Raw genomic sequence first — 288358 nt, forward strand, 5'->3', positions numbered from 1 at the left:
GATTCTGTTTGGGCGAAGAAAAATGATTTAATTTTTATTCTTGTTGGAATAATTTCACATCTTACGCTGGAAAGCATTTAATAAATATTTCTACCCAGAGAGAGGAGAGGGGGGGGAAGATTTCGCAAGAAAGAAGAGATGCTTGCTTTTTAACTAACAACAAATAAGGAAATTATCGTACACAGTGGCGCACTCAAAGGGGAAGGCAAGGGATCCCCCCCCCAAAGAAAAAGAAAAAAAACTAAAAAAATTTCCAAAAATCTTTTCCTAATTAAAATTATTTTTTTTTATTTATGTTGTGTCGTGTCTTCTATTTCTATACTACTTATGACCCTATAGTTCTCGGGAATCACGGCCGCCATGAACAAGGCGAACGAAGTAGTGCTCGAGCTGACCAAGTGCTAATTCGTTTGTCCGCGCCTGGCCAGAGAAGATCACGGGTATCATGTATTAGCGATCATTGCAGATGCTCGGTCATAGGTCATATGTGATGCGTAGTGTGTGTTCTCAAATCGTCAACTCAACTCCCCCCCCCCCTTCCCCCAAGATTGAATGAATCTCGAGTGCGCCACTGATCGTATACATAAAAAATGCTGCATAGTGACGTCGGTCAGTCATGATCACAATAATAAAACTTAAGCCATTTTTGGCTTATTTACCGTAGATATCACTGTTTTAAGTGTCTTCCTAGCGAAATTGGAAGAATAACAGTTAGCTAGACTTTTAATTATTTTCATGACAAGAAGAATCCTTGTGGTTTTTTCGACTGAAGGTGAGTTAGCTGATCTCATACGGAGGTGGCAGAATTTTTTTTTCCTCCTTGAAACGTTGATTTTTCATCCTTCACACAGGCAGATCGGCCAGACAATACATGCAAATGGCGTAATGCATAGATAGAGGATCAAGTAGTAAAGATGACGGTTTGATGGAGAGTGCGCTCCTTAGATTCCTCCTTGGAGGTGTCACGCAATGATAATAATTTTTCGACTAGAAATAATCCAACAAAAATCTCAAACATCAAAGTTTATCAGATTCCATTCAGCCAGTGTGGAATTATTAATATCGCTTCCATCATTTTACCAACTTTTTTCCCCCTCATGTGCTGATGGTAAGAAAAACTAAACAACACGAATAACTTGCATTCAAATCTCAAATTTTATTAAATTCCGCCTAGCGTGAAGGGAGTTACTGCAATATAGAATTTAGTCACGTTTTTCCCTTTGTTTTCCTGAAAAAAAATAGTACCACTGATTGAAAATTTTCTGTAAGGATTCCAAGTGCAAAAGCTGAGTAAATCGGTCTAGCCAGGTACTGCTGTAATCTTGGAAACGGCGCAGGATGACCTTTACTCTACTTGCGCCAATAAACCACCAACCAACCAGCCGCCTAGCTAGAGATTCGAATAAATCGTACGTCTAGCGATAGATAAAACAAATCCAAAGTAGTTATGAATTTCACGAAGTGATATTAATAAGAACTTAACGAAATAAGCTAAATCCACATCGATGTATATTTGGTATTGCAAACCAGAAGGTTTATCATGTTACTACAAAATGAGTATGAAAGAGCGTAACAAATATAAAATCTTATTAAGAGTATAAAAAAATAAAGTTACTAAAGACAGAATATATAATAAAAAATGCACACTTAAGTAAATATTTTAATACTCGAGTTAAAAAAAAAATAGTATGAGTCTCATTTACAAGAAGCTAATACACGCATGAGACCAAAACATTATAACCATCCAGAGGCCTCATCAATGCCTCGATGCCTCGTTGGCATCGACCGGTGGACCTCACTGACCTCCAAGATGATATTCCGTCTAGTTGGTCCGAAGGACACATTCCATGGTGTAGTGGAGTCAATGCCAAGACGGGTGCAAGATATTATCTCGGCCAAAGGAGGCCCAACAGGCTACTAGATAGGGGGTCGTAATGGTTTTGCTCATACGTGCATGTCATTGAAGAAAGTTACATTTCACCTTAATGGTTTCGACTGTCAATTCCACTGATGAAGCAGGATGGCCTTTCTGCGCCAAATCACGAAACAAAATCACGCCATTGTGAAATTGTTGATTGGCTATTATACAGGGAGGGGATCGTGCAGAAGCGGCACTATGATCCATCCTTCCTTTATTCTTCTTTCAATCTATTATGTAGGCACTTTCTTACCTCAAGTTCTTATTATGGTAATAAATTCAGATTTCCAGTTATTCTGTCCCCAGATCATCTTTCCGGATGCACTCACATTGATTTAGTCTAAAGTGGTAACACCCCCACTACAAATCTACTCCGCAACCTCTAATATTACAGAAAGAGAGAGAGAGAGAGAGAAGGGCATTTTCTCTTAATACATATAAAAATTTATGTTTTATAGATTGCAAAAAAATTATCAGTAAACTTGTTTAATCCTTTCTTAAATGGTTCATTTGAAATAAAAATAGTATTTAATATTTATGCAGTATTTTAATAACCAAAAAAATGCTTATTATGAATCAGAATCAACAATGATTATTCTGGCATACTTAGTTTAACGCCCCATTTGTTGTTTCCAAAATGAAATTTGTGCGTCAATTGACAACATATTAAGCTGTTTCGATATCAAAGCAATGAAGCTTTTATACACTGGTACTACACACACACACACACACACAAGACGAAAAGGCGTTGCATATTTAAATGAATAGGCTGCAAATGCAAACATGACTGATGTAATTATTTAATTGTAATGACTATCGAAATCTTTGCAGTTGCAATACTGCATTTGCGTTTTCTTCATTTAGAATCTAAAATGAAGAAAGCGCAGATTTATTCTAAATCATTTAAATGTTAGAATAAATTGCTTCCTTGATATGAATGTATGTCGTCTATAGAATAAACATTCCAAATTTATTTGCTAAGAATGCCTTTGTTATTTCATATTCTAATTTCAAAGAAATGATTGTTATATTAATCAGCCTCATTTATGAATTATTCTCTGATCTCGAGAGTACGAAAACAAATTGAAAAGCGAAGAAATTATTATCATCACCAAATACATTAACGTAATCTCCAATGCTAAATAATAATTTCCGGCATAATCTCGAAACCAAATATTTAATGAGAAATAAATCGAAATGGACATATTATAATCTTCACGTGTCTCTTAGCACGTGAAAATTCTTTTAATGTTCATTTGCATTAATGAGACAATTATTGATATTGGCTGACAATATTCGACGAATAAATTTTGCATTGTCACTATCGTCGATGGCTCGGAGTAAGAAGAGAACAAACAATTACTTTTAATACTATAAAATAATGCGATATTTAATTGAGTTTTATATTGAATTTTAAACTGAAATTATAAAAATGAATTAAAAGTATTTTTGTAGTTTATTTTTCAAAAAATTCAATCGAATTTCTAATAGAAACGAAAACCTAGCTAGATGTAATACACATCGAGATACAAAAAAGATTGAAGCATAAGAAGAGTGTATCTATTCTGTAAAAGAATCTTATGATTATTGCAATATCTTGCATTCCTGTGGTGCTTTTTGAAGTCGAAGGATGTTCACTTAACTAATGCGTGCGTTATTACTGTGTAATACGTAGCATTATTTTATTGACGCCAAACGAAAGGAATGGTTGCCATCTTTCTTGATGCACGTGTTTCCCAGGAAACGAGAGATGTTATACGTACATCTATAATAACCACACATTTCATCCCTAGTCTTAATTCTTACATGTATGGGCAATAAAGTATTTTTCCTTTTCTACTTAATGTTGTCTACAAACAATCCACTTATTGGATTGCTTTACTGTTTGGTTTTCGTTAAGCTCTGTCACTTACACGCTAAGAACATCTGTAAACAAAAAGGAATCGACACATGAAAGAAAGGGTTGTTACATTCAAAGAAAGTCCACGATAAATGTATGTGCAGACAGTTCCGCTTTGAAATAATGAAGATAAAAACGAATGGTTTGTAATTTAGAGATGGAAAAGATTAACGCGGCAAAATAAAAATTAAAAAAAAAAAGAAAGAAAAAGTACTCTGGTACTTGTAAGTTCCACTTTCTCATCTTGCTTATGATAATAACATTATAAATCCTTTTACCATTACGTCATTCTTCAATTATCTATCTGTGAATCAGCTACTTTTCCAACAATGGTTTTGTAACAATTGAAAATCTACACGCACTAATGTTTAAATCATTAATGACACAGGCATTGTTGTGAAGTGATTGTTCACATAATGTTACTGTATAGCATTTAAACATAGATATGCATTCCACCAGCTGTTAAAAACAATGGATTGCAGATGTTTATCTGAGACAATGCAGCAGGTTTTAATATCCGATTTCTGACTGCACGGATACCGTCAAGTTTCTAATCGGCGTCGAAATCTTGTGATAGTCTTATAGATTGAAGAAAAATATAAAAGCGAAACAGTTCCATCATTCTACAATGATGATTTATGTCTTCAATAATAAGAGCTTTTACCAAGCTATAAATTTATTATGCAATAAATTTGAATTGTTTGTTGCTAAGTTATCAATGGCATTGAAGAGAAAGTGCCGTAAGTAGGTATTTTTTAATTCCCTTGGCAAAATTCTAATTATGCACAGCCTTCGAATTTCTGGTTCCCTGGGAGAAATTCTAATTATCCTCCTCTTACTGAAGAATTCTTTTAGTTTTTAATTTTTATTTGGAAAACGTTTCTTCAAAAAACATTGCAGTAATCATCATTCGTGCAATCCCCCCCCCCCCCCGTTTTGCTGAGTTACAAGTGTCGGGAGTACAACCTAGATAATACAAGAAATTTTTGATGGGGGGGGGCGAACATTTTTTTAATCTTTGTAGGGATCTGAATACGGATTATCTTCCTTTAGTCGAAGAAATTATTCTAAAACATTAGGTGTGACATGAGATTTAATGAGAAATGGACAGTCTTAAAAAAAAAAAAAAACGCAAAAGCAGTTGTTAGCCTAACAACCGAAATATATTGTTAGAAAGCAAGTAGCACCACAACATTTTGTCAAATAGTTTTCATTGCCGAAATGAAGCTTATTAGCTCTTTATACTTAAATATCCCCTCAATTTAAGTAATAAAATGTCCTTTTTTTTATAGGTCTTTCCTAGAATTTATGGCACCACGTAGTAAAACATTTAAGCAAATACACTTTAATTATTTCAAGCAGTGGCCTCTCATGGCTTGAAATCGTGGGGGTGCTGCAACTTTCGAAATATACATACACACTGTAAGTATACGTGTTTGGATAAAATATCAAAATTATGGGGTTTTTTTTAGTTTTTTTTTAAATTAAACATTTAAAAAAAAATTAAACATGAAAAAATATTGTTTAGTATCTTAAGCCCTTCTAAGTCATACCCGTCTCGAGGATAAGGTGACTAGCCCTATGCCATTATACAAAATTATGCAGTTTGGCATAATTCAAAATTACTTAAAAATAAAATCCATTATCATAAACCCCAATAATGTTCTAAAATAAAAACTATAACAAATGTTATGTCTTTAATTGTAATGTCCAAATATTTAAAGAGACGGAGTAAACACGATAAGCACTACGAACACTTTACTACTGGCGCAAACTGCATATAAACAACAGTGGAACTGCGCGACGGACAGTGCCGCATTACGCTAATAGCTCGCATCTCACTATGACGTGCATATGCTTGCGCGCGTAGCAAATACTAGCAATATGACACTGTGGTAAACACAGTGCCGCTAGGATCCTTCGCCCTCCTAAGTGCTACAAGATGGATTTTTATTCTTTTTTATACAAAATAAGAGAATTGTATAGGATTGTCGATGATAAAATTCAACATTATAAGCAAATATAAATAAATTAATAAATATATTTATATATCGAGAAAAATTGGGGGTGCTGCAGTTCCGCAGTGCCTATGCACGAGCCCCCCCCCCCCTGATTTCAAGTAATAAATAAATAAATGATTTTTTTTTCACAAAGTTTTATACAGATAATTAATTTTTCTTTGATTTATACCTCACACTTACAATATTATTATTATTTATTAATATTTATTACATTTTTTGTTATATTTATTTATTTATTTATTTGCGACCAAGGCGACTTAATTATATTGGAGAGAGTGAAAAACCAAAGATAACCGCAGAGCTAATAGCATATGTTTAAATAACAATCGCATGCGAATTTTCCAGTCAGGACTTAGCTGAATATCCATGTTTTTCAATACACAATTCCTCACATCGATTATAATTGGAATCAAATTACTCCCATTAACCAGGATATTTTATATCTATCTCATTACCTATCTTCATAGCGAAATCCAATTTATTTAAGTTCATTAATTCCCTAAAGTAAAACAGCAATCTAAGTATCATTAAGTTGTTTAAGACAAATTTATTCCAGAACTACCTATAGGGGGCACTGTTGTCAGCTCTAAAAATCACACAATACTTAATATTCTCAAATTCTCTTCTACGTGTTAGGCCTACTGCGTGTAAACTCTGATGTCTCAGGTTTACACGCACGCAATATTTAATCACTTTTAATGACACATGAAGATAATAATTTATTAATCATTATTTCTGTGTGTATCGTTTTAAAAATAAATTACATAAATTAAAAAAAATCCAAACAAAAACATTTAAAAATTAGTCAAATTCAATTATACGCTATGAAAATATGCAGATATTTTTTAAATTCAGAATAACCAGAACTAATAAATGAAGAATAAAAACTCATTAACTAACCTTTAATAGGGAAAAAAAAATAGAAATTATGATTATCTGTTCAAAATTCTATCGTATGTGAACTCTTTCCATCTTAAGTTTGTTTGTTTTTTTTCCTTAAAATCTCGAATCCTCATCTATTCTTGCGTAGTCATCAATTATTACGCACTGCGTCTACATTCTTGTCCTTAAAATGCACAAACAAATAGCTTTAGATAACAATAATAAAAAAAATCTGTTTCTACAATGCAGTAGACTGGAAATGGTCATTGCCTTAACACATGTCGTCAACCCAAATAAATTAAAGATATAAACAGAAACTCAACACCCACTTTCTGGTTTCGGGTGTTTTTAGCGCGTTTTTCTTCTGTAAGCTATATCAAGTTGCCTCTTATAAGAGGAGACACTTTAATTTGCAACGTGTCTTTCTATATCACGCGAAATCTCCCCATACAACAAAATACCTCTTATAGTTTCCGACAGCTTTCTTCGGCTCCGTCGGGAAACTAGTTTATTCTCTATTGGAATGTCAAGTGAGAGGATGGCTGCAAAGCACTACACGTTAAGGCAAAGAGACGCAGGAATTAAAGAAGATACGGACACACAAAAAACGCATTTAAGTGTACCGATCAGATGCAGAAAGATTAAGGAATGGAGAGGGATTAGATGACAGATGAAGCGAAAATAATTGCTGATAAAACTTTCTAGCGTACAATCGATAAAGAAAAGAAGGTATAATTCACTTCCGATTAGCTTTACTAAACTACCTCTTATTAATTTCTTCCGACGTTGGTTCACGTTTACAACGCATGCGCAGGATGATTGTATTCTTAGTAAAAAAAAAATGCGAGTCGCTTTTCTGCATTACCATGTTTTCCATTCTTCAACTATTCTATTTGCTAATCGTAATTTTACTTGGTTTATTTATCGTAAGATAGGTGCGCCCTCTGTTGATCAACATGGTTTTATTCTTAATTAATCCTTACTTCAAGTTACTATTATTACAATCGGTTAAAATCTTTATTAATTGTAATGAAATATAAATTGAAACGACTGAAAATAACATATTGCGCAAACTCATAGATGGCGCTCACAGCAAATACTAAATTTGACTTAAAACTGAACGCTGTAAACAATGCTAAAAAAGCACGTTTACTGCAGGGATATTTGAATATACAAACGTACAAGGCGCTGATGGATCTTCACTAGTTGCCTACACAAAAAAGGAGTGTGTGTTTAAAAAATATTTTTACTGATTTATATTAAACCAGTTACATTGTGCCGTAGTATGTAAATAATAATCACCATAAGTATTTAATATAATAACAGTGAATTATCAACATATGAAGGTTAGTTTTTCATTTTCTGTGCCAAGGCTTACATTCCTGTACGCGAATTTTTCTAGCAATATACGATCGTTCTCCAGACATGAGTTATAAATCTTCTAATGTCTTTATTCCCCTGAGGGAGTCGTCAAGAGCGTTTAGTCGCAACGGTTTGAAGATCTTCATCCATAGCCTTCACTTATAGCTAGTTCAAGGCTATCAATGAATCCATAGACATCCAGCTAGGAGACCATAAGATAACATCATTATCTCGAGGCCATTAACACTATATATTTGAATGAATATTGTAGCATAGGGTTTTCTTGATTTGTAGGGTTAAAATTCAAATTTCTAAAATTATTTATTGTAGAAATTTGAATTTTAACCCTACAAATCAAGAAAACCGTATCTACTTGCCTGCGTTATTGATTGACTAACTGAGGGGAGGGGGGCTAAAAAGCATAGAAAAGTTTCTCTAGTTGGCAACTAGAATTCGAACTTATAACATGGTTTGTTCTTGAAGGTCTTGCACTATGGAAGCAAATGCTATTTCCAGAGCTACATATGCATCTAAAATTTAATAAGTAAAAAAAGTTATTAAAATTATATTAAAACCATATTTAACAATATTATAAATATTATAATTATATAAAACTTTTATATACACTGGAAACAGGAAAAACAGAACCATACCATCACTCCACCTCCAAATTTCATAGTTGGGGTTACGCACTCTGGTAAGAGATGTTAACTGGGCATCCGCAACGCCCACACCCGTCCATCTGCTTGACAGAGAGTGTAGCGTGATTCGTTGCTTCATAATACATCTTTCTACTCCACATCCCTTTGCACCACTGAAGACGGCGCTGCATGTTAGTTTGGGTAATGTGGAACTTGCATATTATAGTCCTACCATGGAAACTCATGTTGTAAGCCTCAGTTCTGAATGGTTTTTTTTTTATGGAGATTCGTGTTCTAGTCGATGCAAGGAACACCCACATTTAACGTGTCTCGAAGAATATCAGTTTTACATATTATCCTTCGTAGCACCCTACAGCCATTTGGGGAGTGCGGTAGATCGTCCACTGCGGGTAGTACTTGAAGTGAACTTCCAGCGCTTCCATCTCAGTATGGTATCACAGATTGTTGACCTGGGATTTCTCAAATTGTCAGCAATTCGCTGAGTAAATAGACCCGCCAGATGGCATCCTATTACAATGCCTCTTTCAAATCCCGTCAATTCCTTTCTCGCAGCCATTTCAATCGGACACAGTTCACTGACTTGGGAGCATCATATTCCTTCACGAACAATGCACCTTGCACCATGGGGGTACCGTTGACTTCTTTGAAGCAGTGTATATGTAATAAAGTATATAAATTAAATATTTTATCCTACCCATTAATGTAGTATATGTGTACAAGCTTTCATGACGCTACATCAGCATTTTAGTCTTTAAGTAGAGTAATTTTTTTTCTAGGCGTTTTATCAGTCAGCTACCAAGTAGGTCGATATTTGGCCGCAGGTAAATACGGAGGGGTTTTTCTCTCACAACTCCGATATTTCATCACACAACTAAAAAAAAAAAAAAATCGACTTCAGAACTCGAACTTTTTACCGCGGTGATACCATTTAGGTTTAGGAGCACACGAGAGCAGCAGTTTGCTCGGATCATCCTCGTCTAATTGCTCACAGGGATGAATTCTCATCAAGTACTGATGATGATTACGAAGAATGAAGATCGCCTGTCTACGGATTTCCAAAATTTAGAGCCCAAAAGGAGTTCCAATTAGATCAAAGGCCTTGTCAGATTTAGTTTGATTTGTTTATGATGACCGAATTAAAAACTACCGAATTTTATTTATTTTTTATTTTAAAATGTAGAATAAATATATGTAAACAAATGTAAGAGTGTGAAAATAGTTATCCTTCATTAAAAGACAATTATATACAAAACTTTTCAATTATGCTATTGTTATAATATCTGTAAAATTTTGTACCTGATATGTCAAGTATAATTGGCCGACTAATGACACAATTCTAAACACGCCGGGGTGTGTGGAGAGAGAGTTCTTGAAACAGCAATAAGTCATGGACTCACTTTTTTATTATATTTGATTATATTTTTACATTATATTTATATTTTTAATATAGTTCCTCCTTATCCCACGACATCTTCGTATTTCTTTAGAATTTTAGGCTAAATATGTCTATTCAGTCCACGCGGTTACAGAGTAGCTTTGCGCTTCGCAACCATGTGCCTGGGGAAGGAGTGTCCTAGGTTCGATTCCCGTCGTCGACGTGAGGAGCTGAAGGGTCTTCCTCAGCCATAGTCACGTTAGCCGGTCTTGGGCGTGGACAGCAGGGTTTTTTCCTTCCCAGTTTATCTGGGGTTTTTCCTCCCGCGATGCAAGCAAACGGGCCCAGTGAACACACGAGATACAGTCACAGGATATACCGGGAGGCATAGGGCTAGTCACCTTATCTTTGGGACGGGTACGACTTAGGAGAGTTCAAGTCAGCTCTGTAACAGGCCAGTAGGCCTAATACGTAGCCCAATGACAAAAAAAAAAAAAAAAAATTGATTAGATCTAAATCTCAGGCATAAATTTGTTCTCAAGTTTTCTTTAATAATTGGGTGATATTTACGTGTCCATTTTACACCATCACTATTCATTTTTTTCAAAGCGAGTCCTTGCTAATCGAATTTTAACCCGCACAGCCGTAACTCAAGGAACGCAAACATCCGCACTTATGCGCGTGCATGTTTCAGCGTTCAAACTCTACGTTGGATGAGCAACGCGAACCGCTACAATTAAAATGCATCTAATAAAGTATAGCGATACTAACTAATCAAATTAACTTCAGTCGTATAATAAAACTTTCCAGATTTAGTGCATAGTAAAATGCTGCTCATTGGATGTTTGTTCTTGGAGTCCTGTGTGACGTCATCGCCTTTGCGTGTTTAGGTCTGTCAGTAGGTGGGAGTTTTCTCATTTTTCTGCTAGGACAAGACAACAAACAGATTGTTAATATCGATCATCGCTTACAAATATTTGCCTATAAGATTACTGGTTCCATGGGATCGCTTGCGCTAATGAAACTGTTGACTAGGAAGGTTATATATCATAGCTTGCAATTAATGATAAAATAACACGCTATTAGGTTATTGTGTTGAACTGTAAACAGATTCTTTGCGATTCGTTATCTGAAACTCGATTTTTTTTGTTATCCTTCCACTAATGACATTGCACACAATTTAGAAATTGCCTACATTAAATACTACTGTGGTTATTTGATGCTGCGAAGAAAAATATATTCAGAATGCAAGTATTTAATGTCGACAATATAATTGAGTATACGCTAGCAGTAAATTTCAATAGCAAACTTCTTAGGTCGCAATTTTCAAAAAATCAGCGTAAACAAAGATTCCGTTACAGGAGAAAACACTATCAATTTAAATGCATTTCACTTTAAAGTGAAATTGGGATTAAAGCGTGTATATAGAGCTTATTTTGGTTTATTCTTGATGTATTATTATTAGGATTTTGTTTTTACAAACTGAAGTATTTATTCTTTGCTGCTATTTGTTATTTTATTTACACGATATCGTTCTGTTTTTATTTCTTTTTGTTTGTATTTTGATGCATGTGTTGATTTATTTTATTTCTATGATTTTTGATTTAATTTACCAATGCTTTTTTGATTTATTACTAAGATTTGCGATCTGATTTAAGAGTTATGTCTTTCTGGAATTTGCTCGAGTTTGATTTATTTTGCTGTGGGTTTTGATTTAATTCACTGATGCCTTCTAGACTTATTTGCTAATATTTGTCATTTGTTACGATATTTGATTTATTTTTGCTATGATTTTTACTTCATTTACAGATTATAAGATTTGTGAGTTGATTTATGTGATATCTTTATTCGATGGTTGACTCTCTTTTGATTTATTTGCTATTACGTTGATTTATTTTAGTTAATGCTGCCTTTCTTGATTTATTTGCTAGAGTTTGTGATTTTATTTAAGTGATATCTTTCTAGATTGGTTTCCTCGATTCTGATTCTCTTGTTACGATGTTTGATTTATTTGCTACTATTTTTTTTTTTTTTTATTTAATTTACTGATGCCTTTCTAGATTTGTTTACTAGGATTTGCGATTCGATTTACGTGATCTTTTTCTTGATTGGCGTGTTGTCGATTTTGATTTATTTATTATGATGTTTGATTTAATTTGGTAAGTTAGCCCCAATATTTGAATTATGCGATACTGTTTAATCATTAACAATATTTCATAATTATAATATTTAATAATTAATAAATTTAATTCCAAAACATTTTTATTAACGAAACAGAATAAGATTTTGATAGAATTTTCTAGATGGAATAAGAAAAGACAAATCATTATTTTTTAAATATATTTCTTGTATTTAATTATTAAATTTTTCTTCGCTATATGAACCTTAATCACATGACTAAGGACCATAAGGGAGTTCCCGTACTACAGACGATCCCTTTTGATGGATGTTGGTACTTCAACCACCCACTCGATCAACTTCCTAAAAGAAGAGGAGGGGACCATATGATTCGTAGACCAACACAGACTTGAGATAATGATCAAATTCGTCATTCTTGTTTCATATTCTACAAAACATTTCCCGTCGAGATTTTCCATTAGTTGCTCAGTGTGCGTTTGTAAGTATTGTAACAGTAAGCTCTGCCCTCTTTGCACATTTGCACTTGTACACAAAGTTCCATCACACAAATAGGGAGATAAATCAAACTGCCAAACAGCCAGCATGAGAAGGGGAAAAAAAAAAGCACAATAAGAAGATCACGCTAAGAAGAAAAAAAAAATGTCTCGCATAAGAAGACTTCAATAAACGACACAAAAGGAGAGAACTACTGGACTTCTGTCTCGCTCATTTTTTTTTTTTATTCCAACCTAAAAATGAGATAGTGTGAATGCACATGCAACTTCATCCCCCCCCCTCTTCCGTTTCCCTAAAAAAAAAAAAAAAAAAAAAAAAAAAAAAAAAAAAAAAAAAACATACTTATGGTTGTAAAGCATATAACTTTCAGGATCTACTTTAATGACACGTAGTCTCTCTCTCTCTCTCTCTCTCTCTCTCTCTCCTTAGAAAAGGTTTCAAAAAGGACTCTAGTAGTGTATTTACGCCGCTCGTGGACAACAGAGGCCTGGTGTTGTCCGCGCATTGTCGCGGTTGTGATTGATGACGGTGGACGGGACAGCCGGCCACAGTAATTACACGCAATTCCTGTCAGGACGTTATCTGTTGTTGTTTCTTCTAAAACCAAGCAGAGAAACTTTTCGATGGTTGAGAACGATAGAGGTTTATCTGGTACGTGTCACCCCATTAGCATGATGGATGACCGGACCCAGTAAGACGCACTTACTCCCACTGAAAGGTACATGTCACCTGCCCATTGAGTAGCAGCCTTGGTTCTGAGAGACACATTTCACCGGCTTATTAACTTTGTATGGGCCCCCAATTAATTGTTGCTGCCCCAAAATGGATCCGCACATTTATACTAGAAAGACTGATGATGCCATTCAGTCAAAAGATAAAGCCATTTATACGGATTTATTCCTATGGCCTTATTTGCTGCTGTTATAACACCATAAATCCCGTTTCGTTGCCTTCATTGTTGAGTTTAAGTATGATTAATTAGTGATAAAAATATTGTTGCTTTTAATCGTCTGGTAGAAACAGGGGTTGCATTGTGACGTAGGCTCACCAATTGTCAACAGTCGGTTACTATGGTAACGAACAGGTGGATCGATAATGCTTCTAATTTTTTTCTTTTATTATTATTTTTAAATAAGGAATATTCTAATCCCTTAGTGAAACAATATTACATCCAATTCTCCTTTGTCTACGACCGTATGAGTCTATCATCTATTTTGCCTTTGTGTAATTATCAGTTATTAAAAGAGATAAGGGTGAACATTTCTTGGCCCTAAAATCGATTACTTAAATTTGCAGTTTCCTTTTCAACTCCCCCCCCCCCCACCTAGAGGCACAAAGCATCCTATTTCTTTTTTCAGTTCATTACTTTATATTTGAACGTTTCAGCGACGGATCGACAGTCAATATCGATCTATTTGTGGCCTCCTAAGTTTTTCCACATCACCTGACCGGCGGACAAGACAACCAGTGAAGGCAAGTGTCGCGCAGGAAATGAAGCTTGTATGGAATCGCGAGTTACTCGACAGGACATATTACATTCTCCGAAGAGGACTTGAGAGAGGGAGGGAGAGTCAATGGGGGGAGGGAGTTGTGTTCTGTCATCTGCGAACTGCGGTGGTTCGGCGTTATGATTGACTGACTGGGTTTTGTCAGGGACGCTGAGTGAATAGCGGAAAACATCGGACGCTGATACAATCTCGCGTCTCTGGAGCAATTCAGGAGTAAAGGCTTAGGATGACACCACGAGGGACTTCATTGGCCACTGACGGTTGCGTCGGGGGGAAAAAAGTGCAAAAAAAAAAAGTTCAAGAAAGTTTTGTTGTTGTGTCGGAACGCGTATTTTGAAGCATCATCGGAGGATGGGGATGTCTGTGGAGTGTTTAAAATAAGGACGAAAGACGTAACCACTTTCTAACTTTTCCTGGTTATCGTCTGCGATATGCTAGTACGGAATCGATGAATGCGGCTTTCGAGTATGAAATAGCGCCGAAGAGAGAAGTGGCATCGAATCGCCTCCCCAAATTCCACAAAGAAATTTTACATGCTGTAAGTGAATAATTTGGTTGCCAATTTTTTATGCTACCTAATACAACACATTAGACACTTAAAAAAAAGAAATATTTGAAACCATAGAGTGACTACGTCTCGAAAATTCCCTCTATTATTTTATGTCATCCAGAAACCTAGAACTGACTGTGCAAAGTCCTAGATTTAATTTCATTTTTTTAAATATTTAAATGTGTTTTAATGTTTGCTATTCTGCGTATACCCATATTTCAGGAGGAGGAGGGAATATTTTTATATTCCCTCCTCCTGAAAATCTGCTATTGCTCCTTAATATATTATATTAGTAGCATACACAACAACTTAAAATAATTAAAAAAAAAAGGTTGATTAGTTTTCAGCTTTCATATTAGCCAGCAACATCCAGTAGTGATTATATTTTTTTAAGTAAACTCGCAATTAACTACAATAATAATGGTATACTTCATTTGTATACCACTTTTGTATATGTTTTTTTTTTCTGTGAAACAAGCGATAGAATAAATGATATTACAAAACAAAATTCCTTTTAATGCGTTTAGGATCTCAAATCTACCGCTGTACCCATCTCGCGGATTTATTTTTTTAAGGATAATCTCATCCATGAGAAGTTGTTCAGACCTATAATACATTGAGCAGAAGCACTAATTATTTTACGAAATCTAAGAATTTTAGTTTTATTTTTTCGCTTGAACAATTACTTTTCATCTTTTTATATAAAACTAATTGGCCAAGAGAAAAATATATGCAGCGATTCGGATCGTGAAATAACAAATATTTTTAGTTGAAAATTATATAAATTGTACATGAGGTGCAGGTAAGCTCCCACATGTCTGTCTTTTATATTTTGTTTTTAAAGGTTTATAATCTGCACAAACTTAAATCTTGTGTGTATTTAAACATTTTTTAAAATTGAGCACTTTGGGAGTGTTTCTGTGCGTTGGTTGAGTTGGATTCTTCGGTTGGAATTACAGCATAAGCAAATATGGGTAGGACATCATATAGGTTGTCTGTTACTTCAGAAAATAGTTTGCGAAACAGATCCTTCTTAAGTGGAGAGAAGCTTAAAAAGAAATGAGAGAAAGAGAGAGAGATTTGTTGTTTAAAATTTCGGCCGAAGTAACTTAGAAGTCCAACCACAGAAGCGAGAACCGTCGTTGGCAACCTGCCAAGAATAGTTAATTCACGTTGAAGGGAAGAAAGAATTAAGGCAATGTACGAATTGGTCACCAACATGAGAAATCACGTGCTTTATACGTAAAATTTCCCAAATGTTATACAAGCAAAATAGTTACCACTTTAAAAACTTCAATGATCATAAAAGAGAAGTTAATTTTCCGACGTGTAATAATAAACAACTCATCCCATAATACGGATTGATTACCCTATTATCGGAAAGGATTCTCCTTCTTTTTTACATGCGCAGAAGTGTTGAAGGGTCTCGCATCTGTGGGCGTACTCCCTTAGAGGGATGAAAATTCTGATTTTTCAGAATAATAAATTCTTCAGTTGAAAAGACCTTATAAAGGTAATTGTCATCTTACGTAATTTTGAATTAATTTCAAACTAATCATTTATCTTTATCTGGCTTTACTTAGAAATGAGTTGAGAAAGGTAAGAATAATATGATTGTCTTCATCACCTCTCTCAACACAAGTCTTCATCTTTCATTGGTTCAAAACGAATCAAATCATTAGTTCAAGTCCAAAGTTTTGATCGGTGAAGAATATTCAAAGGTTACATGAAAGTGAGCCAAACTGACAACTTTTGGATGAAAGTGTAGATCTTCAAGCGTTTTTTTTATATTATTTTTACATAAGATGTGACTAAAAGAACCCTTAATTCTACAACAACCTAATCCTGTAGTTCTTTTATTTCAAAACAATCGAAAAATGAAAGCGGATATAATAAATATACGACTTGTCTTTCACTATTCACCAGACTTGTAAGACAAGCATTTCCGGTTTTCCACGCATGCGCACACATCTGCAATTTATGTATATTAGCAAACGATGATCCATCGTCTTGGAAAACCGAAAACATTGATCTGCAGACGCTGACCCACATGTTACCACAATTTCTATGGAAATAACATCTCGTGATAATGTTCGTTCAAAGTGTACGTCTTCTCGAAGAGCAAGCAAGAAAGAAAGAAAAAAAAAATTAAAAGTCCGGACTGTCTGTGCCATCTGCTACTGAGAACATCAATTTGGTTGCGTAGATTGCACGTTATTAGAGGCCACAATCAATAAAGTGTGTAATGCATAAATCATTCTCACCAAGTAGAACGAAGACAGATGAAAGTAACATAAACGAAAAGAGGGGGGGGGGGATTTCGATGGCGTGTACAAAACCACTGCAAACCAACGGATTTGTTTCTTTTTTCTGGGTTTAGTTTCAAGATGCTCAATTCATAAATAAACATTTTGGTATTGCCACATCTGTCTCAATCGGACAGCTCTCTTTCTTTTCCCGTCTGCTATGCGCTGTTTAAAGGAAATGAGTTCAAAGCATTCGTAGGAGAGCGTTGCGTCATGTAGAAAGATAAATATGGTTTCATTTGTCTGATATGTAGATTCATACTCCTAAAGGATGTCGCAAACTTTATATGACTTTTATGCTAGGATAATATTTATGATTCTAACAAAGATATTCGCTACCAAAAATTTTTCCCTAATAGGGGAACAATAAAAATAACCACATAAGAAAATGTAATGTTTTAAAGTCATAAATCGAATCGGACACTAACAAGAAAAGTGATCAATGTCATCCCACTAATTGTGAATTCTTCACAATTAGTGGGACGACATTGATCACTTTTCCCAACAATGAATTAATAACCTGTTGAAGTAATCGGTACTGAACTATGGATGATCGTAGTAGCGTCAAAAAGTTTTTCAAGTTTTGAACCCTGTTTGGAACTCGGAATGAATCTTAGTTACATTTTTTCCCCTGATTAGTAACGCATCGTTCTGCTGATACTTACTAGCAACTCTCTTTTATGTATTAGTTGTGACCAGAAAAAATGTTCGATATTCACTGAAAATCTTTATTAGACATGTCACAATTAAATAAATAGTGTGATCTCAGAATTACACAGAGCTTTATTTTTCATATACTTTTTAACAAAAGACTGAATCATTTATTCTCATATATCTACCCTATAATATAAAATGATAAGCTTTTTGTAACGTTTTTGTGTGACGTTTTTTGTCAAGTTATTTGAAACGTTTGAAACTCAGGGGCTACCCCGAGTATCGAGGCTTCAAAATTCGAGTCATCAGAATTCAAGGAGAACCGACCTACCAGCCCAGAACTCGGGGGATTGGGCGCCGTAGGCGTCGGGGGGGGGAGGATTTCCCCTAGTATGTATATATATATATATATATATATATATATATATAACGATCTCTCTCTCTCTCTCTCTATATATATATATATAGAGAGAGAGAGAGAGAGAAAGAGAGAGATAGGGTTTTTCTATGCAAATTAAATTAAGATTTTCCTTAAATTCTTAACATTCTCGTGGCACATCACGTACACGGAAAAATATTCCTTTTACAATTGTTTATTTTACCACAGAAAAATACGGTCATTTCAAAAATTCTGCACACCGCGCATGCGTGGACATTAAGATGATGTAATAATTTTCCACCTTCACATCATTTTTAAGCCAGCTCAAATTCACGTGCTATTTTGAAAAGGGAAAAAAAAATCTGGTGTAGATTGGATATCTCGCACCTGAAGTAACTGATCATATGGAAAACTGTGATGGCAAGTACTTCCTCATATCCTCTCCGCCTAATACGCTCCTGACATGATCCCTCATGACTTCATTGTTCCCCGAAGTTGAAAAAGCCACTCCACGAAAAAAAGCTTCACGGCCATTGATAGAAATGAAAATGAACAAGAAATGTATGTTGAACAGGAATACAAGACTTATCCAAACGTTGGCAGCGGTGATAATGGAGAATATATAGAAGACCCAGTAAATGTGTTTCATTTGATAAATGGTTGGTTTAGCAATAGGAGTACAGTATGCACAACTTTTTAAATTGTCTTTATATATATTATATATATTATACTTTAACGAACTAAAAAAGACGTATAACTAAACTGTTTCAATTTTAGTGACCATGCAAAGGTCACAGAAATTGAAAATTACTGCAATTGTTTCAATTACTGAGCAACTATGATTAACGTGGTATGATAAACTGTTACGTTTATTTTTTCAACAATATAATGCTAGACAAGCGAAGCTGATTACAATGGCCAAAACGGATTTCATAACACGAGAGTGTAAATAGATGGACTATCTATTCTTTGTCGAGCGTATAAATTAAACACGAAACTATTTTTTCCCTACACATTTTAGGGTTAATCAGTGATATATATATATATATATATATATATATATATATATCATCATCTTCCCTTTCGTGTTAGGCTCAATGGTCTGTTACGAAAAAAAAAAAAAACCCCGTCACCACCATATGAGATCAGCTAATTCAGTTTCGGCTGAAAAGCCCTGATAAAGGTTTTTCGCGTCAGGATTAGAACCCAGCTTTTTTCTAACCCAAAGGCTTCATTTATATCGACTAAGCTAGGAGGCTTTCAGTATTTTTTAAATTGTTTATTTATTTTGCATAATTTGGGAACTCTGCTCTTCTAGAGCCCAAACACAGAATGTTTAGAAGTGTCTCATAATAATGATAATAATAATTTAAAGTCATTAGATCTTCAATAAGTGGGTTAATAAGTCTCACAATAAGTTAGATCTTCAATAAGTCTAAGAGAGAATAAACAAATTGTCTCTCACTTTTACAACAAAACGAAAATGGGATGCGAATCCCTAGCTTGTTGATCGCAGATCGGAAACATCAACAAAGAGGTTAGCAGTTTATGCTAATACTGAAAACCAAGTATGTAGAAAATTTTAAAGCGCTTCTATCAACAAGCAACAACCTTTCTAGACTAATAAGTTTTATTGTTGAAGATCAAAACAGTTCATATTGCCGTTTGGATTGTTTGGATTGTTGTTGTTGGAAATCTCTAACAACATCGTTCCTTATCTTCAATGAAATGACGCTTGTTGCCAATTTCACCCATGCGTGATGATAACTTCCAATTCATATACGCAAGAACACCTTAATATATTGTAGTGAGGTCTTGTGGGAAGATATGAAGAGCCATTACTCAAACGGTAGATAACTCTGGAATATCAGAATTCTATGAAGACGGCACACTTATCTGTAAAAAATATTCTTACATATGACGGAATTAGTTTGTATATTTGGATTCCAGCACTTCGAAATAATTAGAAACATCTAAATTAATTATTTTATGTGGCTCCCGACCACGATTTACGATTTTGTTTGTGTACCCATAGTACGTTCGTACTGTGTGGGGGCTAAATATTTTTACCGTATTCATTTTATCTATTCTCTTGTATTTCGGTTGAACAGCAGGCATACTTAACCACCCTTTCGACGCTCTGACAACCAAAAGAGAGATACCAGTCACACTCCAAGCAATTGTTATTTATTATTAGAAATATTGTTCGCTTCCTACACTGTTAACAGCTGATATGGCTGTAAAACAGTGAAATAGTCAAGATTCAAGATGGACTCTCCTTGTGCGAAATATTCGAATTAAAACGCCATTTTTTTTTTTTTTTATTGACACTTTTCATACGCCGCCATCAAGATCAATACGGTGTTGAAATATAAACCAATATTACGGCCTCACTACGAGTGGGTAATAAGGCAATGAAACAACAAACTCATCCACTCGGCGATGTATCGTTTTTCACAAAGCCTTTCCTATTATGAACTTATTTATTGTCCACGATGTACCACCAAAGAACAACAACGACAAAAAAAAAATTGTGTTTTCTGTAGAAACTAATACTTTGATTGCCTTCGCTACAGAGTTTTCTGTTCTTTTCTTGTCCAACTATTTCATCTGTCGTCTGTTCACGTTCCCAAGAGCGCTTCTGACTTTTGAGTGCTGTTACCAAAATTGACAAAAAAAAAAAAAAAAAAAACCTACTTTCTATTTAAGCGATCCGTTTTCCGAACCGCTTTAACGTTCTGCAGTGGAAACAACAGAGTCCAGACAGACTTAAACTTAAAATTCTCAATCTCAAATATTAGATTTAGTTTTTTCTTCACCCACATACAGTCCTCTCAATTGATTGCTTTCTGTTTGCAGTATTGGGTAGCAAAAGCACCACAACAGGTGGCGCCATGATCGCTGTTTAGTTTACTCCGATTGTTAATATGGATCGATTTAAAAAAAAAAAAAAAATTGAAGCTTCCGAATCACAGAATATTGCAGATGCTTCTAAAATATGCACAACTTCCCATCGATGTATGGACACACACAAAAAAAAAATAAATAAATAAAATAATAATAAAATATTCGATCCCCCCCCCGTCAATATTTGCAATTCCATTTCAAATTCACATCCTTCAATGGAAGAGGACGAGCCAAAAGCGGACAGTATAATCCAATTCCTTATGGCATAACCTCCCAAAGACTTGCACTGCAATATTTGATTAGGTTAATATACGTGGTCCCAACTTTCAGTCTAACTTTTTAAAGTACCTGCCTGCTGTTTTAATTATGTTGTCTATCCGTGTGTTCTCCACGATAAAACTCACCAACTCTACAGAGAACTTAATTCATTTATTATTCAACTTTAAATGCGCCTTCTACGTGCATGCATACATAAAGTATTTAGATTAATGCTGCTTCTACAATCGCCAAATTTCGTGGTGCATCTACGGAGAAAAACACGCCAATTTTCGAGCAACCAACTCTGATCACTTCGCTTCATCAAAAAACATTTTTTTTTTTACTCCTCACAAAAAAAAACTCAAGTTCCTGCCCTCATTTCACCAGTGTAATCAGTGAGGCGTAGTATTTTACAAAAGTTCTCTCCATTTTCTCCGGCTATTTATAAAAATGAAATATTTCTTCGGAAAATGATCGATGCACTTGGCCAGGATTTATGTGACTGCAAACACACAACCCACATCTGGGGCCGCATCGTTGGTTCCCACGGGCCACCACGAAACGGGTAAAGAAAAACGAAAGCGAAGAGCTTTATCAATGTATACATAAGGGGAGGAGAAAAGGAGACCGCTAGGGGGGGGGGAGAAGGTAGGAAAGAGCGGGGAATACTAATGCCACAGCTTCGCTTGGCGTACGTCAGTCTCCTGAACGAAATAGCCGAAATCACTAATTTAGATGATATTGGAATGTCAGCTGTGCCTTCACTATAAATCTACTGAATCATATCGCTAGGGAGGGCCAATATTATTGGGTTTCAGGCGCATAACAAATTAACTGATTAAAGGGGCTATCTTTTTTTTTTTTTTTGAACAAAATAATTAAGTAGCTGTAGAAGCCTGGGGTTAATGTGATCTTGCGATCTCCTTTGTCTTAAATGCATTAAACTATTTATTCATTACAGATACCGTCGATTCTACATCATCTTGGCAAGTGATATATATGTTTCCTTACTAGAATTGGCAAGACTAAATGAGATACACCTTTATTGATTTTTTCCTTTTTTCAATTTGTTGTGTATATCTTTATAAATAATGCATTTCCTCGATATGCATTAAGAAACTGATACATTAAGGTTTAAATTACAGACAGAGGGGATCCCAACATGATTACTGTAACACTGAACACCTTTTAATAACCACTTCATTGTTTATCATGTCATGTCTACTCAGTCCACAAACATGCATAACATAAAACTAATTCTATTTAGTAGTATAAAAATTCATACTAAAAATTTAATTATAAAATGTTTGGCCTAATGGCCAATCAACTTAGTCGATATAAACCTAATTAATGTTATGAAAGTGCAGTTAAACCTACATGGTGTGTGTGTGCGTGTGTTTACAGAAGTTTTTCTTCATTTGAAAAACTGTTACAAATATTCCAAGTGTCCTAGACAGGATTGAACTTTGGCCTTTAAGGACAACGGTCATACTGATTGCTTTTGCTTCATACTTTAAGTACTATTTATATCTGCTGGAAATTAATCGCGAGCAAATGTAGTAAATGCTATTCTTATGCAATATTTTGTTTTGACTTGCCACTTACCCTAGTTTAAATTTAAACGCATGCGCGGACGTCTTTTGGCATAGATTACAATGAAACATTCCTTCTTGGTTTCGCTTCAATTATCGCATAAGGTTCTATCAATCCCATCTTCTTCGATGTACAATTCATTATACGATGTACGACATCTCATAATAACTTGCGAGAAACTGTAATTACTTTAATATCAGAAGAATGTAAATCCACATTCACTCAATGAAAGGTCCAAGTCGATCCAACATGTTTTAAAAAATTTTAAATTTTGAAGTAAACCTTTTTATAGTTCGCCCACCATTTCTAGATCTCTTCTTGGCTTGGTGCCAAGAATAGTCGATTCATGCTGAAGGGGAGAAAGAAATGAAGGATGTACGAATTGGTCGCCAACATGCGAAATCACGTGCTTTCTTGTCTGTCGCTGTACTAGTACTAGCTTGATTTTTGTTGTTCTCTTTTTGCATTATTTTTTTTATTATTAATTTGTATGATGGATCCAGTACAGTCCACAAGTTCTATTGTTGCACGTTTCAGTAGCTCTTGCAAAAGAATATTGAATAATGTGCTGACATTCTGCGAAAAAGAATCGTCAGAAGGCCGTCTTCTTGTTCCCCTTTCTCAAGTCATAAAACGTGCAAGTGCAATTGCGGGCGTATCGGGGTCGACTGTTAAAAGAATTCGTAGGGAATCAAAAGGTGAAGGTAAGCCAAAATTTAAATCTCCTAAAAAAAAGCGCCAGAGAAAGAAAACCATCGAAACCGTAGCTTTGAATGATTTTGATGTAGACGTTGTAAGAAGAGCTATTCACGAATTTTACGTGGTCGAGAAAAGAGTGCCAACTGTTTCGAAATTGATTCCTGTGCTTAAAGAAAAAATTAATTTTCCTTGGAAAAGAGAAACTTTAAGGAAAATACTTCATGAAATCAGATTTTGTTTTAAAAAGTCCCAGAATAAAAGGAAACTTATCATGGAGCGAAGTGACATTGTTTTATGTAGAACGCAGTATTTGCACGTATTAACACTCTACGTACATTTTGACAACTGTTATACAAGCAAAATAGTTACACTTTAAAAACAGCAATGTTCGTAAAACAAAAGCTAAATTTTCCGACCTGTAATAATAAACAAACTCAGTTTGTTTATTATTACATCCCAGAAGACAGACTGATTACCCTATTATTGGAATGGATTCTCCTTTTTCTGACATGCGCAGAAGTGTCGAGGGACCTCAAATCGGTGGGCGAACTATATTATTATTACTTTTAAGACTCGTTTCGAAAAATGCGTACAAACCCGTTGGATCTGTTTTGTCTATCCATCATTTCACATATTAATTCTGGATTAGGGTTTAAGGGATGACAATATTATGTATTGTGCTAATTCCGCTCTGTCTGGGTGATATTTAATGAAACTTGAGATGTAGAATGCACGAGACCAGCAAAGACGGTAAAAAATCCTCTATTTAATACATGTTCTCATAAAGTAAAATTCTTTTGTAAAAGTTCGAAACTTTTCAAATTTCATTTGGCTATAAAAAGATGATGGATCTTTAATATCCTCGCTGCATATTACTTGCTTTTCCAAACTAAAAATATATTTTAATTAAAAAAAGGGGAAAAAAGGCAATTTGGGATTTAGCCGACCAAATTGCATTCTTATTGGTTAAACCAAAATAAAAAAAATGATGGTACAACATGACAGAATTTCATGCCGGCTGGGGCGTCGCCCGGTTAAACAAGGCCCCCGTTGTTTTCGCCAGGGAACCAGGGCGAACAGCGAAAAGTCAGCTACTGGAACAAATCTGAAAACAAACCCTAACTCAACATCACCAGAGTTAGAGATCGGTACTATCAACATAAGAAGTCTGAATGGCAAAGAAATGGAGTTAGCTGAGGAATTAGATAAGTACCAGATCAACAAAACAGGGGTGACTGAAACAAAAAAGACAAAAACTGGTGAGATCTCACCGAGAAATAAATACAAAATGTTATATTCAGGCAATGACAATCAAGGAAAAGAAGGAGGTAGCCATAGTATTCAACACTAAATACGAGGCTAATCTTCTTGAATGGCAGGCAGTCTCAAGTAGAGTGATGGGCAAATATGAGAATGGGGAACTGGACAATGAGACTTATTTGTGCCTATGGCCCCACAGAAGGTTTTACTAAAGGTAGAAGTGGAGGAATTTTTTGAGGCTTTAGAAAAAGGAAAAGTTGATCCTTGTTGGGGATCTAAATAACAGAGTAGGAAATGATTGTGAGAAATATAAAAATATTTTGGGAAAATTTGAAGAAAAGAGCAAAGCTAATAATAATGGCAAATATCTGTTGGATTTCTGCTCAGGACATGGACTGGTTATTACTAACACCATGTTCCAACATAAAAATGTGCACAAATTCACATGGAGAGAAGAGGCTAGGAATAAGAAAAGTCTCATTGACTATGTTATTGTTGATAGTGATGTTTTCTCCCAGGACACCAGAGTGTACAGAGGATTTGAAATTGGAAGCGATCACTATTTAGTCTTGAGCAGGATAAAATTGAATTTCATATTGAAAAGAATAACATGTAAGAAAGTTTTAAAGCGAATAAACGTTGAGCAGCTCTCAGATGTGAACTGTAGACTAAAATACACAAAGATTATTGAAGAAAAAATTAAAGAGATTGAGAACAGGAATCACACCTTGGAGATTCAGTGGCAAACTCTGAAGAAAACATTGATTGATTCTGCCAGAGAGGCATGTGGTGAGGTTGTCTGTAAGGATAAAAAAATCAGAACTCCCTGGTGGACACAGGAAGTTAAAGAGGCAGTGAAGGAAAAGAAGAAAGCATATCAAAAGTTCCTGTCAAATAAGTCAGCTTGTGCTCTTAGAGAATATAGAGACAAATGCAAGAATGCTAAACATTGTGTAAAATTAGCTAAACAAAAGTCATGGGAGGACTTTGGCAAGAATATAGAAAATAAATATCAAGAAGGTGGCAAAATATTCTGGAGGTTGTTGAAGAAGCTTAAGAATGGAGGAAAGAGTGCTGTAAAAGGAATTAGAGATGATAAAGGTGACATGAAAACAGGAGAAAAAGATATCCTTGAAGTATGGAGTAATTACTTTGAAAACCTGCTAAATGAAACAAGCAGTGATGACAGCACAGTGGTAAAAAAACTGACCAGGCATGCAGTCAGGAATACATATCCATACTTGAAGTAGAAAAAGCCATCAAAGGCTTGAAATGTGGAAAGTCAGCAGGAGTAGATGATATTGGACCAGAAATGCTGACGTATGGTGGTATAAGAGTCTTACAGTGGCTGCACTGCATAGTTCAGAAAGCCTGGACAGAGGGACGAATTCCCGATGATTGGAGTAGAGCTCTCATAGTACCCATGTATAAAAAGGGAAATAAAACTGCATGTGAGAATTACAGAGGTATTTCCCTATTGAGTGTTCCTGGCAAGATCTATGCAAGTATACTTGAGAAACGGTTGAGAAGAATTGTGGAAGAAAAGATTGGTGAAGAACAAGCTGGATTCAGGCCAAATAGAGGCTGTCAGGATCAGATCTTCACTTTACGACAAATACTCGAGAAAGATGGGAATATAACAAAGATCTGTATTTAAGTTTTGTCGATTTGGAAAAGGCATATGACAAGGTGCCAAGAGAGAAGCTATTCAATACGCTGCAGTTATATGGTGTCAATGGGGCATTATATGAAGCAATACTTAGTCTTTATTTGAGTTGTAAGTCAGCAGTTAGAATTGAAGGAAGTACAGGAAGATGGTTTAATGTTAAATCTGGAGTGAGACAAGGATGTACATTATCCCCTCTGTTATTCATTATCTATATGGATCACATTATGAAAGAAAGTGGTATTAAACATGATATCAAAATTGGAGATGTTAATGTCAGCTCTTTGCTTTATGCAGACGATGTTATACTTCTAAATAAATCTGCTACAAGTCTGCAAGATTCTCTGACTAAATTGAATAGCTGTTGTAATAGATATGGTATGAAGGTCAGCAATAAAAAGACAAAGACAATGAAATTAGGCAGAACCATTAAAAATGTCAACTGTGTTGTGAATGGAGAACCTGTGGAACAAGTAAAATATTTCAGCTATTTAGGCACGATTTTTAGTGAAGATGGTAAATTAAATATGGAAATAGACAACAGAATCAGCAAAGCTGGTATGGTGGGAAGTCAATTGAATAAATTCATATGGAATAAGAAAGAAATTAGTCGGAACACTAAATTAGCTGTATACAAGACTGTGTTCAAACCAGTTTTAACTTATGGATCTGAGAGCTGGGTCAGAAGTAAAACACTTGACCAAAGACTAGAGACCGCAGATATGAGTCCTGAGAAAGATTAAAGGCGTGAACAGATGGCATCAGTGGCAATATCATATTAAAAACGAGGATATTAGGAAAGAACTTGACACTGTCAGCATCCAGGAATGCATTAGCAGAGCTAATCTCAGGTGGTATGGTCACTTAAACAGAATGGGCGAGGAAAGATTAGCAAAACAAGTGTTCTCTGCCAGGTTGGCAGCGAAATGACCCAGAGGAAGACCAAGACATAGGTGGATTGATACAGTACAAAGTGCTTTAGACGATAGAAATATAAGATCTGATAATGTTGGAATCTTGACAAGTAACAGACTGATTTGAAGGAAAATTGTAGATAGGAAATTAATAATGATGTAATTTTTTTCATGTAGTACTATCATATCCTGTGCACCCCTTGAGGGTACATGGCAGGAATTTGATGATGATGATGAAAAAAAGGAAAGAAAATTTTAAGTACCACTATTGTAACAGCTTAGTATTCTGGTAGTGGCTGTTGCACTTTATCTACAATTGTTGAATACTTTCAACTACCTAAGCTGGAAAACTTGTTTTCAAAATTAATTATTTACATTTTTCTGTTAATAAATGCGCTTTTTTCATTATAATATTAATTTATTTATATATAAATAAAATGCATGAAAGTCAAGATGATTTACGCTTACTGAAATGGTTAAAAAATCTCAATGTAGATAATAAAAAAAGGTAAATCGTTCCGAACACAAAAAGATGGCTGACACCATTTAGATTACTATATAAAGACATTCACAAGCATCCATACTCGCTTTGGGATTGGAACCTTCAACTTATACACTTCCTTTCAATATAAAGTCCATTCATACCGAGAGAGCGCATGCGCGCACACACTACGTTCATTTCAACGAATAAATGGAATTGAAATCTTAGTTTTCTTTCTTTCTTCTTTTTTCTCCGCAAAAATTCTTATAAATGGAGACTATTTCAGTGTGTTAAAAGATTATTAAAAACTGGCGTAAAATGTTTCAAATTAACTTGTTTTTATTTTTATACTTTTTTTTTCTCGATGAATCCAAGAACCACATTTTGTACATGCAAATATTGATTCATTCAGAATTAAAGAAATCTTTGGAAACACGGAGTTTGATGGTAAGATGCAATGATTATAATATTACTAAAAGTCAACAGTAAACAGGTTGATGTTTGCGTACTTTTCTGATGAGACTATCGAATATGTCGCATTAAAAAAAATTAATTCCAGACAAAGTTCAAGATTTCCTTTAAGTAAAATATTTATGTTTTACTTTGAATTTTATAGGGAAGAAGTTTTAACATAATAAATGAAAACATCGTTATTTCAATTCAATTGAATCGAAATTTGTCGATCATTTTAATTAATCTGTTTACCATTCAGTTATTGTAATCATTTTTTCTGTCAATTCTTATCGAATTACAGTTAAGACAGAGCAAAGGATAAAACCATTCCCATCACCTACTAACATATGAACGGATAAGATATCATATTAGTAGACTACAGCAAAACTATCCTTTTACTTCTATACCTTTATTTCGTTTATAATCCCAAGTGATTTGCTGCTCGATGCGAGTTGAATTTCAACTTAACCTCCTTTAAATGTTTCTTTTTTTCTCATTTTTAAAACAACAACAACGAGAAAGCGAGAGAAACAGACGCAAGTTTTTGAAAACAAACTAGAAAATAGTAACCTCGAGGACGCTACATTGTAATTGTTGAAGTTTCAAGCAGAAGATGAAGTCAACAATTACAGCCAATTGTTGACTTCATCTGCTAGTTGTCAAGTGAGATCTAATAGATTTTCTTGTTATGTTGACCTTTCAACCGCACAGATTTGAACAATCATCCCGTAAACGTTTTCACTCTCTAGGGGGAGTGAGGGGTTTCCTTTTCCTACTTACATGGGTAAAAATATATCCTTAGGAAACCGTAAAGGTGATCCCCACCTGAGGACCAAAATAGGTATCATCTCCCAAAGAATTTGTAGGGGATGATTGGAACTTTTTCATGCTGGATACGACAGTACTGTAATTTTAAAATTTCCTTCTGATGTCTTAATTTTCTGTCAAAGAGAATTATAAATTACAAGTGCTCAGGGATATACTCAGGTCAAAGACTTCAAACTGAGTGCTCTGAGTGATAGCGATCCTGAGCTGTCACGGCTAGTAATTCTAAATTAGAAATCCACCATGATTATCGACTGCTTTTGGGTTCCAGGCTAATTTACCTCGGAGAAATCTCATGTATTAATTTTTGAATAATCCTCACTGGCAAGTCTTTTCATTTGAAATTCCAGAGACATTCGTTTCATTTTTAAATCGAATTGGGAGAAGGTTTTTCTTTTCTCTCTCTCTCTCTCTTTCTCCTCCATTTCTTATTAAAAGTTTGTTCCGGATTTGGGGACTTAATCAACCTTGACTGTCGGTCGTCGTGCCGAAGGACTTGCTTGTCTTTATTAAACCAACATAAAAATTAAATCGATTTCCTCCGGCAAGACCTGTCGGAAATAACATCGACTATTAATTGGATTTCCAAAGGAAACTGGGAAATTTAAGTTAGTTTAATTAGACACACGCACAAGGAATAAAAAAATAAAAAAAAAAAAAAGGTTCAGCGGAACCGAAGCGTACCAAGAAAGTCTTTTAGATTCTTAGATCCAACAAAGATTTGCAAACCCATCAAACCAGCAATGGTTTTATACAGAACGGAAAAATAAGCAGACATGAGATTAATAATATGACGAGAGATGGCGCTGCTAAACATATTACCGTTATTGATAGGAAAAGGATGGTCCAGAAATAAATCGTGGATCAGTTTTAAACATTAGACGAGTGTTGCGAAAATGAGCACGTGATTAGTGACAGTGCTTTTTTTTTTTTTTTTTTTCATGAAGAAATTTTAAGAAAATCAGACATCATTGATTCATTTAAAAAATGTGCCTCACAATTAACAATGCTTTAACCCGAACGGAGAAAATTAAAACAATTTTTCCCTTGATTCTCTACTACAAAGAACGTTTTAATTTTTTTTTTTGTTTTGTTTCTTGATGCTTCACTAAGAATTCGCTCTCTCATTCAACGAAAATAGGCAATAATTATGAAAATATATACAACTCTTTATCGCAAACAGGATACCCGTTTGTTTTCTTAAAGATAAAGAACTCGGTTAAATCAAAAGTTTTGGTGTTTTTTTTTTTTTTTTTTTGGTGGTAGTGTGCGGTACTCTTCTCCATGATGATAGCATCAACTATGACGTCTCTGAGAGTTCTATGGCCTTAATTGGGTTGTGTGTTCAAAGGCTGGTTTGTTTATTTCAAAAGTTGAAATGATCAGGTTTGTCAACCCCTGCTATAACTGGCTATAAACATTTGTTACTATTAACACATTTTATTCTTTTGCAGTGTTTCTTTCTGTTGAAGCATAAAGAAGGCCTTATAACTTAGTCGGTAATGATGATGCCTTTTGTTTCCGAGGATTTGAATCCTGTCTAGAACACGAAAGACTTTTATCAGATACTTAAATGAAAGTGAGTTGGTCTGGCTCATGTGTGGAGCGTACTTTCTAAAAACAAAGACCAAAAACTTGGTCTTTTTCAACTGCAGAACAGAAGAACACAATTTATCGCAGAACACTCACAATTAGCATAACGGCTTTGTGAACTTTAGTTGTTGCTTCGGCAGTAATAATTTCCACCCAGCGAACATTGAATGACATTTAAATTTCTTCAATGTTCAGCAGAAAGATAAGGATGAGCTTGGCGAATCTCATTTCGAGTTCTCTCCGATCCATATCATATTCAAATACCTTTCAAAATATTTTACAGCTCATCTGTCTAATTTAACATCGGATATTCAGTTTCTTGTCAATCTTAAAACAAATGTAACAAATAGCAGGTTCCATTCATCTTGCAACCCCATGGAACTTCTTAATTCGTCACTTTTATTATCTTCCAGTTGAAAGAAGGTTTCATAACTGTTAAGTTACGGTTCTAGTGCTTTAACATGCAGACTCGCCAAATTTTGATAATTCGAATATAATATTCATTAGTTTTTACTTTATTTTATTTTTGTGCATTGCAACATGTGTGTCAGATTTCCTTCATTCAGATAGCGATGAAATAATAAGTCACTTCTGTCGAATCAATTTCAGTGAGATAAATGAAATAGATCCATCTAAATTGCGATTTTAATCGAGGCATTTTAGTGGCACAATTAAAAAAAATGGCAAAACGATATAAATTATATTTGGTAATAATATATGACATTGCCATTTCATAGAATGCACCTTCATCGGATTATTGCCATAGTTGTTAATGAGAATAATTGAAGTCCGTTGACAGCAAACTATTATTATGAGTCTCATGATGTATTTCCACCAATACACTTAACTGTTATTATACCAAGAGAGATTCGCAGTCGGAAATTTCGTTAAGCACAACTGTGGTCATTAAGATCCCCCTATATACTCTATGATGTGCAAGAAGCAGTTAGACAGAGCACGTGTTGCCCGAGGAGGTGGCATCATTACTTTCCGGTTGAGGGATCAGCAACTGTTACAGCACCTTCACGTACTATTCCAACCGCACGGTCCGTAAACAACGTCGTACATGACTGCCTCCCACACGTTGACTTTCGTGGTCGCTCCTTCAATTTCGTACTACCTAAGCCGATTTCCATGATCCTCATCACCCTGGCGGAGTCGTGAGTGTCCACACGCCCACTAATCCGAAATGTCGGTCGTCGGTGAATAACCACCTTTGGTCAAAGTTTACGGAACCACCTCAACAACATTGATCCTGCATCTCACTCCCTATGGAACCCTTGAAGTCATTTCTTGACGTCAATCACTAGAGGGAGTCATCAGGAACGTGAAACAACCTGGGGGGAGGGTATCTTCAGGGACAGATCGTATAGTGATTTCGTTTCATGTGTAGTGCTTTTTCTGCTTCTTTACTCATTGAGACGCTTCGTTGACGGCATATTAGTAGTAAAACTAATAAACTCATAAGCTATATCATTCAATAGAGAAAACAACTTAAACAAAACTATTTTAAATTCCTTAAATCTTCACCTTATTTTGAGTAATCAAAATGAATTTATTTTGTAAATTATTTGATGCCATTTCTCTCCCCCCCCTTTTTTTTTTGATTCTAATAACTGCTCAACGTTTAGTCGATCTGCATATTCACAGAACCTGCTACTCCCAGTTCGTCTTTCATTCTATCCATCTCAGTGTGTAACGAGTTCTTCCAAGAGATATTTTCAAAAAGACTGTTTAAGAACAACAGATTATTCTGCTCCTGATCCTCGTCCACTACAACATTTGCTATTCGCCTTGCTGCCTAACGTCTGTGAGAATAATATAATCAACAATTCAATAAAAGCAATGTATGTTGTGAATGACAACAGACATCGCTTTCAATAACTGTCTGTTTATTGTTGCCACCAAGAAGCAGTGAGCTATGGATACGATAGCATATTGCAGTAACCAATGAGACACAAACCGATAGATGTGTTTTCAAATTTTTATTGGGGGAGGGGGGGGGAGAAGAATTTACATTTTGTTCGCGTTTGTGGTCTTGAACAATCATTATCTCTAACTAGAAAATATATCTCTTGGCATGGAGGGGGGGGGTACGTTGTATCTTCTGAATGATGTGACGGAATAGTGTCTTCGTTGATTTAAAACGTCAGGCTAGTTTGGAAGTAGGTTAAGGCTATATTTTTATCTTCATTAGCTAATGAATTAAGAATCAGTTTTTAATGCTCTAACTCCAGCCCAATGTAATGAGATCCGTTACGTTCGAAGCACGCATGTGGATTTTGCAATTCGCAAATAGCTCGCTGCTGCTGTGTCTATTACCAGTCACAAGTTGGTCCGCGTACATCATTTTCAATCAATAGCCCATGCAATTATTTTTTTTGTTTTTGTTTTTTGTTTACTAACCTTGATTCAAAAGGTTCTCTAAACCAAATATCTTAGAGTCAAGTTATTATTAACGGTGTTTCGCAATAGCTTTTTTTATCTGAATCCCATTCTAAAAGTTGATAAACCCATAGTACGTTAGTACTGTGGATTTAGTCCCCCCCCCCTCACAGACAAACATGGACTTTTTAAGCTACTTCAGACCCTTCGATAAGCGGGTCAATATTCTCATACCGGATGATGCGATGAAATTCATCTCCCACCTAAAGACAACCACAAGCATCCATGCCTATGGGGAGAGATTCGGACCTTTTTGTTTGAGAGCAAATATGTTAACCTCTCATTCAACCAGGCTGGCACTAGATTAAGTACAGCTTTCGTACTTCTGTATGCATTCCTCGCGGTAGCTTGATAGAGTTTAGGGAACTTATTTGGGATCTTGACCAAAATTTGGCCAGTTGTTATAACTGGATCGTTTTTTCGTAGCGTATATTGACCCACACAATCATGTCTTGCCGTGTTCGAAATACCTGGGTTCAAATCCCGTCTAGGAAGCGATGAAACTTTGTAAGAGGCTTTAAAGGTGAGTTAACCGGTCTCATGTGGAGGTAGTAAGATTTTATTTTCAGGAAAATGTAATTTTTTATTCCTCGAAACAACCAAACAAGCCAGTACAACACACACACACAAAACCAATACTGGCCTCAGAGCCTTAGCTGCTTCCACCGAAATTCCAAACAACTATGTAACTGCTTTCTGTGATTGTTTGCTAGGTAATGATCTGGATATTAACTATCTTGTTTTTTATTTTTCATTATAATCGTTTACTCTTTCCTGTCAACGAAAGATTGAAAAGTGAAAACCTTCATTGTACATGCTTACACGGTCGAAGTGTGAGACTTCCCCTCCTCCCTGATGACTTTAGCGACCCTAAAGTCGCTTGTAAAGCGTCAGTTCTTATCAAGAGGTTCTGGGTTATCTAATCAGTCTGCCTACACTACGGAGGTAAACCGGCTTATTCATGACCTTTCGGGTGGGACTGCCTGTCATAAAAAAAAAAAAAATGACGAGTCTTTAATCATCCGAAGAAGTTTGAGTTTGCGACCCTTTTTGAAAGTCACTCCCTTCTAGGGATTGAAACCTACGTTTTAAAATTTCCTGAAGCGGAATTATTACGATTATTAATCACTGTGTGTGTGTGTGTGTGTGTGTGTGTGTGTGTGTGTGTGTGTGTGTGTGTGTGTAATGTCACGTATTCATAAACAAGTCAATTTGCAGAGCTTGTTATACTGCATAACCCGAATATTCTGAACGACTTCTCATTATTTCCACAGATGCTGTAAGCTTCAAAAAATGTCATCCTCCATTTTATAGTTGGGATTTCTTCTACAACATTTCCTGATTCTGTTTAGAAGGTGAACATCACTCTTCTTTTAACCGATTCAGTATTCTCTCACCTATTCAGTTTCTATTGCAATTTTCCCACAAATACTTGACATTGTTCATTTAAATTGGCTTTCCTAATTTCTCACTCTTAATTAGCTGTAATTTCTCGTATTCTGTTCAAAAAATTCAAAACTATGTTTTCACGGCAAAATTTTAACTCATCAAATTACTTTGTCTTCCTTTTAATTCATCACCTCCATTCATATTCTTCGGAATACTCTATTTGTGTCTGTATTTCTTAAAAAAAAAACAAAATTGACAGTTGTTTAAAACAATATCTGCTTCTTTCTTTTCAACCTTTAACCCATCGTATACTGTCCACATATTTCGCTAATGTAACTGACACAGAAAACATGACCGATGACACAACTATGGTGTCTATTCAGTATCATATAACCTATGCCAATTTAAATATTTTACACAATCTAATGCTCACCAATGACCACTGAATGACGTTTTTGAGAAGAAATACGAAAAAAAAAAAAACTGCGTTCAATAGAATAAAGTCCACATAATATGAAGTCAAAGCTTGCTATTTGTTTCCTATTCCACCGGCCTACGATATGTAATATCAACAGTTGATTTTTTTTTTTCACTCAGACTACATCTGAACAAACTAATCTTGCAAGAGTATAAAATAGCAGAACTGATCCGTTGAGATTTAAAAGAAAATTGAACATAAGAATAAAATGTTTGTATCACTACAGATCGTGTATTAACTCCGCCGCCAAAAATGAAATCACGTATCCAATAAAAAAGATCAAAGTGTCACAAAGAAAGTCATTTAGAAAATGCTATCCATAGCTTTTAAGATTCGTGACAAAAAATGCAATTCCAACATAATTTTAAAATATGGAAATCATCAGGAGAGAACACACACACACACACAGACTAGAATTTCTGAAAGGGGAAATAAAAACGTTATTAAGAATCAAGTTCATGATGTTGAACTAAGATATTGTAAAACATTAATATATTTCAGAATATTCTGAGTTTTTATTGTAGTGAGAGAAGGAAAGATTTTTTTTCCATCTCCCAATCCTTGGTGAAGTAGCAACTGCAAGTGCGTATTTCATCACTTTGTAGAAATTTAAATTGTTAACTCCGCTACGGAGGTATCACCTTCGGAACGCAGCTTATTCGAGTGTATCGCAAACGCTGATACTTTCTTAGTATGGCAAGCGTATTAATGATGAACTGTATGTCCGAGAAAAATTCAAAGACAAAAGGTGAATACTGGATAAGTGCAGCATTGGAAGTGAGGCAAGTTTAAACGAATGCATAACTGACTTCCAGAGAAGTATCAAGTACAACACTCAATGATACGATTCAAGTAAAACTGGAGAAAAAAATGCTCCAAAAAACTGATGAAAAATGGATAGGAGAGTGCTGTTAAGGGTAGTGCATTCTTCCAACCGTTGTATATCAGTTGATTCGATCAACCAGGATGTCCACAGCTGTTGAGTTTTGCACTACCATCATTGCATACTGAACTCTCAACAGACCTGGTTTCCATTGAAGGGCTACTGTGTGCAAGTCCCAAACAATGCACGACTTGCGTGAAACCAACGACTGTGATGGTATTCGAATAATGATAAATAACATGTCCTTTCGAATGCACATTTGGGTATAGTAGTCTGATGTTGTCGTAGATAAAGATTAACATCGACACATATTTTGAATTTTTTGGGGGGAGGGGGGGGGAGAAAACTATGGACGAGGCACAGCTAAAGCTACACCGTCAGTATATTATGTCTGTGGATCGTGTGTTTATTCTTCGGCTGGTTTGGCTGTTTCGTGAAGTAAATAACACCCCTACTTATTCTGATAATTTCAATGAATGGGTGCAAATGCAGTAATTAAAATAGGGGCAATCCAGCTCCGCAATGAGGTGTTTTGCAAAAGACACACACACACACACACACACACACACAGAGAGAGAAGTGTGTGTTTACCTGTTCTGAGGACGAAATACTCGAGTTTCCGAGTGAATAAAATCTCCCTACCTGCGTAGGAGACCGGCTAACTCACCTTTAGTCGAAAGAGACCGACCGGATAAAGGTTCCTCACTTCCTGGAAGGGAATCGAACCCAGGTTTTTCCCACCAAAGGGCTTCGTCTACATCGACCGAGCTACGGAGGCTCTGACTTTACATTACAGAGTATTATCTTGTCATAATATTAACAGACAATTTAAATATTTGTCTGTTGCTATGCGGTTATTAAAAATCTCAGGAAACAATTACAACGATGTCCTTGCTCACAGTGAGAAGCAGGCCCGCTTCGATTCAGAATTCAATGTGCCACCAGCAATGCACTGTGGTTGGTAGAATTTTTCGGGCATTTTCTAAAACTGAAATTCGGCTATCAGAAACGGATATTGCGTACGATAAATCACTCCACAGGACCCGTTTCCATTGATGAACTTTCAAAAAAAATTACACATAACTTCATCTACCCTGTGAATGATAGTTCAGCATGTCGAATTATTATTCACAAGATAATAATAGATCTCCGATGTTTTCACCAATGTGCAACTTTATGCAATTATACTGAGTTGTTTTCACCTAATAGCAACTCAACTGATGACAGGTAAGTTAGAATCGCGATTAGAAATCCCGGGAGATATATTTGAAAACAAGCTGAGCCACGAAGAATCCACTTGGGTCTCCCCCACAAGAAAGAAAATGCAGTTGACGGATAGCACTGATGAAAAATTTTCACCCCCTAGTGAGTGTAAAGCAGTTTCAAGATGATTCAGTATTTCCGCTGGGTTAGAAGGTCAACATAACAGCACAGTCCAAGAGGCTTCCTTGCTGTGATCTACGGACCCCACTTGACAGTTGTGAAATGAAGTTATCAGCCAAGGTCTGTAAGCTTTATCGGTTTACAAATGAAGACTTGATTCTTACTGTGTTGTGTTTACACGCAATAAACAAAAAGGAAAGCAAAAAAGAGAAAGAAAAAAAAAAGAAAACTGGATACAATTTTACGCTACTTATATGTAGCGAGTGAAACGAATATAAATTTGAATCTGTTTTTGTCAAGACAAAGAAATTGGCACAGAAACTATCAACTTTTACGCTTGCTCATTGCCCGGATTTAAATATGAATTGCTACAAGTGTAAAATATAACTTATGCAGATTTGAAAGTAACACTTTTTAAGTGATCTTGTTTAACAATAATAAAATTATAATTAAAAATTATGGTAATTTGACATTTATTTTTATACTCACGTGTGCATTGGTCGGTTTACAAGAATAAAAAATTTTACAGGAATTCATTGTTGGTTAACAATAATGAGTAGTACGATGCATAGCTTTTAACAATGGAGTGGATGATACACGAGATAAATAAAGCAAAAAACAACTGCTGTTTAAAAAAGGAATACAGAAATTGTAAAATAGAAAACATATAAAAAGAAAAATAAAGGAATTGTAGTTGATTGACTCTTGAAAATAATTAATAAGCGGAATAAAATTTACACTAGAAAGTTGAATATTCTTGGACAGGTAATTTCATATTTTCATGTACGAATAAAAATTCATGTCGAACATGATCGCCGACTTTTAATACGAATAACTGATCATTGCAGACTTGCGTAACCGACAACCCTCAACCCCAGAATAAATATTTCATCACTCAGACAACATCTGTTAAATCATTTTTTTGTCCCTCAATCATATTCTCCTCTTCTTTAAAAAAAAAAAAAGAAAAAAAACGAAAAAAAAATACCACTTAGAGTCTATGATCTTCAGTAGATGGCGTTGGCGTCTATATCATTTTCCTCTTGTCCGTTAACCGAATAAGCATCAACTTGCGCGCAAGGGAACGCCGACTCACGCGGCTTTGAGTCTTGTTTAAGGTCGCACGCCGTCAGAGAGGTGGGGAAAACAGTTGGTAGCCGTGACAAGAGAGAGTACGGAGGCTCAGTTTGATGTCCGACCAGCTGGCTACTTAGGAACAGAGCATCGTCTGGCAAGAAAGAAGGGGGGGATGCTCTTAGAAGCTGTCGTATTCACAAGAAACTATCTTCCAACCAACCCCATCATCAAGCCGCCCGGATGTTGGGAGTATAATAGTTGGGTACGGAGGACTCTACAGGTCGTAAAAGCACGAGTCGGAGAGGTGCTTGCGTTTGTGCGGACGCTACAGGCTTCTTGTCAAACTTGGTTTCGATGATACGTTAGGATTGGATATTTGGTGATTTTGTTTTAGTAGTTGTCGAGTGTTAGTAAACTGGGGGTTTTTCTGGGGGTAAATAAAAAAAAAAATTCCAGGAAACAAAGTGAATTTAATCTTGGTCTTCATCAGCTGTCCACCACAGAAGAAATTAGCTTGAGTTTTGGTGAACCATATTGTCGACATCGTTTTCAAGCACTTCCAGGTATGTAAGGCATGCAAGTGTTGCTAAGTGACTAATCCATGTAATTATTTAGGCATTCTACGTCATCTTTCTACTTTGCTGGACTTTCAGCGAAAACGAGGTCTTGTTTATGTTTCAATTCATTTTTTTTAAAATTTCTTTTGGTAATTCTTCTCTTTTGTTTGGAAAAACCTAATAATCACGATATTTACATAACTTGAAACGTTCAGTAGGCATATCATTACGCATATTCTGTAGAAGATTCGATTAAACTTCTTTTTTTTTTTTTTTTTTTTTCAAGTGAACCACGATATTCATTTCGATTCCGAGTTAGTTCGTTTTATTTGAATTTTTAAATAACTGGCAAATATGAAAATAATTTCATTTTTCTAACAGATTTGATTTTAATTTCTATATGCTTTTTCTAAAAAGAGCAAAAGGATCTCATTCTGACGAGACGCACGAAGGTACGAAATATCAATGAAATAAGTGGTCCATTTTCAAATATATACAGTATATATTAACGTGTGTATGGTAGCTTTCAAACACAGTTTTTTTTTTTTTTATCTTTAAGCTTTCAAAATACATTTTTGAGAAATTAAATAAACCCCCCAAAAGTGACATCAAATAATAGTGAGGGGCTCGATTATAATTGTTCAGGTTTTGAAAAGCTTCCGACAGGTGCTTTGCATGCTAAGTTGAAAGCTAAACAAGATCCAGAAATAGCTGAACAGTTTTTCATCTCACAAAACAGACAAACCAGCCGGAGAACACACACACACACACACACACACAATTAATTGACACAATAAACGGACCTCACAGTCTTTCTTCTTTTGTTGTCTACCAACAATAATACCTTCGTAGCACATTCCTTCATAGAGATAACTGATTCTGTTTATATTAATCTTAATTTTATTTCTTATTTATGTAACTGTAATAAGCACAAACATGCACATCCAATGTAACGAATCCATTTTTGTGAGTCTATAAACACAATTATCACCCTGTATCCTACATATGCAAATGATTAGCACAGTTTACTGATTCCATATGGTCTTACTCCTGAGATAGCCACGCTTTTGATTCAGTTCAGATGTCTGTATTTTATGCTTTCCGGTAGTAGTTTTTTTTTTAGGGAAAAGTAAATAATAATTAGCTTCGTTAAAAAAAAAAAACTCTTCAAACAAAATAAAGACAAATTATGCTAGTTATACTATGTAGATATATATAGGCTTCGGAATTATCAGATGAGACTCCTCTCTTGTAAAAGTAAATTGGCATTCTATCCATCTATGGAGTCTCTGTATTCCTTTAAATTTTTTTAAATGCAATAGACTTCCTGGAAAATATTTGAGTAAGCAGAATGTTCTTCAGTTGTTGCCACATCCATTAATACGAACGTTGTACTGTTTCGGATATTTCAGTAGTGCTTGGAAGTATTAAAAAGTAGAATTCCTTACATAATCTACTGCACGTTAATGTACGCCAATAGGTGTATTAAGATAAATGAACTTGTAAATGAAGATTTAGCTTTTATTCTCCTGAATCATCAGCAGGGTGATTGTGAAACACGATTTGAACAACACTATATTGGACTTTAAAAAAATATCGCTAAAGTCCTCAAGAGTTAATATAAAAATTCACATAATAGTAGCATCACTGCTACCTGATTAATGTCTGAAAATATCACTCGATGTCATAAGTTTAAAAATATAATCTTCAAACTTTACTGATGGCTTTTGTCGGCAAATATATTTTTTAAATCTTTTAAAGAGTAACATTTTCTAGAGATTAAGCATTATTTACGAACCACTCGATTTTAATTACCACGTATATTTAATTAAACAGCCACTCCTCACATTGCGTAACTGATTTTTTCTTCTCGGCACAAAATGACAGAGTCGACTTATGAATAGCTCGTTTTCATCGCGTATTATTTATTGTTGGATTTCTCAGAGATTTTATATATATATATATATATATATATATATATATATTTTTTTTTTTTTCATCACGTATTATTGGAATTCTCAGAGATTAATAAAAGAAATAAAATATTACCGTTCTTCATGATCCGAAGAAAAGTCGAATGCATTTCTAATTAAATGCAAGCGAAATGAAATATAAAATAAAAAATAAATAAAATATTACTTTACCGATCTTCATGATCGAAAAAAATTCAAATACATGAAATTAAATACAAGAAAATAGTTCTTAAAAGAACTGGGAGATGGACTTAGTCCTTGACTCTTTATCCCGTCATCTAAATGAAGAAAATCTGTGTGAATGGGGTGTTATTAAGCTAAAAGCTTAATCGGCTATATCCAGCCATGGCTGGATATAGCCGAGCCTCAGTTAAAACTTTATTGGCTACAGCATTGCCATTTGTTACCCTGGAAGTCCTAAAAAGGACTTTTCCTCTGCTCTTCTCTCCACTCAGTGATACTATAGTTAAAGTTAAAATGCAAGAAAAATGAAATATCAAATTTTAAGTAGTATATTTTACAAAATAAAAAATAGGTGTATTTGCTTTTTCACTTTTTCCAAAAAATTTATTTTAAAATTAAACGTAAATTTTAACAATATATATATATATTTATAAATACAATAAGTTTCTTATGGAATATTTTGACAATTTGGTGAATTAATATAAGCATATTAGCGAGTAGGAGTATAGGTTTATCTGAGGAACTCTGTCTACAAAGCATTTTTTCCCATAAAGAACCCTAGATACGAAAGTATTCTTTACTTGCTTAAAAATCCAAAACTATTTCCAAAAATTCCTCTTAAATATACAAAATCGAAAGTTAAAGGGAAAAAAAAAATCCTACTGCAGAAGACGTCTTCTTTAGATCATCCAAACCCGTGTGCATTTTTAATACATTTTCCCGATTCGTTCCGTAAGATAGACATTGATACATGTTATTTTAATCAGGTGCAACTTTTCGATTCTTTTTCTCATACCTCTTCAAACGGCTTTCGCCACCATGAGCATCGAATGCATTTCCCTCCATCACTGATAAGCTGCGCTGATATCCTGTTGAAGCAAGTGCCATAGAATTCTCATCCTGGAGAGATCGTTTAGAATCGAAGCCCATAAACTGTATGCATGAAAGTCAGGAGCGCGGTTATTACAAAGAATAAATCAACAGCAAAAAAGGAAACGGGATCGCAGCTCAATAGGGTGCCCTAGATTGCGATAATAGATCTGTCGTCGCACTGCCACCATATTATGTTAAAATACGATATCTGCACAATATTGCTGGATTATCGAAAAAAAAACTCTTCCAGGAAAAAAATAAATTCATCTGTTATGAAAGTTTTTTTCTATATTTCTACGAATAACTGGTCATGAAGAAAGCTCTGATAAAAGAGGGCGCCACCATTCTGTTTTCACGCCTCTAATATTATTGTCGCTATAGTGAACAATAGGATGGATTTCCATTGTTAAAAATGTATTGTTGGAGTTACTTTTATCACGCCTTGAACGACTGACGTTATATTAAACAGAAGGTTTCATTGTTGAAGTGTTTTTACTTATGCATTAATTTCCATTGTTACAATGAGAGATTTCATTTTTCTTTATTTGCAGCACGAGATTAATTTCACGAGTTGCCATGAAGTTATTTAATTCTCAGCTGTTAAATAATTTTTCATTGTTACAATGCCATTATTTATTACGTATGTTTGCTCGAATATTCTCGAGAGATTTCGCGTTGAATAATACGGGTATAGGAGTTGTAAGAAAAATAATTCGTCTTTGAAAAGCTTATTACGTAATGGGATAAAAAAACTTATTTGAACAAAATTTATTTCGCATTAGAGATGCAGCATATGAAACAGTTCTTTGGTTAGGTACTTAACAAAAATTAAATAGCGTAAAGATAGCGAAGAAATGTGTGTGTTGTAATTTTGTCTTTGCTTTTAGAGATTTTCCTTGAATTCGTTCAATACAATTTACTCTTTCGAAGAGAGAGAGGAAAAGAATGAAAATGCTCGCGTTATTCAATGCCTTCTGTTTAAGCTTTTCTAAAGTGTTATCATAGATATTTAGAGTCAACAATATTAGCTAGCAATCCTCTTCATTACCAAGGCAGACAGACTACTTCTAATGTATTCACACGTAATTAGAATTAATCCAATAATAATGATGCAAATCGCACTTTTTTTTTGCCTCTTACATAAATGTTTACGTGAATAATAAAAAATAAAATAGAATGGTTATGGAAAAATTAGTATTATTTTTATATCTAACAAATGCAAACTCAGAATTATAAACTTAATTGAAATAAATATTGGAATGGTACTACATTTCAGATAAAGCATGCACTCAAACTTTATACATTTCAAACTGCATACACTTCAACAGTATGGTAATCAGTCAAATATTTTGAGGCATTCTTCCTTCACCTTGACCAACAGTCTACGTACTATTATTGCTGCAAGACAAGCACTTCTCGTGGGGGGGGGGGGGTTGCGTTTGTATGATTATGAACAATTCTTGTATTATTCACTTCTGCGTTGTTTAACCTACGAATCAATGGGATTATATCTTTGTTAATGGGACAAATTAAAGTAATTATGGAATATAATTAATTCCTGTCTGCTAACCTCTGTACCAACAGATAATTCTATGGTAATGCCTGAATATTCGTAATTGTTAATGAGATGCGATAATATATTCGCTTTCCTTATTTCTTATACAAATTCTTTTTTTTTTTACCTCATTGTAAACCGCTTCAGGTTATCACCACACCACAGTCTACCCGACCATAAGGTACGATTTTTAAAAAAAATCAAAAATAATTGATGAATCAAGATTAAATAATGCGTGTGTTGCATTACATTTATAGCAACTACCTTGAGCGGGATTGGCAAGTAGCTTGTGCATCTCAAAGTCATGCCTCTCTCTCTCTCTCTCTCTCTCTCTCTCATTATATCAGTATTTTTATAGTATATAAAAACTATGATAAACGAATTACCGTTCTTCGTATAAATTCTTTGTATTTGGAGAAGTCATTCTTTTCATTGCACATAATGATGTAGTTTCGATTCGTAGAGGTTTCCATGGCAACGATAGGTTCTACCGGCGTATACCAGGTGGCCTATCAATAAACATTACGAAATAGACTATATCGATATACTTAATTTCACGGTTTTTATTCCTTTACATCATTATTTTAGGATATGAGAAACATTTATAAGTGCTTGTCAATTGACAACGAATAGCAAAACTAATTTTAGGCAATACATTTTCCATTTATTTTATTTATTAACTTATGTAATTGCAAAATACAAGGAGAAAGTAACTGAATAAACTAAAATATTTCCCCTCGGTTTCTTCTGTGTCTCGCTAAAGATCTTGACGTTCCATCTTCTCTTCAGAAAGAGATTATTATCACAAGTGCCAAACTGAACTGAAAGTTTACTATTTAAGCTTCGTTACTGTAAAGACCGATGTGGATAGAGAAATACCCTTTCGCTGATCCTTTAGTCTTCATCACACTTCACGAGAACTGCATAATGGCCTCTGAGACAAACACATCATAACAACCCATTACAGTTGAAGTATTACTGCCCTTTATACTGAAATGAGTGGGCTTTTTGCTAACACCGCTGATCTCCGTAAAGAAGCAACTCAGAAAGCAATCAAAGAAAAATGATCGATGATTTTTTTTTCTTTTTTGTAGGTCTTTAGAATCACGTAAAAACTCTCTTGAGTATTCATAGGATTTTATAGAGATCGAGTCGGCATTTCTTTGAACTAATTAATTAGGAAAGTCGGTACGAATATGCAAAAGGTTAATGGGTCAACGCAGTATGATTTACTCAGAAAATTAAGAAGGAAATAAACTACACATCACTATTGATAAAATCGAAAAATAAAAATTTTCCACATTGCGCTGAAATCACGTGATACGTTGAATTTTTTCGTCCTCCATACTCGTTGCATAAATGATACCTCATGCAGGATGAAACTGATTCTCTATTGTTGCGTGTTAATCACGAGGGAGGCGCTTTAATCGCCTTTGTACGTTGAAGCTATAATGGGCGCTTTTTAATATATAGAAATACAATTAACTGTCTCTTTATTTTGGAGTGTCATCTCAATTTATTTTGACAAGATCATGTATTGTACACACACCAAGATCAGACTAGATTCTTAAATGTGTTACGAAACGATCTAATGAAAGCATTGAAAAAAGTTACCATTCAAATTAATTTAAGGAATATTCTTTAGAATGAAAGATCAGGTTATAAATCTGCTTTCAGGTCCAAAAGATGCGAGTTTTTTATGTTCATGAATTGAGTAAGGAAACCCTAAAAGATCATTTCATAACACTGTCAGTCCCTAAACGAACTCTATAAACTGACAGCGCTCAGAACAGATGTGGAGCACGTGCGTTATTTGCAAAAATAGCGTACTCGAAGTCAAAAAAAAAATTAAAAATTTAAGTCTCGAATTCAGAACAATAGTCAACACGTTATATCAACAAGCAAATATCACCAAAAATAAATATGCAACATCTAAAACAAAGCATTTAATTTTTTTTTATTTTTTAATTTTCTTTTGTGAGGAAGCGATGAATGCTAGTAAAGAATAACAAACTATTAAATGTAATGGCAAAATAGTGAGCAGTTCAGTGCAGGAAGCTGGAGTGTTTCAAAGATAACTTAACACGAGAGACAGTTGTGGGTGCTCAAGAGAAAACCGCAAGTGAAATTAGCGGTGAAGAATCATAAGTGTCGCCCTAAGCCACGGCATGACTCACCAATAACCAACCGTGATGGCAGTACTAAAATCTATCCTAATTTGAATGAAAGAAAGAAACAGTTCCCTCTTTCCGATGCAATCCACTGTTTCTGAAAGCACTGCAGTGATATTTCTTCCATTGTAGATGCACACCTTTATACTTTTCTTTGTGCAGGCAAAGTTGCAGCATCTGCTCTAACATTCCATGCTAGTAAATCACATTTTAAATACAGAAAAAAATGCAACATCAAAAACTGTTTGTAGTTTAAAATAAAAGTTGCAGAATTTTAAATTGCAGATTATGAAACAAGACCGGAAGTACAACTGTCAGAGTACCTGGCATTGTACCAAGATCGAAATTACATTCCTCAAAAAAGCATTTTGAATTCCAATTCACTTACTAATTTGAATTTAAAATTAGATAATCAAATGATGGATTTACAAGAAGATCTATCATTGGTGTATTGTTGCGAGTTGGTTTGCTTGGTGATGAGCTCAAAGAATTTAGAATTCTAAATTCTTTTCTATATAAATTCTGGATTCTATATAAATTTCTATACTTTAATATATAGTAGATTCTATAGAATGGAATAATGAACACACACACACAGACACAGAGAGAGTAATACAGCACAAAAATATACACTTATTTACGTTTAATAAAATATTTCTAATTTAAAAACTATTTGTTCATCATACATCAGGACTGCCCTGATCAGCATTTTGCATAGCAGCAGTTTAAGTTTCGTTCTTAGCCGGCTATGACGATTCCGTAACGGGTATAGCTGTTCTATTTTCATCTTTGTTTTTGATATGGGTCGTGAACCATAACCTATGAAATGGAAGTGGAAAAAATGACCACTTTGACGTGGTATTCTCGTTTTATGAATAGCTCTCCAGTTCTCTTGTCTGCATTAACGTCAATTTTTCATTGTTGGAACACCATGGTTTTCTGTGTTTTGTCTTTTTTTTTTTTTTTCGGTTCATAATATAGGTCGCAGGGAGCAGACTATTATTGTATATGCATATATGACCATTATAGTGGCAACTATGCCTGGGATGTCGATGTCAGCCACACAGATTGCAAAGACTCCTGTTTCTCTATAGCCCTGTTGAGCGCTCATCAATGTTATGGAGCCAGCGTTCTGTGATATTGGGAACTAGGTCTTTCTTTTCATCGCTAAAGACATCAGAAAGTGTTGCCACACTGTAGTACGTAGTTTCAAGACCTATAATCACAGTGTTCTTGGCGGCATCAAAGTCACTGAGGGGTTCTACCGTTTCGATCTGTAGTTCTGTTGTTCCAGGCTATGTGGTTAGCGTTCAGTTCTCCTGCTACCACCATTGCTTCGTTTGTGTTTAGAATTTGAACCAAATCTGCTCCCAGCAGCTGTTTATTTAGAGAATTATATACTGAGTATATATATTCAGGGGACCTGCATTTGCGGTTTAGACCTCCATTACCTGATTTCTATGTTGGTAATGGCAGGATTAAAAATTTTTTTAGCATTCCAGAACACAATCTGTGGACAGTTTGGCCTTCTCCTTGTGCAGAAAGAATTGATTGTGCATATCTCATACACATGTTTGTGAAGTTCTCGCTGGGATTCACTTGACTGAACTCGATTAGCATTTCGCCCAAAGTAAATCCAGCTTTGCTGGATTTGGTTGGGCGTTGGGAATTCGTTTTTTTTTCTGCCGGTTTTAAAGGCTCGGATGGTTTGGGTGCCGTTGGACGGAGGGGACGTGTAGTTGTCGGTGGGGTTCTTTGGTTTTGGGTGGCCAATATTGCTTGTATCCTCTGTAGTTGGCGGATTTAACTATCTCTCTCTCTCTCTCTTTTTTCTATTATTTTGCAGGAAATCGTTGCATGATTTTCTCCTCAGAAATCGACCTTTTTGACAACGGTGGCATTGTCCAGTCGCTTTCATTCATAATGATTCTGGTTTTATAAGTTAGGTCGCAGACGGTTTTTTAGCCGTAGATTTCTCCTCCTGTTTTACTCCTTTCCACTAAGACAAGAGGCGTTGGCCGTTTATCTGCTTGGAGCGTACAGCTAACTTTAACAAAGTTTAGTCCTCGGTTTTCGAAATCTCTTGTGACGTTCTCGGCGGTAACGGATTCCGTTATACCTCTTGGTACCTTTGAAGTTTTTTTTTTTTTTTTTTTTTTTTTTTTTTAACGAACGTGTGGTACTAGATGTTTTTACCGTCTCAAGTTTTCAGAATGCGCGGTAGGCTGCAACCGTCACTAGCTGCATTCGGATCCACATCGTCGTATTCCTGGCTTTTGTAAAATTTATTTTACGGTTTTCGAAGGCTGTAAAAATTACTATACGAAGCTGGGATCCAAAAGATCGAAAGCAGTTGAAAATCCAAATTTTGTGCACTCTTTGGATCAGATCTACCGAACATCATACTTTTTTTTTTTTTGGTTAGATGGGCGATTCAAGAATGCTTTTCATATTCCCCGTTATCTGAAGAGGACAATGTAAGGATAGGGTGTTACTCATAGCTGAGCCTCAGAACTTCATTGGCTACAGCATTGCCATCCATTACCCTCCCTGGATACCCATCAGCGCCCCCCCCATCACTGAGCAGAACCGCTCATATTCCAGGGAAAAACATCCACCGACAAGGCCCCTCAAGGGCCACACCGTAGAACACCCTCCCCAGAGACTCAAAATGTTCTCTCAGGGCAACCCTCCCGAAATCTAATCCCCCCCTCACCGAGAGCAAAATTCCGGAAGAAACCTAAGAGAGAGAAACTCGAAACTCTGCATCCCATTTTAGTCGCCTCTTACAACATGCATGGGCTACAATGGCCATCTTTAAGTAAAGCCCTCTCTAAAAATTAAGACGATCACCCGGACCACTCCCTACGAGTAGCCGAAAGATCGTCCAACTCAGCGTTGGTTCCACTCAGTGACGGGCTCCCCGACAAGACCCCACACGTGCCACGCCGGATAACACCCTCCCCGAAGACTCAAAATGCTCTCTCTTAGGACAACCCCCCCCCCCCGAAATCTAAGCCCCCCCTTCGCCTGGAGCAAACTTCCTGGAGAAACCTAAGAGAGCGAAACTCTGTGTCCCATTTTAGTTGCCTCTTACGACATGCATGGGCCACAGTGGTGCTATTCTTATCCCGGCTATCACATGGGAGATGGACCGAGTCCTTCATCTGATTTTAGCTTGTGTATGAGGGGATTATTGTGGGTAATTTACCCGCTCATTATGAGCATTGTAAGCTGTATTAACTTTCTCTGGCGATGGCAGATTTCGGTTTTTTATATTTGAAATGATCTGAGGGTTTGTAGTTCGCTGCCTATGGGATTAGTTGATTTGGGTGATTATCTGTGATTGTGAAGAATTTTTCTGCAATGCCTGTCATGTAGGTCTTGATATCTGGAAGGTTGGCTTCTTGGTGTAACTGCAGGTTTCTGATGAACCAAGGGGCATTAAATGCCATTCTTAGGCATTTGTTCTGGATCGTTTGCATTCTGTCGATGTTCTGTTTAGACGTGTGTCCCCAAGTTGGTGAGGCGTAAGTTACCTAAGGTCTTATCACTGATTTGTAGAGGAGAATTTTGTTGTTTATGTTTAGGAAGCGGTTCCTATTCAAAAGTGGATATAGCTGTGCAATAGTCTGACTTGGTTTGGTGGAGACACTATTTATGTGTGTCTTGAAATTTAAGCGCTTATCCAGATGAACTCCTAGATACTTGGTAGAGCTCTACCAAGGGATGACTTTTCCAAACATTTGTATGCTTGTGTTCGGTTCTGCTTTACGTCTAGTGAAAAGCACTGCAGAGCATTTTCCTGGGTTAATTGCGATAAGCCATTTTTTGTACCAATTCTCTAATTCGTGGACTGTTTGACGCTAGATGTGGACAGAGGGATCTGGCTATGATAATTGTGTCATCGGCATAGAGAGCGGTGATGGATGGAGGACAACTTGGGAAGATCTGCCATGTATATGGAGAAGAGTAGGGGGAACAGCAGAGACCCTCGGGGGACTTCAGCCGTGACTCTCCTCTCCTCTCTGTGGATCTGATTCCATTGAGTTTTATTTTAAATTTTCTATTATTCAGATATGATTTGATAATTAGAACTAGTGGTAATGGGATTCCAACTTGGTGTAGTTTAAAAATTAGACCATAATGCCATATTCTATCAAATGCTTGTGTTATGTCCAGGAAGACTGCGCCAGAATGTTGCTGCCATTCGAATCCTTGTGTGACGTATTCAAGGACTCTGTAAATTTGAAGCGTTGTGGAGTGATATTTCCTAAAGCCGAATTGCTCGTCTTGTATGACGTGGTTGTTATCTGTTGCCTCTTGAATCCGCGTGAGTATAGCGCGTTCGGCTATCTTGCCTACACATGATAGAAGGCTGATCGGTCTATAATTCTGAGGAAATTGTGTATTTTTTTCCAGCTTTTGAAATTAGGAAGACATCCGTAAGCTTCCATCGCTCTGGAAAATGATTTAGCCGAAGGATGGCATTAATGATGGCTACCAGATGTATAACCCCTTCACGGGGGGAGTAGTTTGAGCGTTTTGTTCGTTATTACATCCCGACCCGGAGCCTTTTTGTTTAGTTTCCTTATGATCTCTTACATTTCTGTTGGTGACACTGGTTTGTTGTTGGATTGGAATGAAGCGTTTTGAGTAATTTTACGCACTTGTGTGTGGATTTTTCTTATGAAGTTTATATCTATATTGGTATAATTGGAGGCTGCATTGTCTTTCTAAGCTGTCTGCAAATGCTTCTGCTTTTTCTTCATCACTGTAGGCGACTCTATACTCACCTTGAATTGGAGGAAGTGTGTAACTCTTCGAAAGAAGTGATCTGATCATTCTCCACAATGACTGATCCTCTGTATTTAGATGATGTATTTTGTTATTCCAAGTTGGTTTCGGTGGTCCTTTAGAGCTTACCGAACCTGGTTTGTTGCTCTGTTAACTGCCTGCATATCTACGGATCCATTGTTCTGTGGTATTGTCTTCTTATTCTCACGGATAAGACGTTTTACATCCTCTGGGAGTTTATTTGGTGGTGCACACTTGGTTATATTTGTTACCTGTGATGTTGCTGTTAGTAATTGTTTTTCAAAGGTTTTCACTGCTTTTTCTATATTTTCGATGGTTGTTATATGTGGTACTGGGCCGAGGTTTTTCTGAAAGGTTGAGGGAAGTTGTTTCCAATTTATAAAGTGGTGCTGTTTTCCGTTAAATCTTGTATGGTTCCTGGTTGCAAATGTTGTAATGGACTCTGTTACCCCTTTGAGCAGAACTTTAAGGTTCTTTTCACTATTGAGTGCAAATGTGTGATAGGGAAGGTTGCTATTATCCAGAAATTTTGTTAGTTGTCTGTAATTGGCGGAAGCTTTTGGCTGGATGCGAATTCCTTCTTCTGTATTAGTGGCTTTCGTAAATGATATTTCTAGAGTTTGAAGTGAAATAACAACTGATGCCCAATGATTTTTATCCCTTAGGATGACTGGGGGGGGGGTATTCTTTCTTTAGAGTTTGTATTAATATCAGTTTCCATTTCTACTGTTTTGGGTGATTCTCTAGTAACGGAAATTTTCGTTTTTTTAGTTTTATCGGATTCTTCCTCTGTATCATCTGTATCCAATATATGGTGGGCATTGTTTTGGGATATTTGAGCATTCTCAGGATCTGGTGACTGTCCCGAGCTTCACTGTCCGATGTGTACTGCCGTCACGGTTTCCAGACTGTCGTCTCTGACAATTGTGGGGGGAAACGAGTTATAGAGTTTTACTTTTCCCGGCCACTTACTGCTAAGCACCTCACCTAAGCGGATAAATTCCCGATAAACGTCCTCAAAGTTTGTCTCGTCTATCAGTTTTCTATGTCTATCAATTATCAAAACTTAAAGTTTGAAAAGCTGGTCCCAGAACCTAAATGTGAAATCCCGAAGATCAAATCGATGATCTTCAAGCAAAAAGAGATCCCGTAGTCACAAAACGAAGAAAGTTTACCTTGAAATATTTTGATTTCCTCTTTTACCACATCTTTCAATCGAAAAGCACAATTGATATATATAGCGAAATCTACATTATAACCTAAATTTACATTTACAAAATGTTCCGTTACCAGAACACATCATAATAATTGAACTTGAACTTAATTGGTTGATGGACTGAGTCCTTGACTCTTTATCCCTTCATCTGGATTTTAGATTGTGGGCGATGAGATTATTGTGGGTAATTTACCCGCTCATTGTGAGCATTGAGGCTGTATCAGCTTTCTCTTGCGATGGAGGATTTCGGTTTTTTATGTTTGAAACGATCTGAGGGCTTGTAGTCCGCTGCCTGTCGAACTAACTGATTTGGGTGATTATCCGTGATTGTGAAGAATTTCTCTGCAATGCTTGTCATGTAGGTCTTGATATCTGGAAGATTGGCTTCTTGATGTAACTGGATGTTTCTAATGAACCATGGGGCATTAAATGCCATTCTTAGGCATTTATTCTGTATTATCTGAAGTCTGTTGATGTTGCTTTTAGTCGTGTGACCCCAGGTTGGAGAGGCATAAGTTAGTTGCGGTCTGATTACCGATTTGAAAAGTAAGATTTTGTTGCTTATGCTTAGGAAGCTGTTCCTGTTCAAAAGTGGATATAGCTGTGCTATAGTCTGACTTGCCTTAGTGGCAACACTATCCATATGTGACTTGAAGTTTAGACGTCTATCAAGATGAATTCCCAGATATTTGGTAGAATTGCGCCAAGGGATGATTTTACCAAACATTTGTATGCTTGTATTCGGTTCTGCTTTACGTCTGGTGAAAAGTACTGCAGAGCTTTTGTTTGGATTAATTGCGATACGCCACTTGGTGTACCAATCCTCCAATTCATTGACTGCTCTCTGCAGCTTCATTGTGGCCAGGTGTGGACGGAGGGATCTGGCTATAATGATTGTATCGTCGGCATACAGAGCGGTGATAGCTGGAGACAGTTTGGGGAGATCTGCCATGTATATGGAGAAGAGCAGGGGAGATAGTAGAGAGCCTTGAGGTACTCCGGCCGTGATTCTCCTCTCTGTGGATCTGATACCGTTGAGTTTTATTTTAAATTTTCTGTTGTGTAGATATGATTTGATAAGTAGCACTAGTGGCAATGGAATACCAACTTCGTGTAGTTTAAAAATTAGTCCATGATGCCATACTCTATCAAATGCCTGAGTGATGTCTAGAAAAACTGCGCCAGTGTGTTGGTGCCATTCATACCCTTGGGTTATATGTTCGATAACTCTATAAATTTGTAGCGTTGTGGAGTGATATTTTCTAAAGCCGAATTGTTCATCTTGAATTATATGGTTGATATCTGTTGCCTCTTGAAGCCGTGTGAGAATAGCACGTTCGGCTATCTTACCTATGCATGAAAGAAGGCTGATTGGTCTGTAATTTTCAGGAAACTGTGTATTTTTCCCAGGTTTGGGAATTAGGAAAACGTCGGCAATTTTCCATCGTTGTGGGAAATAATTTAGCCGGAAGATGGCATTAATGATGGCTACCAGATGCATAACCCCTTTGCGAGGAAGTAACTTGAGTACCTTATTTGTTATTCCATCTGGACCTGGAGCCTTTTTGTTATTTAGTTTTCTTAAAATCTCATATACTTCTGTTGGTGACACGGATTTGTTATTGGATTGGATTGAGGCATTTTGAGTTATTTTACGCACTTGGGTATGAATTTTACTTATGAAATTTATATATGTATTGATATAATTGGGGCTGCATTGTTTTTCTAAACTGTCAGCAAAGGCTTCAGCTTTTTCCTCGTCGTTGTAGACAACATTAGATTCACCTTGGATTGGAGGAGATGTAAAACGCTTTGAACGGAGTGATTTCATCATTTTCCATATTGATTGATCCTCTGTGTTTAATTGGAGAATTTTGTTATTCCAGAGTTGGTTACGGTGGTCCTTTAGGGCATATCGAACCTGGTTTGTTGCTCTATTGACTGCTTGTTTATCCGCTGGGTCCATTGTTCTCTGATATTGTCTTCTTAATCTGTTTTTCTCTTGGATAAGACGTTTTATATCCTGTGGAAGTTTATTTGGTGTACATTTAGTTATATTTGTTACCTGCGTTATAGCTGTCAGCAGTTGTTTTTCAAGAGTTTTCACTGCTTTTTCTACATCTTCAGCAGATGTAATATGCGGTATTGGACCAATGTTTTCCTGGAAGGCTGAGGGAAGTTGTTTCCAATTTATAAATGTGGTGGTGTTTTCTGTTATATCTTGTATGGTGCCTAGTTGTAATATGATGGGGTTATGATCAGAACTTAAGTCGTTGATTGCTTGTATCTGATAGCTGTGCGCTATGTTTTTTAATATAGCTATATATCTAGTACATCAGGACGACCGGTAGCTCCATAATGTGTGGGTTCAGTGGGTCCTATTACTGTTATATTTCTTGAAGTGGTGTAAGAGTCGAGTATTCTTCCATTAACATTTGAGTTTCTGCTGTTCCAGACTGAGTGTTTGGCATTAAGATCTCCGGCTATAATCACGGCTCTGCCTGTATTTAGTATCACCTCTAAGTCAGATTCAAGGAGTTTTTTATTTGGGGGGTTGTAGGCTGCATATATCGTAATGCTGCTTGTGTTTTCCATATGTATTTCTATTCCTGTAGTTTCCATGTGTTCTGTTTGGGGTTCTGCTATTGAATTATGTTTTATGTTACTTTTCACAAAGATGGCAGTGCCTCCACCTCTAGCAAAGCATCTGTCTGTACGGTAAGTGCTATAACTATTGATTCTGATTTTGTCACTTGGACGAAGATGCGTTTCATTTATGAGGATGATGTCTGCTTGAGTTTCTGCTGCAAACTCCTGCAGCTCCTGTAATTTGATAGATAATCCATTTGCATTCCATGAAACAATTTGTAATGATTTCGGTTTTCTTTTAGATTTATCCATTAAGAATTTCCATAAAGAGTGATTGTGTATGCCTTAAGATGATATCTTTGGCTTTTTGAGTTGGGTTGGTTTGTTGGAGTTCAGCAAGCATTTCACCTAAGTGGCTTGTTATGTTCAGTAGGATAGGTTTGTTGGTTTGCTGTGACTGCTTTGGTTTTGGGTCTTTTTGGAAGGTTGATCTTGTAACTTCAGCATACGATCTTCCATACGTTGTGGAGACTGTGGTTTGATGGGAAGACGCTTGTTCTTGAAGAGGTTTACTGGTTTTGAGTTGTAATTTTTGGTTTTGAGGAAATGCTATACAGCCCCTATAGTTTGCAGGGTGTGGTCCTCCGCAGTTTGCACACTTTGCTGGAAGTGTACGAGGTTTATGGCATTCATTTGATGCATGTTTGCCACCACATTTAACGCAACGAAATTCAGCCTTGCAGCATCGTTGGGCATGCCCAATCTTCTGGCATCTATGGCATTGGGTTGTAGTTGATTTATGCTTCAATGCCTCGACTTTTATGACTAGATCACAGATGGTTTGGAGATTGTATATGTGTTTTTGGTCTTTGCTTATTTCCACTAGAATTAGGGGATAGGGTGTTTTATCAGCTCTCCGCATTCGGCTGACTTTAATTGGGCTAAATCCCTTAAGTTGGAGGTCTGCAGTGAGGTCTTCTATTTGTAATGTTTCAGTTACTCCCCTTAACACTACTTTTAAATTTTTTTCACTGTTGAGTGCAAAAGTGTGATATGGCAAATTGTTGTTGTCTAGAAGTTTGGTCATTTTTCTGTAATCTGATGATGTTTTAGGTTGTATGCGAATTCCTTCTTCTGTGTTTGTGGCTTTAATGAAGGTGATATCTGAAGATTTCAGTGTGGATGCAACGGACGTCCAGTGCTCCTTGGCCCTTAGGACGACTGGGGGTACCCTTTCTTTAATTACATTATCTGGTTCTATCTCCACTGTTTTGGGTGTATCTGCAGTAGAGGAGATTTTCCTTTTCTTTTTGACTGTTTGAAATTCTGTGTTGGTTTCCAAAAACTGCGGAGTATTATCCTGAGATGCAGCATTCTCTGTATTTGTGGAGTGACTTAATTCTGGTTCAGTCAACATACTTCCTTCATTAGAATCATCCATCCTATCTTCTGTGACTGCTGTAGGAGGGAATGTATCTAACAGCTTTACTTTCCCTGGCCAGTTGTCGCTCAAAAGTTTTCCTAATCTTAGGAATTCTCTGTATACCTCTTCAAATATGCCTTCATTGAGAGGTTTTGTCATGATTGATAGACGGCAACAACTCTATTAGAATAAAGTTTGAGAAGTGGGACCTAGAGCCCAATATAAATCCCAATATAAGCCCAATATATCCCGTAGATCAAATCGATCTACCAGCAAAGGTAGTAAATGTTTCTCAGAATGAAGAACACTTACCTCTATATATAAATATCCCGTAGATCAAAACGATCTACCAGCATCAGTAGCAAATATTTTACAAAATAGATTTTTCTTCAGAAAATCATAACTATTTAAATCACTGATCACATATATAATATAATAAACACTTGGCAACCGCCATTTTCTTGCGCCATAAAAGAGCAACAAATAGTTCTTTCACAGTATTATAACATGTCTGCTGTGCTTTCAGCCCATCATAATAATAATCATATAAGAAAAATTTATATTTATCTTAAGTAAACTTTTTGTAGGTACATAATTTATCAATAAACTATAGAGCAAAATATCTTAATTTGAGATTTGAAAAATAATACTTTGGAGTAATATTATAGATCCATGTATATTTTATAGCCAAATACAGAAAACTGTTCAATTTTTTAAACCGATTAGATTGTTCTTGCACTTAATAGACATCTTATGGGAATATAATCTTTCACGAACGTAAGTATTTATCATTTATTTTTATAACAACAACAAACAAACAGAAATTTAGTGCATATTTCGTTTTCTACATCGAAATTACAAATACAGATTATAACTACAAGTTATAATCTGTATTTGGTAGACTAAATAAATAAAATCATTGCATCATATTTAAAATTTTCAAAATCGTAAACAAAGACATCATATGCATAATCTAAAAGCACAAGCACTTGAAAGCTATACATATGACCGCAAAAATCTTACTGGTAGACACATGCATTGTTGGGAACAAGTAGTGCGTGGAATACTCGAGACTTCTGAAACATACAAACTGAGGCGGGGGGAGGGGAAGAATGTTAAGTACAACTACAGCGAAAGAGTTTTCGAAAACTTGGCTAGATTAAGTGGATTGTGTAGATGGCACTAATGAAGCCGGGATAACCAATTATTGTTTGTTTTAAACTTTTCATTGTGGGTTTCGTTGTCGTACAAAAATCTATTAAAGCAATATTAAAATATTTATTTTAAACAACACGAAAGTAAATGTAAAATATTTAAGACTGTGAAACAATTTTTGCGTTGAATTATATCAACGCAAAGAAAAGAATCGCGTCAGTATAAAGAATGAGTAGAAAGATATTATTAAGAATTCGATAAAAAAAATAAATAAAAAAAACTCAGCCGGCAATATTTCTTATTACTCAGTAATAAAACTCCGACTCTGCCTTCTCTCTGGTGCGTTGTTCTTGCACTTAATAGACTAGGATTTCAAGTTGAAAACCGTGAATGAAATTCTGATCCATATCTTGCGAGTGCCCTTTTCGGTGAGTGATACCGAAGTTTTCTGAGTTTGGTGCAAGATGGGAAACAGGGGAGGGAGAACGCTAAGTTTAGATGGCGAAGACGTTGGTGGCAATCAATATTTCCCGACATTGGGATTAGGTTTGTGTGTATCGTCTGTCAAAAGTTAGAAAAGTTTGTCACTCAAAAAGATGTATGACTTCGAATTAAAACCTTAAGAGAAACTCGGAAACAAAATAAAGAAATCCTACGTGTAAATGCCCCTTTAAAAGGTAACGTTAAACAGATCGTGTGTTGGAAATGCATGGCGAAGAATATTAAACACGAACGGTCTCAGGTAGTTTGCTTTATCTTTTTTTTTTTTTTTTTTTTTTTTTGCGTTTACTTTTTTTCTGTTTATTGGTAAAACGAAAAAGTTATCTTTGTTGTTCCCAGGATGTAACCTGATCACGGTTCAGACGCTATTAAATAGGGGGGGGGGGAATTCTTTCATGCACACAGTAATATCCATAGAAGTATACAGTCTTCGTACTTAAAGATAACGATAGAATCTGAAAAAAAAAAAAAAAAAAAAAAAAAAAACGGAGAGGATTTACAAAACTTGTAAATAATGTCGGTAACTAACTCTTAGTGGCTACATGATTTTTAATGTATACACCGTCCTACCAAAAGTTATGATACATATGCAGAATAGTAATACATCGTTGTTTTCGTCTTTGGTCAATATAACTTCAAGATTTTGTACTAAGTTGTGGTAGGAAGTTGGTCGTATTATGTTCCCATTTTCCTTATAAAGCATCAATAAGTCTACCAATGAATAAGAAAATCATCTTGGTTCTGCCTAAATTCAACGTCCATTCCAAGATGTTCTATGATTGTAAATCGGGCTCTCTGCTGGCCAGTCAGTATTTTAGGTGCACGTGATCGTATCACGGGCTCACAGTGTCACCGGTGGATTTCCTCCCCACTCCATAACGTTACTAGTCGTGACGTGAGGAATGCATAAACACGTTTTTCACTAAACGAACTATTTGACTCTCATTTTGCTTCAAAAACTCTGTTAACGTTTTCCTTGTATTCGTCATTTAGCACCAAAAGCGTCCGTAAAAACTATTGATGTCCTTTATGTTTAAATACGTTTATAAACATTTCATTTCGGAGTTTACTGTAGCTGCTTGTTAGGTGTTCAAAGGATTTATGAAAAATTTCTTTCTTTGCCTTGGAAATTACCAGCAAGTTCCGGCCATAGCATATATAAGCACAAATTTTGCACGCAGCCGAGGGGTATTTCTGTGAATTTAGTAGGATAGTGCATACAAGATTCAAAGAATTCGATAAAATAGATGTCGAAAGATTATTTAGACCATCAATTCTGATTGCTTACAGTATTATACAGTTTCTTTATGTGACCCCCCCCCTCCACGAATGGTTGTAAACCTATAACACATTCATATTGTAGGTGGGTAAAGGATTTTTTTTATTGTTTTTTAAAAATTAGTTTATAAATTTTTATATAATCTGGAAACCCTGATTTAGAAACTAAATATGGAATTTTTTCAAACCACTTAAGGCTTCCAATAAACAGACAGTAGAATCACATCAGGCGATAAAATTCATCTCTCACCTAACGACAATCGTAAACATCCATTCCCACAGCAAAATTCGAACCCGCAGTCTTTTGCTTAGTGAGCAGGTATGTTAACCACTCAATCAATTAGGCCGGTAAATTTTCCTATCTTATTGTTAATCTCCTCCCCTTTTATTTTTGTTGTTGTTTGTTAGTTTTTGCACGTGCGGTTTTGGTTAATTTGCATATTTTTCAGAATAAAAACTCGAATTACCGGAAGGAAAATCTGTGCGCCCTCGGTGAAGTTCTTCCTGTATTAGAAAGGCTTTGAACATAAAAGATCTTGGTTCGAATCCCGTAAACGATACGAAAAACCAAAAGGACTTGAAGTAATTTTCGAAAAGTAAATGCATAGATACCTTTTTTGTAAGCCATTTCAATTACAGTTGGAACTGAAATTTTTTTTTTTTTTTTTTAACCTTAAAATATGTCGATTCGGTGTTGAAATAACCTCAAAGCAATGGCTATTAGCGAAGTATTGTGTCTTTTAGCTGGGTTGATCTCCGGCGAGTTTTTTTTTTTTTTTCTTTTAGAATAAAGAACTAATCAGAGGGAATTCTGATAAGTTTCCCCGAATTCACTTTCAGTAGAAAAACCCCTTAAAAGTGTCTCGATCCTTGATGGGATTTGAACCAACAACCTAAGAGAACCTCATTTGAATACGCTGCAAAAACATATCGGTCTAAGCACATACGGCATTCCAAAATAGACAAACCAGCCTACAACACTTGCAACGAATAGGCAATATACTAACTCCCTGCGTTTTAGTGACCTGATCATAATTCCAATGAGATTAAACGCAGATGATAGAAACACAACAATGTCTCATTCTTTGATGATTTTCCATTGTTTAAACCCTTCTTTCCCAAACTGTTACGTAAAAATTGTAATTAATAATTTAAAAATTCCTAAAATAAATAAATATTGAATATTTGTAGCGTATATCACTTTTGTATAATGTTATTTGTTAACATTTCCCCCGATTATTAAACCTAAAATTTACTCAGTAGAAGGTTCCCCTCCCCCTCCCTCTTTAATGTTATAGCTTACATGGCTTCAGCAACCTTAAATCCGGCCTAGATCTCTTTTCAAATAAGGGTGTGATGTCGGACGCATGGGGCTAAATCTTAACACGAATAGCCACTAACAATTTAACATTACGTCGACAAACTTAACATTGTTAATCTATGACTTAACATTAGACTGTTAACAATTAACGTCAGTAATTCTCCGATAAACTATTCGGTCATTTGAATATTTGGTCGATCCACGTGATCAAAAAAAAAAAAAAAAGAAGAAAAAAAAGCTCCCTCTTCAAACCGGCTTAATTTTAAACGGCTTATCTTAGCTGTCTGCTTCCATCGATTAATAGGCGCACTCGCTTTACTTGTCCCGTAATTTCGAGATGACCTTGCGACTAAAACTAATTTCCTCGTTCTCCCTGACCTGCAGCACCACCTATTGATTCGATTGAAAGGCTAATGTGTGTTGCAGTTCGGTGTTCCTTTATAAGTAAACAACTTTTAACTTACGGACAGCTGGAGTCTTTAAAATGACATTAAAGAAATATTAAGTCTTCACAAAATTAATGTACACCCCCAAGTAAATCCTTTGCGTCTTCCATTTATAGACAAAATGGGACTGCTGAATGACAGCGCTGATTAATGAAAGACGCATAATGAGTTCCGATACGAAAGTGCTCTCTCTCTCTCTCTGTAGCTCTTCCCGCGCGAGCTGGATGTTAGCTCCATGGCTTATCGGAGGAGAATTAAGCGAGCTAATGTGATCCTCAGAAAAGAGTTGTTGTTTATTAGAATCCTTTCCTTGACTTTTTTTTTTCTTTCGTTGTCTTTTTTTGCCTTAGCTTGCGATAGTGATTTCTTTCTATCTTTGCCTCAAGAGTAATTGAAAAAGTGCGTTGTTGAGTGATGATTCTGTCTTTATTTGCATTATTGAACCTAGTTTGCGATTTCCAATCTCGATTTCTTCTTTCTTTGGGCAAATGTCACATTTATTTGAACCAAATAAAAGTCGTTTTCCATATTATTAAAACAAAATATATTCTACTGTATACAAAAGTAAACATAATCATGAAAAAACGTTCTCTTATTTTTATGGAAAATTAGAACCTTCCGGCGTATATAGAGGGCGCTAATAGTTGAAATTGTGCTAAGAGCTGATTGTCTCTTTAGTATACTCTAACAATATTATATGGAAAATTTAAAAATAGTGCTAGATATTTAAAATCACGAAGTAATGTTGAAATGTTATAAGAAAAATATGCACTGCATTAGTACAAACAGTGAAATAAAACAAATTGGTATTCTGCATTGAAAAGAATACACTCGTGAACCAAAACATTATGACCACCTACCTAATAGCGTGTTGGGCTTCCTTCAGTGGACATAAACGCTTGCACCCGTCTTGACACGGGCTCCATTAGCTCACATTCGGTATCGTGAGGTGTTTTACACCAACTAAATCAAATAACTTCCGGGAGGTCAGAGACCGAGTAAAGCCAGGCATCGACCGGCTGTACTATCTACAGGATCCTTCAAATACTCGATGGGGTTAAAATCAGGCGAATTAAAAGGCCAGGAGATCACACGAAATACTTGAATATGCTCTTCGAGCTATATTGCACAATGCGAGCCTTGCGACAAGAAATGTTGTCTTGATGGAATATCCTGATTCATCGGGAGACATTGTTACCGTATAAGGTAATATCAGGTCCGAAATAATCTCGGGTGAGAATTAACGGTAGGTGAGTTCAGTAGGGATGAGAGGACTCAATGGTGTTAATGAGCACATTCCCATAGCAAGACACCGCCACCAACGGCCTGTTTCCAGCTAACGTGCATTCTGGTTGGCTGGAAACAGACTGGGCGGTCATAAACTTTTGGCTCAGGAGTGTATATCCTACTTCGCTTTAGATTCTTAAAATAATTTTTTTAGAGGTGCAGGCATAGTTCAGAAAAATGAGTTTCATCGGCCATACTAAGACATTGCATCGAGATTATTGCGTGATGCTACAAATTAAGCGTTACTAGAATATTCAGTTGGGGAAAGTTAGCTGTTGATGAAGTTTGACACGTGTACCTTAAAAAAAGTAAAAAAAAAAAAAAAAGTTAATTTTACATCTTTGTAGTCTATAACAAAGTGCATTCAAAATGATCAAATCTGATGGACTGATTTCAAGAAATTTGGATTTATTCTTTGCTGACAGGAGAACACTTCAATACTAGTTTAAGCTAGAGAGACAGATTGTAATATTTTTAAATGTCAATCCCATTCACAAAAGTTTCTCATCTTAGAGCATATTTGGAATGCTATGTGCTAAGGTTAGATAAACAGAGATTAAAAACTGCTTGTTTAACCCTTTTGTTTTCAAGTTTCCAATAAGCAGGGTGAAGATATCACGATAAAATCACCTACCATTTAAAGACATTCACAAACATCCATGTTCACATTAAAATTCAACGCCACAGACTATTAGTTAAAAAGTAAGTTATTTACTTGGCCCTCAGACCTGATGTGCACCAGCACTCGATACACCTAAAATATTCGAAATGGCACGATATTATATATTACCTAGAATGCTATTATTGATGACGACATCTTTTATTCTCTGTTGCCATAGAAAAATCCGTATCCATGGCAACCAAGACTCGGATACATAAACGTGTAAACTGTATCCATGACAACTGCGGATTAATTCCCGTAGTGTGAATGACCATTACCTTTTAATATATTATTATCCTGTTGTATAACAATATTCAAAAAGGTAATATAGTGTAGATGATTTGTTAATAAAAATTAAATATTATAGTCAATTTAAGAAATAGTTAATATAAGAAATTAGTTGCTAACAATAAGGAAAGATTTTATGTGAAGAGTAGCTTAAACTTATCCTAGACGTAACATAGAGAAATCCGTACGAATGTCGCTTTGCTATTTTTTCTCCTAATATCCTGTACAACCCCATGAGGATACACATCAGGAATTTGATGATGTTTCTTCTTGCAAACAAAAAGAATCATCATCGAAAAAAAAAAAGGGTTAATAGGCACAAACCGTATTTCTTCATCGTTCTCAGATCCTTTCCATACCCCCCCCCCCCACACACTCTCCTTCTTGAGACCTTCTAGTAGGTCGGTAACCTCATTTGTATGTCATAGCACTTAGAAATTGTCGCGCGTTTCTTAGCCACTGCATATTATTCACTTCCCTCCGTCCCCTAAAATATTAATGGGCGGTATTGAATAGACAAGACAGGTTGCTAGAGAATGCTTATTATATCTTCAGAGGTTGTCTCGGTGTAATAAATGCAAGGAATGGAATCCGATGGGAGTGCAGCCCTCGGTACATGAGACTTGAAGACAGAGAAGGAATGTTACTTACAAACAAAAGGAACCCCCTTAAGCTAAGAAACTAAACAAAGAAAAGAATCTGACACATAACATGCAACTGTAGACAACAAATTACACGATCAATTAGAGTTTGTGGTTTGCGAGAAAATTATAACACAGCCATTCACGATAAATTCAATGTTAAGTCATGGGAAAAAGGAGCTAACGCACTAAAACTATGTGATGTTGGCATTTTGTAAAACGGTTTCATAACAAAGTAAAGGGTTGGGCATTAGCTAACCCTGAGCTCTCTTAAAGATAGCTGTAAATCAGGACTTGCCGTTTGCCACACACTGGCTGAATGGAAAGCGGTTAACAGTTCAAACGTCTATTAATATATTGCAATGTCATGGGGGGGATGGTCCTTGGAAAATTCTAGGAAAAGAAAAAAAAAAGCGCTTCGCTTTTGGTTCTTGGGGAAATAAATGTTGAAGGCTGCTTGCTGTAGTTATGAAACAGCTATTTTGAGATTTTACGGATGAATAAGGACAGGGTCGGCTAAAGAATTTCGTTCTTCAGGAACTACGGCGAGTACAGTTTACTTTGCTATCCTATAAAAGGACATGCATATTGAAATCGGATTGGCCCATGAAAAGATAACACAAAACGAGTTAAACTTTAAAAAAAGTTGTTAAACAGATGATACACTTTTTTTTGGATTTAGAAAATATTTATAGAAAGAAATGTAATGATAATTTATTTCTGCCAAATAAATTCATTAAATAAATAAATACTTTGTAGTAATTTTAAAAAGGTTCCTCCGTATAGCAATAATCTTGAATTTATGTCTTTTTGTATTTTACTATTTCTCCATTTGAGAAAACCTTCCAAAAAGAGTGTTTCTCAAAATGTGCCCAAACTGTGAAAAATGACATTTCTAAGCAATTATGAGCTTATTCAACTGAGGAGAAAAACTATTAATATTAGCAAGAGAAAATTAAAATAATAAAGGACTTCTGCCCATTGAGTAACTAACTCATTTCATAAAAAAGGGATAATTTACCATACTACCATCTATCGAGTTATTATGCAACTAAATCAACAATTGAAATTAATTATATAGAGAATTTTTATTTACACTAACGTTTTTATATTGCTTTGCTCTTGACTTATACGTGTAAGCTTTCATTGAGAAAATTACTATATTAATAAAAAAAATAAGTAATAATTATAGATTAATATAGCAATTTAATTTTTGGAATGATATTTAATATTTATTTATGTTAATTTAATAAAACTAAAAAAAATATTTTTCTAATTTCAATACACCATTTTCTTTTATATATATGATAAAATAAAGTAGCATGCCAGTAACGTTGTTGTTGATGGTATCTGATATCTGATATTTCAGGTGTGGACTTTCAATCCCTTGGAGGATAATGGATAGCAATGCTGTAGCCAGTGAAGTTCTAACTGAGGCTCGGCTATTGCTGTTACCCTCCTGCGATGATCAGAGCTTTAATTAATAGCTCAATAACACCTTATCCCTACACTGTCCTCTACAGATAACGGGGAATATGAAAAGCATTCTTGCTTCGCCCCTTTAAGCCAGTCCTTATAAGGATAATAATTGTTGTTGATGGGCTTTGAGGTCGCTAGTGAGTCTTCACTGATACGGTTGTGAACTTTCTTCTCTGTAGAACGTGGTAATTAAATATGATGGTTTTGAAGTGTAGCTGCTAGATTAACTAGTAGAGACGCGTTTATTTAAAGTCATTAAATTGCGGACTATACTGAATCTAAGAACATCAGCAAAGGTAAGTGGACGGTAATTGCAACGAGGGCGATTCGTTAGGCCTAACAGCCGATAGAATCGCCATTGTTAGCATATCTATTCCAGATACATTTACTTGCGTTTATACGCAAACTGTCAATAATGAATGTGTCAGATTTGGACGCCCTCACAGATTCGCTGGACGAAGAGCCAGCGCTCATACTTGTAAATAAACTTCAAAGGAAATTTAAGCTCAAATGGCCATCAAACTTGATAGATCCTGATCCAATTATAGACTCTCTAGATAAAGGATTGGCTTTCAGCTTCATAAAGAAACTCCTTAAGAAGTTCGAGCGTGAATGGCCCGGCTTCCTGAATCTTTACTCTTCACCTGAGACTGACGATAATCCAAATGAAGACACTCCTCAAATGGAGGAAAATTTAAATCCAGTCACCTCTGAATCTACTCATTCAGATCAAGGAGAGAAGCACGTGCGTAAAAAACGCAAAACTCTCGCCTCGGAGTCAGCAAACGAAAATGGCATGGATGAAGATGCCCCCAACATAGATTCCTCTGCCTCCACCAATGAAAAGGTGCCTCCAGTCATTCTTAGGGAAAAACAGAGATGGACAGCCCTAAGAACCACCATGGCCAACCTGCAAATAAATTACTCCACTGCCAAGAACATAGAGGAGGGCATCAAAATTCAGCCCACTACAGTGTCTGACTATAGAAATCTAACCAAGGAGTTGGACACAAGAGGTATACAATACCATACATTCACACTTACCTCGGAGAAAAATCTTAAAGTGGTACTCCGAGGAGTATCTGAAGACATTGAAACAGCTGAAATAGCTGCTGACCTCAACATGCAAGATCTGCCTCCCATCAAAGTCAGTAGAATGTACAGATCTAACAAGACCCCTATGCCTCTAGTATTGGTAGAAATACACAACATCTATAAAGATATTTACAATTTGAAGACAATCTGTGGGCTCAAGATCTCACCAGAGCCACTTAGGAAGAGGGCCTCTTCTGGGCAATGCCATAGATGCCAAAAATTTGGTCATGCCCAGAAGTTGTGCAAAGCCCAATACAGATGTCTGAAATGTGGTGACACCCACCCCACATATACCTGCTCCAAGCCAAAAACCACCCCGGCTAAGTGTGCTAATTGTGGTGGCCCCCACCCTGCAAATTACAGAGGATGTATATGCCACCCAAAAAACAGACAAACTGAGTTAATCAGTCAGTCTAGCTCACTGACAGAAACGAAAGCCCCAGAAGCCCAAGTTCATCAGGCTCCTATTAGCTTGAACAAGATGACAGGTGTTCACCCACCATCAACTGAGCCCCCTAAGAAAATAAATCTTCAACACCAAACAAGAACATATGCTGATGTGGCCCGCCCCAAAAAAGCAATCTATGACCAGAATATGACAAATCCACATTCAAATATAACAGCCATCATCACCTCTTCTCTTGTAAATATGTTACAGGATTTCAGTAACGCAAATCCATCACTGAGCACTACAAAAAGTTTCTTGCAGCAAACACAGCTCATTTTATCTGCACTCTCCAATGCATAGGAAAAAATTTACCCCAGATTCTCTAATGATTATCTCATGGAATGCCAACGGCCTTAAAAATAAAATACTAGAAGTACAGGAATTCAATGACAGATATAATCCGGATATATTATTAATTAATGAAACTCACCTGAGACCTGCTGACAATCCTAAATTCAAAGGATATCAGCTCTACAGGAATGATAGACTGGATTACAGAGGTGGTGGCACCGCCATCCTCATCAAAAATCACATCAATCATCATTCTGTAGCCATTCCTACAACCACCAATCTCGAACTTACAGGTATCAATGTCATCACAAACTCTATCGGAAACATAAAAATATATTCTGCTTATAACCCACCATCAAAAACATTGCTGACCACAGATCTGGATGCTATCCTCGGCATTAAACTGCCGGTTATTATTGCAGGAGATTTTAACGCAAAACATCACGCCTGGAGCAGTAGGTCTATAAATAGGAATGGCCGCATCCTCTATAACTACACAAGCTCAAATTGCGCAACTGTGGCTGGTCCCTCAGTGCCAACTCACCACAGTCCTACTGGCTCATCCGACGTCTTGGATATAGCTGTCCTTCAGAATGTTAACCTACAGTACTCCCTGGAATCATTGAATGAGTTATCATCAGACCACAATCCTATTCTGCTCCAACTGGGTTATCAGAGGGATCTTCCCCATTCGCCTCATACCTTCATTCCCTGGGAAAAACTATCCAAAATGCTTCCAAACTACATTGATCCCATCCCTCATATTAATTCCAAGGAAGAAATTGATTCTGCAGTCAATAAACTTACTGATCAAATCAACACAGCCATAGCATCTATCACCTCAAATTCAGTTGCCTTCAAGCCTAAACGACTACCAGATGACATAATGAACTTAATCAGGGAGAAAAATAAAGCAAGAAAAAGATACCACAACACCAGAGCACCCCAAGACAAGAAATATCTCAACAAAATGAACAGTGCAGTGAGAGATGCACTTAAAGTCCATAGAAACAAACTATGGGAAGATAAATTAGCCTCCATATCACCTGGTGATCAATCCGTTTGGAAGTTCCTGAGAAACATCAAAAACAAAAACAAATCTCTTCCTCCTCTCAAATCTGACCTGAACATTGTTTACACAGATGCAGAAAAAGCCGAAACTATAGCTAAAAATTTAGAAAAACAGTGTAGCCCTTCATACAATAATCTAAATTTCAATCATATTTACAAAGTCCACCGCCACGTCAGACACGTGTTAAAACGGCCTGATACCTGTACTAGCCAACTCACACCTATTTCCCCAGCTGAAATTTATGACATTATAAAGAATTTAAAGAATAAAAAAGCTCCAGGGCCTGACGGCATCTCCAACAAAGTTATTAAACTGCTACCCCGAAAAGCCATCGTATATCTCACAACAATAATAAATGCTATGTTCAGGTTTAAGTACTTCCCCTCTGCATGGAAGTTGGCAGACGTAGTTCCTATATACAAACCAGGCAAGGATCCTCAGCAGCCTCAAAGTTATCGTCCCATAAGTCTGATATCTAATCTGGGCAAAATAGCAGAAAAAGCTATCCTTTCCAGAATTCAACTTTCAGTAAAAAAATTAAACATCCTTCCTTCAGAACAGTTTGGTTTTCGCCAATTTCACAGTACCACCCAACAAATTCACAGACTAATAGAATTCATTATCACAAGTTATAATTGGCATCAATACACCGGGGCAGTTTTTCTTGATTTAGAGAAGGCGTTTGACAAGTTATGGCACTTTGGACTACTATACAAGTTGATTTTAGCTGGCATTCCATCAGATCTAGTTCAAATTATAAAGTCATTTCTTAGTGACAGACAAATGCAAGTCAAACTAAATGATATATTATCTACCCAACGACGCATCTTGGCAGGAGTTCCTCAAGGGTCCCTTCTGGCACCGATACTTTTCGCGATTTACATGGCGGACATTCCGCACAATCCAATGTCATCCATCATTGCGCTATACGCAGACGACACAGCTATACTAGCCAGATCTGTTAAACCTCACCTTGTCACCAAGAAACTGCAAGAAAATCTGCAGAGATTAGAGCACTGGTTCTCGGAATGGAGACTGCAAGTAAACCCTCAGAAGAGTATTGCCATGCTCTTCACTAAAAACTCAATACTCCCCAAAGATGATATCTTCCTATTTAATACCAAGATTCCCTGGAAAGCAGAAGCCAAATATCTGGGTGTACTGCTGGACAGAAAACTAACTTTCAGTTCACATATAAAAGCCTCATGTTCAAAAGCATCAAGAGTCATTGCACAGCTTTACCCTCTTATCAATAGGAATAGCAAGCTGGATACCAAAATAAAACTGCTCCTTTATCAACTGTTGATTCGACCCATTATCACTTACGCATCCCCAGCCTGGAGTCACACCTCAAGTACAAATATCCTCAAACTACAGAAAGTGCAAAACAAATGTCTCCGCATGATATTAAACGCACCATGGTACGTCAGAAATGTCCAACTTCACCGGGATACAAATATCCCCTACATCTATTCTTTCCTGCAGTCTTCAGCAGTGAAGTTCTTCTCAGTGTCCTCTTCACATCCAAATGAATTAGTGCAACAAGCAGCAAATTATGATGAAACAGACTTCTCAAAATATAGGAGACCGAAGGCCATCCTACTTCCAAATGAAGATCTCTGAATCGCACCCACTCAGGCAGAGCTCTTAGCTCATAAACTTTTCCTCACACAGTAATCCTTATCAGATAGCAGGGAATAAAAAAGCATTTTGCTTCGCCCTTATAGTCAGCAACGTCTTGCGTCTTGCGTTGTTGTTGATGAAATGTAGATGCGGTGATTAATACTCTTGGAGTGTAATGAATGGCAATGCTGTAGCCAATGAAGTTCTAACTGAGGCTCGGCTATTGCTGTTACCTTCCTGCCATGATCAGAGCTTTCATAGCTCAATAACACCTTATCCCTACACTGTCCTCTACAGATAACGGGGAAGACGAAAGGCATTCTTGCTTCGCCCCTTTAAGCCAGTCCTTATAAGGTTGTTGTTGTTGTTGATTTCGTAATACAATGCCACATTTTTGCTTTTGAAAGGGAATTTATAGACATTAATTATTTTGAATTTTAGAATTTTCAATTTTAAACTTCGGACGAAGATTGCTTCACTCAAGGTAAAGCTAACACCTAGAAATGTTCCTTTAATTATGGACGAGATTCAAACTTTTAATCTTTTCATTTGCATAAGACCATCCCATACCGACCAACACATTAATACGTAACGGGAATATTTATCTCTGATTGTGCATCGAAATTAGAAAACGAAATATTTTATGACATACACTGCATCTTTCCGTCCCTGTATCGATGCTGAATGGCTTGCAGCCAGCGAAAGCTTGTTTTTCAACTATCTGATCGACTCTGAGCTTCTTCTCTGTGACACAGTTCATGACGCTTTTCATGAATAGCTGAATAAACCAGGTGTACCAACACACTGATATTTCCCCCTTTTCCTATAAATGTATTCAGAATCTACTCTTCCCTGACATAGTACAATATTTCATTTTGCTTTCTTCCAGACGATTCTAATAAATATTTGATTGCCTTTCCCTGCAAGCATTCTTTAAAGTTTCCATCCAGTCATTTTTTTCCCTTCTACCACTATTCAAAATTCTATTTTTATCTGTCAACAAAATAATTCTTTTCTATACCTTTCTAGGAGGTTTTTTTTTTCCTTCAGAAACTTGCACTTTAATCTGGAATTTTTTAAAAGAAAATTTGGGTTGCTGTTCTCCTTGGAATACGTTATAACTTATAAACATGCGCGCATATAAAGTAAAGAGAAGACAAAATTAAAGAGAAGAATTGTTGTCAATTTTCGATGGAGAATAATACTTTCTTTTTATTGCCCTTGGCATTCGAAGCATAGTTCGAGTATGTTTTAAAGAATTCCGGTCGTTTTCGTTGGTTGGAGTAATAACGACTGTATTGCCTTGGATGAGTGGAGAAATTCATACAACAAACATCTCTTTAAAATTCAGTGAAAAAAAATAAGCGTCGCGAACTCATTTATAAAAAAAAAAAAGCCTTGAAAATGTATTCTATATCCTTGATTGGATTCAAACTTAAATCTTTATAGTCGGAGAGAAGCACCGGTGCTCAGAGATTAAATCATGGATTATCTATTCAAAAATATTTACAGTGAAAACTCTTCATAAATGTCTTCTAGTTTTTTCATTACACATAAATCAATTCGAAGCAGTTATTTCCTTAAGTTCAGTAATAAACAAATGCGAAAATGATCCGGGAATTAAAGTGCATTACACATAATTTATAATGTGTTGTCACAATTGTTACAAACCTGAATAAATCCTATTATGGTTGCCATGAGAACGGTTTCTTTGGTAACATAGTCACTGGCAGTCATCTATTGTTGGGTTACTATAGCGACAGTAATACAGTTTCGTATAATTTCGCATAATAAATAATGAAATGAATTTTCATAACTGACATTGATAAATCAGAAGCTATTTTTAGGCCTGATTAAGTGTCTCAGCCTCTCGTCTAAGTAAAGGAGCCTTTCCGTGCTCTTCTTTATTATTATTTTACTTTCAAATTGCTTTTAAATGAGTTTGCTATCCTTTCGTACCCTTCGTTGAATGTATTGTGAACAGGTATAAATAATAAGCAAGCTGATATGTGGCTGTCTCTTGACGCGCGCTTTCTCTGTTGCCTTTTATCTAATTCAAACCGGATGCTGTTAGTACGATGACATAAACAATCTCATTTGACAAAAAAAGACACTTTGTTTTTAACTTATTATTCTTTTAAATTAACTACGATCACTAGCTTCACATTAGCGTCCAGATGGAATAAACTTTTAATAGTTAATTATTCAATTTTTATTTAAATATTTCATTTAAAAAAATAAGTAAACATTAATAAAATAAATTTACCATATATTTGTAGTCAGCCGATGTAATTATTCCCTTTTCCATAGCCATAAAAATGACTGTGAAGATATTTCAATGAGCTTACGTGTAGACCCACTCAACGTCATGCGGGCATTTGTGGCATATTAATGTTATCAACATGCACTGTTGATATTGGCAAACAGTAATACATCATACACAACACAGTGAACATTAACCAACTTATCAATACTAAAAATATTAAGTCCAAATCATTACTTTATATAAGCGAACCCTATTTAAGTAGTCGAGATCAATACCCCTCTAATGGTCCTACAATTTATTATTTATTTAGTAGTAGAACTAACGTCTCAAAAGCCAAGCCTTAATCTCCTTAAGAAATTCCTACAATGATGACTTAGCAAGCTTACTTGAACAGTAAATAACCCAACAGCAAACACTCTTATCCTCCACTCTCCCTCACTCGCTTGATTCCGAGTGTAGAAACACACACACACACACACACACACACACACATAAAAATCAAAATATGTTCTCTTTTTCGATCTACAGGTCTTGAGGTTGTTATGTACTCTTCAATACACCACCATACAATTATTAAAAATATATAAAGTCTATTCAAAATTCCTTTGAGAAATATTTCGAAGCAGCGCCCTCTAATAAAAAGCACGAAAAAAAAACATGTATTTTTTTTTTCACTTTTAACTAAACTTCCTTAGGTTTCTAAGAAGGGGGAGGTCGACACGAAAGCAACATTATATTAGATGTCAAAAAGACGTTTTCTTTTTTAGTGCTAAGATATTTTTGACAGCAATTAAATATTTGACATCCGATAGCGAACTTCATCTCGCCCTGAAGTAATATTAGATGGCAAAGAAGAAAGACACCATTATTTTATCGTTAAGCATTTGCTGATCAAGTTTCTACTAGAAAATAAAACAAAATTGTGGAAAGAATACGCGGTGAGGTAATTCATCATAAAAGGAGGGGTACGACGGTAAAACTCTACTACACCGTGTTGTCCACAGATTATTTTGGAGGGGGGGGAGGAAATAAAAGTATTTGCGCCTGTCCCTAAGTAGTTCCATCCTCCAGCTTGTAATCTCGTGCCCTTTCGTTCCCACACCGATGTATCGACTCAACTGCTACAATGGATTCCTGAACTACAGGATTTATGAGTTGATGTTATAAACTCAAATACATCTTCGATTAGTTGTCGACCCCTTTAATTTTTCCCGTTTGCACCTTGTGGTGGGTGTTTGAGAAACGGAAGACAACTTCTAACCATAGATTCTTACTTTTTTTCTTCCAATATGTTAAGGAGAATCGACTGATACGTTTTTAGATGCTTGAGTGCCTTCTAAACCTCGAATGATAGGTTAGGTGACGTAGCCAGATGTTGGCAGAATGGGCAATGCTTCAAGATGACGCAAAACTTAAGTGTCTAAGTTCATGAGAGAGGGGGCGAAAACTGTAAGGGCTTCCCAATGTTTCCCTCTGGACTTCGCATTTAAAATTACTCTGCTTGGAATGATATTAGAGTCAAATTACATAGCAATTGGAATATAATTTGTACGGATTAAGCTCACCTTTATTAGCAATCATAAAATTAATCTACATATCGTACAGCAGTGAAGACGAGTCAGCAATTCGCTAAAATTCAACACAGACTAAGGAATTAAGTTCGCCAACTCATCTATAATAACACAGAGGACGTATTCAATGTCTACGTTAGTTTTTGCGAATGAAATGTTTTTTACCTTCTCATTTTTAAAAGAAAACAAATACATTTCGATGCAAATGAGACTGAAATGGAAAAAAAATGCGACTATTTCATTGGCTCAATTTTATTTGCGTGTGTTGTGACATAGTTGAGAGAAGGAATCTTTTTCCATTACAACATCAAATGTTGCTCCAAGAAATCCCCGGGTATCTAGGATAGCGGAAATTATAAGTTGTGTAAAAAATGCATGGTTCCCATGATGCATCAGTACAAAAGAGGACAAAAATGTTTCACGGCTTCATTTATCAAAAGTAAATGTAAGTCAAAGTATATGAGAAACATAAGATAAAGATAAAAATCTGAATTTTTTCATAAAATTAAAAAAAGTAATATAAATCACTGTTTATCTTTCTAAGGAAAGATAATATTTAATAAATTTACTTACCAAATGATGAATGATTTATGACTTTCAAATCAGAAAAACATCGTGAATTATCAGCATCCCGTTCCAGTTTAGTTTCTTTCCCTACGATTACGGGGGAGAGGAACAGCACTGAGAGTTACAAAATGTATAATCTAGCATTTTTAAAATTTCAATAATAAATAATAGAAACATGTCATTAATTTATTTATTTTAAAACATTTTTGACAAAAAGAAACTTTTTATACTCTTTTGTTGGAAAGAGAAAAAAAACATTTATACAACAAATAGGTTATTTTCCTTATAAATATGTATCTGGAATATTTAAAATTTTTAATCCCCTCCTTCACAATTACAATGCCCCGTTTTTTTTTTTTATTTTTATTTTGAAATCCTGTAATCGAATGTCCGACCAAGTACCATTTCACAATGAAAGAAAAGTGGTCCCTGATTATATACATAAGTTGGTCATTTCTTGTTTATTACTTCTGTTTTTTTTTTCTTTTTTTTCCAGTTTGATAAAATTTTCATTCATAGCAACCATTCGCTTTATTCTAAAGTATCTTAGAGAGATAAGAGATCAGGAGAAACTAGTGGTTACTTCGTTAGCAACATTGACAATTCAGCGCCATCCTGACAGCATAGAACGAAAAAATAAATAATAATAATCGCACACATTTAATAGATAAGAATACCAATTTGTTTTCATATTATTCAACATTTTTTAACCATTCGTACATACCTTAGAATTACGGTATATCTTTTTTCTTTCTTTTTTTTTTTTTTTTTCGATAGACTGGCTTTAATACTTCTGAATATGTATGCATTACTTTATTCATCTCAAGTGATTTAATAAACTGCCTGCATCCTATCGATTGGTTGTGACGAGTTGCCCCCACTGCAGAACAACGCACAAAGGGGAAATTTGTAATTCGGCTCTCTGCCGGAAAATAAGGCACAGTTGATACAGGCCACACACACACACACGCGCCAGATTAGATTTTGTCTCGATGCAGCTTCTCAGAAATGACATGTACCAATAAATGCGCGTGATCCTTTAATTCTCGTGTGCTACGATTCGCGTTAGCACGTGCCACGCGCTTATTTTTATTTTTATTTTATTTTATTTTTTTTTGCCTCGCTTATTGCGTTGCTCCATGAAAAATGGGTGAATTTGATATTGTTGCAATCCGGAGTGTGTTCTTAGGCCTTTAATATTTTTTCACAGGTGCTCCGAGGTAGCCATGAATAAAATATAAGCTGCGGTGAATCTTTATTTAGGTTATCTTCGAGCTCAAAAATAAACCTTTGGGCTTAGACTTGCTTTAGAGTAGGTCCATCATATTTACTTTTAGCCTTCTTTTTTTTCTTTCCAAATCATGCAGAAATTCATAATGAAAAAAAAAAAAAAAGAAATGAGAAAGATCTAAGTTTTCGACTCTAGAAATGTATTTATGAGATATTTAACTATAGTCACTACGATCGTGATATTGAGTGACGAAAATAAATAAATAGAATTAAATGTGATTGAAAGAACATTGGAACAACGGTAGATATCTTCAGTCTGCTGCAGCACTCGATGAAGTTGACAGATGAATTTGTAAATGTAGGCTGTATTTCCCCATTAATAACACACACACACACACACACACACACACACACACACACACACACACACACACACACACACACACACACACACACACACACACACACACAAACATTCATTAGTAGGAGGATAACTGCGAAGAGAATTTGGATTTAAGTTAGATATAGTTACAAGTCCTGGTTTTCTCTTTCAGTCGTTTCCGACCGCAGGTGGCTACGGAGGCTCTAGTTACAAGTGCAAGACTAAAAATCAAAACGAACTATTGCATTTGAAGGGTCAGCCCACATTTTGTTAAATGTTTTAATTTTACAATATGCTTGCCTGCTAGCCAGCTGCTTCTGCCATTTTCCAGGACCACTAGTAATTGGTTCGTACATGATCGAAGTGAACCTCCGTAGCTTAGTAGGTACACACGAAGCCCTTGGAAAGACCTGGTTCGAATCCCGTGTAGGACACGAAGAACCGTTATAAGAGTTTTTGGGAACACTCGCAGTATACAGACGTGTGAGATTATGGGAAAAAAAATTAAAATTCTAATTTGGGTCTGGTTTCGAAAGCATGCATGGTAATGTGTAAATCTGCGCGGTAAGCATAAAACAAAACAGAACACAATCGAAAATTATTTCTGATCATTAACCAAAGAATTGCTTTTGGAGATATATAAAAAAAAAAAGAATAGATTATAACTAAGGTAATCTCATCAGTACTCTCGTTCCCCATAGGAACCCTTTTTATTTATGCTAGATTATTTTGTGAGGACCGAATACCCAAGTCAACATTTCTATGTAATAGCAATCACTCTTGGGCATCTGTGTCTAAGCATACGCGTCAAGAAGACGCATGACAGGCGACACAAATCACTTTCACCTTCTAATAAAAATCTTCCAGGCAGTGTATTGTTAACAGTGTGACAATGGAATGAAATCGTCCACTTCTATACAATGTAAATGTCTACCAACATACATTTACAGGTTTGTAGCCACCTCAGATACGTATGCAAACTATTGTATTGTGACGTATGAAATGATTTTTAACCATTGTTATTTCACCATTAGCGAACACGATTATTCAATTGTTGAGCATGAAGTTGCATGGGCACGAGACACGCAGCTGGTAAATCGTTTCTAGTTGGATGTGAAGAAATCAGTAAGTAAACGTCACGAACGTGCATGCGTGTTGATTGTTAGTGGTGGCAAACATGAACGAGGTGTACCCAGTGGTAGATTTGCCTATTTTAATATTGAAATGGGTCAAGAAAACATGAAACGAAACAAGCAGAAATGTGTGTCAGTTTGTGTTTTCTGCACGCTATAACATACGATTCTGAAGGACTACGGATTCAGATTTTCTGTGCCAGTTTTTGGCATACCAGCATTGGCCGGGAAAATTTTAAAGAAATTCAAAGATTCTATTTGAAAAGGAAAAACTCTCTCTCCAATCCATTTGACTATGAAGTCGTAAAAAAAAAAATCTCAAACACCTTTCCAGAAGATTTGTAATGGAAAGTTGATCGAAAAACCAATACATTTTATCACTTTCTCCAGAAAACCAGTAAATACATAAAATGTTATATATACTGTACATCGTGTTTACCTTTCTTTCTATTTTCTCTTCAACTTTTGATACCGCTATGGAAACTTTATTTTTATTTATTTTTATTCTATACGGTATATTGCATGTTTTTATAGAGTTATGTGCTCTTACCTCGAGATTCGGTATGCCTTTCATGGAAAAGTAAAATTCTTAAAGAAATATATGTTCCACAATTTTTCAGGCTTTTAGCGGATACCCTCCATTGAGAACTAAACCAGTATAAAGTTTTCTGAGTGGCCAAGATGTGGAGAAATTGACATATACACGCTGGCACATGGTCGAAAGGAATAAACTTGTCTGGTGATTAAAAAATGATTTTAAAATTAAAGTTACGATGTCGTAATGCGCTTCTCATGCTCAAGAGAGGCGCACAAATTACAAACTAATCGCAAATAAAAGTAAATTCTTTTTTGTTTTAAATTTTGCATATTTTCTTGAATTTATGGAGATTGGGATTTAAAAATGCCTGCTTAGAGGAGGCGTATATCCTAACAACAGTCTTGGCTAACTGTTTGGGTTTTTTACCTCTAAAATTTCCTTTTTTAGATTATTACACGAAAATACGCACACAGGGGTTGCTTTAAATGGTAAATTTTCTCCCTTGATAAGGCATTAGCACTAAGCCTATTTGCATCTTACAAAAGTTTCTTACAATTCTGAAACAGTTCCATTCGCAGTTCTGGTAATTGCGGTTTTGGACTTATTTGAATTATTCTCTGAGAAAAGCATCGTTAATACTTTCCCATTCTAGGGAGGAACTTTTCCATGAATTTAAACACTAATAAAGATATAACTTGGAAACCACAAAAAAAGTTTTTTGGTTATTATAAAAGGTGAACTGGGCTAAGTGGATTGATTAGCAAAGCTCAGAGTTCGTGGTGACTCTCCCCTCCGCATGTGTCCATTCTAATTATACCTCCTCCCACTGTCTGTCCTATCATTATATTTGTTATCGGGATTTCTAATCTTGTACGAAACTGTAGCCCGGAATTCTTTTGCAGTCTTTCAATTAACATCAGTCTTGGGTGCTTGTCTTCTCTTAGCACGTTGCTAAGAAAACCTGGTTTCTATTTTCTTGCTTCCCTTATCTCTTGATCTTCTCGGTATCATTTATCTCCTTGCTGCGTTCTCTCTTTGTGCCTATTTATCATCCCTTTACATAACTATGGATCCCATTTCCTGTTTCTTTTTTTTTTTCATGCTTTTTTTTCCCAACTTATTTTTTTCCCCTTTATCTCTCTTTCTCTCTCCCGGTTTAAGAGAAGTCGTGACATTCCGCGTTCGCATTTTCAGGTGAACAGCGCCGCCTACGTTTGCTCAAACATCTATTTGGTTTCTTTACTTAGGGGTGAGTGAGGAGGAAGAGGAGTATTTCTCAAGAAGTTCCTGGCCTCACGTCATCAATCTGCATGTATCATCTTATTTATGGAATTGCAGGCTACCTCAATTACCTTCAAGTGTTCTTTAAAAAAAAGAAAAAGGAGCGAAAAAAAGAAAAATATATATATGGAAGGAATGTGACGGCTTTTAGGTGATTGAGTTTCAACCTTTCATCAGTAGCTTCCTTGAGAGGTTGTTCGTTTGCGTATCCCTCCCACTTTTCACTTTATCTCCTACGAATCCATTGCTACTTTAAGCGGTCATTGGATTCTAAGAAGTGCTCCAATGTCCAGCATTCAATGATGCACTCCATTTATCAAGATTTATGCAAATGAGCTGTAATAGCGTTGCATTTTTAATTAAGGCCCGGAAAGGATTTACTGTGGGCTACCTAATAGTCGGATTGCATTAACAGATTAAGGTCGGAATCTAGAAAAATTAGCGCAATCCTCATGCACCGATTTAACAAAGTGATGGCAGGCGCATGGCACTTGCTAAATTAAACCCCCTCGCTAGGAATTTCATCAGATAAAGTAAAGCCTTTGATACCAGCTAGCGTGCCCGTTTTAACCCCCCCCCCAATCCCCCTCTTGCGCAGACGCTCCAAAGAACAAAGGAATTTGTCTAGGTTTGGCATTAATATTAATAATAAAGGAATCTGTGGCCATGAAGTGGGAATGCAAATGGTGATTTCTTTCTCTCTTGAACGTGAAATGAGTTCTTGACGTCAGCAGACGCAATATTCCACCGGCTGCTGGCTTCCTCTTTGCCTATGAAAATGAGCTGCGATTTCCACTGATTTTTATTGTTGTGCTAAATCTCCGTATTAGAAACGAATCTTAATAATAATGGAAAAAAAATTAATAATTTTTTCTCCTCTTTCCATTGTTCGTTCTTGCGCTGCATTTATAAAACGCATATTTAGCTAATAAGTTTCACAGTGAAAAGCCCTTGTTGAATTTATTTCCCCTTCTGTTCTCAAAAACGCCTGCTGCTATTTCTTAATTTCTTCACGTGGGGATTCCAATGTTTTGTAGAAAACATTTGAAATTTGTATATCTGGGTAACAAATGTTTTTAAACAATTATTTATATTACTCTAAAGTAAAAAAAAGACTATTTGTTGGATCGCAACAATAACGCTGATCTTCTTTAGGCAACAATAATACAACAATACTTATCTGTTGATGCAAAAACAAAATTTGATAATTGCGTGATAGATGAACGTACATTGTTGAGTTCTGTAACAATAGGTGCAATGACAATCTGTTATTGTGTATCTACAGTTCCAGTAATTTATCTATTGTTGTATTTAATTGATTATTGGTTAACTTAGCTTCGTATGTGCTGTTGAAATATTGCCTTCGACCACGGCATACTTTTGAAACACTGTATACATTAGGTGTTTTACAGAGCGTAACCAACCAAACAAACATACTAAGAACGTCCAGAATTGAATTTCGGTAATTATATATATATACACACTATCTACCAATAGTTGTCCGGACATCCCTGTTAATTGAAGTTATGTAACATTCCAGGTTTGTTAATAACATAAAACCCGGTCTACAGATAGTAGGAAGCAGTGTTTTCGTAGCAGTTGAATATAGGATTGTATGGCAACACGACTTGAACTCAGTGACTTCGAGAGAGGTGTCATCGTCGGCTGTCCAAATGTGACATTGCCAATATGACAGCGATGTGATTAACAAATGGAGATGTTCTGGCATCGCTAGTGCAGGAAAACAACAGGGCCGCCGAAAATGATCGACAGGGACAGGAGGATGTTAAGAATGGTGGCAGATACTATCCGTGATGAGTTCCAGAGCACCCGTAACACCATGGTGAGCACTGATACTGTACAAAAAGAACAACATTTATTGGGATTCCACAGAAGATCAGCGGCACACCAGCCGAACATCACAACAACAAACAAGACGGCTTGTCTGGTCTGGTGCAAAGAGCGTGTGAACTGGACAATTGACCAAAGCAAAACGGCACTCTGGAGCGATGAATCAAGGTTCATCCGTTTCCTGTCTGATGGCAGGGTGTGGAGACAGCCTAGTGAAAGCTTGTTACCACAGTAAAGTTTGGTGGTGGGAGAGTAATGGTGCGAGATGCATTCAGCTGGTTTGTAGCGGGACCACTGGTCGTTGTCTGTGGTTCCATGAAGACAGCTCAGTACCTTGATATTCTGGATAATCAGGTTCTGCCTACATTGCGGAGTTTTTATAGAACGGACTCGTGTTATTATCAAGACGACAATGCCTCATGCCACCAAACTGCACCTGTTATGGAATGGTATGAAGAGATGGGTGTTAAACGACTACCCTGGCCTGTGCAGAGTCGTGACCACAACCTATCGAACGTGTGACGAATTGGAGCTGCGATTGAGGTTCAGAGCAGCACATTCTCGATCTGTTACTGAACTCAGTGCTGCTTTGATGGAGGAATGGAAACAAATTCCATCCGATGTCTGCCGCACATTGGTAGAAAGACTCCCTCAAAGGCTGTGATCAAAACCAAAGAGACATACCTGATATGAGGGTTCGCCTTCTGGTATCAATTGTAAATTGCTAAAGTGTCTGGACAATTGTTGGTAGGTAGTGTATACATAGATATGGATTTTTAGAATTGTTTCATTGATTTTAAGATGTTATTTTAGAAGTAGTTTTGCTTAATCTCAAAACATTATCATATCCGATGAGATATTCCACCTTTATTCTCTGGATAGTGATGACAGCAATTATGGGATGTCAATATTTTGACCTCCCTCATCATCATCTACACAGGATGCAAGTAACTATTGTTTAGGTGAATAAAATGGGTGATTGTTTCATCAGGACTGATTTTATAATTAACATAACAGTTAGCATGATTTTTAAATGTAATTTTCATTAAATGTCATATCATCCCAGAATATCTATAATTAAGCAACCTCCGAGCCTTCAAGTATATATGACAGAATCAAAATCAATGCTTTTCAGTTTCATAAGCATTCATAGCTTCCCCTTTCTTCAGCTCTCGTATATCTTCCTTTACACCTTAGTGTGACTCCCAGTTCAAGCACCTGTCCATCCTATAACTTCCTAACGTAGCCATCATGTAAATCAGTGTCCATTCACAACTCAGCACTGACGTAAATAGAAAGAACGAGTTTGATCTGAAACGAGATGGAGTATTGAGAATTACTTCATCTCATCTCACACAGTCATTTGTATATAGATTGTGTAGTATTTCCCAATTTAATTGATTTAAATAATACATCAGTTTAAAGGCACTAAAAATCGTTTTATTTTCTTTAGTGTAAACTCAGCAAAATAAATACTACATACATTAATATACTATATTACATAAGTACACATTAAATATACTAAACGCAACCCTTAACAGGTTGGACACCTTCCATACGATAGAACAAGTATTTGGATAAGCAGAGTTCTACTGCGAAGTCCAAATATGGTTTGTTCTCGGTAGAATAAGTAAACATTTTTGGCCTCTTACATCGCAAGCTTGCGGTGGGTTCCTTGAGAACTTTAGACTCTCCCTCCCTCTCCAACACCTGTTTCTCCACCCTAATACTTCCACTGGGATCGACAGAACTCTTAGCAGTATGCTAGTAATCCCGCTGTTCAACTTCAGTTTGTTTCTTCAGTACGTGGGACGGCAAGTTCAAGAAATGACTAACCATCCACCACCTCTAGAACAAGTTTAAGGAAGCTTAAATACACATGAATAGCCAATTTCTATTAAGTCGAACTTTTGGAACCCCTACTATCAATGCCGAAATATTTCGTTGCTCCGATATAAACAGATCCACAATACATTTGTTTTTATCATCCCCGAATATCTATTGATATATGGATAAATTTAATTGAAAAATAAAAACTTTTCTCTTGTTCAAAGCAAATAACCCATATTTTCTTTCTTTAATTCGTTTAAAATGTTATGCGCATGCGCATGACAAACGAGTGTTATTTAATTCCCTTCCCCTTAATATGTTTTAACTACGAAATCGTGTAAACCTAAAGAACATTACAGTGGGTAGATTAAATAATTTGGAATCCTTGCTCCATAGACCAAAGAATGAACTATTCCATGCCGCTTCATGACCTCTAGTGAACAGAATGGCGTCGCACACCAGAGCGATGAGATTTATCTACCTAATAATGCGTCAGTTAAATCAAACAAAAAAAAATTACATGCAGACATTGTATTAAATTGTGTGTTTGAATTATTTGGTTTATTTAGAGTGAGAAAATCTCAAGGTGATTATAAGGTGGATGGGGGCACCTAAATTAGAAGCCTCGGACATCTTAAGTAACTAAGTAATTGAGCAGTTTGACTCAGGCGAAAATTTTATTTATGTTAACTAGCTATCAATTTCATTTTTTTTTAAATTAATTTCTTTCTGTTTTAATAGTCATGTAGTAAATCTATTATCTCTAGTGAGTCGAGATGCATAAGCCAACCTACTACTAGAGATAGGAACTAGTTACTAGCTGACATTTTTCAAGTCGATCTCTTACGTTTATATACTACAGTATATAAACGATCTGTGAATGCATGATTTATAAATCTTTTAAATAGTATTTTCCGACACAAAAAGTTCTTTAAAGGCTAGTAAGTAAAGACATAAAAAGCGATCATTTTTGATCCAACAGATATCTTCAAAATTCCGAGTCCAAATTCACTTAATGATAGATCCACAACACTTAAAAACTGAACAAGACTAAGCTAGTAAATTCAGTTTTCTCACAGAAGATTTCAAAGTGCGTTGGATTTTTCTTTCGATTTGCAGAAAGTGAATGCACAGAGAGAGAGAAAGAAAGAGAGATTCAAACTTCGTTTTAATAAAATTCATCTAAATGGCTGTTCACGTTCCTGTCTGTGCTGCCTTTTGTGTTGCGCACCTCCCAATTTACTCTGTGATCATTTGCACGAGCTACGCGGACGCTAATGAAAGCGGCATATCATTACCAAGAAGGGGGGGGGGTGGAGAAACGAAGCATACGCAGTGGCTTTCATTCTAAAGTTGAAAAGCCCGAATGGAGTTTTGATTCATCGTTTTCGTTCTGTCTTAATATTGCGATGGACTTTCTTTTGCGGATGCTGTAAGGACATCGGTGGAGTTGAAAGAAATCAATACATTCCCTCATTCAGCACGTGTCTGCCCTTATTGTGAACGGGATGTGTACGAAACGAATAGGGGGGGAGGGGGAAGAGAAGGGTGAACGCATCTGGTCCTGTTGTTACCGACACAGCTGCACTAGATTATGCGACACAGAAATGTCTCGTAGTCTCTTGCGGCGAGCTCGTGTTTTCGCCGGTTGCTGTGTGATAGCTGTGAATGATTTATCTCCCCCCCCTCTTTTAGAGAGAGTCGAAATCTCACCTAATGACCTGCCTCCCATTGTATGACTCTAGCGAGAGGGTGAAAAGTTTCCAAAGTATTTTAATTGACAACGAGTTGGGGGGGAGCCGAAGCACTTTATTGTGTTGCCCGGATGATATTCAGGTTTGTGTGTTGTGTGCCTTCTGAGGCAAGTTTTAGTTGGGTTATCAGTGTGAGCATTAATGGTGGTATTAACCACTTGCAGCACGAGCTATTCACAGTGACAAAGGCTGTTATTCTCGTCAACATAACTAGCTCCGCAACTAACTTATTACGCCCTTTTGACCTTCCGAGTAAATCTACACCCCTCAGTGCTTGTGCATCTCCCTTTTCAAGGAGTGTTGCGCTGAAAACTGTCCGAACTATTCCCCCCGCCCCCCCGAACCTTTCTATACTGCATGCAAGCTTCACTGCATTCAACACTGTGTATATCCCTGTTATTGTTCCAGCGATTCTTCGATAAGGGGGTTTACGGTCTATTTTTCGCTACTGCAAAATTCATTTCATTAACTTTGAGTTTGCATTTTCTTGTCTTCCTAATATGCTGTCCAGAAAGCAATTTCATTGTGCTTTACGTCCTGTTTAAAATTTCTCTATGATAAATAAAATAAATTGGCATTAAAATTTTTTTCTAATATTTCCATCTATAATTTGTAATAATTGTTATAAAAACATCTCGTTTATATAAATTAAAACCTGTAATTCCATTATTCTAATATATATCTTTATGGGTCATAGGATGTTTACGGAAAACAGGCAAACCAGCTGCAGAACACATCCACTTAACAATTACATTCGCCTTATAGTCTACATTGCTTCTGCCGTAATCCTAATAATGCTAACAATACTTAGACCTGGTTGCCATTTTATTTTATATTAATTTTCTAATTTAATTTTCATTTCAAATAAAGGCGTAATTCCATCTCCCATTTTATTGATTTTTTACTAATATATCGCTGAATCTCAGGCAAGTGTTTTTTTTTTAATTTTTTTTATAGTCTTCCAGATTTACTATTAAAGCAGTCTGGATGTCTCCTTCTCTGTTCGTTTAAAAATGATTTACCCCCCTCCCGCCCTTTACCAATGAATAATATCTTAGAATTCAAAATATAATTCCAACTATCAGCCAGTAAATTCGTAAGTCCTATCCATACGAATGTGTTTTATCTTTAATTTTAGTAATGATAAGAATGATGAATTTGCTCCCTATATTGAAGTCTTAAAACCTTATTTTTCATTCATTAGTTAGATACTGAGCGGCATGCAAGTTAAGCTGATATTCGATTGTAATATACCATCTACCCAAGTTATAATAAAATACTTGCCTCATATTTTTTTATTTCATGCGGTAGGATAAAAAAATATGGAAAAAGTAGGAATTATAATCTCCGTAGTTCTGACATAGAACAAAATTGAAATACAATTAATGTCTTTCCCCGGTTTTACAACATTTGCGAATAGGAAGTCTAGGAAAAATTAATTCGTCAATGATATTTATGGAAGAATTAAAGTATCGATCGCTTAATGTAATGAGATAATATCAGCCCAAAAAATCATGATTACTTTCCCGAATTCGGTTTCTATAAGTTCTACTCCACCACCACCATGGTTTTAAAGGTAATATTATCATTGCAATTACTCCACAATAAATGTTTTTATTTTAAGTAGAGTGTGAATCATTAATTTCAGCTTTTTCCATTCAATGACAATATTTTTAGTTTCTTAATATAATATTTTCTGATAAAAAAAATAAGGTGTGAATGTAAATTTAAAGAATATTCTAAAAAACAAAGTAATTTAGAATTTAGATTTTTAAAAGTAATAAAAAATTTAACATTATCTTTTTTTATTAACAATAATTCATTCTTTCTATCGGAAGAATATCGAATGTAAACCAATAAACCTTTCAGCAGTATTTGGAATGCGTTGCTATCAAAGGAACAGGAAAGCAAAATATTACTTCACGTGTCGTATCTAACAGTCTTTTCACGAATATTTTGTGTTCATTTTATGTGAATGTCAATACAAACGTGAACTTCACAGAGAATGAACAACAAAATTGATTTGTATTTTATGAATTGAGCGGAACTAAATTTTTTCTTACACGTTGTAAGAAGCTAGTCACGAGTTTTCCATCCATTCTTTTATTTTCGCCTACTGAAACGCGTTTGCAACTTTTTCGTTTGGTTTAAATGTGATCTGAATTCCTTTTAAAAACTACGCAGCTTTTAAATTAGCAAACAAAAAATACTTCGAATAAGCAAAGAGAACAAAAACTGGTGTAGAGTGTTTAACAAGTTCAACATCCGGGTAGCTAAGAGTTGTCAGATAAGTGGCTCTGAATACAAATGAGGGAAAAGAACACAAATAAAACGAAAGTGGGGCGAAAAAATGCGACCTATGAATAGTTACTAAGAACGGAAGTTTCCCTTCAAACGCCGCATGTGTGTGTGCGTGCACACACACACACACATCCCGCCCGGATGAATTATTGTAGGTGTGAAAATGATTAGTAGGTATGCTCATGTACTGTTTTTATTTGCGTTCTTAGAAGAGGGAAGTGCGCATTGAAACCCTTGCTGGGTGAGGTTTGTGTTGAAAAAAAAAAAAAAAAAAGTCGTAAGGCTTGTATATACCAAATTCAATCGGTGACCTTTACGGAGAATTATACCACCCTTTTGCAGATTTTCTGCGGTTCAGTTTATTGTCATTGTAGCTGACTGCCATCCTACTTAATTTTTATTACGTAGTTCATGGACTAAATTTGGTTCTTTGAAGATCTCTAAAGATGACGAGTTGGCACGCGTGCCAAAAAAGTGACTCGCGAGGCAGTATTTGTTGGCATTCCACTGAAATAGGCAAAGAGCGTAAATTGCGTATCCAGAATAAACATGTTTTGAAAGAGGCAAGAATGTGTTAGATTTAAGTTTGTAAACAAAAAATAGCAACAACAACAACAACAAAGGATTCTTGCCTAACACGCGCAAATCCTTCATACCACCACCATTCATTATTACGGTAAATTAGCGTAGAGCCATTTTTAAATTTGAACTGTTTTTAAAAAAATCTTCAACCTGTCTTTAACACCAGAACTGGTTTGTTTCTTTTTTATTATGAAAAAAAAAAAGGAATTCAATCCTCAAGTAGTGGAATAATATAGTTACATTTTGCAACACGTAACTGTTTTGATTCATTTTCATTCATTCATTTGATTCATTTTGTTTACATTCATTTTCCATATTTTCTTGGAGTTTTATACAAGTTTCATAAAACTCCAAATATTGTGGCAAACGTTATGCCTTTATGAAATATCGATCGGATTTTGTGTACATCAGACATGATTTTGTTCTGCTTAATTTTGTCATTACAAATGGACTAATTGAAACCAAAATTTAACAGATGGATATTGTCTTGCAATGTCCCTAAATGACAAATTCCATTCCATCCATACGGAGTGTCGTTATTGCTACATATTATATATGATTCAGACATGTTTCCTCCAACCGTGTGTCAAGGCAAATACCCTGATTGAAAAAAAAGTTTGGAAGATTGTTTCCTGCAAAAGATGTCCAATCAACACCAGTATCGTCTATTGTAATAACTGCTTAAAAAAGCTCTACAAAGAGAGAGAAAAAAAAATTCCGAATACTTCCTGTAATGATGTAATTTTTGCTCATCTGCAATAGGGACATTATCCGCAATGTATTTTATTTATTTATTTATTTGTCACATTGCCGTCTCTTTGATGCCATGTGGCCACTCCCATAACTCTTGGGGGTAGTAAGTATTTACTAGAAGAGGGTGGTAAAGTTGCAACTCCCTTCTCACACCAAATGCGAAAAATCTTTTCGCATTTGGTGTGAGAAGTCGCTACCAGACATGCCCATGGTGGAATTTGAACCTATTGACTGGAGCACGGGGACGATATCTCCTCCGTCGACAAGGCCGTCAACTGATTTATAAGATTATATTTTAATCTTAAAGTAAAATGCATGCAACAGAAATCAGAACCAATAGCATTTGAAAACAAAATAAACTAACGTTATTCTTCATGACTAATCTCTTGATGGATTTTGATGATAAAATGACAATTTTTCTCGTCTTACTATAAAGAATATGGCTGCTACTTTTATGAAAATAGAAGTAGTCATTGTATCATATATCTTGAACGAGTTTTACAAATAATTAATATAATAGCTTCCTAATGTTCATCGTATTTAACGGTCTAAGCAGGTCTATCGTGTTATTTAAAGGCCAGCAAGGATATTGACCAACGAGTACTGCGTGTGTATTCTCCCATTAATATTTTTCAGCGTGCGTGACCCACACAGAAACCAAAATACGTCTTCCTTTCTCTACGCAGTAACTTCTGCTGTATACGTAAGACAAGCAGCGAGGGTAAGTGCGCTTCCTAATGCACACCTAGATAGCTTTGTGAATGAGATTTTTCCAGCAATTTCTAGACAAACAACGGCAAAATTACAGGGTCGGTGTTTTCAATCTCTACTTTCTTCCCCTCTCTTTCCCCCAACATTCTATTTTGATGGCAACACCGTTATCAGCAGTACTCCAGAGCGCGTGGCCTCACTCATATTTTATGGAGCCGGCTGTGGGCTATTGAAACAGCACACTGCAGCTGCCTATATTATTACACTGTCGTTTTTGTGTTCTGTATCCCTCCCTCTCTCTATCTCTATCTCTCTCTTGTCTTTCTCTCCATGGAAATTCCTTTTTTTGCGAGATGGTCGGCCCCGCTCGCTCGCTCGCGCTGTCATCCCGTGCGGTGCGAGATGAATGACTTCATCCTGCACGGCGGGGCCCTGCAGATGAGAGGTAATGGGATCGACAAGCGCTATCCTGTGTAGCTGCCTGTTTACGGAGGTGTCGACCTCTTGACGGAATGCATAAATGGGCCGTACAAGATGGATCAAGTGAGGTCCGAACCTGGAGAACCACACACAGGTTTCCGAGTGGTGTCACCGTAATCGATCACACCAATGGGAGGCTCATTTATCATCGGATGGTCAGACGAATGTTGAGTGTGTGTGTGCGCGCACGCCTGCGAGAAAAATCGATTGCCCCCACGCTGATACTTTGCTATGACCGGAGTAGTAGTAGGAGAAACCATTAAGTTCATTTTCAATAATTTTTCTCTCACGCGTACCGACATTTCACTTTGCTCAGCTCGAAACGACCGCTGAATAATGAAGGCAAAGTGCTGAACAGGCGTCTGACGTTACAATGTGTAATACGACCCCATACATCAGTTGGATTTGTTGTTTGCAGTTTGTGTTTCCAAAACGCTGCCTGTTCACTTTCGATTTGTAACAATAAACGCGTTTGGATGAATACAAGATGGCTTCTCTGGTGGAAATTAACTCGTACAGCTGGCCTTCATTAATCTTGATGTCATGATCATTGCTACGAAGGCGAAACGGATTCTTCTTGTTTCTCCAGATATTGGCAAAGAAGTTTTGTAACTTAAACGATAATAAAACTATACTTAATTAAACTAGAAGAAACTGAACGGGTTTTCAAAACATTTGTAAGTAGTTTGTTTTTTAACTAATTATAGTCCCGGAGAAGTATTCAGGATTTTTTAAAACGTTTTCATTTTTTTGTTACTTGCGGATCTTTGTGATTAACTTCCATAATGTTAAGCGTAGCTCAGTGGGTTTTGACGATGCCCTTAGGCTAGAAAGACCTGGATTTGAATCTTGTTTAGGGTGCGGAAAACCTTCATCAGGGCTTTTCAACTGAAATGAGTTAGCCAGTCTCGTACGGAGGTGGCATGGCTTTTCCTGGGGAGAAAAAAAAGGTTTTTTTCATCCTGTAAAATAGGCAGCTTGGCCATTATAATGCACATAATTAACAGACAATAGGTCTTATAGCCTGAGTTACTGCAGCGATAAATACAAAATAACCATAACGCTAGATTGTCGAAAGAAACATTACTACAGTTCGAGTTTAGTCATTGACCACAGGAACTTTTCCTCAGGATTTCTTCCAACAGTTCCAGAGTTGCTCAATCTTTGAGAGATAAGTAGGTTTTCACTTTCCCAAAAACTAATTTAAAAACTTCTACAACTTAAAAAAAATAACAGCAAAATTCATACTCATTCAGATAAAATAACACCAGTTAGGGTTTAGGAACACGAGATGGCGGCACTTTTTTTTCTTAATCTCTTAACCGTAACTATGTATCCATCCATTCACTGACAACCCGACTACCGACACAAATTAGAGTGAAGAGATTTTCTGTCTACTCTCATTGGGGAAGCCAAAAAAAAGTGTTCGAGGATTGATTTGTTTCATTTTTTCATAGATTTCTTTATAAGCGAGTCTTATTTTCAGGTATTTCCACAGAAAAAAAGTGGAACGCCGAAATATATATTCTGCACTATCACAATTGCGCAAACTATTATTATTATATACAAATATTAAAATGTTGGTTCTCTCTGGTGCACAAATTTGCAGCGATAGGTGTTATCCCAGCATCACCAAATTTTATATGTCACTCCCATTCAATAATTGATCAATGATAGGAAAATCGTGCTCTATATTTAAATCACAAAATGTGACCGCCCCCAGGGATAACAAACACCATTGCTAAACCTGTCCATTTTACACAATTTTGATATATCGTGAGCAACTAAAATCTCTTTCTTTTCTTTATTTTTAATTAATAATACTAGAGCCTCCGTAGTTCAGTCGTTATAGATGAAACCCTTTGGTCGGAAAAACCTGGGTTCGATTTCCATTCATGACGTGAGGAATATCTGGTCTCTTTTGACTAAAGGTGAGTTAGCCGGTCTCATACGATGGTAGAGGGTTTTTTTCACCCGGAAACTCGGGTTTTTCGTCCCCGTGAACACACACACAGATCTACAGTCATAAATACTTAACCCCTCATGAGAATGCTCAACTGACCCCAGTAGGAACGGGGAAGAAACTCCGTACGAATAAATAAATAAAATAATTAATAACTGTTTTTTTTAATCAATAAAGATAAAACAATACCATATAGAAATATATTTTGTCGTGTTTTAAAAATCTTATTCGAAGAAATATCCCACTTCACATCCTGGAAAAAAAACAGTTTCGATTTTTCATATTCACTTACACAGAAGGGGGTGGGGTATGAGATGAGTATCCCATGGTTAGACTCCGTAGTTTAGTGGTTTTTGCAGTTCCCTTCATTGGAAAGATCTGGATTCGAATCGGACCGAAACGCGAAGAATCTTTATTAGCGCTTTTCAAGTGACGATGAGATGAAAGTCTCTCTCTCTCTCCAGCAAACTCGAATTTTTCATCCCACAAAACAGACAAACCGTCCGAAAGAGCACACCCAGTATCAGATATAATGAATGAGGATTAACCTTATTATTCTGTTGGATCTGGTTTCGAAAGCCTGCATGGTACAGAGAGGGTTTCTACTCGTAAAAAACAAAACAGAACCCGTGGTTTCTTAAGGACCGGGTAGGGGTAGTGTGTTTAATTTTGCGTCTGCACATTCATATTCCAGTTGTAAATGGATTTTTCTCCCTAAGAATGACAAAAAGATATCCGAAAACATGACTGTTATTGTCCGACCACAGAAACGAGAGCTCTCGTTGGCAGACTGTCAGGAAGAGTCAGCTCATGTTGAAGGCGAGAAAGAAATAAGGCGATGTACGATTTGGTCACCAAAATGAGAAATCACGTGCTTTATACGTAAAACTTTCGAACTGTTATACAAGCAAAATAGTTACCACTTTAAAAACTACAATGATCATAAAAGAGAAGTTAATTTTCCGACGTCTAATAATAAACAACTCATCCCACAAGACGGGTTGATTACCCTATTATCGGAATGGATTCTCCTTCTTTTGACAAGCGCAGAAGTGTCGAAGGGTCTCGTATCTGTGGGTGTACTATATCCCTCTTTATATTCTAGTTCAATATTATCGAATTATTTGTAGCTAAGACTGGACCCAAACAAATGTTTGTCAAGGCTTTTGTCTGCTTTGACTCTCGACATCCCTACTTGTATAACCTCATAACGTATGTTAGTTATTGTGTAAAAGTGACTTCGAACAATAACCAGTTTTTCCACCAACAAGAGCATCACCTAAACAAAAATTTGTTCTCTGCAGTAAAAGGTTTCGCAATTGGTAGAAAGGACAATTAAGAGTATTAATTCCATCGGAAGTTTTTCTACAGAAGAATTGAGACTCACTGCTAGATAGTATTTCCAATTTAATTATCTCGTGGTATTATCTGACCACTTTGTTTGAGTAGCAAAAGGATATCCAAGACAGCCGCACTTTTTTCTTTTTTTTTTTGTTGCAAATGCGGTTATTGTAACTTCTGCAAGCTTTTAAATAAATAAATAATGCATTTACGCACCTTCTGAGTGCTGCTGTGGTCAAATTCGATATTCCGAATTCATCTAAAGAGAAGAAAGTTTAACCCCCCCCTCAATACTTTTTTTTTTTTTTTTTACGAATCTCTTTACTATCTGCGTAACAGTTTATCTTCTATCTGAGCTGCTTTCACTTACTTTTCGAATTTTCTGTCTGGCAGGCTTTTTTTCTGAAATGTGTGTGAACTGTTGTCGGATGCAGAAAGACGCGTGCATTTGCAAACTCACAGTAGGATAAAGTTATTCCGTGCCTAACAAGCAATCCCCAAACTACAAAAGCGAGCAGACGACAGCTGTGAAACAACTTACCAAATGCACCAGATAGTCTCACCCCCACTACCTGACTTGTCAGTTAGCGCTGACAACCTCTCAAGTTAAAAGTAAAAAGAAGACGACGAAAGAAAGAAAAAAAAAAAAAAAAGGGAGAGAAATCGAAAGGGAAAAAAAAAAATCTCCATCCCGCTCTGCCTCCAAAGAAACACCTCTTTTCAATTATTGCTTATTCCGCCGGGCCGTAGGCGAATGGGCGGGACGAAAATAGACACACGCACACACACACAGAGTCTCGCCAGCCTGTGTCGGAGACGACTTGGTGAAAAGTGACACATGGCCGACGCTGTGTGCGACTGTTGGCACGGCATTTAGCGAGGAATCGGAATGATTTAACATGGCGGAATTCTTCCTCCGTATTTTTCACAAACGGCATCGCGTAATTTAGGACGACATGGTGGAAAGCGGAATGCGTGAATGTTGAACTCTCTCTCTCTCTCATAAGGGCACTTATCCAACTGCGTCGTAACTTTCGTATAGATGTTACTTTTACCTACGTTTGTTAAGTAGCTGTTTCAAGAAATGTTCACTTTACGACTGTTTTATTGATCCGCGCGGTTTACGATTTTGATCTGTTACCATCGCTTTTTCAGGAATTTGCTGCAGTCGAAGTTATTTTTAATTTACTGCGCCGAATATAAAACTGTTCACAGGTGGAGAGAAAACTTCGTACGAAGTGAGATCCAACGTTTGCAACGGGACTTCTTTATGACTCTAGCACTTAAGGTTTCAATTACGGAACTATGCAACTTATTTGCGCGTTTTCTTTTGAAGATGTTGGTTAAGCGCCCTCTAGTGATTGTGGAATTTTTTTTTTTTTCTGCTGTTAGGAACTCTTTTTAAGGAATACAGACTTTTAAACGATGCAATTTGTAAACATATATGCGAAAGAGCACCACAAGCCTTGGTAGGAAAGGCCTTGGTTTGGAAATCCAGTCTTGGATGCAAAGAATCTTTATAAGGAGTGTGTTCATCTAGAGCGAGTTAGCTGGTCTCATAGGAAAGTGAAAGGATTTCTCCTTTTGCGAAACTCCGGTTTTTCATCCCACAAAGCAAGCAAAAGGAGTACACACACGCACATAATGCATACGTAACTTAAAGGCATAATTCTTTGGCCTCATAACTAGTTGTTTCGGCCGTGACTCAAACCATTGCCACAAGCATACCTCAAACAAGCTAATTTGAAATAGGAATACACCTAACAACCTGAATCCAGAGAGAGAGAGAGACTTGAAATGTGTAAATAGTTCATATATTGGAAGACGTTTTTAGCCCTAATTCAGTTTAGATTACAATTAAAAATAAATAAAAATACCAAATTTCATCAGAATGTGTCTAGCGATTTTATTGCACGAACACATTGAACAAACGAAGCTAGTAGGTATTTATGTATTCTACAAAAGAAAAAAAAATCATTTTAGCTGATAACACTTGTCTTTCATTTGAATGCTTTTGTTAGGTGATCTTTCATTACTCAGGGACGACTTGGAAATCGAAGAACGACAGGTGTCCTTTGGCTGGGAAAAAAAAAAAAAAAAACATGGATTCGAATCTCGTACACGACGTAAAAACCTCTTTTCACACATTTACTACTAAGGATGAGTAAGCCAATTTCAGACGAAAGTGTTTGTATTCTTCGACCAGTTTCAGAACAAACACACCAATTTTGCAGACATAAATCCACTGACGCATAGTGGTTTTAGCCGTCTCATTTTTAATCATTTTAAATTTAAAATTGTTTTGTTGTATCCTGTATTCCAAACGACCCCATTTAGAGAATAATGGCAAACTAATTACGCCGAATATTTTATTGCATTCGTTTATGTATTTACATCATTTTCTTTGAATTTACGTGCATCTATAAATATAGTACACCGTGTACATCTTGAACGAGGTTAAAATCAAAATACAACAAAATCAAACATAATTAAAAAAATATATATTCCATTATCGGCGAACAGACAACACCGTTCCGTATTCTCTTTTCGTCCATCGTTCCCCCCCCCCTCCATCTTTCCCCACACGAAGTTCTGGCATTACACGTATAATCTGTATTTACCGAAAGAATTTCTAGGTATTAAGACCTGGGATTGCTTTGTTGTTGATATTAAGGGTCTCTTCCATGGCAAACATTAATCGCCTGTGCCTTTTTCAGTTAAGTAGTTTTCCCATAAAAACATGTATTGAACTTCGCAAACAACCATTTCTAGTGTAATATTTTTGAAGACTTTTAATCAGACTGTTTGGTGTAATACTATAACAACCACAATATATTTTTTTTTAAGTTACGACACACCATGCTATCATCAATCACTTGCATTGACGAAACATTACACGTTGCTATGATACCAACAATGGAAGCAGTAATTTTTTTTTATATAATAAAAACACTGCTCTGCCAATAGATGACGCGAATAGCAAGATGGCGTCTGACTTGTGATGTGCCGATTATCGCTCTATACCAAATTAGTTTCTATGAAAGTCGCTGAAGAATAACGTTGTATTCATTATATTATCAATGTTTTTCAAAGCTGAGGTTAAAAGAAAACGAAGCGAGGATGAGTTGCACGTTATTTAATTTGCCTCCCAACTAAATATTAATCCAATTCTGTCTACAATGGAATTATCGCAAGGAAACCAACGTGCATATAAACGACCTTTATGCTAACACCAATTGAAACTCACATCTCCAGATCCTTTAGAAGCTGATAGTTAAGGTTAGTCATTCTGGGAAGAACTAACAGCATTACTGAAGCATACAAATTCAAACAGTTTAAGCAAGAGCACAAATGCAATTTAACTACTGTCTCGTATTTAAATGAGGTTCGCCTTGTTCCGAAGTATGCTAACTTCGGAGCAAGGCAATGCAAGCGAGGATGAAAGACTATTATGTTGGCTTAAAGTCGCCTTTGAAGGAGCAGCATGAGAAACTTTAAATTCTTTAATTGCGAAAAGTAGTCATTGAAAGGCTGCTTAATCTTAAGACCAAGATTATAAGGATTATGTTTAGTCAGTCATTAAAGTTAAGCTTTTTTTTTAAGGATTGAGATGCCTTAACCCGTATAGGATAACTACTTTTCGTTAATCTTAATTCTATAGTTAATCCTGATATTTTAGGATTTAGGATTAAAGCTAGGATTAGTTTTGTAACTTTTTAAATAACTTTAAAATTTTTAGTTTAAAAAATTTATTTAAAAGACAAATCTTTATGATTCTCAGTATGCGTAAGTGTTAACTATAAATTGCACGCGACTCTAGAATGCCCGAAAAAAAAAAAATCTCCGATTTGTTGATCTCGTCTCTGTAGGTTTTATTCTTGAGACACAATACAATTCATTTAGTTGCACTGAATGAAATGCAGAACAGCTATGTCATTATTCACTCCCAAATGTGAGCATAAAAATAGCACGTCATTTCGGCTCAGAATGTTGTGTATGTACTTAAGGGCAATGCTTGGAACTAAATCAAACAAACTGTAAGCAAAGCATTTTTCGGTGTACGGTCTTGAACTAAAACGGTCATCAGTGAAACCAATCACGACAGAAGTGGAATGGACTATAATTATTTATTTCCCGCAACTTTTTTTTATCTTATTTAATAATTCAAAATAATATTACCCTTAAAGAGATAGAAGTAGGAAACAAAATGTGGATAAGCAATGATTCCGTCTGCTAATGAACCATTAACTTACAAAATCATTCCAATTCTTAATGAGAATTGGGCCAAGGACTTTTGCATGGCAAATGCTGTTATTCGCATTCAATATTAAAGTATTTATTTTATTTGATTATTATTATTATCTGCGCTTGACTTGTGCTGGCAATTATTTTTAATTACGATAAATATTCTACAAGTAATAAAGAAATGCAAAAATAAATAAATAATAATGATTGTCAAATCTGGTACAAGGACGTTGAACAATGGCTGTGTCCAGTGCTACAGTATGCACCAATGGCAGTGCGGAAAATGTTTCTGCGTGCAGATTTCTTTTCTATGTAACGGAGCGGTATGTTCTATGTTACACCACGGCACTCGATATCGTGTTGAGGGTTCGTTTAAATCGCCATTTCTTAAAGAGCGTTGAGCATGCTTTTTTTGGGGGGGGGGAGTATGGGGCGGGCATTAAGCAACAAATTCTTGGAAGAACAGTATTGCTTCTTTAATTAAAGTAGCTTTCACTTTAAAATACCAATTTATAACACAATATAATCATTTATTCATTTTTTTGCAGAATATATACGCCTCATGAAAATTGCATTTAATATTAAAATAAACAATTTATTATTATCCTAATATTTAACTAGCGCGCTACCTTTGCTTATCTGTCACTCACCTGAATACATTGCACTCATTCATCAAAGAGAATAACCCATCCATCCCTTTCTCGTTCGTCCATGACGGGTTGAGTTCCCTTAGGGGTTTTAGGTCATTAATGCAGCCGACTTGCCATTCATTCTTCTGTATCTCCTAAAGGGGAGTATTTAGCCTGTAGATCTCTGTGTTAACGGGGCCCGATTTGTCTGGTTTGATGGACAAAAAACCGAGTTTCTGGTGAAAAAAACAAACAAACCTCCATCTTCTTGAGACCGACCAATGATCACATTAGCTTTTGCTATGAAAGTTGTGATTTTATTTAGAAATCTTACTTCTAATATAATAAAACAGGATTTGTTGCGATGACCAAAGCAGTGGACTAATAAAGGCTTAGAAACCTTTCCAAGATGATTTGTCGTTATTCTCGTCGCTGGATACGAGGCATTGACCTGCCCATAGGTATCTCAACATCAATACCAGTAATAAATAATAACAATATTTTCGCGGAATAGCGACCCAACATATGTTGGAAGATAATTTTATGGCGTCACGCACAAAATATGAACGACTACTTCGAAACGTCTTGGGCAAAAGAAGGAAAGTCGGAATGTGCACTTTTGACCTTTCGTATCGAATTATGACCTTGACTATTCGTAAGCAGCATTTCTACTTGAGGGGAAGAGCTGTCAAGCAGGAATGGAACGTCATTCCCCACCCCCCTCTCTTCTCCCGTACACACAACACTAGAAATCGGATTTCTATATTTTTCAACGTAGTTTTCGGATATTGTGTGGCTGCCTGTGACAATTCCAGTTCTTCGGTTCCGCTGTTGGCGAATGACGTTTTCTTTCTCGCTTGACACAGGTAACAAAATGCGGGGCTCTCTAGAGTGATCGATGATCGGTGCCCTGTCTGCACTTCTCTGAATGATGAATGTTGCAACGGGGTCAGTGCATTGGGGTCACAGAAGTGAGAGAGTTCGCCGATATCGGACTCATCTTTATGCCGAACTAATGCATTCGTACCGTAAGACCAGCGGACGATATAAGATGTTTCCTGAAGTGTCCACAGTTAAGGTCAGTCCGGTATTGTTAAAAGGTCAAGTGCCGTGATATCTCTTGATAAGCATGGATACTTTTAAAAGCCCATTTAGGCCTAATGTAAAATTCAGAAACATATAAGCCACAAGAATAAATATCTGTAAAATTTTATGCGAAGAATAGATAGAGGGTAGTAGAATGACGAACTCACTTTTAGTGTCACAATGTGGGCGGAGGGGATGGGAAGCGAAAAAATAGTCGTGAATATGCTCTCTTTTAATGTTCCAAGGATTTTTCGTTAATGTCCTAAAAGAAGTGCTGGTGAGGCTCTTCCCTGCGAAAAAAACCACTGTAATCAAATAATCTATCGTTATTGTGCCCCCTTTTGACACGTGACAATGTACAAAATATCTTGGCAATCACCGTAAAGTGTTTGAAAGTTGTCTTCATATAAAACTAAAGTTACAGGTTAAAAGTCCGTGCGAAGCCTGAAACAAAATAACAAGAATTCTTTAAGAACAAGATGGAGGGTGGGATAAGTTGGTGTGTGTGTGTGAGGGGGTAAGATGAATCGTCAACTTTCACAGTGACGGTGAAGATCTGAGAGTCGCACATTACAACGTTCTAGCAAACCGTAGCCACTCATCTCTAAGCTTGCAAGAGGTAACGGAAGGGAAAAATAAAAAATAAAAAGAAAGTGAACGCATTAAATCGCTAGATGCCTCAAAGACCCCCAGCGTTCGTACATCCCAACAACGTTACCCGAAAGAAAAGAGAAAGAAAGAAAGAACGTCGGGACAACGTCGAAGGAAATCGATGAGAAACAGCCAGACCATCCATTTATTTTTCAGATCTGGAACGAAGTTCCTTGTGTCACTTTAGAAGTCTTGTGGGATACAATTTGTCACTTTTCTACAACTGAAACTGTTTTTCCTTTTAATTTTCACCATTTGTCATTTTCTAAATCCTTTGATGTGTCCTTCACTTTTGTATTTAAAATTGATTTCAATTTTCGGTGGGTGTTCGTGCAAGGACAATAATTAAAACAGAAAATGCAAGCAAACAGATCTGAAACAACAGCGCGCGATAATGAAAACCATGTTTACAAGAATGAAATGAGGCAACAATGGGAACAGAATTGACAACAATAGAGGTCGTGCAAACGAATGGAACTACACAAGAATAAATCTAATCACGTGTTCATTTACCGATAGCATGCAAAGCTGTACATTTGTATCAAATTAATTAGTCTTCCATGCTAATTCAAGACAAGAATAATAATTCCCCACATCGAATTAAAATTAAACTAAGCGTAAATAGCCTCAAACTTAGTTTAATTAGAGCAAAGAAGTATTAAAATATGACGAAAGCGCTTACATCGTTTACTGGTTACTCAAACATCCGCCATCATTCATTACAGTGGCGCCATCTGTGAGAAGACAATTTTTCTAATTTCTCATACTCCATAATTATAAGATCTCACAAACCAGCTATCATCCTTGATGTATGACTAGTGAGACAGCTTCACATAATAAAGTATCGGGATCAAGCAGTTGTATCAACATCCCAAAACCAAATCTAAACACTTTCAAGAGAAAGTTGATTTGCAGTCCCTGGCATCGCAGCTATTAAACATAATTCCACAACTGCAGGCTTGCGATCTGTGTGTGTACTTAATGATCCGATGTGATGCTTCAGCTCCTTACAGGGGTGGTCTATAAACAAACAGCTTATGTCTAGGACCGAACAGTAATGGCCTCAGGTGCTCCCTTGCATGGCTCTGTCTCTACTGGGAGGGCTGCCACACTACATGGTTATTCGAAAATTGCCTTAAACCTGATAGGCAAGCTAATGGAACGTTTAATGGATCTGCTGGTTCATTACAGACAGGAAGGATGGAGTAATTAAACTTGAAGACATTCGTAAGAAAGCCTGTATGAATATGTATCTGAGATTCTTCATGTCTTGACTGATTAACGTAACACAAATAGAATGGAGATCGAAAGCTGTGTCAGCCAAGTCTTCAAGTAATGTTTTTCTATTTGGTTATATTTACTAGACGCGTCGTAAGTGCAACAGAACATGCAGAGACTTGAGATTTCTATTGATTCAAAAAATCCCACGTAAATTCAAAAAATCTCATCCATTTAAATCGAGTCTGGAAGTAGTGAATTTTGGTAATCATAGAAATCGCAAGTAATTTCTCTATTTCCTTCATGATCCACTAGAGAGCGTACTGATGTAAAAAGGGTGACATCGATTAAGCCAGTAACATCTGTTGGAGTCGTGTATCTCAGCGAAAGTCCAGACATTCTGGGTAAATTCAGCTATTCTCTCTCTGCCATTGGCAGTAACTGACTATCCTTGAGACAGCACATTTGAATATGTTATCATCGTCCCATACGGCCTTGTTCTCACTTTATTGCTCAGAAATATGCGGTTTAAACATTTAATAGCTGGCGGTGTAACGTTCGTACAACACGGTTAGCTCCCACTGAAAGTGTGGCTTTATTGATTGCGTCTCAGAATGAAGAGAACGCTTAACTTGGAACGAATATGCGAATGAATTAACAGCGACTTTTATTCCGACTCACACATTCTGAAAATTTATGATTCAAGTATCTTCTCCGTCGTGCACACGCGCTAGCACACATTCCCGTTAACTGCTTTCTTTCTGCTGATTTTTCTGTTGTACATCTGATACTAGCGTACAACCCATTATAAAATGATGGAGAAAGTGGGCTGTAAAAATGTAATTAAATATTTGGTAAATGTTAACAACTTGTAACGGACATGCAAATCGGTTTATGTAGATCCATTAATCTCTCCTACCACAATGTATTCTTCGACTCATACACAAAAAAGTACCAATTTTCAATTCATTAGCCGGAAAAGAAAAAAAAAGTGAAGATTTTCACCAAGGAATGCCTTTATGGCTGAAAAATACTACTTGTAATCCGTTAAAATACGCACATTATAAATGTAATTAATGTTAATAAATACATGGTAAAGTTCTTCATAAATGAAGACACTAACTAACAAACGAGATGAATTTCACCGATCCATGTAGCCGCAACCTATCCTTTCATGACCGGCACGAGCAAATAGTTTTCTACACTGCAAGCAGTTCTTCACATCAGAAGAGTTTCTCCGAAAATAAAATTTTATCCCAGCTTTGATTAAAATAAATTTTATTCGAGGTACTATTTTTTTAGTTTTTTTTTGAAATACGTTTACGATGGTATGAATATGATAATTTGGCTAATAATTAAAGACTGAAGTTATTTTAGTTTGAGCAGAGAAAAAAACCAAAAATAAATAAATAAATAACCAGCACAGGTGAATCAACTATTTTTCTTTTATTTTTTCTTTTCTTTTTCTTTTTTTTTTATAAGAAAAAAATAATTAAGTTTAACTTTCTATGAATAGTAAGCCATTATTATCGCAGATGTGCATTTGCTTTTCACTTAGATGTAAATTAAATTATATATATATATATATATAATATGAAAGAAACAACCAACAAGTAGATTATCATCTGTAACTTATCATAATTACATCGCGAACATCAATCACTTACCAAACGGCTTCAGTGTCTTTTCACACATCGAGTCTAATATAACTTACACGAGTAAATTATATTGTATGAGCTAAGTAGAACTCGCCATAACATTAAGGAAAGGTTCTGTGTAAATATTTAAAAAAAAAAAAAACTGCCGTTTAGGTTTCAAGAAATTGAAAAATATTTTAGATTACCGTAGGTAGGCTGAGATATCGTATCGAGAAATTTTAAATGGGGGATTACCACGCATATTGGTTCCCAATAATAAATTCAGTTAATCTCACAATGATTAATGGTGGAGCATGTTTGGATGCGGACAACCTAAGAGAGTGCAACCAATCAGAGGATAATTACTGAAGCCAACCGATTCTTCTTTAAGAGAAATTTATTAAAGGATTTAAACTTTCTTGAAAGGAACAAACTCATTATAAGGTGATTAGTTCTTTTCTATTTACGCCAGAGCAACTAAAGCTAATGAGGAAGGATCGTCTGTACGAAGCGACCAACTCATCTTTAGTTGAGAAGCACATACGAATGATTCTCTCGTATACTGGAAGGAATCGAATCCAAGACTATCCATTCAAAGAGATTTGTCATTCACTAAAATAAAGAGCCAAAAGGCTTCTCTTCTGCGATGCAAAATTTGTCATCATCCATGGTCCAGTGATAGTCCTCATGGATTATTAAACCGATTTTTTAGCAGGAATGGATTTGTTGTTACTTTGTTGTAAATCAGATTGCTGTGACGTATTGCGCATGTGCAGAAATTAGGTTATTATGAAACAGAGTTTAAAACTTTTAAAAATAAACTCCTCTTCCTAATAAACAGTGTATTACGTCATAACTACGTTATAAGTCATAAGTAACTACGTCATTAATTTTTTTTAAATCTAAAAAAATTTTACTTTTTTAAAAATGACGTGAGGAACCTTTATCTGGTCGCTTTCGACTAGAGGTGAGTTAACTGTCTCATACGGAGGTAGGCTTTTTATCACCAGGAAACTCGGGGTTTTCGTCCCTCAGAACAGGCAGACGCACGGATTTATAAACACGAATACTTCCCACAGGTTTGATTCGTCAGCTATAAGCCAGTCCCAAGAGTTGGACACGACTGAAGAGTTAAATGAATCAATGAAAATATTTTAAAAATAAAATATTCTATTAAAAAAAAATTCGAAAATCTTTTTGACATGCATTATATTATTTTCCAGATAGAGTCCCAAAACCTTTGGTGTTTAACATTTCTTTTATTTGCGCATGCGTTATGCTACTCCTCCACTTTTCCCTTATTTGACAGTTAAGGTCATTCATCCCACTCAAATATGTTTCGTACTGACTGTTCCTTCAACCCCTCTATAAAAACCTTCCGCTTCAATATTACTCTGATGCGGAATTTCGAATGAGTGAAATGATAACAGTTCGACGCCATCTTAATTAAGCATAAGCTCCAATTAAGCAATCAACTTTGATTGCTTAATTGGAATCCAGTGTCATCTTACGTTAGTTCTGTTGTGCTTGTTCGGAATAACTGCTCCAGACTTAAACCGGGTGTGCAATATGTGCTTTTCGCTAGATGAGCGAATTTAACTAATGCAATGAAGACGATGTGAAAATTGAAACGGTTTCGCGGAAGGGAGATTAAGTGCTAGTTCTGTCTGCTTATCAAGAAACAGGTTAAAGAAGGTTCGTTCCTCTTTGAATAAAGAGGACTGCGTATAACTGGGGAATGATAAATACTTTATAACGCATACAACAAGAATATTCACATGCTCTAAGAACATAAAATACGGTAGGAACGATTACTTTTGGAATGGGATTAAGGAAGACGATAAACTTAAAAATATTGTGGAATGCTAGGGTTAAATTTTCTGTCTCACGTGTCGCTTGTTTTTATTATTACTTCAGTTCTTAATGGATTAATCAATCGCCCATCAGTATTCACTCCTATTTGTTGCGATTTATGGAATGGAAAAAAAAAAAAAACTCAGATTCATTAGCCAAAACATTATGACCACCATCGCCCATCGATGGTTTTATCAGGCACTTAAGTATCCACCCTTCCAAGTATCCTTGGGCTTCCCAACTGTAATATGAGGATAAGGCGGTTACGCCTATGCCCCTATACCTGTTTTACTGGCCAGTTTGTCTGTTTTGAGGGACGAAAAACCCCCTCTACCACGTATGAGACCGGCTAACTCACATTTCGTCGAAAGGGACCAGATAAAGGTTCCTCACGGACGGGAATCGAACCCAGGTCTTTCTGACCAAAGGGCTTCGTTTATACTGAATGAGCTATGGAGGCTCTTACCTAATAGAGTACCGGTTCTCATTTGGCCGAGATAACTGATTACACCCGTCTTGGTACAGACTCCACTAGACCATGGCCTGGGATACTCTGGACTAACTAGACGGAATAATGTCCTGGAAGGCAGCGCAGAACGATGCATTGGTGTTGAACTGGTGGATGCTGCGTTCCACGATTTCATAAATGTCCGGTGGGATTCAAGTTAGGAAAATTAGGCTGCCTGAGGAGAACACAGAATGAATGGATATGGTCTTCGAACCATGCTTGCACTATGCGAATCTTGTGACACAGGGATGTTGTCTTGAGGAAGAATCCAGATCCATCGGATTACATTATTACTATGTAGAGCAATACACGGTCCGAAAGATTCCCCAAGTAAGAAATAGTGGTCAACATGTTTTCAATGGCGATGATAGGACCCAATGATGCGAGAACAATTACCGTATCAGGATACTACCGCCATCGCCTCTTTCCTATTTTGGGTTTAGTTTGACCCAAAACAGAATGGGTAGTCATAATGTTTTGACTCATGAAAATACATGCTAGGCGACATAAAATCCACGAATTGAAAAGCTGAAGCGAGTAAGAGATTACTTGCAAGCCTGAAAGAAATGGATCAATGAAAGTAGTTATTTTCAAAAGTTATGAAAACAGGTGAAAAAGTTAGGAAATTTAAAATAAGTTAGTAAATATCATTTATTGCATTCTATTGTATATGAGTTGTGGCTGTTGAATATTAACGAGGAGGCAACTAAGGAGAATAAAAACCCAAGTCTATGGGTGGGGAAGAATACTTTTCCGGCGACTTAGGAAGTCAGATTCACCACTGAATGAGATAATTTAACTCACTTGCACTTGGAAAGCTCTTATAAAAGTTCCTCGTATCCTTTGGATTTGAATTCTGATATTTCTAATTCAAGAGAGGTCGCGTTTTTACTATACTACGAAGGTGCACAGTAGACGAATGACATAAGTTAATTCCATCCTTCTGGTAAACTATAGTTTATCCAGAAGAAACACTACATTTTACAACCGCATTTTAATGAATTTTAATTTTGCCATTTCAACCTATTCTTAAATCCACAAAAATTTGATTTAGGAATGGATTGAGCATGGGCAAGTTGCAGGGCAGCTATCAGCGGAATAGGAAAGAATACAAGAGTTAATAAATCTCTATCATGAACTTTTTTAAAAGTAGATGTTAAATATTTCTCGTCTTTTTAATGATGTACTCATTTCAATGAAAATTTTGCCATTACTTTTTTAAACAATGGAGTAAACAGTCAGCATCAAGCTAGTTAGTAATTTATCAACTAATAAATGATTAACAGTATGTATTAGCGACTGTTAATGAACACGAAAACTTTGGAGTGACTTTTACTCCACATAAAGAACGCTTCCTTGTCTTGATCGCTAAAAGTTGCAATTAATGATGGAGTAGTAAAAGACTCCAGGATCGCTCACGCTTTTTTTTTTTTTTTGGTATATATCAATGACCTTTTCCAGACTGTAAATATAATCCACAGTTTGGATTATGACAGCTTCACTGGTCATAATCTTGGTCATTTGACCAATCTTTCTTCAGACATAATTTCAACAATTTGAATTCAAGTTGACAGAATGTCAACTTGAATTGCCTATTCTGTAACAATTCTTCAGGGCTTCTAATAAATTTATTAACTTTAATGCTATCAAAACAAAGTTTTCTCTTTTCACTTAGGCGAACAGCAAAAGAAAATATCTCCATGATTACCGTTTATCGGAATTATTGTTCCGATATCGTTTCGTTTTGTATCGTTCATTGTATATAATGAATTGCTGGTTTTATTGTTGACCACAATGATGAAGTCCACTTGTTTGCATGTTCTTTTGCAAGGATGGGATCACTTGCAATACTTTCAACATGTGGAAATGCATTTACGCCGCACCCTATCCACACGTTACCATGGTTAAGTTGCATGATTTAGAATTTCGGCGATTTTCATACTCTTTGCATTGTCTCTCTGGATACCTACCGAGTCGTTAGATCCGAAAGTTCAATGATATCAGCCCGCGGATGTCCCCCCCCCCTTCTAAATAAGTAAACTGGATGATTGTTATTCAGCTGTGTGTACTGCTATCTGGAAATAAGACAACAAAAGAAATTCCTTAATGAATGATAAAAAAAATTGAAATTTGATAATGCGGAGTTTTTTCGCAAAGCAACCGCTTGATATGAATGGGTTTAATCCATCTATTTCCATCCGGAAAAAGACAATGTCTCAAGACATGTCAACGTATGTCATCAACATGTTCTTTGGAATTTAAATCCGCTGATTGATGTGGCTATTATGAAATTAAAATTTCCTCCTCATCCCAACTCATCTGGGGAGGGGGGGGGGGTATTTTCATGCATAAACCGGAACTCTGTTGTGCCTGCGGAAGACCAGTCTACTGATCCTGTGGGAAGCGCCGTTCTGGTTTACTCAAGCATAACGAGGTCATATTTTAGAGTTACGAAAAAAAAGTTCCTTCTCACACCATTGAGGATCAGCTTCATAATGTGCACGCCTTTCTTGAATATAGTAGAAGAAACAACGAACAAGGTCACAGTGGCTCCAACCAGTGCGAGTGAGCAACGAAACTAGAAGAAATGCTAAAACATACTGTCAACATTTTTTATCATCCCTCCCCCAATATTTTTCCATATTTCCCCTAACATATCCAGAGATTTCTGTTCTCAGTTTAAGCAAATTTTTATTTGCAACAGTTTATTTATATGCAAGTAATATTTTATCATAAAGTATACAACAGAATTCTCCATAAAAAGCAACAACAAGTTAAAAAAAAAATGGTCAGCATAGTTTCTGGAGTTTGAAAACGTAAATACGGTAAGCAAAAATCACAACCATCTTTCAAATATCACGCATATATTCTTCAAAAATAATGTAGACTTTTATATATTAATAAGTATGTAAAATATTCATGACAGAAGACCATTCTAGAAATAAAGAGAAGTAAAATAATAGATGGCGTGACTGTGTGTAAGTAGTTCAAACATCGCTAGGATATGTCATTTCGAGTATTGTTTGCTGTGTAAGCAGGTCTTCTCGTCTTGTGTTTATTTTTATTTTTTTTTAGTTATATTTTACGTCATTATGGGCTGTGTAAACAGTCCAAATGCATCTCGTTCTGTTTGTATAGGAATAGTTTTAGTGATAAAGAGACAGTACGAAAACATATAATTCAACATATAAAACGAATTTAATTCGACAAGTTTTGATTTGTATACTCAACTGGAGTGCTTTTTTATCAAAGTAATCCATTCTTCATTTATAATAAATACAAAATTCAGCAGATATGCAAGAAAATTGAGGTTTACCCAAGATTAGTGTCTATAATGAACTTTATTTGCTTCCGATGGCTTCATAAGAAAATCACACTTAGCCAATAGGTGTTCTTACCGTCCAAAGGAAACCGCATTTGACTTTTGATAAACAACTGTTCAGCTTTTAGTTCCATGATTTATAGAAACTGCAGCAAAATTTAAAACCACTAAACAGAATTACAAAAACACGCATCGTGGTATTACGAACTACTTCTTGGTTCAAGTATTGAAGACACTATTTGAAGCTAATAGGTATTTGCGGATGATGGGAGTCGGAGGGGAGAGGGGGGGATAAAATACTCTTCTATAGTTGCACGAGCTAACCTATCTTTATTGGATACATCAGACCGAAAGGCAAACCCAATGTGCCACAGCTTCTACTTTTCTTTGACTTAAGGGACCGAACTATCTTCACTATAACCCAGTACACTGGGAAAAACCCTATAGAATGCAATCACTACTGGTTCACAGAGCAAAAACTACTTAACGTTGTCATAGCAACGCAGCCTTGGGACGCTGATTGGTTTTAGCAACGGTGTCTGTTTGCGAATAAACAGGCCTCCGTATTAGCACAGTGATAAAAAAAGAAACAGAATAAAATAAAAATAAAAAAAAGAAAGAGAGAGAGAAGCACATGAAATATTGGACGCTAGTTTCTTAAGAATCTTTTCAGCTATTTTTAGCTACGTGAAGATATTAAACACATTTGTTGCAAAGTTCAGCTACGTAACAGGCACTCATACATTCTTTGAGGGTACGCAGATGGTAAGATTTTTTTAAAATTTTCTTTACGTTTTCTCAAGTCAGATTTAGTCTTAGTTTCTGTACCCGATGTTTATTTACTAGCTTTGCATCTAACTGAAAATACTCTACGAACATGTGTGTGTGTGTGTTATGTTAGGGTCATGGTCCTTCTCCTTTAGGGTTAAAGCCCTTTCCTGACTGACGTTCACAATTGATGCATGCTTTATCTTTGCAGTTTCTTTTTTTTCTTTGTGTGTGGTATGATTTATTAATGCTGGTCTAAGCTAGCTTTGCACCGAATTTATTCCGGTGCAGAGCCTAGATTAAACAGAACAGATGCTAATACTGGAATGAAAGCGGCTAGCAGCGAAGTGTTTTTGATGGCGTCACTCTACAGACATCTGGCATTCTTAGGAGTTTTCATTCGCTATGCAGCCAGCCCAGATTCGCTGACAAACCTGCTATGCTAATCTGTATAATAACAGTTGTAGAACATTTCAGAGAATTTGAATGATAACAAAGAACACCTGGATCAATCATTACTTGCCACTAAAAGAATGTCGTATAAAGGATGTCGTTTCTAAGTGATATGCAGAATAAAAATTTTCAAAATGTTACGCGATTTAATTTTATATGAATATTTCAGGCAATATGTGAAACGATATTTGACTGACCGAGTCAGATTAATGTTTAAATAATTTAAACGGAAAGCCATTATTCAACATGACTCCAGCTTCTCTCATATTAACGCAGAACCTGGAATTAAGCCAGACAGCGTAGAGAATGTGCTGGTAATTCTCATTTTTCTTTTGCCTATGGCTGAAAATAAATTGGTTTAACCTGGGGTTAATGGGAGAGGACAACGTTTTCAGTTCAAAGTGATTATCAAGTCGATTATCAAAGAGATGTGAACGTGATTCAGGTAGTGAGTGAGCCAGGTCAACGTGTATGTGTGTGTAAACGATGTAAAAAAATAACATGACTCCAAAGTGACTGTGGTAGCATTCTAAGAAGAGGGACATCAACTTTTTTAAACTCGTCTCAACACCCCCCCCCCTTTACAAAAATATTTTATCATTTTCACTTTTTTAAATTACAGAAACGTAGCTATGTACTTTTTGTCAATTCTCAAAAGTTCAGGCATCCCACAGTTTAAGAAACTCTAAGTAATACGTGCATGACACGTAATTCTATTGTGAATTGCTAGAACACGCGATCTTCAATTTATAGCATATTAATTGTCTCATAGTACTACGATGAATTGTTTATATATCATCATCATGCATATCAAGGATTTAGGCCTGTTCCGGCCTTAGAAGTCATAGTTGAGTCGTTTAAGAGGACGTCCTGGTTTTCTTTTTCCTAATGGCTTGTACTTTAAGGCTTGTTTTGGTAATCTTTCTGTTTTCATTCTTTCAACGTGTTCCATCCATTTATATTTATATTTTTTAATTTTTTCTATTACTGGTTCTTGGTTTAATTCTTTCATAATTTCTTCATTTCTTTTGTGATCAAATAGGGTATACTTTGCAGTTTTTCTCATAAACTTCATTTCTGCTGTTGTTAATCTTTGTTTGTCTTTTTGTTTTATTGTCCAGATTTCGCTTCCATACATTAAGACCGGTAAGGCTAATGTATTGTATACTTTTAGTCTGGTTTGATTTAAATATAAAGTTAATTATACCTGTTATTTTTAAATATTTTGCGATTTTTTACGTTTATATCTTTTTCATTTTCATATGTGATCGTACATCCTAGGTAGTTAAATGAATTCACCTGTTCTAAGATCTTGTTATCTATTACTATTTTAGTTCTTGCTGGATCTTGTCCTTTAAAGGCCATAGTTTTTGATTTTTCTGTTGATATTATCATACCATAATCTTTGGATATCTCATTTAGATCTAAAATAGCTTTCTGTAGTTTATCTTCAGAATTTGTAATTATTATTTGGTCGTCGGCAAAGAGGAGAGTGTTTAAGTTAGTTTAAGTTTAAGTTAGGAGAAAGTTTAATTCCTTGATGTAAATTTTTATTCCATTTTATTATTATTTCATTTAAAGAGTTGATGAGAGGGGACATCCCTGTCGGACCCCTTGGTTTATCTCTCTCGTATATGATAGCTCGTGATTTAATATTATTTGTATTTGATTATTTTCATATATACTTGTGATAGCTTTTAGGATATTATTTGGTCTTTCTTTTAATATGTTAAATAATATGTTTCTTTTAACTTTGTCAAATGCTTTTTCAAAGTCAATAAATGCAATATGTGTTTCTAAATTGTATTCTCTTCTTTTCTCTATTATTAATTTTAGGCAAAAGGCCGGGTCTATACATGATCGTCCTTTTCTAAATCCATTCTGTATTTCTAATATAAAGTTTTCGGAATATTTTATTAGTTTGTTATTTAGGATTCTGCTATATATTTTGTAAGAGGAATTTAGTATACTGATACCTCTATAGTTTTTAGGGCTATCTCTATTACCTTTTTTTAAAGATAGGAATCACAATTGCTTTTTTCCATTCTATTGGGGGGATACCAGTTGAATAAATTTTATTTAAAAATAATAAGAGTCTTTCTTTGAATCTAGTTCCTGCATATTTATATAGTTCTGAACCTAGTTTATCTTCTCCAGGTGATTTTCCGTTTCTTGTTTCTTTCAGGCTGATTTCTAATTCTTATTTAGTTATTTCCTTTTCATTTTCATTAATTGTTTGCCATTTGTCTTTTTTAAAATATTTGTCTGTCCACAATTCTGTGTAGTAATTTAGACATTCTTCTAATTTCAATTCAGTGTTTAATTTTATGTTTTCTTTGGTATCTGCATTTAAGTGTTTCAAAATTTTATATACATTGGGTCTTATTTTATATAAATCATGTTCTAAATTAGAAACAAATTTGTTCCATGATTCTTTTTCTGACTTCTCTTTTAGCTATGGCTCTTATTCTTTTATATTGTATTTCATCTTCTAATATTTTACTGCTTAACCATTTGTGATAGGCTTCTTTTTTCTTTTTGATTATTTCTTTCATTGTATCATCCCAGATCTTCAGTTTTTTCCTTTTATTGAATTTTTTGGTCTTTCCTAAGCTTTCATTTGCTGCTGCATTTAGTATCGTTTTTATATTAAGCCATTCTATTTCTATTTCTTCATTTTGTTTTATTTTGTCTAGATATTGGTTAATTCTTTGTTCATATAGCCATTGTACATTTGTGCCATTCAATAGTCTAGTTTTATAAACAATTTTTCTTTCTGTTCTTGTTACTTGTAGCCATTTAGGTGGTCATTTTAATTTTATTTTAACAAGGAAGTGGTCACTGTTTATTTCATATCCTCTGTGAACTCTAACATCTAGTGAAAATTTTGATGTCTTTTCATTTAGTATAAAGTAATCTAATATTGATTTCCATCCTCTTGCTGCCCAAGTATATTTATGTATGTCTTTATGTTTATAGAAGGAATTCATTATTTTTAGGTTATTATAAACTACAAAGTCAATCAATTTTTTACCATTCCTGTTTAGAGTATGTTCTCCATGCATTCCTATATTAATTTTCGTGTTTCCATTTCTTGCATTTAAGTCTCCTGCTAAAATTACGTAATCATTTTTATTTATTTTATTATATATGTTTTGTAGCTGATTATAAAAATCAATATTATCTTGTTCTCTTCCCTCTTCTGGAGCATATAAACCAATTATTGTTAAATAGCCGCTATCTATTTTTATTCTAGCTTCTATTATTCTTTCATTCCATAATTTATAATGTTTTAACTGTTTTGAAAGGGAGTTATGAATCCAAATCATGACTCCTGCTTGTGCTCTTTGGTCTCTGTCAACTCCACTGTATATCACATTAAAAGTTTCAGTTCTCATAGTTCCTTTTAATTTCTTTTTTGTTTCAGTTATTACTGCTATTTTGAAATTTCTTTCATTTAATAATTGGTCCAATTCTATTTCTTTATATGCTATTCCTCTTACATTCCAGTTTGCTATGTGTATTATATTTTGTCGTTTCCATTTTTGTTTTACCTTTTCCATTCCAGGGTCGTTTCCTATAAATTCAATCCGATTATCTTTTTCTGTCAGCTGACTAGTAGAGTTATGTTCTCCATGTCAGGGGACTAGCCTGACGATGGAATAGTTCAGTGGTAGGGCTGCTACCTTAAGGCTTCTGAACTAGCCTTCTTCCGAATTTAAACCCATAGGAGGAACAGGGTATATTGAAGGGGAAAGAGTAGATTATAGAAGAATTACAGTAAGGTTTATAGAGAGGGCATAGTTGTAAGGCCAGAAATGAAAAAACCCCATGGACCTTGAGTACTCTAATAGCATAGGGGTCATAAAATAAGAAGAGTTGGCTAATAAGGCCTTATAGGAAAGATTAAAGTAAGTGGGTCTTCCTCAAAGTAGTAGAAGGAGAGGAGATAGATCCAGCTAGGGGTCCATGGGAGTGCCGCTTCCCTTACAATCAAGATGATTGCCCCTTATGGCCCTGTTGGTCCACGAGTCCTTATTCAGTATATTCGGACCATCCCACCATATACACACGCACGCACACACACATGGTGGGCTCCCCTATCCGCCACCCAGGGGACGCGCTCTCTAGGGGTTACAGGGTCCCCCGAGAGTGTTTATTGCTTATATATATATATATATATATATATATCCGTCAATAAGCAAGGTGATGGTTGCACTCGAGCAATGAAATTCACCTCTGACCTAAAACAATCGCAAACTACGGAGGGATTTGACATCGGACTTATTGGTTGTAGAGGGACCCGCAAATGATTTATTACATAATATCGAATACAAATACGAATTTCTTTGATTAAAAACAATATTCAAATTATATATTTCATTTAATATAATCTAAATATGATCCATTGTAGATTTTTCATTATTAGTGCATTCATTATTTTTCTATTCATGAAAACGGTGCTGTGCCCTTTCATAAAATCTTTTATCAAAAGCAGATCTGCAACAAGAGATAAAACACTTATAATCGACTTAATTTATAGATATATACACGTACCCATAAATTAGGTGAACTCTAATTGCATTTTTACCAAACTTTTCTGTATGTACAATAACAGGCGTTGCGTTCATGGATGAGCATATATATGCAATACTAGGTTAAAGTATTGCATCGATAAGTACCTTTCGAAGAAGAGTACACGCAAGCAGGTCATTACCGATAATTTAAGAAGCGTACATACATAAACTTGGCTAGATATAATAGCTAATCGATCAGGCTTCACATACATTAGTGTAAGTGAATATTGGAGGATGGCGAACCTTTTTTAAAGAGGGATCCCATTACGCAGTTTGAGTAAACTGAAAAAACAACTGATGAGAAGGAAAAATTATTGCTTTATAATCTTAATTTGCCGAATCTTCGTGCATCCTCATTACTATCACTGTAGAAGATCAGTTAAATTCACTCTAAAAGATTCTAAAAGATAAGTAAATTCAATGTAAAATTTACTTATCTAAAAGATAAGTAAATTCACTCTAAACGATTCTAAAAGATAAATAAATTCATTCTAAAAGGAAAGTTAAATTCACTCTAAAAGATCGCTAGAAAGATCAATTAAATTCAGGGAAGCAAACGAACAGATCCCACTGCGTCTTCCTTTTAAATATTAAATCCAACGGCCAGTTATCACAGCCGGGTAACTTGGCTTAGTTTCTTATAAACCTAATTTTGATTATGATAGGGGGATTATCTCTAACTCTGTGGTGTGCCATGCCCGTTAATGAATGTATTCTCTGTCCATTTAGTCTGTTCTGCAAGAGGGAAAAAAACACATTTCCGAAAGGAAAAATTCTGCACTTTTTTGAGACCCATGTTCATTTGAAAACCTCTCTTATAGTTTTGGCCATTAAAGAACTGTTGAAGCAGTATTTCATGTCTCGGCTGCTTAGTGATTTTACAAATTAGAAAAATATTGCAAGATTATCTAAAAATTTGCATTGTAAACGTTCAATTACAATAGCGCAACATAATGAAGGTGTTTCTTTGTGTCTACCTATACATTTTTTCCCGTTTTTATCTACGACACCTTTTTTAAAGCATAAACATTTGAAATTTTACTCTTCCTTGTCGAACAGCTAAAAATCAGTTATAATTCCTCGTGAACTGAAAAAAGAAAGTTATAGTATTTTGCCTGTTACAAAGCAATTGGTTTTACCTTGATCATCAGACTGTTAATGACGTACTGTTTAGGGGAATTCAATAGCACTTTTTGCAGTCCCTGTAATTCTTCCTGCCTCCCTACAAGCGTACTAATGACTGAGGAGCTAAACATAGAGTTCAGCAGTCATTTCTCATTATCCTATCCGTCACTAGCTCTCCTGGCGTTGGAAACTTTCTGAATACTATTTCCCCCCCCCCCCTTCTCCTCCCTTCCTGTGTCGAACTTAGAAACCTTCCCACCACCATAACAGTCAACCGGAAGTGCTTTTAGAAGTTCGTAGTGTTATTCCAATGAGAAGGCTCGATTACATTATTTACTGGGGTAGTGAAAGGTCCAGACCACCCCGTAGGTAGAACAGTGAGGGTGTGTTCTTAAGGTAGCGATGATTTAAACGTGTTGCCACCGCCGCGGCACGGAAATTTATGGAAATGTCCGACAGTTGAGCGACACATGGCTGCTGTCGTCAGTCTATGAACGACAAGAAAAGCAAGTTACCTCTCCATAAATGTAAGAACGCATTGAACGAGTGATTTCTCAAGTGGGGAGTGTCGTTACGGATGAAGTGAATGGGCTACGATTGAGTAATGTACGTTCAAAAAAGGCTAAAAGCTTCGTTAAACTGTTCACATCATAATATTTCTAAAAACGTTGAATTTTACCTTTTTTTTTGCATTTGGTGCGCACATTCGTGTTGGTTACTTTTGTAGTCAAGTTACAACTGAATAGCTCACTATTTAAATAAAGATAACAAAAAACTTTTAATCTTAACTGTTGCTGTTTTTAGGCGTAGTAGAAAAACTATTATTATTGGTATCTTCATGTTGTCAGAAGATTTATCGCTGGAGACCTTCACTAACCAGTATTCATACAAGACCTGTCATATTTTGTTTGGGACTCATTCACTGTCAAGGCACTCACAACCCCCTCTTACACTGCATTGCAATCATTCACCCTTTTCCTCGCATACAAATCTATTCAGCACACTCTCACTCAACACATTCTTACACAACTTCCAGAGGTGATCCCTTCTTATCCCCTACTCCTCATTATTAATTTTTTTTGTATTAATCTTATAAAACCCCGTTATAATAACGTATACGTTTCTATTACATCCTTTCTCCTCTGCCCATTAACTAAACTCTGAAGCCTAATCTCCACTCTATCCACACGCGAAGCAGTCCATCTCTCAATCAGAGGTTTAAGATAGGATGTCTAAAAACGATATTCTCATGGTAAACTACCATGAAAAGAATTTCGGTCGGTATGTTAGATGAAAGGCGATGATAACATAGCGGACAACTATAGCTTCCCCCCCCCCCCCCCGAGTTTTTAACCTATGTAACTAATATTACACGTATGAATAACATTGTGTATTCTACTGTCGAATTTTAATTTTCTGAGTTTGGTTCAAAATTCAGTTACACCAACTCTAAAGATCAACTAACTAACAAGACTACTCAAAGAATATGAAATAAAACTACATATAATCATTATTTTATTTCTATTTAATTAATTTTTTGTTAAATTATTATTTTACCGGAAAGCTCTTTAAAATAATTAGTATCTATAATTTTAATTATAAATTTAATTAAAACTTTTATGATTGAAAATATTGTAATAATTAAAAAAAGTATTAATTTTTAAAAATAATCATTTTAATTGAAAAATTAAAAATATTAGTTTTAATTAAGAATTTACTTTTTAACCTACATAATTAAAAAAAGAGAAATAAATTACATTTTAATGAAAGATTAACTTCATTTGTAAATTCAACAAAATTTCGAAATATTTAAAGAAAGAAAAATGCGAAAATAAAAGCAACTTAGGTAGTGGAATCGCCAGATGAAGATCTTTCAATCTTATATTTCAATCTAAAATGTCCATAACCTACGCTATAACGAGAGTATGTAGATGTAGCAGAGGAAAGGCAGATGCTTAGACAATATCGCAAAACTGTAACGAGCAAGTCCCAATTATTCTTGCATAACAATTAAACCATCATCATTGAGATATTTCCTACGCATCTGCCTTGAAAAGTAACGAAATCCTATTAGCACAACGTATCTGGAATTGGGTCGATTACCTGCTTTTTTGCAATCTAGAAAAATGTGTGGTTACAGTCCGATAATTTTCCCTACATGACTCCGTTTTTAGGTATTGTGTGCGCGCGCTTCTTTAAGATGCTTCTACTGCTTAATTCTAATCTCTCTCTAGAGCACTGTTTTCAAAACTTGAAAGTTGTGGCTGTAAACAATTGCTGAGCAGTCAAAAATAAGATATTTTTTAAATATATATTTTATGCAAATTGCTGCGAGCTAATCTTTGTCATTAGATGATTTTTTTTTTTTTTTTTTTTTAAAAGATTGATTTTTCATCTTTCTGGAAAACATGTTTACAACTGCTACTGCGTTCCTTAGTGTTTTCTTCTTTTTTTTTTTTCTTTTGCTTTATTTTCTTTTTTCTCTCGCTAGTTTTGCTAATTAGTTTTCGAGGCTCTAGTTTCTTAGCAACGCCGAGCATTGCCGTAAATAAACAATGTCTGCTTCAGCGAGGACTAATGTTAATTTCATTGTCCATTCGACTGCTCCCATCGGAGATTTTTTTTTTTCCTTTCGCTCACTAAAGACATTTCTTCTTACATCCTTATAAGGCTTTTTCATTTAAACTGTGCGTTTTACTCTTTTACTTTTTTTTTTTTGTATGTGTGTCATAGTTCTCTAAATAAACAGCAGAAGGATTTCATTTTTTTATATTCGGATTGTCTATTCCATCTGGTGCGTGTTCTTGTGTGTTTTTGTCTCGGAAGATAAATCTCTGCGTAAGCATATAATGATCTGTTGATGTCTTTGTTCATCGTACCTTTTACCATTAGCACTTTCTTTCCTTCCAGTACACACTGAATCAGTTAACGATCGCTGGTTCTGCTTCATATTCTTCTTTCTTTTTCTTACCGGAAACATCTGTATGGTTCCTCTAAACTATATCCAGGTGGTTAATGGAAATTCTTCGATATTGGGTAACCTTCGCTGTGGTTCTAGATTGAATTTCGAGACTATCCCATTAAGATTTCAGATCATTATGTGTTCAGATACGTAAGAGTTCGAAATTGCGAGTTTACAGTCATTAGACATCAACAATTCTCTTGAAGTTTGCTTTTATAACAATATTTAACGAAGTTCGAACCGGAGACTTCAAAAAAAGTTTGGACATTTTTATGCTCAGCACTGAGTTAGTTAGTCTTAGGCATTAATTTCCTACCGAGAGTTTATGATTTCTTTTAACGAAATGCCCATGTATAAGTGCAAGTTGATAATGATCTTGTTGCATGCGTAGTCCAAATATATTATTTGGACTACGCATGCAACAAGATGATTAATAGGAAAGAAATCAATATTCGCCCAGTTCTTTAAACCGGTTAAATGACGCGTGAGCCCCTTTTACGGGGAGGTATGGGGCTCACGCGTGATTTAACCGGTTTAAAGAAACCCCCCCCACCCATTTTTATCCGGGCTTGGGACCGGTGTAGCTGACAATTGAGCCCTATGGCTGGAGGGGCTGTCTTAAATATTCCTGACTGTATTCGTGTGTGTGTGTTCATTGGGCCCGTTTGCCTGTTTGCGGGATGAAAAGCGGCTAATTTGGTTATGGCTGAGGAAGATCCTTAAGCTCCTCACGTCGTCGACGGGAATCGAACCTAGGACACTCCTTCCCCAGGCATATGGTTGCGAAGCGCATAGCCACTAGGTTAACAGCGCAGAAGCTATTTTAATTGTTTATATACGATTACATTGTTCAGAGTTGAATTTTAGATTGCCGATATTTTTTTTTTGTATTTTTCACAAGAACTGTCAATGATGTCTGTGATAAAGTTCGGTAGCTCAAACAGCTGTAAGAAGTGAATAATTTTTTTAACTGAAGAGTGTCATGAGTGTATGAATATTTTAATCACGTTCAAATTATTAAATTTGGTTTATTGTTTTGCTATCTTATGTGCTGGAGCATGAACCTTTTATTTTATCTAATTATGTATTGACAAATGATCCGATTAAAACAAAGACTGAAACCATTTGACCAGTTTTTAGCCTAAGTACTAAATTTTATTCCAGGCCGTTCAATCATGGTAGAGATCATTGAAATTTATAATTTTGGGAAGGTTTTGCCTCACTGGAGATTGAATAAAAACTGGATTGGCTCGATATAGGATTCGAAGTTTTGAAAACTTTATTCGAACTAGAAAGTATAGACTGAGATATTATTATATCCGGAAGTACGAACCAAATGAAACTGATATAGGATTCATCGCGAAATTTTACGTTCAACTCTTATGATAAGTAATGATTTCACTATACAAGAATGCTGTTGCAACACTCAATTTTTTATTGATGTTCTTATGATCGTTTCTTTGTTTTTTTTTTTTTCATAACTTCAATATAGGAAAGTATCAACAAATACTCCTTCAATTTAATAGCGTTAAATATATGAAAGCAACAATAACAACAACTATAAAAGTATCGGCGACTACTAGCGTAAGCTATAGCACGTAGTACAAACTAGGGCAACTCGTAGCAAAGGTGGGTAAAGCTCTGATCGCTATTCTTAGTATTTCTCATAATATAAAACACATCTCCTAGGAGATATATGATGTTGTACATTATGGTGGGAGGTCACTACCCAGACCGGTTTCGATCTTTATTGAGATATCATCAGTGAGTAGCTTTGCTGCGAGTTGCCCTAGTTTGTACTACGTGCTTTAGCTTACGCTAGTAGTCGCCGATACGTTTATAGTTACTATATTCAGCATGAAACTCTTTGATTCCGATCTTTGAGTTTCTTATTCGGTTTTAAAACAAATTTTAAAACCGAATAAGAAACTCAAAGATCGGAATCAAAGAAATTTCCAGTCAACTCTTATTGACTGGAAATTTATGAACTCTTTCCAAGTAAAAATGAGTGTGTGTGTGTGTGTGTGTGTGTGTGTGTGTGTGTGTGTGTGTGTGAGAGAGAGAGAGAGAGAGAGAGAGAGAGAGAGAGAGAGAGAGAGAGAGAGAGAGAGAGAGAGAGAGCGAGAGAGAGAGAGAGCATACTTCATTGTTGTAACGCGTCTGGCTTCACAATCATTGTTACCAATAATTATAATAATAATATTTTAAATTAAGGGGATATAAAATCCACATTGTTTCAAAACCGAATAAGAAACTCAAAGATCGGAATCAGAGAGTTTCATGCCGAATATAGTAAACTATAAAGTATCGGCGAACACTAGCGTGAGCTAATGCAAGTAGGCCTAGTACGTAGTACAATACCGGAAAACTCGTTGCAAAGGTGGGGAAAGTTCAGATCGCTATTCTTAGGTATTTTCCATAATGTAAAAACACATTTCCTAGGAAATGTATGCTGTTATTACATTATGGAGGGAGGTCATAATAATAATAATTTTATAATAATTTTGAGTAATGGATTTTTAGATTGACGTATTGAAAGTTGATACTTTCAGACTAAAAAAAAAGGAAATCCTGAAATGCATCAGTATATTTTATGAATAGAAAATGATGCTAGCAACATCCGAATAATAAAAAATGAAAAAGAAAAAAAAAACACGCTACAAATTATTGCCAGTAGCGGTACCAGGTTAGCGTACGCAACAGGAAATTATAATTAGATTTATTAACCACCGTTAATTAATAGCTATTCTTTAATTTTTCACATATACCTTTCGTTTAAAATTTTCTGATTTCAACTATATCAAAAAATACAGATAAATTTCTTTTATTTTTTCTTTTATTTTTTTTAAAATTTAACTAAAATTCTCTTTTTTTTTTTTTTTTTTCTCTCTGATTCTTTGTGGGATATCGCCCACATCAAGTCTCCTCTGACTTCACCAATGATTGATGCTAGACTCGAATGATTTCAGACACATGCCTACTATTATAAACATAATTTTAAAAAGATATCAGCCCCCGAACAGTGTGATTAGGATTTAACAGAAACACTTCGATGTAAAAGCCTCGCTTGATATAGCATAGCTGACTATCATGAAAATTTAAAATATTTCAACTGAGTTTTTTTTTTTTCTTTCGAAATATTACGTATTTCTGTAGAAGCATTATTTATAAGTCTTACCGTGTAGCTAACCTTTTCTTAGTGAAGATCAATACTGCAGGATTTTGCCGATTTCCAGTAACAGATTGGTAACTTTAAAATAGTGATATTGATTTTTAGCATTCACCGCGATCTCTTTAGAGGTTACGGCAGAATAATGTAGACGTCGGTGGCGTCTTTAATATCAGAGACCTTGAAAAACGTCTTATGATCTATTCTGATTAAACTTTTTTTTTTTTCTTAACCCTTGCAGCATACACCAAATCTTAGCCACGATAGCAGAACATACTGAAATAGCACCGAAAATGCAGACAATTTTTGCTCTACTGAACCATCCAACACGCACACAGAAACCTTTAATTATTATTTAGCAAAAAAAATTACTACCAATGGGGGTAAAAGAAGGGGTAGAGGGGAGGGATAGATGGTCTTAGTAGGGAAAAATCACGTCAACGCGCGTGCTTAATTGAAAATTATGTACGTGAGAGCGTGACACCGTTCATTACGGCTTGGGCGTAATTTAAACATTACCCAAAGTTTTAATGACCCCGAAACTTCTGGACGGAAGGAGGCAGAAATGGAGCTGACAACTCGGCCGGGATAGACTGCGTCTAATCCATCGGAGATGCTCAACTTTGATTGCTTTTCATTACGTTCAGCTACCTCTTGCACGAACTTATTTGATCTTACATCAAAATTTAATCACGGTTTTCTTTATGTGTCAATTTAAAATCCTTTCGTTTTTATTTGATCTGTCAAATATATACTAAATGAACAAAAGTAAAGGTTCATCGTAATCAGATATTTTTAAGTTATTATTTTTTATAACGAAATCTATCGTTGTTGTGAACGTACTGTACTAAATTTATTCTGAGGACATTTGTACACTCTTGTACCCAATATTCATTCAATTTCTCCTCTTTCTATGGCTCTACGAGGAAGAGATCATATAAGTGAAAAAAAAAAAAAAAACGAAAAAACTGGCGTTTGTCGTTTACTTGAGATCACTATAAATCACCGCCATCTATTATCACTTTTGGAAACTACAAAACTGTGAATATATCGAGAGTTTATATATTTGTAGGAGTCCCACGTATAGATGAAACCTATTGGTTGAAAAGACCTGGGTTCGAATCCCGTCTGTAATTCGAGGCCTTTTTAATCAAACATGATGGTAAGGAACTAGACAATGAAATAAATCTTCCACTATAAAATGCCTTCCCCTCCGACTACATCTAGCTGAACATATACTACCAAATTAAAAATATTACATACATTTAATGACCAAAACTGTGATGACGGCGTTAAAATCTAAACTTATATGCTGATAAAAAAAAGGTCTTGCAATGATGTCGGTAGGAAGACAAAGATTTCAACTCACTGGACTTTCACCAAAATGTTTCAATCTAGATTTAGCTGATTTAGTGACCTGACACAACAAGAACCTTTGGTTTTAGGGTCTGTGACAGTTTTCGTATTACACTGCTAGGCACGGCAAAATCTCTCTGTAAAGGTGTGCAAAGGAGACACGAACAGAGGTTATGAATGATCTGACCTAGAAGGTTACAAATAGTGTTGTCACCCAGTTTAATCAGCGTGAAATAGAACTTCATCTATAGCCGCCATAATAAAAAATGTACGGATAAAGACATTGCAATGGAGTTCTGTTTAAAAAAATAACTTTTGTTCAACCTTTTTGACTTTATTTAATGAAATCAATAATTATTTTAATAATGCTTTATTAAAAAAATAAACAATTGCAATTTTACACGCTCCTACTTCGTTTTTGTTCGAAATAAAATATTACGCAAATGACGCAAACAATAGAAAATCATAATTTTCTATCGTTTGCGTTACGTATAACGCAATTGTCAGGATGGTGAAGCAAAAATGCTTTTCATATTCCTCTTTGTCTGTAAAGGAAGTTATTTGGGAAAGGGAGTTTTGTGGGCTTTAAACTCCCCCTCTGGAGGCAGTTGTTATTAGTTATGATCAGCTGGGGGGTAGAATAGCCTTCGGTCTTTTGTAGTACTCTGTTTCATTGTAATTGACAGCTTGTACGATCAGCAGGTTTGAATGTGAACTTGACTTGATGAAGAATTTTTCTGTGAGATCAAGAAGAAGGGAGGAGATGTATGGAATGCCGGTTTCTCGATGAATCTGTGAATTTCTGACAAACCATCGGGCATCTAGAATCATTTTAGGCACTTATTTTGGATTCTTTGTAGTTTTGAAATGTTTGATCGTGAAGTATGACTCCATGCTGGTGAGGCGTAGGTAATAACTGGACGTATAACCATCCGGTAAAGTAGTAATTTATTTTGTAAGTTTGGTTTACTCTTGCGGTTGACCATTGGGTAGAGTTGAGCTCTTACTTTAGGTGTCTTGGAGCCAATGAGATTCATATGCTTGTTAAAAAGAGTTTCTTATCCAGTAGATAAGAAAGATATTTGGTCTCTGATTGCCATGGGATCTTTTGACTTGAATCCTCCAGTTGGTGAACCATTTTTCCATAGCGTTGATACTTCCTTGGAGTCTACTGATTGCCAGGCGAGGGCTGAGAGACCTTTCTAGAATAGCGGTGTCGTCGGCATAAAGGGCCGTAATGGTTGGTTCTTGAATTTAGAGGGATGTCTTATACGTAAATTGTGAACTGTAGTGGGGCCAGAAGGTAACCCTTGAGGTACACCAGCTAGAATTTTTGCGCCTTGATGAAACAATTCTGTTAAGCTTTTGTTGCGTATCTTTCGCTAAGGTATGAGTTAATAAGTTTTACTAGCTTAATTGGGATGTTGTTTTCAATAAGTTTGAAGATAAGGCCTTGATGCCAGACCTTATCAAAGGCCTTGGCAACGTCCAAGAACACAGCAGCAGTGTGGAGGTGCTAGTTGAAACCATGGATGATGTGTTCTATTAATCAGTGAATTTTTTGCACTGTGCTGTGAGCTTTGCGAAAACCAAATTGCTCATTTGGAATTATTTTATGTTTGTCCATTGCTAGTTGTAGCATTGTTAGGATGACTTTTTCTGTTACTTTGCCGAGGCAGAAAAGAAGACTGATAAGCCTGTAGCTTTGGAAGAGTTGTGGGTTATTATCAGACTTTTTCAGAGGAATGATGTCAGCAGTTTTCCAAGCTGTGGGAAAGTACTGGAATTTCAATATGGAATTGTGTATATTAACTAGATGAATTATGGCCTTCCTTGGGAGTAATTTTATTATTCTATTGGTGATGCCGTCGGGACAGGAGCCTTTTTTTATTCTTCAATTGGAATATAATGTTGATTATTTCTGTTGGAGTAGTGGGGGTGATGAGCTCTGAATCATCCTTAGGCTGTCTTAAGGCTTTTCTGACTTGACGATGAACATTATAAATGAGATTAATATTTAAGTTTTCGTAAGATGGGCTGGATTGATTTTCCAAATTGTCAATTAGAGCTTCTACTTTTTCTTCATCTGAATGTGTAATTCCATGTTTAGTCTTCATAGGGGGAAGGAGTTGTCTTTTGGTGCGAGGGGTGTTTTGAAATTTCCATTTGGAGTTTTCTTCTGGGTTGATTTCCGTAAATTTAGATTCCCATTCGGAATTCCTGTGTTTTTGGAGAGCTTCTCGAACCTGTCTGTTAAAGTTGTTTAAGGTTGTTTTGTCCTGCGGTGCTCTCGTGTTGTGGTATGGCTTTCTGGCTTTGATTTTAATCCTAATCAGGTCCATTATCTCTTCCGGAATCCGACTGGACGAGTGGACAGAGTGATGGTTTGTGTAACTAATGCTATTGCTGTGTTAATTTGTCTTATTAGGTTGCTTACAGCTGAGTCTATGTCTTCTTTTTTGCGAATGACAGGAGGTGGGCCGATATGATCTAGGAAAACCTTAGAGAGCTTATCCCATGCTATAAAAGAGTATTGAGGAGAGCCGATCCTGGGTATCTAGCTTGAGCTGGATGGGATTATGATCTGAAGTAAACTCTTCTAATGTCTCCAGCTGATATTGATATCTGATGTTCCTGAGGATAACTATGTCTAGTACATCCGAACTTCCTGATGGCTGTAGTGGGTGGGCTCGTTAGGTGTCCAGCTACTATTGATGAGTTGAGTGACGTGTAGTTAAATAAAGTACGGCCTTTGGAGTTGATTGACGAACTGAACCAAGCTGTATGTTTGGAGTTGAGGTCTCCTGATATGATTATGGAATCCGTGGAGCCGAGGATGGAGTCTAAATCCGATGTCAATAGTGAAATGCTGGAAGGATTGTACGCTGCATAGATTTTAAGGCTACCTACTACCTGCGTAATGAATGTTGGTAGTGTTCATCTCCACACCTGTCACTTCAAGGTTTAAAGTTTGAGGGTTGGTTAAAACATTGTGGCTTAAATAATTTTTAATAAAAATGGCTGTGCCACCGCCACTAGAGTTAAGTCTGTCGGTCCTATATAGTATATATCCTCTTAATCTTGGGTTGTTAGATGGTTTGAGGTGGGATTCGCTGATCAAGATTATGTCCGAATTGTATCTGTTTGCGAATTTGTGCAGCTCAAGAATTTTATTTGTCAGGCCGTTAGCATTCCATGCTATAATCATGAGGGAGTTTGGTTTGAATTTTTTATACATTGTAGAGAAATGTCAATAAGGATTGGGTTTCTAGATAAAATTTCTTTCTGGATGATAGTGATGTGCTTGCTTTGCTGAATTCCTGCAGCATGGTGGCAAGTGAAGCAGTTAGAACTGATGTGAACTTGGAGCTTGTTTGCTCTTGAGATGAAGGAATCTGAGTTCGTGCCGCCTCTGCGTATGTTTTGGACACGGATGAAGGTCGCGTGCCTTCCTGTGATGCTGAATGTGAGGTATTTCGATCAGGAGGGCGACCTGCTTGGTTGTTTATGGTGTCATTGCATGGGGGAGCAGGGTTCACTCTTGCTGACCCACGATTGTTTGGGTAGAAAAGGCAGGCACCCTTTGTAATTAGCGGGATATGGTTCTCTACAGTTAGCACAACAGGCAGGTGTAGATCTTGGCTTGGTGTTGGTCTAGTGTCCCTCTCCAAATTTCAGACATCTGTAGGCAGCTCTGCACAGCTTTTGGGCGTGCCCGAATTTTTGACATCTGTGGCATTGCCCTGCCGATGCCTTCTTCCTTAGAGGCTCGGTTCAAATTTTGAGCATGCCGTTATCTGTCACTTCATGTATCCTTTTCTGTGTATTGCTGATTTCGACCAACACCAGCGGCATTGGCATTTTGTCAGATCTCAGCATCCTGCTGACATTGATTGGGGGTCCGTCCTTGACTGATGAGGTTAGCAGTGATCTCATCAGTTGTGATGCCCTCAGAAACCCCTCTAAGCACCACTTTAAGATTTTACTCGCTTGCTAGTGCGAAGGATGGAAGGGCAATTTGTAGTTGTCCAGCATTGTCGTCATCTTACGATAATCTGAAACAGTAGCAGGATGAATCTTTATACCCTCATCAGTATTTCTTGCCCTGGAGAAGTTGATGTTTTGTTCTCCTAGGGACTGAGGTCCACTTCTCTTTATCTCGGAGGATAACTGGAGGGGGCCTTTTCTTTTCTATCTTGGGTAACTCGGGCATCATGTGTTGCTACATCCTCTTCCATGTCGTCTTCAGATGTTCTACGTCTTTTGTTTGATTGTTTGTTCCTCCTTCGAACAATTGTATGTGGGGAGTCTTTGGTGGCAGAACAGGTGTGAAATCCCCTTCAGTGTCCACATCAACTTCTTCCGTGTCATTAACCTGAGTGTAGAGATACAGACAGCCAGGATATTCTGTCTCAAATTTCTTTAAGGTAAACTCTTAAGAACGTCGAGTGTCAAATCTTTGTTTAAATTTTGAATGGCGTCCTTAATGTCTTTTACGTTTTTCATTATTGTTCACCGTATATTGTCAAAGAATATTCCGGTGTCTATAGATAAACCCTGTAGAATTTGGAGGGTCCACTGGCAAATCCCGTAGACACACACGAGTGTCTACCAGCAAAACAATATATGTTAAAGTTTATAATGCCCTAATAACAGTGGAAAGCAGTGGCAAGAACTCACGTGGCCACAGAGCGAAAACCTACTTCCCTAAAGTATCATTACACCTCGTGCACTTTTCATGCAGAGGGAAGACAGTAGGTTTCAATGTGAGATTCCCGAAAAACCTTATATAAAATTCAATCAGACACAGTCTAAAATAACACGTCCGATCTCGTCAAAAGTCCTCAATCAATCCTCCAATCTAATCAATCCGTCAATCATCGTTTGTGTTAACCACACTTTTAATTATTAGATATTAAATATGAATTATTTATGAAGGTATAAGAAAATTTTAATCATTATTAAATGGGAAAAAGTATTTTTTATTTTTTTAAATTTGCAATTAAATAATATGCAAATTAATTGTTCTAGCAATATATTTAATAAATTGGGATAGCGTTCTAGTCAGAGAGACGTTTCGAACCTTTAAACCAGCGGGTTTCGAACATTAGGTATCTGCGCTCTCTCCATCTAAAGAACGCGTTCTCTTTATTTTCGTTTAAATAAATTGTAACTTAAAATATCTGTTTATTTAAACAACAATCGTTAATAAATGTCACATAAACACTGAAAGTTATGCACAATAGGTACTAGGATTCAATTTATGTAACTGATGCAGTTATTTGAAGGATATTTTGCGTTGTGAAACTGACTCGTCATAAGCCGTAGGGAGTGCCACACTGTTTGGATAACGTTGCGCTAATCAGAGAACGGCAAAAGAAAAATAGACAAAGAGAAATTTGTCTGAAATGTAATAATTCTATATTCATTTATCTAGTGATTTTTTTCTTATGTTTTCTTATTGTTGAATAAATGTTAACTAGTTTTGTAGATTCGAATACGAGTTCGTGCGCAGCATTGTTAAATACGAGTATAATTATTTAAATTAAGGGGATATTAAATCCCACATTATTTCGAGTATCATTGTTAACACACTGCTGTTTTTAAAAATACGTATTTTTTAAAATAAAGTAAATTGAAACCAAACAATGAAACACACCATATCATAGTTGTCATGGAAACCAAAACAATCTTCGTGATATAATTAACAACGAGCTAATTTTTTTCACTATTAAAGGTTAATATCAAAGAAATATTCATTAATAATTGCAAGCGTAAGAATCATCCAAATGATTAAATAGACTTAATTGCAAAAATTTGGTTTTTACTGAAGTCAGAGATTTTATAAAATAATTATGAATTTTGTTGTTGCTTTATTGTAACGTATTGCACTATCAGTCTGATGGCATTTTTAAAATTATTATTCACCTTACAATTTAAATATTCTGACGCTGTTAAGAAATGTTTAGTGAGCAAAAATTCTCCGCATTTGACTGTGGGCATTTGGTTTCCTATGATGTTTTTTGATCGAACAAAGCCTTAATGTCAAGTTCTTAAAAAAAAAAAAAAAAAAAAAAAAAAAAACTTCTTGTATCTTCCAGAGTCTAATGAGAAGGGTGTATGGGTAGTAAGCGCTGTCCTCTGCAAAGTGTAAATTTAATTCCGATAAAGCAGCTGCTGCAATCACAATGAACCGGAAGTGACGTTCGGTAACACTTCAAAAGATGGGTCAACGAAATTTTCCCATTCTTCGGGTAAACTAAATGGAACTGCTCATGTTTTTTACAGCGATGAAAAGCACATATTCATGATTTTTTAAAAGCATGTTTATCTGCAAAATTCCATTTTGAATTAAAAGGAATAGATTTCTAGCTACCAAAAATGAGACTAGATAACTTACCCAGCTGAAAGTCTGTTATAGCGATTCCTTTCGGAGTGCGATGAGAAATGAACTCGGGTCTTTGATCTTTCCAACCAAAGGCGATGCGACACGGTAACATATAAAGAAAAGTCAGCAATAACTCCAATGCTTACTGCAGAATGAAAGATAAACTTCAGCTGCTGGTAATGTTTATCTTTCATTAGTTCTAAGCTTTATTTATCAGAAATTCAATGCTTGCGTCGTAAAAATGGTTCTTGTTTCTAGATGTTATGGATAATAAAATATGTTGAGATATAAATGGATTTGTATTATCTGTACGGATAATCAGTTTTCATAAGCATGCTTATATTTTGCTTAACATATATACGCATACATTTAATTTTCATTGTTGAAAAGAGATTTTGTCATAGTTTAAAGAAATATCATTGGATTGTTACAAACTGATATGCTTTCCATTGTTGACAAACCTAAAGTTTAATCATACTATTGTTAGTTTTAACAATGTGGTTAAACAATCGCAGCAATTATTAGTTAATATCTCATTTTGTTCAAGTTGTTTTCCTTCTCATTTTATCACATGAAAGGTTTAATTTTTTTTTTCAGTCCGTTAATGATGACCTCAAATTTTAACAATGTAATGGCGTAGAAAACTCATTATTACATAGAAAAGTGAACGTCTTTGTTTTCCTTACACAAAAACATTGTCTTGGGCTTTTGTGTTCACACATTTAATTGCAAACGAAGGAAATGTGCCAAATATAACGCTTTAACAGTAATAAGTGACCCATGCGGCTAGCTATAAATGACAGCCATCTGCCTTTATAGGTCCTCTGGTTCCAATATCACTAAAAGCTCCATATCATGCCGTGGCATTTTTGTTTCATTGCTCCCAAGAGACAGAGCTCCAGCGAATGGCTAACTCACACTTTGCGTGACATACAGGGGGGAAGGAGTATAGCTGTGGCTCTTATTGAATTACGAACACCACCCTACAGTTGATTTTGTTCCTCCCCCATCTCCCAGTCACTTGCGAGTTTTTTTTTTTTTTTTCACTTCTTTTGTCGTGTGTGCGACTTGTCCTATAGGAAGATGTTCCTTCATCTTCACTAAGACGCCGTTCTAATCAAGTAAAAAGTTTCTTGGCATACTTTAGCGATTTGCTGTTAAAGCTTGGAAACGTTTTTGTCTGAGTTGCAACACTCAACTTTTTTTTTATTATTTTTTTTAAAGAGTCATTACTTAGTGCAGTAATATGTCTCTCTTACTGATTACAGATGGCCAGTGTTAAACTGCTTGCGGTGGCTGGATGGTTTGCCTTTAGAGTACAACTAATAAGTACTCTAGTGCTGGTTGGTGCACTGAGTTGTCTAGACTAGTCAAGCTACAAAATCATGGATAAAGCAGACGGATACGAAGTTGTCTCAGTGTTGACTCCCCCCCCCCCCCTTTTTTACTCCTTAATTCACTTAATTACTTGCTTTTAAAGTACTTTCCCTAAACGTTACTGAGTTTATTTATCTTATTTACGAAGATTTAATTCACTTAATTACTTGAAGATTTTTTTATGATTTATTTAAACTTGGAATGATGTCACCTACACTAACTTCTCTTTTCTGATGATGAAATATATAAACTATAGAGTGATTAAAATGATATTTACGATATGAAACATTTATGATACATATATAAACTAATGCCGTTACAGAAATGAACTTAAACTATTAAGAATAAGAAAGTTTATTAGCGAGAGCTGACGTAACTCCAATCTTGTCCACCACGTACTGTACATGCTCGTAATTGTAGTGTCAGTATAACAGAACTCAGTTGCGACGATAAAGCACATTACGAATTCGGTTTTTAGAAGATTAAAGAATAAAAATCTTTAAGTACGCCGAAACACAGAATTGTACTCGTAGATGTCATAAGTGACTTTTTTTTTTATGTGACTCCTCACCACGAAAGGTTGTTTATTTATTAGCGTGAGGTTTTCCCCCTTACCTCAACCGTCCCTAAGGACTGGTTGAGCCCTCCTTATGAGGGATTAAGTATGCATTTTTATAACTACAGATCCGTGTGTTCACGAGCCGGTTTGTAAGTTTCGAGGGACGAAAAACCCTTCCACCTCCGCATGAGACCGGCTAACTCACCTTTAGTCGAAAGAGACCAGATAAAGGTTCCTCACTTCACTGACGGGAATCGAACCCAGGTCTTTCCGACCAAAGGGCTTCGTCTATACTGACTGAGCTATGGAAGCTCCAGCGAAAAGGTTGTAATCTTATAGTACATTAGGACGATGGGTGGGCTAAGGATTTTTTTTTTTGTATATTTTTATTTATTTTTACATAATCCGGAAATCCTGTTCTAGAGACCAAACATGGAACCTTTCCAAGCCACTTCAGGTCTCCATCAAGCATGGTGGTGGTGGTCTCACACCTTCGATAAAATTCATTCTCCACCTAAAGACAACGTACAAGTATCATGCTCACGACGGAATTTGAATCTGTAGCCTGTTGGTTGGAGAGCGGATCGTTAATCCATTGACCAACCAGACTGAAGATTTTACCAAAGGAATGCAATGAAGTGTTGCAACATGCAATAAGTGTAGGAATCAATCACAGTTACAGCAAGTGCAGAGTAAGCATCGGTGCTGTAAATAAAGATTGGAGAGGTTTTTTTTTAAATTAATTTTTTAAAATTTATTAATGGTGAAAGTTTTATTCCTATTAAGTGTCATTTTCAGTTTTTAATAAATTGTTTAATTTTAAAGAAAACCATCGAGAGTTTATTTTATTTTAACCTTTTCTCTCTTGGCATAACAAAGAAAAGAATAGAAGCCTTCATAATTTCAATTTTATTTGCGTTAACTTTCTGTAAAAAATATAATAATTTATGACTAAATAAACTAGCGCATTTTTCATTTAGAAAAATCAATTATATACCAAAGATTAGCACATTATTCGACAAATTTCAACGCTAATTCCCAACGGTGTAATATTTCAGTCACACCTCATAACCTCCAGTTCATCTGGAAGTCGCTATTGCTCCCAACATCGTCCTTTTTAATTAATTTTTTTTAAAAGATCAATGAGGTTGAGAATTCGTTCTCTGGAGCCTACAAAGAATTAAGTTCCATACAGAATAAGCATTAGTGATAATTCCTGGTGTTGAGATTAGAGAATATGAGTCTGTTTAAGTAATAAAAAAGTGAGATCAAGTCTTTCTTTATTTACGAGAAAAAAGATAACGGAGAAGAGAAAGAAGAAAAGAGAGGATAAAAACTACACGATATATCGCCTTTCGTAAATGACTATCGGATTAACCGTATAGAACTTTCCTCTTGACGGATGAAAACACAAAAGATGACAAGAACCTGGTCACGAAGGGTATGTGGTCGAACCAGTGTTTTCAGTAGCCAAGCCAAGGATTATGTCTTAGACAGTACGGGCCAAAATATCTTCAATTTGTTCGTCTATTGCTGGAAGCTGCTTACCCCGGTCTGGATCGGTAGCTGCCTTTGCTATTGTGGTCGTTCTCGTCACGATCTGCGGAGCTTAGTTGAGTCGATTTCATTAAGAATCGGGTCACGCGAGAGACCGTGCGCTTATTAACATTTCTATCTGTTGGAATAAATGGCGTGCTTCACGTGATAGAACGCAGAGAGAGAGAGAGAGAGAGAGAAGTGGTGTTAGAGAACATGAGAAAGTGGCCGTAGCTCGTGAAAGGGGGGGGTGAAACATATTTGTTCGTCATCATCACTGGAAGGCAGAGGTTAGTTAGAGCAAGCAGGTGTGACGAAGGTATTGATAGGATACTGTCGATATCCCAACCAACTTTTCCCATGATTATATTCGGAACAATCAAGTTTTGATTCGAACCTTTCCATTGCGAAATCAAAATAGCAATTAAACTGCGAAATATAATCTATTGTGACGTCATACTTTAGTATTAGCATCAGCATTGCGAATAGTAGCAGAAGAAATAGCAAGATCAGTTTTGAACGATTCGGCCAAGTAGTTTCCGAGTTATTCTGCTCATAGTGCGGTCATGATTTGTTTACTTAAAGCGGTGAAGAATAAACGCAAGACATGACCGTAGAAATGTAAGTCATTAGGGAGGTGAGAGGCGAGCATCCCTCTCAGGGGTCATTAAATATGAACAGCAGACATCTTCTAACTATAAATCGAAGATTAGGGCTAATCAGAAGTATTTGTATTTGGAATGTCTTCTGATGTGCATTACGTAATGGGCTATTACAGCTGCTAACTTCTCTTTCTCTGCTGATGCGGCGGATGGTTCCTGCTGATGCTGAGAGAGAGAGAGAGAGAGAGAGAGAACAGATATGTAGCAGCTATCTAATACTGCTAAGCACTTAATATTTTTTTCTTGCTTTCTCTCAGAAAGGCGAAGTTTAATGGAATTCTGTAACGTCTAGTACTTTGATGGCCGAGAACCTAATTAAGCAAGATAATTGCCGTTTGGTAGCAACATTTATTTTCGCTACAATAACAAACCATTCTCTTGCACCAACAGTCTCCATTAAAGTGTTTTCCCTTTTTCAATAATATTTGCGTAATGTGGTCTGTTCACTTTTCTTCCTCCACAGCGCAGCTAAGAGACAGAAAATAATAGAAAAAAATGGGATGCAGGTTTGTGAAAAAAAAAAAAAAACTCATTGCACCGCTAAGATTTTGTGAATAAACGCGAGTATTGGAATAGAATCTGAAACATCAAATGTTGGTATCAAGTCCTGTTGATACTTGAAACCTTTTACTTTCTTGCAGTTTGTGCCGAAGAATTAAAAAAAAAAAAAAGAAGAAGAAGCGTAGTGATTTCGTTTTCTTTTTGTTATGAAAATGTGGAAAATTTTTCCGTTTTTTTATTTCACATTATTGTCGTAATCTTACATGTTTTTTGTAGTTATTTTTGCATTTAGTATGAGCTGCTTCTTAATCCCTTCTTTTCTATTTCGTCTCAACTCTTCAATTTTTTCTTTCCCTGTTGCTTTTATTTCACGAAGGAAAGTTAAAAGAGAACGAAGCCTTACTGAAAAAAACATTAAATGCTTGAATGCGCCTCATTTAATGACTTTAAGGAAACTCTACGGAGGCCTTTTGTTCAGAACTGAGTTAGAAGGTCTCAGACATTGGACGTGTGATTCCCCTTTTACAAATAATGAAACACCAATTACTCACCAAAGACGTCTTTAAGAGATACTTAAAACGCTAAAGCTTCCTCTTAGATCGTTTTCAGATTCAAAATATTGGAATTATTCTTTGCCTTCACACTAAACATCAGAATAATATCAATCTTGTAGAAAAAAAAACATATTTTTAGTATTCTCACCTTTAAAAATTCCCGGATATCGTTCATTAGCCCTCCCCCTTCCATTAAGAATCCGGGAGTTTTTGTTGTTGTTCCTATCAGCTTTGATATTATGATTGCTTATTGTTATACTTATAACGTTAAATTAGTGAGATGATTCCAGTGAGATTAGCAATTCTGCGCATGCGCTGTTCTTCCAAATTATTTCATGGATTCCAAAAAACACAACAAATCTCAAACAATAAATCATAACGACTTGATAATTCCGGAAATTCATTGCTATACAAAAAATTCCCACAAAATTCAGAGATGAACCTTCATTTCATAATTTGGGATATTTGGTGAGAATTCCATCTGTTTCAGGTTTGAAAAATGCACTTAAAAGACTCACAAATAACTTGTGAGTCTATTGGAAACAAAAACTAATGAACACATAGTAGGATATTCAGAGTATAAATTTAACGCTTAATATAAGGCTATTTTTCTTTGAAATTAAGAATATCGCGTGCAATTCAAACGCGTACAAGATTCCGTTGCCCAGGTTTTTGTATACATCGATGCTTCACCAGATTGTCTTCCTTAATATAATAGAGACGGAGGGACGACAAAGATAATCAACAGAAATGTCTTCGGTAGTACCACAGAGGACATTCTCTACCGTTTCGTGCAGTTAGAATTGAACTTAGCACCGACCTTTAATGGTGGTGTCGGCTCCCACGGTATGCAGGGGTGTCTATGGGTCACACTTCGTTAATCACATGTCTGGCGTACAGCTTCCTTATGCACCAGCTGCTACATGCCTCCGGGAGCTGCGTTGATTGCTATGCGCACCAGAACATCCCCTAGGTCTCCCGATAGCCGCAATTATTTTCTACCGTCTTCGAAGAGTGGCTGGGCTGGTCTGCGGAGAAGAGAGATGTCCGCAGAAAGCCTCTAGGGCCACATAGGGGGCGTTGTACGTCAACAGCAAAACTGATGACCTCCCAAGGCGATTTGAAAACGACACCATTTAGATAGCGGAGGCCTTTAATTCCAGGGTCTTGAACTTTCGGCAGCAGAGAAAGTATATTGGGTAGTTACGTCTTGCTTAATCCACTTAGATGAGAGGTTTGGGCAGAACTTCTTGTTATACGCTAATGTATTTTTGCTGTCAGCGATTTTTACTGCGGCACGCTTACGGCATGAACCCCCCCCCGCCAAAAAAAAGGAAAAAAAACAAACAAGGTCAAGCATACATTAAAAGAGCTCTGAATGCAAAATCAGTCTGACACTACACATCAGTCAGGTTCGGTCCGTTTACGTCTGTGAACGAATCTCTTAAAACTTACATGTTCTTACCTTGGAAGAAAACTGTACAAAATCTAAAAATAGCAGCAGCTCATTGGTTTCAAATTTAATTCATCTCTTGATAGTTAATTTGTTTACTCGGATGTCACCGAAAGACTGAACAAAAGTAACATAAATCGTACAAAGGGTTATGAATTATTATTATATCCCAAAGGCTGTAATTACAGTTAATTGCAGCACTATACTTCTTCCCCTGTGGCAGATTGTGCGGTAGCCATAGTAACCTACAGCAACAATGGATGACACACGCAAAGCATAATGCCCATAATATTCACAATGTAGGGCTTCAAATTAGTCCGTCATTGCTATGGGGGTGTTTCATGAGATCATTACAATTCAGCAGAAACAGCTTCCATGCACATTCATTATTAAACTCAAAGGGTCGGAGACCTTTTATTGCTCATGGTCAACGCGCGCACTTTTTTTTTTTAAGAAGTCGAGATAAAACGAAATGTATGCACGCATTTTGATGAAGGTAATTGGAGCATTTCATAAAGAACCGAGGTTTCAGTTCAACTGCGCTCAGTGTTTTTACCGAATTAATACAGAGGCAACTAAGGCTGTAAACGTCTTCTATCAGTTCATTATTCTAAAACAACTAAAGGTATCAGGCGAGTTTTTTTTTTTTTTCTCGGAAATTTCGTGCGTTTTCTGGGTTGTGAGTCAACCCAAAAAACCCATCCATCTACATTTGAGACTTGCTAACTCACTTCCAGCTCTCATTCTTAATGTAACCGAAGCCAAGATCTTGTCAGAATTAAAGGTGAGAATAGAAGTTGTTATCGTGTATAATTCTTCTTCCGGTTTTCCCTTTCAGTCTTTCCGACCGTAGGTGACTTTGTAGGCATTGCCCACAAAGTGTTCCTAGTGAGATTTTTACAGGGTAGTTCACCATTGCTTTCCCCAAACCCCCAATTTTTATCCGGGCTCGGGACCGGCATATGGCTGAAACGTATTCATGACTGTAATCCATGTGTGTTCACGGGGCCAGTTTGCCTGTTCTGAGGGACGAAAAAACCCCTTACCTCCGTATGAGACCGGCTAGCTCACCTTTAGGTTGAAAGAGACCCGATAAAGGTTCCTAACGTCGCTGACGGGAATCGAACCCAGGTCTTTCCGACCAAAGGACTTCGTCTATACTGACTGATCTACGGAGGCTTTATCGTGTAATTAACTGAAGCAAATATGTTAATTAGTATTATCTTCCGTAAGCTTGGAGTAAAATAAAATTATAATTAAATTAATATTCAAAATTTATATTATATTGCACTAAAATCATTTTATAGTAGCTTTGATTAAGTAAACTAACTAAGCAAAAGCTCTAGGACAGTGTAATTATATGTATAAATTACGTGGGTTCTTATTCCCAGTTTGACTGGAAAAGCAATTTCTTGTTAATATGAAATTTCGAGTTCTAAACCGGTTTTCTCCAAGTAGCTATTTTTCTCCGTTCCCATCATTCTGCACCTACTTTACATTCAGAAAAACCTTTCCATTATTTTCCCTCTGTCGATTCTCAGCATTATGCTTTATCGGTGCCTTCTAACAGCCACTAAATGTTTCGAGACATCCTTATTCTCTCTGTCTCTCTGTGCCAATGTATATCTCCAGTATATTTCATCATTGTCTTCAATTTTCTAGCGTGCTATTCACCACCAGCAACAGACAACCAATCCCCGAAGAGTTATAACACGATGACTTCGCCGAGATACTTTTGCGCTGAGGTAAAACTCTCTCTCTCTCTCTCTCTCTCTCTCTCCCTCCCTAAATGTAAATTTTCTACAACAGAATTTCCTGGTGTGCGCGCAATATTACTTCCCCAAGCTATCGTCACGGCACAGTGGCAGGCGCGTGGCTCGCCATTTGTTCTAGTTAGCGAACACACACACAGCAAACCACTCCTTTTACATTGACGAATAATTTTGACTGTTGTTTCGGTGATGACGATAAGCAGTTCCAGCCGCGTGTATCTCGTGCCATTCTGTTCCCCCCCCCCTCTTCCCCAACACACACAGCACCGATGGGGAAACGCTAAGTAAAAGGCACATCAACTACCTCCATCATCATCACACTATCGAACGAGATATCCGCCTCTGTTTTCGGCTGACCCAAAGGGAAGCTTAGATAAGACATTAGAGTGGCGGAGAAAGATAAGTGGCCTTACTAATAAGAAAACCCTAATACACACCATTAAATAGGAACTTTTAAAGTAGATAATCCATACGTAGAAGGTTTCGAAGCGAGTAGGTTTAATGGACAGTCCATCAGTTCAGTTGTACATATTTGCGTGTGGGTGTGTGTGTGGCAAGAGACGATTACAACATAGAACTGATAACTTATCCATGGAATCAATAATTTATCACTTGCTTGTCAGTCATTATTACCTGCAATTCTACATATTGGTTTTATTATTTCGTTATCTTGCTGAGATACGAAAGCACTGCCTAGATTTTTATTACTGAATTTCTTTTTTTTCTTCGCAGTAAAGAAATTATTCTTGGGTTCATTTATCACTTGTTCTTCAAGCATAATCTCTTTGCTTAATTTTCCAAGCAATTTTTAATTTTTCAGTGGCCTTATAGATTTTGGACTTATGGATCCAACAAATGCTTCGGATTTCTTCAGTGAAATTAATTGATCTCTCTATATTAAAATTTCTGCCAATCATCCAACATTAAATAAATATACTCACGAGCCAAAACATAATGACCACCTGCCTAGTAGAATGTTGGGATTCCTTTGGCCGAGATAATCGCTTGCACGCGTCTTGACATTGATCCTACTAGCGTCTAGACAGATGCTGCGTTCCATATGATCTCACACCTGCTCAAAGGAATTCAACTCGGGAGAATTAGGCGGCCAAAGAAGCTCTTCGCGCCACTCTTTTCATCATGTCACAGTATCACCAATACTAGCCCAGTGTGACTCTTGTAACACGGGGCGTTGTCTTGATGGAAGAGTCCATATCCATCGGGCAGCATTGCCACCATGTAGGTCAATACCTGATCCGCAACAATCCCTAGTTAAGCATTAGAGATGAATGTGGGTTCAACGGGGATGCGAGGTCCGATAATGTCGATGAGAACAATCGCTCATACCAGGATACCTCCTGTCTAGCCAACTGTGCAGTCTAAGTTGGCCGGAAACATGCTGGATGGTCATGATGTTTTGGTTCATGAGCGTATTATATATAGCAAAATAAATGCATTTATGGTGTGAGGTTCCTCACCTCATAGACGGGACTCGAACCCATGTCTTTCCACCCAAAGGTGTCGTCTAAAACAACTGAGCTACGGAGGCTCTCTGTAAAATAAAGTACATTACCTTCATGACAAAAAAAAAAAAAAAAAAAAACCTAGATAGGATAGTTACAGACATTGACACCAGGTGGCGTTTATACGTAATTACATTCGTAGTTTTAGTAATAACATCTTGATGAGATACACTTTTCACACACGGAATTCCAATGCAATTTAGCAGCGATTCCAATTCCTCCCGAATCGAAAAGGTACTTGTTGCTTCTCAAAGCAGACGAAACCAATTTAAATTTTTCCTTTTTCCCAGCGCACGCGAAAAGCTATAAATTCCAAGATCGAAGAAGAGCTGAAACGTGGCCATATGTTTAAATGTTTACATCCAATTGCTTCCTTTCTGCAAGTTATTTGTTTGTTTTTGCGGCATTCCAAACCATAGTGTGCTTCGTATTCGCCTTGCGCTTGGTCTACCGTAGCATGTGGATGTACTGTATATTGTGTGTGTGTGCTCTGCAATAAATCATGGCCTTTGCGATAAGCAGATGCTACAAGGGCCGCCAAGATATGCAGACGGTGTAAAATTAGTTAGAAAGGGGGTGGGGGGGGGGGAGAAATGTGTAAAGTTGGCAATTTCCACCTCACGTGACACTCCATTTTTCATAAAGCACTTCGTGCCCGAAATCGATCCCATTTCTCTTTCCCCCATCGTACAAAAGCACGTAAAGTTTTCGTGTTTTGTTTTTTTTTTCTTCACACGAAAACCGAACCTTTCCTTCCTTCTTGCCGTTAACCTTCTGTTCGTTCGAACGGCGCGCACACGAGCACTCTTAACAACGAAGCGTCTGTTTCAAAAGAGAAGAAGTGAAGTGTATTGGGAAGAGGGAAACGAAAAAAAAAAAAAAAAGAATAGTAGCTACGTAATACTCTCGAAAGAATAATAAACTATCGGTATTTGATAGTGTCCGTGTTCGATCAAGGAGAAAGCTGCGGTGCCATCTATCGGCATTAAGTAGAACTGCAAAACTTTATATTGTCAATTGAATTTAAGAATATATATATAGGGATTTATGAACGGTGTAAGTTGTCCTTACACCGTTCAGATGAAGAGGATTAATATTCACACGAGGACCGACTAATGACTTGTAGCTCAAATAACGGTGGGTTTCTGCGTCAGTCAGATAGGCCTAGGAGGGGGGAGGGCAGTATGATAGAAACATGATAAGTTGGTTTGTGTGGGGTGGTTATAGGTTACGATACAGAAGAAAATTTTCAGAAATATTTATGTACATAAGTTTATGTTATGTGTCTAGTGGACTTCCGACGATGAGTCTTGGACTCCATGGAGGTTCCCGTGAAAATAATAATAAATTCAACGGAAAAAATTAAATCATATGAAATTTCTGATCAGCGCACGAGCCACACATCACATCACAAAACCCCAAATGCAACATATAGCTTTAGTTGCTCAGTTCTTTTGAGGGAGACCTTTGATTGAAAAGACCTAGGTTCAAACTACATTTGAACCTAGGTCATCTACGATGAGAAGAATCTTTATCAAAGGTAAGTCGGGCTCATATGTTAGGTGGAGAGTTTTTCTCCCGGAAAACTCTCAGGTTTTTCTTTCCCTCAAAACAGGCAAACGGACCCCAGGAACACACACACACATCTACAGACATGGAAGGTAACGGAAAACTACCTTGTGCTATTATAATTCTCAAGAAGGTGTACCGAGGTATTCTGGACCAGCTAGACAGAATAATGTTCCGGAAACCAGCGACCGAGTGAGGCATTGGCATCAATGGGCAGATGCTGCGTTCCATGTGATCTCACACGTGCTGAAAGGAATTCAACTCGGGAGAATTAAGCGGCCAAAGAAGGCTTTTGGTTGAAAGAAAACATACAAAAGCAACATATACACCATTTATCACAAAGAATTTTTATTTAAAAAAAAATTAAATTTGGGATCTTCTGCAGCTCCAATTATTTCTCCATAAACCCCTCTTATTTATTTACGAATAGGATTATTCGTAAAGAAATAATCCTATTCCTTTATTCTAAAGAGAATAGAATTATATATCACTGTTAATCAATATTAAATGTATCCTGACTTAAGGATCAACAATAACATTAAACCCTTATTAGTTATATGGTTAACAATAAGTGTAAAGTTATTGTAAACCAGATTTTCAAATCCATAAATCATTTAAGGGTTAATAATAAGTTAACCCCTGTAAATTTCGTCGGTGGGATTCACAGAAAGTTGTAAACTTTATATAAGAAAATTCCACCCACAAAAAAAAAAAAAAAAAAAAAAAAAAAAGTGAGTTAAGCGTTTCATTCGGATGGGAAAAGATTGTTCCGTCCGCAAAATGTGGTTCGTAGAACACACATAATTACCAGATAGGAATATGCTGTTAGCCTCAGTTGCCTCATCCCACTCATTTAAATTGCTCATTCGCCATGTGTTTAAAATATTTTATCTTGCCAAGATCTTTAATATGCACATAAATCTATTCGCATTTTATCCCATTTGCTCCAAACTGTGGCTGCTTTTCTTTTCACTAACACCAGATGTCACTCAAGCTATTTTCGAAATTCTACACCCCCCCCCTCTTCCCCATGAGTAACTGTTGTAATGAAATGCATGCTTGGCAGGCCTATTCTACGCAGTGACAAATGATTATCCATAGCAGTAGCTTTATCATTTGTTCAACAGATGCGTCTCTGTATTTCCATGCATTCATTCCTCAACGCTCATTTTATATAAAACGCTAAAACAAAAAAAAGGCAAAAGAAAGAAAGAATAACAAACAAACAAAAAAAAATACGCTGTTTGCTCGAAAACACTGTAATTTATCTCCTCTGTTTTGGACTTGCCTTTTAAGTAATGTTTGTATAGATTATTTTCGTTGTGTTGAAACAGATACGGATTTCATCTGGTTGCCATAACAACGGAGCATCATCAGTATGGTAAAGGAGACCAGCGTAATGCAATAAATCATACGATTCCTATTTTAACTTTTCTCGTTATAAGCCTATAACAGACTGAATATACGGTAGCAGAACTTTTCCGATAGATAGCAGATAAAAGAAAGCTGCATAAAAGTAGCTATCATCAAAGATAACCCGACAAAGATGAATAACAAAGAAAACGGGATTGGAAAAGCAAGTAGTCAGATGGAAAATATTTAATATTTCACTTGCGTGACCAGAATGAATCCACCGGTGTATTTTGGTAGCATTGAGTAGCCAAGGAATCTGTTTCTTTAATTCAGTGAAGCCATATTTAATCAATTTATACGAATAGCACTTAAGAAATTTACTTTTTCGTAAATGTATTCAAAGAGAAAATCTTTGCGAATGCTTTCAAACAAGTCTCAGAGAACGTTCCTAAGGAAACATAGTTTGTAGTAACGTCTTGTGTGGTTGAACTTTGTCGTGCATTTTAATGAATCCACGTCCTTACCAAATGCTTCAAAAGTTCTTGGTCATTCACTGGAGATCCATTATACACCGGAAGATTAGGGACATCGACAGGAAGTACTTCCGGTTTCTGTCTGTGAAGGTTATCCTAATGGATTTAAGAACAGGCCTCAATGGGGGTGAAGCAGAAGTAGTTTGAAACGCCAGTAATTTGAAATTTTGAAACTATCTTTCAGTAACGAAAGAAAAATAAAGATAGTTCGCCCGAGTCCATTTCGTTGGACTAGGGGCAATCGCTATTCTTTATAAATATGAATGATTATTTTTGTTAGCCTAAGTAACTCAAAGATATAATCCGGATTCTGCTAGTTCTTCGAATTTGCTAGTATTTCCCAAGCTTGTAGAGATGTTAATGATAATTCAACTCATAGAAATACTAGGCAGCGCAGATGATCAAATATTGCATTACTTTTCCATAATGACATTTCGGTCTCCGATGACAAAGAACATCTTGGAGTGGATAGGAAGTTCTTGGTCGATTCATTAACAGAAACGTCTGCTATGTTAATCCTTCTCTTTTACTTCTTTCATTGGCGTGGTATCTACACCTTGAACATCTGATCTTCTAAATAACTTACGCCTACACGTGCTGCATGCTCGTCAAGTGACATGAGTATTCCATTAGCTTTCATTACACATTTTCGTTTCTTTATCTCCATGAACATAAAAACTGCATCTGTTGGTCCACACACGCTGTGAGTGAGGCGAGCTTTAGCATGTCTTAGAAATCGTGCAGTCATGTCCCCACGAAGAGCCTGTTTCTTTTACGTGAGAAGAGATCTGAATGAACGCAAATGACATCCGTTCAGCTGCCTGGTAAAACTGGATGAGTTGTTCGTAGCACCTGCAAATACAGTAAACAATGGATTGCAATTGTTAGCTGGCAATAATGAATATAAAACCTTGATTATTGTTGCGTCAGATTAAAGTGGATTGGTTGTTCGTTTTTTGTAGCACCTGCAATACAATAAATAATGAATTACATTGTTAGCATGTAATTGCAATAATGAATATAAAGCCTTGATTATTGTTGCATCATTTCGATTGTTGTTATTTTTTTTTTTCAGAATTTTTATTGAGTAAAGAACTTCTTCAATTGAAGAAAGCCTTTAGAAGTAGTGAACAAGTTTTTAGATCAGGTGGAGTTTTGTTGTTTTAAATGAGAAAAAAAAAATAAGTTGGACTCGTTCTACATTTAGAGGCACGTGATCTTGTGTTATGACCGTCATGAGAAATCTCTGAAGGCGCAATTCGATTGAGGCGCCAAATCCCATGTCGATTCCGTGTTCGTTTCCCCTCGACCTAAGGCTAAATAGGAGTACGGATATCGCTACCAGCATCTCTACCAGGCTGTCTTCGCGAATCTTTGTTGTATTGATTGGTAATTTATGTGCGGTGGTGAAAAGAGCTTAGCTGCTATTTTTCCAAGCAATGGGATAGCAACGATAGAATTCCGTTAAGGAAGGTTGGTTTAATTGGTTTTGGTTCACAGCTGGGAAAATAAGAATTGAAAACAAAACCGATCTAAAACTTTTCTTATTAGAATACCACTATTAAATATGAATTTCCGATTATGGAAAAGTTTTTATTGAGGATCTTATGCAATTAAAGGAATATTGGAGTGTGTGTGTGTGTGTTTAAATCGCTCTACAGGACTTGGAAGTATTAATTATTTGGCAATTTCTTCATGAGAGCATCGATCCAACTCTTGGGAAATCACGGAAGATAAATTCGGGTATGACTCGTGTTTCGAGACGTTCACGGGCTTTAACACTCTCCCAGGAGAATGTAACGTGGATTAGATTACGGGGTTATCTTGGACTCCGCTGTTCAAACATGATTAAAGCAAGCAAGTCGACTCCATGATACGCTATTACATTATGAAAGAATACGTCATCATCCGGCATAGGATTCATAGGATCGACGTGCCAATTAAATATGAAAGAATGTTACATCGAATATTTATATTTCCTAGATTATGTGCAAGGATATTATATATAGCAGATCAGTCAAACACGTGACCTGTATATTAGTGATGAGTGCTACTGTCAGCTGTTAAAATTTTGTTCTCAGTATATTTTTACTTCGATGCATTTAATAATTATGTCACTTGATTAGTTAGCTCGCCTATGATGATACAACGCCGAGAGACCAATCCGGAGGTACCGCACCATCTTATGAAATCCACCCTGATAAACATTCTTCGCGTTCTAGACGCAATTCGAACCCAGGTCATAAATGCAGTCTTTAAAACACCCTATGGTCACTTTTGCCAATCTAATCCCTCTGGTTCTCCATTGATAATTCAAAGGCGTGAAATCTTTTTGACTTTCTCAGCGAATAAGCAAAGATGTTTAAAGAATTGTAATTAATTCTTGTTGACCCATGAATAAAAATAATGTAGTTTCGTGTATCACGCCCACCTTTGCGGATTCAACGATCCTATGCAAACAGTAACGTCTGCGACTTAACTCCAACATCGCTTGTAAACATTGCTCGAAGACAAATCTTTTGTTCGTCCTGAGTTTGAGCTTTTAAAAGCAAAATTTATATCCTCAGCCGTTATTAATGCTCAGGTAGCACCTGCTTTAATGTACAGCCATTCGGAACGACCCATTTCTCTCTTTAATTTCTAAAGATATTCAGCTTTAAGATAAAGGGTGTTGGTGCCTTGTAGCCTAAACAAGGTTCCTCGTGCGTGAGAAATTAACATTAACTTTAATAGGTCATCTAAATGCCGCTATACAGTCGTCCGTGATTCACGGGTGTTAACTCTCAGGCCTCCTCCCATACAACGGGAACAAAGTTCTAATTTACACACAATTGTTGGGTCAGTCTCTATCTTTAGCCTTTTGGTAGGACCTAAGAAGCGAACGGAGATGTTAGGTCAAAGTCTTTAGGTCACCCGACAATGAAAAAGTGCCGTAGGACGTTTCTCATGATTCAAGAGCAACTTTCTTTCATCCAAAGGGTGTTCATAATCTTATCCCAGAGCAGAGGATGGTATTTTTTATTTTCTTCCCTCTCTTCCCTTAGAAATTCGAAGTTACTAATGCGCATGTCTATGACAACCAGCTTCTCTCTTGAAATCTTTTCGATCGAGGTCTCCTGCAGGAAGGTTTGGAAGTAAGTTGTGGATGAAAGCAAAGTAAAATCACCATATTCTTCGGGCGGGGGGGGGGGGTATTCAGCCAGCCAATTATCTTCCGTTTGATTATAAGCGTTAATTTTATATTAGTTTAATAATAGGACTCCATTATGCACTTCATTAGATAAAAGCAAGACAAATTATTTAGCATTATTTCATTTTGTAAAATAATTTATGATTATTTATCTATTAGTTACGATTATCTGCGTATTAATTAAATTGCTAAAGTTGAGCAATTTAATTTCATTATTCACAGAAGGCGCTCATAGTTTTGATTTCTCTGTTGTGAAAATCTCCAATATACGTGAGTCAATCATATTTAGCTCAACTAAAAGACAAAATACATGCCTGCAATAGTTCCCTCTAAATTCCCAAATAAAATGCTCTAAAAAACTAACTGGAATATTCTATGTATAGATATCGATGCTCTGTACAGAACAGCTTTAACACGTGACTTACTATCCGCCAGAATTCAGGTTTACCCTTTGGCTTAACCAGTAGATGCATGCAACTCAATCCATCACTGAGCAAAACCAGGATTATTTGCACATTACAGCGGCTTTCAATAACCATGGCTTGCTACTTCAAGCCATGGTTATTGAAACTTTGTGATTGGAAACATGGTGATTGGAACTTCATCTGCAAATTCCAATAATATCCTCAGAGATCTTCTTTCTCTCTGGGTCTCTCTATAACAGTCTCTCCTTATCGGAAGATTCTTCCTTCCCAAATCATAACATACTGCTCATCAACGATAGGATATTCACAACTCGTTAATTTATTGATTTAAATTTCGGATGATTTTTAAAATTTTAGGTTCTAAAAGTCCATAGTACTACTCTTGAAGGGGCCAATAGTGTTTCAGTCACAATGATTTCACTTGAGACTAGGAAAGAGTGGCATAAATTTGTCCCTTCTTTCAGTTATGTCGTTTTTTTTTTTTTTTTTTTAGATTTTATTTATTTATTTTTTGAAATGTGTTAGTCTCAAAAGTGGAAAGGTTAGTTGCATAAGATTTAGGAATGTGATTGTGTTTTATTAGATCAATAATTTATATCTTTTTTTAAATTTATTTTTTGTCTGAAACCTAGATTTTTTTTTTGTTGTATTCTGGCTTCAATGACGTCACTTCACTTTTATATGATTTTTTTGTTTGTTTTTCACCACCGTTTTTCTATTGTGTTCGAGCGTAGGTTGTTTAGGAGAAGAATTCCCTTGGACAATTCCTCTCTACTCTGATAACCTTCGACTATCTCGTTTTGATGACGTCATTTTCTAACGTATTTGAAAAATTGTTATCACAGGCAGACGTTTGAAATCTATCTCTGAAATCTTCGCGAACCATTCTGCAGCTGTATAAGACTTTTGTGATTTCTTCGTGGTACGAATTAAAGTCATATGCTGAGTGGGTGTAAATACGTCCATATTTCAATGTTTTTTATTTATTTTTTTTCGATGGCTTTTTGAATAACGAAAGAAACATTGCCGCCCTCGTTATTCTGTATTTTAGATCATATTTGTAATGTTTGCGCTGCATGCATGAACACGGAAATGTGATTTTTTTTTCTCTCATGTGTACGACAGTTATCGAAGTAAAAAAAAAAAATATTTCACAGTTATGACCGTTGTTTAAAATTCTTCCAAAAGAAAAAGTCGCTTTTCAACTTCTTTTTTTCCGACTTTCGGAAGACCATCAGAAATGCAAACATGTTTTTTTTTTTTTTTTTTTTTTTTTTTTTACGGCACAACTAGAAAAGACCTCACTGTTTGAAGTGTAAAAATCCGAGGAGAAAAGCTACACTACTGCACTTTGGCAGCTCAGTTTTGTAAATATATTTATGTCATATGCCAAAGTACACATTCCGTACTCGAGTTTCAAACTATGCTATTAACTTAAAATCGTGAATTCAAATAAATAACAGAAGTAACCTCGAAATCGAGACTGGCAAACATGAAAAAGTATATATAAATTTAGCGTACTAAAAGTATAATTTTCTGTTGAAAGAATTTTTTTTTTGTTGGTAATCTAAGAAATGAAGGTATACGAAATTGTTGATTGAGTTTCGTCCTATGACACAAATAACTCCTGCGTCGTCTATATAATAAGAAAGTAAATATCTTCTGTGTATTATTTATAGCCAAAGAGACCCAGGGGTTCTTTCAGTCTTGTAATTCCTGTCAATCGAAAAAGTCCCCATCAGCATCTATGGTTACTTGTACTTACTCCTTAAAAGTCCCTGCAGACACGTTAGTCTTAACTCAGTGCCACATTCTTGGCGGTATTAAAGAAAACCTTAAACCTTCAACTACTGTCAGTAGTTGACGCTGTTGTAGGCGTGTCCCTCCCAAGAAAAGTTTGTTGGCATTTGGTCTCGTAGGCCAAGTTTTCCCCTCAACCTTCTGACGGTGATTGAGCGTTTGATCATCATCTGGCGCGCTGATGTTCTTGTGCACCGAACGCACGCACGCACACACACACACACAACGTTACGGTCGGGGAAACGCATCACTTTCCAACTGTCGTCGGCACCGAAGGGAGAGTTTTTTTTTTATGTGTATTTGCGCGTGCATTCTATACAGCATATAACTACATACAGAGAATGAACCAACTTAAAAAAGTTTCTGAGGAAATTCTGATTAATTTTCGTTTGTTGTAGTCAAATGATCACGTGAAAACAAAGTTCCTGATTTTAAAAAAAGGTGCCATCTTTAATGCGGCCTTCTAGAGAAGAAATTATCAGCTGAGGGTTCTTGCATTATCGCCCAAAATCTGGATTCAAAATGGTAACATCAGATAAGTCTCACGGTAGCACCCCCCCCTCTTCCCACCACGAATATGTGTGTGCGCGCAGTTCTTTCTTTCTTTTAGCAAGTTCGTGACACTGCAGGACAACACGTGGTAAAAAACACTCACGAGAATGTTAACACCACAGGGCTATCACGATGTTCGTGACGACAGTACACAGACCAGCAGCACAAAGCGGAACCTTCTGCTAGTGCTAATTAATCTGTTCACGGTCCCCCCCCCCCCTTTAATATTTGCAATTAACAGAGGCCAAATTATATTAATTATTCATATAGTGTGGAGGTGATTACACCGAAATCTAGGACATCATCCCTTTATTTGGCGAGCGGAAGCTACTCAATATTCATGAGTTGGTCAATAACTGAAGGTGATTCTCATCTAACGACACAAAGGAAGGAGACTTTTGCCACAGCGAGTGGGGATCAATACAAGATGATCGATGCGTTGATTACAAGTCATATCTTGGCGTGGGCATATCCAGAGGTCGTTATCAAAAACACCTGATGGTGGTTAATACGCATAAATTTGAGTCGCGTTTAACCCATATAATTACTTGATAATATTTTTAGTTAACCATTTTTGCACATAATCGCTTCTGTTTTTATTTTTTATTTTTTAAAGCAAGCCACAGCATTAGCAGCTTATGCGTTTTTAAGTGGAAACACTATTGCTCAGAAAAAAAAAAAAAAAAAAAGATCAGAATCGACTGCTTTATTGTTTAAGATCAAATGATCACTCCTGGAATACGAATCAATTATTTGACGTCAGAATATTTTAATTCTTATTTGTAACAATTAAATCATTGTTGTAAACGCATGATTTGAAACGACAGACTGTAGCTTTTCCTGATAATTATACAGATGCACCCTCTACCCAATCTGAACAAGAATAAAAGAGAAAAAAACTTTTCCACGTGAATCGAAAGCTGGGGGGGGGACGAAAGATTTGGGACATAAAATGTGTTTTGTCTGATCCTCTTCTCCTGGTTCCCCACTTCCCAAAAGTCTTTGTCCCAGCCATTATGACACAGTTTTTCTCTCTCAAACCAAATGGAGGGTTCCCATCGTCGATTGATCGCTACATTACCTGTAAAATACTGCAGGGATAACCGTATCTATTTGTATCGCCCGTGCCCTGTATCAATTCAATGCAGCTGATAGACCCACATTTCACCAGCTGCCCAAATTCCCCATAGTGGACCACAGCTGCATTGTTACCGCCTCAATTACTGTCCGCCTCCGTAACACGGCTGTTATCAATCATTCAGACCCATCACATTCGGTATAAGTGCACCCAAAGTTCCGTCAGTTGCTGTCGATCCGGTAGCGCGCGAGCGCGCATCGGACGAAACTCACTGTCACCGAACCATAGATATAGATGTGTGCATCGTGCGAGGCTGATTAGCATGACAGATGGGGATGTTGGAGGCAGTGTCACAGCGTCGACAAGCCAACTTCGACAGCCGACTGCGGTCACGAGTGCAGAGAAAAGGGGGGTGAGTGGGAAGGAAGCCCGCTATTATTACGTAGCGGTGGTCCGTCGGACTGCGGCCAGTTGGTAGCAACGAAGTTAGTGACCACTACATCCGACACACTGGTGGAACTAATTTATCAAATAATTAGCGGATAGGTAAAGCCCCGTCAAAACCCTCGTTCGTTAAATGGTACCTGTCTGTGCTACACGTGTAGCCTGGGAATGTCGTATCCGCTTAGTAATGCGGTTTATAATTGAAACTAGACGCTAGGTGGTGTTGATTGATGCACTGGAGAAACTTGGCATCGTAATGGGATTATCATCTGAAGGAACTGAGCGGCCGCTGTTGAAATATTTTCATTAAATCTCCGAGTTTGAAGTTCTGTTTTGTGAATGACATCTTGAAACAATGTTTCCAATTGTCGAGCAACAGTTGTGCTCAACAATGAATTGCAGTCACGCTTCAACGATGAAAACGAAAATAGCGGTGTGCGATTAGTGTACGCCAAGGCGTGTTAGTCAGTATAAGCTCAGTGCCGTTGATACGAAACCATAATCACGTACGCGTTCCCCAAACTCCGTTAAGGTTATTTTAATATCCCTTGGTGATACTTGGAAGATCTCCACCGTTCTAGGAAACGAAAAATCCTCAAATGTAACTAAGGGTGTTTGCTATCGAGCAGGTGAGTTTCTCCAGCACACGAAGTAGACACGACCGTCGAGACTACGGATGTGCAGTTACCGACATATCAATGTGGTTATCCGTGCATGAAGTGATGCTTTGGATCGGAACGATTCACCCAACAGTAAGCCGCCTATGACTGCGCGTTCTGCATAGTCCGGAAGATGCCTGCAAGGGAAATCCCCACGATTTCGTCTAAAGGTGTGCGAGCGAGAAAGGATCGATATTTGTGCTTTGCCGCTGCTGCTGCTAGCAACAGGTTTGCCAGAGCGTCAACTGAAGAAAGTCCTTAGAATTATAAGATTGCTGTTTTAACTCCGCGAACGCGTATGCGCGTTCAAAGCTACTAGGGATCGTTTATAGGCTCGTGATAGAGACGAAAATTATTACTAGAACAGGTGCTTTTGAATGCGAGTCAAGTGACAAAGAGGATAACCACGAACTGAGAATCACTACGAAATGGAATTATCTTTCTCAGTTCTCCATTGAATTAGCAAGTCTCTCTCCCAACTCAATGAGCATGCTCGGGACCTGAGCATTCACGTAATCCTCTTTATGTCTGGTGATAGTGTAACTGTCTTTGCTCTTCAGAATTACGTCACTCGAAATCTGAACCTGCTAACAGTGGGTTTTAGGTAAGGTGTTACAAGAGCTTTAAAATTAAGAATGGCACGCTTTTCATCATGTTTGCAATTCTTGACTAACAATCGCATCACGTGCCTTGCACTCTCTTATGTACAGTTGTTTAACTGATTGCGACAACTAAAAATTATACAAGTAGTGGAATTGTAAGCAACACTGATTTATTTCTATAGTTTGACATTGGTTGACATTCTGTGCACGTGTGCTTGCATATTTTCATACTGACGTAGTATTTATTGTCTTTTTTTTTTCAGACTCTCTCCCTCTTTCTTCAGGCATTGCAATGAAATCAGTAGCTCAGACACTATTAATGATGGCCTTCCTAGCCAGTGGAGAAACAAGACGAGGAGGTAAGTACCTTCACCTTCCAAAACTTGACTAAATGCATCTTAATCCAGTTGTAGAAATAATCGGATTAATTTTCCATACAAATCTACTACATCGTCTCAATAGTAATTCATTGCGACGCACTGAAGTTTTCAATAAAGTCGTTGGGGGGGAGGGGGGAAGTGAGCAGTAATATCTCCCATTTACTCCAAGAAAGCATCCTTCAGTGCCTGTGGCGTTGATCCCTTTGGTCTCCACATTGCCTCTCCGGTCGATAAAAGTGGAGTTTCGCGTAGTTCAGTCAAAAGGTAGCTTGCGGAGGAAACAATTCAGCACCATCTAAGGATGTCGACTGCGCTCTATAAGTCCCTGACAGCACCGTCTCGAACCCGTTGGACTGTGACATAGCAGGGCCTAAACCCGACAGCCAACATTAATATGTGGGACCGATTCACACAAGACCCAGGCGGAGGAGATTGCACGCTCCTTCATTTCCTGTTTGACACTTTCGTCCCCATCGCTATTGTTCTCCGATCGGAAGAGCAGTCTCTCTCTCGCGAAGGTTAAAGAGGAATCGATATTCGTTCGCCAGCCCACCCAACAGTCCGCTCCAATGTCGCCATCTGGTGCATTTGCTCTGAAGGTTGTTTTTATTTGGCATTTCTTTTTTTTTATATTTTCATTCTTCTTTTCTAGCCATTGTTTCGACTAAACTCATAAGCAGTTGCGTTGATGTGTTGGCAGTTATTTGTCCACCCATTCGCCATCTGCTGCTCAACTGACCGATGTGACGCTTACTTCCTTCGCTAAAGAGAAAGTTTTTTTTTTTTTTGGTCTTTCATAAAGGATCGCTGCGTATGTGCATGAGAGATCCAACTATTGGCCTTGAGTAGATGTGTAATAGAAAAGGGATGAACAAGACGGTAGTTTATATGGAATAGTTGATGATGGAGCTCTCAAGATGTCTTTTGTCTCGTCACTTCCATGTGACGTCATCTTTAACTTTTAGTTCCAAAAATAACTAAAAAGTTCATGAGCGGTCAAGATTGCTAGGGATGGTTAGCGATTGGTGGTAAATCGACGATGTAAGTAATAATACACACGAATTACAACCACAAATTAAACCCAACAAGAAAGATTTTTAAAAACATTGTCTGCATTTATTAATGAAAGAAAAAATACCACCATCGTTATTTTATTTATTTTCTTTTTTTTACTAAATAATTATCAACATCAATTGTGACGTACACTCCCCTATTGACCCTCCTTAAGTATTTCAATATATTTCGTGTTAGGTTCAGTGACTTGTCATGGCCAAGTGCCTTCTCATCTTGGAAGCCTGCATAATTATTTACGATACATCGATCAATCGTATCTGCATAATACGTGTGTTCTTCTTTCCGATGTCTGTGTTGCGGAAAAGCTGGACTTTCCGGAAGGAAAATCCTTCCACCGCCACATAAGACCGGCTAACTCGCTTCCAGTTGAAGAGCTCCGATAAAAAGTTCGTTTCCCACAGGATTCGAACCAAGGTATTTCCAACCCAAAGAGATCCATGATCCCGACAGAGCTACGGAGGTGTAAATATTCAATAAATGTTTTTTCTTAAGAAATGCAACGATTCATTCACTGCATTTCGTTTTGTGGTAGACAAAGAATTTTTTTCCCCTCTATTTTGCCTCTAAATCATAAAGAAATTGAACCAGTTATATATCAACTGCTTCATCTTTGTTTCTCGCTTGCAACCCCGTCCATAGGAATAATTTTTTCGTTTCTGTGCAGAACAGCTGTTTCCAATTGCTTCCTTTTCCCGTGAACTTAACATTCTCTTTCATTGTCAGACCAGCAAAAAGAGGCGCAAAATTTGGTCTGTTATTGTGAAACGTCCAACAGTACTTTGATCATTAGTTGGACAGACTGCGTAGTTAACAGTGACGTCAGAAGATAAATGAGACGACGGAACATCAGTAGTGATGTAATAGGAACAGACAGTTGAGTAGATTCGGGCGTACCCAGTCCACAGTAGAAGCTGTTGCGGGAATCGATCATTTATTTAATTCGCCTTTTTTTTTGCCTCTCGAGAAACATCCATAAAGTAGGTAGATCAATACAAGAACTTCCTCTAAAAGAAAACATTACACAAGCACTTCGTAAAGACTACAGTTGTCCTGCAAGTCAAGGGGGAAGGTGCTAGCGGAGAAACGCTTGGGGAGTTAGTCACGTGAGACCCATAATTGGGAGCGTTTTATAGGGTCTGGAGTAAGGCAACCATCTTGGTCTAGATTAGTCTGCAGAAAGAACGATTAGAAGACCCAAATGATGACAAACGATGGATTGATCCTCGACGAAGCAACTAAGTCTTGCCACCGATATTTCTCATTTATGCATCGCCAAGGAAGACTAATGAAGATTTTCATATTCCCAATATCTTTGAAATTAGCTTTACAGATGGGTTTCATTCAGCTAGTTTTAGAAATCCTTGATTTCTTTTGTGATTTATGGAATTTTAATCTCGGATTAGTGCCTTATCTTTATACAATTCATGTCAGCATTTATCCTTTTAACTAAAGAGTCAAACTTCAAAGAAAATCAATTAATTTTCTTCGGCACTGCACTGATCCTGTTTGTTTGCCGCATTCTTTTTAAGCGAGTTTCATAGAATCAGCCCGTCTCTCAGCCTGTACACATATAATTGTTTCGACTGAAGTAAAGCTGATAATATCTGTTTTAGGTATCATTTTGAAATCTTTAGGATTTAAAAAAAAATTTTTTTTTAACTAAAACACGTTTAGTTTTAACTACTTCAGATTCTGATCTCACAATCGGAGATATTAAACTTAATTTTTTTGCTTTATGCAGATGTACTAAACAAACACAGATTTCACCTAGATTCTTTAAACTGAATGCTAGCTGTAATAAATTTGGTACGAAGATTAACATGAAAACAAATACCACGAAAAAAAGCAGGAGCATCGAAAACATCAAAGTGTATCCTGAATGGAGAAAATATGGAATGAGCAAAACATTTCAGCTATTTAGGGGGGGGGGGGTATGCTCTCCAGTCGGCCAGCCTAATTTGTCGAGTGTATAGTTTTTTTTATTTTTATTTTTATTTTTTTATTCATTCATTTAAAGTTACGTTTTCATTATTCCATTTATTACACAATTATCACTTTCTCCGTTTATTGGGCCTTTATTTTTATTTATATCAAATTTATCCTTCAATTAGTTTATTATGCGTTTTTGTAGCACATTTGGTTTCGACAATGCCCTTCGGTAGGAAAGACTTGGGTTAGAATCTCGTCTTGGAGGCGAGAAACTTTTATCACGACTTTTCAACTGAAAGTGAGCTAGACGGTCTCATAAGGAGGCTGTAGGGTTTTTCTCCCGCAACCAGGCAACCCCGCCAGGAGAACACGCGCAGTTTACAGCAAAAACAATACTATTGGTTTCATAAGATGATGCCGTATCTGTCTTATGGACTTCACGAGCATTGTATCATCATATATATATAGTTAGCGTTGATCACTTATGCTTCTTCAGTCTACTGTGATATTTTTATGACTTTAGAGTTTCATGTTCACTTAACACTAAAGCCATATTCAGAAATGAACCAAATTTTTCACCCAAGTATTTTTATTTTAAAAATATTAACGCCATTTTTTCTTCAAAGGGTGCAAGCAGCACTCTTTAATTCTAATTTTTGGAAATCGATAAGCAGTTGGTGTCTTCACCTTTCGTCATCATTGCAGCTGACCGCATTTCTGTGGCATTCTAGACGAAAGGCGATTTTCCTAACACTAACTAATTTTTTTTGCATATAACCGTGCATGCTTTGCAGTCGAGTTCGTTGAGTAAGGTAGTTATAACCCAAGTTTCTTCTGGCTAGAACCAAAGTAAACGAACTCTGACTGATAAAAAGATCGGAAGGATTTCTACTTGGTGGTGACTAGAATCGAACCTATAAGCACTTCTTCTGCAGATCTAGCGTATTGGAGTTGCCACAAGACTGTAAAGGTTCCTTCATGTTTTTAGAGGAACAAATAAGAATACCTAGGGCGAAATACCTATGATGATAGACTGCTATTACTACTGTTACTCTCTCTCTCTCTCTCTCTCTCGTTTGGATTCAACAGTGGATGTACTATCTGGGTGAATGACCTTAACCAAGATAACAGATGGGAATTGTAATCGAACCATTTCTTTGCTATTTGAGAACAGAAAGAGTTAGTATGCGATTGTATGAAGAAAACAGTTAAAAAACTAAGTAAAGAAAATGGGAAAAAAAATCATTAAAGAGGTACCGCTGCAATATTTCAAACTTGACCTTACACCGAAACCCACGCCTGCATTCCTTCCATCGAAATCGAGAAAAGCAGGTGGAATTAAAGATCCCGATTTTCTCTTTGAACTAAGAAATGGATTTCTTCTCATTGACCTTTCGCACGCTAATGAGCGTCACATTAAATGCTAGGCATGTTTTCCCTAAGCCGTCATTGTTTTTCCCAGACCGTTAATTATGTAAATGGACCACACATCCATCACAATAAATCATATCAACCCCCCGTCGACTTCCTCGGGGACGAATATTAATTTCTTAGCTGGCCTCTCGGGACTGTAATGATCTAAAGTGCTTTTTAATTTATGGAGCAAGTGCGACAGATGATAGCAACAAAGTACGCTTCAGTAAAACTTGGTTTGTATTACTTCTCTAACAATCCGTTATGTGGCAAATTGTAAAACATTCTTCGGATAAGAATCGCAAAAAAAACTTTGAAACAACGAAATCTTTATTGTATTTTTCTTTCGCTTCTTTAATATGTTAGTCAAATATTACTATCGTTATAGAAAACTACACATACTTTTTTGTATGTTAACGCTAGAGGGCGTCTCAAAAATTGCATTAAAATAACAATCAAAAGTTGGTTTTTATGAACTACATTTTTCGCGCATGCGTCTTGGGATTTGTTAGCTAGTTTACCAGATATTAAAAGTACTCGATTTTTCAAGATAATTATTTCTACTGTATCAAGATTCTTTTTTATGATCCAGAGAACGAACGAGTTATTACAATTAAAGTCGCAGTTAATGAATAAATTCCATTCAGGAAGTGGGAATTAAAAAGCTACTTGAGGTGATCATTGCAAATCCTACTTTAACTAAATTACTTCGTAAATAGCAAACATCATCTTGATGAAAGTAATGCATCATCGCACTAACAATTCTTATAGAATTTCTTTCTCTCTCAAGAAATAAAAGCTTATATCGGATTTTTCAAGTCATTTTTCAACTCGATATAGTTTTATTAAATAACATGAAAGAAAAATTCGATAAAAAAAAGTTCATTTTGCAGTTTTATTTTTATCCCCAATCCCAGCTGGGAGTTAAAAATATTCCTCGCATATTCCTACGGATATTTACCGGAAATATTAAATCTCCGTTCGAAGACAGCAGATAAGAAGCAACCTCCGTAGCAGGTGCTTCGGTGATATTGGTCGCAAAGGATCACTAACAGAGCTTCATCGGAAGCCTGAGTAAATGTTTACACACTTCTACTTTTCATTGTTCACGACTTAGTGCATGCGTCGTTGGGTACGACAAACAGGTCACGGCAATGGAAGTCGGCGATGCCGTGATACGATCAGAAACTTCAGCCTGACTGCTTCTCTCTCTCTCTTTCCCCATAGAAATGTTTTTGAGGAATTACGTACAGAAATGTAAACGAACGAAAGAAAGAATGGGGGTGATAGATTACACTACTTGAATTCTTTTGTATTCGTCAGAAATGATTTTATACCTCTCCACCCCCCACCCAAATCTATTTTTTACTGAAACGGATTCTAATACGATAATTTTTGGTATTACAGAGAGGTGTGGTTGACGCACGCTGCTCTTTCACCATCAGATGACGTCAGTTTACTTTGGTATTTGTGGATTCAAGCTATTGGATAACTCTGTTTACCCTTGGATTAAACCGTAGTGCTTTCAGTTGCATACAATTTGCATATGGCCAGAAATTAATCTGGCTTGAGAGTCGGGGATTAATTACTTCATCTAATAAATCGCTGTGCATAGAGGGAAAAATAATATTGACTTTTTTTCATGGCTATTAGAAGCGTCCACGATTTTTTTGAAAAAAAAAAAAGAGTTATTTAAGCTTGGCTTTAAAACGTTGACTACAGCAGATGATACTACAAGGTTGGGCGCACAATTTAAACATGCACTGGTTAATGTTCCTTACGTATAGGACAAATAAAGATAGTCTTTTTATATTTATTTAGCATATACTGAATTATACTAACACCATGTAAATATCTATATCGGTAATGCAATGCATTCTCGACACAATAGTTTACACAAATAGCGCATTGCTTAATCCAACCAGTAACATTAACAACGTAAACTACGAAATATATTAAGAATATAAATATGCTAATTATTAGTACCACAATATAACATAGCAGTCGCTGAGTAATTTTAAATCATAAAATATTCATTGCATACTGTCTCGAGAAAAAATAAGCATCCAAAAATAAGCAACGAAAATACTTTTTTAATAATTTAATCGAATTCCTCTAGAGAATGGCTTCATTTGATTATTTCCAGATACTATCGCCTAAATGAATTCAAAGAAGCCATTTTAATAATTCGAGCCACGAGCTTGTTACATCAGCGAACGAGTGAAACGATATTGTTGTCCAAAATCCAGATGATTGTTAGCAATTATTCTCTTGTAACGTATTGCATTTAAGCCGTCAGTTACATGTTATAGCAGACCCATCTGTTGTTCTCTTCATTCATCATTCGTGAAAGACGACTCCTGCGTTCCCTTACTCTGAGAGAGTGATTGAGAGAAAATTTTCATAGTTAACTACAATTTAATTGAACCAAGATTGTAAGCAACGTACTTACCGAACCAATGCATATCCGCTGCCAATATCCATTGAATAAGGCAGGAATGTAATTTGCTTATTTCGTACGTTAATAATAGCACTTTGTCATCCATTTATTTTATTCGGAATATACTAATTGAGCTCCATGTATCGCTTAATCATTGTTGGACAATTCTTTACTATACCAATAATCTATGACAACAGTTTTGTTAATTAGTTCTACTCTACTCAATTCAGGCATATTATTCTTAGGTTTGAAATGCGGTCAAGACAACTAAGGCGATGAAGCCACCAATCTCGCTGTCCGAGACTGGCTAAGAGTTTGAGGGAATTAATTCAGCTGGCTTGCCACTCCGCTGTTGCATCCGGGTTTCCTATAGAAAAACTCTCCACCTCCGTACGAGACCAACTAACTCACCTTCAGTTGAAACCTCTTAAGTTCTTGACGTTTTAGTTGAGATTTGAACCCAGGTTTTTCCAACGGAGGGAAAATATATCACATTGTTCTTTGACGCTCCTCATACGTATTACATATTTTCCTGTACTTTTTTCCCTTAATCAATAGTCCCATGCCAGTGCCGAGTAGGATAAAGAAGTCAAAGTCTGCAATGTCTCTAAATGTACGTGTGTGTGGGTGCGTGTTTCTCGGCTGGTTTGCTAGTTTGTAGAGGGAATCTTTCTCAAGGTATCTTTCATCTTTTTTCAGTCTACAGATTCTTAAGGAGAGACTTCTCAGTTTCTTCATCAGATGGCGTAAATATGACATTTGTTGCTGCTCACTTCTGATTACTCTCTTTAATAATGAACTGGACCACCCCTAGCTTTTAGAACTATTTCTACGTGGTGTGGCACTCAATAGCGAGAAATAGATACAGCGACTCTTCCAACAGTTTGTCTTGCAAGTAAGAACTTGAAGTTGGGGGGAGTTTCCTGCTTTGCTGTCTTAGACAGCAGAAGCAGTTGCCACATGCATCTCCAGAATATTCGTATGTTCGATAAATTCCAAGCTATAATAGGAAGTGAACTGGAATTGCTTCATGTTATGCTCTTCGAACTTTTTTTTTTCTTATTTATTGGATCGAAAGCTGGAATTCTTTCCAGGATGACAAGTGACCTTGTTATATATATATATATATATATATATATATATATATATATGCAGTATACGTCCTCTTCCCACCAAAGACTCCAGGGCTCACAATTATTTCCGCATTAGATGGAAGCTTAGGGATAACAGACACTCGATTTTAATTATAGACTTCCAAACTGTGGGTGCTCTAAGATCGCTGTGTTTTACCAGAATTTCTTTCGATTTTCGCAGTGATCAGCAGTTCAAAATGACACCACTAGGTGGCGTTTCTCGTTACTACGAGAAGTAATGTTTCCAAATAAGCACACGAATTGCATGCTATTTCTTCAAGAAGTGCTCTCGTCGAAATGGACATATCAAAACCCCTTAAGAAATCTCCGCCCTACCGTAACACATTTATTTGTGGAAATAGTTCGTAAGATTTCGACGATCCCTTTCATTCATCTTCTTCTGTCGCCCAGAATTATTCTTACGGTTGCAGGTTTTTCCTTGTCGTTTCAGTGAGTGCGGTATCCCAGACATTATTTTTACCGACACACTCGATAAAGTCGCTTGATGATGCCTTTAGAGATATTCCGAATGCGAGAGTGCCACAGATGAGGCATCTTTCGAAGTTCGAATTCGTCAGCCTTGCCATTCCCGATCTATTGACGAACTTGTTTTCTCTGCAAGTACTCTAATGCTCAGAGCAACGGGTGATACGAAAATTATCCCATTATGTCACTCGGTTGGCGGGGTGTGATGTGTCGAACAAGCCGAGTTTCTATAATATTCACGATTCTCTGCTTTTAGATGAATTTTTAAGCACTTATTATTAGATTCCTTTAGATTCTATTTGTAATATTTACGAAATATTCCCCCCCCCCAAAAAAAAACTCGATTTTTGTTTCAACTAGATGATTAGTGCTTCAGAAGTGCAGTCGAAAAACTTGTACGACTTTCGCCCTTCGATTGGAATGACCTAGGTTTAAATCTCGTTCAAGAACACAAGAAACGTTTTCAGAGCTTTAGCTGAATATAAGTTAAGATGGTTTCATACCGGGACGACCGGGTTTTTCGTTCCGCAAACAGGCTCACCAGCCAAAGAACACACTAAACATTCTGGATCTGTCTAAATTATACTGAAAATACGTGCTTCGTAATTTCATAATTGAAATGCTTCGTAATTGCTAATATCACATTTACGTGCTTCGTAAATGTGATATTAGCAATGCGCCACTTGAAACGGGAAATTGCTGACATGTCAATTAAACTAGCCTACGGTAATCCGTATACAATCTTTTAGTTATTGCAAGCTGTCTGAGCATTTAAAATGTGCCAAATGATCTTTTTTCAGAGTACTACCAAGGGATATTAAATTTGCGTTTCATTACGGCCGACTTCAGTTCTTTAATAAAGAATAAAAGTTTAATAAACGTCAAAAAAAGATTATTTATGTAATTCGCCAAGAAGTGTTATTGCTGCTGTATTAATATATATTCGTACGTGTTAACAAGAGCTTTTTATTCAATTACGCATTTCCTCAATTCATGTAGACCTAACGATATTTCATTTTGCTTCAGTCAGTTGAATATTATAGAAAACGTGAAGTGGAAATCAATTGTGCTCAACAATTAGACCTAATAAAATGAGTTTTTTTAAAAAAATCACATTAACGCTATCGTTTGTACGTTTTGAATTCCCAGAGGCAAAATTATTCGCGACATCCATTGTTGCTACTGCTTGCCATGGTTCACGCGCTACTGTATGTTTCAGATGGCGCATGAATGTCATTCATAAGCGCATGCTCGTGTTTCTACAACAATATTGCACGAGAGATTAAAAAAAAAAAAAAGGAAAAATATTCAGTAGAATCGTGAAAATTATAAATATTATTTAGTATATGTAAGAAAAGTAAAATTTATTGTGCGAAAGGATTAAAAACAAATTAAAAAAGATATTGCGATCCTATCAGAGTTGACCCCATGCACATATGGTGGACAGGAGAAGATAAAAATCGTTAATTCTCGCAATCAATCACTTGCTGTTTGCTCTCTCCAGCTTAATGCATTCGGAATGAACGCTTACAAAAGGGAGAATGTCCGGAACATCACGTCTCCCAGTGCAAAACTAATTAAGCGAAATGGTTGGTGGTTTGGTTAGTCTGGGGTCACAGTAAAAAGGTACCGACAACACGAGTCGAGCGAAACAGCAGCCGACCAACTGTTCGATAATTATAATGGTGGTTCGGACAGTCTCACACCACCCTACCGTCGTAGCTCATGCATGACATACGCCTCGGGCAATGTTGCAGAACAGTCTTAGCCAGACATGGAGGGGAGAATTTTTTTTTTTTTCCCTTTGTGCGTTGATTCCTTTATCGTGATCAGATTATTCTTTGTCCAGCGAGCAGTTCTTGTAGGGAATACAAATTTCCATGTTCGCTGACCCCTAGGGTCTAGAGATAAGGAAAAAATTGAAATCCCTTGGTAGGCAGTAGCTCGATGTGCAGTTGGAAATTAGGTAGCGCCTGAATAAAAACCTGATAAAGTGTAATGAATGAATGTAAATGGATTTCCTACTGAGTCTTTTACCCGGAAGCTGGTTTTTGATGAGCAATTCTCCAGTTAATTAAGATAAGATGTGAAGGGTAAGCTGAACAATTATATTCTCCCCTAGAAGTAATCACGAGTGAGACAGTAATGTGGTGGTTTCCGATTGGATATTTTTGTCTGCCAGATGGCGATTAGTGAGTGTCTATAAAATATCAGATAAAAGTCATGGATTGCCCTCTAGTGGAGAAAAATGCAAATATAGACAAGTAGTATCATTCATTCAGCAAGTCATGTTGTACTGTATTTCTATTGTTCTGTTGCATAAAAACTGTGTGTGGGGGGGGGAGGTGTTCTCAACTCTTCGGTCTGAGTATTGCTCCTTCTGGCTGGCTAGAATTATGACTAAGGCTTGTTGAGGATAGTGTATTATGTCTGTTAATCGTGTGTGTTCTTCGGCAGGTTTGTGTGTTTTGAGGGATTAAATATTACACTTTTGTGAATATTTTGATGATGGAGCCTCCGCAGCTCAGTCGGTATAGACGAAGCCCTTTGGTCGGAAAGACCTGGGTTCGATTCCCGTCCGTGACGTGAGGAACCTTCATCTGGCCTCTTTCGACTAAAGGTGAGTTAGCCGGTCTCATACGGTGGTAGAGGGTTTTTCTCCCACTAACTCGGGTTTTTCATCCCTTAAAACAGGCAAACCGATCCCGTGAACACACACACGGCTACAGTCATAAAGTATATTAAGGCAAGAAAGGCAACGGGGAACCACCTTGCTCATCTCCCTAGTATGGTAGCATACAGCTACCCCCACCAGCCGTATGGCTAAGGGAATAGAATAATGACCATCTTTATGAAGAATGGATTTCATTGATTTAAGGCAAGAGGATTTTTCGTTTTCTTTACAAGTTCTTTCATAGAGCAGTTAGTACCACATTTCCCTCTCTCTCTTTTTTTTGGTTGGAAAGACCGGTGTTCAAGTATTATCTGTGTTGAAGAACCTTACATTTAAAAAGGACTATTCAAATGGTGAGGCAGTCGGTCTCATAAAAAGATAGCAAGGGTTTCCCTTCTTAAAAATACAATTTCGATCTCCACAAAAATCAATAAATTAACCTTTTAAAATTTTAGTAATCAACTCAGTTTGGGCTGTGGTGGTTTGTAAGCAATAATCGTTCTATTTATCAGAAACGCATTCTAGTGTTGACTGGCAATCTACACTGTTAGTAATTATTAATGCACTCATTCTTAAAGAGTGTGTCGGTGAGTTAAAAGACAAATAGATTTTGTGTAAAGTTTATTAAAATAGATTATGAATATTAATCCCTATGGATTCCTACGAGGTATTAAACATCACCGAAGATACAAATTTCAGCTACATTATTGCTAACAAGGTTAAGACGATACGTCTAATGTCTATAGCATGTTTCCCATTCAAGCGGATTTAAATTAATACTATTGCAAGAATTTGCAGCACGTTCCTCTCATACTAATACCGTTCTGCTTATTCTAGCAAACATTAGCAATACTGCGCAACTGCGAGTAACATTTTTAACAGCGAATGGCGCTAATTATAATTAACAACGAAATCGGAACCCTAATGAATTGCATCACGGGTTAAAACCAAAGATTTATGCATTTGCTTAACGTTTTAATGTCCAGATAAGCCTATAGAGCCCCATTTAATCACTATAATAACGTTTATTCATCCTTCTACCGATCTTGTACATTGTTCAGAGATTATAGCATTTGGTAGACGGAATCGGAGCACACGTAATTATTCTCAATGTGAAACTATAATTTGATGGAAATTAATTTAGAAGTTGTTAACTACGAAATGGGGTGACATAACTGGATTATGAATGAATATACTGGGTAGAATCGTGTTAATATAAAGACCATGAGTCCTGAAGATGGTACCTTTTGAATATATCAAATAACATTAAAGTCCCTATTTTTATTTCTCTTTTTCTCCAGCTATCCATTGCAAACGTTTCCAGTCACAGATGTACCCTCCGTGAGAGATAGCAGTAATTAATAAGGACCAAAGGGTCTCTTAAGCTATTAGTATGTTCACTCAAGATTCGTTGCAAGGCCGACACAGCGCACTTACACACAGTTACAAGTGTTTGGGGTATTTTCAAATACGAAGCCGAATTTCTATTAATTATCATTCTCGACTGAACCCAAGTGGTTTACTTGACTGTCTTTAGTCCCCGTTATGGCGCTCAATCATCGATAAATACTTGAAGATCTTGTACTCTTTGAATAGTCTCTCGTTTCTCTCGATGACAGTCTTCTGTTATTCTGTTGGGAGAATAGCGATGCGTTGCATTTGCCTAAAAGCGAGGACCGATGTATTGAATAGCAGTGCATGGCTCACAAGAGTATCTAATTGCCTTTCCGTATTGTTATTTAATTTGCGCATGTGCTTCAGTGTGTCACACCTTTCATAATAGCAATTCGGAATCCTGTTGATGTTGGAAACAATACGATCTAGTGATTCAATTTTCCACGCTGAACGTCAAGTAAAATGAGATTTGTATAACCCCTTTTGGTTCATTTGTGAGTATGAATTATGGAAACAAATGAATACTTCAATTGGATTTTAATTTCGAAGTTGAATTGTGCATTCGAAAAGAACGTAGATATCTAGTTTTTAACAAACATGCACTCAATTCTAATTGTTGCATTTATAACATTGTTTACATTCTCTAACAATGCTGTTTATAAACCATTGTTAAGAAATCTCATATAATTCTTGTAATTCTGTTCTCTTCAATTTTTATAATTTAATTATTGATGCACTTTAACAATGTCATCCACTAACCATTGTTCGCAAACACGTATAACTTAATTGTTGTTCCATTCTGTCTTTCTTTTTATAACTTAATTGTTGGCTCACTTTAACGATGGTAATACCTTAAATCATCGTTAAGAAATAGTACATGATTTAGCATTTCTTTCTTTCACTCTCGTCACTTTCTATAATTTAATATCAACAACAAAAACTATGAATGAAAATTTAAATTACATTACTTATAACCTACGTAATGGTTTTAATTATAATTATTGATTCAAGATTAATTTGCTAAATAAAAATTAACTGCAAGAAAAATCCTAGGAATATTTTGTAAACTGTACTATTGTTAATGTTATGCAGGCAACTCTCAGAGTAAATATTGTAATTATTAGTAATACGTTTCCATTAATAATAATGTGCTGTCCATAAATGTCAACATTTATTTTCCGTACGAATGAATGCCAAGTAGAAGAATATAAGGAAGCCGACAATGGCCACGTTTACTACAATGAAGTAATAACGCTAGTACACTCTTATCCTTTATAATTTTGCCTTACTACGATACATGGGATGTATAATGGTCATGCAGATTTATTAATTACGGTGCTACCGTCCACTATTTCAATGTACGTTGTTGCTCACTAGAGGCGCCACATACAATAAATTCAATATTTAATCGTCAGCACTAATCACATGATAGTGCAAAACTAAGGAGGGGGGGGATTAAAGAATGGTTGAAGGAATAGCTCGTAACGTCATTAACTAGAGAGTACGAAGAATTGTGAATTATTAAATAGCTAATTTATGAGCGGAATTACTTTTACAGGCAAATAGCGTATGTTAGTGGATGATGGATGACGGGAATTCCAGACGATTACAGAGTCGGCCTGTCTCTCTTAACGATGCCATTAGGGACGACAGACGCTGACTTTTGTGAATATTCTTAAGGCTAAAAAGAAAGGGAATGGAGAGAAATAAGTACGACGCTAACAAAGATACCTTTTTATTACCCTTTTGAGTAGTGTTTGAAGAAGCTATCAAGGCAGCGGCAACTGATGAAATAGAAGTAATTACTGCCACTTAGAAAAACAAAGGAAGACACGCAGGAGAGAATAAATAAGAGAAAAAAAAACGAAATCGGGATAAACTAGAAGCAATATAAAATGAAAGCAGGTAGAGAAACAAAACAGAAAGAAAGAAAAATTTAATAGAGAGAGAAAAAAGTTGATAGTTCTATACAGTAGAGATATAGGGTACGGAATACTGAATAAAAAAGTATCACATCGCATGAATAAAACTAGAAAAAACGAAGAAAGAAGGAAAACAAAGTAGAAAAATGTGTATAAAACAGAAATAGAAACTAATGAAAAACCAACTCCATTCTGACTGCAGTGCAGTGCAGGGGGGGGGGGGTTACATTGCAACAAAGCCTTGTTCTGTTAGAGAGCGTATTCAGAAGATACAAATGTTTCTTTAAGGAACTGGGATATAAAAATGCGTGATTTCTATGTGGCACTTGAAACCAAACAGCATGAATGAATTGAATAATTTCCTGACTCATTATTCAGAGGATAAATATCTCCAATTACGAAGCCCGAACTGTTTTTAGAAAGCTTATGTAATTATGTGTATTTTCATTTTTGCTCAGAACACATTAAAACCAGAGAGTAAATATGGAAATGAAGGACGAAACATTACGATCTTTTTCCGGTAATTAGACAAGTAAAAACTTCCTCCGTCACCATCTACAAAACTGGGAAACAGGAGAGAGAGAGAGAGAGAGAGAGAGATCCACTGTCATTAATCAACTCCTGCAGGTTTAAGTATTTTGCATGTTGGAGATTAAGAATAATTTCTTTAATTGGAACTAATTAGGAACGCTAAAACACACGTGCGTATATTAGATGCCAAGGAAATGTAGAAAATTTCGTGATACCGAACATTTTCACCATTAGTCGCAAACAGGTTTCGGAACAGGTAAGCTGAGTTAATGAGAAGCGAAGACTAAGGAAAGAAATAAAACTACCAGAAAGGTTAAGAGAAAAAGAAAATTAAAATGTTACTAAATATTCTTGCTTGAATTCGCACTACTATTAAGAAAGAAACAATAGCAGACTGTCTTGCGTCGACTTGGTTAGTCGATTGGATTACACTTCCCTCTGTTACAACACTTTACAGGTCTAATCTCACGGGAAATGGATGTTTGAGACCACCATCCCTTTTACTCGAAGCCTGAAGTGATTTTGAGAGGAAAAAAAAAAGTCCGTGCATTTCCAGGATTTCCAGATTGTCTTTCGTTGGTGCTGCTATCGTAAAAATGAGAACTCAGATTTTAAAAATACAGACAATTTATACAGTATGCAATCTCACACAAAACGTTTTAAATGCTTTTTTGCAAACATTTCAAAAGTTCTGATAGAGAATCTGAGTCAGATTCTTCTTCTTCCTTCATAGACTGCTTTAAATCCTAAAAAAAGTGTCAGATTCTTATAAAAGTTGAAATATCCATCAGGTTACTATACTTGTGTGGACTAATTACAATTTCTCATTAGCAGGAAGGAAAAACTGAACATTTTTGTGACAAAATATATTATTTTTATACATCTAAGCATCTTTCACGTACGTGTTACTGAAATAAGGCTTTTATTAGTTGTTTATATATATATTATAAGGATTTTATAAACACCCCATGGGCCTTAAAAGCCTGAGATAAAAGTTAATAAACTATATTTGGCGTTTATTTGTTAAAACAGGTATATAATTATTTGTATGGTAGGGAGGAATATACCTTACCATGCCAAAGAAAAGTCTGTATCCATGCGAAGTATGCGGTTAACATTCTTGTATTTATCGATATTTTATAAATGAAGGTTATTAGCTGATTTAGAAATTAGAATTAACGTCGATTTACAACTAACAAACTGTGTTTTGTAGATTGAAGTATGGTTTAGAGTGAAACATGTTTGGAAACTATTTTCTGAAGTGCATTTATCATAGTTTGAATTTCATCTGCAGCGAAGATCAATGCAGATTATGTTTATTTTTAAAATGTAAATCGTTTAAGCGGTAAAATTAATGATAGATATTGTTAATAAGACAATTAATCTCAGTACTTTTTTGAACTTAATATTTCTTAGGAAAACTACTTGTCTTAAGCTTTTCACCAACCACTGAAGTTCTCTAGCTGTTAACTTCACAACCGCGACCGTCTCGAGGATAAGGTGGTGGTTGGCCCGATGCCTCCAGGTGTGTCCTATGTCTGTCGATGCGTGTTCACGAGACAGGTTTGCCTGTTATGGCGGACAAAAAATCCGAGTTTCTGGGTGAAAAAAAAAAAAAAAAACCCTATCTCCGTATGAGATTGACTAACTCACCTTTAGTCGAAAGAGACCAGATAAAGGTTCCTCACATCATGGACAGGAATCGAACCCAGGTCTTTCCGACCAAAGAGTTTCGTTTATACCGACTGAGCTACGAAGGCTCATAAGAAAACTACTGTGGCCGTTTTTACTTTTTTTGATGTCTATTAAATAGTTTTCAAAACATAAAGGAGCATATAAAAGACCATTTTACTAACCAGCCGCCTTATGATATTTAAGTACTACGCTAATAGTAATAATAATACTTAATGATAACAATTATTATGATTTAATTTATATTAATTATGTACTACGTTAATTAGCCTCTTTAATAGCTTTGTCAACTACTTTAGTCGATATGGTTAGCTGTGATGGGATGGCAACCCGAACGAAAAAAAATAAAAAACTGGCTGCCATTCTATTTATTATTAAAGTGGGCTTCCATAGCTCAGTTGGCTTCGACGTAGAAATTTTCTTGGAAAGATATAGGTTCGAATCCCGTCTACACGAAGAACGTTTATCAGGGATTTTCAATCAAAAAAGGGAATTAGTTGGTCTCATACAGCGGTTTAGGATTTTTTTTCCCCCTCGGAAACTCGATTTTTCGTCCCTTAAAACATTAACAAGGTCGTTTCCTTGTTCTATTGGACAAGAAAACGACCTTGTTCATAATAATTCCATAGAAATGCTACGTAAACTCGTCGAAGAACTGAAGTTGGTTTAATTGAAAGAAGGAAAAAGACATTTTTTAAAAAGAGGTCTGTAAAAATTTCCAGGATTGGGAGGATGACTTCGAAAATTATACATTTGCATATGATTAGTTTCTAGTGTAATTACTAAGGTAGAATTCCAGAATGATAAGAGGGCGCTGCAAGTTCTTCTATGGGAAAGAGAATTAACATTCTTCTTCATTTATGTACTTCAGAACTTTTTTTTTTTATTAATGACGTTCCTTCTTGAAGTTGCTTTTCTTCATTTAGTAGAGAAATGTGGATTATTTTTTTATCGCTAATTGTTCCTGTTAAAGAGTTTTAATCCGGCATTTTGGACACTTGTAAAGCACACTAAGACTCCCAGCAACACCTGATTAATGACACAAAAAACTTGTTCACTTTCATGGGATGCAAAGTATTTTTATACTAATCCTGGGTTAATTATGTGAAAAATAAGAGTCGTGAGAAAGTTGTTCTTAATTTTCAGCCTGTCGCACATCTTATTATCTTTTAATACCTCACGGATTAGTAGCAGCAGGAAAAATTGCGCTAATTAACATGACACACTGTTGCTGCCTTCGTTTTACTCCATGCAGGAACTTCCGCTCTTCCAAGTTTTTTTTTCCTTCTTTCATTTTCACTAGACTGGCTTATACGCATAGAAAATTGTGACCTTTTATTTAAACCTGATTTGGAAGGGGGAGGGATCTTTACAAGTAATACACTTCCTTATCCTGTTGAGTGGTATCTCTTTTGGTTATTAGTCTACCCCTTTTATCCCTCCCCTGCTATCTTCCACGGAGGAGCGCGATTGTTAAGAACACAATTCATTTCGAAGCCCTCCAACATTTTTTTTTTTTTTTGAAAAATTTATTCCATCAAAATCTAGAATTCCATTTTTTTTTTTTTTGTTCATTAATTTACTGACGGGCTTTCCTAGCTGGAAAACGGAAGTAGCCACTCTTACAGACTTGCGTAATTAGATATTAAAACTCTCTTCCATAGAAGTAATCGATATTGTTCAGTGTTTACAAAATAATTTGTATTTTCGTATACGACATCTGTTTCATTGTTAATCAGATTTTTGTGGAGAGGTTGAGAAAAAATTATTTACTATGATATCAATGTTCTCCACCACCCATATCCCCATGAATTTTAGAAGAACTGAAATTAAACGAACATTTATGGCATATGTTACTACAGAGCTACTGACACCTGTCTGTTTCAGTTTTTGATAAAGCAACCAAATATAATGTTGCTATGGAACTATTACGTCACAATCAATCTTTGACATCAAACCATGATAGGAATATATCATTGTTGCATTTCAACAATAGGAACGTTTGTTATGCCTTCATTAATTATAAAGAGGATACACGAAATAAAGCCAGAAATTATCAACCAATCCTAGTAAGGTGAATTTAATGTTAGGGCAATACCTGATCAAGCGAATATTTACATTTGCATTTCGAGTTTACCAACTTGATGGATGATTCGAAGTCAGTAACTGCAACTTACCTCAAATCGATTGGTTTTTCTTGGTTTCTTTGACGACTTCTGCGTGTATGGGTGTGTGTGTGCTTGTTCCAGCTAATCATTAGCATGCACAGGACCGTCCCCCATATCTTACAAATACATCATGCGACACGGAGCGACTCTAGCGAGAGTTGCTAGCGTGCTTGTCATGTGCAGCAATGCCGTCCGCCTCCCTTTAAATACCATATCGTACTCTAATCTAAGAAGCGCCGAGGGTTAGTCGAGTCACCCATGCTGGCGATAGTTAGAAATGATAATAAACACCAGTAAGAGACTGCAAACTGCCGTCGTTCTTCGCATGCCACTTAATTCCGGAGTTTCCTTTCCCCATTGTTCAAGTTCCGAGTCCATAAAGAATATATTGAAAACCTGAGTGCCGACGGGTGCTTCGCATACATTTTCTTTGGCTTGGCTTTTCTATGTTAAGAACGTGCTGTTGACAGCAATACAGTCTAGCTACTCTATATTAACATACTCCGCGTTCTTTTCTCGTGCATATGGAGATTGCTGAAGTAATGGTGCAGAACTAGAGGAGTTTCTTCACCCCTCCTTATCCTTCCCCCGACCGACCCCCCCCTCCTTCGCAACACACTTCTTCCCAATTCCTCACTCTATTCAATGAGGTAGAACGTAGAGTTTGTAAATAGCACGCGCTACTGTGCTTACCTAGCAATATCAGAGCTACAGGACTGCTGGCTGGAAGATAAAGTGCTTTCCATGTAAAAAAAAAAAAAAGAGGTATAAATTATTGAGAAAACTTCCTTAAACACGTGGAAAGACCGGTGCGGGCAAAAATACAAAGCACTAGAAGTGGATTATGACAGCCGAGTACAGTCACCATATTTATGTTGAACTCGAAATTTAAAACACAGACAACTTGTCTTCCCATCCGGAGACAAACATAAACAAAAAAAAAAAAGTATTTGAATATATACGCTAATAATACAGTTTCTTAACATATTAAGAAGTCGGTATAAACTACGCTGTCCGTGCGGTTAGCCTACTGGTTGTGCGCTTCGCAACCATATGCCTGGGGAAGGAGTGTCCTGGGTTCGATTCCCGTCGGAGACGTGAGGAGTTCAAGGATAGCCATAGCCAATTAGCCGATCTTGGGCGCGGGCAGTAGGTTTTCCCCCCCAGTTTAGCTGGGGTTTTTCCATCTCGCAAGCAGGCAAACCGGCCCCGTGAACACACACAGACTATAGTCATGAATACCTCCAATAGGGATGCAGCAGAGGAGTGGCGTGCCGGCCGCATTATTTCGCCGTGACTCCTCATTACGAGGAGACCCAACCCGTCTGAAGCAGATGGAAGGGAGAGATAGATAGATGGATAAACCACGTTGAACTTGTGTATCAAACACTGTGCCAAGTGCCGTATAGAACGTATGCAATTGAGCCTAAATACTACTTCTGTGTCACACGTGAAATCAAAATAGATTTCACGTGTTCATCTTTAATTATAATAGTTTGCCGTGATTCTGTATACAGTTTAAAGTCATCCATCCCCTTACGTATACCCTGGTGGTGTTCTTAAATACCACTACAGCTTCTTTAAAATTAATGGAAGCACCGAAAGAGAAAGAAAACTGTAATGGTGCTTCGCAGTCCACATTTTTTTCTTTTTCTGGTGCTATGGGCTGTTGATAACCTAGATTTATTTATTCTTTGTTGACTGATTCTCTTCGATGTTTCTTTCTCGCTCCAATTATTTTTTTTCTCTTTGTACTCCAGCACAAGCGACATATTTTGTTGACTCTAAGATGTGCAAAACAAAGAAAACCTTCTTGAATGAGAATCGATTTTCATGATAACCTGGTAATGTTTCGTTTGAAGCATTTACAATATAAGGAATGGAGATTGATCCTTTATTCTGTGTGCTGATTGTCAAAACGAGTTTTTTTTTAATTGTTACGTCATGACAGGTTTTGTTTATATTCGCTTAACTATAAGAATAGTTAACCACGAGAATTAAGAAGGGTTATATTAACACTTCATCAGAAACAGAAAACATGCAGTCATTTTACTCAATATCGCTGGTAACCGTGACGGTTTGAAAACTATCACGTCATCGTATTTAGCACATATGCGCAATGAAATGCAGAACTTTTGAAACGACTCTTATATTTTGATAGGTTTTAGAGATTGTTCTTTTACTCCTCTGTTATATTTTCATTTTTGTTATTCTCGAGTATTTAAATTCCATTTCCCATGTAATATTCATCTTTTCACAAAAACAGAAAACACAAACAATGGTACTTGAATAAGAATCAATTTACACATTATTGGTTCTTTTTCAAGTACCATTGTTGTGTGTTTTCTTTGTTGATATTTTTATATTAAAATCATTGTATATCTGTTGCAGTTTAAATAATGTCTTTGAAGTCTTTTTCTGACTGTCGCTTATCTTTGTTTGAAATCAGTATGACATAATGCGCATCTTCAATCATGTTTAAATTCTCATTTGGTATTTTCATTCTATTTAATTTTTGTTATTACCTGAATTATATTATTTCATCCGTCGTTACGTTAAATAAACATGGACAAAGAACTTCCTCGTCTGATTACTTTCCCTAGGGATTGTCTGAGTATTTGCGTTGTGATATTATTATTACGCATTTATTTATTTATTTTTTTTTTTTGTATATCATTTCAGTAAAGTCATTTCAACAAGATTTGTTGATTCTAAAACTTTCAATATAATTAGCAAATTGATTCTATCATACGCTTTTTATATTTCGTAACCGTCTGGAGAATAATATATTTTTACATATGTTTCGCTTTTGTACGCTTACACTCAATGTTTCAAAGTGGATATTGATGCGATCTTGTTTTATTAATGAGCGTGCTATCGTCCGACTTTAAAATAACTTCATAGAATAGATCTTGAGAAAGTAAGCAGATAGAGGTGTTTACTTAAGCCTGTGCTGGCTTCAATGCTCCTGCTTTGCACGTTCAACTCAACTGGATTGTCTTGTTTCTTGACCACCTGTGATGTATTATCACCGGAGGTAAAAGTTAATGTGCGGCATAAGAAGTAGATAATGAATTAAGGAGAGCGGCCACAGCAAGCCCGCTAAAGTGCATCAAAGGTTGAAATCCTGACAGTGGAAGTATAAAGTTAGCTGCGGAACACCATGTTTACCTGGATAAATGAAAGAAGAGCCTAATGGAAGTGAAAAGAAAGAATGGCTTAAGAGGTACCTGTTACACGAAGCTGCTTGAGTCAGCTTGATACTAATGAGGTGGAGAAGGAAGCAGGATAAAAGACTGGAAGAGAGTAGAACAAGTCAGCGTAATACTACTTTATCTGTTAGGGAAGCTATTTTATAAAACTGTGTGTGTGTGTGTAGAAATTCAGTCAATAACGAATGTAACAAAAAGGTATCATAATACAAAGTAGTTTTCCAAACTTTTTGTGCTAACTGTACCCTTTTAACCCAGGAAACATAAACAAGTATCAAATTACTTTATTATTCTATTAATATTAATTATACGCAACTGTATTTTGTATCTAAACATTTATTTTTATTATTACGTGACACCTCCAAAGAGTCTAAGCACTCATAATACTCATTGCAGAAGGGCACTCAACTCTACTCTGCTACACACATCCCACCGTCTACTACTTAATTCTCCACCTACACCAACAGTATTTATTTTTGTCCATAAATTGCGTGTGTTCTAAGGGCTGATTGTCTGCGCAGTTAGCCTAGTGACTTTACGCTTCGCAACCATGTGCCTGGGCAAGGACTGTCCTAGGTTCGATTCCCGTCGATGACATGAGGAGCTTAAGGATCTTTCTCAGCCATAGCCAAGTTAGTCGGTCTTGGCGTGGACAGCAGGGTTTATATGGAGGTTTTTTATCCCGCAAGCAGACAAATCGTCCCTGTGAACACGCAGGCTACACTCATAGGATTATAGTACTTAATCCCTCATTAGGAGGGCTCAACCAGTCCTAAGGGGTAGTCCCAGGAATGGGAGGAACCCCCACACGAATAAAATAAAAAATGGCCGATTTGCTTGTACGCAGGATGAAAAATTCAGCCTACTTTTATAGTCCCAAAAGGAAGAAAGACAGATTTAGCGATTTTCCATCAAGATAAGAGAATTTATGGATTTATTTATTTTTTAAAAATAAATATCTATTGTACACGTTATATGTTTAATGAATATTACTTTATTAGGCAAACAAAATTCATTTTTAAAGAATATCCTTGATTCTTTCTATGTGTTATTCCTTGGAGAAATGAGATAAAGTATGAATTTCTTGTGATGTCATTAGTAGAGTGAGGACTAGCAAATGAAGTTAAATTACTACACTAAAAATCTCGGGAGGTCCAATTTTTCTTTCAAATCCGATAAAAAAAAATAAAGGCAGTTTATATATGGCTGAACGTTTTCCCTCTTCTGGTGCCCCGGCTATCACAACATGCTAATTAGAAGAAATTGGCTGAGATTTACTTTAAAAGTTTATTATAACTAACAGTATTAAAGTTTTTCAAGTAGCAGTGTGTGCTTATCTGGAGGATTCGATCTCCGTTCTGACAATGCAAGCGTGACACGCGACACACACACACACACACACCGAATTTCCCACGGTTACCAGACTTTCGCTAACATATGTACTGTGTTGTTGACAGTGGTTCCATTGTCACGCATCAGATCACTATCCCATGCTATTGTTCCCACAGTGAAACATTCGCGTGCAGTCTTCGACACCCGGCAATGATTTTCGTTGCTCTCTAAGGTTCGTATCAGTGCGCCTGTCTGTGGTAATGGCGTGGACAACTATTGCCAGTCAGTCTGGAAGGCCACTGTGTGCAAATGTCCCATTGTTACAAAAACAATGGTCGGACGTCCAACAGACACCGATAGGTCATACGGTTGCATGACAGATGCGGTTGATAGTACGCGTGTCACCCGGGGCTATGATAACGATGGAAAAGCTTACGTGATGGTCCTAACCTAAACACATCAGTTACTACGTGTTATAATCGAAGAGAGAGAGAAGGGGAACCAATGAGAAAATGGGAAAGAATGAAGAGAAATAATGTAAAACTGAATATTTTCACTCTGGGGATTTAAATTGTATTAATCGCTGAAAATTCATTTCTAGAGTCATCCCCATGTAATTGACTAATGTCACTGATTCAGTAAATTGATTTAATTGCATTACCAGCATATTGTACGTTAATAATCCAACAGAGGAATTCATATAGAGACGACAAAGACATTGATAAACTTGATAATAATATACGCATTATTTCATAGAAAGTGTTTGCTATCAATGAGCCTGTATTCTCAGAAGGGAATTTCTCTTTGTCCATCCTTGCCATCGTTTTAATATAACAGTGGCTGCAGGAGTTCTTTAAGAGAATGCTATCTGTAGATGATATTACTTTGTGACGGTGTTTGCCAAGAAGACAAACTAATGACATATTTACTTGGCAAATAGAATCACTCCTTTCTTTGAGAAGGTATCTACCAAGGATATGAATCACTGATTTGGAAGAAAACCCCTGCAAATGTTGAGCAAATGCATCAAACTTTGCTCGACTGTGCTGAATAATAAAATTCTGTGTCCGATCAGGTGAATACTTTTACATAATCAGAAAAGGAAAATAGCTTCAAGTGATTGACTTTAGCTAATGAACTTAGGTCACGATTTTTAATTTGCTACAACTGATTAGTATTTTGAGTGAGATTATCACAAAGAAAAGAAAGGCGATTAATTTCATACTCAACTGTTATTCACTATGTTAACCATTGCAAACAATGGTCCTCACGCGCATAGAATTCGAATGTTGATGACAACAATGCTAATTGGGACCTTCACATTCTTAGAACACTGATTTTAAACACAAAATTATGCAAACGTTTTCAAAGTACAAATCTGGTTAGCAGTCACATTATAAACGCGTTCGAATAAACAACCTCTTCAGCATGTTAATCACTTAACTTAAGAAATATTGATCTTTATTTTCGGACTGTATTACATGAGGACTGTATTCTCATGTAAACTGATTGGAAGTTAAAATATCTTATATGAATAAATCGCAAAGTAACTATGACAATTAAATTGTGATTACCGTAGATAAGGTAGCATTGGACAGGTTGCTATGGATATTATTGTTGTTGTTTTTTCTTAAATGTTAATAAAATATAATATAAATACAGTTAAAGATGATTAACATGTTATTATTGGATTATTGTCATTATTGTTGCATCAAGAAATGGAGTAATTATGAAGTACGACCCTATTTGATGCGATAACGGTTTGGAATGAGAGAGTGATGACGGTTTTGAAAACATCAGTATCACCATCTGTTCTGATGATAGTGCTGGTAAAAAAAAACAAACAAGTTAGTTGCTCTTCTGTTGCTGTGTCCATTTCTCCTCTCACAAGCATAAAACTGCTTCGAGTACATTTTACGCGATGTCACATGACTCAAATATACGACAAGAATTATACAGTTATTATTGTGAATGCCGTTACCATCCTTGAAGGACATGTCTTCTAAACAGAAGGCTATAATAATAATAATAACAACAACATTAATATCGTTAAAGGCCATTTACCGTTAATCACCTCGTATTTCAGAGTAAACAAATACCGGTTTCGCTCATGTTTTTCGAATAAACCCCGATGACAACAATTATTAGTCATCTCATGCTTTGCTAATAGAAACGTACAAAAGCAATTAACGTTGAGGATGTTTTTTTTTTGCTGTAATAACCGACATTACATTAAACTTTCCGAACTATTTAATGTAGACCAAAAAGTGACTGCTGCAATTACGTGTCATTTAAAAATAATTATACGAAGGTTTTTAAAATTAAAATTCTTTAAAATTTTGAACTTGGTGGAAAACTTCGACACACTTACCGAAACGTCATCTTGAACACGTACGTAAAGTGTCTTACTGCGATTTTTAGAGCACCCTCGACACACACACACACACACACACACACACACACACACACACACACACACACACACACACACACACACACACACTAATGTTATCGTCGTGTTTAGTTCCCAGTTCGTGTTATCAGACGATGCATCTTGAATGTTCCCTTACTATTGCCTGCTTTCTCTGTGATTACCCAAAGAATTTTGGGGTGCTCATTCAGCCCTGCACGTGCATTAAGATACTCCTTGATTGTGCGTGTGTGTGTGTGACGGAAGTCTATGGACCCATTAATTACAAGAGTTTGTGGACGCGCGCGTGTAACAGCGAGGGAGCTTTTCGCCGTTTTCCTGACCACCTGAGAACTCGACGGCAATTTCTAGACGTGCGTGGGTCGGCGGTTTCGTGGTCTTTTGGGATGTCTAATGGCGGATGTGTCCCGCTGATAGAACTGCGGGGGAAAACTACATTACTTCGGCAGCGGAGGATAATTACAACAATTTCTCCGGTCGTTCTATCGTCGTTTATTTGGAAAGTGCGCGGAGGTTACAACAAGAGTTGATTATTGTAATGAACGTCGGAAGTTCATCTCCTATCCGAAAGGCGATTTCTGAAAAATAACCTTCTTTCTCCCCTCCCTTCTCGTCCTACCCCCTAACGTTTTATTTGCTCTCTTTCGATAGTTAGCGAATTGGCGGAGACCTTTGTCAAGTGATCATATCTGTTGGACATTATCGCTCATCAACTATTCCCGAAGATGATATTGATTTGATAGGAAAACCGACGTAATAATAATAATAATTTAATGTGTAATCAACTCTCCTTAGCTGTTTGTTCATTTTAAGTACGTACGTAACTCTGAGCAGTTCACACCTACTCAGATATTTGAGTGACTTGAGCCTCACTTCATTGTTCCTACAAATGACAGCCTTGAAACGACAGGTGATAACGCGTTGATCAATCATAGTTCTGATCCATCATTTTATCATTATAAGAGAACAGTAATCTGTTGATATTCTTTTGGGGAAGGCTGGTTCACAGAACCCCGGTAGATGGAATAAAAGATGACTGCGAGTAGCAGTTTCGATGAGTCAGCAACTCAACCGTAAAATAATGTAGCACAGTTACTGTTGATGTTATTGTAGGTTTAACTGCGTAGCATGATGGATGCCAGTTCTGAACAACGCCCATGGAAATCTTTGTAGAAGTGACACAGTGCGGAAACCAATCTTTTATGAGACCGTGGCTGAAGAGAGTCTGTAAGAGATCATTAATCAACTGAACTGTCCTTTTCTGAACAGCATCGAGAATTTTGTAGGTTGGTCTTCGGTGCACTGACCCAAATGTGAGAACAATATTCCAATGTGGGATCGATTTGAAATTTGTAAATGAGCAGACGAAGTGTAACGTCTTGAACGGAAAAGGATGCCTTCTGGAAGTCGAGGATTCTTTAAAAGTGATACTAGGAGTGAGTCCAATCCGAGAAGAGTGATTTGATCTTGACTTTTTTAAGTTGAACATTTTCAAAGATAAGGGGAAAGAAGAAAAGATATTTTTTTCTTTTGCAAGAAAAAAGCCAAAATTATGTTTTGATAGCATCATCACTCAATCGAAGGATGGTACGGAAATGGCACTTCTCGCGGATGATCTTAAAGTTTGAGATGTAGCAATGCAGAGTTTTCGTATGGATAGGATGAATGCTGTGAATAGGGTTTGAGGTCGGTGAGAGAATTTGTTTATGTAGAAGAGAGAGAGGATGGATGAAACCAGAGCCCCGAGGTGAAGAACATCATCCATTATAATATGCCAGTGAACAACCAGTGAGAAAACTGGAAATCCATTTCAGAGATCAGAAGACCATAAGATGTTTATTTTCTGAAGCCTTCGATGCCAAACCTTTCCATGACACTTGTCCATTGGTAGGTGATGTGGACAAAGAGATCTGCTGCATATCTTTGTTTACATCACCTACCAATGTAGTGATGGTGGACACTCGTCTCTCTCTTTCTCTTTCGTGGTTGTATGTGTGGAGAAGTTTCTTCATTTAGACTTTTCAAAGGAAGCTGTAGTACTGCTAAAGATTTATACAGCTAATTAAAATAAATGTAACCCCCCCCCCCTCCATAGGAAAATCTCACGTGTTCCACAGGCTCTCACAAATTGGTCATTAATCTCATTTGGTGGGATTGGGGATGACTCAGATAATGACCCGAAGGACATTCTATTTTAGAATGTTCGTAGCCCTGCGTAGTGTGGAAGTTTAAACGTAGTTTATTATGCAATAAAACCTTAGCGAGTCTCTCGCCTTAGTTAAATTATGTAGTAATTACTCTTAGCTATGAAATAATTTGGAAACTTTTAGCGTTATTTCTGCTCTGTGATTTTTATTATTCATTATAAGTGTAATATTAGTATTTCCACTATTACTCACTCTCAATTCTAATTCTTTTAAATAAACTTGGGTATTAATTTATTGTATAGTGAATAAAGATTTAAGATATGACATTTCTACCCGATTATATTAATTATAATTGCTAATTATTATTGATCGGGAACTTTTCAGATTGAAAATTTCCCTTCCTAATGGGAAAATCCATGTAATTTAAGAAGAGAAATTGAAAATAATCCCTATATAGTGTCTGTAAGGGTGGAAAATAATCCCTATATAGTGTCTGAATCGCAAAAAAAAAAAAAAAAAAAAAAAAAAAAAAAAAAAAAAAATCGTGAATCAAAGAAATTAGGATTGGTAAAAAAAAAGGGGGTTTAAGTATGCAACGTATAATATTCTAATGCAGATTTTTATTTTATTTTATTTATTTATTATTATTATTAATTATTATTATTTATTTATTTTTTTTAGCTCGTGGCTTTTATTTTTTAGCAAATATCTCACTCGCGTGTTATGATGCCATATTTGAATCTGGTCTTCTAAGCCATTGTTTCCCATTATGGATGAACAAAAGAGTTGAAATGCGCATTCCATGCAACCACTATTACCACTTCTGAATTCGTGCTAAACAATACTCGACACGAGAAGCAGCAGCAGCACGCGAATTTTCTTATTTCTATCGTAACCGATTGGTTAGTTGGTTGATTGCCTGTACGTGAACAGCGCTTTATGTCACTCATTCAGCTAAACGGCCGAGCTATAAATCTGTTATAAGAGTTAGTGGCTGTCCAGTTACGTTCATGTGCATCTGGTGAATGCACGGAGAATGTGTTTATGGTGAAGTGTGTGAATTACCTGCATAGGACTTCAACAATAAGAAAAATAATAGTAGTTGGAGAGTAGGGTATAATTTGATGATCCGTTTGTCTCATTAACCTTTAAGAGAACGATGTAACATAAGTGTGTGTAATTGCATCCTAAAATATCGCTTGGTTCCGAAATACTCGATGCTAATTTGAGATTTCTCACGAGACTGAAAGCAATGCTTTATTTAAAAAAAGTACCACGCTTTAGATAACGTAATATTTAGGCAATTCCAAAATTTCTGCATATTCAGGTAATTGAAATCAAAACTATCATTCATGTTGCAATTGCATTGTTGCATAAAGCATTGTTGACGTTATTATTGCATAAAGGCATTGTCGGTTTATTATTTCCATGAATATATATTAGCAAATCTCAAACCTAGTTGGAATAATTTCTACTGTTTCTAATTGGTATTGAATTGACAACATTCCAGGTATTAGGTAAAGATTTTTTCCACCTTACTTTGTTGCATTTATTCCTTTTTATTCCGAAATGCGACCATGTAGCAGGTCGTGAAAGATCGCAGTTCTTTCTCGAAGCGTTAAAATTGGATTCGTTCTAACGATAAGAATTTTCTGTGGATTGAGTTGCACGGATTGTTTATATAGTTGCTCCGGAAGCTCTTCGAGTGAAAATATCTTCAAGGACTGCTTGCAGGTTTCATGTTTCTTTAAGAAAATAGAGCGCATTGGGATACGCTGTTAGAGGCTGACAAAGTATCTGAGCCATGTCTAATGCATATGCTAAGCACGAGATAACAACGTTTGTTATTTCCGAAGGATTTTTTTTTCGTCAGTATTACCGACCAAGAGGTTTTCGAAGAGGTTTTTGTGAATTCAAAATGCTTTCAGAATCCGATATGTTTTTCGAGTGTGTAGTTTATTTCAACAACTGGTTAACAAGTAAACTGAATTTCGATCAGGTTTTGCATGTTTATTCAAATACCGTCAGGGTATGAACGGTTTCAAATACTTTTCGCAGGCTATGGAAATAAGCAAATCCGAAGATAATGTCGCTACCCGTTACGGAAATGGCAAACAAGTAAATGACGATATTTATTGCAACGTGTGAGATTTTACACATCGCGAATTGTTCTCGTTGTTAGTTACGGGATAAAAATAAATAAACAAATAAAATAAAATTTTGTACTTTAATAAATAGAAAGCCTCTTCTTCGACAATATACATTTAACACACACCGGGAATTATAAGGAAGGCTGTTCCAGAGGACAAAGGCAGATGAACTAAACGAGGAAGAGGAGAAGGAAGTTCGATGTGTCTGCAGTTGTACTACAAAGGGATATTGAACAGCTGCCGCTCTTTTTAACAGGTCCAAAGTAAAAATAAAATAAAAACAAACCTGAAGACGAGACAAGGATGCGAGATAGAGGTTGAAGTGTGTCTGTTAGGAAAGGGTCATCTATGAGCCGTATTGCTCTCCTCTGGACAGCATCAAGAACTTTTACGGAATATTTAGTTGCACCACCCCAAATCTGTGAACAGTATTCTAATGATGGGAGAATTTGGGATTTGTATAAGGTTAGTAACTTGGTGGGTTTACTAAAAGTTTGAGTGGAAAAGAATGCCTAGCTTTTTTAAAAGCTGAGGAAGGTAGTGAGGTGATGTGTTTATGCCAAGAGAGGACCGAGGTAAATGCCAGTCCAAGGAAAGAGATGTAATCCTGTCTGGTAATTTGTGTATTACTGAGGTAAGGGAAGTTAGGCCTAGATTCCTTTCGCGAGAGAAAAGGTAGGATTGCGTTTTTTGTGGCACGAACCAAGACTTCAGAGGAGAAATGACGGCCGATGAACTCGACCATCTCGTGTTCACTAAATCCTAACAGTTTATATGTCTGAAACAATTCTATGGTCGATTTTTTGTTTCTGGATTAAAAAAACCCTGAGTTTCCGGGCAGGGAAACCTCACTCATTGTGTCAAAGGTTGAAATTCGGGAATCGACCAAAGAAAGAGTACAACAACTTCCTCTAGTTGGTGATCAATTGAACTTATAACGGTCTTCCCTCGGACAAATCGTTATAAGCCATCATTAAAAAACAAGCAAGACATTTAATTCATGTACTAGAACAAAGTACTGTAATTCGTATACAATGTGCAATTATAAATTAATTCACTAAACGGCCTTTTGACCAACGGCTATTGGTGTCACTAATTTCATAGTTGATCTAATTGATCAGGTCAACTGGAAAATGACCAGTGGCTATCTTTTGAGCAGTCACTGGTTATTACTTTTGTTTGTTATTGTTGATTTCCTATTTTTGGAATGAAGCAGCAGAAATAAACGACTCTAGTATTGTTAACTATTTAACTATTGTCTTTTTATTCTATTTCGGCCATCCTTTTGTTAACCTAATCTTTCAAAATAAAAGCAATTTAGTTTGTTTCTTGACTAAGACCGATGTGACGCAATGAATCGTGTTTCCATGACAACAGAGAGTCACTTTCTGTCTGCATGCTGATAGTTTGCGTTGTCAAGGGTTGGACTGGTTTCGTTTGGTTTGAATCACTTCCGAATAATGAAGCTATTTAACTGCAATTTGTTAACTACATTCTTCGTTTGGCTTTACGAGACGTAAAACCTAGTTTCCAATCATGCAAAACTCGCTGCATCCATAAGGACTAAACTGACCCAGCGAGTTTAGAATAGATGATTGTTCATAGCTGAGTGGTTATATGATCTCCATCGTTTCTAGAGGAACTCCCAAAATACGCATCACAAGTATGCGGACTTCGTTAAGAACAAAGTACCGTATTTTTCGGACCATAAGACGCACCTTTTTACATAGAAAAATCGACTTAAAATTGGGGTGCGTCTTATGATCCGAAGGTAACATTGAAATACGAATCTTGACACTGTACCAAAGTTCAATTACTGGCGCAATATGTTAATAAAATTAGTAAGTACGCCACTGAAGGTAGGTACCTAAGTTATCTCGCTGCATGTGGGTGAATCACCGATTTAGAGCGTCAACAGTCATTAATGTGTAAACATATGTGCTTTTGTACGGTTCATTTGAATTATTTTTTATAAGTCGTTAAAATTTTTATCTTAAAATTAGAAAAAATGAGCGTAAAACAAAAAATACTTTCATATAACGTGAGTTATAAATTAAATGTGATAAATTATGCCAAACAATATGGAAACAGAGCAGCAGAAAGACATTTTGGTCCACCACCAACAGAAAAAATGGTTCGAGTGGAGAAAACAAGAGGAACAATTAAAACTGCTATGTAAACACAAGAAAACATTCCGTTCGCGCCTAGAAAATGGCCAGAATTAGAAGTACAAATGAAAAATTGGGTAACAAATCATCGAAACATGGGAATATCTGTTTCTACGCAAATGATAATTTTTGAAGCGAAACGATGGGCTAATGGAATTTTAGATTTTACCGGATCACCGTCTTGGTGCTTTAGATTTATGAAAAGACACGGGTTATGCATGCGTACAAAAAGCACTCTAGCCCAAAAAATGCCGGCTCGCTATGAAGCTAAAATTATAGAATTCCATAGATTTGTCATAACAGCGAGAAGGAAATTTAACTTTGAGCTTAATCAAATTGCAAACATGGATGAAGTGCCTCTAACTTTTGATGTTCCTTCAAATCGGACAGTAGATTCAAAAGGCACCAAATCAATAATGATCAAAAAAACAGGTCACGAAAAAACTCACTACACTGTAGCTTGTTGCGCGGACGGAACAAAACTACCTCCCCCTCCCCATGTTAATCTTCAAGAGAAAAATGTTACCGAGAGATGAAATACCTCGTGGCATTATTATCCACGTTCAAGATAAAGGCTGGATGGACGAAACAGGAATGAAATTATGGATACAAAAGATATGGACAAAACGTCCAGGTGAGTTGATTAAAAAGCCTGCGATGTTAGTGTGGGATCAATTCAGAGTGCATAAAACAGAATCAACCGAGAAGCTTCTAAAAGAAATGAATACAGAATTAGCTGTCATTCGTGGAGGAATATAAGTATATCACAATCCTTGGATGGATCTATTAATAAACCATTCAAAAATAAGAGAGGAGCACATGGATGGCAAAGCCAAATCACGATGTTACAGTAACAGGACGTATGAAACGGCCAACAATTTCATGGGTGAAAAATTCATGGGAAACTGTGAAAGAAGAGACGATTATAAAGTCATTTAAGAAAAGGGGGATAAGTAATGCGATGGATGGTACCGAAGATGACGCAGTTTTTGAAGGGAGTGACAACAACAGTTCAGACGAAAGTAATACGAACGGTGACATTAACGAGACGAGTGATAGTACCGAGAGTGAAGATGAACTGAACATTGCTAATACAAATGATTGTAACAATAAATAAAAATTGAGTAAGAATTTGTAAATATCTTTATATAACAAAATATTTTTTTCTAAAAATCGTCTCATAAATTTGGGGTGCGTCTTATCGTCCGAAAAATACGGTATTTTGGTATACTATATGCGATCCCGTTCCAGGATTACAATAAAGTCAAAAGAAAAGAATTGTTATACTGTAATGGAAGCCATCCTTTATTTCTAAAATAAAATTGGTTATCTCTGTCTGTATGGCATAAATAACATAAAAATATGATTTCCCAAGGAGATTATAAAGGATACATTATTGCAGCACACATCGTGTGTGCTGCAATACTTTTGGAGAGGCAGTGTACCCAATTCGCGTATGTTGGACACTCTCTCCAGTTTATTCGGTTATTGTCTGGTATCTGGTTTCTGTAGTAACTTCATGAGTGCAGGAGAAAGTCTTGTTAGTGAAATATCTTATGTAAATCATTTCTTTTCCGTCATGATTTAAACCCCAATTTGAAGCCCCCTTGGACTATAACATTGCCCACCAACTGCTTCTGTTCCGCTGTTATTGTTACCTTACCTTTTACGTTCTTGAAGATAAGAAAAAAGGGGGAAAAAACCCAGAACCAAGAAGTTGTTAGAAAAACAAATCGATTGCTAAGTCTTTCAGACGTTAGAAGATAAAAACAAGTTGGAAAATGCACCTGCAACATACAAAACAACACACTGGCTGTTGTGGCGCATCATATTCAGAAAAACTTCATGCAATCTGTTCTCTGCGCGCGGAAGTCATCGAAATATTGACAGGCCTCAAGAGAGTTTTTGGAAATAAAGAAAGACTACGGAGTTTATACATAACGATAACTGTTCCATAGTAAAAAAAGGTTTCGTGTGCTATTCAGGAATTGTGATAAAAAAGATTAGCAGTTAAGCGAATAGATAACAGGATCTAGTGCATTAACATCACTAGCGACATCTGGCGAGGGAAAAGGTACAGCATTTTAAACCTGGAACTTAATTTAATTAACTAATTGTAATTTTAAGTATAAAATATATACAAGTCGATGCCAAATTATTATTATTATTATTAAAATTACAGCCTTTTAGTTTATCCAATTTTGTGGGCAACGAACAATCTTGGTTTTCTTATTCCCCATCCCCAAACGAAACCAAAATAAATGTTGTTTCTGCAGAAGATAGCATCGTAGACGAATCAGAATGTTGCACATCGTTGGGAAAAAATGGTTTGTTGACATTTGCTTGAAACCCATTACTGAGAACAGTCCGCAAAGAAAATGTCTTTGGTAGCTTGTAGTCTTGTGGTATTGTCATTCCCTAGTGGATTGCAGACACACATTAGACACTAGTACTCGCTGTTTTTAATCTAAGTAAACAGGTAGTCTCAATTATGTTGTAATGAACGAATGTTCACAAGACTTTCTTTTAATAGGGTCGGTAGAGACGAAGAAATAAATCTTTAAGACTTGGATGCCTACAGCAAATAGTTTTCTTTGAAGCTAGACCTCATCGATCATGTATCTAATTTTTGTCATTATTTCTTTCTAATGAAAACACACACACACACACACAATGCGTTGCGTTTATACTGTACGAGTGGTCAAAAGTGAGTTTATGTTTGGTGAAAAGACGATAAAAATCAAAAGAAGTTCATGAGGCTTAGTAATTGTTTTGTTTCAGCATTTTGTTTAATTTACTATGACTGAATAATGAAAAGAAAAATCGTAATTTCGTTAATGAACAATCCATCAAGAGATCAAAGATCTTCCAATGATTAGCTACGTTATGTAAACAGGAATTCTTTATTACGATACTTTTTTTTGTTGGTTTGCGAGTATATATCTGTCATTCGTCTATTCTTCAGGATAATAAACATGTGCCACAAACGTCACAATTTATTAATTAATTTCACTTATAGATTTAATGTTATTCTATTATAACACAAGAAATTCATCAACAATTAGTATTTCAGCCTTGCGTTTTAAGACAACGATTGCTTTCGGATTGTTGAAGGCAACAATTAGCATCACAAACTTACTTTTCAAGGTAATTGTTGCTTTCTAATTGTTGAAGGCCACAATTTATATCGTAAATTTGCTTTTCAAGGCAACTGTTGCTTTTTGATTGTTAAAGGCAACAATTAGTATTACAAACTTTGCTTTTCAAGATAATTGTTGTTGTTCACTGATTGTTGAAAGTAATAATCACTCTATCTGGTTTTCATGATGAAACAATTGTTGAGATGAAGTTCTGTATGTGGTATTTGCTTTATTTTCCCATCATTCAAATATCACAATCATAAAGTATTGAAAATGGTAATATCATATGAATGATTTTGCTAATTCAAATGGATTCTGACGAACAAAAAACTATCGCAATATAGCAAAATGCAAATATCATTAAAATAAATAAATGGGCTTGTATTTGCGACTCTCCTATGTAGCAACATCGTAAATAATAAACTAAAACAAGAGCATTCATTCAGAAGTATAATGGACAAGTTTCTTTTTCTTTATCTTCTTCTACGATCCACTACACCGGAATATCTCAGAGTTACTTTGTTCCAAGTTTTTTTTTTCTTCTTCTTTTTCTTTTATCTTCAGTCAAACACACACATACGTTCGTGTGAAACGTATGATTTCGGCGGAACCAAAATCGCCTGCGTGCCGTTGATGAAAATGCACTTTTAGCCGCTAACAATTCACTGTGTAAGTACGGTGGCTGTCATTTACTCAACACCTCTCTGCGTTTCGCTAGCACTCCGGGGACTTTAGTCGAGGAGTCTGTCTTGTGTCTCGTTTTACTTTCGTCCAAAACCACACCGTACGGCATTTTACGCAGACACCATGATTTTAGTGCGCCACAAGTGGGATTTGAAAGGAGGGGGGAGGGGAAGCCGTGAACAAAGAGAAAATGTAGCGTGTGATTTATGACAGCTAGAAGTAACTATTTATAGTTTTCTGTAAACTTTTCACTTAAGTTTATTGTTTTTTTTTTTCTTTTTTATCTTGGGGAACTCTGCTATTAGAGACATGTAGTTGATGAAAGTTTCTGCTGATGTACGAGCAAACTTATTTTGTGCCGTATATATTTAACCCTAGGCCCGCACTAGGGCAATATTTTGGGACAGGGGAGTACAATTTTCCCTGGGGAAAGGTTAAAAATTTGTGTGCTGTCCTTAGCCGAGCGATCTATGTTTTACACATAGTACATGAAATAAGTTAATTTGTGTGTTGTGGGTGGTGGTGGGGGAGGGGGGAACTGGATGAAGAATAGTCACCTTTCCCCAATTTCTGACTTCATTCGCTCACGTGCAGACCCACACTTTATTGTGTAGGCATTCGAAACCGAAATCCCTACGGGATAGGTTGATTACTCCTTATTCCAGGAGTGTTTTATATCTGTAGAAGTGTATGTGTGTTCACGGGGCAAGTGTGAGAGACCGGCTAACTCACCTTTAGGCGAAAGAGACCAGATAAAAGTTCCTCACGTCACTGACGGGAATCGAACCCGGGTCTTTCCGACCAAAGGACTTCGTCTATACCGACTGAGCTATGGAGGCTCTCTGACTTCATTAAACCCATAAAATTTCTTAACAACATACACAAAAAAAAAACCTTCTTACACAAATACCTCGTTCTTCTTACGAATCAAAATCGTTATCTAGTTTAATTTTTTAGGCTTAGCACTAATAAAATAAATTTATTTGCTTACCACATTCTTACTTGGTTTTCATCCTTCTTTCTTTCAGAGCTACCACGCTACCGTACTGCATATGCTTGTGAAGGAAGAGAATTACACATTTCCTGTGGTGAAGGGCGACTTATTCAACTGGTGCGAGCTAATTATGGCCGCTTCAGTATTAGCATATGTAACGAACACGGCAATCTGGACTGGAGCGTTGATTGTACATCTCATCAGTCGTTTCAGGTGATCCAAGACAGGTAAAATTTCTTTCTGAATCAAACTACATTTAAAAGAAAGAAATATCGAATATAACAAATCGTATATTTGTTAACTTACCACAAACTTCTTAAAAACAGCAAAGGATCTTTAAAATATAAGATTAAGTATTTTAAGGAATCTTGATAATACGAAGAAGACTGGGTCATTTATAATATATGACAATTGGAGAAGAATCTTCTCTGTTACAAGATGAAGTCTAGCTTTTACTGAAAAAGCAAAACTCTCCTCAGGAGTTCACGCAGAAAAATAAAATTTCTCAATAAAATCTGTCGTCAATTTAACGACTTCATTTCATGCATTGTTAAATACATTCGCGCTTTGCCTTTATTAATATGAATAAGTTAACCAGTTGTAAGCATTTATCTGTACTAGACTCATTATGATGTAACATATGATTATGACGTAACAATACACTCGCTTATGTACTTTTTACTTTTGTTTCTATGTTATGATATAGGATGTTCCCATGGAAAACATTATTCAAATGCGTACGAATTTTAAATGATTTTGATGTTTACTATTATACTGTATATTTCTTGTAGTATGTAAAATAAGGATTCAGTAATTAAAATACTGATATGCTCACAGTTCGGATGAATGCCCTGTTTCCACCTTTTTTTCGATGTTATTTATTTTTTAAATTTTATTTTAGCTGTGGAATGAAGACCAACTGTAGCCTGCAGGCATCTACTGCCGTCTTTGGAGATCCTTGCCAGGGTACCTTGAAATATTTAGAAGCTCACTACCACTGTGTTCCAGGTACTGTTCCCCTCATGCGTGGTTCACTTGTAGCAATAAAAACATTCGTTCTAAACCGTAACCAGATTTTTTTTTCTTCAAAAACATCATTAATAATTTAGACTTTGGATGTAATAAGTCCTAGGAATTGTAATTAATTATCATTTTACCTAGTGGATTATAATATTTTGATTAATTTTGATTTTATCATTGGCAAATGGAAGCCATTGAGTATTGTCCGAACATTTTTTTTTTTTATCTCCAAGAAGCACCTGAGCCATCGATTTAGAATTTGAACCATTCTTATAATTCTCTGTTGATGATTATAACAGCGCTAAGGAACCAGCAACACATTAGGATTGAAAAGCCTTTAAAATATGTTAAGCTACAACGACACCTACTATCATATATTGTTTGAGGTCTTTCATATGCAATGTATTTATAATATTATTGGAATTAATCATATGAGATAACTACCCTATTTGCATGCTTGAGACATAGTTGTTATTAATGTGTGTGTGTGTGTGAAGACGGTCCCAGATAGTTACTAATTTGTCCAATGTCCGTTGTACCATTGGTGGCAGAGTCGTCCGCGCCAGTATCAGCAGTCACTCCAGCCTCTCCCACGAGCACTGCAGCTTCATCCACAACCAGTCGGCCACCCATCATTATTCCTGTCACTCGGTACGCTCGACCCTACCCATCACCGTCAACAGACACGGGAAATGTCACCGTCACCCCATCGCCGTCCGCTCATTACCCCACCGACACTTCGAGTCACACGAGTGGAGTTGGAACAACGGAAGCTGCAATCAGCGTATCTAAAGAAGCGGAAGTAGGAAGCAGTGAACTGCTCATAATTACAGGTAAGATGATGCGCATGCGTTATTTCAACAATGTTGAGCCAGAGTTAGAAAAAATAAATCGCATTTTCACTTGCCGGATGCAAAATATGAAATGTTATTGATGAACCTACAAGTCCTGTGGGAACAAAGTTTAGACGCATGAAACACCTGATACTTATAAGGAAGGCATTATAAGATGCTCCCTATAAGAAATACTTAGTAAAGCTGGTTATTACTCAATGGCCATGGCCTTCTGGGTAGTGACTCTAAATTCAAAATATCAAACCTGATTTTAAATATTCAGGTTTGTTATCCTAAATTTGGAGTCACTGGCCAGAAGGAAGGCAGCCGGCAGACAATAGATTATTAATTTTTAACCGTATTTACTCGAATATAACTCTCACCCCTGATTTTACTTTACGAGAGAAGAAATTAAGAAAATAAAAAAGGTTTAAACATGTTCATGTCGGGGGGGGATAGTAACTCGCTCCCCGCGGTAAATAACACGCCCTCCCCAATAGCTACTATACTGCAGATGCAAGAAAAACAAGTAGTTTTATTGTATCACTGAACAAGGTACAGAGGCCTTTGCAGTCTGTGTAATATATTTCTCAACAAATAATCAATTAGAGACAGCTTGAATAAAAACGGCGCTAACTAATTTGAGTCTATACAGAAACTGTGCTGTATAGACTCAAACAAAACTATATGTTGCACCGGCAAACACAGTATCTAACTAAAAACTATTGTCCAATTTTTCAATTACACGAAATAAGTGTTTGATTTACAAATTTTACAAAATTTTTACAAATTTTACAAAATTTTTACAAATTTTACAAATTTCTAAACTTTTTTCCCCTCAGGTACTCCACCTTCGGTTACCACAACGTCATTCACTACCACGGAACGCATCATTCCTACTAAAGCTCACCGATACTGTCCTCCAGTAGTCGCTAAAACTTTACATTGGAATTGGACTGAAGCCGGTCAAACAGCAGTTCAAAAGTGTCCTGGAGGCGCTCGTGGTAAGAAACGAAAAAGTGTAGGAAATTAGTGATGACACTTTGTTTCTCATTTACTTTCTATAAATTACCCGAAGCTTCTAGCATTTGTCGCATTTTATTCAGAAAAAACTCAAATATATTTTGTCGTGTGGGTACTAAGATAAAAGTCTCTTAGAATAATATATTGAGCAACCCGATAAATAAAATTTGTTTGTTATTCAGTCCTCTTCCTTTCAGAGATTGGGTTTGAGAAGTAAAACGTGGCCTCAACTAAACATTCTGACACAAAAACGGAATGTAATAAAGGTGGACACTGATCACGCTGTGAACGAGATTAATGGGATTACATAAGTTTCAAAATGACAAAAATAGCTGCTGTCCACTGGAGGTGATGCGTATACATTAAAGCTTTATATGCAAATGAACACAACTAAATAACATGCTCGAAGACCTGTTGGCATTTTCACCAATTTTCCGTAGCCATGGTAACGACTTTATTGTTACTCGTAGAGGGTTGTCATTGTTGTGGCCTAATAACCATAATGGGCTGCTCTGAAGAGGTAGAGCATAAAAATGACGACGTCGATTACAAGCACATAAAACCAAGGCCCATTCCGAAATGCAATTAAGCAACTTGTCAGCTTTCTTATTATTTCATGGTGAAATATTACTGGTGAGAATGAAGACACAAAAGAACCAGATGGGGTACTCAATGAGTACACTCTTTAGCCGTAGCAGTATATTTATTGGGATTTTTTTTTTCTGTCATACATAGACCAACCATCCTTGGAACACAGAACGTAACAAGAGTTTAGAATGGCTTGTCGGAAAGAAAACCAGTGTAAACGCTGTAACAACAGTTATGAGGTAAGAGAAAGCGACACAAACACTGTAAGAGAGGTGTTGTCTCCGCCAGCCATTTGCTTAACAGGTTTCGATCCATAGTTAAATAGCAAATCCCAACTTACCTTAAAATATCAAGTACTAGCTTTGGCCAAAACACGAATAACCATTTGCAGACACGCATAGTAGAAAATGGCAATCATTAAGATATTCCACTATTATAAATCTTTAATAAGATCCGTCACATTGATTTTTTTCATTCTCTCCGGCAATAATGGTAACAAGACGTGGAGATAACAAAAATCTACATCACCGTTAGTAGAAATTGCTCTTGAAGCTCCCGGCAGTAGCTAATCTTATTTGAGTTCAAAGATTGAAAATAAAACTCCTTTGCTACGAAAGTGAAAGCCGTCGAAATTTAATATCCATCCAGTGAATCCCCATTGTGATCAAAGGAAAGGGGGATGGGAGGTTGTATAGTTTTAATAAATTACCTGTCTTTCATCTTCAACCTCAATTTTAGTAAAATTATTTTTGCGCAACAAATTGAGAATAAATTGCATCCCTCCCCCCTCGTAAACTCTAATAGTTTACTCTTCCAATATTGGAAAAATGTGAAATATTTTCGCTCATTTCAATGCATTTGCTTGCAAACCACATTCGGAACAGATGAACGATTATGCTAATGAAAGAAGTGGAGCTAATTAATTTCTTGATGAACCAAAGATAATGGCGAAAGAAATGAAAAATCAAACGCAAATCATTATCTAAGAAGGAAACAAAACTAGCTTAACGATTTGGGGCAAATAAAGTAGAGATAGCCAAGGCTGCTGCCGGAGCATAAATAGTTCAAATCTCGCTCCAGGGAAATCACTGCGTTGATAAAAAAAAAAAAATAAATAAAAAGGAACAAAACAGACGAGGAAGAAAAAAACTGTAATAATTCAACAGTGTGCTCTACAGTCAGTTTGACGCCTTTCTTTTCTTCCATATCTTTTTCATAATTGTTCCTTCCTTCCTTCCACATTTCTTTTCACGTGTCGTTCTTTCAATATTTCTTTTCGTATTTCTTCCTTTCTTTCTTCAACATTTTTTTCTTCCTTTTTTCTTTTTCTTTCTTCTTTCAATATTTCTTTCTTCCTTTTCTTTCTTCAATATTTTTTTCTTATTTCTTCATTTTCTTCCTAACTTTCATAACGAACGTCATCCTTATGCAAACGGTATTCCTTCCACATCGTCCTTTTCTTACGAATCTCTTGCTTAATAAGATTACACATCCATTTGACTCCTATCTATTTATTCTTCGAACTCTCGGGACACATTCTGATATCGCATCATTTAAATATTGTTTAAATGTTTCCCATACACTAGATTAGGCTAGAAGAAACTGATGAGGCCAGGGATTTTGGAGTGTTAGTAGATAGGAAGTTGAAGTTCAGGGGCCATGTGGCAAAGATTGCAAATACAACTCGAAAGATAATTGCAATGCTGAAACGAATGTTCACATGTAAAGATAAGGATGTTATTTTACCTCTTTACAAGGGCCTTGATAAGACCTCACTTGGACTATTGTGAGCAGGTCTGATCTCCGTTGTGATTCTAATATATTGTTAGAGAGAGTGCAAAGGAGAGCTTTCATAATGATATCAGGATTGGGGAATACTGATTATGAAGACAGATTGAGAATTTGTAAACTACAGACACTAGCAAACAGCAGAAAGAGGGGTGATATGATTGAGACTTACAAACTTCTGAAAGAGTCAAACAGGATTTCAATTGATGGGATTTTTCAATTTATGGAGGATGAGGAGAGGACGAGAAGGCATCCTTGGAAGCTAAGAATGAAGGCCGCTAAGAAGAGTGTGAGGGCTAGATTTTTCTCTCATAGGGTGATGCGTGACTGGAATGGATTGCCATTGGATGTTGTGAGTGCAAGCAGCGTGAATGAATTCAAGAATAAGTATGATAGCTGGTGTGTGTGTGTAGTATGTGGCCTCCCTCGATGAGTCTCTGACTCCCTGGAGGTCTCTCTTAATAATAATAATAATTTTCTTCCTTCAATATTTTTTCTTCGTTTTTTCTTTTTCTTTCTTCCTTCAATATTTATTTTCTTTTTTCTTCATTTTCTTTCTTCAATATTTATTTCTTCCTTTTTTTCTTTTTCTTACTTTCTTTTTTCTTTGTTCCTTTTTTCTTTTTCTTTCTTCCTTTTTCTTCTTTTTCTTTCTTCCTTCAATTTTTCTTCCCTCTTTCCTTCTATATTTTCCACATTTCTTTTGTTTTTCTTCCATCCATATTTTAAGTTGGAGAGGGGGACTTTCCATCATCACGTATAATTTGACCTTTTCTTACACACCAAAAGAATTTTTTCGAATTTTTTTTTTTTTTACCAAGTACGGAGTTAGCTAGTGCAGAATCATATTATATTCTATAGACAGAATAAGTCAAACACGATTCTAACGCTAAATCGTATTGTAAATTATATTAACTTGACCTACCTTATCCGAACATAATCGTCTCTGTCGCCATAATGGTTTATTTAAATCATCTCATTAAATTAACAGGCAAAGTTGTTTACGAAATTTTAAAAGTTTCGTCATAGGCGCTCGACGACTATTAAAACCTGACTTTGTAGAAAATAATGGAATTCTAATTCCGTCCATTTCAATTACGCAAGCGTTCATCTGCTGGAATTCTAGAAATTCAAGATAATAATCAGTGCGTTATTTTTGCTAAGGCATTTCTCGTCTAATGATTCCCGTATGAATTACGGGGATGTTCGGACCAGTAATTGCGTATTCTGACTCCATCAATGCGTAGCCTCGAGATATTCGCAGACACACGTACCAAATAAATTATCTTAACGGGCCAATAAAGGGATCCTGATATTACTGGGTTAAGGAAAATGGAAGGACGAAAATATACCGGGGGTAAGTTATGGTCACATGACAGCTATTTTCCACACACGTTCTTTATATATTTCTTGCTACTGATGTGAACTGCTACAGTAGTTAAAGTACAGTAATACGTTCGGAAAGACTATTTATAGATTCATAGTTGAATTAGAGGACTGTAAATTACTGAAGGGATTTGCATTGTTCCGCAAATTGAAATTCCTCTCCTATACCATAAAAGTGGATCAAAGTTTATGACGGTTTTTGTTGCTTTCCATTCTCGAGCTTGTTGGACTTGCTTTAACACAAATATTTGACATTCTTTCATTCCATCTGGTTGCTAAAATTGATTTTTATAGAACTTCTACCTTCAGATATTTCGATAATAGAAGAAAAAGTTTTACCAAGATCATTATTATCAAAACTGAATGATACATTAATCATATTGATCAAAACTGAATGACAGCAATACTAACATAAGTGTATCATTTATTATATTCTTTCCCTTTTGGCAGGAATATTCATATTATCAACATCACGCTTTTCAAGGAACAGGCCTAGAGTGGCCTGTTCCTGCTTTAGAAATCATCGTTGAATCTCTTAAACAGGATGTCCTGGTTTTTTTTTTTCCTAATGGTTTGTAATTCAAGGCTAGTTTTGGTAATCTTTCTGTTTCCATTCTTTCAACGTGTTTCATCTATTTACGTTTATATTTTTTCTATTACTGATTCCTGGTTTAATTCTGTTCATAATTTCTCCATTTCTTTTGTGATCGAATAGAGTATACTTTGCAGTTTTTCTCATAAATTATTAATCACCAAATCAAATGGAATCACTTTGCGCTGTTCTTTAGTGTACATAATCACCGAAATGGTCATTCTTCACGCGGATAATTCAGCAAGTTAACTGATTACTTAACGATGGTGCATGGTTATGCTCATTACTTTAAAATCTCAAAATTATTTCAATTAAACGTTGAGGTTCTTTCTAAATTAATTTTATATTTATTAAACAAGGAAGTAGACTTATCGGCTGTACGTAATCTTCATAGAATATGTGCTGAAGCTGTCTCAGTTTAATATCAATGGATGGTTTACATACTTCAACGTATTGAATTTCAGCTCACTGAGATATTTTTACTGAGAGGATTGCAAAGCTTGAATCAATTTTTGCTGGCACCGCGTGAAGTAAACACTACAAGAAGAAACCTTGGAATTCTTTTAACGATTACAAGTCGTTTCTCCCTATCGATACATGAAAATAATGAGCTTTGCTTGTCCCAGAATTAAAATAGCTGTCAAGATTTACGACTTCAACACTTACATGGTGAGAGTAAAGAAGAGAAAAACTACCCGAAGGTCATTCATATTTCAAACAAGTCTTATTCATCCGTTTTGTAAAGAGCATCCTAGAACTATTGGGAAAACCACCACTTTATTGACACCGATGGATTCCTGTTAATCTTAAGAACGGCGAACATCACAAAACCTTTAGCGTACGGCGGTTTTACGTGTTGTATTTCGATAGAGAAATTGACTTTTAAATTCGATATCGGCACACTCCATTTTAACGGTGTCTTTTCAGCATCCTTTTTTTGGGTGAAACACATTCGCTGTGATTTTTTAAAGTCTTTACCACAATGTAAAGGCTTTGAACTGTAATCGAAATTAAATGACTGCAATATTATGCAGTATTATCAAAACTAGAATACTAAACTTCACTTGTATGGAAGTTATGTGTATTTTCCTATAATTTTATATTCTTTAATATGATACAGACTTGGGCGAGACCAGTTCTTATTACAGTCAACTTTATTTAATTCGAAAATGTGTTTTTTTTTTTTCATTTTAATCTGAATATAAATTGTATTATAATATTTGGGATTTAGTATACAAATTATGAATGTGTTGTTTCCCACAGGTCGTGCGAAGTGGCGCTGCGATCGCATTAGCAATCATTGGACTCCGGATACACCAGACCTCAGCGAGTGCACATCTATATGGGTGGATAACATGAAGAAAAACGTAAGCTAGCTGCCTACTTAGAAATTAACTATAATTACAAATAACATTGATTTCTTTGAGGAATTAGTTTTTTTTTTTCCCCTTTGGTAAGAAATGAAAGAAAGGATGGCAATGATGAACTAATTTGTTGTATTTCATTATTGAACAAAATACCATAAAGAAAAAAAAAACAGTTTGAGCAGCAATGAGACTGGAGACAAAAAGCAATGAAACCCGAATCATGCGTGCATTGATCTACGGCAATAAAATATCTAATTTTGCTTTACAGCGGTCATCATGAGGGATGATAACGATTTTTGAAAATTGAATGAGACCGTCCCTGTCGTCCAATTTACGGCAAACGTATAGAATCGGAACGGAAGTAGAAACGTGATATTCAAAACGATTTGCGTGCTGACAGCCAATGTTGAAATGAGATCCGGAACAAATCGTGTACGTTGGAAATGAGATGTCGTTCGTGGTGGAAAAAAAAAAAAAAACCCAGAAAAGTTCCGACGCCACAGAGGCGGAAGGTGTTGGAATAAGGTGATCAAGAGACGAACACGCCAAAAGTTAGTGCCAGAAGTAGAATAAAAACCAACGGCATGGCCTTATTCTCTCTCTCTCTCTCTCTCACTCTAGAAGCTTCTACTGCATCATTTCTCATTAGACGAAGCTCGCGGATGCAGAAGCTGAATGACCGCAAGCCTTCCGTCTTTGATTTGTCTCCACCAAATAAACCCCCGACAAACAATGAGTAAGATGCGTGTTGCCTTCGAACTACTTCTTCGTATTGCATCCCGGAAAATTGTTCTGATTGCTGGAGAAGTGTTAGTTTTCTGAAGAGGAAAGAGAGAGAAAAAAAAAAAAAGAATAGGAGAGAAATGCGCTCTTCCTGTGTTGCCGTTATCGGAAAAAGCCACGTGCGTCTTAGCATCCTCCTCCTCCCTACCTCAAACATTATCGTCTCGAGAAATTCTGTTACTTGTTATCTGCCCTCCGTCTTAGTGTAACGTAACTTATTACAGCTCCATCTCGTGTTTCTTCACTGGTTGGTCGCCAGTTATTTTTAGTCGGATGCGGTAAAGGAATACCGCAGTAAATGTATTACGGATTCGGATTACCTGGATGCTGATATAAATGCCATTACGACTCGCCAAAGGACGAGAAATATAATCTGTTTTTTTTTCTTCTTCTTTCTATCGTCTTGTTTGTCTTCATTTCTTCGTTCTGAAATGAGAGAAGAAACAGATCAACATGAAATCTAATCTAAACCCATTTGAAATTTCAACCGAGTAAAACAAGAATGAAATTTCTTGCCATCTAAGAAAACTTAAAGAACTTGGCTTTAAGGTAGGTAGTGAGTGAATTCTCTTGGCCTGGAAATAAACTGCTTGCTGGTTGTCCATTCAATCATCTGTTGTATACGGACATTCCATTTTGATGAGATTTAGAAAGACGATTTTTGGATGGCACTCAAGCATGTTGCACAAGTAGCAATCGGATCTTCAAGACGTAGAAATGTACTTTGTTTAAATTCCTTTCTTAACTTATCCTCAGGAACTGTCCCTCCATCTGTTTTATAAGAAATCTGAGCAGGTTTTATTATATTGGAAAATTCATTACATTCAAGTGTGCACTTTCACAAGACTAACAGAGAGACATTTTCGAAGTTAAATCACGTATATTGCAAAAGGAATTAAAAAAAAGCAAACAAATTATATATTGTATTTAATATATAATTTGTACACTAGAAAATTAAAACTTCTCACTTCTATATACTTCTACAGATCCGATTATTAAAAAAACCGGATAAGCTAGTCGCAGTGTACAGTTGATTTTATTTTTAAAAAATTATTTTATTATTTTAAGTCCATTGAAGCAATGAAGTATGTTGATTAGATAATTAATAACTAATTATTTAAAAATTGCTAGCTTTATAATCTTGTCATATCCATCAACTAACATGGCTGAGTCCCACTTTTCCTTCGTGCAACGTTCACTCTTCTCCTATGCCTTTATATAATGAATCAACTTTTTTTTCTTTTTTTTTTGACTCCGACTTAAAAAATTAAAGCATGCGTATTAAAAGATTTTTAACATGACTCTTCTATTGCAGATCCTCGAAGGAGATTCTGTAGTTAACCTTGCAGGCGAACTAGCTACCATTACGCGCGATAAGCCATTATATGGAGGGGATATCTTACAGACCACAGACGTTCTTCACAGATTAATCTCCAAAATGGCCGAAAGAGTTCATGACATTGCTGAAGAAAAACAAAGACAACGTCTTCTGCAGGAGTTGACACAGGTAAACATGCTAGCACTTCGTTCAAGATTCAATAGTCAACCTATTTGTAACTGTTATTATAATAAATGAGTATCAATGTTGTGATTCATAAATGCATTGTTTAGTTTAAGTGATATGGCAGTTGTGTATCCATCGATATAACCTGCGTAATTAAATATAAAGATATCAAACGTTGCTAAAGTAATGCCATCCACTTAAATAACTACCAGTTCAGTGTTAATTTGGCTTACCGAAAACCAGTGTGTGCATGTATGTTAACAATCAATTGTTACCTCTTTTGTAAGTGGTGTTAAATTTGGTAGATGGCGTTAACGTGATAGCTAGCTGACCGCCAAAGTGAGTGATCATGTTCGAGACCAGAAACGTTTTGCGTTGTGTAAGATCACCTGTTTGATTTTCATAAAATCTTGTATAACACTACTGTAAACACTTGTATAGTTTTGGTTAAAACACAATTGCACGCTGCAAGTATTCGAGAAAACAATTAAAATCACTTAAAGATGGGTTTTAACCCTTTTTTTTTTGTCTGTAATTTCATCTCCTTCCTTTTGTAGAAAATAAAACTCTAAAGTCAAGATATGGCTTACTTAAAAATGAATTTTTTTTTTTTCAATACTTTCTAAACTATTTTACTTCGAAGTGCACCAATCCGATAAGCAGTTGTTGTTCTAGGAAGTGACGATTGGATCATGCGCAGTTAAACTTCAATACAAATTAGCTAAGAACGACATTTTGGTCTATATTGATTTCACTTCCTATAGAATTATTATTATTATTAGTTATTATGATTGGTTTGCAATCAAACTATTTTATAATCAACAACGGGTTTTTTAAAAAATCAGAAGTTTTTTTGTTAATTAATTTGAAGCCTTTTAGTCAGCTAGTGGAATTTTTCAAACTTTTTTCAAGTAATAAATACTTAAATGCAGTATTTTTTTTTAATTAAATAATCATAGTAAATTCGCGAATATGCTATTCGCGAAGTTATCTACAGAGATTCGTTATAATATTATTTCACTCGAAAAATCAGCAGCCACTTATAACTGCAATCACTCCTAAAGTCAATTGAATACTTCTATAGCATTTAAGCCATAGCTTGTAGTTTTTGGGTTTTCTACTAGCATTTCTTGAGCACATATCTGAAGGAACCAGTGATTAGTTCTACACTACAGAACATCTTTTTTTCTTACACACACATCTCTGGTCGCTGCGTAGTCCATCTTTTCATTGTTCACCTTTATCAAAGATGCTTTCGTTACTCGACGAAGTACACACAATCGACAGACCCTATTCAACCCTCGGAATAGAAAAGGAGTTGCGGTAGAGACAACGTAATTGATTCATCGCTGCCGTAAAACCAGAAGACTACAAAGAAACAAACTCATGGTTATCGATCGCACACAAAGCCAAACACGGGACGAGATATGGCACGTGTGTTTGCCGTAGACCATTAGTGCTGTTTGCCGAAAAGCAATATCACTTAATTTTTGGTGTGTGTGTGTGCGCGTGTGTAGTAGGAGGATCGCCAACCCTCTGCGGACACTAGGTAGACAGATTAGTAGCAACACCCCACTGGTGGCGTCACGGTAGTTTACTCGGGAGAGTGGTCTGTCACTGGATTCATTAGTCTGACATCGCCCCGCTCTTCTCTGTAGCGTATGATAACGAACAAACAATGAATATAATTAAGAGGCTGATATTGATTTTTGGAATGAACGAGGGGGGGGGGGTAGGATGGGTGTGGGGTTTTGTGCTTGAGCTACATTGCTAAAGATCATTAACAAAAAGGGTAAAGGGTGGGGTGGAATGATAAAATACATAAAAACCTGTTAGAAGAGTGATAAGGGAAGAGATGTATCCCGTATCTCTTTCTTGTGAATCTCTGACAGCAGGAGTGCAGTAGATCGATGAGTCTAGAAGGGGGGGAACCCATCCCCTCCCCCCGCATCCTAATAACAATATCTCACTGCCTAAGATTGTAAGTTTTGTCTCCGTTGATTTTGGGAACTTTTCGCAAAACTTCGTAAGCACTTTTATGATTTTTTTTCGTCCTTCTGTCGCTTTTTTCTCTTCGCATTTCGGTTTTTGCTCTCCTGAACGAATTGTAATGAAATTTGGAATTTTTATTAAAATTTATTATCTAGAAATATCGCTTAAATAATTTTATTTGCAGAATTAGGCAACATGATTTGAAATTAAATATAATCACTGGCAACAATAAATAAACTGAACTAATTGTGATTCTTAGTTCAAACAATGTGCTAATACACTAATGTTATTGCAGTCCTTATCTCAACCGATGATCAGAAAGTCAATATCACATTAGCATTTAGTAATAATAATATGTTTTAAATGACTGAAGATATAAGGTGTTTTTTCTTTTTTTTTTGCCTCCATATGCAATGCTTGTAAATTTTAAAGGCAAGACTTCGTTAACTGCATATATATAATCATCACAGTCTTCAAGCCTACTTATTACTGAGGAGCGAAACCATTCTTAGGCGTACTAGAAATTTACGACTTAAAGGTCATTAATAGCATTTTATGTTCGATAGATTGTGCTATAAACATTTCAGAATATACAAATGAAAAAAAGGTGAGTATTCTCGTGGTAATTTCCGTGATGTTGTGGGCAGAAGAAGTTCAATTCTAGTAACCGATTAGAAAAATTTATTCTAATTTTTTTTTTTTCAACTGTTCTTGTGAGTTGATCTTTTTTTTTTTTTTTTTTGCTCTAGAAAGAATTGGTTCTTATTCTACATTAGAAAAAGCGTGCTGTAAAATTTGCTCATTTTTTTTATTCTTAATAATACCCGTTTGAATTAGGAACACGAAATGGCTACAGCTGTCTATCGTACGCTCGTTTTCAGTACATATGCAATTCGTAGACTCAAGGATTATAACAAATGTTGTTATAACCCGTAATTAAATTAATTTCCAATTTAAGGATTATAACAAAATTATTAATCTGTCATCTCGAATTTGACTTAATTAGAATTTTTAATTTGACTATGATGATTACATCAATATTAGTGATAATCAGGAAGAAATTTGTCTCCTATGAATTTTCGAAAAGAGCTGAAAGAATTCTGCGAATTTCCTTAAGGTAATGAAAAGGGCGTCAGAAGATTGATTACTGTTTATTATAAATGAAATCAGAATGCTTAAACTGCTTTTCAACACCACCTCTAAACTTGTCGAGACATTTGTTTCATTGTCCTGTGAGTTATATATTTTTATTATTTTTTTTTTTTTAATTCCCACGTCAGAGAATGCTACTGGATGGCAAGGAAGCGATCAAAATCAGAACTTCATTTTTAATATCGATTGTGAGATGTTAATGGGCGACATCTTTCTTTTGCTGACCAACACACACACACACACAGATGCAAGTTGCTAATAGCTAGATCAGGGCTATAAGGAGTGCGATGAAGAACCTCTCATCCTAGTAAGTGATTGCGATGTGGTTGAACCTCAGATGGACGGACATAATTGCAAAGCACGAGTGCTTCAGACTGTCAAATATAAACAAATCTCAAATATTTGCGTGTCGCGATGTGTTTCAGCATTGAACAGGAAAAAAGATCAAAATGATTCCTCTGTTGATCCCAAAGTGTCACATATTAATTATCATTTAGTTTAGCTATCCGGGATTATAAAAGTCTCATCTTCTTTGTTTTTCTCTGCGTAGGCACAGACAGGAAATACAACCTGTTTGGAACGCCATAATAGCCAGGGGAGCATCGTCTACCTCTGATTGAAACTTCATAAAAAAAATATATTATGCAGTCATCTTTCACTTGCTCACAAAATTACGATGTGAGGGAAAAAAACAGCCTTCTTTCGGATTACCGATAAGATAATTAAGGACATGAGGCGTCAGTTACGTGCACTGCTTGAGTCCTAGGCAGAACGATTATTATTTTTTCACACATTTATGAGAATGAAACAGTCATCTCCCTTGATCTTTCATTGACCTCTTTCAGCCTTGCGCCCGCGAGCACACACACACACAGTAATTTTGTGCACTAAATCATACACCCGACACCATCCGTATCAAAACACCCTGATTTATTCACTTATATCTTTCTCGATTTCGTTCTATCTTACGAGATTATTGTACCTTATCGAGACTACATGATTGAAGCTGTAGGTTTTGGTATAATTTCTGCAGAATTAGATTTCAAATGCTTATGATGGACATCAGTAGTAATCAATGGATATTAATAGTTGCTGGAATTGTACGGTCATTCTACCGAAAGATGGGATCGTGTTTCTGCTTTCGATTGTGCTTGGTCGATACTTGTAGTAGATGCCTTTCGATAAATCGTTGATACGAATGATATGTTCGCTGCTAGGCAACAATTAGTAAACTAATTATCTCTATTGTTGCCCATTGCTAGATTTGCTAGTCTGCTTGTGTAACCTTTATAGTAATGTGTTGTGAAGTTTGTTCTTGGCCAGTCGTTCGTGTGTTACCATTCTATGAAATGGTTCTGGAGGTGTGATGACTGTTTATTGAGCTGCTGTAAGGACAACCGATTGTGATGATTTCGATGTAACTAAATCTACATTTATTTGATAAGTATTTTCATTTATTAACAAAGCGTGAAGCAATCTTTAGCTGTCTTAATGAGATGCTTTGTTCTCTTTCCAGTAAGAAATTGAATTCAAACTAGTTTAATTTCGTAAGGAAAAAATTTTTCAAGTTATTTTTTTTTCTTTAATTTTAAATGGGTTTTCTTTGGCAGTCATTAACATCATTAATATGAATATTTAATCTCACAAAGCACTTATGATTTAGTTGACTTGTGAATATTTAATTACGATTTTCTTTCCAACAGAAAGGATTTTGGTCTGCCATTTTATTTACATTTGTAATACGTACGTGTGTTAAGAGCTTTCATTTGTGTGTGTACAGACGGAGGTTTTGCGAATTACGGTAAAAAAATGGGATCAAACATATGCTTGAAGTAATGATTGTAATGTTGACTGAGTCAATAACCACAGCATACAGAATAATAATTGATTTAATATCGCTTTTTTTAAAGCAAGAGCAGTCTCTTATGCTAAGATAGCAAAGGTTGTGTTCCATAGTTATTATAAACTTAATTTTAAAAATAATTGAAAAAAAAAGTTTTTTTAATTTAGAAAAATATCTTTTTTTTTCATGAAATTTCGATATTTATTTAACTTGAGAAAAACTTGGAAAAAAATTCCAACCGCACGGACATTGCAGCTTCTATCATCCTTTCCAGAACAATTCCGATTATTTTAGAACTCAGAACTCTCAGTGTGTGTGTTCATTTTCATTAAGTTTGGGTTTCTAAAGATATCAAAAGGAGGATCCTTCGCAGTATACGAATTATCAAATGATTTATAATCTAATTATTCGTGCTAGACGTAATATGTAATATGTTAAGGGTATGCGCCATAATAATTGAAATTAAGACAGCGTGAAGAATTTTTACAACTATGTGGAAATTGGCTCTCTCTCGTGTGTGTGTGAGCGAGAGAGAAAGACGCACGCACACACTCGGCTGTTATCTATATTGATAATTCCCAATGTAGTTAGGAAAACATCAAATTAATCTCCATAATTTCGTCTCTCTCCATTATTGTAGTTTTGATAATTAACTTCAAAGTCTAGATAATAAAGAATGATTTATACATTGTTTAGACTTTCTTCTCAGAACTTCATCAATTTCATGCTATACCGATCTCTATTGGGTATTTATAGAAAAGGTCATAAAGCTGAAGAATGGGATAGCGTCATGGATATACTCTTGTTGAAAAAGAAACACACGTGTGTGCGCGTGTGTCTGAAATAGTGCGAGTTCTCCTGTCAATTGTTCTGAGTTGCGTCTTTAAAAATTGAACTGCAGTTGTAAACACTATTGTAACACTCATATTTATTATGCTAGGTTATTGTATTCTAGTAAATAAAACCAGTGTTCTTAAACAACAGGAATTCTAACCTTAAAATACACCCATGAGCCAAAAAATTATGACCATCCAAACTAATTGGCTAGAAACATGCCTGTGATGGCGGTATCCACGTATGGGTATTGTTTTCACGCACATCTCTGGATTCTCTCATTCCCATTTCCACTTAACCTTTAGTGCTAGTTCTTACTTAAGCATTGTTTCGGACTAGACATTGTCGTACTTGGTGACAATGCTAGCCGATGGAGCTGGACTGTTCCAGCAAGATAATATCACAAGGGCAGTAATGTGCAAGTAGGGTTTGAAGAGCATATCCAAACAATCAGTATGCTCCCATAGTCACCTGATGCTCTTGATATGAATCACATAGGAATTTGTGGGATCATGTGAAACGTAGCATCCACTGGTCAACGTCAGTGCCTCTCTTGGTCGTTGACCTCTGGAACGGTGTTCTGTTTGGTCCAGAATATCTCAGAATCCCTTCGTTGTCTAGTGAAGTCAGTGTCAAGATGGATGCCATCTGTTATCTCGCGAAAGGAGAAACTGGTCATAATGTTTTGATTCATGAGTATAGATAAAAATCATTTTCCTAAGAAACTAAAAAGAAAATATTTAAAAAGACACGTTCAAATACAGATTTAATTTTATTTATAACTTTAAAATAAACTACTTATACGAACATTGTCGTTACGTAATAATGAGTAATAGCAACATTTAGCTATTATTTCTGATTCAAATGAGAAAAATTATCCATATTTTATTTTATTTTATTATTATTTTTTTTTTTGTTTAGGCAGTATTGGAGGTCAGCAATAACCTTCTAGAAGACTTTCAACATCCTTCGTGGCAGGATCTTCCTCCTCCTCAACAAAAACGGGCAGCTTCTGGTTTGATGAGGAGCATCGAAAGGAGTGGGCGGTTGCTTGCCGAGTCTCATCACAAGCAATATACCTTGAGAGCATCCCAAAGCAACATCTGTAAGTTTTTCAATATTTCTATGGCAATTTATGCTTTGAAAGTACATCGTAAACCGTGTTACTATGACAACAGAGTAATATTCATTGTTGAAAATAATCGGTTTTGTTTTACTTATCAGTGATTGGATCACAATAAATCTGATATAATGTCAAAGGGAATGTGGTGATATTACCATCAACTTATAGACAGTAACGGATGTCTTGGAACATTACATGGGACGGGGAAGTATTTATCTGTGGCTAGAATCCACTGTACTCATTCTACTTACTCTTCGTTTCCTAAGCTGGCGAAACAAGGAAGCACATCTTTTTATTCCCAATCAAATTTCACTAGCGACATCAGCGACATCTACCTGGAGCTCATCGAACCCCCGTTCGTTTAGTGGGTTTGTAAATTGGTATGCTGATGAGGTAAATGTAAGCGCTAATATTATTCCGAAGGAGGCTCTACGTAGGTGATTAATGGTATGTTTCAGCTAAATACTGCAGTGTACAGAGTTTACGACTTTGCACTGCTAATGAGTCCGGAGACAAATTCACGTAAAGTCATCACGCACTGGAGGTCTACGTCAACGGGGGTAGTGTTAGTAGTGTAAGATTATGCTGCCTGAATTGTGTCGATGTCTTAAAATCCATTGTACTAAATACTAACAGAGGAGACTGCGGTCGCCTTCATCATTTGATGGGATGCTGCTAGAATAGAATATGCCGCATCCTCGTAAAATAGACGACAGAGCCGGGCCATAGTGTATTTTACACGTTTTGCTAGCGATTTAATAATTTCAGTCTGTAATGCTTGCTGAATATTCCTCCTCCTTCATGATTGTTCTTCCCTTTATCATTTAAATCATCAATAATAATCCTGTCTACCATTCATCTTTAATCATTTGCATATTCTGTTTATTTACAGCGTTTTATTTGCATTTCTGTTTATTTACAGTGTTGTCCGTTAAGGTGATGGAGTCTTGGAATGCAGGAAATCTGATGGTACCAGCAGAGCTTGATCGTTCTTGGTGGAGGACAGAAGACTGCCTTTTACTGTCTTCTAGAGATCTGCCTACTTCTAAACAAGGTAGTAACTGCTTCTTTTCTATTAATTTCTATTTAAATCGTTCTTTAGGATTTCTTAAAATAAAATTTTAAATATTCTACATTAAACTGGGGTTTTTATGTCTCCAATTGTTCGACTCGGGTTAATTCTTGAGTATTTTGCATTTTAACCACGATAACTTCACTATTGTCGATATAATATTTCATAGTAAGTATTGTAGTTGCTGTGCTTACTAAAAATGACTATTACTTAAAAAAATAGCAAAAAATAAAAGAAAATTATGTCCAAATGGTTGTTGACAAAGATGGAAAAATTCCCGTGGCAATCCTATCAAAGTTTTTTTTTTTTCCCTTACTTTTTCCTAAGGACTTAAAACTGGTATGTCATTTCTTCGAAAGTCCAACAGTTCTTGTACAGAATTCCAGTGAAATTTTATATTTTTCTTTAGTTCTATGTACGTTTATCCTCGTAGTTGCCGATAAACTGAATGCATATTCGCTGATAAGTACTTCAGACACGATATTCGTCAATTTCCTTGGTTGGTAGATTGTAGCGATAACACAACAGGGAATATGTTTGTTGCATGACCTTGTTTTCCTGCTATAAATAACCTTATAAGATGTTATCGTAATCTAAAGTGTCTGTAATTAGAGTGTTCAACCTTACCTAAATGGTTCTTTGAACAAGGACTTCCTAGACTCATTGAGAATCAATTGGTGGTCTTGAGTGCAATTTCTATAGCATAAGTCATCTTGCAGAAAACAAGCTGTCATTTGGGATACTCAAGTACCTATTACGTTGAATGCGTGAATTACTCTGCTTCTATAAGATGAATAATATTTTTCGTATATGCGTTCTCTTCATCTCAAGGATATATAACCGAAGATATTTTATAAACTTCCCGTACTGATAACTAGGACGTAATTAGAGGGTTGAAATTAATTACATGCCCCCAGGCTTTACTAACAATTTCCTGCTTCTGTTGATCTCCATATGCATTATAATAAAATATAATTATATGTTTTCTAGAAATATTAAAAATCATTTGAATTAACAGTGCTAATAATCTACTGTTATCAGTGAAAAAAATTAGTGCAAAAAAAAAAAAAAATGGAGACCAGACTTTAATAACAAACAAACACACTCAACAATGGACGTAACCATAGCGATTTCAGAATATTTCTAGTAATCAAATGCTTAATGCAGTGTCTTGCAACTAAACAATTGTTATGTCATTCAATCACATTACGATATTCAGGGAATTAAATATGAATTGTTGTGTAACGCAAGTAAAGATTAATGTAAAATAATAATTTACAACAATATAAAATGAATTACACTCATGTATGTTCTTTTTCAACATATATTAAAACATTTTATATTGCATATAATAATAATAAAGCAATGCAGTGTAAATCGTGTGAAAAGTGGTAAGTGTTTGACAAGAGATGAGAAGGCCGAGATATTGTCAACTGTAGCATCACTCGGTAGACGCAACGCAATGTGCTGTCAGAAACTTCACCAACGTCCTCTTTGATCCATTCAATAACTACGGGACTTGCACCAACATTAAAAAAAAAAAAAAAAAAAGTCAAACCATTTCCCAGACGTGTGTTCTGCGCATGCTTCAAAAATATTGAATTTAAAAAAAAAATGACAGATATCAATAAATGCTGTACAATAAAGTGTTACGTAACAATGATCACTTCCACGTGCGCTCTTTGTTACGTTTATCAAAAACCACGTGATCAGTGCTAGTGTTCATGTTGTAGTATTTATATATTATTGCTTTACTTTAGGTGTAACCAGAGTGATATTGGCCACTTATGACCATATGAGAGATTTACTAGGGTCGGAGATTCACGGACTGGATATGCCTAATAACAATGTCACTCGGATCGTGAACTCTAGGATAATTGCCACATCAGCAGTTGGACATCCTACGATCAACATGGAGGTTCCAATTACAGTTACTCTTCAGCACGTTCAGGTAAAGGTAGTTTGCACCATAGTTGGTGTACAATAGATGATTATTTTTTTCATACTGTATAAAGAGCGATGATTTAATGTTATTTACGCATTTTAATAAGTTATATATTTTATTTATTTCTTCCCTTTATTATTTCATTCCATTTCTTGAAGTAATTGAATTTTATTGTTTCTATACTGAAGGAGGAAAATCGAAGTTTTGTGGTATAAAGGAAACCATGCAAAAATATCTGCGGATGACAAACATTGTTGCACATTGATTTCTGGACTCATTCCCATCTGCAACAATCAGCGTCCTTCCTATTGGCCAATAGCGTACTGAATAATCTATAAAACCGTTTCGGTTCAGTAAAATTATTTAATGCCAAAATTTTGATGTTGACAAATAATTCAAAGTTGTTATAGATGGAAAAATGTATGCATTGAGACTTGTTCATCAATTAAGTTGCTCTGGTTTTCCCGATTTTTAAACTTCCCTTCTTATTGCCATAATAACCCAGCTTGACTTTATCAGAATTATGTTAAAATACTCATTTTGATTTTTTTTTTTTTTTGAAATACAGTAGGTATTTAATATTTTTAAAATGATTTTACTTTGTTCGTCTATCCGGAGCGTCATTACATGGTCATACAATGAATACACTGAATATTAAAAAAAAATTCATGAAACTTATCACCTAGTTTATCAAAATTCTATCAGATGAAGCTATTCTCCATCTTCATTTTCCTCAGAAATAATAATCACCATTCTTTACCTCTTCCCGCAGAATAAATGAAGTTTTGTTTCTTATTACTGCAGAGTTTGGTTTTAGCAAAGCGAATATAGTTTTTGAGCATCATCTCTCGTCTTAAGACGAAAAACAACATTTTTTGTACGATTTTTGTGCCCCTTATCTGATTGAACGAAATCAAAAATAGGTGTTGATGGTATTACGCATGCTCAGCATTAATAATGTCTTCTTAACACACCTGGGATTCGAACAATTCGGATAACGTCCTCAATTTCTGCTTTATTCAAATTTCTTTAGCCGTCGCTTATCAGTCAGACCAATTTGTCTGTCTGTCTGTCTCTCTTTCATCTTTCTGTATTTAATATTTCATCGGGTTGCGTTGCTACATCTGTAGTAAATTGTTGAATATCGCTGTCTTATCCACACTTGCGTTACCTTGTCCCCAGGTGGCACTTTGTAACCTTCTTATCATTGCTTGTCGGCGGCATTCTTACATTTCCCAAGGAACACGTATTTCTTGAGAAACCTTACGTAAATTGGGTCTTCTTTTCGAAAGCAGTTGTAGTGCTCAAGAGGGACAGTCCCCCTCCTCTCCCCATATCTAATAAAACATCAGAGAAAACGTCTGCATTTTCGGTTATAAAAATCCCTGTATTTCTACGGCAACCCTCCTTGATGGAAACTCGGCAATAATATAAGAAATGCTAATTTGCAACTTCTGACTGCAATGAGCAATGTTGCTGCTATCCTCACGAATTTTTTTTTTTTTTTGTTTTTATTTCGTTTCTCTTTTTATTGCTTCGATGAATATTTCATTACTTCATTTTAATCAATTCACTACGCCTCCGTAAAAGTCACGATAAAATGAAAAAGGCCAAGGCAAGAAATTTTTTTTTTCTCCTTTTTCCATTCAATGTATTTCTCCTTCTCTCGTTGCCAACCAAGGAGGATGAAAGGAAAATATTTTTATTACTTTCAGTCTTCCGTTTAGGTATTCGAGAAGGCAGGCAGGAAGACGAAAAATTCTAATTCTCGGAAGCTGTGCCATAAGCCTACACCGGCAAAGAACAATGCGTTGTATTATGCAGTGGCTCGCAATACATTATCCGATGCCAGATCTCAGTAAGCTCAAAGTTACTTGCCTCTTGTGATTATTTTATTATACGAGAAATAACGGAATTGCACTGAAAAATTAAATTTGGGCTTGAAAAATAAATGTTGTTTAAAATGTAACTTTCAATCAGAATTTTAATGGGCAATCACATGAAGATGACAGTTATAATCGGCGAATCCTCTAAGATGTTTATTGTCCAAGTAAATCAAAATGGTGAATTGAAATACTTAAACTGACCATTTTGGCGTTGACCTTATAACTGTTAGTGAACATTAATTTTATAAATTCCACACTGATCGCAAAGTTGATTTTTATGGGCATTCGTGATTGATTTAACATAGCCGTTTAGGTTCAGACTAACGGGGAGAAAAAAAAATCTTAAAACTGATTTATAATAGTTAAAATCCTTAGAAACCCTATCATAAACAATTTCGCTTCTTTAAACTGCAATGGAAACAAATTCAGATTTCATCTGAATTTGTTTCAAGCATCTCTACGAGTCTAGCTCACACTGATGAGACTTCAATAATGGATGCAACCGGAAGTGTATAATGCATAGTAGAATACATGTCGGAAAGGAAATATTTGGTGCAACATGACATATTGAGGCAATTTGGAACAAGTGATGTAGTCGTGAAGATACTTTACAATCAAATGTTTGCTTGCTTACACTTGGGTAAAGGATGAAAACATAACATCTTGTCAAATGCAATTTATTTTGCTTTACAGAATGAGAAAAAATATTGTGAGATTCCTAGTATTATTATTATTATTATTTACTTATGTTTATATCCATCTGTACGCATCACACCATTGGATCACGCACTCCAATAGAGATATCACATGCAATACGAGTTGAAATATTTTGTGATGAAGATTCTGGGATTATATAGCCTTTTCTTTATTTTTTTTTTTCAATATTTAAGAACTGTTCCCTTCTTGTTCCAGGTAGACAACGTCTCCAATCCTGTATGTGCCCTCTGGAATTTTAACATGAGGTAAGATTTCGATATTTTTTCAATATAAGCAGTTTGCATTTTTTCCCCTCCTAACAAAAACCTCTTCCAAGATTAGTTCGTGACATTTTACTATTATGGGATGATACCCAAGTACAATGGGTTTTTTTTTCTTCCTATAAAAATAGCTAGGAACAAATGGAACTGGTAGACACAAACTCTTTGGTGATTGAATTTAACCACCGTAATGTTGCCAAAAATAAAGTCTTTTTTAAGTCTAATATATTTATTGAAGATAACGGAAGTGTTCTTTCTTTTTATTTACTTCACCTAGCTTAACATTTTTTTTTTCATAGTTGAATCGATACCATTCCTGCATTATCAGGCACATGTAACTAGTGTTATTTTACATCACCATTTCAGAATATGGTCTTCAGAGGGATGCTGGGTAACCGACAGCAACATCACTCACACAGTGTGTCAGTGTGCCAATCTGACCACGGTGGCTCTTCTCATGGACCTGACGCCAACAGAGGTGAGTCAATAAAACGGTTCTATTAATTTTTGAATGAAATTAAAAAAAAAAAATTAATGCATTTCTGAATTTAATTTTTTCCCTACAACGTACAGAGGGTTTTGAAGTTAGAATAGGCATTGTTTATTCACGTAAAAAAACTAACAATGTAGTGACAATTAAGACGTTCTTTTCTGATTGGTCATTGTTAATTCAAAACAACTAATCCTTCATATAAATAGTGCGTACTACGCATGCGCTTAATCCATGATTTGTGACAAATAGAACTTTCTAAATTAGGCATAAATTGTGTTGCTTTTCAAATAGTTGACATTACCTGATCTACCATCCTACATAAATCGCATTTTCATATTTTAACTCGCTTCAGGAGCATGTTAGCATTTCTTCTCATCGCAGAATGCTATCCGTGTTCGTACAGGTTTCGCTTGTGAATTCATTTTAGATTATAAGAATTATTAATTACTCCTGAGAGTCAAGTATATGCATCCTTACCTTGTTATTCAGATAGGGAAATGTTTTACTTTCAAGAAAATTTTGATTAATTTTAAGAGCAAAATAATTTCCTTACGGCATCACTAATAACCTGTAGCAAGGGCTATTATTACAGACGTTGTTATCCGAAGAAACTCGAGAGAGATATATTAAGAAATTGAACAGAACTCTACTTAGAAAGTAATTAGCTTCTAGTGAATACTGCGCGTACATCGTACTGCTTCTAATATTAAATCTGTGAGAAATAATAGGTTAGTAGACTGACGGCTAATAAATGTATAAATGGAACTCCAACATGAGAAAGTCTTTGAGAAGTTATATGTTATTTTTCAGCTATTGTTTTTCATATAAACGCGTGTTAGCGGAAGCAGACGAGACTAATACGTACGTCACATTTAAATGGAATTATGCAAATGAAATCATTCAAGCGACAACTGATGTAAATTTGAATCATTAAAAGTTATTCAGTAGTTATTCGTTGAAAATGGATAGACGGAGAAAAGTGGGAGGGAAAATGAAATAAAGACTGAGAGTAAAATAAATAGAGAGAAAAAAGAATGGAAGACAGGAAAGGAAGAATAAAACACACAAAAAAAAGAGAGAGAGAAAAGAAAAGGATAGATAGATAGTGGGAGAGAGATGGGAAAAAGAGTGAACATAAGTTTGAGACAGTCTGATATAAAATCCGATTATCGGTCTCCATGACAACGGGGAAGGCATCCATTGAATCAAGGGGAGGGAGGGAAGCACAATACCAAGTGGGTCTGTTTGTTTGTTTGACGCGAGGTTTTGTGTGTAGTGAATTGTCTGAAAAGTGAAGTAAATTAAAACCCACTCACGTTTTTCGTTGCTAGGCAACCCCTCACGAAGAAATGAACTTGCGGGTGATCGTGTACGTTGGCTGCGCAGTTTCGACGGTGTGTTTCCTGGTAACACTTCTGATCCTGCAGTTTGTCAGGTAAGTGGCGTCGGCCTGTGTCAAGTTGTAACTTTTAGGAGCCTTGTCAGCACCAATTGTGTGCTGTCAGCGCTCGTGCTACGTTGCCCTTACTTCGTTAGAAGGCCGATTTCTGTTTTAAATGGGATTTGCTTCCAGCGAACGAAAACGCAGAAAAATACGAAATCAGAGAAGCGGAGCTGCGGGGCGAAGTTTAAATGTGATCATAGAATTCGGGTGTGTGGCTGTCATTTCGCTGCTGTCGAACTCTAAAAAACTATTGAAGATTTCCAGCAACGGTTGGTCTTCACTCTCCTCTTCCCCCTCCCCTCTTCCCCGCTCCATCCCTCCGGAAGCAAACGCATATTTGAATAGTGTATCAGATAACCCTGGGGTAATCTAATAACCTCCGCATGGATCCCCACAGAAAAGTTGGTATGTGCCGCTCTGTACATAAAACCTACAGCATACTGAGCTCTTTATCTTCTCAGCTACGATCTTAAATCAGTGCTGACTGCGCGATAATGTCGCATCTCTCCACAGAATAAGTTGGCATCTATGATCGCTGTCTATGGTCGGTAAAGTCTGGAGGGTTTTATTAATCTTTTTACAGACACAGAACCCAAGCTGACGAAGAAACATCCGCTTGGAAATTGCAGTGTAGAATCCCTGCTGACACTGCAGAGAACCATTTATTTTATTTATTATTATTTTTTTTGCACGGTAGCTGACAGGAATCGGCTCACCTCTGCAATTTATAAGTAAAAGAAAAAACATTTGTATAATACGGTAAATGAGACTTTCATTGCTAGTAGGTGATTTTCATTGTCCGGTGTGATGACACCAATGCCACCTAGCTTACTTATGGCTTCGAGTAATAAAAAATATTTGGTCTTCAAAGGAGGTTCCGGCTAAACTCCAACTCATCCACCCCTACTTTGAACTAAGAAACGAGGCCTTACTTAAACCTGCTATCAACAACAAACAGTGAATTTGTTATTGATATCAGGTATTGAAAATTGCAATACATTTTATATGAAATAGCATTTGTTTAGCTTCGTATTTGATTTTCATTCCCATTTTAGATGCATTCGGAGTGAGAGGACAGTGATTCACAAACATCTTTGTCTGTGCCTGCTTCTTTCGGAGGTTACTGTAGCCGGTGGACTTGACCAAACTACATTATTCCGAGCTTGTTGCATTGTAGCGGGGATACTCCACTATTTACTACTCGCTGCATTCGCCTGGGCCTTCGTGGACAGTTTCCAGTTGTATGTGATGTTAGTGGAGATCTTTGACTCGGAGAAGTGGCGATTGCGATGGTATTGTCTCGTAGCATACGTAGTGCCATTACTAGTAGTGGGAATTTCGGCTCTAATAGATCCCGACAGCTATGGAACCGATCACTATTGCTGGCTAAGGGTGGACAACTATTATATTTTTAGTTTTGGAGGCCCTGCTATTGCTTGTGCAATGGTAAGTGCGGTTTTGCTTACTTACTGTATTAGTTTTAATGTAAAGACAAAATGCATTATGTTTTGCGATGTTATTATCATAATGTTGCAATAATTTAGTTGATTGTGTTTATTTTAGAATCAAAGTTAATTGTTGACTGCACACGTGTCGCGAGACCTGATTCACAAACACCTAACAATCAAAACTGCATTCTAGAAAAATGAGCTCTATATATATATATATATATATATATATATATATATATATATATATATATATATATATATATATATATATATATAATTTATACCTCGAATTCATCTCATTGTTCCAATAGTGCAAAGTGTTGTTTTTCTTTTTTTTTTTCCCATAGTGTAACATACAGAAACAAAGATCGCTCCATTCGGCAAGTTCGCCGTGATATTTAGACAATCTCCATCTGTCTGCCACCATGTGCCAAACATTCAAAACAACCGCTGACAACCGTGGTCTTTTTCTAAAGAGGATCTTATTACTGAACTGAAATGTCGTCCTTCTGACATCCGGTACGCTGACTTGGTGGGGAGATCAAAAGATAAGATGAGAACGCCGACAGTGATAAGCAAAGATTAGATTTTTTTTTTTTTTTTTTTTTTTTTTTTTAATCTTTGGTCAAGAATCCATGTGAAGGTTACTCCGCCCATATGAGCACATTCGGGTATACTGTGAAAGAATTCCATATTTATGAAAAACTTTATTATTTATAGCCGCACTGATTTCAAACATCTGTTCCATGGTTTTACTTCGTATTTATTTTATCAAAGAAAAATGCTAAGATTTTCAATTAAAATGCAGTTATAAATTAAAAGCATTTATTGGAGATATTTTTGAGATGACAGTCCAAATATACACTTACTGCGAGCAAACCCTATTATTTCCATGGAAATATCTGTTTCGTTATATATAAAACAAGCAGAAATATGACCTCAAATCAAAACGCAAACTGCTATTGAGAGATGATGACATCTGCATTCCTCCAATGACACAAGTGTTGACAAAAGAATACCAATAAGTTGTTAGTTTCAACCCAACGCTTAATACTGTACTTACATTGCAGGTTATATTGGACTAAGGTCGAGATGCACAACAATGAATGTGCAATCAGAGAGTTCCGGGCATTTTGAAATCTCTAGCCATTCGCTCTGGAGCACTCTCCGGAATTCCTATTGAAAAATAACCACTCTTTTTTAAAAGCATTTGACGTCAAACATTACTCCCATTGCATTTAGCTCAGAAAGGATGGTTAATGAAGAAACTCTCATAAGCATCTCTGTGAAATTGCAAGTCATTCTATCGAATAGTTTGTTTTATACAGCTGTCTGAAGCAAAAGTCCTTTCGTATCCCTTGAAATGGATAAAATTGAGTATCGTGCGGTTATAAACTTCTTTGTAAACGAAGGTTTAATGCCAAACGAAATTCATTCGAAGTTCATAAAAGTTTATGGGCACTCTTCTCCTTCATGTTCGACAATTAAGAAATGGGCTTCCGAGTTTAAACGTGGCCGTACCAGCCTTGAAGATGATCCACGTGAATGACGTCCAAAAAGTGTAACAACGCCAGAAATCATTGATCAGTGCACGATATGTTATTGGATGACCGGCGAATCGAAATGCGTGAAATTGATGAGACTATAGGCATTTCAAAAGAACGTGTAGGATATATTTTGCATGAAGAATTGCAAATGAAAAAGCTTTGCGCAAGATGGGTGTCACGCTTGCTCACAGAAGATCAAAAACGCACTCGCATGAAAATCTCTGAACAGTGCTTGGAGTGTTTTAACAAGAATGAAACTGATTTTATGCGTCGATTTATTTATTACTATGGATGAAATTTGAATTCGCCATTACACACCAGAATCCAAACAGCAGTCAAAACAGAAGCTCGTTGTTCAGTGCCAAGAAGACAAAGTTGGTTCCATCAGCAGGAAAGGTCATGGCATCGATGTTTTGGGATGCTAAAGGCATTTTGTTTATTAATTATCTTTAAAAGAGTAAACAGTAACTGGGGAATATTATTCCGATCTTTTAACCAGTCTAGATGAAAAACTTTGTGAGAAAAGACCCGGTTTGCTGAAGAAAAAAATCATCTTTCATCAGGACAATGCACCTGCCTACAAAGGTGTTTTGGCAATGGGAAAATTAAGGAATCTGCAATATGAATTGTTGAAACATCCACCCTATTCCCCAGATTTGGCTCGCTCTGACTTCTATCTCTTCCCAAAACTAAAACTCTTCCTCGCTGGTCAGCGTTTTTCTTCGAATCAAGAGGTGATTGCAGCTGTAGGGGGGAGGGGGTATTTTGCAGATCTTACTGAGAACCACTACAGGGACAGGATAATGGTGCTGGAGTATTCGCTGGAATAAATGTATTAGTCTTAAGGGAGATTATGTTGAAAAATAAAAATAAATTTGAAATTATAAATTCGTTTTTTCATTGTTAGTCCTAGAACTATTCAGATCCCCCCTCGTATATATGCCTATAGAACATGTTAACCAGCCGATTTGTTTTGGAGCTGAAACATCCTTACCAACCTCCGTCTGAGACCGAATTATCTTATTTTAAAGATTACTATGCAGAATTCACACTGAACCTCGCTCTCACCCCAACTAAGAACTCAAATTAATATTCTTCAAGTAATGCCAAAAAGGGAAACAGAAAATACACTAAAACACGCATACTACGACTGCGATGTCTCGCTCTAGCAATTCTTTCCCTGTTTTTAATTACTTCACATCATTCTAAAAGCTACTTAGTGAACGATAAAAACCAATAATACGATATGATCATCCAAATGCAATATAAGTTAAAGCAGTTAAACCCCACACAACACTTAAAATTCTCAATACGCTAAAAGTGCATTAATAACTAAAATAATTACAAAGAGGAATGCAGTAGCAGTAATTGGATAATTAAAATTCCATTTGTGTACCACTAAGTAAAAGGTAATGATAAAAGCCAACATATTTAATTAAACTCAGAAATATATAAGCGATACTTGGAAAGTGCTTCTGGGTGGAATGGCTGAGTGCCCATTTAGATAAAAATGCATTTAGAGATTGGTGCTTATCCTAACAATAGTCCACGATTCACTTAGAGAATTGGCGAAGCTAATAAGTGAACTATAAAGTAACTAATCTGCTTGAAATAAGTTAAACTGATGACGGAAAGAAGTCTTATGAAGTCCAAGAAGGACAGGATGAAAGATTTTAGATTACAACTGCTTAAGCAAATGCTTTTTCAAAATTCAATTGAGGTCATTTTCCCCCTAAAACGTGAACTTAGGATAACCGACACCCTGGTTATCCTAAGAATAGCTAGGATTTCCTAATATTAACATATGACTTGGGGATTTTTCATTATTTTGACAACTAACGTATATAAGTATTATCGTATTCATTTTTTTCCCAGGCTGCCTTACTGTTCCTTAGCCTTGCCTTCTGGAGATCTTGCTGTCAACGTGGTAGCTTCATTGAGAGCAAAATTAAGGACCACACCAAGTTGACCAGCATGGGGTAAGTTGGAACTTTGCTCTCTATTTTGTTTTCTAAGGATTTTGTAAGGATGAGTTCTTCTTGACTAAGGTCTAATGGTGTATTAATTAGACTGCTGTTTGCAGGGTAATATACTGTACGTAATCACTTGAATTTATGAATATTTTTTTTCAAGCTTACTAGAAACTAAATTGAAAACTTTAGGCATGATATGGAAAGATTGTTGCAGTATTTGACTGTTTCACTACGTTGATTTAACTCTCAGTATCTCCACAGATCTAGCTTCCACTTATGAGACCTCAGTAAAGGTCTCATCAGTGGGAGTACCTGTCTTACTCTTCAGATAATGCATGGAAATACTGTATACACCTTCAAAATACATATGCTATGCATTATGGGATACTAGGGCAACTTAATGTTTAGTCATCGGCTTCCATATAGAAGTAGCCTAGTTGTGAAGGTACTTCACGTGCAAACTTCGTTTGCTCTCCCTCGGGGAGAAGATTGAAACGGAAATATAATTTCTCGTGAAGTATAATTTATCGTTAACATTCATTCTGACACTGAATAAAAGTTTGATGGTGGAGCCTGTCAAAGCGGAATGCGATCCTACTGATGGATTATCTTGGATAAAAAGAAGAAAAAATAATATCCTTAATAACAGTTACTTGTTATCATTATTATCATTCTTTATACGATGTATCAATAATCAAAATATCTCCTAAAGATAAATACCCTACTTAGGATATTTTATTCTCTTTGGGAAAATTTATTTTGGAGCCGTGTGAAGCAAAGTACTGCAGAAGGAGCAACCTTCTTTGATTCGCCAATGCCGAACTCGATCCTTATGAAACTGGCCAACTAGTCCACACCTGAAGAGTCCCTATAAAAAGTTCCACTTCAACAATTAACGCCATCCGGGCAACTCTGATATGCTTCGTATACGATCTTCTTCTTCCTAGCGTTATGTCCCGCTTGGTGCAGGGTCCGCTGGTTGGAGAGATGGGTCTACTTCTCCCATGGCGATCCAGTCTCTCTTGGGACAATGTACAGCATACATATTTGTATGAATGTATGAGGCTGAAAGACAATCACATACATTCATGCCCTAGGCAGGATTCAAACCGGCAGCCTCCTGGCTGGAGAGCGGATACACTAACCACTCGGCCAACCAAGCCTACATGCTTCGTATATGATGATTTCTATAAAGGGGAAGGGATGCAGATCCTCTGGACTTATTGTGCTGGAATGCCTGAAGTGGCTGATCTAGCAGCTTGACGATATATCAGAAACATCAACCACAATGTCAAATACCATTTGAAAATTCTGATCAACGACAATCCTCATTCAGAACTGCTTCTTTCTCTTACCCAGGTTATCACATTCTGCAATCCATATTATTTGTGTATTTTCTGTAAAAAAGAAAACTGCCATTCGTGCTGACTCCGGAGAGGATTGTATATCTTTATCGTTGGCAATCTTATCTTCCATTCTCTCTCTCTCACACACACACATTGCTTGTCATGAAGATTGAAGGTAAAACTTAGAAGAACAGCCTATTTTTCTGTAGTTTCCCTAAGGAATCGGGCTACTGAACTTAATATCAACACAGAACCTAGATTTTTGTGCCGCTACACGAAGTAGCGGCACAAAAATCTAGCTCATAACTTGGAAGTTGGTTTATTTCCTTTCTGCTTGCAAGTAACTCTTGAAAACATCTGTCCATAATAGGTGTTCATGTGAACATCAGACAAAAACTATAAGTCTTGTGCCAACACTGAAGCGTTGGCTTCAGTGTTGGCACAAGAGTTATAAAACGCCAATGATAAAACACCAACTTTTTGTGTGGACACAAAAAGTTGGTGTTTTATCGTCTTATCATTAGCCAATCGATTTGATTATGACTAATTTAACTACTAACATTTCAGTGTGGCACATGAGGCTCTTTGCCTCTAATATACGACAATTTTAACAATATAAAAAGTATTGTTGATGATGCTAACCTTTCTTAATGTAATGGGTTGAGTCATCTTAGCAAAATAGATTGTCTTGTCCCTTTGGAGTATTTAACAATTCTTATCATCATATTCTTACTGCTGTTTCAAAAAAAAAAAAAACTGCTTTCTTTTTTCATGCATTCGCAGAGAGGAGGATGTCCTGTTGCACGTGAAACAACGTATCACGTAAGAACATTTTCTTGAGTGTATGGTTTATTTTTAGACAGTTCTTCAGCTTTAGCCGATAAGATCTTAGAGATAAGCCACTTTACCCAATAGTCGTAAGGAAAAAAAAAAAAATGCGACGCTAAGTAAAAGAAATGCTAGAGAAGATAATGCGCTATAAACAATGAAATATCTTTTAACGCTTGATAAATGCATTTATCGAAACTAAGTCTCTTCAGTTTGCTATTTAAGAACGAATTAGAAGTAAGCAAATGTATTAAAATAAATAAATGCTTCTCTTAGCAATTGAGCAGTTGTTTGAAAACAATTGGAGTGCGCGCGCACTCACACACGCACACGGGTTGTAGAAATGCATCTTGTAATGGTGAATTTAGATCTCCGTAAAGATAATTTAAGAGTTATTTTGGCGCACGCGATAAACAGTTGGCTCAACCTTTCAAGAAACAGTGCAACGCGAAAGACGCCAACAGGGTGATGGTCCGAACTTCAGAAAACGTAGCAGCGTGATTTTTAAGTTTAAATTTCGAGACATTTTGCGTATTTATGTGCATGCTGGTTAATCTCACTTCGTCCATTTTCTAATCCATCTTAACACCAAACGCATTCCATTAGTCTTGCCATTAACCGAAAGAGAAATATCTGTCTTATTCTTACGGGATACTTAACTATCCCAACCCTATCATTTTTCAAAGATCTCATGGCCATTTCTAAGACTTCAAAGGAATTTGCATCACAAAAACCCTTCCATTAAGAAGAGGGGAAAAAAAAAAATAATCGCAGAGGCACTCGCAAAGCCGTTGAAGAAAGACCATCTTGGCAGGCTCCTCCTCTAAATCGAGGCTTGGCTATCACTCGTGAAAGGCAAAGATGCCATTCTTACGGAGAACTCCCGATTGTTTCCCCGTGTCATAGACACGCAGATGGCGTACGGTGTTAATTTGCTGTCACTCTGCGAACGGTGTCGCGAAACATGCATTTTAATAACATCATTTTTACAGTCTAGCGCAATACAAACGCCGTCAGTGAACGCCACAGATATCTTAAGACATCATTTTCTTCTAACGGACAACTTTATTTAGAACCAAATGCATTTGTCTCGTGCGCAACAAAAAGGACCGATGCTGACATGACAGATAGCAATAATGGCGTTCGAGTAAATATAGTTATTTAAATATTTTAGCGTTTGCAAGGCAATAATATTTATTCTCGTATTAAAATAAGACACTAGAAGGATTAGTACCGTTCATCATAAGATAGCATTTTACTAATGTTAATTTGTAAACACTCTGATAACTATATTAAACATAACGACTAATAAGACTTTATTCTTATATTTTGATTTTGTTATTCCTCAGTGTGTGGACTGGAGAAGCAACGTTGGTACTCATTCTGTTATGCTCAACATGGGGTTTCTTTATCTTCTACCTACACGAAGAATCAGCAATCACTGCCTATACCTTTACATCTCTTAACACACTGCTCAGCCTTGTAGTATTTGGATTTTATAGCATCAGAGCAGGAATGGTAAGTATCAGACAGCACTTTTTATAATAGAAGTAATAAAATTCGCCACTAGGGTGCGCTTGATAAAAAGGATTTACATTTATAAAGATTTGGTCTAATCACAGTGTGTATAATATTGTAATGACCTCATCCTAAAAGGATTTGTGTCTTCCCTTCACTAAGGTCAACAAATCATACGGGGATTGTTCAGTGCCTGACCGATTATGTGGTTGTCTACGAAAGACTCAAGTTAATCAACGTCGGCGAACATTCTACACTCCAGCCGACGTAGTATCCGAAGCCCAGAATCATAGCGTGAGTAAATGTTCTATTTTTACCAATCCTCTGCAATGCAACTTTCCCTTTCAATATAAAATTCGATAAACGATTAAGTTTAAAAGCTCGATTTATTAATCATTTCACACGAAACCCAATCTATCTTCAAGTTTATTAGAAATCTATTTCCATTACTGTTTGTTTAGTTTGTAGCGTGCATTTAAATCAAATTACATTCTATAATCCTTTAACTTAATAAGTAGATTGCTTTAACTCTGTTACCGCTAGATGGCGGCAGCAGTCACTAAGTTAATTTGATTATTGAATTGCGTTTGACGTCTTATCGAGTTAGTTTCTGTGTATTCTACTAATGCTACACTTTCTTAGAAAGAGCGAAGAATTCGAAAGATACGTGATGTGTGCAGCTTATGCAGATCCAATAAGAAAATCTCTCTTTCCGTGTATGCAAATAAATACGAGGAAATCTAGGCTAAAAAATCGAAGTAATAATAGATCGAACATAAAATGAATTATAGAATTGCGGAACTTTACTATGAAAGAAAGATCGCACTAGCGTTCAGTTTTTAAAAAGGAATTGACTTCCACATAATTTAGGAGCAACTTTAATTGCAATCACGTTAAAAGAAATTATCTGATTAGAAATTCAGTTTAGTTCCCGAATGCAATTTTCATTAATCGGTCTTCGGAAAATGTACTTCTAAGAATACTAAAATTAAGCTCTATTTTAATGTCTTAACGGATTTTCCTAACAAAAGAATTTTTGATTATCTCGTACTTCCGTAGCGACGATCAGTAGGGACAGCATCTTTTGGTTACAAAGAACGAGTTCGAATCCCGTCTTTCTTTGGTTTCTTTCCGGAAATGTGTGTTTTTCCAGTTGTTAAACAGACAAGCCAGCCATGGAACCAACCATTAGGCCTAACACATTAATCGAAGATAGGAGACGTCAGTCTAAGATCATAAGCATGTTAGAAGGAATTTTAAACTCAAGTTATTTAACTCCTTGTGAACTTTCCTATTTGCACTGAATCTTTAAGCCCTAAGACAAATAAATCACTTTCACCCTCTGAGAACCGGAAACAGTGGTCCTTTAGAAGAAAACACGTGCTTCCAGAGACTAGTTCCAACATTCCCAGTAGTGAAACCCATCCTTTCTGAATGCTCGCCTTAAATCTAAAGCAATACTTCTGCTTCTTCTTGCTTGAGCAGGTTTTTCAAGTTTATCTGCAGAACTGCAGTCGTTATTTTAACACGTTACCATGGCAACCCATGATGCTCATTAACTAGTGAGAGCGGTATCGGATTTCATCCGTCAGTATGTGGTTTTCGCGTGTTTTTTCTGAGTCACTGAAGACTTCTTATCTTAGTTGGATTCATGTGAGATTACTAGGATAAGATGAGGATATAATCGTGTTATAAAGGCGAAATTCTGAAAGTCAATAGTCAAGTTTTCAACGGTTATAATGAAAAAAAAAAAAGGGATCTAGATTGGGGATCACGTCAAACATTATTTCTTATCTTTCTGTTCGGTTCAAATCTCTTGGATTTTTTTTTTTCTTTCTAAATCTAGATAATAATCCACTTTTAGTTCCTCCGCTATGATCTGGTTGTACTGACCTGACCTTTCAACCTTCTCCAGATAACGTATAAGGCGAGCAATTTGGTACGAAGGCGATTAGCAAACACATTAATAAACAAGAGAACGATTTACATCGCTAATGAGACAGTCATTAAGACGTTCTACTTTATTTATGAATTAGTTAAATACCAATAGGGTGAAACACCATTTGGAATGCTGCCAATGTTCCACCCTTGGTGTGTAAACAAGTCATATTGCAGCGTCTGTTGAAGCACTAATATTTATATTTATTTGCAGGCCGTCTGTCAAAATTGGAATTCGACCTTCTCCGGAACGTCTCATCACTGCAATACTCCAGGTTAGTATATCTTACGTCACATTTCACAGTGTAGATAAGTGACAGCTGTTAAGATTCAGTTTTTAAAGTTCTTTGAGTTATTCTAGAAATAGGAACCTTTACGATAGAGAGAATACTGTAGATCAGTCAAAGTTAAAAACAACATTAAAATAATTGAGATTTCGTTTCACGTTTCTATCTGATATTTATTTATTCTCTGATCCTGAGGAAGATATTTTCATGTTTAAGTGTCTTCTGCACAATTCATAAGCACCTATTGGATTTTTTTTTTTGTTCCTCACTATTGTACAGATGTTGAACTACTTAAAAGACACGCTCTCAGAAGGACTCCTATTTTCTCTTCTTTTATTTATTTATTTTTGGATAAAGTTAATTAAATTTCATTTTTAATTATTTTAGCATCGTTCTCTCAGCCCAATAGAACTAACTACATATCGGTTTCGAAACTGGTGATCGAAACGTCCGAGATCTTGTTTTGTACTGCTGCTTGTATTTTACATTTCTTTCTGGTCCCTGATGATAATCAGGGGAAGAAAAAAAAAAAAAAACGGCACTGACTTCATAGAACTTATTTTGCTAAACCCAGTGCAAGGCAAATATACAGACTTCGGATGTGCGTATTTTAAGTAACGTTATTAGCAAGGCGAAAGATGAACGTTGTAAACATCCCTTGAGTGCTGTCATTTCTCTGTAATGAGAATGCCACGATGTTTACTTTCCAGTGTGCAAAAAAATCTCCACGAACCTTGGAAAAATATATTAACTAAACAAATAAACTTCCGAATTATAGGCTAATATATATTTCTATTATATTTATTATGGAAATATGCATAAATAACATTGAAAATTTGATATTTAGCATATATATTAAAAAACTGTCACAAACAAATTTTTATTCGTTTACTATACAGCAGACAGTCAAAACAAGAAAAATGGTCGGTATTTCATGACAAAAGAGGGATAGCGAAGGCGATATGTGCATCAGTAGTTATAATAATTAAACCAGTAATTAAATCACTAACTAAACCAGAATATTCAATTTAAATATTTTAAGCTTTCAACGAAAATCGATTGTGTTTTAGTTCTTACGCTGCAGTAGCTCTCTTAGATTTGTTTCCGTTTATTCCCATCCCTCATGGATTTGTCTATATTGTCCTCAAGATTGACACAGGCTTTATTTTATGTATGATTTGTATTCGAAATCGAATATATTCATAGGATATCTCAAATATAATGTGCTAAATTTACACCAAAAGTTATAACCTTGTCAATAACACAGGCTTATAACCTTTGGTGAATGCAAATCACATAAAAATTGAAAATAACGTAGAAGCTAAGAAGCATTGAAGCTAACATTTCAAACAATGATCGTAAAAGTTATTAAAATCTGTATAAAAATGAAAGAATCTCGGTTGACAATTGTGATTCATCAATCTTGAGACGTGGTGGCTCATTATATCTTGAGCGACTCCTTGAAATTAGCTGGTTAATGCTTTAAATCTTAAGACATGAATATTCTCAATGATTAAGCAGAAGTCATTGGACATACCATCGCACTCGTGCTAAGAAGGTGTTACGTCGAGAGAGTTAATGCTGTTTCGTTCAGAACACCGAGTAGAATAATTCAGATTATCCTACCAAAAAATAGCACATCCGGGACTAAGAAGGGACATTCGCGTTGGTAATCAAGCAGCGTATCTGGTGATGAATAAAATAGTTGTAGTAACTAAATTAAAAAAAAAAAGTTGCTTTTAGCTGGAAGAAGAATACACACGCAAAGCGAAAGCGCTTAGGAAAAATCCTCAAATCACATTTTCCTCATTAGTAATTCTCCTTATAGCACGCGCCCTGGCATTATCCCTGGTGTGTTCGGAGTTCGTATTCACTTCTTAAAGAGCCTCTATTGCCAACATACGTGCAAACAAAAGTTTCGGTGTACATGAGGGACCCTTATCTTCAGTAATTGAAAAAAAAAAAAAAAGAATCCGCTGTCTTGCCATAGCTTATTCTTACATCTCGTGGATAATAGTTGAACAGAAGAGGTAGGGTAAGAGATGTAGAAAAGGGTATTAAAGAGAGTAGGGGGGGTGAGTAAAAGAAAAGAGAAAAAAATCAATCAGAAACGAGATTCTCCGTGTAATGAGTGTATTGTTTGACTTGTTCGCAGTTCCCAGCACCGTCTTCATGAACTAGTGTTCAGCTGATTTCCCAAGTGTACACACCTATTTTCTTGGCGATCTAGAGTCTGTTTCATTCGACTTTCCCAAACTCTAACGCCACTGACTGATATAGAAACGAAGGTGTGGTCTATTTATCTTCGAATGATATTGTGTTTTAATACGTAAAAACACTTTCCATGTGTTTACCGAACAAAATTAGCCTTTTGGGTCTCAAGTTCAGAAGTAACACCTTAAGAGTTAACTTTGTAACGAGAAAATCGCTATTTTGACGCTAGTCAAATACACTTCAAAAGGCTGCTAATTAACTTAGGCAGCTTTCGCGTGCAAGCGTCCACCAGCCGTTAAATGACGTGAGCTTGTCACGCGGAACGCTAGCCAACAATGGGAAAAGTAATCCACGTGTTCCATTAGCCAGTTGCTAAGTGACTATTGGCTCAGCGTACTTATGCGTGCTGCTAGGCTTTGAGTATATAATTGTTTTTCCTAATTATTCACTTGGAAACTTTTATTTTCTCTGCCATGGGTCGCCTTTAAGTGTCCAACTTAAGGAATGAACTGAAACAACACTCTGATTTTAAGTTACTTTCATTGTTTCGCAATAGTAGTTTTGCGGAGGATATATCATCAGCATTTTTTTAGTTATTTGAGTATTTCTAGATTCGAGAAAGCATGCGATTGGCGTATAAAACTAAGCAAGATTTATCCCTCTTTTTATTCGAGTATAGTTGCAAAACCTTTTGCATAGCATCATGCTTGTTTTATATTTAGCTATAACATCTCTTGACCATCCACATACGGAGCATATCCTTAATACTCTATTTGTTTCGTTGTAGGCCGTCAGTCTCAAGCTGCAGGAAGTACAGTCGAACCTGAGGAACATCCTTTACAATATCTTCTGCAGATTGCAATTCCACCTAACAGCAGACCAACAGCACCACCACCATCCGGTGATTACGACCTAAAATCGGAGGACTGGTCTCGATCAAGAAGACGCCGAAAGACCACCGAACGAAAAGAGGACGAAGATGATGACGACGACAACGAGAAGTTGCGGTGGCCTCACCAGCGACCTCTGTGTTGCTATCACAAGACGGAAACTTCTCCGCAAGTGAAAGAGCCTCTCTACGAATGCGTCGACAGACTGGATCCTTGTTCAGAATGGAACCAGGGCACCAACAGTGCCGCCAACGGACGGGACCGACGACCGCCAAGCATAGGTTACGCCAACGACCGTAACCTCTTGAGTTCGCTGGCGGCGGTGCTCACAGGATCTCCGCGTTCTCGCCACATACTGCGCGACACCTATTTGAGACCTCAAGTGGCGTACAGTGGCATCCACAGTCCCACGGATTCCGACCGCTCCTCCAGCAGCCTCATGGAAGGGCACGAGTCGGCCAGCCCTCCAAGCTCACCTGCACAAGAAGCCGCGGACCCGCAGTTTCTCCACAGTTTGCCTAATTTGAAGTTCACGGAAGGAGCATCCCTTTCAGCCTCCTTGACGTACTGAATTCCACCGGAGGGGGGAGAAAAAAGGTTGTAAAGCACGATGTGTACAAGTGCCAAGGGTTTCCCATTGCGATCATCACTTCGCTCCAGGTAGCAAGAGGCGATGGTGTCTGTCCGTGGATCGGATCACAGTCCGCATCTATATCAAAAACTACTTTTGTGTTTGTACTGCTGTGTGTGTGTGTGTGTGTGTGTGTGAGTTAGCCCTGCTACATTCCTGCCAGCCCTCGCTAACTTCGTATATTGTGTACCCTCCCCCACCTCTCGACATCATTCCTTCCATGGCTCTGAGTCACTTAAGCGCTCTTCATGCACGTGTTTTATCTTCACTATGTTATGCGAACGAAAACATTACTTTTTTAAAGAATATTCGACAAGGTTGCCCTTACAAACTTCATTGCATTAGTCGTCGCATTCAATTGCAAACAGCTAGCAGAAGTGACATACACGTCGAAGAGTAACTGGGGAAATACATTGATGTAATTCTCTTAAAAATCACATACGGTAACGTCTGTTAAAAAAAAAAAAAAAAACATTGTCGGTACCAACTTTTTTATTGAGGAAAGTTCTTGATAAATTCCTGTAGGAATAACAATACTGAATGATTCATGACATTCTTCATAGTCATTAATATTTAATAATCTGTAGTAAGCGATAAGTTCTAAGTACATTGTGTGTGTGCGCGCGCTATTTTCGGCCCTCATTAGTTTCATTCCTAAATTCGTAAGAAACAGTTAAGCTTATTGGATTATAAACCGTGGTAAAATGTGCAAGAATATACAACTCATGAACTGCTAGTAAAATTCGCATATTAAGGTGCTGTTAAATCGTGCGGTCAAATCCATTAAGACGTTTATTTAAGTAACATCAGAGCCATCGAAGGAATTCAATTCAAGTAAAGAACGAATTAAAGTGAAGAGAACCGGTGTAATCTATAAGTAACTCTTGAGGTTCTATTTTTGCACGTCGCTAATACTGAGCTATGTATTTGCCGTTTACATACGTGAATGTGCCTTCCTGTTTACGTCAGTATGACACTGTGTTGAAATACGAAAACCATTTATTCAACGCTTAAATGGACAAATAAAACTCAAGTGAATATCTCGAGGAGGAAAAAGAAAAAGAGAAGAAACACCTCTTCTTGTACAGCATCACTAGACGAGTTATTACATGTTGATAACATTTTTACTATTTATTTGCTAAGTGTAGCACGGTTTAAGAGAGTTTTAAGATTTTTATAAAAACGGGAGTCGGTTGGTTTTTCGTAAGTATCCATGTTTCAAACTTGATGTTTCAAAAAATTGCTGTGAAATTAGCGAACTCAGGTAATCAAAACTGGATATTCTTTTACACGAGGAAAAGATGGTTTAAAGGACATTATTTTATGTGTGGTTATTTCGTTTAGTAACAAAAGCTTGAACTGATTCTATACTTAACAATAGTCATTTTCTCTATTCAACAATAATGCACGTGCCTAACTAACAATAGTCGTTTGGCACGAGTGTCATTGTTGTCAAGTAAAGTTCTTGTTTCTTTTTCGTATGCAGTTTAACTGATATGTTTAAAGTTATTCAAGTGTTTCGGTGTTAGTATAAAGCAAAAAAAAATATTTTAAATGTAAAAAGAACCACAGTGATAACTTATAAACTTGCATTTATTTAAAAGGAAGTCTATATGGAATTATAAGTGAGTATATCCCGCTTTATTACCCTTCGTCATTTCTAAACCTTGCACGATTTTTATTAAAAGAAAAAAAAATCTGAAATGTCGTGAGACTTTTGCCTTGCTGAAGTATATATATGTGATTTTCTATTTGGTGTCACCGATACTTGCCTAGTCAAAAAAACAAAAAAAACAAAAAAAAAAAAAATCAGGATACTTAATCTACCAGAGTTATACGTTACAGATCAATCAAAAGTGGGTCTCATATTACTATGAGATGTATGTCTGTGTTTTTCTGTGTATATTTAAATGGGCTTGCCAACTATAAGCGGGAATATTTGTTCCTGCACAGGCCCAATAACATATCTCTCAAATGCCCTTCGGTGTTATTACGCAAGATATATTGAACAGCAAATGGGGCTATATCATGCCAGCTTTCATGTAATGTCTCTCGCCCTTAACGAAAATAAAATATTTGTGTATTAATGTGTTGTAACTGAATGAATGATTTTTCCCTTGAAAGATACATGAATATATATAAATCTTTTCAAGTTCTATGTTTCGAGATATTTGTTTTCTTATTTGAGAAAATAAAGAAGGACGTGTAAGTTATCAGTTAGCTGAAACATGAATATCACATGCAAGTAAGAAATGCGTGTCTAGTACTCTCTCTCATGATGAAGTTCCTTACTTTTATGCACTTCTTGATACGAGGAAAGAAAGCAATCCGCTTAATATAATCCTCTTACGGAGCACTCACGAAAAAAAAAAAAAAAAAAAAAAAAACGATTCGGGATAGTCAAGAAGGAAATCACCGTATGATTCAGAAATCCATTTATTCTCTGAAATAAACATGATCATGTGATGCAGATCATGATCATGTGACTGTTACCGAGGTTTCATAAATACGCTTTGGTTGTTCTACTACTCCTGTTTGCTGTTAACTGCTGTGATTTTCGGGTCGTCTTTTAGTTGAATATCTTGATAAAACTTCTGCCATACATTTTCTGCGCCTTTCTTAGTTTTTTTATTTAAGATTAGGAAGAAATAGATAGTCATAGGTTATTATTTGCTTTTATTAAGAGCACAGTCTTCGATTTTCTTGTTCTTTTCTTCGGAGTACATCCATCTGTAGTGTGGACACAGGTGTGTGTGTGTGTGTGTGTGTGTGTGTGTGTGTGTGTTTTGGCGAAGGGATGGGAAGAGAAAGGAACCTTGATAGTCTTAAAAAAAAAAAAGGAAATTATCGTTTATCAAATATCCCTCCACCCCGCAGGAAGAAATCTATCCTTTAAAGATCAAACTCTAATTTATCTCCCAATCTCACATATTCCTCTCATAAATTTTCCTCTCGTGCGTGTAACCTCTCTGTTGATATTGACATATTTATGTTGGTTTAAGGTGGTGGTGATGATGATGTTAGGCTTCTCGTTTCCATGGAAAAACAGCTTCTCTTTGCATATACCCCGTCAGAGTGGAGTTCGTCCATGTTTATGATGTAAGCAGATTAAAAACATGAGGTATTATCTTTTCTCTCTTTCATTATATGAAAACAATCGTTTCTGCTTGCGTATACCAGATGGATAGTTCTATTATCATGGGTATCAAGTATATCGTCAGACAGGTTGCTTCCCTTTGGTCAGTGATTGCAAATCCACCCTTGCAAATGCTGAACATTCGAGAACATTATGACGTGATTGAGTTCGTTATGAGTAGTACAAGGGATAGTTAAGTAGGTAAACCGCTCAACTGAGTTTACTTTTTTTTTAGCGTGATTTTCATATTTTTTGGTTACTCTGAAGTACGTAGAAAAAAATTTACTGCTTTTGTGTGATATGCAATTCATCTTTGCGTGACAACAACAACATAGAACAAAGTGTAGTAGAAGTGAATTAAAATCTTTTCAATGGAGAGTTTTGTGGCGCGCAAGTATCGCAGGGAACTTCTTATTCTATTCAACGCTAGTTTTATATTTTGCAATATAAAAAGAATTATTTGCTAAAACAGCAGAAGATGCATACATTTAGATTAGTTATATCACTGCCTTATCAGTAGCACAGCTGTGATCTCATTTGCTTTTAAGAGACATTCAACGAATCTTAAGATGTGACACTTCTTATCAACTCCTATATTATTCCCATATTATTTTTTATTATTATTTTTTTTGTGGAAAAAATGTTCCAGGTAATGATTCATTCATGAATGAGGTGTGCAATACTTTTGGTGAGGTAGTGCACTCTTATTCTCATTTATGCGGTGCAAAATGAGTTTATAAATCATCTTCACCTGTGCGTTGATAGCTACGACATCATTATTACGGCACCGGCGCATAAATCTTCCTCTGAGCGTACTCTCTAAGGGAAGATCGCCTATTTTCCCTACCGAACTTATCAGAGTAAAACCTCGTTTTTAGGCAGAGAGAGAAAAATGCATCTGAATAGCTTCGTTAGACCTCGTTAAAAATGATTAACGATACACAAGCGCCCTCTCACGGAGTAGTTTCAGTAATGAAACGCCTGGCAACAGTCCGATGCACCTTGACTGGGCTATCGTCCGGTGTTAATTGAGAAGGCTTCCTTAACAGCCTCAAGAAAGGGGTTAGTACGGGAATGTAACGATACCAAGACGGTCTCCTCATTTTCCTCTATCACCCCACTATATCTAGCTAACGGTCACCAATTAGCCCGCTGTTCCGGTACTAGTGAAAAGATTTCATCTAAGAAGACCAAAGTATCAGCGTAGAATTTCCTCTCTTCGGTCCTCTGGGATATTCGTACGTTACTCCCGAGTATAGTAGCGGTCTTTCTCATCATCCGCCACAATACGCGCGATAGCTTTTTCATTTACTCTTCACCCATCCAGTTTCTGCGTTGGAACGTTCCTTGTTTCTAGCAAAGGGAATATATTCCGGTAGAATACCGTAGTATGCCGTTACTGTGAAAATTTAATACAAACTCATCCTTTTTGATTTATTTCCTTCTCATTTCAATGTTTCCTTTGTTACCAAACGTTAAATACGACCAGGTTACTCTAATAATAAAAACAAATATTAATATTTTGTTTTTGCTTCGTAAAACATATTCCAAAATCTTCCAAACAATACTCAAAGTATTTTTCATTCAAATTAAATTTATTAATTCAAATTATTAATTTTTCATTCCATCAACATTTATGCTGCCTCTACTCTATTATACCGAATTCAGTAGGCGTACGTATAGTTCTTAAGATAAGATATTTGAGAGCCTTTTTCTGTTTATTGGATTTGGATTCTTTACTTCGATATATTGAGCCTCCACAGCTCAGTCAGTATAGACGAAGCCCTTGGGTCGAAAAGACCTGGGTTCGATTCCCGTCAGTGACGTGAGGAACCTTAATCTGGTCTCTTTCAACTAAAGGTAAGTTAGTCGGTCTCATACGGAGTAGAAGCTTTTTTTTTGACACCGAAAATCGGGTTTTTCGTCCGCCAGAACAGGCAAACCGGCACTGTAAACACAGGCATCTAAAGACATAGGGTACTTCAGGAATGAGGATTGGAGACTTATTTCGTGGGATTTCCGGTTTCGAATCGTAAAGGAAGAAGAAAAAGAATTCGATATATTAAAGAGAAGTCAAGTCGCTCAAGATCACAGTTGGCTATTTCGAGATTGCGACTGAACTTCATAAAACTATTACTTGAGCTTATTCGAATTAAGGGGATATTGAATCCAACATTATTTCAAAGCCGAATAGAGAAACAAGAGTTTCGTGCCGAATAGAGAAACTATAAAAGTTTGGGCAGATCCAAGCGTAAGCAAACCTTTCATGACAGGGGCAACTCGTGGTAAAGGTCTTTATTTCAGTAACTATTAATTGAGCTCTTAATTCAGCAGGTAATAGATAATCAAAATAAAAACTTTTTTTTTTGTTTTTGTCTTCGAATAACAATTAAGTGTTTTTTCAAAGTGCAAGCAGAGGCTTCTGTCATCATTTCAGGCCGCTTTAACTAGGTTAGGTTGTACAAGGAGCGAAACCTTCTTCAAGCTGAATATATCACGTTGCCAGATTTGATATTCCACTTGAATGGAGTCCAACCATAATCATCGTTTCAAACAATGAATCTTTAGGACTCTCAAAGAAACTTTATAGATTAAAAAAAAAAAAAAAGAACTGAAGATGAGTTAATCTCAATACGGGGCTGGAAGAATTTTTTCCCCTTAGAAACTTAGATTTCTCATACGGCCAAAAGAGCGCGCGCGCACACACACATTTAACAGTTTCGTTCGCCTCTTAGCCTTAATATTAATTAAAGAACCAATCCAGTTATTTAAATCTAAAAATTTACCGATTTTAAACTATCAATGTGAACTTATGTTGATTATTTTTCTTAAAAAATATTCCGAGTGTTAACTAATAATATATGTACAAAATTTACAAATACAGAAATGAAAACAAAATAATAATAAATATAAATAGTAATAATAATAAATGACCAAAAACTGGTAGCTGTTATTAGGAATTGTAGTCCAACAGCTAAAGCTGTGAATTGAAGTCAGTGCATCGCAAGTCTGAACTAGTTCTTCTGGTGGTTCGCTTTCCCTCCCTGTATGAGACTGAATAACTTAGTGGTAGATGAGCATAGAGACGCATTGATTATTCCCTGATGAAAGTAAGCAGTATGTCTATGTATAAACACCACACGTGTGGTATTAATCTTTTATGCATTCCAGTTCCATAGAGAATTTGGAATTAAAGGCACAAAAGAAATTTAAAAAGAAAAATTAAATGAAAGTAACTTCACTGAGCAGTTACTTCATTTTGAGAAGGTTAGAGGACTGCATTGTGAAAAACACTGGCTTAAGATTCCACGGATAAATGCATAATTTTGCTTAGTCAAAAGATAATTAACTCCTTTCAAAACACGGACTAATTCTCTCGTGGGATAAAGAGTGCAAGTATATCGGTTGCTATGAAAGAAATAACTAGTGCACCGACATCAGGTAAGACATCTTATCCTCCATGACCTTTATGATCTTCGTCAGTCACGTTAATCTCCAGTTAATGTTTACATGGAGAACTCGCAAGTGCCAACAGAGCGTACTCACGTGCCTTTTACCGAGGTTACAAGCAATGCGCTCGGTTAGCGCGTGCATTCCTTTAACCATCCCCAGAGAATTTCCGCTAAATCATGGCTGTCCACGATCGTAAAGCAAAACACAGGGATTTGGTAAGCAGGACGGAGACGCGTTATGAAATTTGAACTAACAAGCACTCGTGACTGTTTGCTTCGGCCACGAGTGTATTTGAACATTTCCCCTACAATCACCTATTCTATGTCTACACTGGACTCTTTACGATGTCCTGTATATGTTCATGTGCACAATCTGCACTGCCATCTACTGACTGTTGGTTGAATAAATATGTTTTATACTTTTATGTTTCACTGGCTTACGTTTTATTGCTAACACTCAAACTAAAAACTCTAAGACTATTCTATGTTTGATTTCATATATAAAGAACTTAATTATATATATTATTTTTTTTATATAAAATAAAATACTAAAGGATCTTGGAAAATGTTAATATCTTCGCAGGCGTTTAGTCCGTTTAATTACAGAGCTAGATTCTGAGTTCCGAATTCAATCTTACAAAACTGGTCATTCCAGTTCCTTTTGCTCACAACCTCTTCCTCTATATAAACCATAATAATTATACTCAGTCATCATTAGTCTTTGGTACTTAAAAACAGATATCAGACAGATACTCGACACTGACTGGAAGTAAACAAAATCAATGAACCAAAGTAGAGAGAGAGAGAGAGAGAGAAATATCAGATAAACACAGCACATCATTTGTCTTCTTGACAACTGGTGTTTCAAGCATGGAGCCACGGAAAGGCGGTAATATCTTTGACCTTTCCTTGTAGAACCGTTTCTTTGCACAGTTAAAAGCTACGTTCATTACGATATTCCTGTCTTCTGTTGTTTTTCCAATAACAACTGTCGTTGTAATTTTTACAACTTCTCAAGAAGAATATCTTTTTCTTGTTACCCTGCATGCATATAAGTATATTTTTCAGTGGTAATCTTATACAAGAGAAGTTACAGAATAGCATATTTAGTGCAATATGTTGTGGGAAAATAGTTGAAAAAACAAAGTTTTTTTTTTTTTTTTTTTTTAATCACTAGATGGAGGTTGTAGTCCTCCGAGAAACATAGCCTTAGGAAAGCTGTTCCCTAAAATTAAGGTAGATGTAAATGGCTGCTAACCAGTGGTTAGCTAGCATTTTTACAGGTTTGGAAGAAAATGAAAGAATAAGAGGAGTCAGTTCAGCATAATCGTGATTTGAAAAGGAAATATAAAACAAAAGTCTATGAGAAAGCAATGGAGTAGGGCAGGTATCAGTCTACCGTTGATTTTTGTGACATCAAGAATTTTTAGGGAGTTTTTTTTTTTTGTGCATCATCCCAAACAGCATTCTCAGACTGAGGTGATTTTGAATTTGCACGGTATATAAGAAGCTATGCGGTCAAGGAGTTTTTACATTGATACGTAGATTATTAAGTCAACTAGCTCTTAAGAGATTCTCTAGAGAAGTCGAACAAATGCTGATATCGTTGTCATTTCGGATTACAACCGAAGCAACTATGACGCCAACGTATGTCGCGTATTCAATTCTGGTCCGTTTGCGTGTTTTTCGGGATGAAAAATTCAAGTTTCCAGGATGATGTAAAACCTTTCCACATCCGTATGGAACCAGTTAAGTCACATTCATCGGAAAACTCAAACTCCTTATGAAAGATACTTCTTCCAGTAGAGATATTTTCGACCAATTCTGGGAATGTTTCCACATAAGATTCTCTATTTGCAACATTGTCAATGCCGTTTCATAGTAGTAATGATATGGCATGAGTTCATGGCCAGCTTTTGCTGAATGATTTTGGGAATCCATTAGCAAGGGCATTTTGGAGATACGAAGCCAATAGTGAACAATATTTCATGGTGATAAACTATATTTTTCGTGGAAATAATACTGGAAATCCAGTATTATTTCCACGTAGAAGGATCTGAATTTAATATAAGAATCCTTCTACACACACACGGCTTTCAACTGTCCTCAAAATTAGGTCGCTGATGAGTTTCGTTGTATAAGTGTTTTGCCGGGATGAAAGCCGGAAAAAGCAAAAAATTGTTTAGACCGTTAAAGTTCAAGTTTCTACCTTTCGTAAGTAGAGCTGCTAAATACAAAATATCAGGTCGCAGTGTAATGTACACTCAGTGGACACTTTATTAGGAACACCTCATTTAAAAAAATGCTTTGCATTTAGGAACACCTCTCCATTTACGAAAATGGGGAAGTTGCACCAAATAAATGGACCACTATATTACTATATTTTGGATAATGATGGAATATTGAAATAGGAATTGAGACATTATGCTGAAATAGGTATTGCGGCATCCCTGGTTTAGAATGAAACACACTCGCACATATATTCCAATCATTAGCCATAATACTGCTATGTAAAGTAAATACGCACCTGGAGTCATACGTATACTATACATCTATCAATGAATCGTGAAGAAGTTACACATCCATAGAATGCAATGTCAGAGGCTTAACTGTTCGTGAATTAGTAAAAGATCGCATCATCAAAATCCACTGTATGCAACATATAAGTCAATAGAAATGCAAACGATTACTCAGCAAAGAAACACCCAGGAAGACCCTTAACACCAAGGAATCAAAGATTTCTCGGATGGGTTGTACAAGAACTTTGCAGTCGGATAGAGAACGAACTTCAAAGGATGACTATTTAGGATGTACATAAATTTAGTTTCTCTGAATTATAGTGCTATCCCAATTTCGCATAGTGTATATTTAACACCATGCAATAGGAGAATCTTAGTGGTGTGCCACCAACTTTTGACCCCAACTTACAACAGCAGCATTCATGACTCCTCCGAATTCCCAAGAGCTTTCTACAGTTTCACATTCCTCTACTCAACTGCTTCTGATATGAACTTTTAGTAAACTTCTTTCATAATCACTCTGTACTTGAAGTAGACTATATTACAGTTATGTGCTTAGCTCGTGACAAATAACTGGTGTCGACTGACGAGATCCAAAACATTGTTTATATTCTTGCCACGGCACTCTTGTTTGAGTAAAAGGGATTCCCAATAGCACCAGTGACAAGAAAGTCATAAAAAAGTCAGTTAACATGATGAAGTAGTTCCCATAAAGTAAGCTCACTCGTTCTTTGTGAATTCCACCCTTTCTTTCTGCACACTTTATTATTTCTCTTTCAATTCTTTATCTTTCTGGTGCTTCTAACTTTTTTGTATACTTTCCATATCATTTTCTTTTCTTCGGTTATTTTTCGCTTTTATCGTGTTTTTTTTTTTTTTTTGCGCTATCCTCCCTTTTCCCTTCAACGAGGCAATATTTCCTATCACTGCATAGGGAGTATTGCATCTAGCATAAGGACGACTAAGGCTGATAGAAGTGAAGGCAACATTCCCAGGGAAACATCAATACTTTAAACTGTTCCTATACTGGGCGCGCCGTATCGGCCCACCAGAGTAATACGAATGGTAAAGTTATCAACGCCATATCACCTCGATCGATAGTTTCTCTTTCATCTAGTGCGAACTATTTCGCAACAGAGTCATGCACAAAACTCACATGCACAGAATGGGGAGAAAAAAGTGTGCTGTTGTAAATCTGCTACTTATTTGCATAAATAATCTCAGTAAAAGCAACTTATTGGTCCAAGAATAGAAACTGTTATTCCTACTGTTGCCCGTAGGTGTTCTGAAAGGGACTTTGAGCTGTAAGCAATATCACACTTGCTCCGCGCTGGTTTGTTTCTTGTGACGGCTCCATTCTCTTGCAGCCCATAATCATTACCCCAGTTACTGTGAAAGCGATATAATGGACGTTTGAACTTGGTAATCGCGAAGATAAAGTTTGTGCAATCAAATCTTTTTTTTCTCTCGCTGGTTTTTCAAGTACTACATCAACACTGTCAACTTTGGCCCTGGCGATCAGCGGTAATGGTCCACGAACGAGTTGCGGAGGATGGGAGGGAGACGAAAGAGGTGAGATATCGACAATTGTTGATGGCTCGAGCAGTTTACGTCTCTTTTCTATAAAGGATGAAAGCGATGTTTAGAAGATGATATATGTGGGGTAAAGAAATTAAGAATTTTTCAGTCCTTCAGACTCCAGAGAACGTCGGGGAAAAAGCAGCGAGAGAGAGAGAGAGAGAGAGAAATATACTTTTAAAATGCCTTCTTTCCGACCCAGTATTGCAAATACACGCATATCTTGTTAAATAGAGGAAGTATTTATAAAGAATTACCTCAATTAGGTATTGATAGTATCATTATTGCCATCTGGTAAGACGTCAGAAATATTTCTTTGAAGTTTCTAACAGATGCCAGTGCTGTCCCCGCATCCAAACTCAGAAACTTTGCGCCTCTGTCTGGAAACAGACCCTCTTGTAGTTATTTGATAGGCCATCACTAAACGGTTCAGAAGTTTCTCAACAGAATGGAACGAAATTACAGCGAAGAGGAATAGGTGGGGATCGCTTATACCGTGATGGCGCCAGCTTTACTCTGTTTGTCTGCATTCCTTACTTTACGACGAAATACGGGAGCTCTCTGGAGCAGGGTGTGTGCGTGCGCTCGATCTGTGTATAGTAGGCACACGTACACTAATTGCTTCTCGTGTTTTGGAAAATAAACTCGAGATGGCACTGCATTCGATATCCTTCATTACGAATCTGTCTTGGAACTAAAGTTACATGACTATCTTTTTTTTTTTTGGCAGAGAAACTGTATTTAGATATGCAAAGAACTCGTTATATATTTCAACAGATTATACCACGTGCACTCGTCTGTATTAAGCAAATTGCAAAACAGAAATAGAGTAACGTAAATGAGGTCACATGACCAAGTCTGCTAGACATGCATTCATATAATAAATCAATAGAATGCGTTGTTAATCCGCTTACGAGACAAACTATTTTCTTTTCACTACTTACCAACAAAGTCCTTTTTTATATCTATTTTCATAGGTATCAATGGATTTCAGTTTATTGTACATTATTCTGAACTGGCTGTCTGCTTTAAAATGTAGTCATTTATTTTGCTCATTCATGGATAGCGCATAACAGATGGAATAAGAGATTATTCTTGTAGAATAACGAACGCATACGTTAAGGAAAATTGTATCCTTATGGCTTAAGAAAGTGGATTGGCCAATGAATGCTAATGAGAGTCACAATCAATTGCGAATATTACATTAATGCTTTCAATAGTATTTAATTTTTTCCATGATTTCTGGACGCGAGTTATTGCTAAAGTTTATTATTCTTATCTTAACTAGGGACAAAAAAAGTTCCACGATAAACTTGACAATACATGAACTTGAAAGCGGCTATTGTAAGGGGACAATGAAGTTTGGGTTCTGTGTGCATTTTTGAAAGTTTCTTCCAAAGATATATATCAAGACGATGAAGAAATCTTATTAAGTCCTCCACTTACTTACAGGAACTTTCATAGGATAATTGACCTCGATTTAAATAAATTGATTGCATTGACTGAAAGTCTCAAAACATTCGATTTCGTAATGAATGTCAAAAACAAAAAGGCCTACTGAATTATGGGTTTCTCGTTTAGATAGTAAAGTTGTGATCTTCTGACAATATACAATAAGAATACCGTGTTGTACGTATTGTGTTTTTTTATCACCAGATAGTTGCTTGCGATACTACATAACCCAATACTTGCCCAAAGGGCGTAAAAATAATTAATTATATCGCAGTCTGTTGACAGAAAAATCTACTTAGCATATACAGAAAAGCCTCATGAGATACTAGAATTAAAGCGTATATAATTAAGTCAAAGAGCTGTTTTAGTGGACTCTAACTTTAATTACAAAACGATATGGAATTGGAGCAATACGTACAGTGAACTATCGTATCTAACTGCTATTAAATTATATTTGAGAAGAAATTTGTGAAGATATAAATGTATAGATAGCTGACTTCCCATCTAATTATCCTAGTATCCCATAATACACAGTACACTCAATTCTAGAGTGTGTATAATTTCATGTATTATGAAAAGGGACAGCATTACGCTGACCGCTTCCCACTTTATTATGGTCTCATCAGTGGAAGCTAGATCCACAGAGATACTGAGATATATATAATGAGATGATGTCTCTCTATATATATAGAGAGACAGTAAGTAACTTGGTCGTCAAGATTCTTCTGTGAAAACGTTTCTTTTTACTCATTCGTATTCCTAAAAACAAAAATTAATAATTTCTTGTTAAGTGTAATTTCTCTTCTTTACCAGCGGGAAAAATGCTACAGTATTGAATTGCTGTTTCGATCTTTTATACATTTAATAAAAAATAAGTTTCTAAAGTTCTTTCCAACAGTAAATTCCAACTTACTTTAGATGGCTTCATTTAGAAGACTTCGAAAAGTAGGACCAGCTGACTTCACCTTTTCACTCTTCAGTTGCCAATCGGTTCCAAGGTATTTCAAAGTATTTTCTTCCCATAAATAATTTCCTAAGCGTTTAAAACAAAATAAAAAAACTTAATAAAACGGTTACAAACATGACTAATTCGGTTATTTTAAATTTTATTTAAATTTTAAAACGTCTGAGAGAGAGACAACTTTCAGAAAGTTACGAGATGATTCTCTTATCTGCTCCTGTCTCGACCCATTTTCTGAAAATCAACCAACCTTACCACTAAGCGTGCACGTATATTACTATTAGAAAAAGTAATTAACTGATCATAATTATCGCTCGTTGGGAAAACTGTATTTTATGATAGCCCCGATAACAGTTGGAAAAGTCATAGCAAGCGGGACAATTTCAAAGAATCCACCGTACGAAAGTATCCATTTCACTAATTCCGCTAACATCAAATAGAGATGTTAGTGAAAATAAAGTACTGTATTCTGTTAGATCTTCCTAATAATTTTATTCCCGTGATCTAGCTGAATTTTATTTTCTATAGCATAAAATGTACAGGATCGAAAGATGCCCAAATGGCATCAGAAAGCACTAGCAAAGCGGAGAATTAAATGAAGCAGACTCGAGCACTGGCATCTCCCTCCCTTCGCTAGAACTCGTTAATCCCATGCTGCGCGGGGGTGGGGGGTGAGGTTGGGGGCTGTAGCGAACGTGGGTAACCTTCTTAATTACATCAACTTAAGATTTCAGATTTTCAAATTTAACAAACTATTTACTAGATCCGGAAGTTCAGTTAATTTGTTTAACTTAGTAGAAAATGTCTAGACTTTAAAAAAATGACGGCGTAATTTAACAAATGCTTCGAACGTATAATTTAGGTCTTGACATTTCCTTTGAGCTAAACAAACCGTTTTCTTAATTATGTAAAATTCAAAAGAATAACCAGAACTTTAAGACGGCAGTTTTGGATTTGGATTTTTCCTAATGTTAATTTTAAGTCAGTGTCATTAAATTCATTTAAATAACGGGATCTGCTAGTTTTAATGAACATAAGATTTATTATTAATTGGGGGTTGATGACTGTTAATACGTACACCGCATCCGCGTGATAACACTGCGGACAAGAAGCACCATCAGAGACGTTGAGTTATTGTTCGGACTTTATTGCAAACATTCTGTTTGTCCTCCATGGTTAATGTTTAATTCAGCGACAAAAATTTCCTTAGAGAGTTGTTTATCCTTAATAATTAAGAAGGATTGTTTCCTTATAATTCTAATTAGAAGGATAAGAAAAACGTTTAATCAAAATGACTTTTATTGAAAGGCTTAATCTTTTTTTTTAATAATTAATGTTATCTACTAATATTTAACGCAGTTGTGGTTTTCTACGTTTTTTAAGTACCATATATATTTTTTCCTGACTCCCTGATATTATTCCTGAAAAATTACAAAATGTAGCCCAATTCGTTTTGTAGGACGAGCTGAATTTAGAATCTTTAAATTCAATTCTGGATTCAGAACCAGTTAGAATCTTTGAATTCAGTTCAATGCTGTGATCCAGTCAATGACTAATAGTTGTATTAACACTCTGCTAGTTTTATTTATTTATTTATTTTTAATGTTTCTCCCACCCACGAAAGATTATTTGCAAACCTATAGTACGTTTTGTATCGTGGGTAGGCTTAGGATTTTTTTATTTTTTTAATTTTAATTTTTTTTTTTTTGTAGGAATACATTTGAAAAGTAAGAAAGGGTACAAGGCAATTTTTTCTCATGCAGACTAACCGCACTGCAAAAATTTGAAATTTGTATTTTACAAGTTATCTATTGGCAAACTTCAACATCTTTACATTTTCCAGTCAAGATTCAGTAATCAGAAATATTATATGAGAGTGAACAAGTATTAATCAATCGGTCCGTGCATTTTAGAGTATTCTGTTCACCTTCCTTAAAGTACCTTTAAGATTTTTTTTTTATTCAAAGAAGCGTAACCGTCAAAGAAATAGAAAAGCGTTATTATATTATGGCAGTACAATAAGTGAACTTGCTTACGTATTTACATGACGATGCGGTGAGCCAAACAATAAAAATTTAATAGTTTTTACAAAATTCAGACAAAAATATAATAAAAATGGCCATTTTGTAGCTTCATAAAATTCTGCATAAAAAAAAAGCGCTAGGGATATTTCACATTATGGTTCTTTAGACGATGTCTATAAGAAAACAAGAATCTTATAAAGAAACTGCGTGTGATGCATCAAAAAAAGACAAAGATGGATGTAGCCTACATGCTGCGTTGGAAAGTAACTGAACAACTTACACCATCAAATTAACCCTCGTAGCACGTTACATGTGAACCCACACGTATTACGTGTTTGGGCTGCAAGTTTACTGAAAGCAAGTTAGGAACATTTAAATGTATAGCAAGTCAGCGATATATTGTTGTCCTCTTCGTGCACACTAAACGCGAAGAACTCTATCATATTCGCGTGATGTCAAATCAAAAACGCGTGTGACAACATAGAGCAGTAAACGCAAAGTAAAAAAAAATAGGAAGTTAATTTACGATATCGCCACCTTCCGTGTGGAAACAAACTGGATGGACACGAAGTAGCTTTCAACGCCTGCTTAGCTAAATCTTTCTCATGTGAAGAGCAAATTAAGATCATATCAAGAATCTATTTTCTTAGTAATATTTATCTTTTAAATAAAGATAACAGATATGACCTATAATGAACTGGGTAAGACGTTTCTGTTAATTATTCTTTCCAAATAAACTGAGACCCTCTATGCGAAGTAGTTCCAACTCACCTCATTAGCTCATTATCTGGTTGCTCGTTATGCTATTTACGGAGACACAGTAGTGCTCTATCCAGAGAACACGATCTTGCACAAACTTCCTTCTTTGTGTCCTCCCCTGGGTCCGAAGATAGTAAGCTGTCTCTAAGTAGCTCTTATGTCTGGAATTCTAGGAATTTATCTTTGGCTTTTAGAAAGACTTTTCTTTGAGACCGACACCGGCGATAGAGAGGGGGGGGGGGGCACAGAGGAAAAAAGAAGGCTTAACACTAGACCAACAGACACGTTAATAGCAAACATTACACGGCAATTAAGTTCCTGTTATTTACCCTGGACCAAGGAGCCGTGACGGATTGCCGACTGCTTAAATTTGACCTCCTCCTATTTCTTCTTTTTTCCATTAGCTCTGTATAGTCATTAGCAGTGAACACGACCCTCACAGGGAACGCCAATTATTCCCTCCCCTTTGCCGTTCTTCCAAATATACAAACATCAGCAGAACGAAGATGTTGGATGTCGTCATAATTAAGGCTCTGAGCCAAGGGTTTACGTACGTAACGAGACAGTGTATGGTCAAATCCGTCCCGTAGCGTTTCGACTCGAGGTTTATTTATTACTCCGGATGATTAAGGAATTTTAGATCAACTTACTTCTTCGTCTTTTCGCCAACTGCTCCTACCACACGAGAAGTCATTAGTTAGGTCGTTAGACAACCTCTTTGCGAAGTCGGTGTTACACTGTGAGAATTTTAATGCGTGTGGAAGAGAATAGATTAACAAATGATACTTGTATGAGGATAGACCGCACATCACCGATCTTCCAGTGGTGTCTGGGAACGTTTTGGAGATTCCAGAATATTCCTGTACTAATAGTAAAGCGGTTTTTTTGTTTGTTTGTTATTACTGAGCCTAAAGTCTTGTTTCAAATCAGGGCATTAATTTTAAAGAAATATTTTATGCAGCATTTACTGACGAATCTTGTAAAGAATGATGTACGACTGGCGACATGTAGAAAAGAAAACAATTAATCGAGTAATAATACATTATGTAACAAATAAATACGATAATATAAATGCACATAGCATCACTAGCGGCGTAGTAATCACGAGTTTACTGCATAACATTCTTTCATAATCCAGCACAAGACTGTCTCAAGATTGAAGATTAAGACTTGCAACCATACATTAAGACTTCGCCACATAACGTGACTTTCACAGAGTAAGAAATAAATACTTATTGAATATACAGTGCATGTCTCATACGTCGCGCATAGGAAGACTATATTAAGATTTAAAAAAAAAAATTGGATAATTGTTTTAATTTATTATGATCGCCTGACCATCACGTGTGCATGAACGGTTAAAGCAGATACGGTAAATACATGTACTTAGTATTAAGCACAGTCATAGATTATAATAAAGTTGCTGCAACCGCTTTGAAATTATAACACAGTCCATTATAAACTAAATATACTTTGAAATGTCCTAATTAGTAATCCAGTGCTTGTAAGATGGAAAAAAATTTCTCTTAAGCTGTTTGAAAGGCTTAATTTTCTGAACATTTTCTAAACACAGAATAGAATTTCCCCCCTCTTTCTCTAAAGTTATAGTTTATCTCATTAATTTATAAATTTATAAAATAATTATTTATAAATTTATAAAGTTATAAATTTTGATTCCCTCCTCCTGAATTTCACTAATAGTTGGATGCAAATTCTCTGCTCCATCAAATGAAAGCAACATCACTCCCGACACACTGATGCTGTTAAGAGAGAGAAGTAGTATCCTGAAGATATTACGATAGACGATCAAACCAACTTAAGTGTTCAGGATATGATTATACAGAGGCACCCCATCCACGATGCATCGTTGTCTTAGTTTTGATTGATAACGGTTATATTTTCTGAGGACAATTGGTCTGTTTTGACAGAAGAAAAAATTTGAATCGTCATCTGAAACCAGCAACTCAAATTTAATTGTAAACACAGGTTTCTTGGTGGAATTCCAATGAAGGCTTTTGCCACCCCAAAATCTGCGTCGTTGACCTAAGTGCGCCACGGTGGTGTTTTCAATGCTGAAGAACGTCTGATACTGAGAGGAATGATAATCCGAAGAATGCTGTTGAGATCGTGTAACAATTCTCTTAGTAAGAAACGGAACTATTCAAACTAACAAACGGTACTCGACTTGGTAAGAGTTACGTTCCGCAAATTTAAGTAACTCGAATTTAATCCCTCTCATTAATAATACCCTATTGCTTACGTGTTTACAATACGTCATACAGTAATATATCAACGTGTTATATAGTTTAATACACAGATACACGCACAAACTAGATTTCAGTATGTAATGAATGCAAAATAATATAATAATGTATAAAGGGTACAGGAAAATAGAAACAAAATGCTTCGTTTGCCTATTCCACCTTGATCTGAATGGTAGCTTCTTTCTTCTCTTTATAAAGATCTTGATAACAGGCTAAAAGCATTATCTATTTCTCTACGGACTTTAAGACCATGAGGTATCAGGATCCATCCTCCGATTGCACTGTCTACGTTCATATTAATATTGGAAACGTCTTTGTTGGCATTCTTCAGAAATTTCCTCATAAAAAAGAATTACGTCACATAAGCATCGCGTTCAAGATTATCGCTTGTGCCCATAGCAAGAACCAATAGTAACGATGCTTTTAACGCCTTTCACAACACAAAAAGCAACTTGAAAAAACTTCTAAATATGCAGCAGAACACATTATGTACCTGGTACAGAATTTTTTAAAAGATAATCATCAAATATATACTAGATATTTTTTTTAAATAATTTTCATCTGTTACTTTTTCCAATTCTCTTCTGTTTTTCTTCATCCAGTCATGAATGTTTTCTACCCCAGAGCATATAAACACTAAAACTTATGAAAGCATGAATAGAAACACACAGCAGGCTGGAGGCACGCGCATGCGCTGTATAGTATTCTTGAAGATGATCGCTATTAGGTGGCTTGAGAGTGCCGTACGTGTTAAGTGAAAATTTTTATTTCCAATTTTTTTTATAGCACTTTCAGGATAATTTGTGTAAGTCCGGATTTACGTAAGTCGGGGACTGCCTGTAATTAGGTTTTCCAGTCTGCGAGTTACGTGAATAGCATCTGCTTTATTTTCACCTAACGTGGTTATTGAGAAAATCGCAATATAGGATTTTATTAAATAAAAAGCATTTTTTGACTAGTAAAGTAATTAATTTAGTCCTTACAGTTTAATAATACAAGTATCGTACTATTTTTCATGAGATTAATACCTTAGGTCGCCGTTAAAATAAATAAAACCTGATCGTAATGAAACTCAGATAAATATCAAATATATAATCCTGAAATTGCCCTTGAGAATTTTGTGCATTGCTAGAACAAATATCTTTAGTCTAGAAATATTCCAGTGTATATGTCGGCATTATAATAGGAATGCATTTTTTTTTACAACCGACATGCATTGGGCTTTCAACAATTGATCTCAACAATTATTTCAGTATTGTACTGCAACAATTTGCAAACTAACAGGCCAAGAATAAGCAAGTATAATAAACATGTAGGTCTTCGAAAGTATCTTTTAAAGTAGTTCAACTGCAAATAACAATTGCGCCTTCTAAAAAAGTTTAACCCCTCCAGAGATGTCTTGTAATTCTGCGGTTGAGTAGATACACAATGGAAGACTCGGTACTCTTTTGCCATTGCATTTATCACCTGTTTGCATCCCATTTTTGTCCTCTGTATGTGTGTTCGTAACCATAAAACACTCGGAAAAGTAGGTTAATCTGAATGCGTTTATCCGGAATGAATTTAAATGTACTCCCATTACTAACACCCAAAAACATTTTCTTCGAAAGTATTCTATCTTTCTTAACGGTTGTCTTGTGGCCACAAAGAGGAAAAGAGAAGAACAATGCAAATTAAACCTACCAACCTTGCATACCAATGATAGCAACAATATTATCGACAAAAAAAAAAAAAAAAAAAAAAAAAAACGCACACCTATTTCTCTTTCCACCTCCTTCATAAATGTTACCGTAGAATACCTAAATCTTTCCAGGTAATTTTTGTTCATTCTTATGGTCTTGGGTATTAATAATCCACCATATGCACTTATGGAAATATAAACTTACGCATATAATAAATGTTACTTGTCATGCGGTACTGCTTTTGTCGCCAAAATAATTTTTTATAACCCTAACAGTACATTCTTGTAAGCGGTTACCTAAAGATGTTGGCGAACAAATTCTGACAGCATGAAAGAAACGAATTATCTTCGTTATGCTTAAAGTGCATGCCTTTGTAATTAAAAGAAATGAAGTGTAACATTCTAGGCTAGTCATTTCACCTCACTAAAAACATTCATTTGTATTGGGGTAGCAAGTTAGATTTTATTATCATTTTTACTTTTGTTGCTTTACAAGAGAAATAATCCGGGACTTTAGTTCAAATTTGTGGGATTTTATTTCTTAGAAACTTCGGTAGTAAGAAGCATCATAACATTAATATTATAGATGAGCGAAGATTCTTTACTTTATTCAAACTGTTGGACTAAAAATAGAACGAATAAATGATCCTCGTGTATGATGAATAGGCGGCGAGCATTTTTATAGTCTACTGCAGGGATCTCAAACTCAAACGCAGCAAAGGACCAGTCAATTAGATGTATATAAGACGCGGGCCGTATTCAATATTATTCTGTGAACCAAAACATAAACTAAAAAAAGAAAGGCTCTAACAAAGGCCCTTTTGTTGCCGGGCCTTTACGACTTACGTAAACAGTTACATTACCATTTAAATTTATAATCATTTTTATTTTTAAATTTTAAAAATATAACAAGCTTAGAAATATAAGTTCAATTACATTTTATTCATACTTTAAGAAAATTATTTAAACGCATAATTCTGACTTACAAAAATAAAGATTTTTATCTACGATTCGTTTTTTTTTAATTTGATTTTGATCCTGAAACCAACATCTTTTCCTCTGTACTAACATGTCAACATCTGCTTTTTCGTTTCGTGTTGCAGTATGAAGTATTGCATTTAATCTAGGATCTTTTATCCGTGAGCGGAACTTTGACTTACTAAGTTTCATAATTGAAAATATTTGCTCACATACATAGGTGCTTCCAAAGATTGACAACATCTTTGCACAATAAATTTTATATTTGGGACATTTACTGCCGAGATATTTATAAAAATTTGGTATGCCAACTTCGTTATATTTATTTTTTAGTTCAGTATTGCACTGGAGTTCAATTATTTCCATTTGTAATTCTTCGTCAACATTTCAATATTAATTTAAAAAGGTGAGATGAATAATAATTCATTTTCAAACTAGTTGAAATCAGAAAATCATTTTTTTCAAATTCAATTTTCATTTCTTCAATTTGAGGAATGTACTTTTCAGAATCATTATTATTTCGAGAAATCGATTTAAGTGTAGGAAAGTGGGCTAAATTATTCTTTGCCAATTGGGTTTGCCAAAGATAGCGTTTTGCCAAAAATGACTTAATTGAATCATACATATGACATATCAATTGTTTACGTCCTTGCAGAGCAGTATTCAAAGTGTTTGAATGTCTTGTTATGTCAACTAAAAAGGCCAAGTCTTTGCACTAATCTTCATCGGTGAGCTGAGGAATCAATTTTCCTTTGGATTAAGTAAACATGTCAATTTCTTTTTAAGAGTTCAAAAAATCTTTTTAAAACGCTGCCACGACTAAGCTACCTAACCTCCATATAATACAGCAAACTGCTGTATTGTGAATCCAATTCATCCAACCAAGCATTGAATTGTCGATAATTCAAGGCATGAGAGCGTATCCAGTTTACTGTTTTAATTACTATACTCATGACGTGTTCCATCTTTTGTTTTTAGCACAAAGTGACTCCTGGTGTATTATGCAATGAAACGATTTAAGTTTGTCCTTGCACAACATTTCCTTTTTCATTTGAAGTTTGGTAACAAGTCCGACGTTAACACCAACCATAGCAGGAGCCCCATCTGTAGTCACACTTATTAATTTTGACCAGTCCACGTGAGCATTTTCAAGACTTTTCTCATTACACAAATATAAGTCATTTCCAATCATTGTTCCTGACATAGGCACTATATCCAATAGATCTTCAGTCACATTCATATCGTCATCAATGCCACGAATAAAGATTGCTAACTGGGAAGTATTAATAATGTCTGTACATTCGTCAACTGCAATGGAAAACGCTACAAAACTCTTTATTTTTTCACGCAATATATCTTGGAAGTTCTTTGCTATATCTTCAACACGCTCCGGAACTGTATTTCCTGATAAGCTTATACTTTGAAACGCTTGCTTTTTTTTTCCCGGACATATGATTTCGACTGCACTTAAAATACAATTTTTAATAAATTCTCCATCGGTAAAAGGCTTCGAAGCCCGAGCAATTTTTTCACTTATGACGTAACTACATTTAACAACAGCATCACCCGTTGTGATAACATTCGAAAATATCCTCTATTGAAACTTCAGTTCATTTTTTAAATCTTTAAGTTTGCCATCACGCATCTTTTCTGTATATTTATCACAGTTCTCATGGTTTATTTCATAATGGCGTTTTAGGTTATATTCTTTCACCATGGCGACACTTTGTCTACATATAGACATGCTGGAATATTTTTTACTTCCACAAAGAAATATGCCTTCTCCCATTTTTCTTGAAAAGTTCTGCCTTCTTGATCTATTTTTCTTTTTTTAACTTTAAATTCAGACATTGTTATGGGCAAAAAAAATATAAGTTGAGGTAACTTTTTATTAACACTACTATCATATTACAATGGTAACCTGTAATTTATTGACATTGTATCACGTGGCTTAAAATGGCTGCGTCACAAGGAACTTCCATTCAGTGTTGCCAACATTTGATCAGAGAAACATGGTACAAAGAAGTGTAGTAAGTTTTACTTTTGTTTAAAGCTTTCATAAAATATTTAGAAATTTGATTTTTTTTCTGTTTTAATCCCCGCAGAATGTTAGAAACATTGATTTTTAGAAAAAAAATCATTAAGGTCGGGGGCCACCAGTTTGCGACTCCTGGTCTACTGCCATTATTATTTTCGAATAAGCGCATTTCCATTGGGCGCAAATTGTAGAAAATAATGAAAAATATACTTGAAGGATTTTATTTACGAATATGACTTGATTTTTTTAAAAAAAATATTTATATATTAACTCAGGCTGCGTAAATGTGTAAATGGTATACTATACATTGGTATTGTGCAGTATCGAAAGAAATTGTTTTAATTTATTTTAGTATATTTAAATTCAAGTTCCCAAAAATTCGCCATGTTATAAACAAACGTTTATGTTTTTTTTTTGTTTTTTTTTTTATTAAGAGAAAACAAACGTATCAATTAAACAACAATGAATTCCAGACACAACAATAAAGGTGGTTGCTATCCAAAAAACAGTTGAGAAAGGATTCAAGACAACAGAAAAACAGCATCATTCTCAGTCATAGATATACAACAAAGTCTTCTTATATATCTTCTCACCCATTTTGCTGCATTTGAGAAGATTTAATTACATCTTCTTCAGTTAAAAAAAAGCCACGAACGATTCACTGTGACTCCTCACTAGGAGGAGACTCAACCCGTCTGAATCAGATAGAGAGATAGAGGTAGATGTCATAAGAAACGTGTGTAAATCGGGCATGGAATGAAAATACGTTTAAATTCAAAATGAAACTGCTTAAAGGATCAGAAGTTATTTTTATATTTGTAAAAGTCCAGTGAAATGAAGTTAAAAATGTAACGTTTAACTTTTTTTTTTTTAATTTTTTTTGCAAAATTCTAGAATACGTCATTATGTTGAATGTATTGAGAATAAACGTCGTAGTTGATCACACACACACACACACACACAACAAAGGCAATTACAAAACTTCCTTTACATTTTCTGAATCATGATTAATTTGAAAATCATGAGTAGACGTTAACTCCAGAGTTTAATGAGAGTGACTTATAAATTCATGCATATCACGAAGCATCAAAAGAGCAATGTACAATTCTTTGAATTTATGTTTAACCTGCTTTAAGTTACTTTGAATTTAGTGCAAAAATACACTGTAATTCCCAGTGTTCTAATATATATTCAATGTTTTATTATGCTCTGTGAATTCAGTTCAAAATTCCATTACCCTTCGATAATATTTCAGTCAAAATTTAAGGATGGGGATTCTGATATTTGCTTATTTTCCATAATGCATAAATCCTCGTCCAGACAGCACTCGAATTATTATCCGGATGTCTAGACGAAACTCCAGCGGCATACTCAAGGGATATTCTGCTATTCGAATGTCTATAATCTCCAGTAGGTGGCGCTTCGTTCTCTCGTGGCTACAAATTCAGAACAGGAAACATCTTCATCTGCTTCCTCTCCGCATCTTGTTGCTGTTGAGCAAATTTCCCGATTACCGACGTATTCCGCTCAACCATAATGACGGAAGGCGGGTCAAACAAACCGTGACGTGAAATATTGTCACTTCGATGCCGGATAGCAGACAAAAGCCTTTTGTGATTCAAAAGGTGGTTAAACCGGGCACTTAAATGAGATAAATCACGTCTGGCTATTTGTATTTGCCGAAAACTGCACGTCCAGAGAAAACAAAGCCTTGTTAGATTAATGAGAAGGACGCATACGATAGACACATCAAACATTTTTTTTTTAGACGCTTTAGATATGTTTATATCTAAAGCGTCTAAATTTACCTTTCAAGAAAGTGTCACCTTCTTATTCGCTCGCTTAAGTTTTATATTATTCCAATGCTTATATAGTAAATTGTATGATGATCTTTCTTGTAATTTAAGTCTAGCAGTTTGGTGTTCGGTATTTTATTAGAGCTGTTATGATACGAGATGTTGCTATGGTAACAAATATAAGCAATAAAGTGCTAATATATGACCAGTATCTTAATCTCCACTGAATAGCGCTCAAACTAAAACACAAAGGAAGTACATCGTTAATTTTGTGAAAACGATTTTAACAAATTATTTTATCACGTGATAGTCTGTAGATACTGAAATTAGACAATATCTCTATCAAAACCTTAACTAATGGTACACTGTAATCTTATGTAACTAATATATTAAAGCTGTATAGGCAATTCATTAGGAACATGCAAGTATAAATAAAATATTAGAACGACGACTTTAAATAATACATAAACAGAGTTTTTTCCTTTAAAATTGGATAGAGAAGATACAGTAAGTTATATTCTGAATGCCTTTTAATAACGGCATCATATTTGAATATCGTTAAAAGTATTTAGTCTTTTCAGTGAATTTCTCTTTTACGAATATGAAAAAGTTGCATCAGACAAGATCAGGAGGAGTATGGTGACTGCTAATGCTAACTTGTGCAGTCAAATGTTAGATTTTCTTTTGTTAAATGAGCTACTGTGAAAAAATAAACTCAAAGCACTTGTTTTCATTACAAAAAAAAAAGGGTTTTAAATGAATAAAATTCATGGTATATTTTGGTAGCGTTAAAGCGAATCAGAGATTTTGAACTTCGAAAATCGATTGTTTCCTTTTTAAGTCATACTGGAAGATTCAATTATAAACGGTTCCACTCTTTTCCAAAAGGCGTCAGATAATTTATTTCTAAAAAAATTCTCGAAAAATTCTACTATTTCTAAAAAGCGAATCCAAACATTTAACTAGGTTATACATCACTATATAATGATTTTTATACTTCGCTAACCTCAAACCCCACCCACAGTTTCGTTGATGTAAATTCAATCTTTCTCTTAGTCTGCAAACATTTCGGGCAAAGATCTTCCATAATCAATGTCTTAAATACTAATCTCTTTGCTATTCTCGGAGGAAAATCTAGTAAAGCTAAATGATACCAAACCCAACTCTTCCTTATTTCTTGCCAGCAAGATTTCATTTCGCTTTCCTTTACTTTGCTAATACTTAGATCCTGGACAAGATCAGATTTCTCTTCTTGGACTAATCTTTCGTCCCACAGACATCACATCAGCATCCTTCTCAGCTTCCAAAAGTCTTTGTGTCCTTTTTAACTGAAGCCGCTACTTTTCATCCTCAGAACTAACTCTACATAATTCTCAAATCCGTCCAATCATAGAATACTATTCTCACATTTGGGATGGTACGACCACAATCTCAATAAAAATACATGATACACTCCAGAAATATGATTTAGCTATCACAGAACTCAGGTACGTACAATGCTCATGACGAAATGACACAAACGTACTGGTTCTAATATTTACTTCTTCCTTTTCAGTAATAGGCCTAGTGGCCTGTCTCTTCCCATCTTTTCAAAGGCTGTCCTCTATTCCTTCTCCCTTAAGGTCGATATCTTTGTATCTCTCTGGGGAAGTCTTCATTCTTTCTGTATGTTGTCTCCATCTCACTCTATAAAAATCGATGTAGTCTAAAATAGATACCACTTCAAGTTCTAATATTTGACGATATATAAATAAAACCAGTTTCCGCTGCCATAAAGGCAAATGCTGTATTTAATACGCAACTTGTAATTCAGTTCCAGTAAATAACTGCCTGATATTCATGTGCATATCTTGAGTAAAAAGAATGTGTTCTAAAATTAAATCAAGTTGGTTCCACACAAATTAAGTCCCTAATTAACGGTCTGGATTTCTGTTGGTGGCGAGAACAACATGCCATTAAAAATCCCACAAAAAAAAAAAAATGCATTTAGCTTTCAACATATACGCTTCATGAGAATGCTGGTAAGTTTAGTCATTAGATCAAATGTGTGGGAATAGTTTGCGGACTCTAATAATAGAGAAGTGATCACGGAAGCGGGTCGGGGGAGAGAGAGGATGTGTAAGCACTTGCCCAATGAATCGTACCACAGTGATGGAAAGCAGAGCAGATGGTGTGATGTTCCCGCATTTCCGTAAGGCATGCGACTGCAGAGTGTATGACGCTGCCGCAACTGTGCGGTCAGTTTGCCAAAATTCCCTTGGGCTCTATAAAGCTAGATGTCGATAAACGGCCGATAGGTATAAACATTACTGACCAAGGTCGATTTGTCAATGATTGCTGTACTCAGACGAGAAGGAGATTTTTTTTTGACAGATTGGAATTAGTTGGAATTCCAGGAAATGAAGGCCAAGAAGTCAATATATTATTACAGTCAATTGAGTTTGTGTTCTCCGTATGATCTGTTGAGTTTTCTGAGCAAATTTTTTCCCCTGGTCGAAAAACACTGTCGCTTCCAGCAGACTAGTTCACCATACTGTGATAGTTTTAGTATGATTCGAGAGTACGCCTTTTACGTGTTTATAACTATTTCCTTGCTAGTTCTTTCTAATAATAGTCTCATGAGGAATAAGGTCGCGACCGCAAACATGGAACACGTGTACTCCTTGAACTATGATTAATTAACTCTTCCAGATGTCCTGATGTTTTGTAATCTTTCACATACTGTTGGGCAATGTGTTACAAAAGGAAGTATTTTGGAACCGTTTCAGAGATTTTATTGCTAAGAATGTTTTTAAAAGTAAATGGTTGCTATTGGTACCGGAAGACTTTTTTTTTCGATTTCGGAATTCTGAAATCGGGCTATATATCCTTTATTGTTCGCAAACTAAGCATACTGCTCCAAACGTCATCGTGATTATCAGAGACACTCAAAAGTGTGTTATCTTTTGACACACAGACGTCTTGCTTCCCTCTCTGTACCGAAAAATCTAATTCTTTCAATATTATTAAACTACTTTCCGATCAGCAAGCAATATTTCGCGCATAATTCATCACTAATTTTCTACTAGTCAAAATATACTGAAAAAGAGAGCGAAAACGCTTCAACTTCGGCGATGCAAAATTATACAAATTAAGTGGATATTAAATCCAACATTATTTCAAAGCCGAATAGAGAAACTACAAGAATGTCGTGCCGAATAGAGAAACTATAAAAGTATCGGTGGATCCAAGCGTAAAATAGTCAAAATTTATATATTTTCAATATTGTTTCATTGAATTTATTTTGACAGGTACCGTATGTGTCATTTTATCTTGTGTGTGGGAGAGCGAAGAGAATTTCCTGACATTTTTGAATTTGTTATTCGTCGGTAGAGGAAACGTTGATTATGATAATATCGGCGATGACAAGGCGATGCCTTTTACAAAATGCATCAACCACCTAATGCGCTTGGTAACGAGATTATAACTTCAAAGTTCAAGCAAACAGTTATATAACAGCATAGTCATCAAGGAAGCGCGCTCTTAGAAAAGAGTTTTCTCTTATAGAACATCTTGGTTTACTAACGGGAACAAAAATAGGCCTCATTACGGGGTTCCAAAGATTTTAGCTTTAAGTAAGTCTACCAAACGGACAAAAGAACGTTCCTTTGAGTTACGATCCCTTTCGTATAAGACATTTTACAAGACGAAAAAAAAAAAAAAAAACTTCGTTGGGCGATACAAGAAACGAAGCCAAGCCTTAATCTCAGAACTGTTTGGAATGTTTACATAACGGATCTTTGAGAAAGCGAGTCTTGCCGAGACATAGTTTAGTGTCCTGTGATGTGACATAAGACACATGGCCAAACAGAGGGTAACTACCTTCTTTCTTTCTTTCTTTCTTTCATGCTATTTCTTTCCACTCTGCTATTAATCACGAACACTATCACGCAGACGTAAACTTTCAGGCAATTAAACATTAACTCTAGTTCGCATTTAAAAAAAAAATAAAAATCACTCCCTTTTATGCTAGAGTCGTATATTCAGTATTAAAGTACTACTGCCATCTAGCGGATTATGGCGATTTCAGAAGCAATTAAGAACATTCTTGTATCGTTATAAAAATGAAATTAGCTGTAGTGGGTTACCTTCTGAAAGAAACAAATAAACATTTGTTTCTTTAAATAACACAGAAATATCATCGGCATCAATTTATTTTTTCATTTATTTATTTTTTCATATTTAGTCTAGTTTACAAATTGCTGTCGTAGCATTTCTAATTAGATTCCCCTCCAAAAAAAAAAAAAATTTCTCCCCTTAGCAAAATACTCTATAATAACATTCGACGAAAGATGTCAATTAACAATTGAGCTTAAAAAAATGAATGAAACAGGCCGTACCAAAGGGCAATGGAATAAAGTCATCAGTTACCACCGTGTGCTGATGTTAACTTCCAGATGAGGTGAGGAATGTTTTTACTTCTTGACGCGATGTAAACAAATGGGACAAATCTTTTCATCATCATTCACCTCTTCTGTTGACAGCTGAGGAGATGGATATTCCTCCATTGCCACAACCGATTTGGATATTTTACAAATGACTTCACCTCCACACAAATATCCCACGTTTAAGTGAATTCAAACAGTACTTTTGGTATCGTGAATAGCGTCTTTCTTTGCAGTAAATTAGCTGAGTTTTCATCTTTTCTAAGATGTTATCAGTATCATTTAATCATTAAGTTTTACTCGAAATAATTTCTCTTTCGTATAATTAAAATCTATTCCACTGGAGAAATGAAACGTCGTTGTCATGACAACCATTATGATTCGAGCACATTTCTATCCATTTTTTTGCTTTTGACTCGAGACTAATTCAGTCCTAAGCACATTACCAACTGCGCTTCAAAACGTGAAGAAAGATCGACCGGCTTTAAGAAACGTTGTGGAGGGATAGGCGTATGACTGAAGACTTGCAGACTAGAAAAGGAAGATCCTTCGAGACGAAATATTTCACTTTCCGTTGACGCAAACATCAGCAGTCTGCCGTATATTATCGGTGACGCGGACCACTTCAAACGAATGCGTTGCAGCCAGTTTTCTTAACCTCAACACAAGGAACATTTCGGGCGTCATCACCGTAAGTCCTCGCGCACCGTATGGCGGTTGGGTAATCATGCTTGGAGAGGATCCAAAGTGCTGCTCCCTGTCAACAAGTTTCTTGGGGAGTAAGTGGGCAGAAACAGATGAGAGAACGAAGGAAGTAGGAACGGGGGAGGGGGTGAAGGTTGTGGAGGGAGAGATGGAGCTACGGGGTAGTGTCGGATGTCGGGACGCCGGTGATAATGACCCGTAGTCCGGGTTTTCGGTTCTCTCTTCCCCCCCCCCCCCCCCAAGAATCTGACAGAAGACCATAAAAACCGCTGCGATGTTTTGGAATGTCGTTTGCTGTCTCGTTATTTTTTTTTCTTCAAGAAAAAAGGAAGACGGGCGGAAGCAAAGGAGGGGTTGAAGACATAAATCACTTGTCTTGCGACTCGTGCTCGGCTTTAACTTACACAAGTTTCCTTTTCATGATTGGACAGTGTCATTCAACGAAAGGTCTGCAAACCACCAGTAGGCAGCGATCCCTAGTGTAAATAAATGTAAACACAAACAAGTATGTGTGTTGTGCATGTTGTTGTTCCATTTCTGTCCGGGAAGGAAGGATATTTGAATGAGATCCGAGGCTATTTTTATATATGACTGCCATTGAAAGAGTCGTCCAATGACATTGAGACTTGTAGAGTAGAGGGAGTCCACGCCCATAAAACATTTGGGATGGATGATTTTCATAAGATCTCGACATCTAATCCAAAGTAAAGCAGATGTGACATGGCCTTTTTCTAGCGAGTTATCTGATAAGTCCGATTTTATGCATGGCTTCAGGACGGGGGATTGTTAATTCATTTTGATTCATCCCTGCAAATCAGTAAAAAACATAATATGATCAAATAACCAAAGATTAAATTAAAAAAAATAAACAAAGACTAAATAGATAAAAATTTCCCTTCAAACGCAAGATAGATCCTTAAACACGATAACAAAATTAATCAAAATTAATATTTAAAAAAAAAATTCCACAATATCGAATCTCCTTCAAATAAGGAACCTGAAGAGAAACAAGAATAGTAAAATGAAAATGTCTCTTTTTTTAAAAATTTTAAACTAAACTATACAACTGTTTTTCTAGGTTGTTTCTTAATTGAGCAAATAATCATATAGTTTTATTTAAATACGAGTATTGTGGTGACCAGATTTCAAATGATCGTGCATATTCTATAACAGTCTTTATTCATCACTACCAATGATTTTACAGTAAAGAAAAACTGGTATAGACATGTGGCTCCATCTATATGCTTGTAAGAAACGTTAAATTTCAGAAGCAACGCAAAGTGTACATAAACTCCAGTCAAGCTATATTGGCTAACTTATTAGGATTTGTATGATGTAAGATACGCAGTATGTGTTCATCTTTGACGCCCCCCCACCCATAAAAACCTAATAAAAAGGATTTGTTGGAGACTTATAGCTTTGTTACCCGATATGTATTGTAGTTTACTCAGCTTGAATCATCGAAATGATTGTGTTTTGCACGGAACGTTTGTTATATATTTTACTATTGGGTGATTTATTTGCATAATAAACAAATGGTAGACAACTGATGATTGAACAGAAAATCCTAAAAAGTCTACTTATGGAAGAAATTAAAGACATGAAAGATCTTTCAAAACAGTTTTTCAAATAATTCTATCTTTTACGCAGGTAGAAATTAATAAAATGCTTATTAAATGCATTGGTTGACAATTAATGTAAATATAATTATAACGACTTATATTAACTAATTATATATATCAGTCATCTTGCGAAATGCTCATTAAATGAGCATTTCGCAAGATTTAACAACAATGAACGTACATATCATGTACGTTCATTGTTGTTACTCCCCCCCCCCCCCATGATAAGCGTGCTTATGGATTCTCATAACACTTATCAAAGCATCCTTAATATATAATATCTAATTTTTTATAATTCTATAAGCTCAGTTTCTTTGTTTTATTTTGTCCGCTATCCATTTTATCGCATTCTTAACTCAACAGATCTCTCAGAACTTGTCAGTGCCTTTCGTCGGTTCAAGACTTCTTGCATTTACAGCAAAGCCATTTCAATTGATTACTTTGAATGCAAGTTTCTCCACTGCGGATGAAAGAAAACTGAGCGAGTTTCACAGCGTATTATGAGGAAGACATCAAGGTTTGTACTTCATCAGCAACGAATTTTTATTTCCCAAACTTTCTGGATGATAATTTCACTCTTTTAATATCGATAAGCTTCGAGTAGTTCAATGAGGATTCGAAAACCGAGTTCTTCCTCTTGGAAATCAGAGGAACACCCCCCCCCCCCCCAGCAAAAACAAAACCAGGCACAAATCGGAACCAGGATTTGGGGGATTGTGGGGACTGCTTCAGATAGAAGAACCAGACTTTAAGGACACACTTCCTTAAAGGAACCCCCTTTCCTCCTTACACTTATGTGTAGGACATGCAGGCTTTCGAAACGAGATTGGCAAAATAGGGTAGCTAATCCTTATTACCGTACTGTTTGTAAATGAAGTGTATTCTTCAGGCCTGTTTGCCCGTTTTGCGGATAAAAAACAGAATTTCCGGATTTTCCGAAGAAAAAAAAGCCTTCCATACGAGACCAATTAACTGACCATCATTTGAAAGATATTAATGAAGGTTATTCATGTCAGAGACCGGATTCGAACCAAGTTTTTTTTTTCAACGAAAAGGCATTGTTGAAACCGACTTAAATACGGAGGCTCGAAAAATCTTTAATCTTTGAAAATTTCAAATATTTTCTAGTCTCTTATGGAGAAAGTGATAGAATAAGAATGAGAAATGCACTTATATTATAAACAAATAAGTAAAAAAAGCTGTGGTGTAATCCAATGAGGATCATTTTCGTAATATACAGTGGAAAAAAAATGCACATTCCTCGTATTAACAGCCCAATATTTTATACATCCTGGATTCAGCGCAATTTAAAATTGACAAAATAAAAGGAAATTTGTGAAACAGTTTAAAGAAAATAGAATCGAAAAGAACCACCGCAAGTATTGAATCCTTTTCGTATGCAAGTCTGTGTAGACGACTGATTTGGTTCGCAAATCTGACCAGACCGAGCCCGTATCAAGAATTTAACACTCGTAAAACAGTTATATTCGAAGTCTTCCTTCCCACTTGTAGCTTCATTGATCACCATTCTCAGTTAACAGTATCTGTGTTTCACAGCTCTGACCCCCGATTGCGAGGCTAGGTAAACGGCCTCCTCACGAGTTGGTGACGATTACTCTTTCGATGTACTAATACTCAGCTGGCTACGGGGAGTCCATCTTAGTCTTTCCACGTTCTGCTCTGCTAATTCCCTGGATATGATCATTGCCGCCAACACTGACTAATTACCATAATCCGTAATTAGCGGCAATTTTACCCCCCGCTAAACCGGATGCGGCCTGCTGAGTTTAAGTGTCCGTTAGATTGGGGATCATCTTTCAGAAAATTACCAGTCCATTAATTACGGTAATAACTCGCCCTCCCATCCCATTCCATTTATCTTTACGAATGCATGGGTGATCCACCTTCTCTTTCCCCCCCCCCCCGACACAATCATAAGGCAGCACGACATTCCCCTTTAGAGATGTTAGAGGTTACGCAAGAGGAGCTGTGCGTGCAGTATGTAAGTTGACATTAATTGGCGCCGATTAGCTGGGAATGACACTTCAACGGCTGGTCTTTAGTGCTCTCCACTGGGGGTATAAGGGGAATATGGTCAGAGAGGAAGACCCACAAAATTAAAAGTGTCTGTATGTGAGAGGGGATCAATCTATTTTAATGAGATTCTCTAAAACTTAATTACCAAAGCCAATACCCAATATATGGGGAAAACAGGGATAAAGACATTAGAAAACCATTGTATAAATGACCATAAGCTATTAAAGTTTTCAAGTTACATTTATTTCGTTTTTTGTGAATAAATTATCATTGTATAATCAAATAGCCTATTGTTATGTTACGATCGTTTCAATTATTTATTAATTCAATTGTTTACTTTGCAACAATTGAAATTTCGCTTGGCAATAAACTGCCAATCAGAACACATTGATTATATAAGATCAATGTTAATTACGCTATAAATGCACTCATAATTTAAGATCAACTTTACGAGCCACTTTTATAGAATAAGGGACAAACTTATTCCAACAAACTTTGTTTTCCAATACATCTTTAACACTTAATACATCGCAACGAAAGAAACTTGAGCACTCAACCTGGAGTTACTTTGTTGCAATCTACTTGCTGTGAATAGGCTCGCAACATTTTCTGGTTTTCTTAAAGCGCCGAGTACATCACGAAAAGATATTTACCTCATCGTACCATCGTTTCAAGAGAGTTTTCACCGAGTGCTAGATATTCAATAGGTGCTGGTAGTAAACGAATTACAGAAAAGGAACCGCTCCTTACTACACGATCAATCACGACCCACTTCAACGAGACATCGAGTGACCTCTAGTGTTGATATGTTGTTATGTAGTTCGTGTTTCTAATCCCCAGCTGATCCCATACCGCTAACAGACTTGCACACGCTTCGACTTAAATCACAGCTTTTAATGTTGCCATAGCAGCATCACGAGTTTTGGCGACTAAGAACATCCTGTATGCTTTGCTCCGTTGGTAATACCGGATCGTGTAGAGTTAGGCAAACAGCACCTGGAAATGAGCGCTAATCGTTAAAATCTCACTATTCTATAACATACACACTGCATCTCTCAAATACAGGATTGCTATATATATCAATCCCTCATGCACCAGGGACCTTTATAGGAGGCGGTTTACAATTGAAAGTAAGCTATTGGTGGCACATAAAAGCAGCAGGATTTTTCTCTAGAAACTTGGGATTATATTCCTACGAAACAGAGTAAAAATTTCTCACTTGAATTAGGAGCTTATTTTTCTGGCGTAATTAAAATGAAATCCCAGTTTTGTAAGGCCTCAGACCATCCATGAATCGATAATGAATCTTACACCAGATGGCAGCACATGTTCGTCATCCATAGTATATGGTGAATGCGTAGAAGGATGTTTTTTGTGTGTGTGTGCTGTCCAGGATTGTCGAAGCAGCTATAGGTAATGTGTTAATTGTGCATGTTTACTTTGGGGGGGGAGCAACAATGGCTATGAAGTCAAATGTATTATGTTTGTTAATTGTGTGTGTTCGGCTATTTTGCGATATGAAAAAACTGGATCTTCATGGAGCAACTGCTGATGCAAAAGAAAAATCCATTTTGTTCCTTACGTCTAAAACAGAGAAATACTAAGGAATCTTTCACATGTTAAGAGGTGCTTTGTTCAACAGTATACCAGTATGTGGTTTCTCTACTCTGCTGTTCTCTTGAGGAGTTTAACTACGTAAAAATTACTCTCTCTCCGTAGTCAACCACAGAGTTAGAGACAATATTCCTCTTATTTTTACAGAGCTACCCACTAGATAACTGAGAGGATGGAGGGAGAGTGCAATACAGATTCTCTGGCGAGTGTTTCGTAATGACGTGGCGAACACCCTATTTTCATACTAAGGCGATTATTGTTCATTAAAAAAAAAAAAAGCCAAACTTTCTTCACTTTACCCCTTTCTTATTTTATCCTCTACACCTAAGAAGTCCATCTTATATTATGGCCATTTACTTTCCTCCAGAGTTTGTGATTCCAACAAGAAAATTACACACGCGCGATTTCCTTGGCTGCAAGGGTTATATTAAACTCTAATCTGGTCCGAGATGCGAAATGACGGCCTAACAAAACAGCCCTTCCCCTGTTCTGTGTACGCACATAATGTGCCCATTCCTGTGTTCTTTACAACTAGCTCCGTGCCGCACGTGCCCGCGTAATATCTTCAGTAACGATCATCGTCGGGGTGTACACGCAAGCGGCAATCTACTGTGAGCCTTTTCATCATAACTGAGATCTTTAAACGCTGAGAGCTCCTTCTCGTAAAAGCCATCTGCCTTATTTTTTTTTTATTTTTTATTTGAAGTGTTGTTGCTGCCGATTTCAAAAACGGGGGGTCCAAAGTCTACACCGACGCGAAACTAAAATGGTGCTCATTCCTAACCACCGTTCAAGACAGCGGTTTCTTTTAAAATTATATAAAAAAAAACTATTAATATAACTTCCATAGATTGTTAAGAGGAGTTTGAGATAATGGAAGGATGAGGAAAAGCCGTTTATATTTTATAATCTAAAGACCAATGAAGATGGGTCGAAAAATGAATGAAAGAAATATAATTTTTGTTTTTAAGTCTCATTACGCCAAAAAGGAAATCCTATAGATCGACTCTCTTGATTCTCATTTCAATCCATCTATGTTGTTTCTTTCCTCACATTTTGCAGAAATGAACAGTCAAGGCTTGTAATTAAATCAAGAATTTTCCATTTAGGAAATGACGTCACTTCGGGGCAAATCGTTATTTCCTTAAAAAATGAAATTTAAAAACAAGACGTTTTAAGATCGCAATTATGATCAGAAAATTTAAATTCATACGGTAACTGCACTGCAATCTGAGAAAATTCAACTTTCGTATTAAGAAAGTCGAATTTTCTCAGATTGCATCACTAAGAATTCCATTATCCCATCTTATTAGGTTTTCAAGTGGTTATCTTATTAAAAACGGACATTGTTTCAGTGGAAATATCATTTTTCTTCACGACTTGCTCACATTCGTCTAGTAAGAAAGTCTTAATGTTTTTGGATCGCATTTTGAATTAAATCGTGCTTAGAAGTGATTATTGAGATTGAACTGTTAAAATCAATCTTCAAGCATTTCTCTTATGTATAAGAAGCGGTATTTAATTACACAGAGGGTTGTTCTTTTTATTTATCCGAATGAAGGTTTTATGAGAACAAACATGACTTTGAAGAATGAATATTCAAGACAAGAATGATGACGCATGAGATGTTGCTGTGGGCACTTCCGGTATTAATTTTACACTGATCGAAGTGAAATTTTGAATAGAAGTACTGTTATTATTATTTTTAAAACACAGCCCATTCAGATGGGAACTTTCCCCAAGCCTCTTCAGGCATCCAATAAGGAACTTAGAGATCTCCCACAGAGCGACGAAATTCATCTCCCACTTAAGGACAATTGCAAACATCTGTGTCCACAATGAGATTCGAACCCGCACTCTGCTGGTCGAAGAGGGGATACGCCACCCAGTCGACCAAACTGACCTGTAGTGTTGTTTCTTACAACATTTATTTTATGTAATTTATTTTTGATTTCCTTTCGCACGGTTAATAAAACACCTGTTTTGAAGTACCCTACGTTCTCTCTTGATCCTGACATCAAATAACCTCAAATGACCCTGAAATCAAATTAAGGCGAAAAGCACATTTCTGACTTAAAAGAACCAGCTAATATAAAGCATAATCTTATTAGTGATAGCTTTTAGCTGCATTACGTTTTAGAGAGAATGTTGTGCTGACCGACAGGCAGTATGTCAAAAACCTTCGCTTTTCCAGTCTATAGTAAACGCTTTTCAATAAATAAATTATCACTGAAACAATCGTGTGTGTGTATACACACTGCTTGGAAAGAAGTCAACGGACATCCCATGGGCAAGGTGCATCGTGCCATGTAACACGTTACGTGTTTGTAGTCGGTATAAATTGGAGGAATGTGATGCTCCCCAAGTCAATGCAATTGTGTCCGAATGAAATGGCTGCAAGAAGGGGGAACTGACGGAGCTTGAAAGAGGCGTTGTGATAGGATGTCATGTTGCAGACCTATCTGTTCGGCAAACTGTTGACAAATTGAGCCATCTCAGGTGAACACTAGTGATACGATACTGAGATGGAAACGCAGGGAGTCAACTGCAAGTGCCACCCGCAGTGGATGACCAACCACTCATCGAATGTAACCCTATGGGCTACGAAGGATAATATGTAAAACCCTCCATTCGTCCCGGCATGGACTGGAACACGAATCTGCACAAAAACATTCAGAACCGAGGTTCACAAATAGGGTTTCCATGGTACGATCTCAATATGCAAGTTCCACATTATCCAAACCAACATTCAGTTTTATCTTCAGTGCAAAGAACGTGTACAGGGGGAGGGGGTGTCCAAGGAAAGCTATGTTATGGTGCAACAAATCACGCTACACCCTCTACTGAGCAGATGTAGGAATGTGGATGTAGCGGATGCCCGCTGAACGTCTCTTACCGGATCGCGTAACCCTAATTATGAAATTTGGAGATAACGGTGTGATAGTATGGTTATGTTTTTCTTGGTTTGGCCTCTGACCTCTTTGTTTATATACTCGTATATAAAACATGCCGTATCAGTTACGTGTATCATTTGAATACTCGTATCGATGATTACTTTTCTGAAATAAACAAAATTTCAGCTAGAAATAGAACCCCTTAAGCCCGCCTGAGACTAAGTTAAATTCAGTCAAAAAATATGCATTTTCCTTCAACGAGATTACAAAACAGATATTTACAATCAGCAGTCACGTGTGTTAAAATAGACGTGTTATTATGACCCTCCCATCTATCTCTTTCTTTCGGGTTTTCATGATGCAGAATCCAGGATTGGGAAATGAGAAACATTTGTGCCTCCATTTTTTTTCCCTCTCCTCAACAAGTCAAACCTCATCTTTCGTTTAGCATTGATTGTTCTAAATGAGGAATAAGATCAGCAGTTTTTCTATTCCTAAGCAAAAATAATAAAACAATAGCAATCAGTACTAATTTTTTAATTCACGGAATATTACTATTTATCGAATAACTAGCTTCTCATAGAATAATGTTCTGTGGGAAAACCATCTCATCATTCAAACTCGCCAAGACGACTGACTTTCTACTAAATACAATAAGGATAGCAAAAAATAAATTGCAAACATACTTCATAATACTGTTTGAATATTAAGATACTATCTTCTCCATTGTCGATTTATTTCTTTTCGCGGTGGTCCTTAACTGGTGGCTCGATGCAGCCTACTTATGAAATGGAGTGTCTTTATCATTAAGGGAAGCATGATGCCAATCTAAGCTGTATAGAATTGAGGTTGCATTACAGTAGAATCATTACGCGAAGAAACAAACTGAATGATACTCTTCAGACTCCAATTCGAAAACTGGTAAACATTTAAGGCCACTCTTAGACTAACGAAACAGCTTTTAGTTAAAGAGCCAGCATTCTACAAACTGCACGGGTTGGTGAAACTCACGCACCAAATCGCTTCATCTTTATAAACGATATTCGACATTTCAGACAACCATTCAAGCGACGACATCGTCTTATAAACCCTCTTCGTAAATCAGTAAATAAGACTTCACTGAAGAATTTTTCCTGTCAAATTGGAAGGAAGAGTTGGGCAGATTGCCATTGAAAATTCGCACCACAATTATAATACACAGTGTACTAGCTATTTGCAATTCATTTTAAGAATTTAATGGTGTTGTTTTAAGTTATTTGGCCAATAACTTAAAACAACATGTTTATTTTGAAGTTGTGGCTTTGAATCTCGAAGTGAACATGGATGTTTACGATTGTCTTTAGGTGGTAGATGAATTTCATCGCCCGGTGTGCGACTACGGTCCTAATTACTGGAGACCTGAAGTAGTTTCAAAATTCTTTATGTTTGGTTTGTGGAGTAGGGTGTCTGTATTACGTTGAAAATAAATATAAAAATAGTTAAATCAAATCCTTGGCCTACCCGCGGTACTAATGACTATAGGTTTGAAAGTTTTTGTGAATGGGATAAAGATACGAAAACAAAAAAAAGAATATTTTTGTCATGGTTTCTTTCACTTCAGTTATAATTTATTTTCCCAAAACAGTTAAATAATCCGACCCAAGATACTTGTTTGGCTTTGTCATCCATAATTTGGAATCACACATGGCCAGAATGCAACCACTTAGGAAGGTAAAGGTAAATGATGTTAAAAAATGCGTTTGTAACTCACTTTTATAATTATAATACTGCTATTAACGAGTTAAATCCACGCTTAAGCGTTTATGGCACTATAATAGTTTAAAAAACAAAACAAAACGTGCTGAACTCCAGTCAAGCATGTTAGCTGATTTGATTTTAGGTATGAATATTAATAAAGGTCGTCATCATCATCATCATGCGTATCAAGGATTTAGGCTTGCGTGGCCTGTTCCGGCCTTAGAAGTCATCGTTGAATCGTTTAAGAGGACGTCCTGGTTTTCTTTTCCCTAATGGCTTGTACTTTAAGGCTTGTTTTGGTAATCTTTCTGTTTTCATTCTTTGAACGTGTTCCATCCATTTATATTTATATTTTTTAATTTTTTCTATTACTGGTTCTTGGTTTAATTCTTTCATAATTTCTTCGTTTCTTTTGTGATTATCATTTAAGCAAATATTAAAAAGAGTTACTGAAAGGGGACATCAGTGTCGGATTCCTTGGTTTACCTCACTCGTACATGATAATTCATAATTTAATCATATTTGTATTTGATTATTTTCATATTTACTTATGATAGATTTTAGGATATTATTTGGTCTTTATTTTAATATGTTAAATAAAATGCTTCTTTTAACGTTTTCAAATGCTTTTTCGATTATGATTATAGACTATTAATAAAGGTGAAATTGTAAAAAATAATACCGGGGTGTCTGATTTTTTCACTCCTCCTCTAGAACATTAATAACACTTATGACTTTTTTGTGTTTATTTACATGAATTTACACGAATATTTACTTGCTTCCTAATAATTTGGGAAATGTTTATAAGAATGTATATGTCACGGGTTTGTGTCTAAATCGATTTTTAGTTTTCATCATCATTTTTGAAATTCTGCTATAAACAAACCACTCACAGATTTTATACGAGAAGATATGCGTTTTTTATTTCTAAACTTCTTTAAAATCATAAGAAACAACTCCAGCCTCTTTTCCTGACGATCACATCTACTGAAAACATATAGTAAGATTGTTTAACATCAAACTTATAGTGCTTCTTTAATAATCTATTTAGGCTTTATTTATTTTCTGTTTTAGTTAGAGAAGTTTTCTTTTTTTTACGCCAGTGTTCTTCTAAGTCGTGGGATGTAATACTTTGCGTGCCCCTGTTCTTAAGGGCTCTGAGCGCTTTTAATGGAATATGACAAGTCATAGGATGTGTTCTAATAACTAAGAGGTTTGTATTAACTTTTTCCTGTTATTTGAGATTAATAATTCAGGAAAACACGAAGTAAAGTAAAATTTATGTTTCCAAATAAATTAGACTGGAGATGTGGGAATTTGAGTTGTCTACTTCTAAACCAGAAGACACAAATGTTTTAGATAACTAAAAATAGATTTTGCTTCCAGCATCTTCCTATATGGATTGATATTATATATTTAAAGCGTTTCAGAATTTCAATTTGCAACATCTAGAATGCGTTTTAATTTTTTGTGCTTAGTCAACATATAACAACGATAACTTCATAAATGCAGCAAAATATTCAGTTATGCATTTCAGATGTAGGCAAATACTAAATATTAAAGGAAAGAACTGGAAAACTATTAAATAAACAAATCTAAGTCGTCGGTCATGTTAATTAAAATTGATTCTAATCACTTATACTATTCGATTAAAACTATCTGGACGCTCTCATCTCAACTCTTATATGAAAGACATATTGTGGAGTTGGTCCACCTTCGATCTTCTGGGAAGGATTTGCACTACGCATTGATACGGTAATCGCCTTTCATTCTTCGAGAATGAGCATTAGTAAGCTTGGTCTTTGATGTCAAGCAATTTGGCCTGGCTCGCAATCGGTGTTCTAATTCATCCCACAAGTGTTCGATGTGGTTGAGATCAGGCTCTAAGCAGGCCAGTCAATTTTTTTCAACATTTCACACACATCAAAGCATTCCTGCACAGACCTCGCGTTGTGGAACATTGTCGTGTTGAAACAGGAATGGGCCTTCACCGAACTATTTCCATAAAGTTAGAAACACAGAATTATCTAGAATGTCATTGTATGCTGCAGTGTTAAGATTCCAAATCACTAGAACTAGGGGCTAACCCGAACCATGAAAAACAATCCTAGACTATGATGTCTCCTCCTCCTCCTCCTCCAAATTTTACAGGTAGTACAACACATTCGAGCCGGTAGCTTCTCATGGAATCTGCCAGGTGGCGAAGCGTGATTCATCACTCCAAAGCTCCATTGCTTCGTGCCACGTACTGAAGCACGTGACACGAAAAATGTTTACAAGTCGCGATTGTTGTTGCTCCTACGTATTTTCACTTCACAGCAACATTACTTTCAGTTGATTTGGGAAACTGCAGTAATTTCCTGAACTGAGTTTTTGAAAAGGAGGCATCCTATGATAGTGTTACGTTGAAAGTCACTGAGCTCTTCAGTGCTGCCCTTTTTGCTGTTAACGTTTGTCTATAAAAACTACAAGACCACGTGCTTTCTTTTAAATCTGTATGTGTCATGGTTTTGATTATATAGTCATTTCGCTACTAAGAAGGGTGTCCGGATATTTTTGATCGGTAGTATATGCAGTTAATTAAAAAAGGTATTCTGATGATGAAAATCATCTACCACCCAGAATTCCGTGTTAGTGAAATTCCAACCTACAGGCTGTGGGTATGAAAGTGGAGAAGCTATTCACTCTTAAGGGAGAAAAACATATATATTTGGAAATAAGCATTTAATCCTGTTATACCACACAATCTTTTCCTAGTGTGTTTTTTTGCATATAAAAAAAAAAAAAAAAAGCGAGTTTCCGGGAAGAAACACCTAACCATCACCAGTAGCTGTGACCATTTAGCACGCATTCAAGTTCAGCCCTCGTGATCCAATCCACTTCTCCAAGGTGGGATTCGATAAGATTCTGCACTCTCATGAATAGTACAGTATTACAATAAGTTGGCAGTAGTTTTTCGTGGGTGTGCTATATACATGTACATTCATATACGTATATACGCAATTAGTCTGTAAATGTTACTTCTCTGCATAACATTAAGGCATTACCGGGAAGTGGCTTAGACAGAGTAATTTAAAACTACAAAAATGTAGATCAACTACAGGGTAATTTATAAAAATAACTTCCCATCATATATCCAACATAATTTTGATTAGAACATTAACGGTTGATTACGTATAAGATACTGTTGAACTGCATCTTTAACAAGAAACTTGCAGTTAAGTTTCTATTGCACTAATCCCACATTCGATGATCCAAATCGCCTTGCATCTTTCGCCATTCTCTTACTGTATACAAGTGTGATATTTCTACACCATCTATTATGTCTGGATACATTAATAGTAATTTGCTAACAAACTTTCTGCATGACCATTAAACAGAGTAGATTTGAGAAATGCCAGATGTCCGCAAAACTAATAATATCCGTTATGGTTGTGTAGCGAAACTAAAACGAACGTAGCCCTGCGTGAGAGTTGCAGAATGCATTCGACTACACTCGCTGAAGTCAGGAAAGATATGCAGGCCAATCAATGTTTTCTAGGTAACGGGTATTTATCGATCTCATGGCGGTCTCTGATTTATTTTCTCATTAAGGCATTTGTGAAAAATATTAATAACATCCCATCACCGGTAATCGTTATCAAGATGGGAAGGGAATGAAAATAACTTTCTCTATCGGCTACATCTTTTACTTATTTTATTTTCCCCCTCTTTTAAAAGATCGAGTACAAAAATCTGGTGGGAAAGTAGTCATGATTTCTTAATCTATATGCGGGTTTTAACAGTTGTATCTACCCCTAGGTTATTACTTATAAACCGATATTCTTATTGCGTAAATATTTCATCTCGTTGCAGCTCCTTTCAATATTCCCCGCAATCGTATGATTTGTAATGATTGGTAATCACCATAACGAGAGATAAATGAATTCTGCTTGCTCTGTTAAATATCAGTTTGTTTCGGCCAACATTTATAACTCAGCTATAATTTCCAGAGAGATCCATACATTCAATAAACAGCATCTAATTATTCTCTTCGAGAAAATTAATTTTACCACAGTGCGCACACTACTGGAAACTAGAAAACCGAACTCTAATACAATTAACAATGCAATGCCTACTACAGACAATATCGCGTTGCCCCGCTTAAGCAGTATATACGCCCTAGCAGGAACGATGTTCGCCTTATGTTTGCAATTAATGTAAATTTAAAACCCCTAAGACCTGTCGGTTATTACATTGTACATTACTGCATAATCAAGAAGGGTCTACAGCAATTTTAATAGCTAATTTATGCCCACCAGGAAATATTTTAAGCAGTATTGTAATGCGTTTCATCATAGAGAGGAAAATATCCTAGGAAGTGGGGGGAGGAATGGAAATGTGGGGGGAAATTGTCATGTTGAGAACCTTTGGCACCTTAATTGCAGCGAAAATAAATTAAGAAAGTAATCTCTGCAGCTATACGAAGATTACAACAGCATGTAGATGATGTTATGTTTAAAAATAAACATAACACACAAATATTAAAGTGTGTTTCAGATTCTTGAAATTTGTGGTAATTGAAAAACCTCCAAAAGTGTTCGTTTATTTATAAAAGGATGCAGTAATGATCTCTAGAACCATTCTGTTATTTTTATACATCTCGTAATTGCAGCAATCTCCAGAATCTCGTAGAAAATTAGAATTATGAACACTATTAGACCGTCTTTATTTTATGAGCATAATTTCTATTTCTTAGATTTATTCTGGGACGAAGTATTCTCCTCATTCTTTAGATTTTGTAATGAGAAATTACGTTGTTAGTTTTACTCTCGCTTTGGCATTATACATTGGATAAAATACTATTACTTTTTTGTTTTTTAATAATTTCACAGATCTTACATCAGTAGAATCTATAATGTAAACGTATTCCAAACCTAAGATAAATTTTTGAATTGCTTCTCTTCCATCCTATGCATTGTACTAACTCATAGCCTTATTTTTGTTCACTACTATCTTACGTTCCACGCTTGAACATATTCTTCTGAGAATATTCCATTCCAGTAAGTGATCCTTTCTTCTTGAAGAAAATCTCCGTTATTTTCAGACCTGCTCATGTATGGATAGCATTAAACCAGGCGATTGGTGCATTGGAAAATCTATGCTGCATACGTTAACCCACATAGAATTTTCATGTATAGAAAACGACATCTTTCCTTACTTGCGCGTAACAAACAACCGCCTCTCTACACTTTAAACTCATGGCATTCTCGATAACACCTGTTCAGGCTACAGAGTGTATTGTCTGCAGATTTTAAAATACAGCACAATATGTCTCTTACAGACCTTAGCGCCCTCTGCTTGAAATATAGTATTTGCTAATCAGATATATATATTTTTAATTAAATCAGTTTTTATATTATTACAGCTAAATATATCACATTTCATACTTAGTGCAAAAACTTCCACAGTTAAAATTGGTTTCAGAAATATTATTCAGAAGCAGATATTCCATTCTGCAGATTTATAAACAAATTTAGATACTTAATTTGATCATAAAAGAAATGTAAATACCCCATATGGAATATAAGAGATGTATTATATTTTTTATAAATTACTTTCAATCAAACATGCATAGCGTACAACGGGGTTAAGAATGTGCGGTGAGCGAGGAACTTCACCCGTTCCTTCAAATGTTTCTAAATATACATGATTTCGGTGCCAGATCCCATCATATGCACTAGGGATTCCAAAAAACATCCTGGGGTTCTAATTCTTTCAATTTCCTTTGATGTTTGTCTGAAGATAGGAGATCGATTTATAACTGAACAGAAAAATAAAATTATTGAATGTTTACCTGCTCACAAAATTCATTTGCAGTTCCGAGTTTATCTTTATTTGTAGAATTCAAAATTTGATAGGTGAATCTGTTCGTTTTAAGAATTCCTGATTGCTGTTTCTTCCGATATTGAACTTCTTACGCTTATTATAGAATACCTTACAAGAGTAGGAGATGCGGATAGTCAATTCATTGTTTGAAAGACAAGAAAATCACTGCAGAGTCGGATCTTATTATCTGGCTCTGCGAACTCGTATCTGATATTATTTGAATTAATGTAGAGTTAGCAATTTTTTTACAATTAATTATGAAAATATAAGCACACTTTGAAGAGTGCACTGTAATTATTTATTATCCGTGTATTATGCCTGTAATTTCATATATTATTTTTCCGTTAGTTTTAGTTTTGTGCTGGTAACGTAAACTAAACGTTAAGGTAAAGAAAATGTCAGTTTACAGGAGCGAAAACGCGGTTACTTCAGTTATAAAGGCTTCATAAGTTTTCCTCACATCCTAGACGAGATTTGAACCCCAATCTTTCCACAAAAAAGCAAGGATCATCACAGCTACCTTACGAAAACGTCTTTGTATAGGAATATTTCCCCTAAACTTACTAATCCAAACAAATAAGATCCCAATGGGTACCAAATCAAAAATATAAGAAGACTCACGTTTTGTATAATTCTTGAGTTCATTGATGATGAAATCGACTATTTCATAAATACCGTCTTTACCCTGTTAATAAGCAACTTTTATATTAAAAACTAATTTAATAGTTTCAAATACAAATGATTTAAGAACAGCTGTCGCATCCTTTCTTTCAATGATGATGTACAACACTTCTTCAGAACGTATAGAATTTAAAATATGAAATACTTCTTAAGAACAATTCCATTACTTTAGCTCCTAAATATTACCTGGAAACAAACGATCTCTTCCTCAATGTGCGTACGACATATATCTTGAAAAGAAGTCAACGTTATATATGTAATTAATAATTTAGATTATTATTAATTATAAAATAAAATGATATAATCTATCATAACTGAAAATGCTACAAATTAAATTCAAATTATCGAATAAACAAAAGAGGCTCAAAATTTAGAAGTCTCTAGTAAAAAATAAATATTTTCTTTTACAAAAACAAGCATTTGGATGACACAAAATAACACTGAATATTTTTTAAAATATTTTTCCCGTTTCCCACGTGAAAAAAACAAATCCTGACTTCATGCAGTAACACCATTCAACTTTGACTTCTTAAGTAAGCAACGAAAGTCGAACTAGAACGAAAGCAATTGAACGAAGGATAGTTTGGTAGCAAGAGAAGATAGGATGTAACATCAGATCTAACTTTTGAAATCTTTTGTGGATGAATAAACTTTATCTGAGCCCAGTAAAATTTCCTGCTGTTATGCATTGAACTTCCAAGATGTACACGAAGTATATCAAAGCACTGAAGGCAAAAAAAAAAAAACATTTCAATAGTATACGTTATCACTGATGGAGTCACGAACTAAAAAGAAACAAGAGAAATTCAAAACGCAGATATGTAAGTTTCGTTACTTGGAACAGAGGGAAAATAAACATGAATGACAGGTTATGCAAGAATAGATTCGAAGAGGATCAGATAGTTAAGCCATAAGAACAGGAAGTGATCTAAAAGGTAACCAAAGATTGCTTGCGAAAAAAAATTGGGAAAAACTGAAAAAGAAAGATGACACAGTATCTCTGCTCCATATTCCAGAAATAAAAAGGAGAACCACATCAGGAAGAACAACTAAAGATTGAATATCTATAGAAACTTCAATCATGTTTTTGCTTTTAGTTAAAAAAAGCAAATATATATATATATATATATATTAAATGCATTAAATTGTTTTTTTTTTGTTTGTGTGAATTAGCAGGCCTAAGTTATTAAAGTTAGGCCTATATATATATATATATATATATATATATATATATATATATATATGTGTGTGTGTGTGTGTGTGTGTGTGTGTGTGCGCGCGCGCGTATTTTAATCTTTATAATGCTATAATAATTTTTCGTGATTAAAATTTAATAACAACAATCACTTCTATGATTCTGACTAGAGTCCGAACCCGCGAGGAACCTTAATAAGGGTTTATTAAATGAAGTGAAAGTTTTCATCTTACGCCATAGTGGAAAGCCCCTCCCCCCAAAAAAAAACGACTGGAATACACACACGCGTAATTAAATGTAATATGGCATGTGTACTGGCTTTTGCTGCATCTTTTGTAATGTCAGCCAATACGCGATCTATTCTTAAAATTGATTACATTAGAGTACATCAAGTTTCATTCCTTATTTTACTTCATGATTGAAAGTGTGATTCTTTGATAAAAGTGTGTCGACCACTTTATACCGTCATGATGCTATTATTAGAGCCTTCGAATAGAGTTTTTCTATGCAGATATCGATCATTATATAATCGGGAATGATAGAGAAAAACAAGAAAGATTTATCTCTGTTGCGAGCATCATAAAAATGAATTTCATATAAAATTACAAACCGCTGCACACAAAATAATTAACTGCCTCAGGAATTTTTCCTGCTTTGAAAGAATTCAGGTATCTGAACTTGGAAGAAAACCAATAATTGCAATATGTTGTAACATTTAATATGGGTCAATAATCTGTATACAGGAAACTTAACCCCCTCCCATACTTCCCTCCCCCAATGGATATAACTTTGAAATCAGAAAGCAAACCGTGCATAATAAATTATTCAATTCCAAGGGATAAAGTCTTGATTCGCAGGCCTAACTTTAATAATTTAGGCCTGCTAATTCACACGAACAAAATTAAACTTATAGGAGATGTAAAGAAAACAATTTAATGCATTTTACGTGTTTTTCCCGTTTCCTATAAGTTTCTACACTAATTTCAGCCACTAATATTTCAGATGTTAATTTCATTACCATTCAGTAATTGTTAAAAAAAAAAAAAACTACGACCTCTCAATTGTGGAATATTATTACTGGACATCTGTAATGATGGGTTCAATTTCCTTACTCTAAATAGTAATTTTTTAAAATAAATCTGCAAACACCATGTGCCTGACCCTTTCGCGAAAAGGTCAGGCATCTCTCTTTTCTTACGAACAATCGGATTTTAAGATTAGGTTGAAATTTATTGTTGGCTACAGATTATTCTGATCTATCTGGCGCGCGCGCGCGCGCGCGCGCGCGTGTGTGTGTGTGTGTGTTTCGTTTTGCCAATTTGAAAAATAGGCATTTATACTGTAAATGGGACTAAAATAGAGAACATCTTCATGTAAAGTTAGGAAGAGAAAATGATTAAGTTTATTTTATTATTATTTTGAACACTAAGTCGACAAAAACAGTTTCCCGGGGGGGAACCTCCCCTCTTTCACCTCGTATGAAACCTTCTAACTCATCTTCAGATGAAAAAAACCTTATAAAGGATTTTTGCATCCCAGACGGGATTTGAACCCAGATGTTTCCAACCAGAGTTATAAGGCTTACTCAGTAACTCATCTGTACTATTCTGTGCTGAGTTAACTCGTCTGAGGAATTGAAATGTTTACTTCTTCGCCTCAAGTATGAGAAATCATCTTCCTCAAACGCTTTTTATTGTAGAATCCGTTTATTTTAGTGCCCAGACATTCGTTTAATTCGTCAAATTAAAATTTATTTTATTTTACTGTTAGAATGGCAGTAATAATGATAACAATCAAAATATAATGTTTATCTACCTATTTCTTGTCATAGAAATATTACTTCATATCAGATGATTGTGGTCCAAAAGACTTCATATGGGGGAGATAGCATTTGGGACGTTGGGAGAAAGACGAGGTCTCGATCAAATGTGTCAAGAATGGTCCCTACGAGGATGCACGCAACTTACCGTGATATCATGAACGGTAATTATTGAAAAGGCAATCACTGTTAGGCACAATGTCATTTGAGAGTGTGCATGGTGCTGAAAAACTGCCCGTGGAGAATGTAAACATCCATCTAGACAGAAGATTGGTTGGCAGAGTTGTTACCGTATCCACTCTCCAACCAACAGATTGCGAGTTCGAATGAGAGCTACAGAAGTTAGTGTCCTCCCCCCCCATGTAAAAATGTTGCACATCTTTGGACTGCGAAAAGCTCTTGCACACTGTTGTTACTCACTGACACCATCACATCCTAGATGCAAATAGAAACGTAGGCATAGTCATATGAGCCTAAACCGAGAAGGCAGTTGAAAGTAGCACGTGGAATCATAAGCCCTAAGAAACAGCACAAAAATTGGTTAACGTAAGGTAGATTCTGACTGTAAGGGTTGGTGCCTGAAGTGTTTTTCTTCTCTAGGCGGTAGAGCTACCATACGTTTCAGGAAGATCATCCGAATGAACCAGTTGGGTTGCGTGACTTGTGCGTTGTCCCATATTCCGTAAAACGTACAAAGCCTTTTCGAACAGTGGTAGTTCAGCATCCGTCTTATTTTCTGGATATAAGTCCTTGCAATTAGGATCGTTTCCCAAAATGAAGAAGGCGGTTTTGGATGTATGAGCCCTCCATTGAAGATAGCAACCAGTAAGTATGTTAACGGCATCCATTTTCTTTTCAGTAATGACTACTAGTGCAGGACATGGGTGGAGACTGATTGTAGTAATGAGGGTTAATTAGGCATGCGAGTAAGTCCACGTGACAGATCACACATTGTTGCTCTCAGTACTTTCTTTTTAACTCTCGTATAGTAATCGATAAACATAAAATTAAAGTTACCTTAGAAAATACTTAATCTAAACCACATAACTGTCCCTTCGATTAACATTTTGAACTTTGTGGTTATCCGTGCCTTCAGTCGACTCCAAAGTTATCGGTCCATTGATCCAAATTCCTTTTTTAGCAGACAATACACGCGCAGTTTAGTACTCTACTATCAACAGGAATATTTAAACTCTAACAGGCTTCCGTAAAAGGATTTGCATTGAGTTCGCAAGTGTGACTATTGATATCCGAGTGTATTATGCAGTGCGTACAACACACTAGATGACATGGCTTTCTCATAGCGGACAGTTTTCAACATAACATAGGAAAGCATTGAGAAGGGTTGCTGTGTTGGGCAGTTGTGAATGCATTACGAATAACGTACACCAGTAACGACAGTTAGCCGCGCGGTAACAAGCAAAATAACGCCCGCGAGTCATTCGGCTTGAGACAGATTCATATTTACCTTACTCGTCCTACAAATGTTGACGTTCCTCGCAGTTACAATTCCAATATCTGCGAATTTAAATTACTCGCGAGATTCAGGATGGAGAACGTGTACTACACGAATGAGTGCAATAAACCAAGATTTACATATTACAAAGGGAGAGGGCAGCAAATATTCCGGCTTGCTATTGTGATAGTGGCGTACCTACGGCTCTCCCTGTTGATACAGGTAATGGGAAGGACGAAATATGCGTTGGTCAAATTTATTCATTTGTGCCGACGACCGCCAAGTAACTTCGGCATGTTTTATTCATCGGTATTTACATCTTCTAAACGCGCGTTGCGTTCGCGTTCTCTTGAGAGATGCTACAGCTTTCGTGCTACATCATTTCTCCAGGCTGTTGGAGTGAAAGACGTTCCTTGGCTGTTACGTCTACATTTCGTTTTTTTTTAGCGCATGTCTCGAAAAGTTCAATGTATTCAACATTCCATTGCTCTCTCGTTCATGCGAACTCTCTATATACACATACACAAGCACATCAGACGAAATTCAGGCATCTTTCATTTTTACTGCACACACACACAAATGGCAACGAAAAATGCGAGGAGAAAGAAGATAGTTTAGTTCAGCAGTTGCAACATTCAGACGAGAAACCGCCACCTATTTCCGTGTATAGAGGGATGCAAACCTGCTATCCTACATGTTATTGAGAGCGATCCGTATTAGATTCTTGGCCCGTGGGATTGCATATGCTTGTCAGTATTGTCAAAGGGAACTTAGTAAAAATGTTGTCCCAAGTATTGCAGAATGTATACGTATTGTGTCTATAGGCTTGTTTTCTTGTCTTATAGAAAGACAACTATTCTTCGGTTTGTTTTTTTTTCGTTATTTATTCGTATTTCGCTATAAAACAGTAGACGACTATCGGCAAATGACTACTGATCACAGAAAATGGAACATGTTTCTATCTGCTGATCCACAAAAGCCATTGTGAAGCAGATTTTGTTGTTATTTTCGATCCTGTCGAAACTGAAACTTTGGAGTGAGGACATTTATCCGCTGAACATAATTCATTGGACATTTTTTAAGTCGCAGAATCCGAGTCAACGGGATTCGAACCCAGATCTTTTCAACAAAAGGAGAGGCAGATGTTCTTCCTAGGTCATTAGACATTAACCTCGCATAAGATGAAATGGAACTAAATTAGTTAATTGGATTTTTGGATATTCCAGAACAATTCTGGTATTTGCCAGATTACTCAACTATTCAATGATTCCAAAAAAAAAAAGTATAATCTGAAGGGCAAAATTATTCTCCAAATTAAGCGAAGCTGATGAAAGCAATTTATTATAAATGTCTTTGACGCTTCTTATTATTTCACTGACATCTCAAAGGAAGTCTTAAGAACGAAGATATTTTTTCTAAAATCTTCTCATATTTTAACAAGTTTCTCCTTCTCTGAACTATGCGATTTCTTTTTCTTTTTTTCCCCTTCACGTCCTTAATAGAAGGGAAACTTACGATTCAATCAATGTGAGTATTGATCAAAGCCATCCATTAGTAATACCTTTAAACAAACCTTTTACACATGTTTTTTAAGGAATCAGTTCAAAAGATTCCTTAACTTTACCGACATGGGGGGCAAACCAACAAAATCTCACGTCTCTACGGCATTCAAAGAGACACCAGTGCTCTTCAGGTGATTTAAAAGAGTTCAAGGAGATTAAATTTAAAACAAAAATCCGCTTTCATTAGTTTTCACTTCTCCTTGATCAGATTTTTGTTGCCTTGGAAGCGGCATGAAATTAGGATCTTTCGTCATTAATTTCTCATGTCACACTTTAATCTGAGTACAGAAATTAAATCGAGTAAGTTTTTTTTTTTTTAATCCCTCTCTTGCTATTTCAAGAATCGGGGCTTATCTGTTAACTTTTATTTTACGTCGCGGTGGAGCAAATAAAGTTTCAAAATAACTGAAGTGTAGCTTTCTTTAATAGCACTTCTCAAAATCCTTTGTGGGGTTTATATTAAGACAGATTAATTTACGAAACTCAAATATCAGGGTCCTAGGGGATACACTTCATTTGATGCATTCCTCTTACAATAATTGGAAATCTTGTTATTGGAAACCCTCCCTTCTCCAAAACACGTGTTGCCTATTTATTCCTATACCGCAATTTTTCTAAATCTTTTCCAAGGTAGCCAAGAGGGTATTCTTACGCGCATATCCTTTTCATGCGGAAAAGGATTTCAATCGAGTCGATTAATTACGGTGATAGTTTGATTAATAGAAGCAAATATTTAAACTAAGAGCCTTCGTAGCTCAGTCGATTTAAGATAAAACCCTTTGGTTGGGAAGATTTGAGTTCGCATTCCGTCTAGAAAGCAAAGAACCTAAATGTATCAAGGCTTTTTCACGAAGGTGACTTAACCATTCTCATACAGAGTTTGAGTTTTTCATCCTGGAACCAGCAAATCAGTAAGGAGAGTGAGTACACACAAAATATATGTTCAAGCATAAGACTAATTAGGGCGACTAATTTTGGCCTTATCCTAACATTATGGTCATGAAAGCTAATTTGAGCAGGATGTAGTCTTAATGGCCAATAAATACCGCGGATTATTATTAAAATGAAGTATGTTAAACTGTTTTAGTATGACATACTAAAATAAAATAGTTGGTTCTGATCAGTAGACAGGAATATCGATTCTGTAGGTACTGATGGCACGATTTTAACATTTCGAGATTGAAGTCATGGAAACAAACCATTATGTTTTATATTATAGTAGACAAACATTAATTCACTAAATTCAGTATGATTATTTTGAGCAAATCCACTTGCTGTTAAGTACCATTCTTATCATTAAAAATACCACCATTTGTTACACGAGAAAAAGATTTATTAAAAAAAAGCACTCTTCATATATATTTACTGTTGAATTATATTAATTCTGATTGCTAGTGTCAATACCGACAAGAGCAGCATTAACAACTGCTGGTAGCGTACTAATTCCATCATGAAATTCAGTGTACACTACTGACTGGTGTCACTAACCACGAAACATGAGATTTTTTTGTTCGAAAATATTAAGAAACTAATAAAATATCAAGAAAAATAAAGTAGAAACTAACGTAGCTCATTAGTAATATTGTTCTTTAGTTGTAAGGATCCAAGTATGTTTGATCTGGAAAGCATGCGCATATACAATACATATCACCTATTGCCTTTAGTAGCCAGCCGGTGCATGATGTTCTCGATGTTCCTACTCACGCTACAGTTTCTTTATTTTTCTCCTAACATTCTACTTTATATTTTCTTCTGATGTATCCCAGCATTCAAAACAAGAAACGGAGATAGATAAGCCTAACTTTCATCCTAAGTAGAATTTCGTGACAAATACAAGCACAAAAAGAAGCGAAGAAACAAATGTAACTTATTACATCTCTTAATCTTTGGATAAATTTGTACTTCGAACATCAACCGTTTTCACTCTGTTATTCTTGGCAACTAAAGCGGGCATTTCAGTTTTCGGTAATACTCCTTGTGTCTCTAGAGGTAAGGGATGGTGAGAAGTTAGTTTATTATAAGGCATTATAGTATTTAACTTAAGTAGTCTTCAGAATAAAGACAATCCCAGAGGCAAACCGCCGACATTATCTTCCAAAGGGAAAACAGCACGGAGAAGTCAAAGCACATTCGAATGAACGATGTCTGCTGCCAGAAGGTATCAGCGTTGTCTCGTGATGAATCTCACTACATTCATTCTGTGGATCAGAACTGCCGAATACGTTTCTCTTTTGGGCATTTATTCCGGTTTGTCTGGGACTGCTTGTGGCCACCAGAGAACGCTCATTTGTTGAGGGGGGGCTTCGGGATGAAAACACAAATCAACTTACCCGATGGGGGCAACAAAAACTTTGTTCAAACCAATTTTTTTTATTAGAGTTGAATAAATTTTGTATTGGAATTGATGTTGAGTTTCAGGCACTTATTCCTAATATGATTGAGGCTTATTAGCTTACAGTAATATTGTTAGCGGATCATACTTTAGGTTGGTAAGTGGAGACTGCGATACTATACTGCATTGGTTATTTAGGAAAAGTTCTCCACTTCTGTATTAGGTCTTTTCACGTTCAATTATTCTTTTGTTTGATAAAGAATGTCATTACTATTGTTTGGTACCACGGCCGAAGCAATTACGTTATGGGATCCATTTTTTGATGATTAAAATACCACCAGTTGTTACACGGGAAAAAGATTAAAAAAACTGTTCGTATATATTTACTGTTGAATTATGTTAATGGTATTCCAACCAAAGGACATCATCAATGCCGACTGAGCCACGGATGCTTCAATCATTCTTCAAGAAATATTTCAAAACGCCTTTTTTGTGACTTCTCGGGTCATTTGCATACTGGATATTGATCTCTTCATTTGGCCACCAAAATATATTTAGAAAGCCCTGACACTCCAAAATATATACTCGCACTCAATGTTTTAGACATAATGATCTATACAAGAGCCTTAACCTTAGAGTAAGGTAAAAGTTTTAACGAAAATTCGTTTAGATAAATTTTGTCTGATAAAATCAGTCTATTTCAAATCATTACACGCTGGCGTGATTATCATAAAACTATGTATTGTGTATAGTATCCTTAAATAAAAAAAAAGAAAGTCTCATATAAGTGACTTTATATTAATATAAACAAAAGGTTAGTGGAAATAAGGCCAATTTCTCTGTTATTTCATATTCTGTTTATGCAAGAATTAGCATAAATAGGGTTGTATGGACGAAGGATTTTAATAATTGATATTAAGTAAAACACACCAACACGTTTCGCCAACTTAGATGTCTGGCTTCGTCAGAGTGTATAAAAGAGATACAAAACAATTTAAACTGTTCGTGAAGGAATGAATCGAATATAATTGTATTTTTTACAGATAAGAAGAACGCGTACATCAATCGCCTGGAGCGTGTATGATATCAACTGTTGTTATGCAGGAACGTTCTGTAATTAGCAGCGAAATTTAACTCTGGAGTGCTTAGTGATCTTATGAAGGTCTTCCAAATATCAGCTAGAATTAATCCTTGGTTTCTATCGAGGTTGCGTTTAGAACAGATGAATGCTATAGCTTCTTTCATGTTTTTGGAGCGGAAATCTTCCTTTAAATAAGGCAAGGAGCTTTTGTCCCATTCGATGGTATGGTTTGTCCTCGAGAAATGAAGGGCTAACCCAGAGTTGTCTTCTCTGTTGTTGTTTTCATCTCCGACGTGTTCTCTTTTCCTTATTTCCAAACTTCTTGAAGTCTGACCAATGTAGTTTAATCCACATGAACAGGGAATGTTATAGAAACCGATGTATTTGAAGAAGGCATTACTGTCTTTTGGAGATCTTAAAAAGTGGCGGATAGTCTTTATAGGTTTGAAAGTCACTCATATTTCATATGGTTTGAGGAGTGTAGCAATCTTTTTTAGAAACTGTCCCAGCATAAGGAATGGCAATGGTGGATTTGTAACGTGTTTCCTCAGATCCATACGATATTTTTCTGCCCCCCCCCCCCCACAACAACCATCTGAGGAAACACGCTACAAATCCACTATTGTCATTCCTTATGCTGGGACAGTTTCTAAAAAAGATTGCTACACTCCTCAAACCATATGAAATATGAGTGACTTTCAAACCTATAAAGACTATCCGCCACTTTTTAAGATCTCCAAAAGACAGTAATGCCTTCTTCAAATACATCGGTTTCTATAACATCCCCTGTTCATGTGGATTAAACTACATTGGTAAGACCTCAAGAAGTTTGGAAATAAGGAAAAGAGAACACGTCGGAGATGAAAACAACAACAGAGAAGACAACTCTGGGTTAGCCCTTCATTTCTCGAGGACAAACCATACCATCGAATGGGACAAAAGCTCCTTGCCTTATTTAAAGGAAGATTTCCGCTCCAAAAACATGAAAGAAGCTATAGCATTCATCTGTTCTAAACGCAACCTCGATAGAAACCAAGGATTAATTCTAGCTGATATTTGGAAGCCCCTCAAAAGATCACTAAGCACGCCAGAGTTAAATTTCGCTGCTAATTACAGAACGTTCCTGCATAACAACAGTTGACATCATACACGCTCCATGCGTTTGATGTACGCGTTCTTCCGTATTTGTAAAAAAATACAATTGTATTCGGTTAATTCCTTCACGAACAGTTTAAATTGTTTTGTATCTCTTTTATACACTCTGACGAAGCCAGATAGCTAAGTTGGCGAAACGTGTTGGTGTTTTTTACTTAGTATCAATTATTAAAATCCTTCGGCCAATACAGCCCAGTTATGTTAATTCTTGCATTCATTAGGTGGTTCAAAATAATATAGAATTTATATTTTGTTTATTTAAAGTATAGAATAATGCAAGCAAATTTTAAATGACAGTTTTATTGATCTTAAAGATGTATTAAAGAAAGCTGCCAGTTAACCTCATCAAATATCCGCAAGTGGAAATTCACTCGATGATGGTATGCCGTATTTTTAGGTGAGTTAACTGACGGAGAAATAGTCGTGTTTGTTATGTTAATTGCAAGTACCTTATGGATTGAAAGCCTTAACTGAGATATAACTGAGAGTCAGAGGCTTTTTATAACGATGCCGTTAGGCATACCAGGAAAGAGAAAATTGTTAACTTCTCTAATCCCGAAACTTACCAATTCTTAAGCTCTCACGGGTTATCAAGTTGAAAAATTCAAATTTGTGAAAGAAGTTCTTAAAATTGTATTCAGTTTAGCATGCAGTCTTATAAAGTGTGTTGTGCACTGAATTATAAGTATCTTTTCACGCTAAGATATATCTTAGTAAATTAATATAATTACATAAGAAATATTCAAACGTATTAAGTATCAAGAGTAACTCGTTATTATATCATAGCTAAAAGAAAAATTTTCAGAAATTAGCTTTCATTTAGTAGCACGAAGAGTATTCTAATATGGATCGAAATATAAAAATTAAAAAAGCAAGTAATCTCTAATGATAATAAAGATGTATAACCATAAGTTTGACTTTAAAATATATGAAAAATTCGCAATGTTCTGATTATTATACTATCCGCAATGAAATTATCAGGACTCAGGCTATTTACCGATGCATTTAAAATATAAAAGAGAAAGTTGAAACAACACTAGCTGTATAAAAGACAGGGTTCAAACTAATTTTAACTTATGGATCGCAGAGTTGGGTTAAAAATAATAAAGCTGATGATCAAAGACTAGAGATCACAGATGTGCGAGTTCTTAGGAAAATTAGGGGCCTGAACAAATGGCATCAATGGCAGTATCAGATTAAAAATGAATATATTAGGAAAGAGCTTGACATCGTCAGCATTCAGAAATTTGCTAGCAGAGCTAATCTCAAGGTTGTGTGGTCACTTAAATAGAATGGGAGATGAGGAAGGGTTAGCAAAAACACATGTCAAGACTAGGAGGAACACGAACATCTAGGTAGATTGATACAGTTAGAAGTGTTTGGTCTTTTTAATTAAAATTAATTTTATTTAATTAATTTTAATTAAAACATTTTATCAAACTTAGAATTTCCTCTGTCAACTGACGTTGTTACTAATGAATCTAACTATCGACAAGCTACAGAGGGAAAAACGTAATTAGCAAAAATCAGCATCATATATCTGAATCACTAAAACAAACGAAAGCCATTGGTTTGATTGAGTTCTCCAATTAACATTTTTTCCCCAAGGCTTTAGCATCCAATCGTGGAACTACATAAAACTCTGCGTGTTTATTAAAGTACTATGTAGATAAGCTACATTTGAGGACAGATTTAAACATTACTTGTATCGCGTGCAGATACCGGTAACCTGCGTCATTAGTGGCGAACTCACTTGAAGAAGACGCAGTTCCCAACATCCCATCTTATCTCTTGCGTCATTCGTCACACACACCAGCTTCTTAATTGATAGTGGCAAGTGATGCTCTTTTGTCACCGCTGTCACGATAGACTGGACCCCCGATGACGTGATGACAAATGGCTCGTGTACCTCTAGAGGTTTCCTGCCATAGACGGGTCTGCGGGGGGTCGCATTCCTTCCTATGTAACCAACAGATGTCGCTAGTCGCTCTTAATGAAGCCTGATTAGGTTTATTTACAGAGTACACGAACAGCAACACCATCTTCGTTCGACGATTTTGTAAATAGACACACGACGACGGCGAGAAGAAAAATAAGAACCAACTTGGGGATTTAATATTAATTCTCCGAACTAAATCTTAATTTCCTTGTGAGCAGCGCGAAAATCTTTAAGGTTTTCGCGCTGCTCACAAGGAAATTAACCGTGCGTCTTATTTAGTAAACAGCGTTGGCTTTCGAGCACGAGTCACACTGTTACCTGAGAGTAAAGCAGTCAACACGCGCTCCTTGTTAATTACTACTTTCGCTCTTTCCTTATTTCTCCTTGATTACAACGGCTAACTTCTAATGAAACTCGGCCAAGTATTTCACAAAGTCCTCGAATATTGGAACCGCCTTCCCCCGCATAGTAAAGACTACACACCTAATTCATTCGCTTTCCGTATATAACGCAGCGGCCTCCGACGCTGCCTGCCGCACCTAGCAATAATGCAACCAACCCACAAGAGATTCCTGTCAGTAACGCTACAGCGAGGCGCAAGATAAGACCGTCCGTTGTGACCATACGGTGGTCACTTCCCCACTTGACACGTTGATCCTGGACGTGATGAGAACTCGGCTTCCCACTTGGTAATTTGTAGTTGACCTGTCGTCACCAATCATGTCCTGTCATCCGAGATGTTCACCTCGTTCTCTTTGATGGAATCTCATTTTCTAGACTGCATGTTCGTTGGGTTTCCGTCTTTGTGGTATACCGACCTAATCCTGTAGCGGGGCATGACTTGAATATCTCTTCGTTCTTCTCTTTTTTCGTCTTTATGTATCAAAAAAGGAGTTGCTTTGGCCTTGTGCACAAAGTATAAGCTGTAACTAGCCAGTTTGGAACAAATATTGTAAACAATCCCACACATTAGAGATATTATAGACCAAATGATTAATGTCGCTTTTTTTCTATGCCATTTCGACGTCTTACCGTTTTTTTTTTTTTTAAAAAAAAAAAAAAGAAAAAACAACCTAAACTGTTTTAATTCCAACTTTCATGCTCTTATCTTTGGACTTTTATTCCGATTATCTTCGATTTCCATTTTAAGTCTATGCAAGTTCTGATCATATGTTTGTGACAAGGAAAAACTGGATTTGTTTTTAAAAGTTCTATGGAGCGATTCTAGAACTCTCAACCTTTACATAAATTGACCAGAATAAATGCAATTCACGTATCCATTATTCATCACAATTAACATCGGCTACCCGTATTTGCATGATCTAAATAATGTACGTTTTCACAACAAGGAAATAATGATGCAGTCACTTAGGTAATTACAATTACCAACCAATGTTTATTCATCCCTTTAATGCGTTTCAGCATTGGAACCGCTAGCTTAACAGTATGCGGACCACATTTGGATACAAAGTTATCCAAATCTCTGAATTCCCACTTTGTTGTTGGCGCTTTCTGTTCTATTTGCTTCCTATTTCGTTGGCATTAATATTCAGAAAAGATCAATTAAATATATTATCATATATTTAATTTTATGAGCTCGTATATTTCTTTATGTAGGCTTATTTATGAAGTGAAAGAATGCATGACTTCTTTGAATGCTCATGATAATGCTATGCAGCACAACCATTTCTGATAAAGCAGCAATCTGATGTTCTTTCGGATACTTACGCGTTCTGTTTCAGGAGACACCACTGAATATGTCATTGTATTAAAATACAATATTTTTAATAAATGTCGTGCGTTATTGTCAAAT

General features: G+C 36.1%; 1 protein-coding gene across 1 annotated transcript; it reads left to right on the forward strand.

Moving 5' to 3' along the window:
- Positions 1 to 38526: 38526 nt before the first annotated feature.
- Positions 38527 to 229873, forward strand: LOC150108581 (latrophilin Cirl-like). The gene is made up of 20 exons (XM_090390865.1): positions 38527 to 39018; positions 150287 to 150382; positions 187553 to 187745; positions 188420 to 188526; positions 189090 to 189371; positions 190214 to 190375; positions 196012 to 196115; positions 198214 to 198405; positions 205145 to 205328; positions 206269 to 206400; positions 208179 to 208369; positions 211162 to 211211; positions 211593 to 211704; positions 213051 to 213154; positions 214219 to 214609; positions 218037 to 218140; positions 221658 to 221826; positions 221989 to 222120; positions 223979 to 224039; positions 227053 to 229873. Exons 2-20 carry the CDS (start codon positions 150316 to 150318, stop codon positions 227724 to 227726), a joined length of 3411 nt encoding a protein of 1136 aa, XP_090246991.1. The 5' UTR covers positions 38527 to 39018; positions 150287 to 150315; the 3' UTR covers positions 227727 to 229873.
- The last annotated feature ends 58485 nt before the right edge of the window (positions 229874 to 288358 follow it).

The sequence above is a fragment of the Typopeltis vanoorti genome, chromosome 3 (genome assembly GCF_054136105.1).
Source record: "Typopeltis vanoorti isolate ZY-2024b chromosome 3, IOZ_Tvanoo_1.0, whole genome shotgun sequence".
NCBI classification, from domain to species: Eukaryota; Metazoa; Arthropoda; class Arachnida; order Uropygi; family Thelyphonidae; genus Typopeltis; species Typopeltis vanoorti.

Excerpts from the sequence above, each read along its gene's own strand:
- LOC150108581 (XM_090390865.1), top strand. The coding sequence starts at position 150,316 with ATGAAATCAGTAGCTCAGACACTATTAATGATGGCCTTCCTAGCCAGT. Across the intron at positions 208,370-211,161 it reads TTACTCTTCAGCACGTTCAG|GTAGACAACGTCTCCAATCC; the intron begins GTAAAGGTAGTT and ends TTCTTGTTCCAG. Across the intron at positions 211,705-213,050 it reads TGGACCTGACGCCAACAGAG|GCAACCCCTCACGAAGAAAT; the intron begins GTGAGTCAATAA and ends TTTCGTTGCTAG.